Here is a 288,358-nt window from a genome sequence, read left to right as displayed (position 1 = left end):
TTTCAACGCACTTCCCGAAAGGGCAACCTGCGTTGCAATCCAGTTTCTCTGTGTTATAGGTGCGCTGATCAGACTAGCCCTGTGCAGCTGAGGTTCTTGTGCTTCATTCTTTCCAGTTTTGTCTCTGATTTTTGCAGCCTGTGATTAGTGTATGTGTCTGTTTAAAAACCCCTTTTCCTTGCTGTTATTCCGCCTCCTTTGTACAAAAGAACTGTAGATGTTTTTGTGTGTTTGTTGAGTCATTTACAGTTTTCCATTGCAAAAGTAGAATAGTCGTACTGTCGTCCTTTGATTTAGATCTGTCGCAAGTGTCGATTTTGATCATAGGAGAAAGTTTGATTGCTGTTGATGGTCGACTATACTTTTACTTTTACCTTTGGTCTGAATTTGTGTTTTTCTAGTGTCAAAAACGAGTGTTCATTTCAAAATCTTAAAGTGTCGTAATCGTCTTTATCTTTTGATTTCGAAAAGAAGCTTGTTTGTGTTTGTCGCTTGAAAGCGAATTCAGATTTGTACATCAACTTTCTTTTTAGCATCAATATTAAGAAAGTCGAAAACAAATACATGCACATGTGCAGTTGCATATTGACAGTCTGTTTGGCTTGATTTAGGAAAGTGCATTTACAGTGTGCTCTTTGCTCTTTGTGAAAAGATTGTGTCTTTCTTTTCCCCTAGTAGCTAAGATTTTCATTGTAGAAAAGAGATAAAAAGTTTGTTTATCATCTTTAGATTGCATTTTAGGAATTACATCTACATCTCATGGTGAACCCAAAAGGAAAACTTCATAAGAAAGATCAACTTAAAATAAATTCAATGAATCTAACAACGTTTTGGAACTTAACGCACAACATTTAGAGGTCTAGGCTAGAGACGTATTCCAGCGTCGTAAAGCCTGGTAACTGTTGTCCTCATTGATGGTTGGGTGATTCCTCCACTTTGAGATGATAAGCGCCAGTACGGACTTGTGCTCCCACGTACCGTCGAGTATATTTTGGGAGACCCCTATAGGCTTAAATCCTTTATCCATAGGAAGCCGTGTCGACCACCCTATCGATCGCAATGCACTGAACACAGCATTCGGGAAGATTGACTGCCGTACCGTAAAAAGTATTCTGCAGTTTTGCGATTGGTTTGGTACTCCCTCTACCTAGATCTCCAGAGCAGTCCCTTTCGTTCCTTTTCAGACTCTTTAACGGAAAAGGTCCATCTGAGCACTTGTCACTTCAGGCTCATTAAAAATCAAAGGAGACTAGAGTCATCTTTTGTTTTTTCTCGACGCTTAAAAACTCAAAAAACAAGTTGTGTCAAAGCGTCTAAAAAATTATTTTAAACGGGATATTCATTCCCCCTTTCCTACGTTGATCTTGGGTTGAGAACATGGAGTCTACCAACCAAGGAATTCCCCTTGGAGGAAATCCTAGTCCCTTCTTCTCTTGGGGAGATGTTGGTGCACCCCATATGGCCACATTGTCGCTTCCAGGACTGACAATTGGTTTGCCTGTATGGCTCTTCTCAACCTCTGTCGTTCAGAACACCACTATTCCTGAACAATCGAATCAGCAACTAGACGAGTCCAGAGTTGCCCACCAACCTTCTACTTCCTCTAATTCTTCCTCTCCTCCTTCATCTTCGCTTGATAGGGCTGGTAAAGCCAAAAGTCAAGTTCCTAAAGAGAAGAAGGAAAAGAAGAAGAAAGAGAAGAAGAAGAAGGAGCCAAAGGCGAATGGGGGAAAACGAGTGTCGTCTAAGGAAAATCCACACACTGCACCGACCAGGCCTAAATCGCCATGTGTCATTTGCAAAGGAGACCACTTTCACAGAGATTGTCCCTGCATCCCTCAGATATTAAGGGACTGGTCTCCTCGTTTGCACAACCCGGTGTCGTCAACCTTTGATGATCATGTTGAAAGCACACCGTCGACTAGTGAAAGTGAAGTCCCAGGACAAAAAGGAAAATATAGATTTCCTTGTAAACTGTGCGAAGGCGATCATTTCGTTCACAGTTGTCCCTCCTTTAATAGCCATTGGTTTCCATTCTGCTGTTTTACAAGAACCTTACCCATTCCAACAATTTTACAAGGTTTATCATCACCCAGACGAACTTGTCCAAAATCTCCTTGAACATAGTCATGAAATTATTTCTTATCAGGTGTGGCATGGAATGAAGCCCCTGAATTTACCACCCAGGAATCAGTAATATTTTCAAAAGAAAGAATCAAAGCATCTTGTAACACCTCACCTGTCACATTTGCTTCATGATTGTTTTCTTGCTGTGCATCTCCTTCTTTTCCCTTCCAAGATCTACAGTCTTTCTTTAGGTGTCCTTTCTTTCCACATTTCCAGCACACTATCCCCGATTTGGACTTGGATCTGCCTTTCCTTGATTTACTGCGATATCCTGAGCTCTTTCCTCTTTCCATTTTTCTTCCTCTAGACTCTACACTCAAAGCATTTCCCGATGTCTCACCGGAGCTTTTCCGTCGCATTTCCTCGCTAAGGATAGCACCGACAACATCATCAAACTTTAAAGTACTAGATCCAGAAACGGAGTTACTAATGGCCATTACCAAACCATTCCAACTTTCTGGTAATGAGCACAAGAATAACAGAGCTCTAACTTCATCATCAAAGTTTACCCCTACAGAACTTAACTGACTTGTAACTGTATTAAAATCATTTAAATGGTTTGCAACAGATCCACCTTCCGACATATTCATATTAAATAATTGTTTCATAAGAAATACCTTGTTTGAGGCCGAGGGTTTTTCATATAGTTTCGACAACGTCTGCATCAAACCCTCTGTCGTGGTTTCCTTCGAAATATTGAAGGCGACTGACGCAGCAAGGCACAACCGTATTGTTCCGAGTGCCTTTCTATCGAGAAGGTTCCATTCTTCGTCTTTCATACCCGTCGGCATCTTTGTTTTTCTGCCCAATGGTAGGTATAGATCTTTCTGATACAGATAATCTTCCATCTGCATCTTCCACAGCGAGAAGTTTTGGCCGTTAAATTTCTCGACCCTAAACTTACCATCTTCCGCCATTGCTCCCACTCGAACCAGGAACCCTTCTTTCCTGCGAGTTTATCAGCCAAATAGACCTTCGACTCTGATACCAGTTGTTAGAAAATTATATATTACGGAGCAATGGAACACATAAAATATTGCAGAAATATAAACACAGAAAACGCACAAAACAAGAGAGACACAGATATACGTGGTTCACCCAGTTTGGGCTACGTCCACCCCGAACAGCCAGTCCTTCCTTTCTATTATCCAGCAAAATGAAGAGACACAACCTACAGCAAATCCGCTGTAATATCCTCTGTTTTCTCGCACAGTCTCACCTCTCTATTCATCGCTCACCTAATACACATCTATCACACAGCCTCAAATACAATACCCTCATACAAAGAGAGGGGTTGCCTTCTAGGGCAAAAAAACCCTAAACTAAACATAAGTTCTACCGTCAGATCATCCGCCTAATGAACGGCCCAGATTGACTAGAAATTACTATACTTTTACAAGGCAATTTTACAGTTGTTTTTAGCTTCAAGCATGAAATGTCCATAAACCAAGGGCTCCTATGTCCCTAAAAGTGTTGTTCCAACCCCTAAAGGAACAAGGTCAACAAATTACAGCTTCTCCAAGAAGTTCTCCACCAGAAACTGCTCAAAATAAGTCAAAACAGGATCATTTCAGCTGCTCCATTGGCTAGTTGCGTTGCATAGCACCTAAACACACTAGCTAGGTGCGTTGCAACGCACCTAAATGCACTATCAGGGTGCGTTGAGCGGGAAATGACAAATGGCAGTGTCATTCCGCAAGGTGGAGAGACAATGGAAGCTTCCAGAATCTTCTCCTATGACACTTGCCTCACTAAATTCGACCAAGGATGAGTAAGAGGCTTTCAGTCTCCAAGTGGAAGCAAGAACTGACAGAGAGAATACACTAATCAAATCATAAGCTGACTCATCCTCCTTGCATACATCGATATATGGATCCCTCATCCCAGAGATCCAGAGGTTGGAATTTTGTACATTGCAAGAAATTGCTGTTGGTTTTGAGATAGATATCAGAGTATTGGGTGATTTATGCTTTGTTGGAGGTGAAGAGGGGCTACGTTGCTGGGAGGTTGATGCTGGATTAGGAATCATCGGTTGTAACTCCTCCTGGATCTTCTTGTATATCAATAAAAACTATTTGAGTTTCTCCTACATGCTTGTGTATCATTGATGCTTGTTACATTTGTATGTTTAGCTTAAATCTGATCCTAAGTTGTTTATGAATATAGATCCATGTCTTTGTATAGTATTCTTCTTCTGTGATCTTACAGGTACTTGGTGAAGCTGGGCAAGTAAGAGAGCAAGTAGTTGGAAGCTGTCAAAGAAGAGAGGGATTGGATCAAAGGATTAGCGCAAGACACAGGTCGGTTCTTTCTATCCCCCTCTATCTTTAATTCATAAAGGAAATACAAAAGTAGTTTTCTCTATTTGTTTCTAAGGCAGTTGTCAAACCTTAGTGGGATAGAGCAGTTCTAAATAGACACTTTTCCCGGTAACAGGTAGGTCCATCCCATATCTCAATTCATGCAATAACCTGAAGTGATAACCATAAATTATGTTGAACCTCCCTTCATAAGTGATATATTTCATTAATTGGTAGCTGACTTCACTCCATGGAGGAGCTAAGTTTGTCCTTCTGACCCCATTTTTATCCTCTACAGGATGCTCCTCAGGTTGAAAAAAATGTCTTCTTAGCAACCTGTCCCAATATTTTTTCCTCCTTGCTCCAAGGGAGCCCAGGTGGAAGACCTGTGATTCTTCTAATAAAATTAGATGTAAGCTCTTGGGTCAGACCCCTGAAACTGACTGTAGCATGTGTTTTTGAATGGGGTCTTAAGAACATCAAAAATCGTTCAGTCACCTCCTCATCATATCCACGAATTCTCTCAAAGAAGAGCATCCAGTTTGCCCTAGTGAAGAGGGCCACCACCTCGGGGTGCTCATGCAATTTGTTGAAGTTCAAAGGTTCTTTTCTCATGAAACCTCCTAGCATGGTGTTTAGTGGTTTCTAAAAAAAAAAAAATACTCAGGTGAGGAAGAAGGCAAAACCGAAAACAGAGGGATAGGTGAATTTTGTCTTTTTCTAAAACCAGAGAGGGAATTTTCCCATGTGCTTTCTCTTCACAACATCAATTTGCAATTTTTCCTCTCTTCAAATTGTTTCCAACCTGAATTTGCTTCTCAATTTTCGGGAAAAATCAATACTTTTGACAGAACAGAGAATATTTATAACACAATGTTTTTCCAGAGAGTAGACAGACTTGCAAATTTGGCTTTTTTTCACAGGTTGGTTTCTACGGTTGCATCTTTTTTCTTTACAGTAGAATGTGAGAAAGAAGAAGACAAACTTTGAATCTAGAGAAGAAAACAGAGAAACTATGTAGAACTCAGGGAAGAAAAAAACACAGGCAGACTTTTAAGCTTCACTTTCCTTTCTTTCAACCCAATACTGTGTTTTTTAATCCACCACCTTATATAAATCTATTATATGCAGAGCAGTTTCCAAGCCTACCTCTTTTCAAGCTCGAATTTTGACAAAAATCTCGAATTTTCCAGCTGCAGAGCTACTCTCTGCCCTTCCTGTAGAAATCTTCCTGTAGACGGTGTTCTTACTCCTGTACAACACAGTAGTGCTCCTGTAGAGCCCGATAGGCGAGAGGGTTTTGAAAAACTGGTAAAAAACTGGCAGAAAACAACTAGTTTGTTGTTCTGAAGGTGGTAGGTGAGTACTGCAGTCGAGAACTTCATGAATGAAGAATGAAACAAAGGGTGGCGGAGGCTTAAACCGCATTGTACTTAACTGTTGGCGTAATCCGTGGTGAGGAGGTGAGGTGGCCAGATGGGTACGTTATCCCCATCTGGACCGTTGGTCCTACGTCAGGGTCATAATGGTTCTACATGCTGCCTGACCGCCATCACCTCCCTTACTCCCGTTATACACCGCCACCACTACCAGTTCTGAATGTTTTCTTCCCGAGTTGACATGCCACACATGCTGACTGCATATTTGATCAACAGTTTGAACTTAATGAGGCTCATTTGAATTTCACGAGGGTGTGTAACTAAACGAGGGTGGCCAGTTAGCTGGCCACTGATTCTGTTTAATCGTGACCAATCCCATAGTTCACGTAGTTTTGAAATAATATTCATGCAATTGAGGAATAGGTTTAGGCACTTACCTGCTTAGTTGTTGTTGTGTTGCGCATGCTTCGGACTTTGGCACTTTATTTCCTTGTTGTTGTTGTTGCTGCTCTGCATGCTCAGCCTTTGGCTTATGCTGATGATTTCTCATTCAAGCTCTGCTCCTTGCATGTTGCATGCATCCTCGCGGTTGACCCTGTCTCTGGAGTATGTTTTTCAAAGGGATCAGCTGCTACATGAATCCTGTAGGATTTCCTGTAGCTGCTTCTCCTTCTGAAATTTAGGTTGATGCTTGAGTAGGGCTAAAAACTGTTGAAGAAGGTCTCGAATGAAAATAAATAGCAACTGGAAGGTATTAGGTAGGAATAAGTAAGAACATTGTTGCTTCATTCGTCATCAAAAAAAAATTTGGGTTTACAAAATGAGAGAAATAGAATTTATGTATTTGTTTATGTATGGAAAGAAAAAACAAGAAGAAATGTGGGTGTGCAGGGATGAAATGGAGAGTTATGCAGATGGAAGGTAGCAGGGATGCTCACAGGCCTTCTTGACAAATTTCCAACCCTCAGATCCTCCTCTGAAATTGATTTTGGCCTTTCTGTAGTATCTATAGGATCCTCCTGTAAAATACACAGAGTTTCCTGTAGGATGTGAAATTTTCAGAACAACTGAGACCAAGACTTGGAAAAGGATAACAGCGATGGAGGGATGGACTATGAAGGATGTATGCAACCTGGCCATGTCTTTTTCTTCTTGTGTGACCCTCCTGCAACCTGCAATTTATTCAAAAGAAGTTGGGTTTTTTCTTTTTTTTTGAGACAGTTGGGGCGCCTCCAGGACGTTATCACCCTCAATGCCTGCCCTGGGCGCCTCCAAGAGGTTTTCACCTAGGGATATTTTATTCCATTTTCTGTTTTTCTATTTTTTTTCTTTTTCTCTATTTTTTTATTTTTTCTGTTTTTCTCTCTTTTTTTTCTTTTTTTCTTTTTTTGTTTTTTGCTTGGGGCGTGGGTGGAGTGGAGACAGGAACCTGCTCCACTACCAACACTGATTTACCCAGATTATCAATGAACTCCTGCTTGGAAAGGGGCTTCCTGTAGATCTTCAGTCTATGCCCATTGACGAGCATGGGGATGGCTTCTTCATCAATGGTTCGAATAAGGACTGAACCATTGTCATTGCATTTTTCTACTGCATATGGTCCCAGCCATCTTGTTCTTAGTTTTCCCTTTAAATCTTTGGATCTCGAATCATAGAGCAGTGCCCAATCTCCTTGCTAGAATTGTTTTTCTTTGAGGTGTCTGTCATGCCATATTTCTCTTTGAAGTTGGACTACCTCTGAGTGGAGAAGGGCCTGCATTCTCTGTTCATCCAATCCATTTAGCTGAAGCAATCTCTCCTTTTGTGCATGGCTGAGATCTAGGTCTAGCTGAGATTCCATCCTTAATGTGTTATATTCAAATTCTATGGATAGCAAAGCCTTCTTCCCATAGACTAGCTCATAGGGTGTGAAAACTGTGGTGGTCATCCAAGTAGTGTTATAGGCCCAGGTGGCCTCAACTAATCGATCTACCCAATCTTTTCTATTGTTGCTCACTACCTTAGTCAAAATCCCTTCCAAAGCTCTGTTAGTGACTTCCACCTGTCCATTTTCTTGTGGATGATAAGGGGTGGAAGTTCTGTGCTTAATCTTGTGATGTGTGAGTAGGTCTTCAACCAGATTAGAGGTAAATTGAATTCCTTGATCTATGACTAATTCTCTTGGATAGCCAAACTTGTAGAAGATATTTTCCCTCAAAAACTCAGCTACTTTTTCTTCTGTTGTTGCTTTGATTGCCTTTGTTTGTGCCCATTTTTTCAGGTAATCCGTGCACACAATGATGTAAGATTTTTGTTTTGAATGAGGGTTGATTGGACCCACAAAGTCCATGCCCCATTTCTCAAATGGCTCAAAAGTCACTTAAGGCTGGAGGGGCATCTCATCCCTTGGAGTAGGTTTCCCCATCCTTTGACATTGGTCACATTTTCTGATGTATCTCCTGAGATCTTAATGAAGAGTGGGCCAATAGTAACCTGCGTGCAGAATTTTGAAGGCAATTCTCTTTGCTGCAAAGTGGCCCCCACAGGGCCCATCATGACAGGTTAGGAGGATGTTAAAAACTTCCTCCTCCCTGACACATTGCCTCAAAATCTTATCTGGGCCAAGTTTAAAAAGATTGCCCCCAATCCAAGTGAATGGGGCACTTTTCCTCACGATCTTGTTCTTCTCTTTTGAGGATAGGTGTGGCGGAAACTATGTTGAAACCAAATAATTTGCTATATCAGCAAACCATTGAGAGAGTACTGAAATAGCAAATAGGTGTTCATCTGGCATTTGATCATCCACCATTCCTTCTTCATTTGCAGGCAGATCTAGTCTAGACAAAAAATCAGCAACAACATTTTCCTTACCTAGCTTATCAACAATGGTCAAATCAAATTTCTGCAATAAAAGTAGCCATCTAATGATATGAGCATTTACATTAGGTTTATTCATCAAATACCTAATTGCAGCATGATCAGTGTGTACGAATGTTTGATAGTCAATGATGTAGTGTCTGAACTTGTTTATGGAATGGACTACAGCCAGGAGCTCTTTTTCGGTTACAGTGTAGTTTAATTCTGCCTTGGACGGGTTTTTACTGACAAAATATATGGGATATGGTAGCTTCTCTTCTACTTGCCCTAAGGCTGCTCATATAGCTTTGTTCGAGGCATCTGTGTGAATGTGGAAAGGTAGGGCCCAGTTTGGACCTCTCAAGATTGGGGCAGCTATCAACTTACCTTTCAAGGCATCTAGAGCCTCTTGACAGTTGTCAGTCCATATGAACTCAGCATCTTTTCCCAAAAGACCAAACAACGGAGAGGCTAGCTTACTAAAATCCTTAGTGAATCTTCCATAATACCCTTCTAAGCCTAGAAAACTCCGAACATATCTTACCTTTTGAGGAGGTGGAACCCTTTGGATGATAGCAATCTTGTTGGGATCTACCTGTAATCCTTGCTGAGAAATTGTATGACCTAACACGGTCCCTTCAGTCATCAGGAATTCGCATTTTTCAAGACTGAGGGACAGGTTCATTTCAATACACTTGGCTAAAACTTTCCTCAGGTTAATCAAAGCTTCCTGGAAGTTAGAACCATAAGGGGTAAAGTCATCCATATAGATTTCCACTGAATCATGAACCAATTCAGTGAATATGCTCAGTACTGCTATCTGGAAAGTGGCAGGAGCATTGCACAACCCAAAGGGAAGGACCTGGTAGGCAAAGGTACCCCATGGACAAGTGAAAGTGGTCTTATCTTGGTCTTCCGGGGTGATTTGGATCTGGTTGTACCCACTAAACCCATCTAGGAAGGAAAAGAACTTCTTCCCTGCCAGGCCATCTAACACTTGATCTATGAAAGGCAAAGGGAAATGGTCCTTCTTGGTGGCCTTGTTTAGTTCCCGATAATCTACACAGATTCTCCACTTCCTGTTTTTCTTTGGCACTAGCACCAAAGGATAAACCCATTCGCTGTCAGAGATGGGGTAGATGAATCCTGCATCTAGCAACTTTTGCAATTCTTCTTTGACAATGTCCTTAAGGGCTGGATTCATCCTCCTTTGAGGTTGCCTGACTGGTTTACAATCTTCTTTAATGTAAATGTGATGAGTACAGACTGAAGGGTGGACTCCCTTCATCTCCTTATAGCTCCAAGCAAAAGCATCCAAATGGTTGTTCAATAAGCTACACAGTTCCTTCTCCTGAGAGGTGGATAGGGATGAGTTGATCTTCAAGGTTTTTTCTGGACCAAATTCCACATTCTTAACTCGAAGAGAGGTCGGATCAGCCACACAGAGATCAACTAAAGCATTGGCTTGGGTTTCTTCCACCAACTCTTCTAATGGCAACACACTGGGGGGTGGATTTTGAATCAAGTTCTCAATAAGATCATCCTCGGTTTGTGGACCCCCCTTGGTAGCTTCCACTGTGCACAATGGTGCGGAGTAGACTTCATCCTCATCTTCCTCCTCCAACCAGAGAGGTAAGTCATGTTCTAGCAGAGGTTGGGCAGGAGGATATAGGACTAGCTGTTTGGACATATGCCCATTCTTGATGGTCATGCTCCCAGCTTGACAATTGATGTAAGCATCTGCATTAGCTAACCAAGGTCTCCCCAGGATGAGAGGATACCGAGTAAGCTTTGCCTTTGGAAGAAGAACCAGGAAGTCAACAGGGTACTCCCATGAGTCAATAGAGACCATTACATCTTCCACAATCCCCTTAGGGGTCACAGTGGAGCGGTCTGCCAACTGCAGTATGGTAGAGGTCTTTCTTAGGGAACTCTGAAGGTTGAGTTTGAGCATAATTTCCAGGGTAATCACGTTAATGGCAGCCCCTAGATCAATCAAGGCGTGGGGGATTATGGTGCCATTGATGTGGACATTGATTATAGGACTCCCAGGGTCCAGATATTTTGGACAGATTACCTGCCCCAACATCATGTCGAACAGTTGTCCTATGACATTGATAGTTGGGGCATCTCTCTTGCCCCTGCCTGGGTGCCTGAAGCACTTCCCTTTGATCAACTTGTTGTATATTAGTACATCTTTTATGGCTTGGAGAAGTGGTATTTTTACACATAATTGTTTTAGCTCTCCCAAAAGTTCAGTTTCTTCTGGGGTCAGTTGTGTGGTTCCAATTAGTCTCTCAGGAAAGGGTGGAATGGTTTTTGGTTCACTTTCCTATTTCTCTTCCTCATCCTCCTTAGGAGGAGGTTGGCTATCTGGGAGAACCTTCCCAGATCATAGGTTGATCTCCTGAATCTCCATAGCATAGGTAGGGCATGTTGTTTCTCTAGTATATACCTGTTGGGCATGTCTGTTATTGGGGTTCAGGTTCGGTTGAGCAGGTATTTGGGGTTGTCTTGGAGGAGCAGGAGGTAATGGTTGTGGTTGAGTAGGTGGTGGAGGCAAAAGAGCGAGAGGAGAGTTGTATTGGGGCCTCCACCCCTGATGAAGTGCATTCCACTGAGGTTGTGGCTAAGCATAAGAGTGAAACGAATGAGCAGTTGGTTGAGTATGATATTGAGAGGGATACGACCAAGGAGGGAGTGTGGACTAGGAAGGATGAGCAAGGGGACCCCAAGAAGGCATGGAAGTGGCTTGATTAGGGTTTTAATGAGTATGGGATGTCCCTTGCATTCCCTGTTGGTAAGCTCTAGGTCCATATGGCCTCCTTTGGTTCATGAAGTAAAGTGGTTCAGTGGCTCCTTCAGCCCCTTGGTACATAGCTTTGTATCTGGGCAAAGAAGGGCACTGATTCGTAGGATGGTCTTGTTCACAGACAAAACACACTTCTACAAAGTGCAATGGACATTCATTCCTAGGATGCTTTCTAGTGCACCTGGGACAAAAGATGGCCAAAGCCTTCTCGGCTTCCTCTTGCTTCCTTTGGATTGGCAAGGTATCCATTTGCATGGAAATAGTCTACCTCATTTTGCTTTTGAAATCTGCTATCTAATTCGCAAGTTCATTTTTAAGGGATGAACTAGAAAAGGGGATATTGGCTAAACGTTGACTTCCCCTACCTCTCTTTCTAACTGCCCTAGAATGGTTTCTAAACACAGTCTTTATGTCATCATAAGGTAGTTGGTAGATGTCTCCCTCGGCCAGCAAATGGAGGGTATCTAGAAGGTCTTCAGGGACTCCTCTGAGCAGGACCGACTTCAGAGATTCGGGGTCAAGTGTGCACCTCACCCTTTTATAACTAAGTTGAAACCTCTCTTCATAGGCTTCTAAAGATTCATCACTTCCCATGGTCATTCGGAATATTTCCTCCTTTGTATCCTTTGACCTACAGTAGTCCCGGTATTTGTTGTTAAAGGCTTGTTGCATCTGAGCCCAAGTTGAGATACTGTTTCTAGGTAACCCCATGAACCAGCGTAATGTTGCATCCTTGAGGGTAGAGGAAAGAGTTTCAACTTCTGCTCGTCTTCTGCATAGTCATAGGTTCGAAAGAGGACAGCAAACTCAAACAAGAAGGTATCAGGGTCTTCAGTAGTCAATCCATGGAAGTGAGGTAAGGCTAAGGGACTTATGTTTTTCATCTTTGTGTCCCCATTGGTCTCTTGGATAGGAAAGGCACCTTCTATTCTTTCCCCATTTCCTCTAACGTTTTTGCTTTCAACCATGGTCTCAGGAGGAATGGTTTCTTACTCTTCTTCTGCTATAGGATCTTCGTATATCTCTGGAGGTTCACCTATAGGTTCTTCTGGATCACTGCCACCAAAGAAGAGAGAAGGGTGACTTAGTAATGTGGTGGGGGTGTTGGGTAGGAATTTTATTGAATTGTCTATGTTCCTACGAGGCATGAAAGGAAATCTCTTTGTGGGTGATTTTTGTGTTCCTTTTTCTACTTGTACCTGCAAAAACTGAAATGGATTGAACAACAATTGCAACTAACTAAAATAAACCTTGCTGAAATGAAATTGCAGAATTGAAATGAAAGCAAGAAATGCCTAATTTACGCTTGCTGAAATGAAATTGCAAAATTGAAATGAAAGCAGGAAATGCCTAATTTACTCTTGCAGAAAGGAAATTGCAGAATTGAGATTATAGAATTGAAATGAAACCACTACTCTACTCTTGCTAAAATAAACTATGTAGCAGAATGTTTGCAGTAGAAAAATAGAAGAAAAGAAGTAATCACAAAATACTTTGACGCTTCCCCGGCAACGGCACCAAAAATATGGTGATCTCTAGTATTGCAGCAATAATGTTGCACTCCTGGGGCTCCCTACTTTACTTTATGAACCCGGTAGTTCGTAACAAACTTAGAAGCGACGGTGCTATATGCACAAGTACTAGCTCTTACTGCGGGCTGTCACTTGATCTGTTGGCACAAGTTCGCTAGGAGCTTAAGCCAACTTCTATGAGTTCTCAGAAGAAGATTTTAACTCTGATGGAAGAAAGCTAACTCGAAAGAGGTTATTCTACTTGCAGAAAAAGAATGAAAACTGAAAGGAAACGCAAACCCTAGCGAATCCTAGTTTTACCCACTAACCCTACTTTTGCAAGAAAAGAAATAGAAACTACTGAAATGGATGCCATTGACTACTGAAAAGGTAAAATGCATGTATTCAAGCTACTTCTGAAGGAAAATGAGAAGAAATCATCTTTTTGTACTTTTGAGCAATTTCATGTAGAATTATTATGCTTGTGTTTTAACTAGTTGTGACTGTGCAGAGGTTTGGTGGCGAACGGAGATGGAGTTGGCTTTTGCAGGAGCTGGGGAAGGTTTGGAGAGGTCTTAAGAAGTCCCTAGTACCCTTCTAGAGACTTCCATTGCGATCAGACTTCGAAAAGTCACTCGCATGAACTTCTACAGGAGGTTGCAGGGGATCTACAGGATGTTCTACAAGAGGAGGCCGAAAGTGGTTTTTGGAGGTTTGAAGGTGGAAAAATGATGGGATAAGGGAAATGAAGGCTAGATGGAGGTGTTAAGGGGTCTAGGACTTTGTCAATGAAGATCAGGAATGAAGGAGATGGTTGGATTTGTTCAAAGGTCAAGAAAGCAATTTTGCACAAAAACGCAGAAATTAGGGCAGACTAGAGAAGTATGGTGAATGAGTGGAGGAAATATTGAGAGATGAACTGGTACAGGCTGTTTTATGGAATAATGATAAGCTGGAATGTTCTACAAGTGAGTTGCACACTTACTTTTCAAAATTGACCCAAGCAAGAACCAAAAAACAGAGTTTTGCCTATTTTGACCTAAAATCTGACCTAAAACTAGAGAAATGCTTAACAGAACTTTATGGAAAGAAAACTATGCGAGAAAGCCATGGAAAATGAAAAATAAAGGATCTAAGCATGTGAATCCAACTGATATCAACTTCTTCAACTCGAAATCTCACACTAGCAATTTCATTGGAAAGCAAAAACAGTGTTTTTGGTGGCAGCAACAGTGCCTTGATCTCAAATCATGGTCCCAAGGAGGGAAAAATAAGATCAAGGCCTGCTTGGTAGCCTTTTTAGATCTTTTTCTGTTACTGCAGCAAACTATCTAATCAACCTAAAGCAAGAACAATTATTCTAACCATCAAAAGCAACCTAATTAACAAACCAAGATTTAACCTAAACAACAGAAATTATTTCATGAATTCAAGAAAAAAACATATAAATACACAAAGGAGGTGTTGGGCACTTGGGTTGGGCCCAAACCCAAGAGTTGCAACCCTCTAGGAAAGATCAATGCTGGTTCAAAGCTGGATTCATCTTCATTGATCAAAAAATAATAGTTACATCACAAAACTATCTGCAAAAAGAGCTCAAAAATGAGATGAGTACAAGGTTGCGGTAAAGTGCGAAAATATACTATCAAATAGCTAACCTACTGAGGCTTGAAGCCTTCTTATTTATACAAGTGAGGACTCCCAACAGTCCTCCTAAACTTCAGGAACTCGGCTGCCTAAAACTGAAGATAACAACAACTTCACTAGACTTGCTCGGCTGCCCCTTGGAATCATCATTGTGGGCCTTTGTACTCCGAGTTGTTGATGGAGAACTCGAGGAAGGGGTCATTAATGAAGGATACACCCCTCCTATAAGTCCTCAGCCATGTTTCCTTGAGTTTGGCTGCCAATATGCTCATAAATGCCTGGTCTTTGTCCAAAAATGTCCAAAAATCTGCAATAAACACTCATTAGACTATGTGGCAAAGTGACTATCCCCATTCACTCTATTGACATAAATATATTCAAAAACATGCACAAAAATATGGAGAATGGTAGATTAAATGAAAATAATAGGTAGAATGAGCCCATATAGTTACCCATTTCTGGGGCTCATCACCCACAAAGGTGGGTTTTGACTAGGGTAAGGTTGATACGGACCCATCATGGGCCTTTAAGAACCATAAGGTGGATAAACAGCTTGAAAAGCGTATGGATTATATGGTTGTTGTTGCAACTATTGACCCTGGTGGTAAAATTGCTAACCTTGCTGCTGCAAGGGTTGACCTTGTTGTTTTAAGGGTTGGCCTTTTGGTTTTGTTGCTGCAAGGGTTTTCCTTGTTGCTGCAATGGTTGTTGATAAGGCCCTTGTTGTACATAAGGTTGTTGTTTTTGGAAAGTTCCTTGTGGAATTTGTTGAGTTCCAGGTTGGTACTAATATGTTCCAATTTAAAATTGACCAGAAGCCCCAAATGAAGGATTTGAACCAGGATGCATTTGGGGGTCTACATGTTGAGTAAAAGGTGGATTTTGAGGTTATTGTGAGCCATACAGAGGGTACGGTTGTTGGTAGGGTATCTGGGCTGAAAGAGGCTATTGATACGGGATTTGGCCTGATCCAGATGGAATAGATGATCCACTAGGATAAGGTACACTGCCAACATTTTGACTAGCTCTAGTAGCGTGAGTTTGAGATCCACTCACATAAGTTCCACCTGAAATAGGAGGTACATATGGAGGAGGTGGTTTGCCCCCCATGCAGTGGGATAGGTGGTGGCACATATTGTCCACTTAATGGAGGACCTGAGGAACCTATAGGGACATTAATTGTCCCAACTGTAACTGTCGGTTGTACAGGAACTGAAGAAACTGCAGTCAGTACAGGAATTTGAGAGGCCACACTTGAAACAAATGAACCAGAAGTAGGCATGGTGCCCAACAACCAAATGGGATTGTGATAAAGTGAAGACACACTTGGAGTACCTGAAACCAATTGAGCCAAAGAGGTATAACCAGGTGGAAACAAAGGTTCACTGCTTTCAGGCGGTGGTGGAGGTGGTACACTTCCCACATACGGAAAGCCTTCAGGTGGAAAGTCATATTCAGAATCATCGCCAACACCAGGAGTGTGAGTGGCTAAGACTTCTGGAGGACCTTGAGGAGAGGTTGGAAACTCACCTTCTAATGCCATGGGTGGAAATAGTTGGCGAGGGGGAATCCGAGATGATGGTGGAGATAACTCCAAAGGCACACCAGGATTATCGTATGGACTATATGGCCATTGAGGAGATATGACCAATGGATCAAAAAGTGGATTCAGAGGGAATAATACAAACCTTTGTGGACTCTCAAGAGTTTCTGAGTCAAATTCCTGAGATGATGAGTCTCGAGGTGGAGGATGAGAAGAAAGGGGTTGAATACTCGGGATAATTCCAAGTTCAAGACCTTGGTCTTCAAGTGACTATGAAATCTCAGGATGAACTCCTTGTGATGACCCTTCAGTGTCAGATGATGAAGGGGAAATGTAAGGTGAACCCGATGGTTCAACCATGATGACCTTATCTCAAAAACAATAAGGAGTGGTTTATTTGAGCCTATAATTAAAATTTACTATTAATCGGGAAATATGAGGCCAAGGATAACTGCATAGGTAAGTCATGTTATCGTGGACAATTAAATTTTAGAACTTAGAAACAAGAAATAAATAAAAGGTGTGCTAGGCAGGAGGGTTTACCAAGTATCTGTGAACCGTTATATACACCTTAGCCGAAACCAAGGACTTAACGTACAACAATCGATCTCCCCAAATGTTGTGTTCTGTGTATCACGTCTACAAGGTTGCTGACTCGGCTACCTATAGCTAAAGCATAACAACCTAGTGGGGTCTCCCAATATATACTCGACAGTACGAGGATGTTATGAAACCAGCTCAGAAAAAGATAGAAAATATAGATCAACGACTTAGAAATCAACCTCTTCGAGGGGACAACCTCCTTTACATTACACAAATGAACAATTCTTGGATGATACAAATGACAAAACCTCCTTTCTATATATAGGAGTCTAATGGGTCACAATATAACCAAAGTCAATCTAACAATAATAATATAAGGGCACAAAAATAACAATAGTGGGCTTCTATGGGGCACAATAATAACGATATGCGGAAAATAGGGGCACAACAATAACAATAAGGGATACAATGACAATAGTAATGGGGGAATCACTAGTATTATAGGGACTTAACATGCCCCTCTCCTTCAAAAAAGTGTTTTCCTCAACGCTTGAGTAGTTCTGGATTCTTCTGTATAAAATTCTCATACTGCCATGTGGAATCTTCAACGGGTGAGTTCTTCCACTTGATGAGATACTCTGAAATTGATCGATTTCGTAGTTGTCGAGTTCTTGTTTCTTTGACTGCTTCAGGTTCCAGTATGATTTTTCCTTCCTCATCAAGTTCTGGAAATATTGTTTGAATTTGGATCTTGTCACTTATAACCTTCTTTAAGCATGACACATGGAAAACTGGGTGCACTCAAGAAGCTACAGGAAGCTCCAATTTGTATGCCATAGTACCTATCTTTTGCAACAACTTGTACTGACCATAATCACTATAATTTATTATCCTTCTTAGCTTGCTTGAGGGACATTTTTTTATATTGTTGTAGCCGTAGGAATACCCAATCACCTACGTCAAAACTTCTTTCCCTGCGATGTTGATCTTCCTGATGTTTCATTCTATTCTGCACCAAGGTGAGGTTATCCTTTAAGAGTTGGAGAAATTGTTCTTGATGCTCGATGTGATCTTCCACTGCTTGAACCTTAGAATTTTCTCTTAAATATGATTTTATGGATGGTGGATGATATGCATAAAGTGCCATAAGTGAAGTCATTTTTGTTGCAGTATGGAAGGAAGTGTTATACCACCATTCAACCAGAGGCAACCATTTGACCCATTGTGTCTCTTTATCAGATAGAAAGCAACGAAGATATCCTTTCAAACATTTGTTTACTATCTCAGTTTGCCCATCAGATTAAGGATGATAAGATGAGCTATGAGCTAACTGAGTACCAAGACAAGAAAATAATTATGTCCAAAAATTTCCAGTGAAAATGGGATCTATGTCGCTTACAATAATCTTTGTGTTACCATGTAGCTTTTGAATTGTTTCCATAAATGCAGTAGAAACTATACTCGCTTTAAATTGATGAGATAATGCACAAAAGTGTGCATACTTGGTAAGTTTGTCAACTACCACCATGATAACACTCTTTCCTCCGGACTTGGGTAAACATGTGATAAAATCCATTGAAACCTCCTCCCAACGTTGAATTGGAATGGATAAAAGTTGTAATAGACCGGAAGTCTTAATTGTTTCAACTTTATTTTGTTGGCAAACCAAAAGTTCCGCCACAAAATTTTGAATATCCAATTTAAGGCCATCCCTAAAAAAATCCTTCTTAACCCTGTGGTAAGTTTTTAGAAATCCTGAGTGCCCTCCTAAGGGAGAGGTGTGCAATTCCCTAAGAATCTTTTGTTTGTGTTGGGAGTTCTTACATAGGTATAACCAATCTTTGTACCATAACGAACCATTTTTCCAGCTAAATGTATCATATGTACTGGGATCTTGTTGTAGCTTTTGAATGAGTGCCCACACTTCTTCGTCATTCTTCCATTCATCCCTTGCTTTGTTTATCCACTCTGGTTGGATAATAGAAATGGCACAAATAAATGCTTCCACATCCTCATCCTTTCTTGAGAGTGTATCTGTTACAACATTTTTCTTCCCTTTTTTGTAAATGATTTCAAAGTCATAACCCAACATCTTTGTGACCCATTTTTGCTGCTCTTCTGAAGATAATCTTTGTTCTAAAAAGTATTTAAGACTATCATGATCTGTTTTTACCTTGAAGTGTCTTCCCATTAGGTAGGGTCGCCATTTCTTAATTGCATGTATTATTGCCAACATTTCCTTCTCATAAATAGCTTTGTGTAAATACTTTCCTTTGATTGGACGACTTTCGAAAGCAATGGGTCTTTCTTATTGCATTAAAAACAACACCAATTCCATTTCCTGACGCATCACATTCCACAATAAAGGTTTTTGTGAAGTCTAATGTAGCTAAGACTAGTGCTTGGCACATTGCCTCTTTAAGATGTTCAAAGGCCTTCGTTGCTTCTGGAGTCCATGAAAATGCATCTTTCTTCAATAATGTTGTTAGAGGTGTTGCTATTCTCCCATAATTCTTAACAAAATTACGATAATACCCTGTCAACCCGAGAAATACTTGTAGATGCTTTATGGATGTGGGGATTTTCCATTCCTTGATGGTTTTAATATTGCTAGGGTCTACCTTAACACCTTCATGAGATACAATATGACACAGATATTTCACCTCTTCTACTCCAAAGAAACATTTGGAGCTTTTTGCATATAATTGTTTCTCCTCCAATAGTTTGAGCACCCCGTCAACATGTTGAACATGATCCTTCCAAGACTTGTTGCAGATTAGTATATCATCAAAAAATACTAATACAAATTTTCTAAAAAAGGGTTTGAAAATGGAATTCATCAAACCTTGAAATGTAGAAGGTGCATTGGTAAGGCCAAAAGGCATGACCAAAAATTCATAATGACCCTCATGAGTTGTAAATGTTGTTTTTGGAATGTCTTCAGTCTTCATTCTGATTTGATGATATCCTGAATGAAGATCCAACCTGGTGAAGTAAATTGATCCATGCAATTCATCCAATAATTCATCAATGACAAGAATGCGAAATTTATCTTTAATAGTGAGCTTTTTGAGCTCCCTATAATATGGACACATGCGCCATAATCCATCCTTCTTATGAACCAATACTACTGGAGCAGAGAAAGGACTTTGACTAGGTCGAATTATACCAGCCTCTAGCATTTTTGCAACCATATGTTCAATTTCACTCTTTTGGGCATAGAGATATCTGTAAGGCCTGATGTTTGGAGGAACACTTCCTAGAATCAAATGAATAGCATGATCATGATCAGAAATAGGTGGGAGGCCTTTGGGAGTCTCAAATACCTTGGAATGATTGTCCAAGACTTTTTGGAGATCTGGAGAAATAGATGATTTCGATGTGGGAACCTCTAGTGAACATAATTGTGCAATTATGCCTCGTTGTTCTTTCTTTAGAAGCTTTGTCATTCCGTTAGAGCTGATTATCTTTCTTGGTTTCCCTGCAATACCCCTTAATTCAACTTCCTTTCCTTCCGAAGAAAATTTCATGAAAAGTTCTTGAAAATTAAAAGCTATTGTACCCAAGGATTGTAGCCATTGGACTCCTGGTACAACATCAACACCACCCATTGGAATAGAAAGCGTTGGGCTATTCAATACAAATTCTCCCATGGATAGCTTGATATTATGGCACTTTCCTTAGCAATTTATGGTTCCTCCACTTGCAACCATCACTTGACACTCTGGTGCTAGATATAGGAAGAAATTCAACTCCTTTGCTATCTTACAATGAATAAAATTATGGGTATTGCCCGAATCAATCAACACTATTACCTTTTTCTTCCTGATATGCCCTTCTATCTTGATAGTTTGAAGAGTAGTAATTCCAACCAATGCATTACAAGATATGGTCAGATTCATTTCTTCTTTCTCTATGGTTTGTTCCTGGTGTATATCCTCTTCTTTTGAAATTTCTTGTTCCTTTTCTTCCTCCTCTTCACAATCTATGTAAAATAATTTCTTCTTGGCACACTTATGACCTTTAGTGTATTTGTTATCACAACTATAACAAATCCCTTTTGCTATTTTTTCTTCAAATTGTTGTGGTGTCAACCTTGCAGGTTGTGGATGGCTAGGGGCCACAACAATTCCATCTTTATGTTTGTGAGTGGTAGGCTTCCTTGTTGCCATAATTTTGCTTTCCATTTTTCTTGCCAACCTGAATGCCTTCTCCAATGAATCAGGTTCCCAAAGGCAAACCTCATGTTGGATGTTATACTTTAAAGTCCCTATGAACACATCAATTATATGCTCCTCTGAAATATCTTTTACCCTTATATTCAATTTTTGTAAGTCCTCAATGTGCTCAATCATTGAACCCTTTTGTTTGAGACTTATCAATTGGCTAAAAAAAGTGTTGATTTTTATATCCTCATAATGTGCTATCATTTCATCCGTAAAAATAGACCAAGTGACAATGTGTTTATGAGAGCAAAGCCATCGATACCATACAAACTGATTCGGTTCCAAATATAAAGTTGCAATTCATACCTTTTGTGTGTTTTGGACATTATGGAGATCGAAAAATTGCTCCATATGTAGTATCCATGTTACGGGATCCTTGCCATCAAACTTCCTCATATCAATATTTGGAACATGGTGGTTCTTCGATCCAACGTTAGAGTCTATGAAATCATAATTAACATTTATTTTGTTCTCATAATGAGTTTCCTTTACTACCATTTCGCCATTAGTAAGCATTTCTTGTGGAAACTTTCTCAAATCTGTCTTCAAATCTTCCATCTTGGCTTCCATGCCTTTCTTTAAATCATCCATCTTAGCTTCCATGTCATCCATCTTAGCTTCCACGCCATCCATCTTCGCTTCCACATCATTCATCTTAACTTCTACGCCTTTCTTTAAACCATCCATATTAGCTTCCACGCCATACATCTTAGCTTCTACGTCTTTCTTTAAACCATCCATCTTAGCTTCTGTTACTTTTTGTGCTAGTGAAATCTGTTGCACTTGGTCTTGTAATTTTGATATATCATGTTGCATTTCTTCCTCTTCTTCATGAGTCATGCTAGAGCTTCAAGTTGCTTACTAGGTGTTTCCATTTCCTTTATTCAAGGCATCGATTACTGATAATAATGCTTCATTATGCCCTTTGAATTCCTTCAAACTAATTTTTCAAACCAAACTTATGCAAAAATTTAAAAAAACTACACACATTTTAGTTAGATATTGAATCTATTGTATCTCTATAATTTTGGATCTCCAAGGTCTGAAATTGCTTCCTGTGGTAACCCTCTGAGTACTCTTTCTAACCCCACAATTCTGATCAAGATTGGATTCTCCAATGAAAAGTTATGGCAAATCTCCCACGATGACCTAATTATAGACTGGTTTAGTAGAGCTAGATTGTACGAAGTGCCACATCTCCCTGTTTTGACCTTAGGATCTGAAACTGATACACAGAAAACTACAGTCTGTCCTCTTTCTGTAACGTCTTATGAAATCTCAATCTGATTCTCAGAAGAAGAAAAAAATTATGATGCTTTTCCCTAGGTCACATGTTTGAGATATAATTCGGGATCCTACAAAAGCCCTAACTTCCTTGGATCATATCTCCAAAAATATAGTGAGATAAGATCTGAAATTTAGACCTGCAGTTCAGAGAGATTTCGGCTCAAATGGATTTTTTTTTTCACTTCTGAAATGTCACAAAAAAAACGTTATAGTGAAAATGCCACGATGACTTGTTTGGAGCAATGAAACCCTAGAATCCAAGCTCTGATACCAAATGTTATGAAACCAACCCACAAAAAGACAGAAAAGATAGATCAACGACTTAGAAATCAGCCTATTCGAGGGGGAAACCTCCTTTACATTACACAAATGAACAATTCTTGGATGATACAAATGAAAAAACCTCCTTTCTATATATAGGAGTCTAAGGGGTCACAATATAATCAAAGACGACCTAACAATAATAATAAAAGGGCACAAAAATAAAAATAGTGGGCTTCTATGGGGCACAATAATAATAATATGGGGATAATAGGGGCGCAACAATAACAATAAGGGATACAATGACAATAGTAATGGGGGAATCACTAGTATTATAGGGACCTAATAGGGGAGCACGAGTCTATGTTACCATTGTCTAATGCATAATCATTAGGCAAGAGCGTTCCCATATACTTGCCATACTAGAGTGACTCCTATATAGCCAAGAGTACTAGAGAACCTCTAATATACTTCCATAATGGAACAAGATTTCACCCATGGGATACAGTGCAAGCAGTTAACGACAGTTGCTAGGTTTATAGACGCTGGAACACATCTGTAGCCTAGACCTCTAAATGTTTGTGTTAAGTTTGAAATGCTCCTTAGGTTAATTAAATAAATTTTAATGTTATTCTTGAATTATGTTTCAATTTTGGGCTCAAACGATGTCACCTGAATCCTAGAATGCAACTATATGAGAAAAGGAAAACTTTTCACTTCAATGAATGCTATACTAGCAGGGAAGAGAGTTCAATAAATTAATGCATCAAACAATATGCCTCCACTGACTTTTCTTTTCCAAATGCAATATGCAAAAGAAAAATTCAAACTTCACTTCCACTATTAAACATGCAATCTATTGGAAGAAAAAATAACTTTTACTTTACTAAGATGCACTTTAACTAAATGAAGTCTCTTTGATTTTAGATGTTCTAATGCAATTAAGCAAAAAACGAAATTTTTTATTCAAAGGCTCCTAATGCAAACGATGCACCAATCAAAGCAACACCAATTCGAATCCAAAAGCACTCAATGAAAATGTCTTTCAGTTTCTCTTTTGAATAGATAAACAAACACACTCTTTTCAGTTTGTAAACCAAGAAATGTAATCTATGCTTGATGAATAACAAAGATGAGTTTCAAATGCAAGATGACCTAATACAAATGAAAAGCAACTTTGCAAAAGACAAACCAAAACTAATGCAAATCAATGTTTCAAATGATTTTACCAGATAATATAAACAATCAACAAACTACATACTCAATGACACCCTCAAGCGGCAAGTGACAATCAAATGACCTATAAACCCTAAAATCAATCCAATTGCACTCAAACACTTGAAATTTCAAAAAGGTAAGAATTTGCTAATGAAATCAGGTAATCAATCAAAACATCAATAAATCCAATCATACAGGACAAGACAAGAACACATGGGCTCAGATATAGTGGAGTTTAACAGAGAAACCCTAGGTTTCTTGCCAATCTCTAAGAACAATGCGTTGTTATGTCCAAATTGTCGCTGAATAGGGGATCAGCGCGACTGTTTTAAGATAAAGTGCACTGGCATTGTAATTGTCAAAGAAAAAAGTGTGCTGGGTGAGGAATAAGGCAAAAAATAAAAATATTTCCACAAACACTTCCAAACTTAGCACTCTAAGGCAGTAATCAGTGAATGTGCATATCTATACAAACTCAAACTAAATGAGAACACGATGGTCAATCAAATTTATTAAGAGATCAATTGAGAAAAGAGGATAAAGAGGCAATAGCTTCCCCAGTGGAGTCCTCATTTTGTTGTGAAGGTAAATCCCCTCTGCGGACAAAGGTGAACCCTCTAGCCCAATGAGTGGGTCTGGCAACAAACTAAACAAACTAACATACACTTTCCTAGTTTACGTTTAACAAATGCGAAGAGAAGGAGAAACCTACCTTGCTTTGATGCTAATCGCTCAATCCTTTGGAAATGACTTTGAATCTTTCGCTCCAGGCCTCACTCCTTACTTTTTCTTCATGTCTCAGTACCTACAAAGAATATCAAAGAGATATTCAAGATACACGAGCATATATTGCATACATCAAACATAAACTACTTACTAGATCAAGGACTATTAAGCTAAAAGCATAAACATTTACACAATTATGGAAAGTGAACATCAAATTTATATGTTAATGAGCTAAAAAGGGAAGCACGAAACCTATGCCTTGATGTTGGAGACCTCCTTTTGGTGGATGTCCAAGTCCAAGCAAAGAATCTTCAAGCACTCCCTCTCTGAGCTAGAATGGGTAGCATGTAAGCATAATCTCAGCATAGGGATGCAAAAATCAATGACCAACCATTTGGGGATGGAAGGGAGTGAATTTATAGGAAGGGAGAGGGAGTTAGGGATCCACAAAAGAGGGATTAAGGTCCACATCTCAAGGGGAAAGCTCACGATGATAAGATCAAGAGGTCAAAATGGGAGAGCTCGACCATATCAACAACAACCAATATCCATCTCGTTGTTCTCGAAGGTTCTAGTGCACAAAGCTTCTCCTCCAGTTTGGGAAAACTTGCCATAAGAGGTTCAGCATCGGTTTTCATATGAGAACCCACACTGGCAGTGCTAGGGTAGAATTGTGCAACCTGCCATCAGCACGATTTTTCATATCAAAACCCACACTGGGAGCGTTAGAGTAGAATTGTGCAACCTGCCATCAGCATGATCAGGCAATGTAGCAAAACACGTTGATGCTTAAATTTAGGTTTTCAGATAACCTTCTTCATAATGGATTCAGGGCAGTTTTCCTTTGATTCTTCAAGGAGGTTTTGGTCTGTATATCATGATGGATACACTGCACAGTTGTCAATGTTTTGGAACTTCGGGATATGGAATAGGTAGTGAATAGGATGTGTGACAAAATACTGTGTAACAATAGGTTAACTTCTTGTCTATAAGTAGATTTGGTAGCTAGATGGTTGATTACAAGTTAATGTAGTTTCCTTTCAACAAGTAGTGTAACTCTTGTCTTTTCATGAATTGATTCAATAGCGTTTTCAGTTGAAGTTCATAGCACTTTCCTTTCCATAGTTAGAGGTAGCTTCTAAATTTCACCTTCATTAGCTAGTTTTTATTCTAATTTAGTAGGAGGAATGGTCTTGGAGCACTATTGATCAAATGTCCTAGTTGAGGGTGGCATGAGTGGAATCCCATCTGCTGTGCATATGGCACTGTCACCTCAAACTTTCTAAGAACCTCGGGTTGATAAATAGAGTTGAGGAGCCCTTGGGAGTTGCAGTACTCTTGGTGCAATACCAGAGCTCAACACTTTTTGGTGTAATTGTTGAGGAGGTGTCTAGATAGATGTTATTTCTGCTTAAGCCTTGATTTTTTGTTTTACATACGGTTTTGAAAAAGAAACATAAAAGAAAAGAGACAAATTTTCTTCCATGCCTTGAAGGAATAGAGATACTCTTGAAAATTCTTACCAAACATCCCCACACCCTCAAGCAGTCAGCCTTCACTCTTCTTCGGTGACTGTCGAATTCCCTCTCTGACTAGAGGGGAGTTAGAAGACCCTCTAGGTGAGCAACCTAAGATCTTTGAAGAACCTATTGGGGAAGAATAAGAACCCACTTAACCGACCCAAATCATGGTTGAGAATAAGAACAATGAGGTTTTCCCTATCAGAGAGACTAATGGAGAGGCTATAATGAAGAATATAAGCCCTACTGTCCTTCCACACTTCCATGGCTTAACATCTGAGGATCCTGATACCTTCATGTTTGAATTTTTTGTTATCTGTAGGACCTATGACTATGCCTCTAATGACCAGAAGTTGAAGTTATTCCCATCTACCCTTAAGGATGCAACCTTGGGCTGGTTTATGGGTCTGCCTGGGGATATCGTCACTACCTGGGCTCAAATGCAACAAGCCTTTAATAAAAAGTATAGGGACTATTGTAGGTCCAAAGAAACCAAGGAAGAAATCTTTAGAATTATTCTTGGACCTGATGAATCCCTAGAGGACTATGAGGAGATATTTCAACTCAGTTATAGGAGGGCCAGATGCACCCTTGATCCTGAATCACTCAAGCTAGTTCTTCTCTGAGGGATCAGGGAGGACATGTTGGAAACCCTCAACATGATGTCTCGGGGAGATATCTATCAGTTATCCTATGATGACATCAAAACTATGTTCAAGAATCACTCTAGGGCTGCTAGAAAGAAGGGTAGGGCTAGTCAAGGCTTGATCAGTTCCTATCGTTCTAACACATCCATCAAGAATGAGATTGGGAACATGTTGGAGGACTTTAAAAGTGAAATGTTAGATACCTTTGCTTTGTAATTGGATACCATGCAGATCAAGAGGAAAAAACAAGAAGTAGAGAGAGCCCTAACTATTTTTAGCCCTAAATGCATTAGAAGGCACCCTAGAAATGAATGCCCATTAAATGTCACAGACGTTTGCTTAATTTGTGAGGAAAACCATGCCACAGATAAATTCCCTTCTTTTCTTGGTTTAAAAGTTGTATACGAAGGGGCAGAAGGTGGGGTTGAGCAAATCTGCTTTATAAATCAAAGGAGGCCTCAAGGACCTCGGCCATACCAGCAGGGCATGCAAGGTGCATCTTACTCTTATTACCATCCCAACCAGAATGCACCCTTTCCACCCTGGTACTCTTCCACTCATCCATCATGGTCCACACCTCCTTCTTGGCCTTATGCTCTTCAATATCCTCCTCAACCTATCAATCAACAATTTCAGATATATGTCCCCCAACCTCTTTAATGGAACAACCCATCACAAGGGTGGAGGCCTTAACTCAACCAACCTCCTGCTTTACTGCCTCCACCTCCACCTCAACCACAACTCACTCATCCTACTCCACCCAAGCAACCTCAGATTCCTGCTCAACCCAATCTGAACCCGAATAACAAGCAGGCGAAAAAGGTCTACATTGGAGAGACACCTTATCCTACCTATGCTGTGGAGAACCAGGAAATCAACCTTAGGTCTAGAAGAGTGCTTCCAGATAACCAACATCCATCTCCACCTGAAGAACTTGAAGAGGAAAAGGAAGAGAGTATCCTTCAAGTAAATCCACCTCCTTTTCCTGAGAGATTGATCCACCGTATCCAACACACCCCAGAAGAGATCGAACTTCTGGGAAAATTGAAGAATGTGTGTGTTAAAAAACCCCTTCTCCATGCCATTAAGGATGTTCCCATCTATAATAAGCTGATCAAGGAAAAATGTTTCAAACACCCTAGAAGAAGAAAAAAAGACACCGTCGCCATCAAAGTTATTGGTCAATTATCTGATTTGATGTTGGGGAGAGTGATTTGTCCAAAATATTTAGACCCTATAAGTCCAGTAGTAGATGTGCACATTGATGGCATCATCATCCCTCGTAACATAATTGATCTTGGGGCTACAGTCAATGTGATGACCAAATAAACCATGCTAAAACTAAACCTCCAAGGAGCCTTGAGAAAAACCATTACAGTGCTGCAACTTGAAGATAGATCCACAGTAGCTCCTCAAGGAGTTGTTGAGGATTTCATGGTCTCCATTGACTCTTGGGAGTATCCTACTAACTTCTTGGTTCTCCAGCCCAAAACCAAATTCAATGGCTATCCTCTCATCTTAGGAAGACCATGGTTAGTCATTGTTGATGCTTAAATTAGTTGCAGGGCTGCAAACATTCCCATTAAGAATGGGCATTTGTCCAAACAATTGGTATTGTATCCTCCTACTCAACCATCCATTCAGCGTGACTTACCCTTGTGGCTAGAAGAGGAGGAGGAAGATGAAGTGTATCATACAACATCCTACCCCTTTAGAACCCCCCCCCCAATACCATACCTCTTGGTGATCTAGTGAAAGAGTTTGAGAGTAATCCTTGGACTGAATTATGCTCAGTTGACCCAAGTCATGCCCATGTAAAAATTGTAGAGTTTGGTCCATCTAGAACCTTGAATATTAACCCCTCTCTCTCGGCCAACCAAGAAGAGAAATTGTGCAAGATGTTGAGAGAACACTTAGATGCATTTGCTTAGAACTATAAAGAAATGAAGGAGGTGCATTCCTCGATTTGTACTCATCACACCTACATCAAGGAGGGATGCAAACCTGTGCGCCAACCTCATAGGAGAATAAACCCAGCCCTCAAGGACATAGTAAAGGAAGATTTGCAAAAGTTGATGGATGCAAGGTTCATATACCCCATCTCAAATAGTGAGCGGGTGTGCCCTCTAGTTTTAGTACCAAAGAAGAAGGTAAAATGGAGGATCTATGTGAATTATAGAGAATTGAACAAAGCCACCAAGAAAGACCATTTTCCTCTGCCTTTCACTGATCAAGTTTTAGATGGTCTTGCAGGGAATAAGTTATTCTCTTTCCTTGATGGATTTAGTGGTTACAATCAGATCTAGATCATCCCTGAGGATCAAGACAAAACTACATTCGCATGTCCTTGGGGTATCTTTGCTTATACGGTCCTCCCTTTTGGTCTATGAAATGCCCCTACCACTTTTCAAAGGGAATTTCTGAGCATCTTTGTTGAGCTTCTCCATGTCTGTGTGGAGATCTACATGGATGATTTTACTCCCTATGGGTGTGACTTCTTGGAGGCTCTCTCTAATATGGGAAAAGTCCTGAGAAAAATCATTGAATTGAACCTCTTGCTTAGTCCTGAGAAATGTGAATTCTTAATGAATGCAGGGATTGTCCTTGGCCATTCAATATCTAGGGAGGGAATACAAGTGGATATAAACAAGATTTCCATCATAAAAAGGGTGCCTACTCCTCAAAAACAGAGGAATGTTAGGATTTTATTGGGCTTAGCTAGCTATTATAGGAGGTTTATCAAGGATTTCAATAAAGTGGCTTCACCATTGTTTGGATTGCTGGCTAAGGGATCAGAATTATGTTGGACAAGTAACTACCAAGAGGCCTTTGAGATTTTGAAAGAGAAACTAATCACTGCATCCCTACTTAGGGGTCCCAATTGGGCTCTTCCTTTCCATATCCATGTTGATGCATCAGACAAAGTTGTGGGGGAAGCCTTGGGGTAAATAGATGATAAGTTACCCTATGCCATTTATTTCATTACTAAAAATCTGTTTAAGTTTGAATTGAACTACGTTGTCACTGAAAAAGAGCTCTTAGTTGTTGCACACTCCTTAAACAAATTTAGACACTACGTCACTCAATACCAAACTTTTGTGCATATTGATCATGCATCTATTAAATATTTGATTAATAAGTTTGACGTGAATTCTAGAATAATTAGATGGTTGTTATTGTTACAACAGTTTGATTTGACTATCATTGACAAACCAAGAAAATAAAATGTAGTTGCAGATTTTTTGTTTAGACTTGCTTTGCCTGTAGGTGATGAAGGGATGGTCGATGATCATTTTCCATATGAGCACCTATTTTCTATCTCAGTGCTCTCTCCATGGTTTGCATACATAGCCAAATACCTAATTGCTGGGATATTTCCTCCAAATCTATCATCCAGGAAGAAGAGCAGAATTGTAAGGAAAAGTGCCCTTTTCACTTGGATTGGGGGCAACTTTTTCAAGCTAGGACCAAATCATATTTTAAGGAGATGTGTCAGGGAAGAGGAAGTTTTTGATATCCTCTTGACCTGTCATGATGGGCCCTATGGAGGTCATTTTGTTTCCAAGAAAACAACTTCCAAAGTTCTACAAGCTGGCTATTATTGGTCCACTCTCCATCAAGATGCAAGAAGGTATACTAGCAGATGTGATCAGTGCGAGAGTATGGGGAAATCCACACCTAGGGATGAAATGCATCTACAACCCCAAGTGGCCTTAGAGTCATTTGACAAGTGGGGCATGGATTTCATTGGGCCAATTGATCCACCATCAGGGCAGAAAAAGTACATCATTATGTGCACTGATTACTTGACAAAGTGGGCTGAGACAAAGGTTGTCAAAGCAGCAACAGAGGAGAAAGTGGTTGAGTTCTTAAGGGAAAATATTTTCTACAAATTTGGGTACCCCAGGGAGATAGTCACCGATTAGGGGGCTCAATTCACATCACATCTAATTGAGAATCTTCTAAGGCAACATCATATCAAACACAGAACATCTACTGCCTATCACCCTCAGGAAAATGGGCAAGTAGAGGTTACAAATAGGGAATTGGAGAGCATCCTCACCAAGGTTGTGAGCAGCAACAGGAGATATTGGGTAGATAGATTAGTGGAGGCCACTTGGGCCTATAACACCACTTGGAATACAACTACTGGGTTCACTCCAAACGATCTGGTTTATGGAAAGAAAGCTCTGCTTTCTATTGAGTTTTAGTATATACTTTGAGAATGGCAGCGTCACCCAAGCACAAAAAGAGAGGTTTCTCCAATTGAATGGCTTGGATGAGTTTAGAATGCAGACCCTCCTACACACTGAAGTTATACAATTGAAAAGGAAGGTTTGACAATATGCTTATCAAGGAAAAGGATTTTCAAGAAGGGGATTGGGAATTATTATATGATCCTAGGTTCAAATATTTTAAAGGAAAACTAATGACAAGATGGTTAGGCCCATACCTAGTATAAAAATGTCATGAAAATGGAGTTGTTCAAATCAAGACCATTGATGAGGAAGGGATCCCCTTGCTTATTAATGGCTAAAGGCTGAAGATATACAGAAAACCAATGTCTAAGGAAGAATTCATCAGTGCTGCCAGCAGAGAAGTCAATGTGATTGGGATCGTCGTAGCTTCTAGTCCACAACATTTCTATATATTTTTGTTTAAAAAAAGAAGGAAAAAGAGACAAATAAAATGCCTAGATGAAAACCTTTATGAGGCATTTGAGGCCAACTCTTGGGTTGAAAACCTCTCTTAGGGAGCTTAGGAGCAAAAAAGAGAAGAAAAAATAATAAATATCCCTAGGTGAAAACCTCTCTTGAGGCACCTAGGGCAGGCATACAGGTTGAAAACCTCCTTTGAGGCAACATGTGTGTCTCAAAAAAAAAAACCGCAAGAAATGGATCTACACCATGTTTGCTAACCTTTTTTGTCATTTTGTAGGATTATATACAGTGGCAGATTCCATGGCTACAGGGCCAAAATTATCAAGATTTCCTTCATTCCTCCATCCATCCACCTCATATCCATGATCCACACCCATGTGATCACCTCTCTCCACCATCCAATTAGCCCAAAATTATTGTTCACCCCCTCTATGGACTGCTACAGGAAGGTCATGTAGTGCTACAAGAGGGTTCTGAAAAGCTATAGGAGGGAGATCCAAGGACAACGATAGCCCAATAGGGACCCAATGACCTTGATAATGATGAATAAGGTTCCCGCACCATGGTCCATCATCCATATATCACTCATCCATCCCATTTCACAAAAAAATCACTCACTATTCAGTCACTTTGTCCTTTAAAAACACACACACACACACACACACAGAATCCATTATCGTAACTTCTACAAGTATACACTACTCCCTCATGGTCTTAGCATTGTCCTCAAGACCTGTTACAACTTCTCTCATCACCCCTATGCAGATTGAAGGCCCCAGAAGGAAACGAAAGGACTATTACAGGAAGAAAACCTCCTCCTGTAGCAGCCTGCGCACACATCACAGAAAGCACTAATCTTATTTTTTTCTGATCAGTAGGGGTCTAATGGAAACTTATGAGGCCACTCTGAAGTAGTCATATCACTCCCGGGAGGGCTCTCCACCAGCAGTAGCAGCTTAAACATCAACAAAGTATCTGCACACACAGCAAACATAGCAGTCAAATACCATGAGGAGAAATGAAGAAATACACAGGAAATAAGCTAGTAAATCAACTCCCTTGATGCCAATGATGTGGATCTACTCTAGTACGCAAACCGTTGCAGCAATTCGAACTTGAAGTAGGGACAGGTATGGAAAAATCTTACCTCCTCCTTATGTGTGAATAACAGGTGGCCAGTTAACTTGGCCACCATCGGCTAGTAAACTAAAAGTGATGGTAAGCACTCATGCAACGTGGAGATGTCGCATTGGCCGAATTGGGATCACAAATAGTGGGTGGTGATTATGAGGAAAGGATGAATAATTACTCATAGTGGGGACAACAGTCCAAAACAGGAAACCCCGTGTGACTGCCAGGTCATCACAATTCTCTAAGCCTAAGCCAAAAATAGAATATGATGTATTGGGGCTCAAATTCTTTTGCATAATCACCCATTTCAAAAATAGTTAGGGAGAGGACAAGCTTGAGGTGCCATCGAGGAGTTTTGAACCCTGTTCTACAATTTCTACAGGAAGGAGCTATGAGCAAGCCTGCTACTACAGGCAAGTTGGGAAGGTAGAGGAAAGCCACCAAGGTTCAAATTGGTTTCCAACTTACCACCGTCATCCTAGGCTACTTGAAAAAAAATTAAGTGCCACCATCTCCTTCATCCATCCATCAGATTGCATGAAAATTTCACTTCAAAATCTATAAGAAGTGGCAATCTAGTTGTGAAATTAAAAGGTCTTTTCGAGCAATAGGGTAATTGGAATGTAGACAATTTTCATTAACAAGGAATTTTTAACTCACTATTGCCACTAAATTACACATTGAAGCTACTAAAGAAGTATCTCTCCCTCACATGATTAAGAATATAAAGAAGAAATGGGGGGAAGATTTAACAAAAGAGAGCCCTTAGATACCAAGAGAATCCACCTACACCCTCCTGTGGTAGACATATTTAGAAGACACTAGTGGCTATGATTCTTTGAGTTGTTGAAATGGTATGATGATGACCTTTCCTTTGAATTTTCCATGGCTCTGAATTCAAAAATAGAGGACAATTCCACCATTGTGGTGAGGGGATTGGCTATCTCACTCGACCTTGAATTGATCAACAGAGTGACAGCCTTACCTCTAGGGATAAAGAGGATAAAAGAGGACAAAGCCACCAGTGTCACTACTAAAAAGAATTTTTTCACTGCCAATGAAAATCATGTTAAGCACAAGAATGGAGTTAGGAGGGAAAGCCTACCCTATCCTTGGGATGAGGTGACCTATCATATTATGAAATACATCTCTTGTGAGGGAATAATGAGTGTGGTATATGTCTACCACTTTAGATTACTTCATGAACTCGGGTTCTAGGCAGAATTGCCTCTTGGTCAAAGGCTTAGCGTGCCATACTTCCACCTACAATCCATCAGGTACATGATTCAAAAAGTGAGAGAAGGAAAACACCAACACCTAGGCCACCATGGCCTCATTAAACTAATAGTAGTGGATGCCTTGAGCTAGTTGAGAATCCATGTCCTTTGTTCCAAATTCATAGACATGGATAGAGAAGCCTTCGTTGAGACACTGACCCTCACACCAGGTGAGACCCCAGCCTCTTGTGTTGGAGGAAGAGAGGGAAAAATAGAGGAAGAAGAAGAAGGGGAAAGTAAATAAGAGGAAGAAGCAACAAGGTTAGAAGAAGAGGAAAGAGAAACAGAAGTAGAAAGGATAGTGGAAGAACCAGAGGTAGAGGTAGGAGGAGAACAAGATGAAAAAGTAGAGGGGGAGAAATAGGAAAATCAAGTCCTGAGAAGACTACCAAGCCCAGAGAAATAGAGATACCCTCAAAACAAACAAGTTTGTCTCCAAGAACCACTGAACAGGAGGTAGATGAAACTTTAGCTACCTTAAGCACCCCAATAAAACCTAAAAGGAAGAGACAAAGGCAAGCCCCCTATATTTTAAGACTAGGAAAAACACCAAGATCAAGCAAGGAAGGCCACAAATTCCCACAAAGGTCCCCTTCACCATTGAGGAGTCCCCAAACAAGAAAGAGGAGGTGGGACCAACTGAAAGAAAAATTGAAGAGGTCACCTCTCAAAAACCCACAAAAAAGACTCTTATAAAATATGCAAGGAGGCCCACCACTAGATCAACCTCCTTCAAATAACCCAAGACACCAACCACCCTCCAACAAGAAGAAAATGGGAAGCTACAGGAGGGACAGAGGATGCTACAAGAGGGGCAGAATGAGCTACAGGAGGGGAAAAATGAGCAACAAGAGGGGAAAAATGTGACACAACAGCTACAGGAGGTAGCATCCTCCCCAAAAACATTTGAGAAGGACTTCCTAGAGCTCTAGGAGCCTAGTCCACAACCTAGCCTAAGCTCCTATTATAAATTCATTGAAGGAGGGAGAATTATTCCCCAAAAAAAATTCAATCATGCTTTTCTATGAGCTAGAAGCAGAAAGAGGAAGAACCCACAGGTGGATGCAAATTGCTAAGTCTAATAAAGTAGAGGATGTAGGCCTCATGGAACAAAAGGTCCTTGAAATGATCAAAGAATTAAGGGAGTTGAGAATGGGGGAGTCCACAATGAAGGAGCAGCTACAGGAAAAAACCACGCGGTTGAGAGAGAAGTTGCAAGAGAAAGAAACCCAACTTGCCACCATGGCAAGCCTCTCGATGGAGGCATTATAGTGCAGAAAACCATCCAAGTCTTATGCACTCTTTCTCAAAGAGAAGTGGCTACAATTCCAAATCAAAACCTTAGCACAACATGGATCTATTCCATTTAAGGATTACAAACAATTCATTGAATTATGCAACCAAGCTAGCATGGCGAACAAAGCAAAATTGGTTGTGTTTTACACTCATAGCCTCACTTTGACTTATGTGAATATTTGGGATTCCAATGCAAGATTGGGGGATACACATTTGATTGCCTTGGCATCCTTTATGACTCATGAGGAGACAAAAGCTAAGGAAGTGAAGAGAGTCATGGCAAAGGAAGAAAATGAACTATTATATATCAGGGCAGAGCTAGTGATCCCAATTGATATCATTAGAAATCATAACATCATCTCCAATGATATTGACTTAGCACCTAAATACCTTGCCAACCAGGAACAAGCCATCTTACATTTTGAAGACACATTCAAGTTGTTGGGAACATAAATCCTACAAGCCTGCCAGAGGAGATGGCATGCCTTACCCCACAGCCTCCAGATCAGAGAATATCACTCTCCTGAAGGCTAAGGAATGCCTTGGAGAGGACACCCCTGTACAAGAGGATCATGCAAAGATTAAAAGTTAAGTGGATAGGACTCAAGCTTAGTCCACCCTTGTTTCTAGGCCTACAAGAAGGAAGAAATGAAGTAGAAGAGCAGAAGGAGTGGGCAAAAATAGAAAAGAATGTAGGTTTCTATCCACAAGAAGGCAAACCATTTGAGGAACCCTGGGATGTCAGGGAGGCCACCAGGGCCATGAAAGAGATGCACATAGATGACTGAGTTGCTCAGAGGATGAGCAACAATTTTAGTAGGGTGGTGATGATGAGGCCCATCAATAGGCACATTATAAGGGACATAATGCCATCCTCCAGCTTTATAACTATCTCTTTCTCACATTTATTTACAATTTTTGTTGTATTATGCTTAATGAGAGGGGTAAAAGGTGTTTTTCTATGTCATGTGGCCGAATATGGTTTAATTGTAGGAAGTGGAGCATTTTTTAGATAATTTCCATGTAGGAGCTCAGAGTAGACATCAGAGAGAGATTCTAGGAGGTTGCCCACCTTCTTAACTCCTTCAATCAGCCCAAGATCACAAAACTCTCTCTCATCAGCTCGAGGTCATTTGTAGCCAAGCAAGACGAGGTCATTGGCAGACAAGCAAGTGCAGCTAATGAAGATCAAGATCCACCATTCTTGAGTCATGGGAGGCAAACATTCCTATTTTCTAGGGAGTTTCTAGTAGCTACCCTCTTGTATAAATAAACATGTAAAAGATCTCATTAGGATTCAAGTTTTGTTTTCATCAAGGTAGCTATTGAGCTCAAGAACTTGGCATTGTTATTTTTTACTATTATATTATGTATTAGACATTGATGCAATGATAATGAGAAGTTGCTTATTAGTTCATCATTGAGCTAGTTCCAGAGGGTTGAGGGTCTTGGGTTTGAGCCCAACCCTAGTGGCTTAAGTTCCTCTTGTGTATTTGAATCTCCTTTTGGTTGAAAGTGATTATTAGTTTCTTTCATTTCATTAGAAAATAACCCATCAAAATCCTGTGATTGCAACCTCTACCTCATCTCTCCCATGGGAGCATGAATAGAAGGATCTATAATCACAACCCAAAAATACTATGTTTATGATTTCTTGAAAGAATATTTATGCTAGTCATCTTGTTTTTCATGTGCTTACTGTAGCTTAGGTGTTGATTTATTGACTAGATGAGAGTTTTTGGCATAGATTAGATGGCATTCAAATTCGACTCATTTTTTCCACTACTAGTTGTTTCATTTTTTCAATGATAAAAGGGTATATGCATGTGATGATTACACGACTGTTTGTATATGTAGGAAAGGGCACCTTCACCACCTCCATCTTGGACTTCCTCACCCTCTTTTATGAATCCCAAATTTTGTCTTCAAAGTTCTACTCTTGAGATCATTTTCCTAGACCATTGTGAGTAGCTCTCCTAGTGCAAAACAGGCCTTCAAAAGGCTCTGAGCTTGGCTAGGGGCTTTGGCAACCCTTCATCCATTTACCTCAACCTCCATCCACCTTGATCCCTTGAACCCATCATTTCCACCTCCTAAACCTTCTCGACAACCTTCCTGTAGCATTACAGGCCTTCCTGTAGCAATACAAGGCACCTGTAGCAGTCTCTTGTTGCACACCTGTAGCAGCCTATTTCTTCACCAATCGTTACCTTTGCTGCAATTTGGAATTAGATTAGAAGGATGTTGACCCCTAGTTGTGACTCCATGATCAAGGGCAGCACCTGGGCCACTCCGAACCCTCCTTTTCATTCACTCCACAATAGAATAGCGTTAGTTTCTTTATCACATATTTGGCACAAAGAGAACATTGATTTATATGCAACTATGAGCTAGATAGATGATACATGGAATCTTGAGTTAGGATTTGGTAGGTTATATTCTTGTCAGTAAGTAGATTTGGTAGTTAGATGGTTGATTACAAGTTAATGTAGTTTCCTTTCTGCAAGTAGTGTAGCTCTTGGCTTTTCATGAATTGATTCAATAGCATTTGCAGGTTGAAGTTCATAGGACTTTCCTTTTCATGGTTAGAGGTAGCTTCTAAATTTCACCTTCATTAGCTAATTTTCATTCTAAATTAGTAGGAGGAATGGTCTTGGAGCATTGTTGATCAAATGTCCTAGTTGACGGTGGCATGAGTAGATTCCCATCTGTTGTGCATATAACACTGTCACCTCGAAGTTTGTACGAACCCTGGGTTGATAAATAGAGTTGAGGATCCCTTGGGAGTTGCAACACTCTTGGTGCAATACCGGGGCTCACCACAAACCACAGTGGAACTAGATCAAATGTGTATTTTGTTGTTTAAGAAATAGAACTTTAGTTTTAAAAAAATCATAATTGTAAAATTATATTAATGAAAATTTGTGGGAGATGCACACAACATGTGACCTATTGCATATACAATTGTTTATCTATATTAAATCATGATAGAGCCTATAAGCACACAAGGAATCAAGTCTCTATTGCATTTAATCTTTTGTAACTATAAATTCAGAGAAAGACCCACAAAATTCTACATGCTTTAAAATGCATGATTATTGTCCATTAGAAACATCCAAAATAGTGAATTGAGCTTCTAGCTCTTTTATTGGGGCTTCTAAATTCAAGTTTGTATGAAAACGAGCAAGTAGTTCATATGGAGAGGAAGTTGGATGCATAGATGAGAGAGGAGGGCATAATGTTGGGGAGGACTAAAGAGAAATCCTCTAATTTGCTACGTAGCTAACTAAGTTCATTGTCCAATTGTTAAAACTTCTATATGTGATGGATCAAAATGTCCAGTGAGGAGAAAAGCTATGTTGCTAATTGATTCACTCTAGTTTGAAGTCTACATGGAGCATTATGAAGGTCATCAAGCTTGAGCTACAACACAAGGGAGAGTTCCTACCAGGGGAGGAAGACAAAGGAACCACAATGTTTCAACGATAAGGTAGAGCCTAGGAGAACTGAGAAAGATAAGATGCTAAGGTTCACAAAGTACCCTCAAATCCATCGATTTAAAGCCCGTTATCAAAGGATTAGTAAATAAGACAATACCCTTGAAATCACAGTGAATGAACCTCTATTGGATACCTCATTTCACTTTCAGTGTGATTCATAGACATGAATATATAATGATGTTGAGGGGGCATGCATTACAACTTGTGCATGTAAACCTAATTGAATTTTATTGACACCCAATCACCATTTGTTGCTAGTGTTGCATGACATGTGTGTATTTATATGGGCTCATGGGGTCAGTTGGCATGATATCTCTTTGTTGACATGTAGGATGCCCTCAGTCAAATTTACTACATGATTGCCATCTCATCAACCTTGAAGTTAATGTTTCTAGGCACATAATATGCTTTCACTTTAGAGAGTGTCATGAGCTCCACTTGAATCCTTTTGAGAATTGAACACACTTTGGGGTCTTGGGGATGAGATCCCATGGAAATATGCTTGATGGCATTATAACAATCACCCATAATGATAAGGAAATATGAGTACAAAGAGATTACTAGCTTAACTCCTTGAAAGAGGGCATATAATTTGACTTGGTTATTGGATGCATGCTCCAAGCCACATGCATATGAATGCACACAAGTTCCTTTAGGGTGGAAACAACCCCTCTCACGACTTTCTTCCTTAAAAAAACAAATTGTGCTGAGAGGTGAATTCTACAACCCAGTAGGAGGGGGATGTGTAAATATTTCATGTCTCGAATAGAATAATAATAAAAATAATAAATAAATAAAATTTAAAAAATTGATGTCATCCCAAAACAAAAATGAAAATTACCATATAAATATAAAAACTACAAAACAATTAAACACCAAGAATATGAAAATGATGCTCCAAAATCTTTTAATATTTCCTTTAATTAAATATTTGTAAAATGAATCTTTAAAAAGAAAAACCATATCTTATGGATATATTAAAATCTTTAAAAACATAAATATTTCTACCTCAAAATTGTAATATTTGAAAATATTAATTTGATGTAGTTTTATTATAAATTTTGTTATTATGTCACGTAAAAACATTATTAAATCTAATATTAATATTAAATTATTATTATTATTATTAAGCCTAATATTAATATTGATATATTATAATATTAATATTATTAGGTTTAATAACTTTTGATTAATAATTTGAGGAAACTTTTGCATCTGGAGGGGTTTGATCTCTCTTCATGAGTGATAGACCAGAGTTAGATGAATAATTAAAATAACAATTAAATAGACTACATTAAGCATTAAGATTTTTAACTTAGTTTCATAATTATGATATTTAAATCTAATTATTATGTAATTTTCTTGAGTTAAAATATTTTAATTAATAATTATAATTAATAATTTTATTTATATTTTTATGTAATTTGACTTAGTCAAAAATTTTAGTTAACATAACATAACAAGACATTACAGCGTCTATTCCATACTCTCGACACTTTTTGGGAATGTGGTATTTATGAGCCATGATATTGGCCCATGGTATTGTAACAAAGCCTATTTACGAGTTAATAATATTCATGGTAAAGTGGGAATAAATATTACGACTAAAAATCTTGTTATATTATAAGTTGTTATGTGCTTATTAACTAAATTTATAATATGATTACAAAATTATTTTTTAATTTATATGGTAAAATGGATTCTAATATATAGCTACTATTTATCTCATATGTACTTTGTGATAGAGGGTTTATATATATCTCAAAAGTAATTATAATATTTTTGCTTTTAGATTTAATTAAAAATTGTTATAAAATTAAATTTGAATAAAATATCTTGAATGTGAAATGAGAGAAATGAGAGATAGTTTTTGGGCACCTAGTATGGTAAAGTGGACATGAATATCGATGGTTACAAATATTGTCATATTGTAAGTTTATTATAAGTTTTAAAGTTTTCATGTGCTTATTATTTTAATTTATAAGATAAAATGGATCTTGACTTATAAGTACTACTTCTATGTTATGTATTTTAACTTGATATATATAATATAATTTTTTTTATTTTAAAAATTATCACTAATTTTCCCTCAATCAGGGTGCGAGCGGGCAAATCTCCATCAAATCAATTTGGAATGGGAGGTATGTGGATCCCAAGGGGCCTCTACGCCACCCTCCACATGCATGAAGCGCATGGTGTGGTGGAAGATTGCATGCTAACATTCAATGCAAGGTTGTAAGGTGTTGCTAACAGGAAAATGTGGCAAGCTCCTGACCTTCCCTTCAGTGAAATTGGTAACTATTTCGTTTGCGCTGTGTTTTGGCATTAAAGTGGATTTGAGCAGTTCAGCAAGCCGTTGAGGAACTCTGTGGTGGTCGTTCGAAGGGCTCGAGTCCTCCTCCAGTGGGTTTAGGTCGCTGGTCTCGGGTATGTCCTTTGCCTTTTCATATATCTCTTTATCATGGCTCGTCTTTATTGTTTGCAGGGTTCATGGAAGAAGGGATGCGCAGTGAATGGATGGTATGACAGAGGTCTTCCCGGGAGGGTTATGTTGTTGTTGATTTGTTTGAGAGTTGTCTTGTTCTTTGTATCCATGTGTTGGTAGTTTTGGAGTTCTGCTTGCTCACATAGCCATGTTGATGGTAAGGCCCATGGGCCACCCCTCGTCTCTCTGGTTATGTCAATGGAGTATCCTTTTATGTTTTTCTTTGGTTGTATGTGGTTGTGTCCCTAAATTCTTAAGCTATTGGCCCGGTAACGACGAGGTTTGTCATGATACCCTCCATTGGTCTATGTTCTGGTGGACTTATGTTCATGAGCCTTGGGACTATTCTTGTTTCAAGGACCTGGGTTGCACTAAGAGATACCAGCAGTTTTTGTATGGGTCTTGATTCTTACACTTGTTCACCCTGATAGGTTCCCCAACTAGGTGTGAACCTAGGAAGCTCTCAGCTCCTGGGTTTTGGCTCGCTCGGCATTGGTTTTCTGTTCTCACATCGGTTGGTTTATGTCTATTGTGTCTGTCCCCTGTCTCAAACACTATGGCTCATGCTGCTTCTCCTAGTACTTATAATGGAAAAACTTGTGGGCACAAGTCCACCTCCAGGATCATAAACGAAGCAGCCATTTCATATCATAAGGGCTCAACCCCGATTTGTCGGCTAATAGCCCAGTGGGAAGAGGAATTAAATAAGAAATTCGAGTTTCAAGATATTGATACAGAGGAATGGTTGACTCTAGTGCCTTATCTTGGGCACTCTCGAGGTCGCACCTCGCAGTACAAGTAGAAAATTTACTTATATTGGTTGATGAAGAGCCTTTTGGGCAAATCCCTAGAGAACATTCCCTCAAGCTCAACCACAACAACTCAGACTTTCTTGAATTATATCCAGGATTTTTAGCAAATCAAATTCCAGCGTCATAAGAAAAATGGTCATCTCAATCGTGTAGAACATCGCATCCCTTACATTCCTCAATCTGAACTTCCCGGGTTAAGTGCAAAAGACCCGGCCCTAGTTGACTCAGTTGATGACGAGTACTCTTGTGTTTCACCTTGTTTTGACTTTTAGTATATGCAAAAGTTTTTGTCTTTTCAATACTTTCTATATATTTATAGATATCTAGATGATAGGCAATATAAAGATAATCAGACCTTTCTAGCATGGCTAGATAGACTTATTCTATTTTTTTAATGGATGGCTTATCATGTTCTTAGGTGGTTGTTGACGGTGTTGGACCCGCCAACATTCAAGGGATCTCCCTGATATGAAGTCCCAATCATACCTCACACTGTTTGGTGTCAGATTCTCATCCGGTATAAAGGCCCAGTTGCAAAATCCTTAAAGGTTTTCCTTGGCTCTAGTTGTCAGCACAAGAGAGTGATGCAATGGTATCTTCGAAAAGTAAGGTGAGTGTGTAGTGCAACTGTGTCTAGGTTCTCTTACTACAAAAGGGGGGAGAAAAGTGAGCCTCTAAGTGAGAGGAAATAGTACCACCCAGGAAGAGACACACATGAACCAGAAATACCTATGCAACATCTAGCGGAATAGTCCACAGAGGATGCAACAGTTGTTACAACTAATGAACAAGGGGAGATTCATCTAACATCCAATGGAATAGTCCACCACGGATGTGACGATCATTATAATAGATAAGCAAAGAAAGGTTTGTCTAGTATCCCACGGAATAGTCCACAAGGATGAGACAATAGTAAAAACCATTACAATACATTCTCAACAAGATAAGCACTAAAATAATATAAATAGCTCAACTATCTTAGTACAAGTGAAAGCAAACATGAAATACAAATGTTCACATAATAGTCTTACAAACATTCATAATTCATGCATGAAGAACGTATTGGCCTTATAAGGATTTTGTTATTAAGAAAAATTTCCAAGATATATATTTACATTGTACATCACTAACCCCAATAGTGGGACATTGGAGCCACTCCTTGCTCCTCAAAGAACTAGCGGGTCTCTCTAATGCCTTGCGAGAGGAGCCAAGGTGAAAAGTCCCTTACTCATACAATGAGGGGGGTATATATAACCAAGGGGTGATGTTTATCCCTTGTGACTCTTTGACTACCCTCATGATTGTTCAACTTCCTATGACTTTTCAAATTACCTGACTCTTAATATTCATGTGTGTCCAATTTACTTACACTTTACAATACATTTGATTTACAATATACATGACCCAAAATAGTGATGTGGCATATGGAAACTCATGACACGACTTGACATGACACTGCTAACACGGACTGGCTTGATGATGTGGAAATGTCAAGCCACTATTATTGTTGAGTGATAGATGTGTTCTTGGATATGCTTTCTCTTCTCCTCCGCATAGCTTGATGATGTGGGGTCTTCAATGATCTTCGGTCTTGGAAGGTGGTTGCACACTTGTGTTCCTTTTGCTTGCTCTTGGTAGGTCCACTCATTCGTTTAGCTACAAGTGAGTCTTTAGGCATGCTTCCCTCCTTCTTCTCCTTCTTCATCATCTCATAATGACTTGATAGATTACATGTTTCTGTAATTCACTCATGATGGGATGACATCAATCCGAAAACTCCCTATCCTAAGATGATGCATTATTATCCATGAACTGAGCCCGGGACAGGTGACAGGCTGGGAGAGAGGGCCCAGTAATTGTGCATTGTGCAGTTCCAGGTGACAAGGAGAGATCTTGATAACTCAGTACGTAGAGCGCAACTCGGGGCTTGACTGAGGAACTTTTCATCACAATCCCTATTGGGGAAAGAATTTGCGCAGTGGCCACTGGGGTCAAGATTGCACACTGGCCACTGGGGATAAAGATTGCACAGTTCAAGCCAACAATGGGTGATGCAGGATGAGGCCTTGAGAGGTCTGTTCTATGAAATTTTCAGAGGCAAGGGGGACTGGGCAGCAAAGAGGCCTGAAGGACAAATATGCACAGTTCTTGAGGTCAGTGAGCTTTGGCTAAGAAAAGGCACTAGAGGACACATATGTGTAGTTTTGGAGGCCAAGGGAGGTTGGGTTCTTTGCATATTGTGAGGTTCCAGTAGGCAAGGGAAAATCTTGAGGACTGAAAGTGCGAAGTGGGCAGTTGAAATCAAACCGAGAGGAACAACTACACAATTCTGGGGTCAAGAAAGGTTGTTGGACTCTGGAATTGCGCAGTAAAACTACCCTGGAGCATAGTGACTTCACATTGCACAGTTCAAGGAAGCAAGGTCACATCAACGACGGTTGAGACTACGCAGTGTGCAGTTCAATCGAGACCTGGTGAAGTTGAGTTGCCCGGTCGGGAAGATTTTTCGAAAATGGCTAAGTGTAGGAGGGACATAGACTCGTGATAAACTTGAACTGTGATCACACACTTAGCATACTTTGATGACACGACAACATAGACCACTGAAACAACAAGACAAAGCATTACCCTCTATGTGACTGCCTCATGACAAGCAGCGACAAGTGCGACAGTTGAGATATACCTTTGGACGACCGTGACAACACTTATGCGACAATGCTCAAAACTTTGTGTATGAGTGCGCCATGTGTTTACATGACTAGGACAACTCGTATACATAAATACCAACCTTCAAAACTGCCAAAAAAGCTTCTCAAACATGAAATATCAATCAAACATGCCAAAATACGACAGTTAATCCAATAAGCAAAAGGGTTCAAAGAACTTGGGGAAAGCTCGTGACATGAGCTTAAATGTTTGCAACAATCAAGGAAAGACCAAGGAAGACTATGAAATTTGCGTGTAAGCTAGAATTTTGGAGGGTGTTGTAGCTGCTACATTTCTTGGCGACACAGTGGTTGAATTCCAACTTCTCTGTCTTGGTTAGTTTCTTTTGTGCAGGTCCTTGGTTCTTCAGGGAGTATTGATTCATCGTGCAGATTACTTTGGCTTCCCCACTTATCCCATGGGAAGACATGGTCCCCTCTATACCTTCTCAGTTGAACACAACATAAGATTCATCATAATCACAATGTTTCGAGTTGAGAAGGGTAGTTTGACTAGCAAGCTTAATATTTTCATAGTATAGTTTTTCATCTTTGGTGTTGCTCTGTTGCCAGCAGGCCTGGACAGTACCCTGATGGAGTCACGCAAGAACACAAACATTGCTCCGCTGCCAACAAGCCTGGATAGTGCCTCTACGTAGTTGCTTTCTTCACCTCTCTACGTAGGAAGTCTTTCTATTCTTTCGCCTTTATTTATTTAAAGATAACTATGCATCAACAATTATTTGTTTTGGGGCAAAAGAGGGATCCCAACTTATTAGGAACAAGAGAGGTTGTTCCTTCAGAGAAGCACATAAATACCTATGATTTAGGTTTTCTTGTTTATATTTTTTTGTAGGTTTTAACCCCATACATAAATTACCTGCATACTAATTCTAAAACATAGAAAATAAACAATGCGAGAGCATAACACATAAAACACATATACATAGATATTTTCCCCTGATCCCAAAATTGGGACTACCGGCTTGATTTTTCATTATATTCCTTTGAATGTTACAATACATATTTATACATGCCGAAGCATCCAATACCATGGACCGAAAACCATCGCGTCCAAAACCATGTGCGAAAACCATGCACAAAACCATAGGTAGGTCCACCCAACCTAATATAGGGTCCAAAAGAAAAATTCCCCGGGCATTGCCCCGGACCTCATAGAGGGGGGCTACCTGCCCCCCTCAAACCCCCCCCCCCCCCCTACGCAATCACCGTAAAAAAGGGGGGGCTACCCACCCCCCTCAAACCCCCTCACTACACAATCGACGCAACGAAGTAACCCCCCAGTTCACTATGTGGGCTAGTCGTGGAAAGAATATAACACAACCCAACATTCTCCCCTTCTTCATTTCTACTAGTTGGATAGGCTTGAAATCACCAAAGCAGAAAACTGAGTATATGCATGAAGTTTCCAGACTAGACACAGGTTCATGGTTGGACCAAAACTCTCCTTACGGATGGATCATATTTTCTGTAAGAACTTCATCGGCCAAAAGATGCAACCAGCACAAGGAAGACGGACAGAAGGCTAGCCAAGCGTTGCAGTGTCACAAGACTCTTTGAACTTCAGCCACACACACACACTTAAAAGCCACAACACAGTAAGGCACAACACTTATTTACATGACAAAACAACACAAAACTGAAGAAAAGACATAAACAACAAAAAACAAAAGACTATGGACATATTGCGATGCGCGGCCCCAAGTCTTAATTGAAAATATTGTTTTAAGTGTTGGCCATTGACAGGGAGAGAGTCAATCTTTTCGTCAAGTGATTAATGATGATATGTGTGTTGGCCAAGCTTTTTGTGGATTGTATAAGGACCAATCCACAGGGACTAAAAGCTAGTGTGTTTGCCTTTGTCCTCGTGGGCTTTGTCCCACTTCAAGGCTAAGTCACCCACACTAAAGCTATTATTCCCTGCAGAATTTCTATCAAACCACCTCTTGATATGACTCTCGTGAACTGAATTTTTTTCTTTTGCTTTCAACCTTTCTTCCTATAGCTTGTGCAAAGTGTCCATCCTACACTGAACTAAAATACATGGCTTGCCTTGGGATTCTTGGGATAATTGGAGAGCAGGAAATTAGATGTTCAGTGGGAGGATGACTTCTTTTCCATGCACCAAGTAGTAAGGGGAGGTGTTCAGAGAAGGTTTAGGCGTGACTCGGTTAGCCCATAAGGCATTCACCGAAGCAAAGTGCTAGTTTTGTTGCTCAGAGAATATGGTCTTTTTAATGATATGGATGAGGTCCTTGTTCATGGATTCAAAAAGACCATTTCCTTGAGGATAATAATTTGCAGAATGTTTCAAGATAATACCACTGTCAAATGCAAAATCATAAAGTCTTAATGATGAAAAATATGTTTCATTGTAAAAAAAAAGGGACGTAGGATGTCGAACTTGGAGATGATGTTTTGCTACACAAAATTTATGACTTCTTGATCGTTCACCTGTTTTAGAAGAACTTCCTCTGTCCACCGCTTGAAATAGTCTGTATAAGTTAAGATATAGTGATGTTGCTTCGATGAGTGGGAAAAATTCCCCAATGATATCCAAGCCCCACTATTGTAATAGTTCTTCCACTGCAACAGGTTGCAGCGAGGTTGCTGACTATTGATTTTTGTCAACACACCTTTGATAGACCAGACACTTGTGGGCATAGTCATGAGCATCCTTGAATAATGTAGGCCAGTAAAAGTCTACCCACATAACCTTATGTGTTGTAGTGTTGTTTGTGAAGTGTCCCCTGACTAGTCTGTTGTAGAGATCATGTAACACCTTTTCTGAATCATGTGTGATCCAAAATGGATTTTGGATAGACTCCTAAGTCTAAGTGTTCCTCCCAGAGGAAAATGAAATTTCAAGGAAGTTCCTGGAAATAGCCCCATTACAGATATCTTTTCCTTTTGAATCTACTGCAACTTGAATGGGCTAAATTGGACTTAGGATGCAGAAGTTATCGCATAAAGAAGATGCCTTGTTTCTTTGAAAAAAGAGGCAAAAAACCCTTATAAAGGGAAATCACATCGGAAAAAGGCAAAGGGACGAACTTAAGCGAAGGCGGAAGAAACCCCGATTCATCGATCCGATGTATCGGATCGAAGGCAGACACATATGCAATATCGAGACCTTGGATCTGGCAATTGCGATCATGCGATACGCAGATCACCGATGATCGGATCGACGAATCGGCATCAGTGATGCACAAAACCCCTGGGCCGCATGCGACACGATATGCGACAGCGATTGCGACGGGCAATCTCAGCCATCAGATCGCGAGAGGAATGGATGGCCGGGATTAAATTGGCGATCGACGATTGCCGAACCCGATGAATTTCATAAGCGCAATTCATAAATTTTGAAATCCATAAATTTGGATTTTCTGTGTATTAGCACGTTTTGGTGTAAAAACCAAAATACAAAGGAACGACGCATGAAGCGATAAAATGGACCCAAAGGGGAGTTATAAGCCCGATTACGTAGAATTTGAGTTCTGTAAAGGTAGATTTCGAGCGGGCCTCAAGCAGTAAACAGTTTTGGGATGGCTCCCCCTGATCCCACAAGCTAGTCGACACGTGGCTAGCGGAGGAGAGAGGAAAACCCCCTTTTTGGGTGGGTAAACTCCATACTCCTAAGCCGCCCGAAATTGTATGATGACAGTTGGATCGGAGATCACTGAGATTGACGGTGGAGATTGCGACAGTAGCCAAAGGCGGACCTTATGCAATATTAGTGTGGATACTATAACATTTGAAGTCTGATATAGGGAAAATTGTCGGGATTTTCTTTGTATTTGGGATTTTCGTAATAAACCCAAATACAAAGGAACCCATGCCTATGTGACTTGCGATAGCGATTTAAAGGCGGACCCAATGGAATATAGGGCAGATTTAATGATATTTCAGGTCCGATAAATAGCAGATTGGCGGATTTTCTCATGTTTTAGATTATTTCTCTGTGTAAACAGAGAATGACTATTCTGAGGATTTCAAAGGCGTCGATGGTCCTTTTGTTATAGAATAGGTGGCCACCATCCCTGAAGATGTTTAGCAATGGTTGCTAATGCTAAGAGGGGGATTTGAGCGGACAAAGGTCGGGAGCCAGAGAGCCCATAAGAGGAAACGAACGGACAGCGCCGATTGGCTTAAAAGCCACAGAATGACAGAGACAGAAGAGGGTGCTGAGATAGGAGCACAGAAAGCTAAGCCAAAGCAAGAGGCCAGAGTCGAAGAGCCAGAGCCAAGAGCCAGAGTTAGAGCCGAGAGCTTCGAGATCCAGGGATAAAATGGTGTCTAAACCCATTGTTTCTGTGTAAAACAGTGGAGTTGAGCCAAGAGCTTGTAAAATGACTTTGCCATAATCCCAGAGAGCCTAGTTGAGTTGACTAGAACTCAAGGAGACATAGCCCAAAATTTTTGGGTGAACTCCATATTAAATTGTTGTCTTATGTGTTTGCTTATTGCTGCATTTGTCTATTGTCATATGTATTTACATATCAACACAAACAATAGAATTTTAAAAGCACATAAACATACATAAGCATTTTAAAACAAATATAAGCATACACCTATCTTTTCAAGCATATTCTCAATTCCGCATTGGTTAATCAATAAGACTTGGGAATAGTTAAGCTTTGGAAGTGGGAGAGGTTCTTGTAAGTTAGACAAGAAGCCTAAGTGCACCATTTTTAGATCAGGTGGTATCAGAGCTTGAGATTGATTAACTACACCTTCAAAGAAGGTTATATCAGCATGCTTGATTGACAGAGCAAAGATTGCTTGTCTAAAAGGTGTTTAAATAGTCAGAGGTTGATTGTATGCTTGTTTTGCAGACTGGCTATTGTTGAGTTTGCAGAGGTGAAGGCAAAGCTATTAATAGCTCAGTCCAGGAAGGACAAGAAGGACGAAGGCCTGACGGCATTCTTCTATCCCAAAGGACCTCAAAGCAATCCTTGAAGCACAAGAGGTTTGTTGCAAAAGGTTGTTGAATAAGCTCTTTATTAATCTTGTTTGAAGTTATTTTGTTCATTAGTATAATGACTAATTCTACAAGTGAGTCCTCAAATTCTTCTTTCTTCATCACAAGACTCTTTGATGAAGACATGAAGCAAGACTTATCCACCATGATGGATATGGTGAGAGAAATGTATGAGGATGGAAGAAAGAGTAGCATACTTAGAGAGCAGTTGAATTCCATGAAGGAAGAGAAGCAGTTGCTTTCTGACAAATTGCAGGAAATGGAGAAGCAACTTCATATTGCAAATATGAACCTGAGAAGGATGCGTGAGTTGGAGACACAACTCTTTGTTTCCCAAGAAGCCTTAGTCAAGTATCAACTTGAAGAAGAGGTAAACCATTCCAGTTTGTCTTCAAATTATTCTAAGAATGCTTATATTGATTCTTTTGAAAAACATACCAGGGGCATAGGTTCCAAGCTAATGTCCAAGATGGGATATGAAGGAAAGGGCTTGGGAAAGCATGCACAAGGTATTGTTGAACCAATAATGGTTGAGGAAAGGCCTACGTATTTGGGTCTTGGCTATGGACAGTCTTATAAAAAGTGTCCCAAAGCGCCATGAAGACCATTGAAACAGCTCCAAGAAGGAGTTGCATTACAGAGTGTGAAGATTGTATTCAAGAGGAATGCAATAGCTTGAAACATCATTTGCAGGATGCAGGTGTTCAGAGGCACACACTTGAACCAGAGAGTTGGGGAGACTCTCACAACCTTGAAGAGATTGATGGTGTTCCAAACGGAGCCACTTCTTCATTCAATTCACCTCCTCATGAAGGCAATACAGGTGAAAGAGAAAGGCATAAATCTAGTTCTAATCATATTTCTTTTGATTTTGCAGAGCATGATAAATTTCCACATGAATATGAGAAAAGAATTGCATGTTCCTTTTGTGGTTTGGATAACCATAATGTTTCTAGATGTTGGAAGAGAATGGACACATACAGGAAACTTTTGAAGGAAAAGAAGCAAGAAGCCAAAGGTCCACTGGACAAGGCAAATCATGTTGTCAAGAGGATGCACATGTAGTGCACTTACTGCCATAAGCAAGGGCATCTTGCTGCAAAGTGTTGGACTCTGAATCCAACAATGCTTCCACAAAAGTTGAAGAAAGTGGAAAGAAAAGATAACAGAAATGGAAAGGAAGATTCCATGGATGATGTGTCTCAGGATGATTCGCATGATGATGTTGATGTGCAGACAAAGGTAGTACCTTTGAAAGGGATTGGTAAGAAACGATTAGAGTTCTTATCCGATTAAGATTGCATGTCTATTGATGCATCTACATTGTGTTTCATTTCAGCTTCGAAAATACAGTGTTCTGAAGTGAAAGTGGAAGGATGAAATGCATGCATGAGCATGAGATGCATGAACACAGGGATGTTGATGATTTCCTTGTTTCTGAACATATATGTGTAATTAACTTGCAGGGTTGATTGCTTTGACATGCATGTGATGCCATGTTGACTTGGGAGAAGTTAACTTGGTCTCCAAATGGAGATCTCAGATAATGATGAAGTGTTTCATCTTTTGAAAAAGAGTCCTAATGGTCTTTTTCTACATGCTTGACTTGAAGGGTCATTAGTTTTAAAGGCATGTTTTGTGGGCTTGTTATCTAGTCCATCATTTGTATGTAGATGTAAGACATGGAGGTGTAAACCAGATGTGAAAATTTGTTTCTTTTGTTGAAGCAGGAGTTTAATCCATCCAATTGTTGTCTGTGTTTCTGTTGTTGTTGACAGCTTTTCAAACAGGTAGAAATGAAAGTTTTGTGGAGCAGATGTACTTCACATTTGTTTGAACCACCTTAGATCAGTGATCAAGGTAGAAAAGTTCAAACCACCTTCTATGACCATTTCAATAGAAGTTCTGCATGAAGGCAAGAAGGAAGACAATTCTTCCTAGGAGAACCAGCACATCCAGAAAGGAAAGTGGTCAGGGACTTTGGTTCAGAGGCACTATGCAAGGCAAGTGTATGGAGGCTGAAAGAAGAGGGCGTTGTTACTCTCGTTTACTGTTCAGATCAGTATATTAGTCTTTTGGAGACCAAAAGTTCTTTAGTGGGAAGGTGTGATCCAAAATGGATTTTGGATAGACTCCTAAGTCTAAGTGTTCCTCACAGAGGAAAATGAAAGTCCAAGGAAATTCCTGGAAATAACCCCATTGTAGAGATCTTTTCCTTCTAAATCTATTACAACTTGAATCGGCTAAATTGGACTTAGGATGCAGAAGTTATCACATAAAGAAGATGCCTTGTTTCTTTGAAAAAAGAGGCAAAAACCCCTAAAAATGGCAAAAAACCCTTATAAAGGGAAATCACATCGAAAAAAGGCAAAGGGACGAACTTAAGTGAAGGTGAAAGAAACCCCGATCCACCGATCCGATGTATCGAATTGGAGGCAGACACATATGCGATATCGGGACCCTAGATCTCGCGATTGCAATCATGCGATACGCCAATTGCCATTGATCGGATCGACGAATTGGCATCGGCGATGCACAAAACCCCTGGGCGGCATGCGACACGATATGTGGTAGCGATCGCGACGGGTAATCTCAGCCATCAGATCGCGAGAGGAATGGATGGCCAGGATTAAATCATTGATCAGTGATTACCGGACCCATTGGATTTCATAAGCACAATTCATAAATTTTGAAATACAGAAATTCAGATTTTCTATGTATTAGCACGTTTTGGTGTAAAAACCGAAATACAAAGGAATGATGCCTGAAGTGACAAAACAGACCTGAAGGGGAGTTATAAGCCCGATTACATAGAATTTGAGTTCCGTAAAGGCGGATATCGGGTGGACCTCAAGCAGTAAATGGTTTTGGGCTGGCTCTGCCCAATCCCACAGACTGGTCGACACATGGCTGGCGGAGGAGAGAGGAAAACCACCTTTTCGGGTGGGTAACCTCCATACTCCTAAGTCGCCCGAAATTGCATGATGACTGTTGGATCGGAGATCACTGAGATCGACGATGGAGATTGCGACAGTAGCCAAAAGCGAACCCTATGCGATATTAGGGTGGATACTATAACATTTGAAGTCCAATATGGGGAAAATTGTCGGGATTTTCTTTGTATTTTGGATTTTCGTAATAAACCCAAATACAAAGGAACCCGCGCCATGCGACTTGCGATAACGATTTAAAGGCAGACCCGATGGAATATAGGGCAGATTTAATGATATTTCAGGTCCAATAAATCGCAGATTGGCAGATTTTCCCGTGTTTTAGAGTATTTCTCTGTGTAAACAGAGAATGACTATTCTGAGGATTTCAAAGGCACCGATGGTCCTTCCATTACAGAACAGGTGGCCACCATCCCTGAAGGTGTTTAACAATGATTGCTAATGCTCAGAGGGGGATTTGAGCGTACAGAGGCTGGGAGCCAGAGAGCCTAGAAAAGGAAACGAACGGACAGCGCCGATTGGATTAAAAGCCATAGAATGACAGAGACAGAAGAGGGTGCTGAGATAGGAGCGCAGAAAGCTAAGCCAAAGCAAGAAGAGCCAGAGCCAAGAGTCAGAGCCAGAGTCGAGAGCGAGAGCCGAGAGCCAGAAGAGCCGAGAGCTTTGAGAGCCAGGGATAAAATGGTGTCTAAACCCATTGTTTCTGTGTAAAACAGTGGATTTGAGCCAAGATCTTGTAAAAGGACTTTTCCATAATCCCAGAGGGCCTAGTTGAGTTGACTAGAGCTCAAGGAGACATAGCCCAAAAGTTTTGGGTGAAATCCATGTTAAATTGTTGTCTTATGTGTTTTCTTATTGCTGCATTTGTCTACTGTCATATGTATTTACATATCAACACAAACAACAGAATTTTAAAAGCACATAAACATACATAAGCATTTTAAAACAAATATAAGCAGACACCTATCTTTTCAAGCATATTCTCAATTCCGCATTGGTTAATCAATAAGACTTGGGAATATTTAAGCTTTGGAAGTGGGAGAGGTTCTTGTAAGTTAGAAAAGAAGCCTAAGTGCACCATTTTCAGATCAATGTGCCTCCAAACACCTGAGAAATATTCCATTTTGGTGCTTCCTAAACATCACCAACTAATACGACAATGCTTTGACTCAGAGTGCCTTCTTCTGTCGCATAGACAAGTGAGAGGGCATAGTGTCATGCTCAAGGTATTGGTGCACATCCACGTACCAATAGTTTATGTCCGAAGTGGGGGAGGCTCTCTCAACGTTGTACATCTCAATCTCTTGCTGCCATCCTGCGGGTTCTTCTTCTTCCTATTTTGTGTTGACTGCTTCTACTGCTAATTGGAAAGGACCATGACCCTTGATAGTGTGAACTAACTTGATATCAAGATTGCATTCCTATAATCTGGTCATCCAGTTCGCCTTCCTTTCACCCATCTCTTTCTAAACGACCAGTGACCTTACTGCTAGGTGGGGAACAAAGATAATACAATGATTTTTCAACAGATAGGGTCTGAAGTGTTTTACCACCTTGTACAATGCATAATCTTGTTTGTCTAAGGCAGTGTAATTGAGCTCTGGTCCTTGTAGGCTTGCACTCACGAAGGAGATAGGTCATTCATTGTTCAACTCATCCTTCTGAGTGAGCACAACAACAAGAGAGGTGTTGGAAGCACAAGTGTAGAGAAAGAAGTATTTACCAAAGTTTGGGTTGTACAATATGGGTGCTTCTGCTATAACTTGTTTGATATAGGAAAACACATCATTTTCCCTCTTATCTCATTTATAGACTATGTCCTTCTTGATCATCTCCTGTATCAGTTTAACAATATGAGCATAGTTAGAGATGAACTTTCAAAGGAAGTTAATCTTCCCCAAGAAAGACTGCATGACTTTCTTGTTCACCAGGTGGTGAATCTGCATGATGGTCTGAACCCTGTCTGGATCTACCTTGATCCCACTTTTAGCAATGATGCGTCCCAAGAGATTACCTTCGAACACTACAAAAATAATATTCATAGGATTCAAGGATATCTCGTATTTCAACATCGCTCAAAAATCTTCTTTAGATGGTGCAAGTGGTCTGGCTGTTGTTTGGAAAATACTATCACATCACCAAAGTAGACCACTATGCTTTGTACAATAAGCCCATAAAACGTGATGTGCATTGCATGTTGGAATGTTGCACCAACATTAACTAGCCCAAACGACACTCGTCAAAATGAAAACATGCCCCACTTTATTCAGAACGTATTTTTTAATCTGTCATGCTCTGCTACCAGAACCTAGTTGTAACCAAAAAATCCATCGAGCAAAGAAAACATTTTGGTCCTAGATACTATTTGCAATATTTTCTCCATGGATGACACTAGGTAATTGTCCTTGTCTGAGGTGCGATTGAGATTGCAAAAATCTACACACAGGCGGATCTCCCCGAACTTCTTTCTTGCGGGAACCAAGTTTGATACCCATGTTGAATGTTGCACCTCATAGATAATCTGAGCATCCAACAATTTTCTCAAATCCTTTTGTATGAGAGGCTCAAGTGTTGGGTGAACTTTCCTTAATTTTTGCTGAAATGGCTTGGCCCCTTCCTTGATTGGTATCACATGCTAGATGATTCGCGTGTCATAAGTCTTGAGTTCATCGTATGTCCACGCAAATACATCATGATACTGCTTGAATAAGCGAATGAATGCTTGCCTCTCTTGTGGTGTGCAACAAGTATTGAGATTTACATATTTTAGATCTTTCTCAGTTCCTAAGTTGATTTGCTCATGCGACAACATAGAACTGTGGGTATTAGAATTCACAGGTCCTCAGAAGCGGTTCTACAGATCATACAACTTTTCATGTGATACCACACCTTTAGGGATGAGGTTTCCTTTGTTTGCACTAGTTGCGTCATGCTGTGTTTTTTCATGCTTGTCCTCGTCGATCATTGCATCTTTGAATACGTCAACATTTTCCATAAAGTACAGTATCTGTTGGTCATTATAAAAAATGCGCAAGTTAGTTATGTTATTTGGAACAGATGGTTTATACAAAATTTTAATAGAAAATTCATCCCTTAAAGGTAACATCCTAGTAGTTGTGTTTGCCAAGGCATCTGCAGCTGCATTACGCATTCTTGGTACTGAAATAATATTAAAAGATTGGAAGTGAGAGATGAGTCACCATACCTCTTGTTGATAACTCTTAATATGAGGTGACACACAATGTATAGTGTTACGTACCTGACGCACCATGATTTTGGAGTCACCTACCACTTTCAGAACAACAACGTTGAGGTCAATGGCCTTTTGTAAGCCCAAGACGAGTGCTTCATACTCTGCAGTGTTATTTGTGCACTCGAATTCCAAGCGACTAGAGATCAAGTGTTTTCTCTGCAACGGGTCTATTAAAACACAACCAGCTCTAGAGCCCTCTTGTGTCTTGGATCCATCAAAGTACATTGTCCACATATCATATGTATAGGGATTGCTCACTACACTAGTAATACTACTACTACTACTACTAACTGTACAAAGTTCATTATCACCAGTTGGACATGGAAGGAGATCCAACTATGTATCTGGTGGAATTGGGGATGGCTCTACAAGATAGCACCCCAACTGTGTTTCCAGAAAATAATTGCCAAATAGAAGTTCTGCGAAAGCCATTGGCTCATTATGCCCATTCAAGGGAGTCATTGTGTGCTTCATGTATCTCTCTGACTCTACCCATATCTAATTGTTCTTGCCCCTGTACGGAAGCCATAAGTGTGACTAGTCTGTGGCAAAGTATCCTTGCAACTTGCTTGACCAGTCTCTACTTAGTAACACTCCATATGCTTCTAGAATGTCCACAATCACAATGTTGATACATTGGTGAACTCGTCCATCAACTGATAACCAGATGATGACATCCCTGAGTTCACCAATTTTCTGGACATGAGTTTTGTCTAGCTGAATGATCTGTGCATCTGTCTTGTCCCATTTAGCATTGATCTTCTTGGCCACAGATAGTGGCATGACATTTACCGATGCACCGGAATCAACCAAGCAATTGTGTACATTGAAGTTGAAGATTTCAAATGTTAACAAGAACAGTGGGATATAGTGTGTTTGCTTCCATTATGAGTGCATTGAGTACAAATGCGAGAGCGTTAGGAGACTTACTAGATCCCTTGTCTGAAGAGGTCGCATTACCGGTAGAAGTTTTTCCAAGTGCTCGTAGAAGGATGTCCCACTGGCTCGTGATCTTTGTAAGTTCGAACAGGGAGATATTTGCACGAGCCTTCTTCATATCCTCTGCAATGTTATAATCTACAGCGGGAAGAATGAAGAGGTGTCTGGGGATGGAACTGGGATTGTGATTTCCGGAGGGATAATTATGTCTTTATTTTTGTCGGAAACACTTTTCATTGGAACTATTTTCCCGTACTTGCTTTGAGCGTTCTGCGCTATGTTAACTGAAGGATTAAGTTTTCTTAACAATTTTTCTTTGAATTTTTTAGGTCCCTATACTACTAGTGTAACCCCTTATTGTTATTAGTGCAACCCCCTTATTGTATTATTTTACCCATATAGTCCCCATGTTGTTATTATTGTGCCCCATAGAAACCCACTATTGTTATTTTTGTGCCCTTACAATATTATTGTTATGTAGGCTCTTATTGTATTGGGACCCCTTAGACTTCTATATATAGAAAGGAGGTCTTGTCATTTGTATCATCCAAGAATTGTTCATTTGTGTAATGTAAAGGAGGTTCCCACCTTGAACAAGCTGATTTTAAAGTCATTGATCTATATCTTCTATCTTTTCTGAGCTGGTTTCTTAACATTTGGTATCAGAGCTTTGGATTCTAGGGTTCCGTACTCCAAACAGGTCATTGTGGCATTTTCGCTATAATTTTTTCTCTACGAAGTTTCAGAAGCTAAAAAAAAAACCCATTTGAGCCAAAATCATTCTGAACCTCAGGTCCGAATTTCAGATCTTATCTCTCTATATTTTCGAAGATATGATTTGAGGAAGTTAGGGTTTTTGCAAGCTCCAGAATTCCATCGCAAACAGGACATTGTGGCATTTTCTCTATAATTATTTTTTAAGGAATGTTCAGATTCTAAAATTAAAATCCAATTGAGCGGAAATCTTGATGAAGCTCAGGCACGAATTTCAGATCTTGTTTCACTATAGTTTCGAAGATATGATCCAACGAAGTTAGGGTTTCTGCAAGATCCCGAATTACATCCCAAACAGGTGACCTTGGGAAAATCGACATAACTTTCGCTTTGAGCATCAGAATGAAATTTCGTAAGTAGTTACAAAAAGAGGACAAGCTGTGGTTTTTTTTGTACCGATTTCAGGTCCAAAGGTCGAAACAGGGAGACGTGGCAGGCCGTACAAGTTTTCTCTACTAAACCAGTCTATAATCAGGTCATCATAGGAGATTTGGAATAACTCTTTATTGAAGAATCCAATATTGATCAAATTGGTGGGGTTAGAAAGATGACTTAGAGTAACACCATAGGCAGATATTGCAGAACTTGAAGATCTGAAATTACAAAGTTACAGTCGTTTAAATATCGAGCTCCTAAAAGTAAGAAAAATAATGACTCGAACCAAGAAAATAGAAAATGCCTAGTAAGAAAAATTGGATGGATGATTTGAAGAATGCGATTGAAGCTAAGATAAATAGTTTTATATGTGCCATGGAAGCTAATATCGATGGTATGGAAGCAGATTTGAAGAAAGGCATGGAAGATTTGAAGAAATACATGGAAGGTTTGAAGGAAGGTGGGACAAAGCTGCTACAAGAAAGGCCTCCTAATGACGAAAATGGTAGTAGAGGAAACTCGTGATGAGAAGAAAAAAAATGTTAATCATGATTTCATAGAATATAACATTGGATTGAAGACCCACCATATTCCAAAGATCGATATGACGAAGTTTGGTGGCAAGGATCCCATAACATGGATACTACAGATGGAGAAATATTTTGATCTACATGATGTGCAACTATTACAAAAGGTACGTATTTCATCTTTATATTTAGAACCGAATCAATTTTTATGGTATAAAGGGATTTGTTCTCGTAAACCACTTGTCACCTGGTCAATTTTCACAGAGGAAATGATAACACATTATGAGGATACAAAGAGAAACACCTTCTTTAGCCAATTGATAAATATCAAACAAAAGAGTTCAATGGCAGAGCACATTGAGGACTTCCAAAAATTGAATATAAGGGTAAATGATATTCCAGAGAAGCAGAGGATTGATGTCTTCATAGGGACTTTAAAGGATAACATTCAACATGAGGTTTGTCTTTGGGAACCTGATTCATTGAAGAAGGCATTTAGGTTGGCAAGAAAAATTGAAAGCAAAATTATGGCAACAAGAAATACTACCACTCACAACTATAAAGATGGAAGTGTTGTTGCTCCTAGCCTTCTGCAACCTACAAGGTTGACACCAAAACAATTGGAAGAAAAAGGAGAAAATGACCTTTGTTATAGTTGTGATAGAAAATACACTAAAGGTCAGAAGTGTCTGAGAGGAAATTATTTTACATTGGTTGTGAAGAGGAGGACGGAAAGGATGAAGAAACATCAAAAGAAGAGGATATACACCAGGAACCAACCCCAAAGAAAGAAGAAATGAATCTGAGCATATATTGTAATACATTGGCAGGAATTACCACTCCTCAAACTCTCAAGATAGAAGGACATATCAAGAAGAAAAAGGATAACCTCACTTTCGCACAGAATCGAATGAAACAACAGGAATATCAACATCACAGCGAAAGAAGTTTTGATATAGGCATCTAGGTATTTTTATGACTACAACCATACAAACAAATATCCCTCGAGCAAGCTAAGAAGGATAATAAATTATCACCAAAGTACTATGGTCCTTACAAAGTGCTGCAAAAGATTGGTACTATGGCATACAAATTGGAGCTTCCTACATCTTCCCGAGTGCCCCCAATTTTCCATGTTTCATGCTTAAATAAGGTTAAAGGTGACAAGCTCCTAGTTCAAACAATATTTTCGAAACTTGACGAAGAAGGAAAAATCATATTGGAACCTGAAGCAACCATGGAAACAAGAACCTGACAGCTACGAAATCGATCAATTTCAGAGTATCTCATCAAGTGGAAGAACTTAACCATTGGAGATTCCACATGGGAGGATGAGAATTTTATACAGAAGCATCCATAACTACTCAAGCGTTAAGGACAACACTTTTTGAAGGAGAGGGGCATGTTAGGTCCCTATACTACTAGTGTAACCCCTTATTGTTATTAGTGCAACCCCCTTATTGTAGTATTGTACCCATATAGTCCCCATGTTGTTATTCTTGTGCCCCATGCAAGCCCACTATTTTTATTTTTGTGCCCCTACAATATTATTGTTATGTAGGCTATGATTGTATTGGGACCCCTTAGACTCCTATATATAGAAAGAAGGTCTTTTCATTTGTATCATCCAAGAATTTGTTCATTTCTGTAATGTAAAGGAGGTTGCCCCCTCGAAGAGGCTGAATTTGAAGTCGTTGATCTATTATTTCTATCTTTTGTGAGCTAGTTTCATAGCAGAATTTCTGTTTCGGCACCTCAATCACAGTGGTAGACCTTTGACTTCTCAAGTTATATCGGTTGCTCTGCTTCTGGGCCAGACCATCACTCAGAGGTTTCTTATTGGCAGTACCTTTATGGTTTGCGAGAACGCAATGATACATGTTCACTGCATGCCCAGTGCTTGGTGCTTCATCAGCTGCAACCACTTCTTCCTTCTCTTCATCGGGCTTAGCCTGCTCCTCAACCATAACTGAGTCAACAAACTGCGCAACCATTTTGCTCATGAGATAGTTCCACTGTGGGCACGTGTTCTCCAAATGATGCTCATTATGAAACATGCAATATGAATCCATGCTAATTTTTTCAATGTTCAACACCATATTGGAACTTTATATAGATTTTGTTGGCTGATTGATGCTGCTACCGGAAGTTGTGTTCATTATAAGCATGAACTTGGGGGGCCTACTACTCACGGTAGTCTTGCTTGTCCTTTGTTTGAGTTCAGCCATTTCGGTGGTCAGGGAATTGATGAGATGAGTAAGGCTTTCAAGATCATTCGGTTCCTTTTCCTTAACCTTTCTCACATAGACCTGAGACCTCGTACCCATGTCCTTGGAGTCCTTTGTGGGTTCATCATCTGAGATGACTCCAATAGCATGCAAGTCCTTCTCAACAGAAATAACCTCTTCGTAGTTTTTTGTCAATGTTGGTCTCGCATTTCACTTCACAAACTATGCAATACTTGTTGACAAGGCAGAAGTGTAGTAGTTTATGGTGATGGAGTCATGAGGTTTTGTGTCGTCCGAAAACTTGTTCAAGATGTGATTGAACCTCTTATTGAAATCTTTAACTTTTTCCTTCTGCTCCATCTAAAGACTACCCAACTCCTTCAACAATATGGTAGGGGTCTTGTCTTCAGCAAAATTTTCAAGAAATATTCTTTTAAATGCCCTCCAATTCTGGATGGAGTTTGGAGGAAGATTGTGATATGATACAACTACTCTACCCTCCAAGGCACATGGAAAAAGTTTGCTTGCAACATCATTATAATGTACCTCAAGTGTTTGCAGATGTAGGTAGAAATTATCTAGGTGGTCTTCAACCTTCATTGCCTTATCAGGGTCATATTTCGTCAAGAGTTTCTCTACATGCCTCGATATCCTATGCAGGAAACCAAAAAGTGCCAGAGGGCCCTGAGTCATCCAATCCAGATTTTTCTCTGCCATGTCTTCTTCTTCATTGTCCTCCTCTTCCTCTTCTGAATCTGATGGTTCCTCTTCTTCTTCTTCCTTTTCTTTCGCTTTGCCCGTCCCGCCGAAATTTGAACATGAGAGTAAGGGGTTGCCTTCTTCTGCTCCTTGAAAGAGTGGATGTTATTCTTCCCATTCCACAATGGCTTCTAGTTCTTCAAGAGTGGCGAGAACTACTTCTTCAATAGACGAGACCACTACTCCTGTGGGGGTGGTCTTGTTCTTCTTTTGAGAATATGGAAGAGTGATTACTCCTAGAATCAATCCAACAACTTTTGCAAACTAATAGGTGATGGGGCAGACAACCTGAAGTTGATGATATGTTATTTCACATTTAGGCCTGGGCGGCGAAGAGTTACCAACTTTAGAATTACGAGTAGGGGAGACATAGAGAACGTTACTACCTTAACTAGAAGATGGATTAGTGGGGTCAGTGGGACAATTAGCCATAAAATACTGGATGCCTTCCTTCTAGCGCCAGAAATGTTGATGGTGCTAGACCCGCCAACATTCAGGGGATCTCCCCGATATGAAGTCCCAATTAGACCTCACACCGTTTGGTGTAGGAGTCCCATCTGGTATAAAGGCTCGATTGCCAAATCCTTAAATATTTGCATTGACTCTAGTTGTCAGCACAAGAGAGTGATGCAATGGTATCTTCGAAAATCAAGGTGAGTGTGCTTGGTGAGTGTGCAATGCAACTGTGTCTAGGTTCTCTTACTGCAAAAAGGGGGTGAAAAGTGAATCTCTAAGTGAGAGGTAATAGTACCACCCAGGAAGAGACACGAATGAACTAGAAAGACTTGTCTAACATCTAGCGGAATAGTCCACAATGGATGCAACAATCGTTACAACCAATGAACAAGGGAAGATCTGTCTAACATCTAGCGAAATAATCCAAAGCGGATGTGACAGTCGTTATAAACGATAAGCAAAGAAAGGTCTGTCTAGTGTCCCGCAGAATAGTCCACAAAGATGAGATAGTAGTAACAACCATTACAACACATTCTAAATAAAAGAAGCACTAAAATAAGTGAAATAGTTCAAATATCTTAGTACATGTGAAAGCAAACATGAAATACAAGCGTTCACATTATAGTCTTACAAACATTCCTAATTCATGCATGAAGAATGTGTTGGCCTTATAAGGCTTTTGTTATTAAGCAAAAGTTCCAAGGCACATATTTACATTGTACATCACTAGCCCCAGTAGTGGGACATTGGAGCCACTCCTTGCTCCTTAAAGAACTAGCTGATCTCTCTAATGCCTTGTGGGAGGAGCCAAGGTGAAAAGTCCCTTGCTCATACAATGAGGGGGTATATATAACCAAGGGGTGATTCTTACCCCTTGTAAATCTTTGACTACCCTCATGACTATTCAACTTCCTATGACTTTTCAACTTACATGATTCTTAATATTCATGTGTGTCCATTGGACTTCCACTTTACAATACATTTGACTTACAATATACATGGCCCACAATAGTGATGTGGCATATGACAACTCATGACACTTCTGACATGGAATGGCTTGATGATGTGGCAATGTCAAGTCGCTATTGTTGTTGAGTGATAGATGTGTCTTCAGATATGCTTTCTCTTCTCCTATGCACAACTTGATGATGTGGGGTCTTCAATGATCTTCGGTCTTGGAAGGTGGTTGCACACTTATGTTCCTTTTGCTTGCTCTTGGTAGGTCCATTCGTCTGTTTAGCTACAAGTAAGTCTTTAGGCATGCTTCCCTCCTTCTCCTTCTTCATCATCTCGTGATGACTTGATAATGTACCTGTTCCTGTAATTCACTCATGACGAGACGACATCAATCCGAAAACTTCATATCCTAAGATGATGCATTATTATCCATGCATTGGGCCCAAGATAGGTGACAGGCTGGGAGAGAGGGCCCAATAACTACGCATTGCACAATTCCAAGTGACAGGGAGAGAGCTTGATCACTTAGACTGCGGAGAGCGCAACTCAGGCTTGACTGAGGAACTTTTCAGCACAGTCCCTATTAGGGAAAGAAATTACGCAGTGGCCACTAGGGGTCAGGATTGCGCAATTCAAGCCAACAATGTGTGTTGAGGGATTATCCATGTGGATATTGGTGGCCACCTGCCTATTCCACCTAGACCCCCCAGTAAGTTTCATATGTTTTCTTAATTGTAGCACAATTTACTATTTTTGGCAGTTTTTCGGGTCCTGAACTTTCGGAGCCATTTTGACGCCCTAAATGACATTTTTTTGGAAAAATTGCTCAACAATTTCTTACGCAATCGCGTGTATTAGTCGTAGTCCTTGGAGAGATATTTCCATCAAGGTATCATACGTGTCAAACAGAGATAATATGACCAAGTCACGACCCCGGATAGTTGGTTGCCCAACTAACACCTGTGGGGCCCATAAACTCTTGGTGTTACATCTCCTCAGGTTAGGGTTATGGTTGTTTAGGGTTTTCTCTTATTGTTTAATAATAAAAAGGCCCTTGAGCCTCATTGTAACTCAGTTCAAAGACATGTAGCCGCCAGATCTCTTCTCAAAGATAGGTTACCATCGCCCCGAGCTATCTTATTTCCATTTTATTTGTAATCATAGCTCAATATTTTTCTATTAATGAAATGAAGTGTTTTTCTACTGCATCTCTGTGTTTATGATTACATCTGTAAGTTGTTGCGTTCTTGTTTAAGTTTGGATCAGTGGTATCAGAGTGGTCTTCTCTTTCTCAATTTTTCTTTGCATGTCCCCAACGAGGTCAGGGTATAAGGAGTTAGGGCTCGAACTGGTTGAACCATTGTAGGATTAGCCTCGCAAAAACTGACGACCTCCCATGGCGAAAGAAAAGAAAGATGAGGGGGCAAGAGATCCTTTCAAAATGTTGCTTGAGGAAGCCCTCGAGTGACAAAGGAACGCGATGATGGATTAATTTGCCTAGATCCTTTGACAGCTACCCACATGCGATGCATCTTCATCCAGAAACCACTTTGGAGGTGCCATTCCTTTTAAGGTACAAGTTAACATCGATATTCCCATATTGGAAGGCCTGATAGATGTAGACACCGTAGATAAAGGGTTAAATCTATTGGAAGGATATTTTCAGTTCATGAATTTTCCAATCGAGAAAAGCTTACATTTGCACTTCTTAAAGCCGCCCCACACGTCAAGGACTTGTCAGAAACCTACTGTGAACAAAAGGATGAGAGTGAACCCTCGTTGTTTTCCATTTCACCCACTTGGAATTCTTTCCGAGACACCATCAAGGAATAGTATTACCCTGTCAGGAGCTATGAAGATAAATACATAAAGTGTACCACGCTACGATAGGGAAGGGACCAAGATGTGCCAGAGTTCACAAATACTTTCCATACCCTTCGCACGAAGTTGGGTATCAAGGATACCGGGCGGCCTTTGGTGCTCAAGTACTGTGACGGTCTACACAAATACATCCAAAACGAGATGGAGTTCCTGGACATTTCCTCGCTTCGCATGGTGTATCGGTACAATGTAAAGATTGAGCAAAAGTTTAAACAGAGGAAGCAAGACTTTGGATTTGCGAATCCAAAGCAAGGAAAAGGCTCCCCCAAACCACAGAACAAGGGACCAAGCCAAGGCGGGGCTACCCAGGACAGCCTGATAAAGCCGCAAGCAAATAAAAACACCACAAACATGAAGAAGGACACGGGAAAATGGTGTGAGTTCCATAAGAGCTCCACTCACAATACAAGTGAGTGTTGGGCCAAACAGTCACTGGTGGCCGAGCTCAAGGCTTCCGAATCATACGCAAGTTCTGACTCTGAATTAGAACTTGATAGGGGGACTGACAAAGGGAGGCAGATCATTGATGCAGAGCCCAATGCCACCGTGGCCACCACAAAGATCCAAAAAATTGAGCCTAAAGATCCAGAGTAGGGGGAATGCCTCTTCCACTCACAAATGTGCGTGAAGGGTTCTCCGCTATAGTTCATTGTCGACAATGGGAGCCAAAACGTGGGTCACAGTGTAAACTTCCGCCATCGGTGCGGGTGAGACACTGAGAAAGAGCATTGATCTTAAAAACTAGGTTTTTAAGAAGGATTCTCTGGAAATGTTCTGAAGGGAGTGAGGACTTCTTTCTTCAAACTTTAAGGGATGCAAGAGCATAGGTTTCATGGTGAAAGTATAACAAAGTATTCACTACTAGGGTTCTCTAGGATTAGGAACGGGGAATGGCAGGAGAGTGACAAATTATTGTGTAACAGCATGTACAACTCAAAGCATCCACGCACATGGGATGAAATTCTACCCTATGTCTAACACAACTACAACATAGCTCTCCACAACTCAACATGCCATAACCCCTTTCAAGTAGGGCCGAGATTTCAGCCATTATGCCCCATTGATGTGGCCATACCATTTGCAGCCACTCTGGTAGATTCGACTCACATGCAGTCCAAAGTTGAAAGGGCTAACAACTTCATTGAGCGCATTCAACACATCCGCCAATAGGTCCATGATATATTGGATAGAGCTAATGCTAAGTACAAGTAGCGCCATGATCAACATTGAGTGCCACACAAGTTCCAGGTGGGTGACAAAGTTTGGCTTCATTTGCAGAAGGAGTGCCTTGCTGGACCCCACCACAAGCTTCGCTCGCTCCGATATGGGCCATACACCATCACTAAGGCCATCAGTGACAATGCCTTCGAGCTTAGCATCCCATCGTTCCTTGGTCTGCACCCAGTGTTCAGTGTAGATTTCCTTTGGCCATACTTTCCACCATTGTTAGACACATCTGACATTGCAGAACAACTCACACCATCAGAGCTCAACCTGGACTGCATGGAACATGCGAAAACTGATCATATCATGAACACACAACTCAACAACACTCGGAAACATAGGATATAGCTATATCGAGTTTTCAAAGTAGGAAAAATCCTTCACCAAGGCAAGTGGTTCACCAGGGACGAGGTTTAATAGAAATTTCCTCACTTCATGGAGGCTCTGCACACAATGGGGACCATTGATTCCTAAGGGGGGAGGAAAGATCCAGGTGGATATTGGTGGCCACCCGCATATTCCACCTCGACCTCCCAGTCAGTTTCATCTTTTTCCTTAATTGTAGCACAATTTACTACTTTTGGTAATTTTTCGGGTCCTGAACTTCCGGAGCCGTTTTGAGGCCCTAAACAACGTTTTTTTTTGTTGTTGGAAAAATTGGCAAGTGATTGTCAAAGTAATCACATTAGCAGCCGTAGTCCTCGGAGAGATATTTCCAATGAGGTATCATACATGTCAAATGGAGATAATATGACTAAGTTACAACCCCAGGAAGTTGGCTGCCCAACTAACTCCTACGGGGCCCATAAACTCTTGGTGTTGCATATCCTCAAGTTAGGGTTTTGGTTGTTTAGGGTTTTCTCTTATTGTTCAATAATAAAAAGGCTCTTGAGTCTCATTGTAACTCAGTTCAGAGGCATGTAGCCACCACACCTCTTCTCAGAGATAAACTACCATTGCCCCGAGCTATCTTATTTCCACTATGTTTGTAAGCACAATTCAATGTTTTTCTATTAATGGAATGAAGTGTTTTTCTGCTGCATCTCTATGTTTATAATTATATCTATAAGTTGTTGCGTTCATGTTTAAGTTCGGATCACAGGATGAGGCCCTGAGAGGTCAGTTCTACGCAATTTTAAGAGGCATGGGGGATTGGGAAACAGAGAGGTCTGAAGGACAAATCTGCACAGTTCTTGAGGTCAGTGATCTGCGGTTGAGGAAGGGCACTAGAGGACACATATGCGCAGTTATGGAAGCCAAGGGAGGCTGGGATCTCTGTGCATTGCGGGGTTCCAACAAAAAAGGGAAAGCTTGAGGACTAAAAGTGTGAAGTGCGTAGTTGAAATCATACTGGGAGGAACAACTACACAATTTTGGGGTTAAGGAAGGTTGTTGGACTCTGGAATTGCATAGTACAATTGCCCTAGAGGACAATGACTGCACAGTTCCAGACAACAAGGTCACATCAATGAGGACTGAGACTGCGCAGTGCGTAGTTCAGTCGGGGTTCGGTGAAGCTGAGTTGCTTGGTCGGGAAGATTTTCCAAAAATGGCTAAGTGCGAGAGGGAGATAGAATCATGATAAACTTGAACTGTGATCACACACTTGACATACTTCGATGACACGACAACCTAGACCACCAAAACAACAAGACAAAGCATTACCCTCAGTGTGACTACCTCATGACAAGAAGCGACAAGTGTGACACTTGAGATAGACCTTTGGATGACCGTGACGACACTTGTGTGACAGTGCTCAAAACTTTGTGTATGAGTGCGACAAGTGTTTACATAACTAGGACAACGCGTATACACAAAGACCAACCTTTGAAACCACTAGAAAATTCGCAAACATAACATATAAATCAAACATGCCAAAAGACGACAATGAATCCAACAAGCAAAAGGGTTCAAAGAACTTGGGGAAAGCTCATGAAATGAGGTTAAGTTTTTGCAAAAATCAAGGAAAAGACCAAGGAAGGCTTCAAAATTTAAGTGCAAGCAAAAATTTTGGAGGGTGTTGCAGTGGCTACAATAGTGGTCAACAAACCTGGTTTCCCTCAGGGTAGGTTGAGGCCACCTAACCATTGAACATTTGGATGTAACCTGCTTGTTGTTGAAAGTTAATGAAAAAGAAAGGTCCTACCAAGCTTACAAAAAAAAATAATTTATCACTAATTTTATTAATAAAAACAAAACTACAATATAACAAATTGAATTTTATTATTTTTATTACTCTTAACATTTTATGGACAACATCTCGTCCACCCTGGGCAGTGGGCTTTATATTACTTTAAGGCTCTATAGTAACCATGGGGGAATATGTATTGAATATTCCACTGCTTTTCATTTCAATGGGTGGTGTTGATATTGTACTAGGAGTCTAGTGGTTAAAATCTTTGGGGATGATAGGTTTTAATTTTCAAGAACTTTTCTTGAATTTTTTTTAGGAAGAAAAGGATGTTAAATTAAGGGGTATCACAACGAAACCAGGAAAGATAATCAACTCTAATGGCATGGCAAAGCTTTTGAAGAAAGAACAATGATGTGTAATTGCACATTATGCTCACTAGAGATTCAAACATCGAAATCATCTATTTCTCAAGATCTCCAAAAGCTCTTGGACAACCATTCAAAGGTATTTGAGACTCCCAAAGGCCTCCCACCTATTCGTGATCGTGATCATGCCATTCATTTGATTCCACGAAGTGTTCCTCCAAACATTAGGCCTTACATAACCCACTGCCCACTGTGGAGGAGATGTTGTCCATAAAAAGTTAAGAGTAATAAAAATAATAAAATTCAATTTGTTATATTGTAGTTTTGTTTTTATTAATAAAATTAGTGATAAATTTTTAAATAAAAGAAAATTATATACCTATCAAGTTAAAATATATAACATAGAAGTAGTAGCCATAAGTTAAGATAATTTTTATCTTATAAATTAAAATAATAAGCACATGTAAATTTAAAACTTACAATATAACAATATTTTTAACCATGGATATTCATACCTACTTTACCACACCAGGTGCCCAAAAACTATTTCTCATTTCACAATCAAAATATTATGTAAATATTTTATTCAAATTTAAGTTTATAACATTTTTTAATTAAATAAAAAATAATTATAATTACTTTTGAGATATATCTAAACCCTCTGTCACAAAGTATATAAAATATAAATAGTAGCCATATATTAGGATTTATTTTACCATATAAATTAAAATAATAATTTTGTAACCATATTTAAATTTCGCACATAACAACTTAATACATACAATATAACAAGATTTTTAATCATGATATTCATCCCCATTTTATCATGGATATTATTAGATCGTAAATAGGCTTTGTTACAATTCCATGGGCCAATACTATGGCTCATCAATACCACATGCCCAAAAAGTGCCGAGAGACAAATAAATTACAACTCCGCAAAAAGGCCATTGCGATAAAACATTTTAACTCAATAAAATTACATAAAATATAAAAATTAAATTAAATTAAAATAAAATTAATAATTATAATTATTAACTATTAATATTTAACATATTTAATCCAGATCTATCAAGCTTCAAGAGAGATCAAATCTCTTGATGTGCAAACATTTCCTTAAGTTTTGTACTCAAAAAATAAGTTTGCACCTTGAAAGATTTGATCCCTCTTGACACTTGATAGATCCAAAGTTAAAATAGATTTAAGTAGATTATTATTTAATTAAAACCACATATAAATATTCGAGAGATTTAATGCCTCTTGACACTTGATAAATCCACAATTAAAATAGATTTAAGTTCATTATAATTTAATTAAACTACATATGAATATTACAGATTTTTAAACATATTAATATAAATTCAACCATTAGACCTATTTAAAAATATTAACAAGTTTTCTTTATAGCCGGCTATAAAACAACTCCACACAAAAATATTTCATTCTCTCCTTTTAATTAAATTTACTAAATTTTTAAATCAATAACCTTAGTAGACAATGTTTATGTTTTAACAAACTGGTTTATAACAATACACTTCATAACTCACCAAAAGATTTACCTTACTTCACAAAATAGTAACTGGATCTAAGTCCTTCAGACAACTATTGGAGATATGTTTGCGTGGATACCAGAAAAAAATATGGCACTTTACAAATGATCTGGTGGCATTTTCTCCCGCTGCAACACTAATACGAGCACTCAAAAGTTCAGATCGCAGGTGTGATCACAGAAATCGAACATGAAAACCAACAAAATGAAATTCCAGAAGCAAATTTTCCAGGGCGTGTTTGTCGGGGTCGTGGTGCTAATGCTGCCTCTGTTGCATCCTCGTCTCTTCACACCGCTCGGGAAGGCGATGCCTTCAATTTTCTCGGTACATTTTAAAATTGATTTTAGCCTACTTTTTAATGGTGCCTTTTGTTTTTGCGAGATTCGAACATCAGACATATCTGTCATCTGTTAATGGCAAAAATTCATTGTCTATTGATCCGTGAAAAATGTATTCTATTTGAAATCCTAAAATTATAGATCACAGACAATTTCATTGTGTGAATAAGGGGCTTGTGTTCACTGTTAAAATGAAGGAATCTGTATCAATATTTTTCTGGAAATATTACAAAATTATTGCCAAAACACCAGAATTTAACTCAAAGCAAGTTGGCAGAGGGGAAATGTTGTCGACTCACAGAACCTCTTGTTGAAAGTCGGACAGCCGACTGGTTCTCTACCAGTGAGCCACATGCCCATTTCATGGCAGGCACCATTTACTCGTTCGATATCAATGATGTCAATTGCTATTTGAAACACTCTTAACTCAAGCTCTACTTTGGCTCAGGGCTACTACCCAGCGCCAATGAACCTCAACACTGGCTCTGATACCATTTTGAAAATTGGATAGGCTAGGATGTGAACCCAGGACAAGGCTCCAGCTGATCAATGGGAAATGTGATGGCAACCACAACGTGATGAGAAAAGGGGTTGGCGAGGTTGTGGGAAAGAAGCAATTATACATTCTATATATACTACTTCGGTTAGGGTTGCAATGGGGACAAATCCATGACCCACTGCATAATATGACCTCCCTGCATATGGGTAGGTGGCATTAACAGCGTTCCAAAACATTTGTTCAAACCTTTCTTTTGGTATCCAGATATTCCCTTGACTTTGAAGAGGCATGCCTTATTGTTTGGTGCAACAGAGGATGGAGTGGAATCCTTCAATTTTCTCTATTGACAGCCTGTAGAAAAGAGTACTGTTAAAAAACACGCTTATGAAGAAAGTTTCAGTTGAAAATCATTTGCCCACAATGACTATTAACATTATTCTCACTACCTACTTCTTTTCTATGTTTTTTTCAGGTGAAATTCACTAACCCTTTGCGAAAAATCACCATCCAGTCTTCTCCAAAACATCCATGGTCTGCTGAAAATAGAAAATGAATGTAAAGAATGCTCCACAAGCTTCATGAACTTCATAAAAGAAGTTTTATGGGCATTTAAACCTAAAAAGTGTTTTTCTTTTTTTTCTTTTCTTTTTCAATTTGTATATTGCATTTCACTTTAAAAAAATAGCCTTGTTTTAACTGGTGGAGGGAAAACTCGAAATGGCTTTGGGAAATTACCATTTTTTTGTCATCGTTTTGTGATATATCTTGGAAGTCTTGTGACATTTATTGGAAACGAACCTGGCACGGGTTCTGGCTGTGGACACCACGATATGGTCATCAAAAATAGTATTTCTGGTAGGAAACCTGTCTCTGGCCATTGGCAACGGAAATGGGGACCCCCTCATGTTTAAATTTTCTGGTAATAGATTGGCTGCCTATCACTGAACCACACGTGACATGGGTACAAAACAATGATGCAAATCCTCACATACAAGAATAGAAAAAGCAAAAACCAAGAATTCAAGCATGTAAGTAGAAAGGAGATTGTTGCAGTGTACACATATGGTACGCTCTTCAGTGCATTATTTATACAGAGGTGCAAAATTGGAGAGTAAACATCTTTGAGCAGGTCTCCTCACGTTACAATGAAAATATACATATTTAGGTGGGCGATCAAGTGTGACCAAGCCCCTTATGAATTATATATGATGAGATAGGGAGAACAAAGTGAGAAGTGTAAATTACAATTATATTACGTAGACTAGATCCACTAGGAACTGAGAGATGAAGTCTCATCAATCCCTCTACACTGAGTGGAAACCGTTGCTGATTTCTGCCGACGGTGTCCATAGTCGAGCAAAGGACAACGTAGGATGTCAGATCAATGTGTTGATTTGAATATCTCAGTGCAATAATTAAAGGTGAGCCTTAGCTGAAATGTGAACTTGTGCAGCTATTGGTGTTTGGATTGAAGAAGAAATGTCATCTAGGCTAAAGAGTTGCACTTACCATGGGCTGTTGAAGGGTAACTGCAAAAACATGTGGGGAGGGGAACCATGAATAGGGGGTTCCTAAGAAACATGCAACGTCATCTGCTTTAGCATTGAAGTGAGGGCAATATGGAATGAAATAGGATGAGGAGGGGTGATCCAGGTGGATATTGGTGGCCACCTTCCAAGTCCACCTGGACCCCACCATTGTCTTTCTCAGCATTTTCAGTTTCCTTAATTGTAGCACAACTTACTATTTTTAGCAGTTTTTCGGGTCCTGAACTTCCGGAGCCGTTTTGAGGCCCTAAACGACGTTTTTTGGGGAATCCGGGGGCAACATGGGTCCATGGAATGGACCGATATTGCGCGTTCCAACAATGGTAGTACTCGGATAGATCTTTCTAACGAGCTATTGTATGCGTCAAACGGAGATCATATGCCAAAGTTACGACCCCGGGAAGTTGATGTACCAATTTACCCCAGCGTTTCATCTCCTAGGGTTAGGTTTTGGAATGTTAAGGGTTTTCCATTGTTTCTCAACAATAAATAGGCCTTCGAGCCTCATTGTAACACAGTTCAGAGGCATGTAGCCATCACATCTCTTCTCAGAGATAAGCTACCATCGCCCTAGCTGGTTTATTTCCATTTCTGGTTGTAAGCATATTTCAGTATTTTCCATTAATGAAATGAAGTATTATTTCCGCTGCATCTTTGTGTATATGGTTATCTCTGTAATTTGTTGCGTTCCTGTTTAAATTCGGATCAAGGGGGATGTGGAACCAATGCTTGGAGTGGCATCTCTTTGTTGAGACTTGAAGTCCATGAGGAAGACTGCAACATGCTGAGAGGTATGCACACCAGAGCAAACAAAGAGTTTTGAAGTTGTGGAGGTTGATGTGATTGACAAATTTTTGCCTTGATCAAAGGGGAGGATATGGGATTTGGTACCTTTTGATGTCGTTGTGAAGCTTGTAGGTGTTGAAAATACCATAATGTTGTGTCCTATATTAAAATAACAAGGCTTGTGAAGAAGCATGTCATGTTGACACAATAGTTTAACATCATAGTTAATTGTATCAATGAAAGGTCTAAGGGAAAAATTGGCAAAACACCTATGTGTGATAGGTGTGGATGACATTGCCACCTTTACTCATCCAAGATGATATCACCTTGTGGGTGTGGTAGGATGCTAGAGTGAATTGACCAATTGTTGAGAAACTAGGTCCTTTTGACCACCATTGTACATGATAAGTTGCTCAATTTGGATGGTGGGAGTGAAGATAACTTCATGCTTCATATCAACATAATTCTTAGTGAGGAGAAGTAATGGATTGGAGGAACCGAGATTGCGGAAATTAGGTTCCTCTTCTTGTTCCAATGGAAGGTTCTTTCATTATTTGTTACTATCCATGAAGGAGAACTTTGGCCTTTTTGGTCTACAAGGTGTAGCATTTAACAAAAACAGGTTCAATTTGAATTGAAGCTAGTCAAATAGATTGAGTTGATAACCAACCAAGTTGACTCGACTGTCAAATCGACTTGGGGGGCTGGTTTGGTACCAAATCGGTCGAGTCTATTTTGAATTGGCTGAGTCACCTCTGGACCCCATTGCATGGGCTCAACAATCATTTAATCAATTTTTTAAATAAAAAAAATAGAGAAAATCCCTTCCTAAGCATTTGCATCTTGCTTTAAACAAACCTTGATGCCCCCTCCTATTTACTTCACACTGTTGATTTGTGGTAGCATCGGATGTGTTCTAGCCATGAAAATTGGTGGGGAGGCTAAAGCACATGAGATCTCCAAGACCCAAAAATAGATTGGGGAAATTCCACCCGATTAGAGAGATATTAAAATAATTAATATTTTTAATGGGGTTCCTAAGTCTAAACTTAGGAAAATTAAAATATTAATGGGTATTAATATAAAACTAGGTGAGAATGTTCTAAATGACATGGATCAAGCCAAATCTAATCTTAGCCATTGATTAGAGACTTAATCTCGACCATTGAAGACTCAACAGGAAAAGTATAAGAGGAGGCTTGAGGGTCAATTGGAGACACACCAAGATTGATCAGTCAGTTCGATTTTCTGGAGCGGGGTTTGCTGAGAAAATTCGAACAAGTGATCTGTTGCAGCGAGGGGCAGTGAGTACATAGCAGAGAGGCAGGGATAGTGCTAGAGGGTCAGAGCAGAGCCTGACGCAGAGGCAGTAGGAGCCACGCAGAGGCAGCTAGAGACTGTGTAGAGGCAAAGGGGTCTGCGTGGGTGACGCAGAAGGCTAGCGAGCTGACGCAAAGAGCTAGAAGGCTGACGCAGGGGCTTCAGGAGTGACGCTGAGGCTAGTAGAGCTGACGTAGAGCCTAGGAGAAGCGCTAAAAGGATTTTCGTGGGGCAGACTAGAGCTGAGAGGCTGAATATCTGTGTCCGAGAAGAGGCATTACTGCCGTGTAACAATATCTGTTGGGTGAGCCAGTTCGGCACCCTAGTTGTACTCAAGAAATCTACATAATAATAAAACCCTCAGAATTGCTACACTGGTTTTCCCGCATTGGGTTTTTCGGGGACGATTGTCCAAAAATAACGGTGTCCCTTGTGTGTTTGTCTAGTATTTCAGTTGCTGATCTGTATACGAGTTAAGGCTGCATTTGCGTTTATTTTCAATATTTATATGTATAAATAACTTGTTAATGGAATAAACAAGTAGATGAAATATACCAGATAATGCAGTAGGGATTTCTAACGTGTCAAACTTAGAAATTTCAACACACACCTCTCTTTTTGAGCTATGGCGAGCCTCCAAAATTCTGGAACAACATTGAAGACTTGAGAAACAACAAACTAGTCGCTGGTTTGGCATATTGGAGCTAGTTTGGACTCTGGTGTTGATTTGGAGTTGTCCAGTGGATTTGGCATCTTTGGGAGGAGGCTACATCCCATCTTCTCGTTCCTTGGTATGCTTTCCCTCTTTTAAAATTGCATATATGAATTCGGTTCCTATTTTCTCTCTTTCAAGTTTAAATCTGTCCCTCTTTGTTCCTAAATCTTACTAGTTTGCATTTGCAACTTTGCATGCATCATATTAAACTTTAAGATAGGGTTTGCATTGTAATTTGCTGCAACTTGCATGTTTGATTCTATTTGTAGATTTCTTCCCATTCAAATTCCATTGCCTCAAGAGTCAAAGACCTTGCATTCTTTTTTTTAATTATAGTGGGGATGGGGGGGGGGGTTCATAGGTTGAAATAGCGCTTGGCTTGGTGTAAGATGCTAAATAACCCCATTTCTAGCACCAAAGGAGTTTATAGGGCAGATTAGCGTAGAGATACTCAGTTAGTTTGAAAAATTTGAAGAGGATAAGGCTAGGGAAAAGGCAATAAAAGAAGTTGTAAGGAAGAGGCAACTTGCACTTATGAGAGCAAGTGCTAGTGTTGATTTTGATGACTCTTCCTCTATGCCTTCCACCAATATCCATTACCCCTTCTATTATGTTCCTCCCCTTCTTGAATCTAACAATCAACCTAAAAAGAAGAAGAACATTAAGTGCTATTTCACACCTTCCCCCAACTTGCCTTTGCTAGTGCCTCTTAATCAAGCCAAACTCAACCCACCTTAGATAGCCATTAGAAGAAGCAATACAAACATGCCGCTGTTGAATACATTGCCTGATGGTGGTATGATCTAGATATCTCCTTTAATGCTTCCTACTCACCTTATTACCAAGCTATGTGGGAGTTTGTTATTGGGGCAGGAAAGGGCTTTAAAAGTCCTAGTATGCATGACTTGAGGGGATCTCTTGCAAAATTATGTTTTGTCCATAGATGAATATTTAAAGGAGTGGAGAGAGTCATTGTTGGTTTCTGGTAGCATCAAATGTGCTCTAAGCCTCAAAATTTGCAAGGAGGCTTGGACACATGTATTCCATAATACCCAGAAATCGTTTTGGGAAATTCCACTCGGAGACAATTTTATTCAAATAATTAATTATTTTTAATGGGTCTCTAAGTCTAAACTTAAGAAATTAAAATAATTAAAGGGTATTAATCTAACTGTGGGTGAAACTTCTAGAAGAAGACGAGGATCAAGCCAAAATGACCTGAGCCATTGATTAGGGTCTAATCTAGTTGTTGGTTCTCAACAAAAGGATTATAAGAGGAGGCTTGAGGGGCATTTGGAAAACACATCGAGTGGAGATCAGAAGATCAAATTTGTGAAACACAACAGTTGCCGGAAGAGGAATTTGAAGTGATCATTTGCAATGAGGGGCAGTGATAGTATCTGGAGGGAAGTTTTTCTTGGACTGGAGAGTACAAAGCAGAGAGGGAAGAACAACGTCCAGAGAGGCTAACGTTGGGCCATGCATAGCTACGTTGTGGCAACGCTAAGCCTGAGAGGGAGATCGAATTCTTGCTGAGGAAATCGAGTTTCAGAAGCCGGGAGCCGGGGTGTGAGACCGGGAGGCTGAGAGTTGAAGTTTCCAGCCAACAGAGGATCAGAAGGAGGGGCAGTGCAGTCCCAACAGAGGTGATGCAGAGACTACGTGGGGTTGATGCAGTTCTGCATAGAGGCTAACGCAGAAGGGATGAAAAGGCTCTCTTCCAGCAGATCAGAGTCGGATCTTCTAGTGACAAGGTGAGATCATCTCACTATTTCGTTTTGTCTAGTTTCTCTCTGTATCGGATAACCAGTTGGGCATCCAACGAATTGTACTTAGAATTATTACTGCATAATAATAAAACCTTCAACTGCTGCACCGGTTTTCCCGCATTGGGTTTTCTGGGGACATTTGTCCAAAAATAACTTTGTAGATGTGTGTGATGTTTATTTCTCTCCTGTGCTGTATTTAGTTTTTGCAGTTTTATTTTGGTGTAGGCTGCAATGTATATATTGTTAGGGTCCTATAATTTTTATACAGTCAATTGATTATAGCTAATGATTATTATATTTGAAATGTTGTAAATAATATTTCATCCACCAAATTATTTCCAAGAAGGGGTCAAAAATATAAAATGTGGTTAATTTTACATGGAATTCTAATAATTGAGTTCATTATGCCTCTATCCAAAGTTCGGAGGAATTATGTATTATAACCAAAATTTTCCGCTCATGTCATAAGGGACGAAAACGACAAAAGGAGTTTGTTGCTTGTGGTTAAGTCCCGTGCACCATCCAGTCGCCTGATCGTCACTCTGTTAGATCAATGGTCAACAGGGCTTTTCGGCCCCCATTGCCATCCTACCTTTATTGGTGGGGGGGGGAGAGGGTTCGAAAAACTGTTCTCCTCCCCGCCGGACCCACTCTACGTGTCATCACCTCACCATTTCGGACCCCCCCCTTCACAACCCACTTACCGCTTTGACTCCCCTTCGAAAACTGCCAACCTCCATTTCACCTCCCGCCTCCACGTCATTTGTCTATTTCATGGCCAAGTAAAACTATGTTTTTTTCCCTATACAACACAATACTTCCAAACATGGTTTACAAACAACTGAGAACATATTTTCAAATACTGAAAGATGTTTTTGTTGCTAACATCCTTTTGTACAAAAACCTCTCTTAGTTTTCTAACAACTGTTATGGTTTGGGAGATGCTAATGATTATTTGAAGGCATATTTTCCAGAAATTTCCTGTTTCAGTCACCTTTTTGCAGAGAATATTGTGGATAATCAGAGATGAATCTTGGGAAACTGGATGAGGTTTTGGTTCCTAATATGCCAAGATACAAAAGCCTATCTCACTTTTCACACAACTATCAGGGATTGGGAGATTCACTCTCATCATTTTAGCCTATTTTTCTGACTACGCAATGTCTTGTTTTAGTCACCTTTTTGCAGAGCATATTGTGGATAATCAGAAATGAATTTTGGTAAACTGGAGGAGGTTTTGTTCCTCAGATGCTAAGCTACAAAAACCTCTCTCAGTTAGCTCGGATTGATATCTTCAAAGGTATAACTGGACCCTGTTTTTCAAAATTTCGGGAGGAAAAAGCTCAAAGACAGTTAGTGACTTGGAGGCCACCTCATCAAATAAGAGTTGCTATCAAATTCAAATTGCTCTTCTTTGTCACCAACAATCCACAAAGATAGTGCCAAGTAGATTCATTAGTTTTGAATGTCCTATATTTTAGTTCTATTTGTGTAAGACAGTTTGAGATATTTGTAAACAAATCTTGATATTTTTTTCAAGATATTTTAGTTTAGAATTTGTATAAATACTTCATAGTTTGAAGTAATAGATGTTGATTGTTGAATATAATTTCCTTTGCGAATTGTAATTTTCTAAGTTGCTGGAAGCATCAATAATACAAGGACATTCTTCACAGGATTCATGTGGTGTACGAATTGGTGATGTTTTTCTTCTGTTCACGTGTTTAATCATTGTCTTCTTTGTCTGTTGTTTCTGAAAACCTTAATTACATAACAGAAACTGTGATGAATAAGATATGTTATACATAACACCCTATTATGGTTGTTAGTAATTTATATGTTTTCTGCTGAAGTCAAATTAAGGAATTCTTCGTTGCTCCTTAGTTTCTATTGAATCTTACATTTCTTTTGTTTCATAATCCATTTAAAATTTTGAATGATCCAACTAGTGCAACCTAGCTTGCCCTGTGAAAATCCTTCAAAATTTGATACAAATCCAATTAATCTTTAGACTCCATAGCCCAATGGAATTATAACAATTTAATCAACCAAGCAATCCAATAAAAAAAATCAATGCAGTAATAACTAGCCTAAAATTACATCAAACATAGCTAAATTTTATAGAGAGATCCCTCTCTGAAACTGGCAGGGCTAGATCCCAGCTCCCAAAGTGGTTTGATGCTATCCTATGTGTTTACTCCCTCAACCTCAAAAATACAGAACGACAACATGTATTTCAGTATTTGACGTAGAAAACTGCAAGTAACTTGTTCAATTAATTTAACAAGTAGGTGAAATGTAATCAATTTGATGTAGTAGCAATCGGGTAACCGATTTTTTCACATGGTATTAGAGCACAGATCGTGAGCAGAAGAGCTCAGAAGTAGAAAGGAAGAGGAGTTTGAATTCACTGCAGAGGCAACAATTCGAAACCCCAGTAGGCAACGCAATCCTTGGGACAGAAGGTTGAAGCTTTGAGGAGAAATCGATTTCTTTGAGTGAGTTTGTGAAAATTTCTAACATGAAATTCTACTGCAGTAATTGATTTATTTCTCCTACTTATTTTCCATAATAAGTTATTTACAAAACCCTTCAGTAAACATCAAAGTAAATTCTACTGCAGTTGTCACATAATAGCATAGAGAAAAGAACAGTGAAATACAAGCACAAGAATCAATCACATCAACACAGTTATTTTTGGACAATAGTCCCCGAAAAAACCCAATGTGGGAAAATCAGTGCAGTAGATGAGGGTTTATTTATTATTCTTCAGCAACAATCTCTTTACAAGGAATGATTTTTGCAAAACATAGAGAAACCTCTGAGAAAACACTTGAGATAATTTTCCTCCTCCCTTTGGAGAAATTATGACACCCCATAGACCCTCCAGCCTTCATTGCGTCACCTCTGCATCATCTTTGCGTGAGGACTGCGTCTCTTGCTGCGCTACCTCTCCGAGCTGTCCCTCTGCGTTGCCCCTCTGGTGCACTGCATCACCTCCTCCTCAGTCTCTGACTGATGCTGATGCCCTTCGCTTCCTTCACGCTGCAACTCTCCCTCTAAATCGAACTCTTACTCCTTGAGAATCGATTTCCCTCGGGTTACTGAATATTTGCCTTGTGTGTCTCCAAATGACTCTCAAGTCTTCCTTTATACTTTTCCTGTTGAGATATCAACGACTGTGATCTAATCTCTAATCAACGGTTAAGATTAAATTAGACTTGATCCTTGTCTCTTAGAACCTTTTCACCCATATTTTTATTATTACCCATTAATATTTTAATTTTCCTAAGTTTAGACTTAGGAACCCCATTAAAAATATTAATTATTTTAATAAAATACAATCTAGGTGGAATTTCTTCAAACGATTTCTGGGTCTTGGGGATCTTATGTGTTCTAGACCCTCCACAAAATTTCAGAGCTAGAGCATATCTGATGCTACCCAAAAAATCAACACTCCCTCTTAGTGATGAATATGCTCTAGCAATACTTCCCAACAGAAGTATCACACTGATCCACAACGTCGATCCTCCGTGCTGCTGATGCTCGACCTGCTGCCCCTCATCCACTGCGCTACTGCAATCCGTACTGCTGCCTCATGACACTGCCACTGTCACTGCTACATCTGTACTGCAGCTCCCTCTCAATATGCTACATCATGCTGCCCATAGCACTGTCACTGCTAATTGCTGCACAACAATTCCCTGCATTATCCGCTTCTGCTACTGAAACGGATTCTCGATCATCCCCATCTTTTCCCTGAAATAAACAAACTTTGTTCTTCCTAGAGCCTTGGTGAGAATTTCTGCTACCTGTTCTCATGTCGGAGTGTACCGTAGCTGTACGACCCCTCTCTGGACACAGTTTCTGATAAAGTGACACCTGATGTCAATGTGCTTCGACCGATCATGAAAAAATGGATTCTCAAAGAGCTTGATGCAACTCTGATTATCACACAAAATATTGGTCGCTTCCATCCTTCTCCTGAATAGATTCACAAGCAACTTCCTAAGCCATATGGCTTCACACGATGCTGTGCTAGTTGCCATATATTCAGCTTCAGCTAAGCTCAGAGCTACAGATTTCTGTTTCCTACTACACCAGGGGTTATTCCTGATCCAATGTTGAAACAGTATCCAGTGGTACTTTTCCGATCCACTGAACTTCTAGCCCAATCTGCATCAATGAACCCACTCAACCTGATGTCATTGCCTCGAGTGTACATTAATCCATGCTTGACTGTTCCTCGTATATATCTGAGAACACACTTGGTTGCTGCCCAGTGCACCCTCTTCGGTTCCACCATGAACCGACTGAGGGTGTTGACAGCGTAACAGATGTCTGGTCTAGTATTGACCTGATACATCAGGGACCCTATGAGCTGCTTGTACAAGGTGGGATCGACTTCTTTATCTTCAGACCTAAGTTGCATTGAAATGGATACAGATATGGGGTTTGAAATGGATACGGCAAATTTTCAAAAAATCTGGATACAATACGGCAGGAAACGACACATAATAAAAAATAAAAAATAAAAATAATATATATATATATCTATATATATATTTAAAAAATAAGAATTTCATATTTCCATTCATATTTTAGAATCTAGATTAGATCTAAAGACTAAAACTACATAATCAATTATCATCTATGATCAATCATGATTCATCATCATCAATTCAGCATAAACATTGTCATCATCGTTAATGATTATTATAACATTCACGATTCAAGTTTCAACATATCATCAAGTTTTCGTTTCAAATTTCAAACATCAAGTTATCAACATGACAAGTTACACGGACACCATCATTACCAAAATTAATAATGCATACTAATTACTACATAGTACAAAGTACAAAATGAACTATGACTGGCAGTCTACTATCATTATTCATAATGCATATGGTTGTTCAAAAGTTTAAAAGTTAAAACACCATCATAAATATTTACATATCATCAAATATGTCTTCATTCATGCCACTAGAAGGTTCCACATTCTCTCTAGAAGTGGGACTAGGAACATTGCTGCCATGTCCACTTGAAGATCCACCTATTGGTGACTCGGCATCAAACAAATTCATATGAAACATAGCATTCAATGTCATATCCAAGTCAGGCAACTTTGGTTCCACGTCCCATAATTTGGTGGGCCCAAATTTGTATTCATCTCTCTTCTGTGACAGAAGGCGAAGGTTTGAATGAACATATACTAGTTCCTCAGCCTTTTTAGAACCTAATCTGTTTCGCCTTACTGAATGGATGAAGCCATATGTACTCCAGTTCCTTTTTGCTGAAGAGAAACTAGCAACCTGTGACAAGATCTTGATGGCCAATTTTTGGATATGTGGAAGTGCCCCACCACAGATGTTCCACCACTCAATTGGACTTAATCTGGTCTTGTCCCACATACACTCAATATCACAACCCCAACCCTCTGATCCCACAAAATGAGAAAACTGTGCATGAATCCGAAGCCCAATTTCGGGATCTACAAAAAGCTTTCTAAAAGCATTTTTAAATCCTTCTGCGACTTCTGGGTCTTTGTTTGGTGCGGTTATTTCTGGATCACGTAGCAAATTTGCAGCATAATATTTTGGATTCACTGCATAGGCTAAAAGATGCAATGGGGTGGTAATCTTGTTCCACCTTTTGGTCAATATATCTTTTACTTCGTTGTAAAAGAATTCATCTGGGTCATTCTCCTTGGCATTTATAACCAACCTTATCTTCTCTATCATGGAATCAATGCCCTCATACACCTCTCCCAAATTAGGCATATCTGTGTTAAACATACGGAGAAAATCCACAATTGGCTTAGTAAATGCCAAGAGGTACTCCACTCTATCCCACCATTCATCATCAACAACCAACCGTTTCATTGCTTGTGCTCTATCAGATTGGGATTGCCTCCATTGATTCCAAAGGGAACTGCATACCATTCATTGTAATGCATCTTTCACTTGCATAAGCCTTGTGAAGACTATGATGTGAGAAGCAAATTGAGTCTCGGCAACCTACAGGTGCCAAATTGCCAATGTTTCAAATTTCAACAAATTAAAAATCATAATTTGATTGAATAACTATTATGATTCACGAATCATGACATTTGAGAATCCAATTTAGATATTTGAATTTAGAGTTAGAAATTAGAATTTATGAGATATTTAATAAACTTTAAAGTATAGGTACCTTAAGGAGCTCAAACTTAGCAAATTCCCTGTAGATGCCCTGGGACATTTGGTGGTTTGTGATAAAAGCTTGAATTTCTTTTGCCTCTTCAAAAATAACTCGAATCCACTCAATTTGCTTCCCCATCTTGCTTGACATGGGGTTCAATGAATGTACAACATAGGGGGTCCAAAAGATGTGTTGATATTTGCCTTCAATAATTAGGCTCGTTGCTCTACTCACCGTTGCATTGTCAGTTATTACTTGGACAACATTTTCAGGCCCCACCAATTCAGTTGCTTCAATCAAGATGTTAGTAATGAATTGAGAATCTTTTATCTGCCCTTCACAATCCACTGCCTTCAAAAACATTGCCGCCTATGGGATCTGAGCAATCACATTGATCAAAGGCCTATTTCTTTGATCTTTCCATCCATTAGAAATGATGGACACCCCTGAAATGAGCCATGAATGACGAATGGGGCCTAATTTAGCCTCCAAATCTAACTTTTCAGCACTCAACAATGTGGTGCGTACCTTCTCATATCCAGGGCTCTTGTACCCTCTTGGGGCTTCATTCACTGTTTTTACCATCTTTGCCCAGTAAGGGATCACACAACGTTAAAGGAAAGACCATTTGCATAAATGCATTGGGCTATAGCTGCATCTGCTATTTCTAGAGCGTCATTATTAAAACTCTTTTCAAGCAGTCCAAAATTTGATCGCTTTGAACAAACAATTCCATGAGAATGAAGTGGAGGCTTTGATGAAGATGCTCCCAACCTTGTTGGGTGTTTTAAATGGGAGGCAGGATTTGCCTCATTTGCTTTAGCATCTGCCTCGCCTTGTTCTCTCTAATATTTTGCAAGTTTTGCCTTGCTTAAACCATTTCCATCTGTCCCATTCTCTTTAGGTGGGCCACTGCATATTCGAACCCCATTCCTTTTGACCCAAGCAAATGCGCTTTAACCCGTGTGTATGATCCCTTATATTCCTTTTTACACTCATTGCAAACCCATGCCAATGATCCACCTCCTTGGATCTTTCCAACAATAGTTATATATTTCCAAAGTGGTGAATTTGGATCAACTTTAAGGGCTGATTCAATTTCATGTTCCACTTCCTCTGCCTCATGAATGGCTGAACTTGAAGTTTCAATGAATGATGATGATGATGATGTAAATGCAACTTGTTAGTGTCAGTCTTTCCAGCCTTCCTACAGTGATCAAATATGCTCTTACAAAGTGGTCTTAGAGTGTCAAGGTCAAATTTTGTCATTTCAAAGAGTTTTCAACCAAAATTTGGTCACTAGGCATTAGGTTTAGGGTTTGCTTTCACTCCTTCTAAAATTGCCCAAATGCCAATCTATGTCACTATTCAACTGAGTCTATCATCATTCATAGGGTTGTCATTATCATGTCAGTGTCTAATGAGTCATTTTACACCTTGTTCATGCTTCAGTTGTGCCTAGGTAAGGTCATTTTCCTCTCCTAGGGTTTTGAAACCAATTTCTCTTGGATGGTCAAATCATCGGCAAAACTTGTATCCTGATGTTCATACACCTTCCCCTATCCTTAAAGTACCTTATTAAATGTTTCCCATCCCTTAGATCCGCCAAATTCCTCATTTTCGCACAAACCCTAGTTTCTAGCTACAACCTAGCAATTTTCTAGGTTGGGCCTGTGTTTTGCCCTTTTGGACCCCTTCCTCTCACTCAATCTCTGAGATTCCACTTTCCCCTGCTTCCTAACATCCCTCCCTACTTCCAAAAATTTCCCCAAGAATTTAGAAGCCCCTTATCCCCTTCATTTCGCTTCATTTCGACAAAATTCCTTGTTTCACACATCGGGATAAGTTTCACTCAAAAGATGTTTCAGAGAAATCAAAGATGAATTTTGGAAAACTGAGAGAGGTTTTTGTCCACAACATGCCAAAGAAGAAAAACCTCCTTCACTTTTTGCACAGGTGTCATGGTTTTAGAGAAATGTCAAAATTACAATCGCTAGATCCAAGGAGGTTGGCCAAGGCACTAAAACGACGGAAAAGGCCCGATCCACTCCAAATTTTGGCCAAAGCCTCTTTGACTGAGCATGGTACTTTATTGGGGACTCCCAGCCCAAATTTCAAGAAATTTGGAGAAAATTTTGTCATTTGTGATTTTTTGGGCAAAAAACAGGTTTTCTCCACCAATGGCGCGCGACCCTTTCGTTGGGCAACTCCATTTTGGGAAAACTCAGCATTTCTGGATTTGTCATGGAAAGTTACACTTGCTCAGCCATTGCCAAGAAATTTCACCAAGTTTTGGGCCTCTAGAAAGTCAAAAAACAAGCAAAAAATGACTTTCTGCCACCTTTTTGACACAAAGGAAGCAGTCTTGGGAGATTGCAATTTTGGAGGGGCAAATGACCACCAAATTCAGAAATTCCACTTGGGTTGGAAAGTAGACATCCAGACCTTTCCAACAAGCCCACTTTTGCCTCATTTGGACACCTGGAAGTACCTCAAAATCAGCTCCAAAGTAGCGCGACCCGTTCAGAAAGAGGGCGCGATCCGTTGGGCAGTTTTCACAGGAATTCATCTACAGCTCAGGAATTCGCCCAGCTTTGACCAGTTTTGACTTGTGACGGGATTTTTCACCCTCTTTGATGTAATTAATGTATTTTCATGTTGATATAACACTTATTTACCTATTCTAGAAGATTCATTCATGAAATAGCAAAAATTTAATGAATGAATTGGTTTCCTAGCTTATAGAGGCAAATTGTTTTGACTGTCTAGTTTTTAGTGCTCAGTTTAGAATTGGTTGAAACAGCTCCTAGAAGGATGAGCTCGACCCCTAGAGGCAAGGAAAGGTGTTAGCTTGCCTATATTATGTATTTTCTTAGTCATTTTCAGAGGTTGGAGAGGTTGGACTCTTAAGGGAGAAGCTCTATTGTATTACTCATTGTATCTCTGCAATTTTGGCAAAGGAAGAAAGACCAGGGTTTTGCAGTCTTTTTTGGGATTCCTGTGGTTACATGTATTGATGGTGTGTATATCTTTGTACTTGTAAATTTGTTATGTGATTCATCATCTTACTTTTCCTTCTGCAAATTAGGCAAATGAAGTGTTAAAGTAGAATTCATTATTGCCATGCTCTGCTTTTAAGTTTGCTTAATATTTATGTTTTCATCTGTCTAAAGAGAACTCTTGAAGGTTTCTTGCTCTCTTTAGCTCCTCACCGGTCATTCCTATCCATTCACTTAATTCAAAGGCATCAGTACAGTCTCCTACCTTGCCCCAAAGAACCCCCTGCAAAAACTGTGTCCAATCCCCGCACCCAAAAATTGCCTTTCCCCAACTTTCCGCCAAAACCCTAAAAATCCCAAATCAAACCTTTTATCAGTTTACTAGCCTAAAATCAGTGTTCCTTATTGGTTATCTCGCCCTTTGAAGATCTTTACCGAGATAGACCGGAGAGAGCCCTCTCCTGCCCTGTAGGGCTAGCTACGAGGCTAAGTGGTTTGATGTTGCCTTGGAGTTTACCTTTTTCAGCCTGAGGTGAAATTTCAAGTGCTAACATATTGGCGACCATACTGGGGAGAACAAACTTGTTTGTGGATTGATGTGTTGGTTTCATAAGTCTTAGACGGAGCCTGAAGTTATGCCAGGTAGCCTTCGAAACGCTTTTGCTTTGCATAAGCGGAAGTAGATAAACGCTGCTTCAGTCAATCTCCGTGAGCTTGTGAATACGGCCACTTCGATTGCATTTTACCCCAGTTCATTTGTAAACTCTGAACTTTTGGATGATAAGTTGAGAGTTTTCACAGGCTGAAATCATTCATTTGGCGACTCCTTTCACTGCAAGAATCCAGCAATCTGTGCTTCATGGTGACTTCACTGCAGAGAGATCAGTAGCTTTGAGCTTTTCAAGATGGATCGGATTGCAAGAAGATACGCTCCCCTGAGTCGAGATCACATCCCTGGTTTTCCAAATAAAATTCCGAAGGTAGATTGGTCAAGGAATTTGCCTACATTTAAAGATGATGGTAAGAAGGATGCTGCTTTACATCTAGTTAGATTTCATATGCATATTCGCAAGTTGAAGGTGGATTTTCCTGAAGATTGCTTGATGAAGATATTCTTGGCCACTCTGGAAGGTGCAGCTCAATCCTGGTATGAAAATTTGCCACAGGCCTGTATTTACTGTTTAAAGGATTTTCATGCCTTGTTTATTGAAAGATATCAAGCATCTTATCCATCATTAAATTTAGTTCATGACTGTTGCAAACATGCTTCAACTTTTATTGAAAGCCTTGAGAAATATTATGAAGATGATAATTTTATGGACGTTGAGATTATGGAGGCTCTGTATGAGAACCCATTTCAGCAACATAAAGAAAACTTAGAGAATTCCCATCAAGATGATCAGGACATTTTGCAGCAGAATCAATATCAGCAGGTTGAAGATGGCCATATGGCTGAAAATGATGAAAGAGAGGGTTCTATTTCAGATCTGCCCACAGAAGAAGACAGCGTGCAGGGTGGTCAAGATTCAATTTCAGAATGTGATGCAGTCAAGTCAGCTATTTCAGATCAACATTCAGATCATGATGACCAAGAATACCTTGTGCTGAATCCTGAAAAGGAGAATTTTGTTGTTGAGATCATAGACAGCGGTATGGATTCAAATGTTCTCAGTCGTGCTGCCAGTCTGTCATTAGAACCGAGTCTTCATGAGGAGGTCATTCAGTCAGCTCATGAACAGCAAGGTGAGATCTTTGCTCAAGCAAGTGAAAAAGTTTCTTTGAGTGAATTTGTGGCAAACGATCTAAATGATAATACTGTGCTTGATAATATTGAAGAATGTAATAAGGAACTTGATAATTTGGTTGTGATATCATATGAAGATGACCTACAGCACATTCACACCATAGAAGAACAAAACATTCAGGATTTCCATTCAGATTCCTCTTCATATGTTTCATGTGCTGAAATGCTTTTCCAAGAAGAGATCTGCTCATCCATTTGTTCAGAGTTTTTTGAAGCCCATGAGCATACTTTCACCGAAGCACATGAGGAAGGCAAATCAGAAATTGAAACAAAGGACACCTTGATCTTTCAGCAGGAGGTGGCAATGGCGAATCTTCATGTTTTTTACGATCCTCTAGCAAGTTTGTTGCAACCAGCAGTGAAAGTGTTTTTTACAGTGTTTTGTTGCAGCCATGGTCAACTATGTTTTTGGATGCCCAGTGATAGGTTTGTACTGTTGACCAGAAGATCTGATCAGGAGAATCAATCAAGAAGGCATCTGCTTGATTGGTTGCATTGACTCCATTGCCCAATGGTTGAAAGCACTGGTCTGCTCTCCCAGAGGTCTGCGGTTCTTGGCTCCTCCAAGGAGCTACCATCCCCATTGGAGCCAATGTTAGTGTCAGTCTTTCCAGCTTTCCTACAGTGATCAAATATGCTCTTACAAAGTGGTCTCAGAGTGTCAAGGTCAAATTTTGTCATTTCAAAGAGTTTTCAAGCAAAATTTGGTCACTAGGCATTAGGTCTAGGGTTTGCTTTCACTCCTAAAGTTGCCCAAATGCCAATCTATGTCACTATTCAACTGAGTCTATCATCATTCATAGGGTTGTCATTATCATGTCAGTGTCTAATGAGTCATTTTACACCTTGTTCATGCTTCAGTTGCGCCTAGGTAAGGTCATTTTCCTCTCCTAGGGTTTTGAAACCAATTTCTGTTGGATGGTCAAATCATCGGCAAAACTTGTATCCTGATGTTCATACACCTTCCCCTATCCTTAAAGTACCTTATTAAATGTTTCCCATCCCTTAGATCCGCCAAATTCCTCATTTTCGCACAAACCCTAGTTTCTAGCTACAACCTGGCAATTTTCTAGGTTGGGCCTGTGTTTTGCCCTTTTGGACCCCTTCCCCTCACTCAATCTCTGAGATTCCACTTTCCCTGCTTCCTAACATCCCTCCCTACTTCCAAAAATTTCCCCAAGAATTTAGAAGCCCCTTATCCCCTTCATTTCGCTTCATTTCGACAAAATTCCTTGTTTCACACATCGGGATAAGTTTCACTCAAAAGATGTTTCAGAGAAATCAAAGATGAATTTTGGAAAACTGAGAGAGGTTTTTGTCCACAACATGCCAAAGAAGAAAAACCTCCTTCACTTTTTGCACAGGTGTCATGGTTTTAAAGAAATGTCAAAATTACAATCGCTAGATCCAAGGAGGTTGGCCAAGGCACTAAAACGACGGAAAAGGCCTGATCCACTCCAAATTTTGGCCAAAGCCTCTTTGACTGAGCATGGTACTTTATTGGGGACTCCCAGCCCAAATTTCAAGAAATTTGGAGAAAATTTTGTCATTTGTGATTTTTTGGGCAAAAAACAGGTTTTCTCCACCAATGGGTCGCGCGCCGCACGCGACCCTTTCGTTGGGCAACTCCATTTTGGGAAAACTCAGCATTTCTGGATTTGTCATGGAAAGTTACACTTGCTCAGCCATTGCCAAGAAATTTCACCAAGTTTTGGGCCTCCAGAAAGTCAAAAAACAAGCAAAAAATGACTTTATGCCACCTTTTTGACACACAGGAAGCAGTCTTGGGAGATTGCAATTTTGGAGGGGCAAATGACCACCAAATTCAGAAATTCCACGTGGGTTGGAAAGTAGACATCCAGACCTTTCCAACAAGCCCACTTTTGCCTCATTTGGACACCTGGAAGTACCTCAAAATCAGCTCCAAAGTAGCGCGACCCGTTCAGAAAGAGGGCGTGACCCGTTGGGCAGTTTTCACAGGAATTCATCTACAGCTCAGGAATTCGCCCAGCTTTGACCAGTTTTGACTTGTGACGGGATTTTTCACCCTCTTTGATGTAATTAATGTATTTTCATGTTGATATAACACTTATTTACCTATTCTAGAAGATTCATTCATGAAATAGCAAAAATTTAATGAATGAATTGGTTTCCTAGCTTATAGAGGCAAGTTGTTTTGACTGCCTAGTTTTTAGTGCTCAGTTTAGAATTGGTTGAAACAGCTCCTAGAAGGATGAACTCGACCCCTAGAGGCAAGGAAAGGTGTTAGCTTGCCTATATTATGTATTTTCTTAGTCATTTTCAGAGGTTGGAGAGGTTGGACTCTTGAGGGAGAAGCTCTATTGTATTACTCATTGTATCTCTGCAATTTTGGCAAAGGAAGAAAGACCAGGGTTTTGCAGTCTTTTTTGGGATTCCTGTGGTTACATGTATTGATGGTGTGTATCTCTTTGTACTTGTAAATTTGTTATGTGATTCATCATCTTACTTTTCCTTCTGCAAATTAGGCAAATGAAGTGTTAAAGTAGAATTCATGATTGCCATGCTCTGCTTTTAAGTTTGCTTAATATTTATGTTTTCATCTGTCTAAAGAGAACTCTTGAAGGTTTCTTGCTCTCTTTAGCTCCTCACCGGTCATTCCTATCCATTCACTTAATTCAAAGGCATCAGTACAGTCTCCTACCTTGCCCCAAAGAACCCCCTGCAAAAACTGTGTCCAATCCCCGCACCCAAAATTGCCTTTCCCCAACTTTCCACCAAAACCCTAAAAATCCCAAATCAAACCTTTTATCAATTTACTAGCCTAAAATCAGTGTTCCTTATTGGTTATCTCGCCCTTTGAAGATCTTTACCGAGATAGACCGGAGAGAGCCCTCTCCTGCCCCGTAGGGCTAGCTACGAGGCTAAGTGGTTTGATGTTGCCTTGGAGTTTACCTTTTTCAGCCTGAGGTGAAATTTCAAGCGCTAACACAACTGAAAAAGAAAATTGACAAATATCATATATGTATTTCAAAAGTTCAAAACAAGTTACAATTTACAAACTTAAAATTTTAAAAAATTAAAATATGTATCTCAGTCTTCAGATTCGAAGAAACCCCTAGTAAAACTGAATAGCAAACCGGGACCCTAGTGAACATGGACATCACAAACCCTATAATGATGAATATGGGTGTCAATTCTCATAAATATAACCCAAACCCAGTGAACAACCAAGTTTGCTAGTTGGTGTCAAAGGTTAGTTAAGTGGTTTGGGTAATTTTCGAAAGTTTATAAAGATTTTAAACATTGATCAAGTGTTGGGTTCTATGTAATTGGTTTTATGGCAAGCAGCTAATTCATTTGTAACATTTACATTGTCAAGTAAATGAAGCAAGCAACTAATTCATTTGTAACATCCTTACTCAGAAATTAAACTGGAATGGGTCAAACTCCAAAACCAAACAGGAGATGTTAGAATTCATTCCAAAGGTGTTTCAGGAAGAGGAGAATTCATTGCTGTGCAGGCCATTGTAATTGGAAGTACAACTCAATGAGTTTCATGTACAATACACATCTGGATTTCAAATAAGATACCTTTGTGATATAATTAAGGAAGAGTTGCTGGCAGTCATAGAATATGGAAAGGCAAGCAGGTAGAAGCTATTAACTCCTTCCTAGCTTTATTTCCAAAGGAAAAGAATCCTTCTTGCTTTGCAAGATTTTGGCCTATTTTTCATGCAACACTTATTATAAGATCATGACCAACATCATGGCAGAAAGGATGAATACTGTCATCAAAAAGCTGATTTTGAAAGAACGGAGAAGGTTTGTATCAGGGAGACAGGCATATGGGAACAATGTTCTAGTGGAATATGCAGTGTAGCAAAAAGCAGAAGAAAACAAGATCCATAGTCATCAACCTTGATAAATATATGAAATATTGCTGTGAAAAAGGATGTCATCATCAAACAAAGAAATATGGTATTAATGGCTGGCCATAAAGCAGGGTTATTCAGTGTACAGTGAAATCACAAGCTAGGATGCTAGAAAGGAACAATTATGTATTGAGAATCTACAACTGTAACAGTAAAACTAAAACTGTAAAAGTTAAATTTTAAAACTGTAACAGTAAATTTTAAAACAGTAAACTTAAAACAGTAAAGTTCACTGACCTCTCGGCGGCGTCGGGCGATGAAACAGTTGAACAACTGTAAAAGTCCCAAACCAGTCTCGAACCTCGGCGGCGATGTTACAACTTTCAGATTTCAGTTTCAAGTCAATTGTCTCGGCGGCTTCCACGATAATGCTTCACGATAATGGCAAATGCAACTCTCTGCAGCGACAAGTCTCAATTGGCAAATGCAATTCTCGGCGGCGACAAGTCTTGACGGCTTCCACGATAAATGCTTCACGATAATGGCAAATGCAAATGATAAACGATAATGCTTCACGTTCACTCCACTTTTAGGTTAGGGTAAAGTGTCAATGAGCGTAGTTGTAACTTGAAATAAACCAATTCAACCGTTCCAGATGGGCAGAGCGGGCATTGTGCCGAAATGTTTTTTTCATCAAATACGTTTCACGATTTTCGAAAAACGTTTTAAATTTTTTTAATACGTTTCACTATTTTCCTAAAACATTTTCAAATTTTTTAAAACGGAAATTAAAAAAAAACACCTTGAAAACGGCTGGGTAAAAAACTTCTCGTTTCCATGAAAAAACGACAACAAAAACGTTTTTCTAGCGTTTTGTATGCGGATCTGGATTTGAAACGGAAAAATAGTGTTTTAAGGTTGGAGGTAGCCGTTTTCGGCAACTTAGCTTCAAACACATCAATCTTCTTCCAGTTGGTAATCATTGGAGTAGCCATAGGTCTACAGTCCTGCATTCTGAACCTTTTCAAAATCTCTGTAGCGTATCTCCCTTGTCCAAGGAAAATTCCACCTTTCTGCTGCCAAACTTCCAACCCTAGAAAATAATGCATCCGTCCCAAATCCTTCATGTCAAATTCTGTAGCTAGGTTTTCCTTGCAATCTTTGATGAGCCTGGATGAACTTGTTAGGAAAAGGTCATCCACATATAACACCAGAATTAGAGGCTCATTCTCTACAATCAGATAGTAGAGGTTGGGATCTGCATCACTCTTGACAAATCCCATCTTCTGCAAGTAACCATCAATTCGACCGTACCATGCTCTAGGTGCTTGTTTAAGCCCATACAAGGCTTTCTTCAATTTGCATACATGAGTTTTCTTCTCATGTGTCTCAAAACCCTTTGGTTGTTCAATGTATACTTCTTCTTCTATCACCCCGTTCAAGAACGCAGTCTTGACGTCCATCTGGTGAATTTCCCACCCCATCTGTGCTGCAAGGGATATCACAGATCTAATAGAAGTATACCTGGCTACTGGGGCGAAGGTTTCTTCATAGTATATCCCTTCCTTCTAAGCATATCCCTTAGCCACGAACCTGGCTTTGTATTTTTCCACACTGCCATCTGCAACATATTTGACCTTGTAGATCCATCTCGAACCTACAACTGACATGTCCTGAGGCCTAGGTACCACTTCCCAGACATCATTGACCATTATGGAACTGTATTCCTCCACCATAGCATCTACCCATACTTGATGTTGAACGACCTCTTGAAAACTAGAGGGTTCTCCAACCTGAGCCACCAAGGCTTGGTATCTATCTGGTTGTCTACGCCAGTGTTTTACAACCCGCCCGTTTCGAATCCGAATCGGCCGTTTCGAACCGAGCCAGCACCAAAATCTTTGACCCGGCCAGCAACCCGGCTCGGTTGACCGAGTCACATATGACTCGGCCGAGTCATATGTAACTCGGTCAACCCGGCCGGGTCCGTTATGACTCGGCCGAGTCAATGAACCTACGGCTGGGCAGCGTAAAAGATGAAAAAAATTCACTTTTTATGTGATTTTTGAAAAAGTTAAATGCAGTTAATGGATTCTAAAGGGTAATGCAGTTTGAAGTGGTTTGATTTGAGGTATCTTTGAAGTATAAGACAGTGCCCTTGGCTTTAAGATTGGTCTTGTACATTTGTTCCCTGCATATTGGTAACTATCTTGCATAAGGGTAGACAAATTTTCTTTGACAGCAATCTAATACACAGTCCCTCGTTGCAGAATTTTCAACACATATCAGATCTGAATATCAATAAAATTGAGCCCTAGGAGCAGTGCAGAGAGTGGATCTTATGATAGTTTGCTCTTTTCTCATCATTCTTGTCACGGATTAAGCTACAGTAGTCTAATACTTGGTGACAGTGAGTTGTTTGAGGCATTTGGAGAACCTTTGAATATTGCATAAGTTCTCTCTGGCCTGGATAGCTTTGTTTTAGTTGCATCTCATTGGTCACTTGTTTCTAACTGTTAAATCATAAGTGGAAAGCTTCCCAAATAAGTGCATAACTAAAGCATTTGCTCTCTTTGTCTCAACTGTCATTATTTCATTAAACAGTTCTGAAGTGCTTCATTGGTTAATATTGATTGGTTGGGCATTTCCCACACTGAAGTACCTTGGCAGTTTGCATAATAAAGGTTCAATCTATTGTGTCATCTCATTGTACTAACATTTTCCTTACAGCAGTTACCCATCTTATGACTTGGCATTTTACTTACAAGTGTTTCTAATTTATAACTTGGGCATTGTTATTGAAGGCACTGGTATCTTAACTGTTAAATGAAAATCTTGAAGTGTCTAATCTAATCAAGATCTCTAATACATTGCTCATTAATTACACTTGCGAACTAATTATAATTTATAATCAAGTTCATAAGATAGCTAAGTGTATCTCCTAGAACTTGTTGGTCCCCAACAAGTCTCCTAGTTCATGAGCCTACTTTGATCATAATACATATGTTGTCTTCCATCTATATTATAATGCTGTGTGTTTGGAAACATGAATGAAAATCTTTAAAATTATGTTTAAAATATTTAAAATTATGTTTTTTTATAAAAAAAATAAATATTTAATGTATTTTTTACAACGACCGAGTCATTGAAATCGAGCCGGCCGAGTCATTACCGAGTCGTAGTCGGAGTCGGAGTCGATCCTCGGCCGAATCGGAGTCGGAGTCGGAGTTGTAAAACACTGGTCTACGCTCCCTTTTCTCGTTCCTAGGAGCTCCAATGAAATCCTCTGCATCCCGTAGTATCTGTCGAAGTTCCCAGCTCGTTCTTCCACTGGTAGTGGGTAGATCTATTTGCTCCTCCTCTTGAGACTCCACCCACTGTGATGCCTTTGGATTCTTGTCCTTTGGAGAAATACTGGTGCTGGTTTCTGCTGGTCGAAGTGGCTGGACCAATGGATCATCCTTTGATTGCTCTTCGAAAGGCATTTCTCGGGATTTCCTAAAAGCTTTGTCCTCCATGAACTTTACATCCCGTCATACTACGATCTTCCTATTTCCTGGAAGATAGATTCTATATGCCTTAGCATTCTTGTTATATCCCACAAGATATCATTGTTCTGCAGTTTGATCCAACTTCTTCCTATTTTCTTCGGGTATATGGCAGTTTGCCAAACTCCCAAATATTCTGAAATGACTCACCTCAGGTTTTTTGCTGGTGAAGACACTCTCCGGAGTAATCTTACCTAATGCCCTGTGAGGAATCTTGTTCTGAACATATACTGTTGTGCTGCATGCTTCTGCCCATAGAAATTTGGGCATATCCTGATCATACAACATTGCTCTTGCTGCTTCAACAATAGTTCTGTTCATCCTCTCTGCTACTCCATTCTGCTCCGGGTTTATATGTAGCTGTCCATTCTCTTTTGATGCCTTCCCTTGCATAGAAATCAGTGAGGTCCTTATCAATGTATTCTCCACCATTGTTTGAGCGCAACACTTTTATCCTCTTTCCTGTCAGATTCTCAACCAGAGCCTTAAACTCTTTGAATCGATCAAAAACCTCATCCTTCGTTTTTAGAAAGTAATCCAAGTTTCCTTGGAATGGTCATCAATGAAGGTGATGAAGTATTCAACACCACTAAGAGCTTTTGTGGACATGGGTCTGTAGATATCTGAGTGTATCAATCCCAAAACACTCTTTGCCCGACTGTTACTTTTGGAATAAGCCGCTTTGGCGTACTTGCCTAGTACGCAACCTTTGCATACATTGTCTTGTTTGGTACTTAATTCTAGAACTCTTGTGACGCTTCTTCTAATGAATTCTTAGAGCCCCATGGTGTAAGTGCCCCATCCTCTTGTGCCATAGTTCATTCAAATCTTTTCCCCATCGCTACCTATCAGTGCCATTGGAGATTCTAGCTGTAACTTATACAATCTGTTACTTCTGACTCCAATTTGGGCCTTCTTCTTCCAACTCAGATGTTTGACATATACTTTCTTCCCAATGAAGAAAACATCATAGCCCTTGTTCTGTAATTGAGATACAGAGAGTAAGTTCATCCCTAATCCAGGCACATGCAGCACATTGGTAGCTCGAAGCCGATCCCTTGCTTTTGTTTGAAAAACTACAATACCTCTTCCTACGGGGGTACATTTTGACTTATTTCCCATGGTGATTTGGAAGTTCATCTGTTCTTCTTGATAGCTTGAGAAACATTCTCGTATTCCTGTCATGTGCGCAAAAGCTCCACTATCAATATACCAAACCTTAGAGGAAGCAGAACTTGCTAAGCAAGCGACTTCTTCTTCAGTCTGGAAGCTAACATAGAATAGTCGTGATCCATTATATTCTCCGTGCTTTCCTCTTTCCCGGGAGAACTGCGTGAGTCCTTTTAAGTCGCTGCTCCAACATCATGCTCTCGACTCATTGCAGATTCTCTAATCCTGTTGCCCGATCTCAGCTCTGATACCATGTGAAAATTTCTAACACGAAATTCTACTGCAGTAATTGATTTATTTCTCCTACTTATTTTCCATAATAAGTTATTTACAAAACCCTTCAGTAAACATCAAAGTAAATTCTACTGCAGTTGTCACATAATATCATAGAGAAAAGAATAGTGAAATACAAGCACAAGAATCAATCACATCAACACAATTATTTTTGGACAATAGTCCTCGGAAAAACCCAATGCGGGAAAACCGGTGCAACAGATGAGGGTTTATTTATTATTCTTCAACAACAATCTCTTTACAAGGAATGATTTTGCAGAACATAGAGAAACCTCTGAGAAAACACCTGAGATAATTTTCCTCCTCCCTTTGGAGAAATTCTGACACCCTAGAGACCCTCCAGCCTTCACTGTGTCACCTCTGCATCATCTTTGCATGAGGATTGCGTCCCTTGCTGCGCTACCTCTCGGCACTGTCCCTCTGGTGCACTGCGTCACCTCCTCCTTAGTCTCTGACTGATGTTGATGCCCTCCTCTTCCTTCACCCTACAACTCTCCCTTTGAAATCGAACTCTTACTCCTTGAGAATCGATTTCCCTCGGGTTATTGAGTATTTGCCCGGTGTGTCTCCAAATGACTCTCAAGTCTTCCTTTATACTTTTCCTGTTGAGATATCAACGATCGTGATTTGGTCTCTAATCAACGTCTATTAAACTCACATGAAATGTAAACAACCAATGTGAAAGATAAGCATTGAACTACATATATTATTGACATGATACACATTTATATTACATTGATGTGACCCTTGGATTCATATTCCAAGTGGTCTCTTGGACTTTGGTGGCTGTTCACATTCCACACCAACCCATAGAGGATGAGGTGTCCAACATTCCCCCCCTTAATCCGAAGGGGTATGTATGAGTCCAAGAAGAGAGCTGTAATACAAAATGTGCAAAAATGCATGACAGCACTAGGCTGAATGTGCTTTCTGAAATGTTGGCATAAGGAGGTGGTTTAAGGATGTCCACCAACACTGGAACGCTTAGTTCAGTTCCCGAAACTCTTCCAAGTCTGGCAAGAAGCTGAAATCTTCTGCTAGAGGAAGTGTCCTAATGCTTTGGAGAAGGAGACCTTCAACCTGGAAAATGGAGGTCTACAAGTTGCAGTGGTTTAAGGATGACCACCAACTCTGGAATGCTTAATGCAATTCCTGGAACTCTTCCAAACTGGCAAGAAATTGAAGTCTTCTGCTAGAGGAAGTGTCCCCAATTCTTTGAAGAGGGAGAAGCTCAACTTGAAAAAGGAGGTCTCAACCCCGCATAGATGGTTTAAGGCTGACCACCAACCAAAGGCACGCTCAAGGGCATCTCTATCTCTGGCTACAACTTTGAATCTGGTATGGGAGGTCGTGGCTCAGGATCGCTTGATGTGGATCTGAAACTTGTAGATGACCACCATTTCCCCCCCTGTCAGATACAAGGTGAGAAGATGGAGAAAACTCAACTGCAAGACCTTTTAATATTCTAGAAGAAATTCTGACATATGACTGAAATATTTTCTTGGCTGTTGAAGCCCATTGCCAAGAAGCAATCCATCCAAGATGAATCTTTGTTCTTGCAAGAGGCTTGTTTTTGAAGCATCTGTGTGAAGAATGAGTACGCTGACCACAATGCTTGCACGGATGAAGATCAAAACAATGATCTTTCACATGGCCAACTTTGTCACAATGTTGGCATTTAACAATCTGTTGTGGCTGCTGTGGAAGAGGACCAGAATCTGAAACAACTGAAGGTGAATTGTCATGAAGAAATCCAACACTCTGAAACTCGATGGTCTTTGAGTAATCTGGAATGTGAAAGGAAACCTCCTTATCATATCCAAGACTTGTTCTGTGCTTGTTATGGACAAGCTCTTCCCAAGGTCTGATGACCGACTTGGGAAGTGCAGGCTGAATTTCTGCATCTGCATGTAACTTTGCTGCTTCATTGGGCACTGGATCTGAATCAACTATAACATTATTGACTTGCTGTTTATGGGAGTTTGTTTCAATGTTTTGAACAGAAACAGGTTCAGAATGATGACTCCACTGCTGTAATTCTTCCTGCTGCAGTTGAGATTCAAGCTGCAAAAAATCAATCTGTTCTTGTGCATTTTGTAGAGAGGTTTGAATATCTGTGAGAGTGTCTTTGCTGACTTTAACTGTGCTTTCAACAGTTGAAACGATTAGAGTTCTTAATAACTCTAATAAATTATCAATTCTGACCATTATTTCAACAAATGATACAACAATGAGGAAAATATACCCACTTGTACTCTCAGCACATTAAGAAGAGGAGTAGACTCCAAGACTATGAACAATCTTCTAGATGCAAGTGAGAGTAAAAAACCTTGGTGTCAACAAGAGAAAATGACACCCGAAAAGAGTTTCAACTCAACGCAAAGCTGAGAGGAATATAATGCATTTAAATGTATAGTCCAAATTGACAATACGAAGGCAGAGAGACAATCTGTTAGTATCACAAATATTGAAGGCCCAAACTGGCAATCCAAAGGTAGAGAGACAATCCAAAGGCTAGTGGTCGCAGTTTTCAAACCTTGGAGGCATTCATTTTCATCGTGGCTGGCAAATATTCGGTGTTCTGTTGCAGCTGTCCATCACTCGATATATTTAAGCTGGGTGAGTTCATTTCCAGCTTTGTGGAGCAGAATATGCAACAACAATCCCTGCTAATATATAAATTATAGAAACCTCAATTAATATGTTGGTCGGCAAGAACAGACCAAACCAAAAGTACTGACCAAACCAAAAGTACTGGATTGCCTCTTCCTCCGTCAAGAGATAGGAAGTTGTGGGCAGTGCCTGAATCCAATGCTTTTAACAGAAGGAGCGCTCTCCTTTTCCTGGAAAAACAACCACCAGCGCAAGCAATGCAAAATATATGCCTCTTATTTTCTAGAGAGCGACCTTCCTAAGAGAAGAGGGTGTTTCCTCTGCTATTTTGGAGAAAGCAGAATGCCTTGTCCCCCTTTGGCAACAGAGAACCTATAACCATTTGAAGCTTCACCTGTTGAAACAGTTTTACAAGCCAATTGAGTCCATGTGTTCGTCTAATTTCGTGAATTCATATGGGCCGTATTTCTCTCAATTTTGTTAAACCCCAGTAAATTTATCACGGCTGGGAGAAATTATATTACGATATTAGGAGCCTGCATTAACCCTAGCTTCTTTGTTCCACACTCTTTTCTCCTTTTTCTCTCGACCTCATTTCTGCATTTCGATCCCTTTGCCCTGCTGCGGAAATGTTCAAAAATAGGTTACAAGAGTACGCCCAAAAGACTTCTTTGCCTTTGCTAATTTACACCACTCTAAATGAAGGCAAAAACCATCTTCCCGAGTTCAAGTGCAGTGTGACAGTGAACGACGCACGATATGATTCGCCTCCCGGATTTAAATATAAGAAGGAAGCAAAGAATGCTGCCACTCAGGTAGTGGTTGAAGATTTGCTTAAGTTGGGGTTGGATATCCACTTTAAAGAGACAAGACTACTCAAGAACATGCTCAACGAGCTTGCTATAAAGAAGAACATTCCACTTCCTACTTATCAATATACAAAGGAAGGAATCACACACTGTCCAACTTTTACAACAATTGTAGAGATTAATGGGTAGTCGTACACGGAGCTCCTGGAAACAATAAGAAGGAGATTGCAAGAAACACGACATATGAAGCAGTCCGATCAATTCACACCCAAGATTGCAATTCTCTTCCATAGATTTAACTTCATGATGAAACCAAACAAAACAATGATTCTAAGCAGGAATTCAAGGTCACCAATTGCTGTATCAAAGATACCCACTGATAACGGTACATCTAATAATCAACTATTGGTAGGAATAGGTTCTCATTCAACTGAAAATACAGAAAAGTTGAATGTTAATAATGTTCCTACTGTTCCAGAAAAGATAAATGTGGAGAACCCATGTGCAGTTAGAGGGGCTTCAGAAAAATCAATGGTGAAGGATTCGGGTGAAGTTGAAAATGGTAAGCCAAATATAAATGATGAAAATCCAGGTTTAGCACCTGTAGAAAAGCCTTAAAGGGATCCTATCAGTGTTTTTAAAACCGTTTTTAAAAACCGGTTACCAGTCTAACTGGTCGGTTAGCAAGGCCGCCGGTCTAAACCGGCCAAAAAACCCGGTTGGAAAGGCAATTTCTCCAAATTTTGGCCCTAACCGGTGAAAACCGGCCGGTTTAGGACGGAACCGGCCGGTTCCGTCCTAAACCGGCCGGTTTTAGGCATGCCCACCATAACTTGCAAAAAGCGGTTTTCTGACTGTGGTTTAGGGGTTTTGGGGGGGAACTAAGGGTGTTTTCCCTCCAAAAACACCCTCTCCAAGCTATAAGAGGCCCCTCTCACTCTCATTTGTCTCACACAACTAATTTGGAGTGTTTGTGAGTTTGTTTGTGAGCTTGGAGAGTGTTGAGTTTTTGCTGAAGTAGTCATCTTGGAGTTGGAGTTGGAGCTATTTTGGAGATAGTGTGTAGCTGTCAGTGGAGTTGCCATCTTCAAGAGGAGGCTAAGGAACCTAGTTTGCATTTCCAGGTAAGGATTTGCACTTGAAAATTCCTTATTTGACTGTTGTCCATGAATTAATTTTTTTTATGTGTTATAAACTTCTCACTTCTATGATCTACCATCCAGGGAGTCATCATGCCTCCAAAAGCCAGAGATACTGCATGGGCTCATTGTGATATGATTGATGGCAAAATGATATGCAAATATTGCCAAAAATCCATTCAAGGAGGGGGTATTAACAGGTTCAAGCAACACTTCGCTGGGATAGGAGGCCATGTAAAGCCATGTGGAGCACCAAATGAAATAATAGGGCATATTAGGGCAGAATACCTTCAGAAGTTTGAGACTCAAGTCACTGAACCAATAGAGAAGTTTGTGATTGCAAAGTTTGGGAGTCGAGACTCAACCAACTGAGTTTGATCATGATGACTGAGACTCATGAGAAGTTTCAACTTCAAGTGATGATGTTGATCACTATTATAGTATTACTATTATCATATATGTAGAGTCTAGACTGAAGTCTTGTAGTAGGCCACTGGCCCCATAGTTTGAAGGCTTTGTTTTTGCACTCTAGAGGCCATTTAGAGCCTCATTGCTTATGTATTTTGTCGATGATATGTATTGCACTCGGTGCCATTTTGATATATTCACCTTTACATGGTATATAAATGAGCAATTTTTGCATATTTTGTCTCTATTGGCTTGGAATCATGGTTTTAAATCTTAAAAATAGTTTTTTTCATTAAAAAATAATTATTTAATGTATTTTTCTAAAACCGGTTCGTTTAGACCAAACCAGTCCCGGTTAGACCGGTTCCGCTCAGTAAACCGGTTCATTAGGTGGACCGGTCCGGTCACCAGTTCCGGTTTTAAAAACATTGGATCCTATATTGGTGGAACAACATGGATTGAAAGAGGAAATGACAGACCTAATCAAAATAAGGAACATGGATTTAAGCAGCATGAAGGGATGCAACAAGGCAGTTAAGAGGTTTTTTTAACATAATCGATTGTCAAGAGGAGTAGAAGTGAACATGAGGATGCTGAACATATGTCTTAGAGAAAGAAAAAGCTTAAAAAGAAGAACAAGGCCAAAATGAGGAAGAGCGATGGCACAACATGACGCAGCCAAGAGAGCAAATAACGTAGAGAACGAATAACGCTCTGACCAAACACAGAGAGCAAATAACACTTTTTCCAAACGCAAAGGACAATGTATAATCATAATGGCTTTGGTCAGACAACAAATTTTAGTGGAGCGTTAGGATCCCTATGGACAAGATAGGCGCACAATGAGAAATCTTAAGTTCTGACATTAAAGATAGAGATAATAGGGCAGAACTGACAAGCACAAAGATGCCATAAAACCACTGGCTCAAACAAGATTGAGCAGGTTAGGAACATACCGGCTCTGATACCATGTTAAACACACATGGAATGTAAACAACTAATGTGAAAGATAAGCATTGAATTACATATATTATTGACATGATATACATTTATAGTACATTGATGTGACCCTTGGATTCATATTCCAAGTGGTCTCTTGGACTCCGGTGGCTGTTCACATTCCACACCAACCCATAGAGGATTATGTGTCCAACAACGACTAAGATTAAATTAGACTTGATCCTCATCTCTTAGAAGCTTCTCACCCATATTTTTATTAATACCCATTAATATTTTATTTTTCCCAAGTTTAGACTTAGGAACCCCATTAAAAATATTAATTATTTTAATAAAATGCAATCCAGGTGGAATTTCTCCAAATGATTTCTGGGTCTTGGAGATCTCATGTGTTCTAGCCCCTCCACAGAATTTTGGAGCTAGAGCACATCCAATGCTACCAACAGTCTACAGAGAGATTTGATCTCAAGATCGAAGCTTTCCAGAGGCAGAAGGGAGCAACATATTTTTCCTTGCAGACTATATCTTTAGCTGGGACGCAGATATTTTGCAGCAAGTGGTGGAAGAATAGCGTCTGTGGGAGAGAGAGAGACACTTGAGGGAATTTCTTCCTCAGAGAGTTCCTAGCCAGGGAATTCAAAATCTCATTTGCTGAGCAGCAGCAAGGGGCAATAGACCTACTGACTCTAGCAGGGAGTGTGTAGGCGAGCCTAGTGTGAAAATTTCTAAATAGAAATCCAACTGTAGTGATTAATATTATTTCTTCTACTTATTAACTCAAAAATAAGTTATTCACAGTGTTCTTACGACAAATATCGAAATAAATTCTACTGCAACCTTCACAATTAAAATACTGCGGAAAGTAAATGCAAAGAAAATACTGGCACAAATACAACCACAATGACACAGCTATTTTGGACAATCGTCCCTTGAAAAACCTAATGTGCGAAAACTGGTGCAACAGATGTGGGTTTCTTTATTATTCTTCTGCAAAAATCTCATGTACAAGTTACAACCAACAGAATAGAAGAGGATTCTCTGTGAGAAAATTTACAGACGCTTCTTGACAAGTTTCTGATCCAGGAGAAGTGCTTCTCTTCCCTTTGCGTCTCACTGCGTCCCAGCATCAACCTTCCCACGCTGTCCCAGCGTCAAACTTCCCACGCAGTCCAACGTTGATTAGGATCTAATTTGGGCCGTTGATTGATCAACGAAAGGATTATAAGAGGAGGCTCAATGGGGACTTGGAGAACACACAAGAGGCAGATACTCAATTACCCGAGTAAGATTGATTTTCTCACTGGCCGAAGTTCGGCAAGAGAAAATCGAATCAGAGGGAGAGTTGCCGGTGGAAAAGAGAGTGAGGGTAATCAGCATCAGTCGGGAGTGCAAGGGAAGAAGACGCAGAGCAGAGGGAGGATAGCACAGAAGCTGTGACACAGGGAGAGACGGTGCAGGGCCAGTTTGGCTAGGATCATATTGACTTGATCTCTGCCTTCTTCTAGAAGTTACACCCATAGTTTAGATTAATACCCATTAATTATTTTAATTTCCTAAGTCTAGACTTAGGGATCCATTAAAAATAATTAATTATTATAATAAAACTGTCTTCGGGTGAAATTTCCCAAAACGATTTCTAGGTATTGGAGAATGCATGTGTCCAAGCCTCCCTGCAAAATTTGAGACTAGAGCACATCCGATGCTACTAGAAATCAACACTCCCTCTTAGGGAGGAATGTCCTCTAGTAATGCAACCTGCTGAAGCATCACCCTATTCTTTAATATCTCCCTCTGCGCTTGCTGATGTCTGACATCCTACCCGCCAACTACTGCGCAAATGCTGCATCTGTACTGTTGTTGACCCTGCCACTTGTCAACACTGCATCTGTACTGCAACTCCCTCTGCCACTGTAACTGAGAAATTACTTGTTTCTGTTACTAAAACGGATTCTCTACCATACCGTCCTCCAGCTACTAGTTCTTCTAGAGGACATTAGAGTCCAATGCCAGCCCCAAGGCCTTCTTCATCTAGAGGAAAAGCTATTACATTTTCTTGCAAAAGGGGCAGAGGAAATCATTAGTTACTTAGTGGTTCATTTCATTGTATATGACTCATGATATGAGATACATTTATTATATTTTTTGTTGATATTTTGAGGCTGAGTCAGGACTCAGGATTCAGGACATGATTCACTGTTATGTGTGATGTAGCACTAGACATATTACACATCTTATATATTAGTTTTCTTTTCATATTTATGTGTCAATGCATTTATTTTATGTTGTGGATGCTTTAGAATCTAGATATTAAAAAGACTGAAAAAAGTGAATATATATATGTGTGTGTATGTGTATTTTTTTTGTTTTTGTTTTTTAAATTTTACTGATGTTTTGCTGATTTTTACGATTTTTCCTTTTTCCGGACTCTCACTGATTTTATCCTGATCGCGGTGTTCGCAGCATCGCATAAAAGCCTCGGCAAGGGATTCATTCCACCTTTCAGTAACTAATTCATTTATTCTCTCCTTGGGGGAAAACCATAGAAGAGGTTGCCATTTGGGTATATTAGGGAACCATGCAAATATGTTTAGAAAGGCATTGGTAGGTCGGGATGCTGGTATGCTCAACAATGGAGGAGAATTCTATGATGTTGGTATGCTGGGAGACCATTTGGATATGCTGAGATGATGTTGGTATGCTGTTTGTTAGTGCTGAGATTACACTGTGCCCAGAGGTATGTTGTTTCCATAGGTCTGGTTATTATGCTTGTATGAGGAAAACCATGGTTGTGAGTGTCTGTAATTGCCACAGCTGAGATTTCTTGACCTCTAGCATTAGTGATTTCCTTATCCAGCTTGCATTGCAGCATTAGAGTGAAGTGGGATAGCATGAGGGATTGTTTAACAGTGAAAGGGATTCCATTCCTTGTGCTGTGCAAGGCTGAGGGCGAAAGAGAGGCTGGAAATTGGGATTGTTGTAGAGTTAATGGGTTGAAGGGTGGCTACCCTGGTCGTAAAATCTGTAATAAAGGTGAGTTATGAGGAAAAATTCCTGGTTTAAATAATTAATTGGGCTGAGTGAGGAAACCATAGTCTTAGCCAGTAGATTCCCCTTGTTTCATTGCTTGGCATGGAGGTGGCACCCACTTGAGTTGGTGCCTCTGGCTAGGTGGAAAAACACTTTTATGGAGCTACTTCCTCAATTTCAACTGATGACAGTTAAACTATTGATTTGTATTGTTTATATTCTGGATGCTAATGCTTGTAGTGAGTGATGTGTTGATGATTATGTGCTCACTATGGAAGTTGCAACTCTGGACGTGGACATTGAAGCTCAGGAGTGCATGCTGGGCTGTCTGGTGCAGATCTTATGCAGTTTTGGAGACTGTCACAATCATTATTGTCATATAGATGGCTTAATTCTGCCTCTGTCCTGTGTGTTAGTTTCCAATCATGTTGAATAGTTGTAAATGGCCTTGTGGGCTTCCCATTAGGGGGCATCATGATGAGGGAAATGCAATTGTATGTATCTGAAAGAACTGTATAAGCAGTCTGCTATAAATGTATAAAAATGCTTCTGCAATTGCCCATGTACCAGCTATACATTATTTAGTGTATGAACAGAACTGTGTTTAATATGTTGAGATGGACGATTTACTCATGAGCAGCGGGTTAATTGGTCATGGTCAATGCTATTTTGCTGCTAAACTGTAACTGTCCATCAATTATATGTAGGAATGCTGGTTACAGCCTAATTGTGAAATTGTCTACGTTACATTGTGGTAACAGAGGAAGGAGTTGGTGTGAATTGGTGGTTTGAAGAAGTATCCCATAGCCTTAACAGAGGATAGAGGGCATTGGTTATGTTAGTTTATTTATATTTCCTAAATTGTAAGAGAAGAATTAAGGGCTATGCATAGTTTCATATCTTTTCTGAATTGAATTTCATCAATAATGTTTTTTTAAATTGTATGAAATTCAAATGCGACTGTGAATTCATATATTGTAACTATGGTCGTGCCACTGTTGAAAATATACCAAAGATATGCAAAAGATCAAATATTATTTAAATTCTTTTAGATGCTGTGAGAGGCCAAAAATTCTTGGGGTGAATGTATGTGACAATGTAGAGTCATGATGACGAAAATCTACCAAAAACATCATTGCATTGAGAGAAGTGAGATGCATTCTACAGCCCAATATGAGGGAGATGTTTACTGTCTATGAATCTGTATGTAATTCTTATGTGACATATGGTATACCGTATAAGCCAGACCAATATTATATTTAAAAAAATTAGAAAAATGGCAACCCATATGTAGCGTCCATGGTTAGAAAAAAGAAAAAATTATATACAAAAAAATTAAAAATATAAAAAAGAAAATAAAATTTAAGAGAAGAATACCAAGCATTAATAAATACATATTACACACCCACACACAACAGCTTAGATTCATTTCAACATGGGATTTTTTAAGTGCCGAGAGATTTGCATCTCAATCTATTTTTAATTCCTCTTGGTGCTTAATAGATGTGGAGTTAACATGGATCTATGTTGGTCACTAGAGACATCCTTTGAGGCCAAAAGCTACTGGATATAATAAATATGGAAGAACCATTCAAACTAATTACACTTCCTCTCCGTCAGATTTCTTCTAAAGAGTTTCTTACACCCAATTAGTCAAATGTTTGTTGTTTGCTTTCTTTTCAATACATCATCACGTTAAACATATTAGCTTCTATGGAGTCCCATGCCATTATTCCCTGATATTCAATGACATTCTGTTCTTGTAATATTCTGCCAAAATTTGTTAAATATTGGGTGACATATTGATAATTTGTTCAACGCCAAGTCATAATGACATACACGAATCTCAAGTCAGTAAGAGCAGTCTGTGATGAAAACAAACTATTACAGCTAACAAACTAGTTAGAAATGTGTTGAACTTAAGACTTGAAATAAGAAACCTGCTACCTGGAATAAGACTGAAATCGGAAAAACATAGCTAAACGTATACATTTGAAATTCTATATTTATTATTAAAATCAGAAATATGAAAATTTAAAACATTTGAAACAAACACCATTTTTAATTGGTTCAGACAATACAGTAAATTTTCCCGAGTAGCTGTGGGTGCCAACTCGAGCACAAGTCTCCAGGGTAATGTGGGCTCTGCACTTGGCCAGAGAATCAATCTCTCATGGAGTACTTGTAGAATAGATACTTACCCAAAACTGCTCTACACCCTGGTACTAGTGTGGTTAAATAGATTCTTCTTCTTCCAGAATTAGGCAAGATAACAGCAGGATAAGATAAAAACAGTTCTAAGACTAGTCCTAGAGGAGATAAGATAGTGGAAATTACATTTTGGAGAAGATAAGATCATAAGAATGCTACTTTAGAAAAAGATAAGAATGAAGATAATTATCCTATTTTAGATAAGGTAAGGTAAGATACTAATATGGAGAAGATAAGAATGCTAATCTAAAAAGGATAAGAATACTATCTTAAGAGAAGATAAGAAATAGTATTTAAGAGTTGTTTGTTGGAGCTACTTATGTTTATCGAAGAAATGGAAGATCATGCTCCCGCATGTATTACTGGAAGCATATTTTGACTCTAGCTGAAATTATTTCCTTTTTCCTTGGGTATTCACAACATAGAGAGAAATGTGATGTATGTCAAAGTGACTAGTGTAAATAGTAAAATTTCTTCCTTGTGCTGGTTGTGTTGCAAGCTGCCATTAAGATGATATAGACCATTTTCAGAGTGTTCTTGCTCCCAGGTCACCACAGGATTATATATATAATAGATCATCTTCAGAGTGCTCTTGCTCCCAAGTCACCACACTGGGAATACACACACACAAATAAGATGTTTAGATTTAAGATGGAAACAATATTAATGTAATAGTGCAATTGATCTTTTTGTTCAGGACTCAAAAACATAGAAAATTTGATGGAAATTGTGTAGACAAGGCCCTAGGTATATAGAGGTTCAACCAAGTCTCTCCATGCTTCATAGGGACCTTCTTATTAGATTGTTAGCTTGTTTTTAATACAAGTGGTTTAAAGCATGTACATGGTTCTATTATTCATGTTCTGAATGTCCTTTATGTGGTTTTGATATGGAGTGTTTTGAAATATTGTGGTTGGAGGTGAGTTCTTTCAAGTTGGGATTGTGTTTTGCCACCTTTGTGTAATGCAAAAGTTACTATTCATTCTGAATAAGGTTTTATATACTGTCACAGGAATGGAATGCCCCTAAAGCTAGACACCCTGCTTTGTTGGAAGCTGCTTCAAAATCTCGCCTCGTAAGTATCCCATTTTCTTAAATGTGATTCTTTTTTTAACTGACCTGCAATTGTTTTTTAATGATGTCACAACATCCTAAATACTTCTGGGTGCTTCTTGTTTGATTTTAAGATGGATAAAGAACCTTCTGATCTTTGGAGTCCGTTGCCAAATCAAGGCTGGCAACCTTGCACAGAAAGTTTGCCTTTATCCAGTAAGTGCATGCGACATAAAAGATTAGTGCTTGTACTTGAACTTGGAAATGAATGAGCTGAAAAAGGGTGTGTAGTTGTAAATAAAACTTCTGTGGATATATGTATGTTTAATCGAAGGATTATAGAGTTATATCTAATAATCTTTAGACGTTAAAGGCATTTCTGGAGGCTTTATTTCTAGTTATAAAGATATTGATATCAGAAATTAATTGAGTCTTGTTGGCAATATTTTTCAACTAGTACCTCATGGAAAGACTAGGGGATATGTCCAAGTATTCCTGGAAGGGGGACTCAACCAGCAACGAATGGGGGTTAGCCTTTGACTTTACTGCATTTCATTTTTTTCTTTTTGGTTTTGTTTTCGCCATATAATTGTTACAATGATCAGCTGATGAAATTCTTATCTAATTGATGTCTGTCATCGTCTGATGTAAATTATAATTGTGCTGAAAATAGACTAAATTATAAGATAACTTAATTGATCCTGGCCTGGATTGAAGATATGTGATGCAGTTGCTGTTGCAAAAGTTTTGAATGCAACACTGGTTGTTCCTCAATTTGATATGAACCCTGTTTGGCAAGATTCAAGGTAGCTTTTGGAGCTTGTAACTCATTTCTTACAAATGTTACAAATCATGAAAATAGATGCTTTTACAAATTTAGTTTCAGTCATTTCGAAAGTTAATATATTGGTTTTTTGTTCGAGTCATATAGTTCATTGTTAAATCAATGGCAAAAGCCAAGATGAAGTCGATGATGTTTTTGCAGCTCATTTGCAGATATATTTGATGTGGATCACTTCATACAAATTCTAAAGGATGATGTAACTATAGTGAAAGATGTACCAAGGGAATTTTACTGGAGCACTCGGCAATACTATGCAACAGGGATTCGACCTACAAGAGTGAAGACAGCGCCTGTTCACGCTCCAGTAGCTTGGTATTTGGAAAATGTACTGCCTGTATTGGAGAGGTAATTACGAACTATGGAACTTGATCTTTCCCAATCACAATGTGGGTTTCGTTAAGTGATGTAACAGGCTATTTTTTCTGCAATCATTAATGATTGCAGACCACTCAATTGTATTCATGCAGTCAGGCAGTGCTAGTCATAGGATATTAGTGATTGTAACGGCCCATCTAAACTAATCCACTATATAAAGTTTCAAACTTTATAATAAAAACAAATGTGATGAATTTTAAATAATAAATTTATTTAAAGTTTTATAAATATAATTTTTTAAACTTTATAGAATATAATTCTAAACTTTATAAAATATATATAAATATTAAACTTTACAATATATATATATTAATTTTATAAAATATAATTATAAACTTTATAAAATATATATATATATTAAACCTTACAATATATAAATTAACTTTATAAAATATAATTATAAATTAAACGTTGTAAAGTATAAGTGAACTTTATAAAACTAAAGTATATAACAATAAAGACCCTCATGTACGGGGGACGTTTAATTCCAGCAAGATAAACTTCAGAACGCTATGACAGCAGGGAGAGAGACACAAAGCGTAGAAGGTGTGTCGGGACAGGGGAAGGCGGTGGTTGCATGCTGGAGGGCGGCCACCGCCAAGCTCGTGGTTAAAACCGAACTTACGAACCGAGAACTGGGGGGGGGAATTCAGCAGAGAAACCAGAGGAGGAATTGAGCAGTGAGAGAGATTTGCTACTGGAAGAGCTTTAGTCCGTCTGAGGTTCTGGGCACGGGGGACAGTGGGCTTCTGTGAGAAGTTTGCTGGATTGAGTAGCCAGCTTCTACTCAATCAGGCTGGGCGGAATTGGTCTCCCTGGGTAATTGGAGCTCAACATCAACAGTATCGTCAACTGCACGGGATCAGCTAGCAGTGCAAAAATTAAGTTTTTAAGCTCCCTGTTTTCCAGTTTATGATTATTTACATGTTTCCTGTTTTCCAATTTATGGGTATTACATATGGTATCAGAGCCCGTCGTTCAAACCCTGCGACCTCACAGGCCCTACGCTCGTGTAAATTTTGTGGTTAAATTCTGCTGGGTAAAATTGTCCATTGTGAAGCTTGATTTTGTGAAATTTCTAACCTATTTGGTACTGGTATTGCTTCCGTAATGCAATTTCAAACCCCTGCCCTTGTGACCAGGGAAATTTTATTAAATAAATTATTGCTTTACTCCTGCATTCGCTTCCTACGCCCGTGACAATTCAATTGTTTATCGGAATTCAATTCTATTCGTCGGGGTTTTCTTTTCTTTCTTTCAATGATTCTTCTCTGACATTTATCTGGTTTATGAGGTTTTGAAACAAGCTGCGGCAAACAATTCTTCGAAGTAGGTATCTCAATATTCTCCTCATTTGGCATACGCATCGGCCCAATTAATGAATCTGAAAGAAAATTTGTGGCAGTGCTTTGTTATAAAAGTTCTGTGGATACAATATTCCTAGTTTAATCGCGTGATATTTCTGGAGAGCAATTATTCATTCCGGCAGTCCAGGCAATAAGATCGACGAATTTCCCTTAGGAACCGCGAGATTGTTCTGCCGTAATATATGCAATCCTTCATCCATGCGTGTTCGGCGGACTGGGGTAAATGAAATTCATCGGGATTACATTAATTGGCACATAAATTTGAAATTTTGATAGGCTTATTTAGGGGGGCAAATACGTTCACCGTTGGTTCCCCCAAATCGAGCATTTGCGTTGTGGAGTCGGCTGGCATCTGGATATATTCACGATGCAATAACTGAAAATTGAACCTTCAAAAGTTTAAACACGCCAGATATTGGGCAAATTTAAGGTAGAACAGTTCAGATTATGCAGTGAAAGCGAAAACTGCAGGAATTTGTTTGTTCGCAAGATAAGTTCAACGCACTAAGATTCAATTATCGAGCAGTTGACCAAGGAGTAAGCTTTCGAGGCTGAGAGGTTAATAGACAATTGGTCGTTCAGTGCTGGGTATCGACAATTCTTATCTTATTGCATCAAGACTATGTTTCACTGTTAAAATTTAAATTCCTTGTTATTCAGCAAATTCTTAATTAAGGCACAACCATCGATTGAAAATTTTCCCAGATGCATGAACCAATTTGGCTTTGCAAGTTCTCGGGAGGAAATCTGAAACTGCATGAGGTTGTAAACGCTTGACGGGCTAAGGCTCCAGAGATTGCTGGAAGTTGAATTTCAAAACGGGAGGCAAGGCCCGCAGGCATTTGGGCTGCCTGCGCGGCCTCAAGATATATATCCGCGAGGCAGTTCGCAGAAGGTTAAACACCATGTTCTATGGGGCGATGGTTTGGGATCCATGGCTGATAGTTTCTCAGATTGTTTGCCTTCAGTGCCTCTATTATCTCAGTCTGGGTCTATTCATGTGGATTCTTGTGGGATCTCACGTTCCGAGATTAACGCTTCTCTATTTCTTTGATTACTCCATGCTGTCAGTCTCAACAGGCACTGGATGGTGTGTATTGGCTGCTTTTTTTTTTAGTGCTCTTGCAGGCGAATGATGAAATCTCTGCAGTAATCATCGGCGTCCTTTTTATGTCATGGGTTTGTCTCTTTGTCAATCTGTAGACAGTTTTGATGCCCTAGACGGTGACAAACCTATAGCTCGAGAATTGGGGAAGGGTATAGAAAAGTAAATAAATGTGTAAAATTGTGGAAAACCCTACATTTTAAGCGTGGATCAAGCTTTAGTTGTTCATTTACTGTGACAATTCCCGGGAGCAGGCCAAATCAATGCTTTCGACCTGAAGAAAGCTCTAGCTGCTGGCAATCTCCGCTTCTCAGGTTCGATTGCCCAACCGATGATAAGATAGAACTGGAACCATGAGCTTTACAAAATTTGTGGCTCTTAACAAAGTTCCGCTCAGATGTACGTATCATTTTCAGCTTTCGTTGCTCTTTAAGAACTTCAGCAGTGAATGTTAAACCGCTTACAAGTTTTTGAAAATAAAATTTATTGCAAAGGAAATGGATCATTTATGCCAGTCCCAATCAATGCCTATTTATTAACCTAGAGAAGAGAACATACAAAGATCTAGGGACAGAGAGCAGATAAGCAATGCTTCTGTATGCCAAGTCCAGACTCATATTTGCAATTTGTGTTTTCTTCTTCTTTCTTAATATTGAAAGTAAACAATTATTATTACATAATGTAATAATGATACTTTAGATTTTAATGTAAATACTGATTTTATTTTGCATAGGCCTTTTAAGGATGTTAAATCCGTGGGGAACCATGGCATAGACCAGAAGTTAGAACATAATAGAACAGTACAGTGAACCGCATAATACTAAATGGTCCAATGGGTTTTGAAAGCCATGGCACATCTCAATGATCTTACTAATAAGGATCGTTGGAGGCTACAGAGGGGTTACACTCAAGCATCTGTCAAATACTTATAACAGAAGATGAACCTGAATGAATTTATTAGTAACTTAAGTTTTTCTACAATTGATTCTCTCACTATTTTCTATGTATAAAGGACAATATATTTAGAATGAAAAGCGGCTAGTTTGCTTCCTATCAAATTGTGTCAAGGAGCCTAAAGCCTGGTAATTTTCTCAATCACCCAGAGCTTGCTCCATTTCATTCCTTATTTCTTGAATTTTTACTCCTTATTTCTCCACTGGCCAACCCCAAGAATGTGACTGAGTTGAGAGAACTTTATAAAATATTAGTTCATACTCTGAAACTGCGGATTACCTGGTTGATCCTGCCAGTAGTTCTATTCATGTTTCATTCAATTAAATTTGACGGTACTAAGACTGGATAAAATTGGATTTAGCAAGAAGAAATAAACTGATACAATTATATATATGCTCTAATCCCTTAAGGGTACAAACACTAATGGAATAACCCTTTGGTGCGTGACACTTGAATAAATTGGGTTACATTTTCTTGATGACAAATATAATTCATCTTATAGTATGTCAATAGCATGGTCATAAAATATTCGTAGTTACAACTTGCATGCATCTAGATGGTACTATGAAATGGGTCTTAGGTTGAATGACATTTAGCTCAGTATATATATATCAACCTATTCAAATGGGATGATAAGTATGACTTGTGTTATGGGCTAAAAATGATCAGTGATGAAGGTACGATCTCAAGGTTCTGTTATCTGTTTGACGGACAGATTTTTACACACATATAAATCTGCTCTTGAGTCTTAAAGTATGCTGTCAGAAGGTTCAACTTGCAGTTTTATAGCTTCAAACTCTAGTCTAGGATTTAGGTATGAAAACAGTGTATCTAGACTTCTAGTTCTTAGGGCAGATCTGGAATAGGGTGAGCTTCTGTGATTTCCAGATTTGTAAAGAAGAAATAAAATGAGTCTCCTGGGACTGTTAAGTACATCAGTGTTGAATGTGAATAAAAGGATTTCGTTACTTTAGAATTATAAATGTGTATGAATCCTCTATAAATCCTATTACAGTCAAAAAGCGTTTTGCATCAACCATTAAAGTATCGAAATCATAAACCAAGACATGTCTATGGTAAATTTTACGGCTAAAGGTTAATCTAAAATGGAAACAAAACAACCCTTCTTTTATGGATTTAACCCATATCCAAGTAATATATTCGGGATATAGATATATATGACCCCCTTAAATGTAATAGTCAGATTGAGGTATGACAGGTATGTTACCGATGTGCATTGTAAACGAGACATCTAACATTTTCATTTTGTAGATGTTATTAGGTAAATAAACCTTAGATGTCTTACCTTTGGAGCTAATAACCATACTTCTGCATTATTCATATTAGGATAGAATACCCTGCATTAGGACAAGGAGGTCGCGAGACCACCCTCCTTGACCTCGGTACCAGTAAGATCCGCCTAGCGGGTATAAATAGCAAAACTATACCCGTTTAGGAATGTGATGTTGCAAAAGAAAATTTGTGTGTTAAAATTCGGTTATCCACCTCAAAATTTGACGGAATTTTATTATGTGTGTTCAGGAACCATTACAATGGTAAGGACGTATGAGCGACGACGACGTGACCAGGCAGCATCATCACCATTAATGCCGCCACCGTCGCCATCATCATCCCCATCACCTTCATCACCACCAAGACCACCGTCAACATCAAACGCTCCAACGCCAGAGTTGACTGTGATAATGAACTCTTTGGAAGCCTTATTGGAGACAGTAAAGGAATCAACTAAGGCTAAAAACAAAGAGGAATTTCAGCATGTAGCCACCAGTTCAGCGGAACCAAATAATTTGGAGCCCAGAAGATCGAGAGAAGACATCTCTAGAGAGCTTCAGAAAATTAGACTCCTAGAATTTTCGGGAGGTCGAGCTGGTGAACGCGCTGAGGCATGGTTGGAGGGGATGAACTGGTGCTTTAGGTTAAGAGAATATTCGCCTTCAGCAAAAACAAAAATTGCCGTGTTTCAACTAAAGGAAAGTGCCTTGATTTGGTGGGGAAATCTGGAAAAGCAGCTGCACCTTACATCGGATAATGTTCCTTGGGATCTGTTTGAGGAAAGGTTCCGCGCGAAGTATTTACCTCCATACTTTCAACAACAGCAAGCCAGAGCCTTTCATACACTAATTCAGGGAAGTAAAACGGTGGAAGAGTACGAAATCAGGTTTATGGAGCTGGTAAAATACATTCACTACTTAGATTCTGATGAACGTCAAGCTGAACGCTTCATATTTGGGTTAAATCCTCGCATTAGAGCCTTGGTAAGCATGTGGAAACCGTCATCAGTAGCCGAGGCGGTTGAGTGTGGTCGTTATGCAGAAGAGCACCTTGGAATCAGAAAAGAGATAGGGCTAGCAGAACCTTTACAATCAGGATTTCCTGGAAAGACTCCTCGAAACTTTATCAACGGAGGTAGCTCAAGGCCACCTTACGATAACAGGTCTACCTCTAGAAATATTGTAACAAGAGCTCCCATGGCAGTAAACACTATAGCCTCGGAATCATCGAACGCTAGGTCATGGTCATCTCAAGGGACTGCCAGCAGAGGTAGAAATTCGAGAGAAATCAGCATGAGAGGACGAAGCTCGTTCTCTAGAAATTCACGTCCTGAGTCAAGAGGATCAATGCCGCTAAATTGTTGGGGATGTGGGGGACCGCATTTTCAACGGGATTGCCCTGAAGCTTCGTCGAATATGTCGCATAGGACTGGAGAGGGACCAATATCAAACAATCAAGATAATCATAGAATTCATGCAGTAATCAGCAACGACCAAGCAGCGCATCAACCTACTATAGCGGGATCTTCAGGTATGGATCAAGGGAATCGTAACGGTCGAACCGTTACGTATACTGGAACGTAGAGTTCGACAGCTGAGGAACCGCCTGGTGGACCAAGTTAAGGTCCAATGGGACAAGTATAGCCCTGGATCAGCGACTTGGGAAGATACAGAGGACATATGCCAGAGATACCCTAATTTATGTCCATTTTGAAGAACCTTACACTATGTTTAGTATATATTTACTTCACTACAATCAGAGACTCAAAAACATTTTGAATGATTATGGATAAACATGAAATTTTGTGGCATAATATATGTTTAATTCCTGCTGGTACATGGATACCAAAATAATATATGTTTAATTCCTGCTGGTACATGGATACCAAAACAATATATGTGGTTTATTTTACTAAATCATAATTGTTGAAGTAAAGTTAAGACAGTTGAATAAGTTTTCTTCTGATAGAAATTAAGATATTATAGATCTGATTTGTTTATTTATGTCAATATGATCAATGGGATAGAAATCAGGAAGTGAATACATTCTAGATAAACGTCCAAAGACATGCGTGGAATATAGCAAAATATGTGGTACTATAGTATCATAGATTAACTCATAAAGGGATAATAAGTGAGCTACTTGAATATGCTGATGCACGTTTTACGAATGCATGGATAAGCATCTGATTGCAGGTAATAGACAGTTACCGGGATGACCACGTGATGACAGAACCTCAGAAAAATTAAAGCTTCAAGTGATTCTATGATAGGGTGTTAACCCTGAGTTCTATTGGGAGGGGTGGAGGTGTTAACCCACCGTTTATCCTCCGAACCCTGGAGTCATGGGAGGACTGTGCAAGTCACGCTCCCCTAGACGTGTGATGATGATTGCCGGATGCCTACTAGGGATTAGGTCGGTATAATCGACGCTGTCACCTTAGAGTTTATGAATGGTCGGGTCAGTAAAACTGGCGCCATGGCATACTCCAGTAGAGGACGGATAGGATGGGAGCAGAAGAGATTAGGAAGGATAGGATGATTTGAGGATAGCTTGGGGACTTGGATAGAAAAAGTCATATCCATTAAAACCTTAAACCTAAAACTCTAACTTCGGGACGAAGTTTACAGAAGAGGGAGTGTATGTAACAGCCCATCTAAACTAATCCACTATATAAAGTTTCAAACTTTATAATAAAAACAAATGTGATGAATTTTAAATAATAAATTTATTTAAAGTTTTATAAATATAATTTTTTAAACTTTATAAAATATAATTCTAAACTTTATAAAATATATATAAATATTAAACTTTACAATATATATATATTAATTTTATAAAATATAATTATAAACTTTATAAAATATATATATATTAAACCTTACAATATATAAATTAACTTTATAAAATATAATTATAAATTAAACGTTGTAAAGTATAAGTGAACTTTATAAAAATAAAGTATATAACAATAAAGACCCTCATGTACGGGGGACGTTTAATTCCAGCAAGATAAACTTCAGAACGCTATGACAGCAGGGAGAGAGACACAAAGCATAGAAGGCATGTCGGGACAGGGGAAGGCGGTGGTTGCATGCTGGAGGGCGGCCACCGCCAGGCCCGTGGTTAAAACCGAACTTATGAACCGAGAACCGGGGGGGGGAAATTCAGCAGAGAAACCAGAGGAGGAATTGAGCAGTGAGAGAGATTTGCTACTGGAAGAGCTTTAGTCCGTCTGAGGTTGTGGGCACGGGGGACAGTGGGCTTCTGTGAGAAGTTTGCTGGATTGAGTAGCCAACTTCTACTCAATCAGGCTGGGCGGAATTGGTCTCCCTGGGTAATTGGAGCTCAACATCAACAGTATCGTCAACTGCACGGGATCAGCTAGCAGTTCAGGTAAGTGCAAAAATTAAGTTTTTAAGCTTCCTGTTTTCCAGTTTATGAGTATTTACATGTTTCCTGTTTTCCAATTTATGGGTATTACAGTGATCCTGTGAATCAGAGGTATTCCCAGTCAGAATTTGCAAAAAATGTTAGAATTTGTTTGAAAGAAAGAAAGAAATAGATTATATTAATATCTGCAAATGGCTGAATTAGGTCAACGGGAATTGAAACTTGAAAGTGCATCAGGCAACAATGACAGTGCAGAAGTGCCTGAGGCATCTGCAAAATATTCTAGAATCTATATTAGTAAAAGAACAAGAAGTAAATAACAATATAGAGGGGTTAACCCTAGATGTTGAAGTAGATAAGATATATTAATTTCATTAATGTTCGAGTGATGACCACAAAAGTAGGTTAAAGGGACTATTGAGTACGCTGATGTTATTACAAAGCAGGAGTACCAAAAGGTCTCCTATAAAAGGCAAGATGTAGAAAGTAAAGGTAGAATGGAGAGTGAGATCTAAGTTGAGGCATGAACAACCTTGGATGCCAAGCCCAAAAACTTGCTCTACAGTCGAGATGTATAAGGGGAGAAGATTCAGGAACAACAAGAACCAAAAGTAATGGGTTAGGTCATGGAGTAGACCCATCTCTTCTAACATTCGAGGTTGAATGAAGGAAGCTCAATGTAGTATGATGTCTAGAGGGAGAACTAGTGGGATGCTTGGAAGAGGTAGCACCCCACCCCACCACCCTCATCTACTACGCTGCTGTTTGGAAGAGGTAGTTCATGACCGAGGCCTTGGGGATCTCGTCTATCTCATGGGGAGGGATTTGATCTGGTCATATTGCTAAAATCTCATGGGACAAGAGAAGGCCCAATAGGTCGGCACTGATCTATAGTCTAGAGATTTTCTGATATTGATATTTCTCTTAGTACCCCTTCTTGAGTGTAGCACTGTGAAGAAGGAAGTAATACATTGGGTAGAATTTGGTCTAGTAGGAGGTTGAAGAATATGGGCTTGGAGCTTGAGGGCCTCTTTAATGTATAAGGCCAAGCACCTTTGGTCAGGTTGTCTTAAAACACCAGTGAGGGTCTAAGTCCCCTTGATTAGGCAATGGGGCAATGGAAGATGAAGTGTTCCTTTGTCTTGACCTCCAAAAGTTGGCATAGTTGGAAAATCTCTTCTAATTGATCGATCTGGTGGTCTGTCTCTACTTGAAGTCTATGAGAATCCACTCTGGACTGTCTTAGGGGAATGTGAAGAGCATGCACCCAATGGTGGACTGTATACTATGGTTGAACATTGAGCTTGTATCTAAACTCCAAGAAATGATTGATGTAGAAGGCAATATTTGGGCATAATCCACCTCGAGGGTTAACCCAAATGATATAAGTAAATTGCCTATAATTGTCATGCTTGATGATCCTATTCAACTCTTGTCTTGTAGGAGGTGGCTAGGTTCATCCGAGGAATATCTAAAGGAAGGGAGATGCTCCATTGGAATGCCCATTGACTCTAAAAGATCTAAAACCCTTGCTAACCAACCTCAAGCTAAACCCAAAGGGATAGAGAGGGCAATGGTCTATGAGGAACAATAGGCCAAGTATGAGTATTGGCCTACCCCTTCACTAAGTCAATGAAGGTTTGGATGCGATGCAAAAAGAGACTAGCCTGAACATCATCTCAAGTTGGAAGGGTCGGGCCATAAATTTTGCTAGGATGATGTATTGAGGGATTGTTTGCTTGCATCTAATGATGTGTTGGAGGAGAAGGGTCTGAACTCTCTTGGCTGAGGCTCAATCAGTCTCAAGTAAAGAAGGCCCCTAAAGGCTAAATCTTTGAGCCATAGTGTACGGTGGCTTGGATAAGAGAGTCCGTGAGGGACATCTTGGATGAGATGCCCTGAAAATGGTGTTGAGAGCACGATCTCTTGAGAATGTCTAAGAGTTTGTAGACCTTCTTGATCCTAGGTTGGGGGGTTGGTCGCAAATTGAAGCAGGGTCATGTTAATTGTACACCCAAGTATGTGTAGGTGCTGGTGATCTTGATCTCCTCCCCTTTGAAGAAGAAATGAAGGTTTGAGGCTTCTTCAAGCTATTGAAGATCATAATCTTGGTTTTACCCATATTGGCCGTCAATTGCTAAAGGTCGCAGGAAAGAGCTAACTTGCTAAGGTATCCAACTGTCTCTACAACCGCTTTGGAGATGAGGCCAGGAGGTCCACATCATTAACAAGGAGCAGGATGGATATCAAAACGCAGTGGCAGAAAGAAAAGAGGAACAAGCACCTTAGTATCAAAGAGGCTGGTCGGATCATGAGAACAGGTGAAGGAAGGAATTAGATCCTTATCAACATTTAATTTAGAGAAGGACTTGATGTCCCATCAATCATTATGAAAGCATCAGTGTTGAGCTTGATGATGTTGTCTCTAGAATGGCAAGGGCTAAGGGGGCTTGGTTGGACTATGTTGTCCTCATGTCTCAATTCAATAGGCCTTGAATGGAATTACACATGGGCTATGTTTTCTCAAAATCTAGTAGGTCTTGTAGGGGGGGGGGACCCTACAAGGAAAGCACTAGACTAAGTGACAATAATGAGGTGTGGCCCATTGTCACTACAACCACTACCCCCTGCTCTTTATGGACTTTCACCAATGTGAGTTTTTTAGTTATATAAGTCACCTATGAGAGGTGTTCTAGGCTTAAAGGTTCAAGGTGACACAAAAGGATGGCTCTACTTATGTACAAGGTTCAACCAATGAGAATAAGGCAATTGGCATCCTCTAGAAAGGCCTAATTAGGGCATGCTAGACCTAGCTCTTGAGAAATAACGAGAAAAATTGAATGTCCTAAGGTCAAAGTACGAAGAAAAGGTTTCCAAACAATGAATACTAGCAAGCCAATGGCATATGAAACCTTCAACAAGTCCTCAATTTGAAGCTTAGCAAACTAGGGTTTCCCTAGGGCAAACTAGCTAGGGCAAGATAAATCAAGGCCTAAAATGGATAGATTAGCCACCAAGAAGGTTGATTTTGAGGCAACCAAGTCTCCTTCCTAGGATCTTGATGTTCTTCAAGTTGCCTTCTTCAAGTGGACTTGCTTGATGATGAGATTTGCTTGATGACTTGTAGCTTGATGCAGGTCCTGCTTCAATCTGCTCTTCTTTGTAGGTGCCTTTATGTAAGGCTCTTCTTCTAGCTTTGTAGACCTCCTTGATGATGATCGATTGTAGACCCTTCTTGTCCTTGAAGTGATTCAGACTTCTAGGCTTGATGCTTCGAATTTGTAGATGCTTCTCCTTGATGAGTGTTCTTGAGTTGCCCTTTCGTTGATGTGTCACCTTAGCTCTGACACCATGTTGAATAATCTAGGGAAAATTAGGTGTAGTGTGATTCTTCGTTACTTGATAACAATTTGTGGAGTCTTTTTACTTTTCTTCTTAGCTTAATCTTCTTCTTCTTCTTATTAATGCATGTGTGTGTACTTCATCAAACTGCTACCAAAACATAAGAACAAGAACACAAGATGTTGGCTCTCTGCCAGGGCCAAAACCTCTCTTCTCTTGAGAGGAAAACCCTTGAGTGAATTTCTCTTATTGAAGCTTCTATTGATCAATGCCAAACCCTAGACCCTTGACTAGAATATCCTCCAAGCACAAGTCAAGTCCTCTCCTCCTTTTTGCACTTTGTTCCTCGGCACATAGGCTTCCTCCTTCCGGCACTTCGTTCCCCGGCACTTCGTCCTCCTCCTTTGATTCTTGTCTAGAGATAGACCTTCCTTGAGTGAGCCTTCTAGATGAGGTGTTCCTCTTCTATCCCTTGCTCAAGTAGACTTCTTCTTTGACCAACCGAGATCCTTCTTGAGATATGAGTGTATGACTGTACTGTTGTTTTGCTGCCCTAGTTTCTCGCACGTGTGGGAGGATTACTAGGTGTTATATGCCCTTCTCTCCTTCGCTTGAGTGTCTTTCTTCTATGCTGGAGTAGGAGGCCTTGTAGGCCTAGATTTAGCCCCAAACGAAGATAGATGAGTGTCTATGGATTGCTGCTGTCCTAGCCACAGGGACATCCCTCTGTTTTCCTCGCACGTGTGACTGCAGCAGCCCTAGAACAAACCTCTTGACTTCGGTGGTATACCCTTCCTCTTCGTTGCCCTTGGAGACCCTTTTCCTTCCTTCTTTCTTGCCTTTCACCTTCGCAGATTTCAGAGCTCATTGAGTGCGTTATAGAGGAGTGGACAACCTCTATATATAGAGGACTACCCCTCCATTTAGGCTGACTAGAAGGCCGACTTGTCAACTGTTTGCAGGCTGACTTGTAGAGTAGACTTCAGATGGTTTCTTTGGTGGTATTGCATGCTTGAAGGAGCTTCTTGATGGTGCCTTAGCATAGGAGGAGACTTGACTTTGCTTGGAGGTATTCTCTTGACTTTAATACATATTTATACAAGGTGTAACATGCCCTTAAGGTCTTCAAACTTTTCTTCTGACTATTTGACTCAACTATAGCACTTTCAATAGTGCTAGACCTATTTCAATGAGCAAGAAACTCATTGACATATATTATAAAAATAATATTTCTTTTCTTGAATAAATACAAATATCAAAAGTACATTTATGAAGACCGAACCTAGTTACATTTCCTTCAACATGCCTCACTTGAGATCTCAACAACTGAGGTTAAAACATAATCATTAAAGTAATGTACTTTATTTTTCCTAGATTTCTTTAGCTAAATTAGCCAACATAATAATTATGTGCTTTTCCTACATTTAAACTTAGGTTAAGTTACATTAGCAACTTGCTCACACTTGAGCGTCTCAAGGATATCTTGGGCGACTTCTACACGCCTAGACATTTAGGCCTGTGCGGAAATACTTGCTTGAGCTACAACAAGAAGGATGAGGGGAAATGCATGGGGCTTCTCTTGGGAATTTTATATAAAGGAAAAACAAAAAAGGAAAATGAAAAAAATATCATATTTAATCATAACTTTGGTAGCTTACATAGGGAGATGATTTTCAAGATAAATATTGTGTGTTCTAGCATTGGATGTCTCCAACATTGACATGTGTAGGTTTTAACCCTATACAGAAATTACCTACGTACGAATTCTAAAACACAGAAAATAAACAATGCGAGAGCATAACACATAAAATACATATACATAGAGATTTTCCCCTGGATCCCAAAACCGGGACTACTAGATTGATTTTTCATTATTTTCTTTTCAATGTTACAATACATATTTATACATGTTGAAGCATCCAATACCATGGACCGAAAACCATTGCGTCCAAAACCATGGACCGAAAACCATCACGTCCAAAACCATGTGCGAAAACCATGCACAAAACCATAGGTAGGTCCGCCCAACCTAATATAGGGTCCAAATTTTTTTTCCGGGGGCACTGCCCCGAACCCCATAGAAGGGGGCTAATCGCCCCCTCAAACCCCCCATACAGGGGAGGCTACCACCCCCTCCGTGACCTCCCCGTTGCACAATCGGTGCAACGAAGGCGGGGCTCCACCCCTCTGTAAACTACGTAGGCTAGTCGTGGAAAGAATATAACACAACCCAACAACATGTTCATTGTCACCCATTAAGAAAGCAGACATAAATCTTTATCTTTCTAAAGTGAAAGAACTTACATGAGTGATTGTTTTTCCTTGATGTACAGAGGAATTGTTATGATTATCACACTTGAACAATAAATATATTTACTCATTTTATAGAGTGAACGTTCATATAAACAAATCTTAGAAGTCTTTATATTGTAACTTGGATAAATCAAAATAAAGGAATTTAAGGAGAGGTCAAAAGAAGAACTTATCTGTTATAGGCATTATGGGAATTCTAAGGTAAAAAATGGGCCTCAAAACAAAAATGTACTAACAAAATTAGCTTTAAGAGAACCAATACGATTCAAGATGATGATGTCATCCCAAGGAAAAATATTTTTGGAGGCAAAAGAAAAATACTACTTTTTTGTTATATCTTCGTCTTATTTTCTTATAGTTTTACTCAAATGTCAAGTGTAGACATTTGTTGGATGCAGAATTAAATTCCACATCCAACGAGTACCCACTCTGCATACTTCTGAGTAGAGCCACATGACTTTCACACGCTTTTTTCAAATATTTTCAATTTTTTTCGATGTGGGTCTACTTAGAAGTATGCAGAATGGGTACTAGTTCATCCAACAGTTGTCTACACTTGACATTTGTGTAAAACTATAAGGAGATAAGCCGAAAATACAACAAAAAAGGTAGTTTATTTTAATTTTCTTTAAAAATTCATCACTCTTATTTAATTATTTTAATTATTGTTTTATTATTTTCCTTAGGAGGCCTATTTTAGACCTCAAAATTCCTCTAATGGAACTTCAATGAGTTCCCTGCAGGGTATTCAGAAAATTAGTCTGGAAAAGGAGAAAATATCATGGAGCCATATCTTTATGCGTCTCACAAAGCCAAGTCTCTATGTGGTATCATTAGGAAAAATATTCCATGGAGACAAGTCTCTGCACAACTTTCAGAGCCAAGTCTCAATATAGCAACATTAGGAAAAATTCCATGGAGCCAAGTCTGGACATGGGCCATGGAAGTTCTTTGTTTCAGGTGTTCCAAATATTTGAATATTTGAATATATGCTGCTTATGTAACTTTGTTTTGTGATGGATTGTTTGATTACCGGATTTGTATGTGTTACCATGTATGGTCTGACTTTGAACTTTGAAATACATAGACATCCAAATTAAATTATCAGTTCGTTGAAAGTGAAACATAATGCTAGATAATAAATTCCATTTATAGACAGTCGGACTAGGTAGTATTTCATTAAAATTATTGAGGGAATCAAGGTTTTTCTTTTCAAATTAACTTGATGTCAATGAAGAGAAGTAGTTCCCCCACTGAGTTTAAGTTTTTCTTGTGCATCTTATTTTAAAACTGACATATTAGACACGTATGACCTAATGTAATTTGAATTATGCTTGCTGCAGTTATGGAATTGTTGCCATTGCTCCCTTTTCTCACCGGCTGGCTTTTGATAACATGCCTGTAGAAATCCAACGACTACGCTGTAAAGTTAATTTTCAGGCATTGGTTTTTGTTCCTTACATACGCTCTATTGGAGATGCTCTTGTAAGCCGTCTCAGATCACCTTTTTATAGCATTCAGGAAACAGATCAAAGAAAATTCCAAACAGAATCAAATGGAGATCTTTATAAAGGGTCTGGAAAATTTGTGGTCTTACATCTTCGATTTGACAAGGTATGAATTTTTGTTTCCCTTTCTGCATTTTCAATACCTATTTCGTGGGTGTCTAAATATTTAACTTTCAATACTGCATTTAGAAAAATTTAAGACTTTCTTATAATGTGGGAAACAATGTTGTAAATATTGTGTCAGTGAAAATATCACGGTCTGGAAAATAACTTACCAAATATAGGGAAAAATACTGGCTAGCTTTAAAAAATACAAAAATATTCATTTTTTTAATACAAACATAGCCACGCAAAAGAAATTTGATATGTAAGATATATAAGATGTCAAGTGATACATAATTACATGAAAGAAAATAATACATGTACTTAATGATTCATCAACATGAGTCAGCTGTATTATACAATGATAAATATACTATGGAGTTATCGATTCTCTCTATGACTTTCAGGGGCAAAGGTAACCTCTCTTCCCCTGGAAGTAGTTCGTGGTGGCATTGAGGTGGAAGGCATGGGGGTTGAGGTGAAACCTAGAGTGGAAGTGAAACATCTTCTACTAGTTGCTTGTGTTTGTGTAGGTAGTGGTGCAACCTCAATCTCCCCCTTCAAAGGTGTCTACACTGGGAGTGAAACATCCTCCTTATCTTCCTCACCCATCCCGCCACCTCTGGCACATCAATATCCTCCTCCTTTTCCTCACTCTTCCCTTGCCACCTCCTTTGGCACATCAACATCCTCCTCCTTTTCCTCACTCTTCCCTTGCCACCTCCTTTGGCACATCAACATCCTCCTCCAACCACTCAGTTGCCTCCCCCATGACAGGCCTATGGCCTCGACCCTCCATTAAGTATTGGTATCAATTGCATCCAACAAATAGTCTTAATGTTAGGGGTTTCATCAATTTGCTTCAGCCACAATTGGGGATTGCAATAAAGATAGACCATGTCGTTAAGGTGCTGAGATTTTAACCTATATGAGGCTCATATGATAACTAGAGGGCTACAGATCATAAATTAATAAATTAAATAAAATTACAAATTTAATTTGGTTTCTGACTTGTTGCTCTTCTTGGTGTACATTTTTTCAAAGGGAATCCATTTGCTCTCTCACCCTCAAGAACGACATGTTTGGCTAAACAAGTGAATGGGCAATGTTTGTAAATGTGGTACTCTTTCATGATAGTTTGTCCACCAAACACTACAAAGAATAAAGGAAAAAAAATCAAAGCCTAAAATTAATTTTCTGGAGTAGCAAATGGTTAGAAAGGAAAGACATCAAAATTTGAAACAAATTGAAGATTACTTGGCATTCTAGTGGTGCTATCTTGGATAACCATGTCATAGCGAAATTTTCCATTGGAAAACCTATATATTTGAATGTATTTTGAAATCTTCGAACATTTAGTGGAAGTTAGCAACATCTTCTTAACACATTGGAGGAATCCATCCATAACTCCAACCTCAAATATAAAACCACAAGAGCAAGAGAGTGCAGGGTTGAGTTAGAGCCCTACCATATCAATGGGACAATGGATTGTATTTTTCCATCACTCATTATTAAAATTGGCAACTAGGGGCAAACTCCATGTGGGTCATCTTATTTATGGCAGCTGATATTTTTCTTGGATCCCTCTCATCGAGAGGTGTAGGATTGATCTAGAGATCATCTGATTCCGATAAGTATTCATGGAGTTATGAATTTATTTGTGTTATAAGACAATTCGACAAGGTCGGCCAGCAACCAAATAAACCCCACATGTGCTCAATGTTTTAGTATAAAAGGAGATGACTTGATAGTCATTTCACACACACTTCTATCTTGATTTCTCTCCACTTGTCTTGGGTTTTGGTGGAAGATAAATCTAGGAGTGGAAGCCCTAGACGTTGGAGGAAAAGAGTCTGCCCTAGCCGCAACAAAGAAAGCAGGCCAACAAAGCGATGGAAGGGTTCTATGCGTTGTTGATTTGGGGTAGCATCAGATGTGCTCTAGCCACGAAAATTGGTGGAGAGGCTAAGGCACATGAGATCTCCAATACCCACAAAGGGTTTGGGCAAATTCTAAATAGTTTGGGAGATATTAAAATAATTAATATTTTTAATGGAGTCCCTAAGTCTAAACTTAGGGAAAATAAAATATTAATGTGTATTAGTATAAAACTGTGTTAGAAGGGTCCAAAAGTCATGTATCTAGCCAGATCTAATTTTAGCCATTGATTAGGGACTTAATCTCGACCGTTGAATTGACAACGAGAAAAGTATAAGAGGAGGCTTGAGGGTCACTTGGAGAACACACCAAGAGATCAAGATTTCGACTTTCTGGGGCTGGGTTTGCTGAGAAAGTTGAGAGAGTGATCAGAGTTGCAGCTGAGGGGCAGTGAATATAGAAGCATAGAGGCAGAGATAGCACTGGGAGAATCAACGCAGTAGCCGAAGAGAGGGACACAGAGCCAGCCAGGAGCTGCGTAGTGCCTCAGAGGGCCAGTGTGGGTGACGCAAAGGGCCAGAGGACTGACGCAGTGCCTCCAGAGGCTGACGTTGGGGTTTCGTGGGGCAGATTGGAGCTGTGGAGCTGCTGGAGTGTTTCTTTGGGGTTTTGGTTGGAGTATCTCCTTCCAAGTAGAGAGGTACTACTGCCGAAATTTTTCTCTGTTGGGTGAGTTGGATTTGGCACCCAGATTGTATTATGAAATTGCTTAATAAATCAAACCCTCAGATAGCTGCACCGGTTTTCCCGCATTGGGTTTTTCCAGGGACATTAGTCCAAAAACAACGGTGTCATTTGTGTGCTTGTTTCTGTTTCCTTCAGTTGATGATCTATAATGTGTTGAGCATGTACTTGTATTTAATTCCAGTATTTACATGGTAAATAACTTGTTAATTAACAGAACAAGTAGGTAAGAATAAATCAGAAAGTACATGAAGGGTTTCTAACGGATAGACTTAGAAATTCCAACATGCGTGGAGCTAAAAGAGCTTAAGGAAGAAGCCTAACGCTGTCCTAAAGGCAGCCCTAAACGCTGTCCTAAAGAGGGCTCTAACACAGTCCTAAGGCAACGCTAAACATTGTCCTAAAGGCAACCCTAACGCAGTCCTAAGGCAGCCCTAAACGTTGTCCTAAAGGCAGCGCTAACACAGTCCTAAAGGCAGCACTAACGCAGTCCAGTCCAAGAAGGCAGATCTAACGCTATCCTAAGGCAGCCCCAACCTACGCTATCTCAAGGGTATCCTAGCCACTGTTAAGATGAAGATAGATGTTGTCCTAAACATACCAATGGTGCCCTAGCCGCAGGCATATGGTGCCCTAGACGCAGGCCTAATGTGGCTGAAAGGGAGGACTGTTTTAAGGCCTAAAACAAGGCACTGAGCTGCTAAAAGGAGGCCGAGGGTAGTTTGAATTGAAGAAGGGTTAATTGGGGCAGCGAAAAGGTCAGCTGTAGGTGATAGCGTGGGACTGTGGTAGGTCGCAATCGTAACCACCTCAAAATAGGGACAACATGGAGAGTTTTAGGGCTCAAACATGCCCAGGACAACATCGCTAGTAAATGGGACAATTGGGCTACATGGTGCTGCCAAGACACATGGGACAACAAAAAGGTATGGCAAGGCTAAGGGGACAACAACAAGGTATAGCATGACTGTTAGGGACATCAGCTACAACAATATATCTAGGCAACAGTGGCAAGGGACAACTGCATAGTAAATGGGAAAACAAAGGAATGCTAAGGTAAACATGGGACAGCAACAAGCATGGACAGCATGACAAGCATGGTGCTGCAAGCACATGAGACACGCTGTATGTCAATATGGTTCAGCATATCACATGGGACAACAGTGTGGCAACATGATGCAGCAATGGCACATGGGTCAACTGTGATAGCATGGTGCAACAATGGCACATGGGACAACAATGCAGCATAAGATGCAGCAGTATGATGTGTACAACATGGTCATAAGGTCCAACATTGTGATGATGGGTGCAGCATGGTGCAACACGGTGAGGTGCAACATGATGACGAGATGTAGCACAATGATAGGTGAAGGAGTCACCTTGGAGAATCAGTTGAAGCAACATGTCTTCAACTGATTTCATGTATCATCTTCTTAGAGATGATTTATGCTCTTATCTAGATAAGTCAAAGTGTTGATTTTTGTTGTAAATGTACTATCTCTCTCTCTGCTGAACTATTGAAGAACATATAAGAAGAATTGATCAAGGGTTTCCCCACATTGGGGTTTGTCCCTGGCTAGCGCCACACCTTGTGTCCTCTTGTCTTGGTTTGTCTTCTGCGATTTATGTTTATGTTCTATCTGCAGTTTACTTTATTGCTGATGTGATTGCTAATCTGGAAAAGATATTGAGCTAACTGTGAAAATTGAAATAAATTGCTCTAAGCATAGAACATACCTAAAATTAACATGGTATCAGAGCTGAGGTGAAGACAAAGCCCATGCAAGAGTGAAAGAGCAATCACCGAAAACAGTTGGGAAAGGACAAAAGGATCAATGGATTCCTCATCCCTCTTCAAATTCGCCAAGGGTGAAGTTAAAGCAAAGAATATTATCAGAATGACACAACGGAAGCTTCTGATGGCCCACCTAAAGATCACTTCAATGGGAACTCTAGATCTAAGGGTGGAAAGAAAGACCGATGCCTTGTTTGTAATAAGTTCGACCATTATGCGAAGGAGTGTTTGAATGGTAGGGACACATCTCTTGATGAAGGTAACAATCATTCTAGGGTCATTTTCAATGTTGGAGGAACGACACGTAATGCAGGTCATCGAGGAAACAACCGACTCTTCAATGAAAGCAAGGAACCCCAGGTATGAAGAATCAAATGTTGTTTTTAATAAGATAAAGAAGCGTTATCTTGTATTGGCCCTCTCCTTCAGATTATGTGGGAATCTGGCTTATTGATTGTAGTGCTTCAAGACACTTCATTGGATAGAAGGGTGATCTCTCTATTCATTTACCTGAATCTCTTTATGTACTTGATCGCAAAAAGAACCTGGTGTCCATTTCAGCAATGGAAGTCAAAAGTTTCAGGGTGGCATTCATCGACGAAAAGGTACGTGTTTGAAAATGGAATTTTCAAAGATGCTTTTGAGTTCAGGGTTGCATCAAGTTGCAGGAGGTCCATTGGGGACCATGTCAGTTGTCACATCTCATCTATAGCACCGCAGGTCTACTTATTATGGGACCCTACCCAATGTGAGTCAGATGATGATAGGGATGCCTGAATCCAAGAAGAGCATGAAGGTACATGTCTGAGATGTACCGAAGGAAAATCTTACAAGGGGACCATTCCCCTTATGTAGCAGGTCCACAGGTCTGGAACAACCTGTATACATGAGATCGGGAATCTCATGTATACAGGGGGAAGAAAGCCCTGTATGGCTTGAAACAAAACACCCTGAGCATAGTATGAGAGGATTGATAGTTGTCTGATGAAGCTAAGATTCACTAGGAGTAAAGCCGATCCAAACCATTGCTCGAAGGTTGTGGATGATAGACCTCTCATACCGGCACCATCTAAGGACGACCTATTTTTGACAGGTGCAGGCCCTCTCATTTGCAGAAGTAAGAGGGAGTTGGATTCCAGATGTGGAATGGTAAATTGCAAGCCCGTGACTACCTCAAGGATCTTAACTTTTAGAAGTTATATGGTAGTGATGTTGGACCAGATTTCGGAAATGCCTCTGAGTTTCATAAACTCATTCGCATTGATGTTCTTGGTGAACTTCTGTCCAGATATATGTTTTGCAGTTAGCATGTTGGGCTCATATTTTGGTTGAGCCTCACTAGATTGGTGATAAGAATCTTCTTAGATATCTTCGGGGCACAATCCCTCATGGATTGAGATACACTGTCGGAAATATGAAACTGCATGATTATTCGAATGCTGACTGGGCAGGCAGTGTGAAGGATCTCAAGAGCACTTCTGAGTGCTGATTCTCTTTGGGTTCTGCTCGATATTCTGGATGAGCAGAAAGCAGAAGTCGGTTGCTATAAGCATCATTGAGACCGAATACATAGCTACGAGTATGACCTCGTGTGAAGCTGCCTGGTTGTGGAAGCTCTTCAGTGAGTTGTTTGTACACATGATGGATACCACCGTGATCTTCTGTGTCAACCAGGGGGGGATTCGATTGTTGAGGAATCCCGTATTCTATGATTGCTCTAGTATATAGACATCAGATACTACCTTATCTGGGATATGGTACGTCGATGAGCTAGGAGGCTCTCACATTGACACTGATGTACAGGTCGCAGACATTCTGTCAAAGCCCCGGGGAAAGGTCAAATTTGTGACTTTCCCGAACGACTTGGAGTCGTTGAGAGACCTTCTTATGAGGGTCCTGCATGTTGCATGCATTGAGCTCTGGGAGCTCCGGGGGGCTTGGGGTACTTATTGGAGCAACAAGCGACCATAGGGCGACTCACCCTCCCCTAATGGTGCGCTGTGTACAGGGTGAATGGCTCAGCCTTCCCCTGTGATACCCCGTGGCGACTTAGGGACAGGATGAGTGGTTCTCCTATCTAGGCATCCTATCCATGTAGTCTGAGACTTATGGGAAGTACCTCTCATCTGGCCAATGAGCAGGGAAATGGGGTTAGGGACCATCGTAGTACTATCGATGCACGCATCGTTGTATCTACCGTACTCCCTATGCTAGGATGACCTCCATTGATTTGGGATCAATGAAACTAATCTGGGATCAGTATGATTGGTTTGAGACACTCTCTTGTCATATTGATCTGGGATCAATGAAACTGACTTTGATTCAGTAAGAGTGGTATGACACACTCTCTTCATATGGAACTGACTTCGGGTTAGTAGAGAATGGTATGATACATTTTCGATCAATTCTTCTTCTTCATGGTTTAGCAGAGCAGAGTAGAGAAGAGCAGTGCAGGGCACTGATGGTAGAGATAGTACAGTCGGACAGAGGGATCAGTGGATGGAGTTCTCTCTAGTTGAGAGGGAGTGTTAAAATTGGCAACTAGGGCCAAACTCCATGTGGGTCATTTTATTTATGGCAGCTGATATTTTTCTTAGATCCCTCTCATCGAGAGGTGTAGGATTGATCTAAAGATCATCTGATTCCGATAAGTATTCATGGAGTTATGAATTTATTTGTGTTATAAGACAATTCGTCAAGGTCGGCCAACAACCAAATAAACCCCACATGTGCTCAACATTTTAGTATAAAAGGAGATGACTTGAGAGTCATTTCACACACACTTCTATCTTGATTTCTCTCCACTTGTCTTGGGTTTTAGTGGAAGAGAAATCTAGGAGTGGAATCCCTAGATGTTGGAGGAAAAGAGGTTGCCCTAGCCGCAACAAAGAAGGCAGGCCAGCAAAGCGATGGAAGGGTTCTATGCGTGGACTTAAAGAGCTTAAGAAAGAAGTCTAACATTGTCCTAAAGGCAGCCCTAAACGCTGTCCTAAAGACAGCTCAAACGTTGTCCTAAAGACAGCTCTAACACAGTCCCAAGGCAGCCCTAAACGCTGTCCTAAAGGCAGCCCTAAATGCTGTCCTAAAGGCAGCCCTAAATGTTGTCCTAAAGGCAACCCTAACGCTGTCCAAGAAGGCAGCCCTAACGCAGTCCAAGAAGGCAGCCCTAACGCTATCCTAAGGCAGCCCCAACCTACGCTATCTCAAGGGTATCCTAGCCGCTGTTAAGATGAAGATAGATGTTGTCCTAAACATACCAATGGTGCCCTAGCCGCAGGCCTAATGCAGCTGAAAGGGAGGACTGTTTTAAGGCCTAAAACAAGGCACCGAGCTGCTGAAAGGAGGCCGAGGGTAGGCCGAGTTGAAGAAGGGTTGTTTGGGCAGTGAAAAAGGTGAGCTGTAGGTGACAGCGTGGGACTGTGGTAGGCCGCAGTCCTAACCACCTCAAAATAGGGACAACATGGAGAGTTTGAGGGCTCAAACATGCCCAGGACAACAGTGCTAGTAAATGGGACAGTTGGGCTACATGGTGCTGCTAAGACACATGGGACAGCAGCAAGGTATGGCAAGGCTAAGGGGACAACAACAAGGTATAGCATGACTATTAGGGACAGCAGCTACAACAATATATCTAGGCAACAGTGGCAAGGGACAACTGCATAGTAAATGGGACAACAAAGGAATGCTAAGGCAAACATGGGACAACAACAAGCATGGACAACATGACAAGCATGGTGCTGCAAGCACATGAGACATGTTGTATGTCAACTTGGTTCAACATATCACATGGGACAATAGTGTGGCAACATGATGCAACAATGGCACATGGGATAACTATGGCAGCATGGTGTAACAATAATGGCACATGGGACAACAATGCAGCATAAGGTGCAACAATATGATGTGTACAACATGGTCATAAGGTTCGACGTTGTGATGATGGGTGTAGCATGGTGTAGCACGGTGAGGTGCAGCATGATGGCGAGATGCAACACAATGATAGGTGAAGGAGTCACTTTGGAGAATCAGTTGAAGCAGCATGTCTTCAACTGATCTCATGTATCATCTTCTTAGAGATGATCTATGCTCTTATCTAGATAAGTCAAACTGTTGACTTCTGTTGTAAATGTACTATCTCTCTCTCTCTCTGTTGAACTATTGAAGAACATATAAGAAGAATTGATCAAGGGTTTCCCCACATTGGGGTTTGCCCTTGGCTAGCGCCACATCTTGTGTCCTCTTGTCTTGGCTTGTCTTCTGCGATTTATGTTTATGTTCTATCTGCAATTTACTTTAATGTTGATGTGATTGCTAATCTAGAAAAGATATTGAGCTAACTATGAAAATTTAAATGAATTGCTCTAAGCATAGAACATACCTAAAATTAACACTCATTAATCAAACTGTTGATTTTTGGTAGCATCGGATGTGCTCTAGCCTTGAAATTTGGTGGAGAGGCTAAGGCACATGAGATCTCTAAGACCCATAAACTGTTTGGAGAAATTCCACCCGGATGAATAGATATTAAAATAATTAATATTTTTAATGGGTCCCTAAGTCTAAACTTAGGAAAATAAAAATATTAATGTGTATTAATATAAAATGGGTGAGAAAGTTCTAAGTGACGAGGATCAAGCCAGTTCTAATCTTAGCTGTTGATTAGGGACTTAATCTCGGCCGTTGAATCGTCAACAGGAAAAGTATAAGAGGAGGCTTGAGGGTTAGTTGGAGACACACCAAGAGAGATCAAGAATTTGATTTTTTGGGGCTGGGTTTGCTGAGGAAATCGAGTTAGTGATTAGTTGCAGTGAGGGGCAGTTCAACAAGGGATTTCCATCCAAGGCTGAAGAATACATAACAAAGAGGCAGTGAAGTGCCGGGAGAGACAGCGCAAACCCAAGAAGGCCTAACACAGAGGCCTGAGGAGCCAGCGTAGAGGACGCAAAGGGCTTCAGGGACAACGCTGGGAGATTCTGTGGGGCAGACTGGGAGCTGATCAATAGATCCTGAGCCGGGAGAGGGTGACGCAGTTCCAGAGCAGTGCTTGGAGCAACTTTCACTGTCCAGCACAAGGAACAGTCAGAGTCACTGCGGGGTTGATCATCTGGTTGTTGATTTGACGGAATATCTGTCTCCGAAGGTATTACTGCCAAGGATGTTCTTTGAAGGGTGAGCCATTTCTGGCACCCTAGTTGTATTCAAGAATCTGCTTAATAATAAAACCCTCATATTTGCTACACTAGTTTTCCCGCATTGGGTTTTTCCGGGGATGATTGTCCAAAAATAACGGTGTCCGTTGTGTGATTGTCTCAGTTTATTTCAGTACATGATCTGTATATCTGTGAAGGCTGTATTTGTGTTTACTTCAATATTTATGCAATTAAATAACTCGTTAATGTAAAGAACAAATAGGAGATAGTAAACAAAAAATTGCAGTAGGGGTTTCTGATGTGTTAGATTCATGAATTTTCACAGAAATACCATATTTCAATTAGTCTATTGAATTCCTCCTCTCATTAGTTTGTTGAAAGCAGTGTTGATAATATCAGTATCGACATAATATTGACGTGGGTCCTAAAAACATCTTTTCGGCAATATTGGCGAACATAAAAAATGCGTAATGTATTCATTTTTTTCTTCATATTTTTAAACATATAAAGCAATAACAACATGAAATAAACACATTGCACATAACTAAGAAGAAATCATTGATATATATGATGTAGTAGAGGATCCTGTTAATTTTAGGTATGTTCTATGCTTAGAGCAATTTATTTAAATTTTCACAGTTAGCTCAGTATCTTTTCCAGATTAGCAATCATATCAGCATTAAAGTAAATTGCAGACAAAACATAAACATAAATCGCTGAAGACAAGCCATGACAAGAGGACACAAGATGTGGCGCTAGCTAGGGACAAACCCCAATGTGGGGAAACCCTTGATCAATTCTTCTTATATGTTCTTCAATAGTTCAGTAGAGAGAGAGAGAGAGAGAGAGAGAGAGATAGTACATTTACAACAGAAGTCAACACTTTGACTTATCTAGATAAGAGCATAGATCATCTCTAACAAGATGATATGTGAGATCAGTTGAAGACATGCTGCTTCAACTGACTCTCCAAGGTGACTCCTTCACCTATCATAGCGCTGCATCTCGTCATCATGCTGCACCTCATCATGCAACACCATGCTGGACATGCTTGCTGTCCCATTGTGCCACTGCTACACAATGTCTTGGCTGTCCCATTGTGCCACTGCTGCACAATGTCATGGCTATCCCATTGTGCCACTGTTGCACTATGTCATGGTTGTCCCATTTTGCTTTGCCATACCGTAGCAGCACTATGAATTCCCTGCACTAAATACCCATGTACCATACCACTATGTACAACCACCAATTTGGCTCCCACAGTCTGCCCAACAATCTGGTTCAAATTGATCCTCATCTAGGATCCAACACCTACAAGAGATGTCATAGACAACATGCCTTAGCTCACTGTATTGAGGTCTGATATGTTTGCAGCAAACTGGTTAGGGCTTTGTTACAGTCCTTGTTAGACCCCTCCAATTAGCTCTTAAGACCTCCTACAACTGTGGTCTTCCCTTCTAAGCTTGCTGCTCTAATGCGCTGTCCTTAAGGCTAATTCCTAGCCCCAAGACTCTCCAACTAGCCCTTTAATTACTTCAGAACAGGCCTCGGTCTCTTGCTGTAGGCATTGCCCTAGATCATTGTCAGGCGGAAAGAGTCGATTGTGCGGACACAACCAACCTCCCTAGGAGCCTAAGACTCTCTAGTGACAAACAAGACAAACAAGAGCAATCCTTCTCTAAACATGCATTTACTATATGGGAAATCAAGTGTTTAGATCCTACCTGTAGTCCAACGCTGTTGTAGCAGTCCAGCTCCGCTGATCCGGATGAGCTCCTCCTTCACTTTGAAACCTGCATACACTAACAATCAAACGATTAAATAGCACTTGATAATCTCATAGAATAAAACATATTTAACACATAGACCAAGGAGTACATGAAACAACTCATAAATAACAAGTTATTGAGAAGAATGGACTCATTTGCATTAATAGGTAACAAAAGGAACAAATACAACCTGAGCCTTGGTGTTGTGCAAGTCCCTCCCAGGGTCCATCAAGAGTTCTCCTTTACTTTGACAAAGCTCACCCACTTCCAAATAGAACAAGCAAAGATGGCAATCTCTCCTCACAAGCTTCTAAATGGGAGTCCTAATTCCTGCAGCATTTACCCTTAGAAATGTATAGCTTCCAACCTCCCCTCCTTCTGGCCCAATGCCTGTATTTATAGTGCTCAAGAGGAAGTTAATCAGGTCCACCATCAATGGGATAATCCCCTCTTTGGATGGGATAGCTCCTTTATTGATGGGATAAGTTCCTCTTTGGTAGGGGTACATGAACCATCTGGAGGCGCTCAATACACGTCGAACAACCTTCTAGAATGCTCTAGAAATGACCACAAGTAACTTTTTAAAGATGAAACTTGCGCATTTTGACCTTTACAGGGGGACGCACCTGCCCCTTTACATACAGAGCGTCCAAGGACGCAGCTTTTGTGAACATTGGGTGCGTACCCGCAGGTAAGGTTGAGAGAACCTGCGTACCCAGAGATAAATACATTTATAAAGACTTTCTCTCTTTTTGGAGTTTGACATGGAGAGCAGAGGCATAAGACTTGCCCAGGAGGATAGCATGACTGTTGATAGAGCCATACTAACTGTAAATAGTCATGGTGACATTTTTTAGTGTAACAATCATAGGAAGACAACCCTCAAACTCGTCACAAGTAGCCCAGATCACCCTTGCACAACTCAGCCCTCTTGCTTGGTTTTGTAGCCCTCAAAACAGTCATGAAAAGGCTATAGACCTAACCTTTTCTCCTTCGCTGAGGTGCCTACTGACCTGCGACCTGAACATAAGATCTCCTCTCCAAAATGCGAATTCTCCTTCTTATGTCTTCTCCAAATCACGTTATCCAGAATTTCCTCAGCCTCCCTAACAGCCAGGTTAGGACAGCGTATAGGATTGCTGTGTCATCCCTTATTACCTAGGGCACCTAACCCTCCTTGACTGCGTGTGTGAGTCTTCTTTAGATTAGTGTAGATAGATCCTTCCTTGATTGCGGCTAGGTGTCATGGCCTCTTTAGGACAGTGTTTAGATCTCTCCTCCATAGCTACGTTGAGAGCTAGATCATCCTCCTTAGGACTGCGGCTAGGGCATCCACTTTAGAACTGTGTTTAGGGCTTCCTCCTTAGGACTGTGTTTTAGGGCTTCTACTCCTAGATTTCTCTTCCACTAAAACCCAAGACAAGTGGAGAGAAATCAAGAGAGAAGTGTGTGTGAAATGACTCTCAAGTCATCTCCTTTTATACTAAAACGTTGAGCACATGTGGGTGTTGTTTAGTTGCTGGATGACCTTGACGAATTGTCTTATAACACAAATAAATTCATAACTCCATGAATACTTATTGGAATCGGATGATCTTTAGATCAATCCTACACCTCTCGATGAGAGAGATCCAAGAAAAATATCAGCTGCCATAAATAAGATGACCCACATGGAGTTTGGCCCTAGTTGCCAATTTTAACAAATCCTGTTGAAGAATCTGGGGCAATGAGATGTGGAGTGATTTTCGGGACTAGATAACAATTTTGTGAGGTCTTTTTACAATTTGTCTTTGTTAGCTTAATCTTCTTCTTCTCTTATTAATGCATGTGTGTGTACTTCATCAAACTGCTTCAAAAACATAAAACAAGAACACAACATATTGGCTCTCAGCCAGGGCCAAAATCTCTCTTCTCTTGAGAGAAAAACCCTTCGGCATGTTTTCTCTTATTGAAGCTTCTTTCTTGATCAATCCTACACCTCTCGATGAGAGAGATCCAAGAAAAATATCAGCTGCCATAAATAAGATGACCCACATGGAGTTTGGCCCTAGTTGCCAATTTTAACAAATCCTGTTGAAGAATCTAGGGCAATGAGATGTGGAGTGATTTTCGGGACTAGATAACAATTTTGTGAGGTCTTTTTACAATTTGTCTTTGTTAGCTTAATCTTCTTCTTATTAATGCATGTGTGTGTACTTCATCAAACTGCTTCAAAAACATAAAACAAGAACACAACATATTGGCTCTCAGCCAGGGCCAAAATCTCTCTTCTCTTGAGAGAAAAACCCTTCGGCATGTTTTCTCTTATTGAAGCTTCTTTCTTGATCAATGCCAAACCCTAGATCCTTGACTAGAAGATCCTCCAAGCACAAGTCAAGTCCTTCCTTTTCTCTGCACTATGTCTCCCCGACACTTTGTCCACCTTCTTCCGACACTTCGTTCCCTGGCACTTCGTCCTCCTTCCGACACTTCGTTCTTCCTTCCACTGTTAGTAGTCCTTCTAGAAGAGTCACTTATCTTTTGTCCTTAGTGAGATCCTTCACCTAACGATACTCCTTCTCTTGACCAACAAAGTTCCTTCTTGATGTATAGTTGTAGGCTTTGTGTGACAGCACTGTAGCCCTAATTCTCACACGTGTGAGAGGTCTTGTTGATGTTATATGGCTCCTCTTTCCTTCGCTTGAGGTCCTTCCTTCTTCGCTTGGATAGGAGGCCTAGTAGGCCTAGTTTGTAGCCCAAACAATGAGGTATGTTGGGAGGTGACTTGCTGCTGTCCTAACCGCAGATATCCCTTCCTTTTCTTCACACGTGTGGTTGGTATTGGCCCTAAAATAGTCCCAAAACCTTCGCTCTTCCTTCTTGCTTCTTCGTTGCACTAGAGGCTCCTTCTTCGTCCCTTTCTCGACTTCTTTTTCGGTCCTCTATCTTCGCTGATTTCAGAGTGAGTTGCTTGTCGTTTGAGGGAGTGGACAACCTCTATATATAGAGGACTGTCCCTCCTTTAGGCCGACTTGACTTCCTTTGCTTCGATGGGTGCTTTTAATGGTGCCATTGCTTCTTTTGATGGTGTCTTTGCTAGGAGGAGACTTGACTTTGCTTGGAGGTGTCTTCTTTGACTCTTATACATAAATATACATAATGTAACATACCCTTAAGGTCTTCAACATAATTCTTTTGATTCTTTGACTCACCTATAGCACTTTAACATGTGCTAGACCTACTTCAATGAGCAAGAAACTCATTGACATATATTATAAAAATAATATTTCTTTTCTTGAATAAATACAAATATCAAAAGTACATTTATGAAGACTGAACCTAGTTACATTTCCTTTAACATTCCTTCTTAACTAGGGAGATATTCATACAACATTACAAGGTGTTTGGCTATTATCAATTTTGAAGAATTCACATAAGAGAAACCGGATTGGAAATCCATCTGTTATAGCATCATAGTAACCAACAATGTATCCACAACAAGGCCTTGAGTGACAACTCTATATTTCAATAGATCAGAGCACAATGTTGGCGAGACCAATGACATATAGACACCATAGTCATTGTCTCTCAAGGTACATACCCACTCGGGTGTTAACTGAGTATGACATTCTAGGAATATTCTTATCTTGGGTTCCCAACCCTCAAAGAATACCGGCCCTCTTGCCTACTCTTGTCTTGGATGCCCTACACGTCCTCAAAGAGTATCAGATGCCAGATGATTACCCAATCCTCCCATTCTTTCTTCACAAGTGAAGACAAGAGTGTTGTGTCTATCACTTCCTCTCAATTGAGGAAGTCATGCCCAAGTATCCTTTGACAAGGTACTTGTCCAAGTTCCTTTGTAATTGGGAACTTGTTGTAACTCCCTCTTAACTAGGGACTTGTCCATTCATCAACAACTGATTCTTCGTCGGTCCTTCAACTGCTTGATCTTCTTCTTTCCTTTGATGTCATGAAGTCTTCATTCGAACTTCCTTTTTGGTAGGGCACCATCCATCGATAACTTTTTCCTTCCTGGTTTTTCATTTCATTGCTTCCTTTGTGGAAAGTGGTCTTCTTGTCATATATTAGGATCTTTTGTCATCTGGCTATTTCTTTGTCATCTTATCCATGCTTCAGAATACTCTTCTCATGGATGCTTCGTTGAAATTGCTTGTTTCCATTCCATGCTTGGAGTTTTGCTGGATGGCTTTCTTCATCATGACATATTTGTAGAGTAAAATCAATTATCTGCACCTTTTGTATCTCCAAGACCTTCATAGGTGTCAAGGGTCTTTCCTTCCTTTGTCAGAGTTGTCCTGCCTTCTTTCGGGAGATATCTTCAAAGTATTTGGTCAGATAGTGATTCTTGGTAGTCATGGTGTTCTTCACATGCTTGATCTCTTTCTTCATTTGCTTCTTCTTGGATAGATTAGTCAACCACCTTATGCTCCTTGTGGGAGCACTTCTTCATTGCTTGCTTCTAGGACTAGTCAACATTTTCTTCTTTACTTGCTTCTTAGTCAACAATCTTATACTCCTTATGTGAGTATTTCGTTTTGTTGACCTTCATTGCATTGTAGTACATGCCTTCGAGCATGTCATTGGTGAAAGAGATTCTTTCATACTTGATCATGTCATAGAGCTATTACCATGACTCAATAATATACATATAATAACATGACTAAACTTTGATGCATACATACCTCATCTTGATTCTGCTTTGATCATCTTAGCTTCATTTGGTTTTCCTTGGTGTGGCCCTTCTTGCTTCATCTTAGCTTGCCTGCATATCATCCTTTTCTTGAATCCCATGAATGGGATTCCCAATGAGACATCTGCTTTGGTTTATGAACTTTCTTTTGAAGATTCCATCATAAGATCTTAAAGACCGTTTCCTTGCAAATGTTTCTTTCCTTTTGATGATGGAGGTCTTCTAAGATTCTTAATCATGATGAATTTTCTTTCATTGAGGATGAGGTCCTATTCTAGGTATGCTCCTTCTACATGAATATCTTGAGCTATGTCCATCATGCTCCTATATTCTAGAAGATATTTCTAACCTTGCATTTTGTTTTCATTTATAACTGTTCTTTCTACATGAATATCTAGAATTCTATGTAGTAAATGCTTCTAGATTCTAGAAGATGTTTCTAGCCATGCAATTTTAAATTATTCCTACATGCTCCTATCCTACTCAAAATTTTGAAACAAGAGTTTAAGTAAAGAGTGTGACTTAGTCATAGTAGAGATCCGGAGGATCTTCCTTCTTTTGCTTCTTTTCTTCTTCTTTCACCTCTTGAGTCATGTGAGCTTCTTCCCCTTTCTTTTGTTGTTGTTGTCCTTAAGCTTAGGACAATTCCTTTTGTAGTGTCCATATTCTTGGCATCCATAGCATTGGATTTTGGACATATCTTTGTTGTTTGTTCTTTGTGGACCAAATTTGCCAAATTTTCCCTTTCTCTTGGCCATGGTAGCAAATGCTTGCTCCTTTGATCCCACATCTTCCTTGGCTTTGAGTCTGGTTTCCTCTGTTTTGCATAGAGACCACATTTCACTTAGTGTGGTAGCTTCCTTCTTGGCATATATGCTAGATGTGAAGTTGTCCCAATCCTCAGGTAGAGCATTCAGTACTACAATTGGCATTTCTTTGTCGAACATGACTTCCCCTAGCTCTTGAAGTTGATCTCTCATCTCAAAGATTTTCATGAATTAGGGAACTATTCCTTCCTTTTTTATCTTCATCTTATACAATTCATTTTTAGATATATCACTTCTCTAGCAGTGGTTACTGAGAATAACTCTACTAGTTTATCATAGATTTCTTTTGATGTTTCAAATTTGGAGACATAAGGAATGAGAGAGTCCTTGATAGATTCTATTAGAATCCTTTGAGCTCTTGTCTCATCCTTATTGTACTTGGCTAAGGCTTGGGTTTGTTCCTTAGTAGGGATAGTGATATTCCCTTTGACATGTTCTAGAAGTTCATTCTCCTTGAGAAGTAAATCAGTCCTCTTCTTCCATGCAAGAAAGTTATTGGTACCTACCAATTTGTTGCTTTCCTTGCAAAAAGACATTGATGTATATTCAGAAGGGGACATATACTTGATAGATTTTTAGATGTAGTGGATTTGCTTCCTCCTTGAAGACTTGATGGCTTGCCTTCCTAGGATCTTGATGTTCTTCAAGTTGCCTTCTCCAAGTGGACTTGCTTGATAATGAGATTTGCTTGGTGACTTGTAGATGATGTAGGTCCCTCTTTGATCCGCTCTTCTTTGTAGGTGCCTTTATGTAAGGTTCTTCTTCTTGCTTTGTAGTCTTCCTTGATGAATGATAGATGGTAGGCCTTCTTGTCCTTGAAGTGATTGAGACTTCCTGGCTTGATGCTTCAAATTTGTAGATGTGCTTCCTTGATGAGTCAATCTTATGAGTGTTCTTGAGATGCCCTTTCCTTGATGTGTCACCTTAGATCTGATACCATGTTGAAGAATCTAGGCCCTAGGGAAATGAGATGTGGAGTGATTCTTTGGGACTAGATAACAATTTTGTGAAGTCTTTTTCCAATTTGTCTTTGTTAGCTTAATCTTCTTCGTCTCTTATTAATGCATGTGTGTGTACTTCATCAAATTGCTATAAAAAACATGAAACAAGAACACAAGATATTGGCTCTCAGCCAGGGCCAAAACCTTTCTTCTCTTGAGAGAAAAACCCTTCGGTAAGTTTTCTCTTATTGAATCTTCTTTCTTGATCAATGCCAAACCCTAGACCCTTGACTAGAAGATTCTCCAAGCACAAGTCAAGTCCTTCCTTTTGTCTGCACTGTCTCCTCGACACTTTGTCCACCTTCTTCCGACACTTCGTTCCCCAACACTTTGTCCTGCTTCCGGCACTTCGTTCTTCCTTCCACTGTTAGTAGTCCTTCTAGAAGAGACACTTATCTTTTGTACTTAGTGAGATCCTTCACCTAAGGATACTCCTTCCTTCTCTTGACCAACAGAGTTCCTTCTTGATGTATAGTTGTAGGCTTTGTGTGACAGCACTGCAGCCTTAATTCTCGCACGTGTGAGAGGTCTTGTTGATGTTATATGGCTCCACTTTCCTTCGCTTGAGATCGTTTCTTCTTCGCTTGGATAGGAGTCCTAGTAGGCCTAGTTTGTAGCCCAAACGATGAGGTATATTGAGAGGTGACTTGCTGCTGTCCTAACCGTAGATAGCCCTTCTTTTTCTTCTCATGTGTGGTTGGTATTGGCCCTAAAACAGTCCCAAAACCTTCGCTCTTCCTTCTTGATTCTTCGCTGCACTATAGGCTCCTTCTTCGCCCCTTTCTTGACTTCTTTTTCGGTCCTCTATTTGAGCTGATTTCCAAGTGAGTTGCTTGTCGTTTGAGGGAGTGGACAACCTCTATATATAGAGGATTGTCCCTCCTTTAGGCTGACTTGTAGGCCGACTTGCTGCCTTGAGGCCGACTTGACTTCCTTTGCTTCGATGGGTTCTTTTAATGGTGCCATTACTTCTTTTGATGGTGTCTTTGCTAGGAGGAGACTTGACTTTCCTTGGAGGTGTCTTCTTTGACTCTTATCCATAAATATACATAATGTAACATACCCTTAAGGTCTTCAACATAATTATTTTGACTTTTTGACTCACCTATAGCACTTTAAGATGTGTTAGACCTACTTCAATGAGCAAAAAAGTCATTGACATATATTATAAAAATAATATCTTTTCTTGAATAAATACAAATATCAAAAGTACATTTATGAAGACCAAACCTAGTTACATTTCCTTCAACATATCCTTTCCTGAATAGCATCATCAAAGCCAAATAGTCCAACACAATCCTGATAAAAATGTATCTCACGATTGATTTTGTTGTGAAGCTTGGGATCAGGTACCATCTTATGAATACAGGAATGGAGCCCTTCCATCACCTTGCTATCAAAATCAAAGCTACCTTTGTATGAAAATGGGGGGTTGAGGAAGAGTGTTGCTGCATGGATGGGTTGATGAAGCATCCCTATCCATCGACTATCAATCATATCCCATAACATCATCTGTGTATTAAGCCCAGTGAAACCCTTGTTTGCATAATAAGCATGAATGGTCTCCTTGGGCATATCCATGGCCTCATACAAATAAGCCATTGCGCCCCCCCCCCATCTACCAATCTCATAACCTTTACTATAGGTTCACTAATTGAGCACACTTCTTCTACTCCTTGCCAAAATGTGTCAGTGTACACCTTTTTTGCAATGGCTCTCCCATCTTGTCTCCTATTGTATCTACAATCGTGCCACTCATCATAAACAAACATTTGCTTCAACTCAAACAAGCATCAAAGCAAAGACTGAAGAGTAATAAAGTTGGTGGCAAAACATGTGATTGCAAGATGCCGCAATTCCCTGTTTCTAGTGTATCTCCTCATGAGGCTAACAACAAAAACATGGTTATATGTAAAGTTTGGGATGCTCCTAGCCATATCAATCACCTCCATGATGAATGAGAGTTTCCCCACATCCTCAAGCAACAAATCGATACAATGTGATGCACATGGAGTCCAAAACAATGTGCGGTGCCTCTCCATAAGCATCTTGTCGACAACCACATAATTCGCTGCATTATCTGTTATGACTTGCACCACATTCTACACACCAATCTCTTGGACGAACCCATCTAACAACTCACATATCAATGCTACATCTTTTATATGTGTTGATGCATCCTCTGATTTAATAAACATGGTACCTTTAGGACAATGTACCAAGAAATTTAGAAGGGTCCTACCCTTCCTATCTGTCCAACCATTAGACATCACTGTGCATTCAAACACCTCCCATGTCTGCTTCAACTTTGCCAATCTAGAGTTGATGTCCTATTTTTTTGCTTGAAGGATTGGCCCCCGTAACTCCTCATATGTAGCACTTTTGTACCCTGGGCCCACAATCGAAATAGCATCACACGTCGGCTGCCAAAATGGATTGTTTTTGGTGATGCTGAGAGGTAAGTTACTCTAGAAAAAGACACCTTCCCATAACTCTATCTGCTTCTTGATTCTCCTTTTTTCTTAACAATTGATTCTATGGAAGGTTGTGCTCCATGTCCGGTTCATGGAACAAAAAAAGATGACCTCCCACTCCCAGTAACATCAGCCGGTGACGTTGTGGGGCCCCTCCCACTACCCTCAACCTCAAATTCGGAAGCAAATATCCCAAAAGATCTACCTGCACGTTTAGCCTTGTTTCTTTCTGCCTCTTCTTTCTTTTTGTCTTTTTCATTAATTGCTTCAAGAGAGTTTTGTATAAGCTCCGCACTAGAAACCGTACGAAGCCCAACATCATGTCCAGGGAGTCTAGCTAGATGGTATTTCAATCATGTAACCCCTCCTGTCATCTTGGTCCCACACAATTTGCGTGATAGATATGCCCGATTTGTCCCACCATCAGGTTCCCCATACTCCTTGTTGCACTCAAATTGTCAAAGTTTCGGGGAAGCAGAAGTACCAACTTTTTCAACAAGGATCGGATCACATATCAACAGTCCATGTGTCATGGTCATCCCATTTTGCAAGTTATATATTGTAAATGATCTTAGTAAACCTTGAGTCTATGTAACAACCTAGGTAAGCCTATAATTTGATGACGAATTCCATCCTAGGAGGTTTTTTAACCTCACTGATTACCTGTGTTTGTCAGTGACCTTGATAGCAATTGTATAACAGTGACTTTGATGAATGGCACTATGATATATGGCAACGTATATGATGTGCAACATTACACTGATGTATGGACAGACCCTGATGTCAGAGACAATGATATATGTCACTGTCATGATTTACAAGAAAATGACATGTGACAATCATTCCTATGAGAATGATAAATGGTAGCTGTGATCATTGATAATAATATGGTAATGATCACAGGGTTATTTTTATTTTTATTTTATTTTCACCTTCTTAATTGACAGGTAATTTTAAATTTATGATTTTTTTTTATGGCCAATTTTTTTGACACTTCTGGGATGGGCTAGAAGCCTTGGGATGGGTGCAAATTTGAACGATGATGGAGATCATTGAGATGATTTATGGGGGCTAGCACAACATGCCTAGATGCCAATGCTTCCCCCAAAGATTGCCACATCATCCCTACATCTCTGGTGAGATGAGCCTCCTTGATGATGACATCATGGTGGAGGAGATGTTACTTGGAGATGTACCCATGCACTTTGATGATGTACCTTGGAGTGAGGAGCACTCATGGACCCACTTTGTCACTTGCTTGATAGAGATTGTCCATTTTAGGAGGACGACGTCATGTTGGAGAGCATTTATTCCCACGTGTGGGAGATTTTGATATATTTCTTATGTTTTTTAGCTATATTAAGGTCAGCTTGTGACCTTTAGGCCTAGTTGAATTCTCCAAGCAAAATTTTTAGGGATTTTATTGTAATATTATGAAAAATGACTTGGTTGATCTCATTTAAATAGAGGGAAGTAACTTTCATTTTGGAGTCATTACATTTTGACTCTTCTCTCTCTAAAGAGTGCATACTAGCTCTCTTGTACTTTTCTCTTGGACACAATGGACATCTAATGGAACGCGTTATCTTGGGAGGGAAATTTTTTCATGGAGAGAATTGTTTGGGATTGATGGAGTGACTCTTTTTGGAATTGTGTAAGTTTATTGCTATTATCTGCAATTTTGCATGCTATCCTTATGAAATCAAGGTTTCTATTTGTGCCATATTAAAAAGTGTAATATCTTTCTTAAAATCTTGATTATTTAAGGTATGTAAAATTTGTCTTGCAAGAATCCATCAAATGAACTTGATGTATGCATCCTTTGAGCCTAAATCTCCCATATAGAGAAGTTTCTAGGGTTTCTAAGGGAATAAATATAGTCTTCCACCCTCTTCATCCAAGACTGTCTGTCATTGAACTTGCCCTAAATGACTCTATTTCCCAATTGAGAGAAGGAAATGTTGCCTCAAAATCTAGAAGGCCTTGTGAAGGGACCCACAAGACAAAAGCCAAACCTTGTTTCAACTATGAGGTGGATTGCCACTATCACCTCGACAATCTTCCTCCTCTTTAGTGGAATTGCACCACAAGGGAGGCTTCGCAATGATCACCTAATGGTTATTCCATTTTAAAAGGTTTAAGGTGATGGAGATATACGCCAAATGAAGACAATTTTTAATGGACAAAGGCTCAATTCTTCTTATGAAGGAGTAGCATATCATACACCAAGCCTAGAGAGGGCACATATGGCCTAGCATTTTTTTTTTATATGCAGCAACAAAGGAGTTTTGAGGCACATATGAGTTAGAGAAAGGGTTCACTAAAGATATGATCATCAAAGGAATACAACAAACCCTCAAATTAAACCTCAAGTTGAAGCCCTAGCTAGGTTTAAGGTTTCTAGGCCACAAAAATACTTAGAGAAGGATGATGTCAACCCTCCTAGGGTGAGTCTCACCATGCAAAAGGCTAGATTTTGAGTTAAAAGGATCACCAAAGTAAGATCTAGGTTTTATCACCTCAACCGTCCATCCAAAAGAGCTCTAAATCAATTTGGCACTACCTAAATGCCCTAGCGGCTTGCCTTTAAAGGGTTATACAATAGGAAGGAAGAATAGTAAGGTTTTTAAAGTTTTTGATCAACACCAAGGTTGCCAGTGCCTAATCCTACTTGGGTGATGGAATCTTTAGGGCTACTTTAAGAGATAATGGACAAATGCTTGGATTAAGGGGGAAAACCTCTTGTTTTCACTTAAATAAATCATATATTTTTTATGAGGGGAGAAAATAAGTAGGGGAAGCTCACTAGGAGGTCTCCTATGGATTTCAAGGAACATCTAACATGCAACAATTATCCAAGGTTTTCCATAAACAATATGCATTTAGACATGGAACAAAGAAAAACCCTAGTAATAATTAATTACTTGTAAAACAATTAAAAATATAATAAACTTGTAATTCTTCCATGATTAAGCCTTCTTTCAATCCCACAAAGACATCTCCAAGACATAAGCGAATCTCCAATAGCAATAGCACTATAAAAATTACATCTCCACAAGTAGCGAGTTTAACAAAGGCTATATCAAGCTCTCAAGAAGAGGCTGAATTCCAAGTGTGTTTTAATTTTTAGGGCTAGATTGTTCTCTGATGTAGATAATTGCAATTTTAAACTTTTCACCATTTTTACATTATATTCACCCCATAACATCATATCATCATTAGCAATTATGTAGAGAGAACAATAACATCAACAATGTAGCAAAACAATAAGGAACACTAGAAGAAAAGCATGCACAATAGAGACATTAGGATTTAGGTTGATCGGAAAAACCCCACAAGGGGGAAAACCCAACCAGATTCTTCTTCTTAGATATTCATCAAATGTTTAGCTGAGATACAAGATACAGTAAGTACGAGACACATCTTACACCATCTACTACATTAGTCCTACTAGGACAATCCAGCAGTAGGCGGGCCTCCAAATCACATTGTCATGGGAACACAATATACATCATTGTCATGTCATAGAGACAAGCCATACATCAAAGTGTCTCTATCATACACCCAAGGTCACTGCCATGTCAAGAATACTGCCTTATCAAGGTCACTACCATTACCATGCACTAAGGTCACTACCATATTGTCATATCAAAGTTACAACTATGTCAAAGGTTACTGTCATATTCCTCCAAGTCACTGTCGTATGCATCCAAGTCACTGTCATTTTAATGTCTCCAAGTCATTATCATATGTATCCAAATCATTGTCATATAAATGTCTCCAAGTCACTGTCACATGTATCCAAATCACTCAGAGATATAATCGAGCCACAAAGTATTTTAAAGCGAGCCATAAGGAATGCGAACCATAGAATAATGCAAGCCATTGAATAATGCGAACCACAAAACAGAGTCTGCGGGCCACATAACATGATGCAAACCACAACGCGCCATAGGAAAACTAATGCAAACCACTGTAATGTAAGTGAAAGCGAGCTTCATAATTATGTATGCAAGCTATTGTAATGTAAGCCTCAAAGTTAAGCGAGCCATTGTGAAGTAATTGAAAGCGAGCCTCATAATTATGTATGCGAGCTATTGTAATGCGAGCCTTAGAGTTAAGCGAGCCACTGCAATGTAATCGAAAGCATGCCTCATAATTATGTATGCGAGACTGTAATGTGAGGCTTAGAGTTAAGCGAGCCACTATAATGCGATGCCATAGAGCGAGCTACTATAATGCGATGCCATAGAGAAGTCTGTGATCCACAAGTATATACAAGCCACAAGACATAGATAAGTATGCAAGGCCACACAAAATGATATGAGCGATAGCAATACAATTGAGTGCCATAGATGATTATGCAAGCCTCAGAATTGAACATATGAACCACACAAAAAATATATCGAGCCTCAGAGATAGATGTGAGTTATAGAAATTGTGAGCCACTGCAGAAGATATAATTGCGAGTCACTATAGAAGATATTGCGAATCACTGAGATAGACTTTCACACTTCTTCAAGGTAGTCAACCTTAGTTCTTTGCTAGGATGTGTGTGATCCAAATTACCCATTTGAGAGGAGGATTGATCCTCTATTTATAGACATTTACATGGTTCAAATAGATGCCTTGAGGGGTCAAGCCGACTTGAGAGATTGGAGGGAAATATTTTAAATTCAAACTTGCTTATAACAATATTAAATATATTTTCCATGTGCTTTAATGATTGGTTGCCCAAATTGATTTGATGATGGCTTTCCCAAGTAAAGTTAACACATTAATAATAATATTTACCTTTAACCAATATAAATTCTCTTAGGGGCAAGATGGGATTTCCTTGGGGTAGTTGGGTTCTTAAGGGAAAATTAGTTCCGTCGCTGCCCCAAATTTGAACAGTGTAATGATGAAAAGTAGCAAGAGAGTGATCCTCAATATCTATGATATCTTTCACTCTTAACTCTCCTCTAGCATGACATGATTTCTTTAGGGAGGCTTCCCTTGTGGGGATACCATCCACTACTCAATAGCTAGAGAGAGGCCACTGAGGTGATAGTAGTAACCAATCTCTTGTTGCCATAAGACCTAGGTTGCCTAGTTTGCCTTTGCTCTAGGCTTGCTAGATTTTGCAGTAGCAAGTCCTTTCAAACAAATTATCAATTCTAATGTGCCTCCCATTTACAACGTCTATAATCTTTTGTTCCATTCCATTCATCTTTTGTTCCATAACCCTTTTAATTGATTCTTGCATTTGTGACAAGTCAACCTTCATAATACCATTTATTTTCTTAACTTGACCCTCCAACTTGGATACTTTGTATTACATGTCTTCTATTTCTTCATGACCCATGGATGAGCTTTGTGGAGGTTTAATTGGTGAAGTAACTTTTGAAGCACCCATAGGAGCCACGTGAGTAGATAATATGCTTCTCTTTTATCTCTTTATCACAAATTTTGAATCTCGAAAAATAGATCTTCCAATTAATAGTTATGGCAATTATAAGTTACATACCTTTCAAAACCCTAAGTTGTAGACTATCTCGGTGGCTGACCTTTGTCTTGATATATCTCTAAAATTTGATCTTTCCTGAATTTGAAACTGTAGCTTGTAGTACTTTGATACGTCTTCTTTGCAAATCCACAACTCTGACCAAAATTTGATATGCCAAGTTAAAGTTATCTTAACTTCCCATAACTTGTTGATTTTTGGCCTCTTCCCAAGAGTGAACTTGTATATCATGCCACGTGCCCAATTTTTTAAATATGATTATGAAATTTTTTACCTCAAGTATTTAACCTTGAAAATTTTGCAGTCTGAAACTTCTCTGGTATAAGGTTACAATGAACCTACCAAGATGATTTGTTTAAAATATGGTTTTAGGACTAGTCACAAACCTTAAATTCCATACTGTATATCTTTGAAATATAGTGAATCATAATCTAAAATTTTTGCTAGTTGTCCCTGTTACCCACCATTTTGTGGGTAATATCCCTAGGAGAATTTTTTTCTCTGAGATAGTCCTCAGTCGACAACTAGCAGCCCCTTGCAGCCACCAACGACCTTATTGTGCCATTTCTCTCCCACCTGAGCTAGCCATGTGGTCCCTCGCCCATCTGCCATGATTGTATGTTTGAAGGTGGGCCTCCTGAACCTAAAGGTATGCCTTGTCATTTGGAAATTGAGTATTGTAGTTTGCTTATCATGGACATTTCTGGGCATGGATTAATGGGGGGATTTGGCGGAAAGAATGGGCTAGGTCTGTGCTCTTGTCCCCTAGACCCCTTTTAGGTATTAACCTTGGATTTTAGTCCCGTGGGATCTCTTTTACTGACCACTTGGCTCTAGGGATGGTATTTCATGGGAAACCCGATTTTGGTTGCATGGTTCCACTCCATTATCCGCTTATATTATCCTCTGTCCATTCATTATTATCCCATTCATCATTTCTAGCTTTATGGATTAATTTTGATGTGTGGATATTGGTCTATCTTCTCTTGGAGCTTCTCTCTTGTCAATTGTGAATGGTTGGATATATTTTGTTACATGTAAGTACATGTTTTTAATGTTATTCTTGTTTTACTTTGTCATATACATTGGATTGGGATTTTCGCTGTTCTAGGGCTAATTGTTGCATGCATTTACTGCTTAAAATTGTGGAATTTTGTCTCTATTATAGCATCTCTCAATGTATGGGCCATGTAATATGAACGAAATCTCCTAGGGTAATTCTATCAAAGAATTTGACCTTGATAAGCCATTTCCTTTGCACATCAAAGTATAAAAGTTGCAAGATTGCTTCTCCTTGACCTAGAAGGCTAGCGAAGTGGTCTTGAGGCCTCCTTGACTGGGAATCAAGAAATCCTACTCATATTCATCATAGACTCCATTCTCCCAAAGACTAAGGCACTGATCTACCAAAAGGTGGTCACAAAAAATCACATTCTTTCACCTTCTTCCAGGTTTAGCCATGTTGGGGCACCTAGGGCATCAATTTCCCAACAAGCTAGCTCTCCAAAAAGTTCGATCTCCTAGGGTTTCGTGCGCTGGTCTTTCCTCGAGGTCTTCTCCAATTTTGAAACCATTCTAAAGGTGGAGTTGGGAGAAAAGTCAAGCCCTAGCTCCGAGATCAAACTTTGCCTTAGCATCCCCAAGGCTAGTACCTCATAGGATCAAATCGACACCTTCAAGTGAATATTCTTTCTTTGATCCTTTCCTCGCCTTGTCTAGGGTAAGAATATTATTGGTTGCTATACTCATTCCTCCTACCTTAGACCGGGTCCACCTAGTCTCGTGTGGTCCCATTCCTTTGAAAAGACTATTCTTCAAGAACCATCAGGGATACCAATTACAATAAGGATTTTAGGGATTGGGATGTTCCTTCATAAGTCATATCCCCATAAACCGAACCCTTAAATCCTCCCTTCCTTTCCCTAGGAGACATTGCATTTTGCTTAAAAGGCAAGCAAGCCTTATCTTTCTAACTCTTCCGAGAAAGGGATTTTTTGGGTCACTCCACATAATTTCCTTGACTTATCCTTCATCTGTGACTCCATCATAGACCAGGTCTCCTCTCATCAGTGAAAGTCTATAAATAGAAGTGAGCCTTACGTAAGTTGACAGTGGGCGAAGTCTCCATTTGTTTCCCTTGCCCTAGCATTTGCCCTTTAGGGATCCCCTTTAGGTCCCCTACTAGTTTGAGTGGTAACTGTACCTAGGATCTCAATCTCTTAAAAATTTCACAGTCTGAAATGTCACAGAAACAAAATTATAGCAAAAATGCCAAGATAACTCTGTTTGAAATTGTTTTTAGGATCATTCACAAACCCTAACTTCTATAGGGTGTCTTGTCGCCCGAGTTGTACACCCAATGCGACAACGCTCAAGGCAGGGGCTGTCACTTTGATCTCGACCCACTCCGTATAAGCTATCTCCTAGATGTAGGCTAAGGGGGGTAGTTCCTATGGATGAAGAGGATGAAGACTTGTTGAAGATCGACAAGTTTAGGAGATACAATGAATGTCCAAGCAACTTGATTTAAATTATAAGGCAAGTAGAATCGATAAACACAAATAATCAGATAATTCAGATATACCAATGATAGACCAATGCCTTAAAATTAGTAAATACTTTCACAAGAAAGATTAATATGTCAAGCTACCAGACAAACAAGTGCTGCAAGGATGCTATGCAAAATCTATCCTAGATGAGATACAAGATCTAATCTAAAGTGAGATGCAAAAATGTTGGTTACTTTTAATTAGATTCTTATTCTAAGTGAGAGCCTTCACCTCAATTGTTTTGAAGCAAGTCTTGCACAAGGTTGTAGAAAGAAGTCCAGGGGAAGGAGGCTAAGGCCTCATTAACGATACCTACCCCGAAATTCTAACGACCCAGATGCCTCCGTTCCTACAAGGGGTTGCCTGCAAAAGAATTGCAAGGTCACCTGTTTTAGCCTCAGCGCAAGGGTCAAGTGTCGCAAATCGAGAGTGAAGGTGGACCTAAATCTCTATCAACCAAGCTTATGCTTGGAGGTAAATTTTAAATATGCACTTCTAATCTAAAATGAAGATGCAAATGATAATGGAATTGCTTGCTTTAATGAGATTACAAGTATGTAAAATGCTCAATATGACAATATTAAATCACTTATAACCGAGATATTCAAATATCACTTATCAACACAAGATCACAAGATGCCAATAGCGATAAATGAAGCACTTTAAGATTTCTCAATAATAGCAACGATTTAATGTGCTTATTAGAATTCCTCTTACTTATAATGTAACAATTAGGAACAAGAGAAACTTAAAGCACAATAAGATAAGCATGATGAGATGATTATGGCAATGATAGCAGTATCCTCTTATCACTTATATATGCTTAATAGGAATTCTCTTTCACTTATTAAATTTGCAGTTTTGAACCAAAAAAAATTACAAGATAGCAAGAGCACAACTATAAGTAACAAGATGAGATTGCTAATAGTGATGTGTGAAAATTCAGCAAACCAGAATCCCTACTGCAACAACTGATTAACCATCTCCTATTTGTTAATTACTGAAACAAATTATTTATTGCTTCCTACAACAAATATCGAAGCTAATACACTGCAACCTACACCAATTAAATAATATGCCCAAAACAAGAACAAAACAATAGAGAAAGATACAACACAAATGACACAGTATTTTTTGGACAAATGTCCTCGGAAAAACTCAATGCTGGAAAATGGTGCAGTAGCTCTGAGGTTTTTTATTGTTATGCAGTAGTTTTCTAAATACTACCCTGGATGCCCTTCCGACAATCCAGTTATAGAGATATAAACTGATAGAAGAAATTTGTGAGATTACGTCACTCTACTTGGCAAGTTTCCATTGATCCGACAGCTAAACCAACGTGTCCCCAATTATTTTTGCGCAACCTCTGCATAGGCCCAACGTCAGCCTCTAAGGCTCTGCGTCACCTCAACTAGGAATCGATTTGCCTTCTGGAGCAGTTTCCAGCCCTCCCGACTCAGAAATGTCAGCTCCCTCAGCAAATTCAGACTTCTGCTTGGAGAATTGTGCTGCTTCTGCATGAGCCCTTCTGGCTCAGTGTCAACCTCTGCGTGAGCCCTTCTGGCTCAGCGTCAACCCCTCCTAGGTCCTGCACTACCTCCTTCTAGTGTCTCTCTGCCTCTCTGCTGCGTATCCTGGGCTCTGGAGAAGATACTCCAACCCAATTATCCATACCTCTCACTACATAAGCTCACTGTCGATATTCTCCCGACCGCTGCTCTGCTTCAGAAAATCGAACTTCTAAACTCACTCAGTGTGTCTTTCCAAATGACCCTCAAGCCTTCTTAAATAATCTCCTCGTTGACATTCAACGACCTAGATTAGAAGCTAATCAATGGCTAATATCATTTCCGCTTTATCCTTGTTTTCTTCTAGAATTTATACCCACAGTTTAGATTAATACCCATTAATTATTTTAATTTCCTAAGTTTAGACTTAGGGTCTCATTAAAAATAGTTAATTATTTTAATAAAACTGTTTCTGGGTGGAATTTCCCAAAACACTTTCAGGGTTCTTTGGAATACATGTGCCCAAGCCTCCCTGCAAAATTTGAGACTTAGAGCACATTCAATGCTACCAGAAATCAACACTCCCTTTGAGCGACGAATGTGCTCTAACAATGCATCCTGCTGAAGCATCACCTTGTTCTGTAACATATCCTTTTGTGTTGTTGATGTCTGACATGCTGTCCACCAACCACTGTGCAAATGTTGCATCTGTACTGCTGCTGACCCTGCCATTGTCAACACTACATCTGTACTGCAACTCCCTCTGAAATTCTACATCCGTGTTGCTGTTGGCACTGCCCCTGCACTGAAAATTGTTGTTGTTGCTGCTACTGCATCAACAATGGGAAAACATCCCAAATTACTGAACTAATTGTGTTCAGTATGATACCATGTGAATGTTGGAACTTGACTACTGCTAGTCTCTGTGCTGACCCTCTGAATCTTCTGTGTTGTTGTTGACCTCTGCTCTGTGCCATCTGCACTGCTGCCAACTCTGCTCTGCGCTATTCAGTCTTTGGCACTCTTAGCCACTGCAACTGTCTCTTCGACACTCCTCGGCACCATTTGACACTAGTCCATCCTACTACCACAAAACTGGGCTCCCATAGCAAGGTAATGATCCAAGAGGTGGGCTCCTCAAGGATCTTGCCCATTTGTACCTCCTTCAAACTACAGCTCCAAATTAGCCCACCTCCCTCCTGGAGGTATCTTGACTGTCATGGCGAACTCCTCCTCCTCGATCTTCGCGGGTGCAGTCTGTGGATCGTGCTTCTCATCTTTGTCCTTTTTTCTGAGAGGACAGTGTGTTGCGTAGTGACCTATTCACCACACCTGAAGCATTTGATCTTCGAGCCGTCCTTCTTCTGCCTCCGCTGCTACTGCTGCCCTTAGATGAAAGGGCTGCATTCTCATACTCCTCCTTGGGCTTCGACCCACTGCTGCTGCTTCCATCAAGTTTACACTTGACCAAGTCTCTCCTCAGCTCCTCTTGCTTGAGAGCTGCCCACATCTCATCCCAATTCGGCAAAGTTGTCCTACCCAGGATACTCTGGACAAAGACTTGCCACTCATCTGAGACAGAATTGAGGGTCAGTGTAACCAACTTGGAATCTTGAGGTGTAGACCCCACAACTGATAACTCATCTCGGGTCTCCTGAAGCTTCGTGAGGAATGGATCCACATGCTCCCCCTTCTGCATCTGAGAAAATCTCAGTTTCTGCTCAAGGTACATCTTCCGCTGCTCGGAAGATCCTTGATACAACATAGACAACGCATCCCACATCTCCTTAGCAGTCCCTCTGCTAGCGATGTGACAGACAACATGATCCTTCACTCCGTCGAGGATCATTCTCTTTGCCTTCGCCATTTCTGCCTTGTACTTCTTCAATGGATCTGCATCTATAGGCACAACCACCACGCTGTCGACATATGTCTTGAGAGCATGCTCATCTAGAAGGAATGGCATTCTCACCTTTCAGATGACATAGTTGGATGCCCCATCCAACTTGTCCTAATCTCTCAAGCCACTGGTTACCATTTCTGCCACGAAAACTGTCGAACTGCTCCTCTCTGCTCTTACTGTTGTGCTCAGCCAATAAGAGAACGAACTTCTTGGTGGGAAGTCTACTAAGGAAAGGTTCCCTCACAATGCTTCTCTTCTCTTTTGACATTTTTCTGCCCAGCAAAATGGCCTGTAGAAAAACTGCGTCCCCACCAGCTCTTCCTCACGTTGAGGCTTCAGCGCTGCTCCCTTTGCTGCGACAAGATCTCGATTGGGAAGCCCTTCTCTTTGTCGACTCACTCAGAGAGAGACTACCTTGAAATTGTGTCCTCCCGGCTTGAACTGCGCAAACCCCTCTGGGAATCGAATTGCTGCCTCCTGCAGCTTTTTCGACATCCTTTTTTGCTTTGCGCTGGGTTCTCTGGCACTGTTCTTCTTGCTTCACTTGCACTTGCTCTAATACCATGTGAAAATTCTGCAAACCGGAATCCCTACTGCAACAACTAATTAAACTTCTCCTATTTGTTAATTACTAAAACAAATTATTTACTACTTCCTACATCAAATATCAAAGCTAATACACTGCAGCCTACACCAATTAAATAATATGCCCAAAACAAGAACAAAACAATAGAGAAAGATACAACACAAATGACACAATATTTTTTGGACAAATGTCCTCAGAAAAACCCAATGTGGGAAAACCGGTGCAGCAGCTTTGAGGGTTTTTATTATTATGCAATAGTTTTCTAAATACAACCTTGGATGCCCTTCCGACAATCCAGTTATATAGAAATAAAATGATAGAAGAAATTTGTGAGATTACCTCACTCTACCCAGCAAGTTTCGGCTGATCCGACAGCTAAACCAACGTGTCCCCGACTATTTTTGCGCAACCTCTGCATAGGCCCAACGTTAGCCTCTAAGGCTTTGCGTCAGCTCAACTAGGAATCGATTTGCCTTCTATAGTAGTTTCCAACCCTCCCGACTCAGAAATGTCAGCTCCCTTAGTAAATTCAGACTTCTGCTTAGAGAACTGTGATGCTTTTGTGTGAGCCCTTTTGGCTCAGCGTCAACCTCTGCGTGAGCCCTTCTGGCTCAACGTCAACCCCTCCTGGGTCCTGCGCTGCCTCCTTCTGGTGTCTCTCTGCCTCTCTGTTGCGTATCCTAGGCTTTGGAGAAGATACTCCAACCCAACTATCCCTGCCCCTCACTGCACAAGCTCACTATCGATATTCTCCCGGCAGCTGCTCTGCTTCAGAAAATTGAACTTCTGAACTCACTCTGTGTGTCTTTCCAAATGACCCTCAAGCCTCCTTAAATAATTTCCTCGTTGAGATTCAACGACTCAGATTAGAAGCTAATCAGTGGCTAAGATCACTTTTCCTTGATCCTCGCCTTCTTTTAGAAGTTACACCCATAGTTTAGATTAATACCCATTAATTCTTTTATTTTTCTAAGTTTAGACTTAGGGTCCCATTAAAAAAATAATGATTTTAATAAAACTGTTTCTAGGTGGAATTTCCTAAAACGCTTTTTGTGTTCTTTGGAATACTTGTGTCCAAGCCTCCCTGCAAAATTTGAGACTTAGAGCACATCCGATGCTATCAGAAATCAACAACATGTAATAACAAGATGGAACAAAACTAACCATGAAATGATTATGCAAAATAGAATGAAAATAAAGTTAGTAACCGAACTAGGGAACAATATGCAAAGGACAAGTCTATCCCCAAAACAAGAAATCAACCAATGCAACCAACCATCCAATGCTTTAAGCACACAATGGTTACTTAGGAAAATGCACCAGACTTTAAGAGATAACACTGCCACTTCAAATCAGTTCACTGTTACAAAAGAATCAATCATAAATGAAAGAGCAAAGAAGCTAGAACAAATGCCAAAGCTTAGTGATCAATTCTTATGCCAAAAGTAAGGCAAAAATGCTAATGTAATTCCATTGAAGAGCAAGATCAAACCTCTGCAAATTTGTATCAGACCTCAGCAACAACCCAATCCAACTCACAAATGGAACAAGGACAAGAGCTAGAACAATGATTAAGCCTTAGTTAATTAATGTATGATGTCTTTAGGTGCTTTAAGCTTATTACTGTTATGTATTATTGTGATTAGACCACTGTAGATTTTGCTTCAGGTCTGATTATGTTATGACAGTCAACCAAGGATAAGTGAGAGGATCAAACAAACCCACAAGGCCTTGAGGCCTTACTCCAATCAATACTCTGCCAAGTTAAGACACTTAATGATAGCGTTTAGGCTCAAAAATGCAATGTAGCTCCGGCAACCATGATAGTTAGCCTCAAAAAATAATAGCAGACCTTAAATTCTCCACGACTAAGGCAAAAAAGGCTTCCTAGGCCTGCGGCTAAGCCTAGGGGACTGATATGACAAAGGTAAGCTTTCAAAATCAGTGTTTTAGCCCTTAAACAAATGATAAATCCTTCAAGACACCTGCAACCGCCAAAGAGTTAGCCCTAGACTATATTTAATGATGATTTGAGTCCTCTATGGCTTGCGGCTAGGCCTTCTAGGCCTAGTGACCAAGGCTAGAGAGCTAGTATGATGCATACAATGAATGCCAAGCCCTCACAACTTGCTTCAAGTGGAATATAAGCCCGCAAAACAAATGATTAGCATACAAAACCAGTGATACAAGGCTTATATAGGTCAGAGAATTGCAATGACAAAATAGCAATGGGAAACCCACTCAAAACCCTTAGAAAATTTATTTTAGGCTTGCAAGCACGAGAAGTTAGTACCAAAATCAATTTGCAATAAAATTTTCAAGTCTCCAAGGGCTGCGGCTAGATCTTGGAGGCCAAGATAGTCTTGTGGCTAGCTTCAATAGGCTTGAATTCAGACTTTGAGCCTCTAATCCCTTATCAATGAACCTGAAACAAGCAAAAAAATCATATGCAAACCCTTGAATGATGAATTCTTGGAAGAATTTTGATTTGCAATGGATACTAGCCCTATAAGGGTTTGTGGGCTCCAAATATGGCTAAGCGTTGATGATCTAGAGGCTCAAAATGGTGAATCTAGGCCTCCTAGGGCTAGATCAAGGCCTAAAACCCTTGCGGCCTTCTTCCCTAGGCTGGATGACTTCCTTAAAATATGATTCAACCCTCAAACCCTAGTTGCTAGGCTAGGTGAGGGTTTTCCCCTTCCACAAATTCAAATCAGCCTTTGATCTTGTGATCAATGTGGAAAAATTCGAAGCCGGGATTGAATCGGCAAGGGTCCAAAAGTTGAAAAACTCGTTAAAGTTTGGAGTTTTTTGAAAAAGTCGGCAAAAAGTCGAAAAAATTAAAAAAACACAAAATATTCATTTATTTTGATTTTTTTAACATCTAGAGTATCCACAGTCCATTAGGGCTTGTAGTTTGCAACATCAGAGTTGCAATCTAACCAATGGGAAATAGACAAGAACAAACATATAGCTTACTTGTTGAAGTAGCCCATCTAGATCAACCCTTTCTACATTTTTTGTCCTTGACACCTGGCAGGTCCTTTGCCTCATTTGCCATCAATTGCTCACTGAGTATTTGCTGCTCCAAAATACACAATATATTCAACCCTAACCAAATCTACTTCTCAAGTGGATTTGACCACCAAATCACTGTACAATCAGCATCAAAGTATATCATCAACTCACAATGGTTTGGCCCTTCCAAGACATTGAATACTAGTTGTCCAAAACCCTTATTGTTCAGCCTCCTCACAACAAATTTGCCTCGTCAAATTCATCGTATAACAGCTCTAATAGTAGTGGCAACTCAGTAATTTTTCTTATCAAATCACTATATGATAGCCCTTAAACACCATTGTCATATCCCACATTCAGCAAAGATGACCGACTTTTACGGTCGACTCCCGATAAAATCGGGCATATAATGAATAAATCGCGATTTTTTCGTTTCTGAAAAAGTTTGCAAAAAATTGGAGGATTAAATTGTTTTGTTGAAAAAATCGCAATTTTAGGATTTAATTCCGATTTTTTGCAGACTTTTTCCACACTGCTTGTGATATAACACCTACAAAGTCATAAAAGGCTAGAGATCGTCCACTATTTATAAATAAAATTCAAATTTGAAAATAAAACCCCCTTAATATTGACCAATGTTGCATGAAGCAAGGATGAAACGGGGACGTTTTTTGGAAGCGGGGACGCGGAAGCGTCATTTTCCAAAAATCTAGGAAGCGAAGCGTCTGCTATATCTATATATATTTATATATATATATATATTTTTGCATTTATACTCAAAACAAACATCCCAAATACCAAATTAGTTGTAGAAGACATGAAAACGTGCATATTTTTGCATAAATCAAGATAGATATAGCATCCATTGTACATTAATGATTAATTATTGGAGCATCAACCATTTAGATGCATCAACCATCTAGAATCTAGATTCTTCTCCTCTTGTCTAGCCTTTGCCTCTACCTCGATTGTCTAGGGATATTAGTCAGCATTGCCCAATTTTGATCAAACTACCTCATTCAAGACTTAAAATATGGTAGAAAAAGCTTAACATGCTTGATCGATGATTTTGACTTGATTGAAAGGTAATTTTTTGCTAAGGGCGTGACAAAGGAGTTCAACAATTAACACCACCAACACTAGGGTACATATAGGGCTTGGTGCTCTTGATTAAATGCTAATCGCATACCTTCATGCTTGATATAATCTAATGAAATGCCACAATCCCATTGATCCTGAATTCCTGAAAACTGTTAAGTCTGCTGAATTTTGAATAGGATATGGAATTATATTTTCTCCATATGAAGTCCAATGAGGATGGAACCACTCTCAAACATCCCGAGTCATTTCATGGTAATGTTAAAAATTTAATTAAAAGGATGAAAATGAAAAATAAAGGAGAATATCACATTTACTTTAAGAATTTAACATTACCGTGAGGGAGTATTTGCTATATTTATATTTTTTTTTTAATATTTTTTTTTCCTTCATTCCTCACCCTAACCTAAGGTGGACCCACCCCCAATATGTAAACTCACCTAAAAGTAAAAAAAAAAAAAAAAAAAAAAAATGATTTTCTAAACAGTGCGGCGCACTTTCCGGAAGCGTGTACGAAACCGTACGGGAATCGTACGATTCGCCCTCCGAAGCGCTGCGCTTTGTATGGCCGAAGCGCCTTACGAAACATGCTTCGGAGATTCTGAAACGCATTTTGGAGGGACGCTTCCGGAATTTCCAGGAAGCGTCCATATCAGTTCGAAACGTGTTTCAGAATTTCGGAACCGCGCTTCCGGGGACGCTTCCTGGGCACATTTGTACGGTACGCGCTTCAGGTATTAGATCCGGGGGGGGACGTTTCCTGCAACATTGATATTGACACTAGGAAAATAAAACACAAGGGTTAGTAAAATAATTTTACAAAATTATTTATAATATTGAAAAATAAGAATTACAAGCTCTAATAAGCGGATCTAACGTTAATTGCACAATTGAATTAGAAGAAAATTCGAGTGGAGAAATAATTTTTAATTTTATGCCATGGCCAAGTTGCTGCACACGAATAATTAGATAAGACTTTGAAAATTTAACACGATGGGCTTTTAAACCAGTTGTTTTGGAAGTTATCTGGTCCAACCGAAGACTTCCCCTCATGCCCAAGATCTAAATATCAAATTATCTCTACACACTTGAAATTACATTATTAGATCGTAAAGGGCTAGATACACGTTAAAACCCTTAAGATCTAGAGATACATACTAGATCGAGTGAAGTAGAACCTTTTTCTAAATCTAGAACTTAATGCAAGATACTTTTGCAAATAGATAATCCAACCACTGGAAAATGAAATAATAACTGCAACAATTAAATTCAGTAGAGCATTAGAGAACGATTCAGAATAACATTACCAAGAAGAAAAAAGGAACACCATCGCAAGTTAAACCCCCAAAGTCGTTGATTTTATTAGTGCAAAAGAGAAATTACATCCAACAACTTGCTAAAGATTTTTCGTTTAGTACATCATGTGATATCAAATGAGGAGCCTTAGGCTTCCTTATATAGAAAAAATGAGAGTTCTAGACCCCTCCAAGTGGAAAAACGGCTAGTTTGACTTGATCCCAGGCTTGATCCTTGCCAAAATAATTTCATCCATTGATAACTGGTGCACAAATCTCCAAAAAATTTGACCTCCTTGAGAAATGAGCTAGATGGGCTGAAGTAAAATTTCTAGGTGCATCTGGTCCCTTGGAAAATCTTCAAAAAGTAGAATTGTCATAACTTGTGCAAAATAATTAACCACTTGGTCCAAAAATTCAGTTTGTTGGGAAAATAGTCTTCTTGGTCCGACAAATTTCTTGATTGGGACATTCTGCCTTGGAAATGAGGCCCTTTAATTTTGACTTGAATTTTTCCCTTTGAAAAATAGCCTCAATAATTTTTTGATGATTTTTCCACTTGGAGAGAAATTAATTTTAACTCTCATTTTATTTTTTGACAAATTTTGGCTAATTAATTTTTATTTTTGCCAAAAAATTAAATAAAAAGCTCAAGAGGGGATTACAAATATTTTTCCACCCTCTAAGTGGGTCTAAAAAATATTTTGGCAATGGTGTCCGGGTGTTCTAATTATGAGTAACCATCCACCAAAAATATTCCTAGACGACCCTTTTACATCAAGATATTACAGTAATCACCCATATAAGGGGAATTTCACAATAGACACAACCTCTCAGAGTCAACCAAATTCTGCGACATATGACACATGATCTTGTATGATAAAAATACATAGACTCAATAACACTAGGACTCACCTAAGACCTAATCAGAGGATTCCACCCTAGCTTTGGGGGATACTTGGGAGAAAAATTCTGCTAATTATTCGTGCTTAAAAACACAAATAATGTAGGGAACTTGGAAGTTAAAAGACTCCCTAGAGTGAAACCCTTTGTTAAGAACCAAAGGCTTACCTAGGTGTTGTTACATAGCTTAATAGTCATACTATAATCATTTTTACAATAAAATTGCAGAATTTGGGATTACAATGATGACAATGACTTAAAATTTGTTGTCCACTACTCTGTACTCTGCTTCTTGGAACTGTTGACACATGCATGGTAAACCAGGGTGTACTTTTGTAAGTATGGCAAACTAGAATCTGAAATTTTGATCAGATGTACTTTGAGATCTCTCCTTGTCATCTCAAAATATCACAGTCTAAGGCTTCCCCCCCAAAAAAATTATAGTGAAGATGGCATGATAATGGGAGAAGATTAGATTGGCTCTGGGAAAGGACAAAACCTCTTTGATGTATGCCTTACTATAACTTCCTTATATATAGACCCTGAATTGACACTTTTCTCTTTTCAAATCATTGTTTGGTTCTAACTTATTTTTAGAGGATAGCTCTTTTGTTTGAAGGTTCCTTTGCACTGGTACCAAATGTTATGAACCTTGCACCTTAAGAATGATAAAATGTTAATGAATACAATCCACTTCGAGGGTGGAACCTCCGTTTACAATGAATACAATACAAGACATAGGATGACCCTAAGACTATTTCTCTTTGGCATATATATAGGAGACAAAAGGATACAATTACAATGAAAGGGTATAATGCAAAGGTCTAGCTGACCTCCTAATATAACAGATAAATTAATAATGAATGTTTATTAGGGCCTTAATATGGGGGCCCAAAGGCCTTAACAATAGGGCCTTAACAATAACACTTCATACTTCAACCAAGCTTATTATTTACACCACTTATGGTTGGAACAATTACCTGAATTTGAATATAGCATTTTTTGAAGCCATTCAGCTTGTTAGTGGTGGTTTGATTGCACTCGTGCATTCATGATCACCACTAAAACATTTCTTATTATGATATCAATGCATATTTTTGCACTTGTTGGAATTTCTCATGTACTACTAGCTCCCTTTATACTCAATCTTTCTTTTTCATTCTATCCACTTAAAATGGATAATTAAACCTTCCTATTCATTACCTATATGGTTGTACTTGTTCTGTTTTTATTTATTATTGCACATTGCAGCCAGATCCACATTTAGATTTTAAAGTTATATTGACTTAATTACTTTAAATAAGGTTATTGATTTTACTGTTGTCTATCATTGTCATGCAGGATATGGCTGCTCATTCTGCATGCGATTTTGGAGGGGGCAGGGCAGAGATGTTAGCCCTTGCAAAGTATAGACAAGTTCTTTGGCAAGGAAGAGTGTTGAATTCTCAATTTTCTGATGAAGAGCTTAGAGGTCAAGGAAGGTGCCCCTTAACCCCTGAAGAAATTGGATTACTATTAGCAGCTTTAGGCTTTGGCAATAGGACTCGACTTTACCTTGCTTCTCACAAGGTATGCAAATCCAGTTAACTCAAGGATTTTAAAAATTTGCTTTTTGGGAATAGCTTTCCATTTCGTGTCTGTTAAATCTTGGAACTTTGGATTAGGTATATGGAGGGGAAGCAAGAATTTCAATACTGCGGCAGTTGTTTCCTTTAATGGAAGATAAGAAGAGTCTTGCGACAGAAGAGCAACTGAAACAACTTGAAGGGAAAGCTTCTATTTCGGCTGCTGTGGATTATCACGTCAGTATGCAGAGTGATATCTTCATTTCAGCATCACCTGGCAACATGCACAATGCTTTGGTAATTCCTTACCCTGAGATACCCCTTATCTATAGTCCTTTTGAACATTAGATGTCCTTTGTTGTAGCCCAAGGGTTTGTCTGCATGTAGTAGAGATCCACAAGTAGGAATTTGCTCATATATAGTCTTATTTATGTGTAGAGATATTGATCCACTAGCATGTGCCATTAATTTCTTACATGTGAAACCTGTTAACTACAGTTTGCTTTTTTAACTGTAAGGGGATAAGGACAAATGGATCATGGTTAAATGGTGATATGTCAGCCAGACTACCTTTACAGTGTTAGAGCTCCAGCTTGATCAATTAGGGCTTGGATATTTGAAAGATCGGGCATAATAGCCTCAAAAGGAACTCTCCACCATGCATATGAAAAATGGTACTTGACACTTGTTGGAATAAGCATTAGGTGTAATTGATCACAAGAGAGTCCCATTATTTAGATACGGTTACTGGTAGAAGCCTCTTGATAGACTTAATAAAGGTATGGAAAGTGGGTTGATTAACAGTTGGGCATGATAATGACAAGAAGGGACCCAAAATACAGACACAAGAGGTAATTGATCTTAACCATGAATTATCAAGTTAGTTGTCCTACATAAAGTCCTTGTTACTATTAGAAAATCAGAAAGGCAGAAATATTTTCTTTATATAGATAATTACTTGTGACTTTCTTATGTTTATGTTCTTTTTTTATCTTTTAGTTCATCGAGCAATTACCAAAACACTAGCACAAAGATCACATATACTAGATATAGGTGGACAACCAGGGAAAAACCCCTATCTAGGGGAAAAGCCAGTCAACAACACTTCCTTGATAACTTCTTAAGATAATCCAAGACTCTTGACCTAGACACAAACTTCCTCCACACCAAGTCAGCCCTTTCTTCCTTCTTGCAGATGATAATCCTTCAGCAACAACTTCGACTTAGCAGCAACAACTTGCAGCAGCAATTTCGACCCAGCAACTGGCAGCAGCAACAACAACAACTTCGACTTGACAAAAAAGACTTCGATCTCCTAGAGGAATCCACACGAGAGAGAGATAGATAGCCCAAAATTTCGATCTTGACCTTTTCTTCCTTCTTCTCCAACTTCGCACTCCTTTTAGCCTCCTTTTCCAACTTCACACTTTTTTAAATCTTCTTCTGGGATATCGAACTTGAGTGAGAGAGTGTGCTCCAAATGAATTCAAACTACTTCAATATATAGGCTTCTGGTGAGGTCGAATTACCCAGTTTGAGGCCGACTTGGTGTGGAGGTAATAAATAGCTTATTTGATTCAATATTAATTCTTTTTACATGATTCAGAAGCCCAAGAAGGGTCTCTTTTAATGGACAATGACTCTAGTGACACAGAATAAATCCTAGAAGTCCTCAATGAGGACTTTGACCTAAAACATGATGACCCAAGCATGAAACCCATGCTTTAATAAGTCATATTATTAATAATAAAAATTTCTTTTTCATTCTTTTGATAAATACATTACATTATGACTCAAATACAATTTATGAAGACCGAACCTAGCTACATTTTTCAACAATTACCACAAAATCTAGTAGGCCTTGAAGAGTGAAGCTCTACAAGACAAAGAGCTGGACTAAGTGTTAACAATGGGATAAGGGCCCACTGTCACCACAACCAATGTCCCCTGCTATTTACAGACTTTCACTGATGGGAGGAGTCCCAGTAAGATAATAATCACCTTTGATAGATATTCTAGGGTTTATGGTGCTAGGTGATGAGGTAGGACCTCTCAAGGGAAGCTTAAAGTGATGAAATGGTGCTTATGAAGGTACTTCGCTCCCTCTAAGAGACATAGAAAAAACTCGCACAAGACCTAGGATTTTTAGGTAATCGTGGATAGAGGCACTCCCAAGGTCAAGGCAAGGAGGAGAAAGGGCTTCTTATGATTTACTTCACCAAGTACTAGGCACATAGAACCGTCAAAGAAGTACCCAAGTCGAGGCAATCCAAGCTAGGGTTTCCCTTTTAGGGCATACCTAGGGCAAGAGATTTTATGAATGAAAACCTGTTGGATGCTCACCAAACTTTGAGGTCTAGGAGATAAGACCCTAGGCTTGGTGTCTATTCTCCTAGAATCCACCAAATCACTCTCTAATGCAATTCGCTCTATGCCCTAGCCTAGCCATCCTACTTTAGGGGACCAAATTTTAGAAAGGAAAAGTTATGGATAAAAAGTAAGTTTGACCACTAAGGACTTGGACTAGTGCCTTGTCCTTTGGGCGTATGGAGTCTAAGGAAGCTTAAGATGAGCTAAATCATCTCTAAGGAGGTTTAAAATTGATGCCCTAGGTACCAATTCTAAACATTTACCCACTTCAAAAGATAGTGGAGTTTCATGGAGAATTCAGAGATTTTCCTCCATTAGGAACATTCATTACATGCCATACATTGAATAACATATGCAATACTCAACTAGAAAACTTTCCAAAATTAATTTTCAACAATTAGGGCACAATTAGCACATTCTAGAAGCAACAATTCCATACATTAAACAAATTCAAGAGAAATATAATATATTCCATCAACATTAAACACTTACAATATATCCATCCAAGATCCAAGAAGTAGCTCCAAAGACAAATTTGAACTAGCTCCAAATGTCAAAATGCATCCAAAAGATTCTCTAATAGCCAAATATACAAGTGTGAGTTCTTTTCAAGAGAACAAATACAAGTGTGATGAAGATGAGTAGCTCAAATGAGCTCTCATCTTTTTATACATGATCTACTAAGTGCAATTTTAGCCTAGAAGCCCCTCAACATTATAAAATTGGGCAAGATACATCCCTTTGTCACAAGCCGACCAAGTAGCTTTACAAAAATATGAATCAGTCATCTAAATGTAAGCTGAAATGATGACGTCATGCTGATGTAGGGATGCTTGAAGGCAACACTGAGTCCTCTTTGTGCTAAAATGCGTGAGAGGGCTCCATAAATATTGAACTAGGGGATGACCCCTAACTGTCCATGCAAGTCATTATGTGGGCCCCAATTTTGTGTTTGGGGCACAAAAACTAGTTCTCATGGGTTTCCTAGTGGAAGAACAACCTGAGATGCTCCACTGCTGAGGGATCTAAGATGCTTTCCTTCCCATGTCTCAAGGGGTGAAACAAACCTCCTCTAGGCCTTGGATCAACTACCACACCACGTGGTAAATGCTAAGTTGGATGGGGCACATTGGTACAGGTGCATCATCTTGTGAATAATGTGGGCCCTGGGGCAATGAGCATACTGTTGGTGGTGCTGAAGGTGGCCATGGCATGAAATGATGCTCTACACATGATGGGAGTCCCATGGCTCTCAACGCTTCACCTGGGGGTGTCAATATGATCCTCTAGTGGACTTGGGCCTCAATTAAGTTTCCGAACCCATGATGAAACCACCTATCAATCACATATAATGTCTAGTGCTGCATCCTCACCATCAGGTACAATAATTCATTAGTGCATCTAAGTGGACCAAGCTTGTCAATCAAGGGCAAATTGAGACTTCATGTGGGGCTTCCCTTCCAAATTTGGGGCTTTGATCTCGTAATAGTGTTATCTCTAGTGTTGCGTGGGAGCGACCCCCCCGATCCCGCTCCCAATCCGCGCTCCCGGAAAAAAAAATTCCTCTCCCTGCCTATTGCCGGAGCAAAGTAGGGAGCGATCGCTCTCGTCGCTCCGGGAGCGGTTGGGGAGCGATTGCTCCTGACCGCTCCTGGGCTATAAAAAACATTGCTAGCCGGTGAGCGAAAAAAAACACGCGCGCAGGAAAAAAAAAGCGGCGGAAAAAAAAGGCATCGCTGGTTTTGGAGGAAAGAAGGGAGGAAAGGGAGGGAGGGAGGGAATATAAATAAACCCTCCCTCCAATCAATTTCATTATTTTAGAAAATTAGAAGAGAGTGAGAGTGAGAGCAAGAGGAGAGTAAGAGAGGGTGAGGAGCAAGAGAGAGTGAGGGGCAAGGGAGAGCAAGTGAGAGTGAGAGCAAGGAGCAAGGTGCAAGGAGAGAGCAAGTGCCAAGGAGCAAGGAGCAAGAGAAAGCAAGGAGGGGAGATTGGAGGCCAAAGAGGTAGGTTCTATCAATTTTTTTTAATGTTCATGAATCATTACTAAATAAATAAAATTTAAATAATTTTTTTTCTCCCATTCCCTTTCCCATTCCATCTTTTAATTTTTTTTCTCCCGTTCCCATTCCCATTCCATTTTTTTGCAGATTCAAACATCATGGTTATATTTCTTGGGATTTTCTTCTTGTTGGTTCCTTTTTTGGTTATTATGGTGTTGGAGAGTAGAAAAAGGAGGGTTGAAAATAAAGAAGGGGGTCATAGTGGATTTAATGAAAACCCTGGTGAGGAGGAGCTGGAGGAGAGTGAACATGAGCCAACTCAAAAAACTAAGCAAGACCAAACTCCATTGTGGAAACATGTTAATAGGCCTGAAGCAGGGAAAGGGGGTGGAACCACTAAATTTCATTGCCCCCATTGCAACAATAATTACACAGGTTCAAACACCCGTGCCAGAAAGCACCTCTGTGGGAAAAGGCCATGGGATAGAGATAAACAAATAGGAATCAAAACTTTTTCAGGTGTGTCATCAGTAGATAGAGCCAAATACATAAGGGAAGAGGAGGAAGCCCAATACAAATCTAAAAAATCAAAGGGTTTCTTTGAATTAAGCTCACAATCACATGCACAAAGAACTCCTTCAGCATCCTCCCAAGGCAGTGGATATGGAGGCACAGGGTCACCAGGTTTAAGGCGTAGAAGCATACCAGTTTCCTTGATGAAGGGTGTAGGAATGATGTGGATTCAAAAGTTTACAGGTTTCTCTATGCATGTGGGATACCATTCAATGTTCTTCGCTTACCTTATTGGCATGAAATGGTTTCTGCCATAAATGATGCCCCTAAAGGATACAAGAGCCCTGGGTATGACAAGGCAAGAACTGTTGGACTTGATCATGAAAAAGCAAAAATATCACATTCTTTGAATAGAATGACAAGTTCTTGGACTGACCATGGGGTGTCCATTGTATCTGATGGATGGACAAATGTAAAAGGTAAGCCATTGATAAATGTTCTTGCTGTCTCTGTTAGTGGTGCCATCTTTCTTTCAGCATAAGATTACTCAGACAAGTTCAAGACCGGCATCAACATTGCAGAACCATTACTTGAAACAATTGAGCATATTGGGCCATACAATGTCATCCAAGTCATCACTGATAATGCTCCTAATTGCAAGGCAGTGGGAGCAATTATTGAGGATAAATACCCCAACATATTTTGGTCTGAGTGTTTGGTTCACACAATGAACCTTTTGATGCATGATATTGTTAAGAACAAAAACGAACAATACAAATGGATTGGTGATTTGTACAAGAGAGGCAAACAAATGATAAAATTTATTACAAATCATAGCAATACCCATGGCCTTTTCTGCAGTCACTCAAGATTGGAGTTGTTGAAGATTGCGAGGACTAGATTTGGTAGCTATTACCTCACTTTCACGTGCCTTTTGAAGGTAAGAGAGTCATTGGCTAGCATGGTATCAAGTCCACACTGGAAGGTATTAAAGGAAAGGGCTACAAATGCAGCTGACAGGCAAGGTTTTAAACAGGTGGAGGAGGCCGCTCTTGATGGTATGTTTTGGGTGCGTGTGAGGCAAGTATTGGATTTCACCAAGCCCATTTATCACATGATTCGATTTGCAGATACAGATAAACCAGTGATTGGCGAGGTGTATGAGCAGATGGATACCACGTTGGGGCAAATAAAAGATATTGCTCATAATAATGATCCCAACTTGTATAAACTGATTCACGATTGTGTGTGTATATGGTGGGATAAACTTAATGTTCCACTACATTGCTTGGCGTATATCCTTACGCCAAAATACTACTCTACATCTTGGTTGGGCCAACCTGCACCAGGGGTTGGGGTTAGGGTCAAACCCCATATAGATGAAGAGGTATCTATAGGATATTTGCAAGCATTAGAAAAGTTGATACCTGACAGGGAGGAATGTGCTAGTGTGCGTCTTGAATTAGACAGATACTTCAGTGGCACTGGTTTGTTTGCTACCTTTCATGCAATGGAAGATAGAGACAGATTTGATGCTCTCATGGGAATCATATGGCGGCCATGTACTTTTGCCAAAATTGGCAAAAAAAGTTCTCTCACAGGTTGTAAATACTTCTTCTACAGAGAGGTGTTGGAGCACCTACAACTTCATACATAATGTGAAAACAAACAGACTCAATGGAAACCGGGCAGAAAGCTTGGTTTATGTGCACTACAACTTGAGGTTGTTGAGTCATTACTGTGATCGGGCTTATGAGGATCCAACATATAAAATTTGGGACAACCACCCAGAGATGATAATTTGGAGGATGGCACTATACATCTTGAAGAACTGGAAGCAGAACTTATGAGAGAGGAAGTTGAAGCAACAACTATGCCACCTCCACCATCCAGTAGCAGTGCTCGACTTCCGAGTCTTGTTCCTTTGTTGTCACTGCCTCCATCTACACCCTCACGTGGAGGGCATGTGCCTTCTAGTTCTGGTTGTCAGTTTGTACGGGAGGAGACTCCTAGAAGACCACCACGACCTGCTCATACATCAGACACTTCTCGTGGCAAGGGCCACATGAAGTAGTAGATAATAGATTTATAGTTTACTTGTCTTTTCTAGTTTCTATTAGTTTTCATAACTGTTGAGTCTTGACTCTTTTATATCATAATGATATTTTTTGTAAACAATATATGACTTTGACAATTTAAGTTTGAAGTTGGAAATTATGACTCATTGGTAATGATTCTGAATTATGAATATGATGCTTCGTGAAAGTTGTTTCATTTCATTTCATAATTCATTTTATAACATTTCATTTCATGTTAGATATTATTTCTTGTAATGGTTAAAGTTTAAACTTAGCTTACAAGTAAAACTTTGGTGATCAATGATGATAAATGTTATATATTGAATTTTCAATTTTGAAAGCTTGAAGTTGAAACTTTAAGATTGATGAATCATGATTCACGAGACTCAATATGTTGTATGTTACTAACTTGTGGACGTGGTTGATGAAGATTATAACTTCTAGATGATTGATGTTATATGGTTCAATGATCAATCTATGTTTTTTTATGTTTTTTATATCTAATTCATCATTCTACATGTTTTTGTTGACATATATGTATCAAAATATAAAAAATGTAAAAAAAATATATATTATATAAAAATCGCTCCACGTTTTGCTCCCAAACTGGGAGCTTTTGAAAATGTCGCTCCCGCACTCGTTTTCACTCCCGCTCCCCACTTTCGCTCTCACTCCCAAGTAACACTGGTTATCTCCATAGGTAGGAGTGGCTAATAGATGACCCTATTAGGTGCTCCCAACCCCTAAGTGGTGTTGAAATTGGCAACTGAGGGAGCAATTTCCCCATTGGGGATGCCCAACAAACCTGTTGATGGTGCTGGACCCGCCAAATTCAGGGGATCTCCCCTATATGAAGCCCCAACTAGACCTCAAACCGTTTGGAGGAGTCCCAACAGTGGGTGGTAATGTAATGCCTTGACCGCGGTAGCGTGCAGAGGTAAATAAGATAACTTTGGGTGAGAAGAGTCAAGTGCGATGCATGGGGGTTCTAACACATGGAGGGGAAAGGAAGTGTGCCCCTTAGAAGCTTGTAGTATTACGTAGCTTCAAAGGAACACATGAGCGGAATGACATCGCAAGCTAAAATGTGGAGTAATCCACAAATTAAAGTGATGGGTTAATCCAACAACACGCGTCCAACAAGATTGTAGTTCATAAGAAAATGCGTAAGTTAAACAACATACATTGCTAAAGCAATCAGAATAGTCCAACTACAATAACAACATATGCATGAAAGCATGTTGGCTCTATTATTAACATATTATTATAAGTGAAAGTTCCATCCATATATACACCATTGACGACCACTAGCGCCAATAATGGAATATTATAGTCAAGAACACCTGCTCCTCCAATGGAGTATACTCTCTCTATGCCGTGGAGAAGCCAAGTCTCATCTCAATACTCCCAAGCCTTTTCTAAGCCTAATCCTAGCCTTTTCGTTGAGCTTCTGCATGGTAGTCTCAAGTGTTGATAATTGAGCAAGTATCGCTTTCCTCATCTCCGCCATTGCGGAAATTGCACTCTGCTGCTAAAGTTGTTTTGCCTCTTGCCTGGCAGCCTGCAGATTCTTTGCCATTTGTACATTCTCAGCCAATAGGAACTTAACATTTGAGCTCGTTGATCCTGCATAGACCAAGGTGGCATCGGCAAGGGCAGCTAGATGCATCTGATATCTAATACTATCACCCTTTCCTTCATGAATGCAAGTGATGCGTGATCATTTGGAAAGTGCTTCTTCCGCGCCTGTACAATCTTTTTTTGCAACTCATCAAATGATAGATTGTACACATCCATGACTTGATCATCATCAAGGGGAGTTGCCTCTCCTTGCTCGCTCGGGACTGGTTTTGACACTAAAGGTGGTGGAGACTGAGAGATGACTTCCGACACTCTCGACATAAGGTCAATGTCTTCATTCTGTGGCTCCTGCCCCAACTCCATGCCCGTCACTTCAATCAGTTGCTCAATCTGCTGAGCAAGCTCCCGATCCTGCATCTGTTCACCTTCTTCTCCAGCTGTCGGCTGTTCTGACTCCTCAACCTGTATGGGCGTTGTTGGCTCCATCGTTGCGCCTTGCCTTTCTTCTTCCTCCTGTTTCTGCTTCTCTTCTCTTTCTCTCCTTCTCAGGGCCTGGTCTTCCTTCAACTTCTTCTCCGTTTCCTGCAACTTTAGTTCTGTTTCCTGCAACCTTTGCTTTTCTCTGTTGCTTCACTCTGCTCTCTTTATCCGTTGCTCCCTCTATGCCTTTGCTGCCTGTTGACCAGTACGTGTCAACTACCCATAGTAGTACACCCCCTTTTTTCGCAAAAGGGATAACGCTTGATCGACGTGTCTGTGCCATTCGACTATCATCATCAGCCCGATTGTGTTATGTTGTAAGCCTAGTCTGCATGTGTAAATTGTAAATAATCTTAGCAGATCTATGTCATGTATGCATTTGCCTAGGTAAATCTAAACTTCTAGTGATGATCTACGTTCCAGAAAGTTTTTTTGTCTCACCGACCCATGGTCGGCAGAGTTTTCCTTCAGCCTAACCCCAAAGCCGGAATGGATTTTGTCATTAGAATCTTAGGGGAATCCTAGTGTGCTTCGAGTCTATGGAAAAGTAGTTTGGAAATAATCTTAACTATTTGGTTAGGTTATTACAAATTGCTTGATCTGCTAGATTATATTTGTGTCGCAGAACTAGGTGGTCTATGAGGGTCTATGTCAAATGGGTTTTCCCCCTTGAGATGTAAAATTGTAAATGTCATGATGTAAAGTGTCTTGAGGGTTAGAAAATGTTTTATCCCCTCATAAGTCCTAGGTCCTAGGTGATTTTTCCAAAGGCTAAGTTCGAGGGTCCAATAAAAATTGAAAAATTAAAAAAATAACTAATAAAAAGACTAATAAAAAATTGAAAATTCTTTTTGATGTCTTTTTTTTGCTGTGAGATTAATATTTGTTATTTTTATATAGTTGAATGCGCTTAAGTTTTATTTGGAGATTAGCTATTTGAAAGTGATGAATCGTTTTATGAACTTGTTAGCATTTGAATTTCATGGTTGAGTAATGAATTTTAATCCTTTGAAATTTATTTGCTAGAACATTGCGCATCTATTGAATATTTCTCATTTGGTGAAATTAATCATTGCTTGGATCATATAATGCTCGTTACATGTTTGATATTTTGTAAATATTTTCAAGCAATCATTAAATTACTTCATAAGCAACAATAGCTAATTAATTACTTGGTTTTCATTAACTCCATAAGGCACTGGTCTTAAGCATTTAAAGATCTAATCAAATTCTAAAATCGATCAAGTGCTGGTTTTCCCCTGTTGTGTCTCCCAAACTAGCTGATTCCTAGTTGGTCTTCATTTATCCCATAGGGTCTACCCCCCTTAGCCTGCTTCAGGGAGACGGCTTAAACGGAGAGATCGGGGATTAGGGTGACAGCCCCCAGTCTGAGCGTTGTCGTGTTGCCTAGACAATCTGTGCGACAACATTTTTTGGCGCCGTTGCCGGGGATAGAGTTTTTTTGTCCCTGGCGTTTCAACGACATTTCATCCTCATTCTTCTCTCTCATCTGGAATCTTGAATCTTTTCATTTGAGCGGGCAGGGTCAACATTTTTTGGCATCATCTCATCTTTTCCGCCATTCATTAACCTGTGAAATGACCAACATTCTTTGATGTCATTTGATCTTTTTATCACCTTATCTTTCGTCATATCAGCAACTACCCTTCAGTTTGTTTCTTGTTTGGGTGGCGATTCCATTTCTTTTATTTTTCCCAGACAAGAAGCCTCCCTCATATCTGCTTGTTTGTTGCTTTTTGGATCCTAGAATTAGATTCATTGTTCAAGTGGTGACTCCACTTTTTTCATCTCTTGATTTTCTTGAGCAGAGATCTCTTTCTATCATCCATTTGGTCCCTCATTATTCATCATGGATTATTCGTTTACCCCATGTCATTTTACTGATGTTCTCCATGATGTTCCGGAAGTGGCCATTTCTAAATTACCTTTGTTCTCGAGTGGTGATTAAGTCGTTGTTAGAAAGCATCTAGGCAAGTTTACTCATACAATGATAAAATGCGTCTATTTGTCCTTTCTTTAGAGGGTGATGCTTTGAATTGGTTTAATAATTATCCTAAAGATTCTTTCACTTCTTTACAAGACATTGTCAATGCTTTTAAAGATAGATATGGTTATCAAGATAGCTCGCCTTATGCCCCTAAAATTGTGCAACAAAATGAAAGTAATCTTATGAAGGGTCCAGCGTTCGATGAAAGATTTCAAGACAATTCTTCATATCAGAATGTGCCATCCACCTGTACCATTGCAGATCAAATCCATCATAGTGGAAAAGCAGGGACAAATTGTAAAATCAGTGTTGACAATGAAAGGGAAAATCATAAGCAACTTATAGAAGAACTAATGCGGCTGGTAAAAAATATGGAGATCAATCAAACTACTTATGCCAATGATATCAGAACTTTATGCACCCACCTGGAAAAACGTGATAAGGAGATGGAAATCATGAAAATTAAACACTCTGATCACGTAACCGACATGCAAAGTTAGCATGCTAAGGAAATTGAGACCATGAAAGCTAATCATGATAGGGAAATTAATTCTATGCAAAACAAGTTATTAACTATGCATGAAGAAATGACTATCATGACATTCAATCATAATAATCAGTTGGCTATCATGCAAGAAAATTATAAGAAAGAGATAAATTCTATGCAGCATTGCTTGATGACCATCAAGGAAAAGAACGATAAAGTAATAAAAGATATGGAAGCCAGTCAAATATGTCTTCAGAATAAGTTACTGACCATGGAAGAAGACCATGCCCGGGAAATCACTACTATGAAGGTTGAACACTCTAGTCAGATGGATGCCATTAAAATATAGGTTCAGAAATTTCAATAGCGGTCAGAGGATGAAAGAAACCAGGGAACGTCAATAGATCAGAAGCCTCGTTATCTAATGAAACAAGCTTCATCTTATTATGAGGTCCTTTGTTCCATTGAAAAGTGGATAATTGAAGGTGACCTGGATAAAAGGGAAATTAATAGTCAGGTTGATGCTCACACGGCTAATCCACGAGTCTTAGAAGATCAAGTTATAACTCATGACACCTGTGAGATTGATCCATCATCCTTGACAGAGCAGATGCAGAATGAAGAAAGACATGTCACACATATCTTACATACTTCATCTGAGAGCTTTGAAGCAAAAAGTTTCACGTCATCAGTGATACAGCTTGCCACAAAGAAAAAACGCAAGAGAAAGAGAATGAGAAGAAGATTTGATGCATCAGATGGCCGCGAGCAACTTGATTTTCGGATAGGAAAAAGTCCTACCGTATGCAGAATTGGACATGGCACATCCGAGAAGTAGCCGACAGATTTGCGTGAAAGCAGGAAAATGCGTAGTATACACTATATTGAACACATCTGATGCCATGGGGCATCCTCTGTATTTCTAACCCTACTCCTTGTTTTTTCAACATTTTCATTTCTGTTTTAGGATTAGATTTACTTTTCATGTTACTAAATAGTTAATAAATGAAGAGCTTATATCTTTCCTATGCTTAATGTTATATGATGATTTTTGGATTGACGCTACTCATGTTTTGTTGTGTGTTGCGTGGATGTAGATTCTGGATTCTCACATTCCTACAACGCAGCAACGTGTCCCCAAGTAGAGCCAGATGTTGACCACTACGTGTCAACTACCCATAGCAGTACACCACCTTTTTTCACAAAACGGATAGCGCTTGATCGATGTGTCCGTGTGATTCGACTATCATCATCAGCACGATCGTGTTATGTTGTAAACCCAGTTTGCATGTGTAAATTGTAAATAATCTTAGCAGATCTGTGTCATGTATGTATTTGCCTAGGTAAACCTAAACTTCTAGTGATGATCTATGTTCCGGAAGGTTTTTTGTCTCACCGACCCATGGTCGGCAGAGTTTTCCTTCAGCCTAACCCCAAAGCCAGAATGGATTTTGTCATTAGAATCTTAGGGGAATCCTAGTGTGCTTCGAGTGTATGTAAAATTAAGTTAGAAATAATCCTAACTATTTGGTTAGCTTATTACAAATTGCTTGATCTGCTAGATGATATTTGTGTCGCACAACTGGGTGGTCTATGAGGGTCTATGTCAAATGGGTTTTCCCTCTTGAGATGTAAAATTGTAAAAGTCATGATGTAAAGTGTCTTGAGGGTTAGAAAATATTTTATCCCCTCATAAGTCCTAGGTCCTAGGGGATTTTTCCAAAGGCTAAGTTCAAGGGTCCAATAAAAATTAAAAAATTAAAAAAAATAACTAAAAAATAATTAAAAAATAACTAAAAAAAAAAGAAAAAACTTTTGAAAAAAGACTAATAAAAAATTGAAAATTCTTTTTGATGTCTTTTTTTTGTTGTGAGATTAATATTTGTCATTTTTATATAGTTGAATGCGCTTAAGTTTTATCTGGAGATTAGCTATCTGAAAGTGATGAATCGTTTTATGAACTTGTTAGCATTTGAATTTCATGGTTGAGTAATGAATTTTAATCCTTTGAAATTTATTTGCTAGAACATTGCGCATCTATTGAATATTTTGCATCTGGTGAAATTAATCATTGCTTGGATTATATAATGCTCGTTACATGTTTGATATTTTGTAAATTTTTTCAAGCAATCATTAAATTATTTCATAAGCAGCAACAGTTAATTAATTACTTGGTTTTCATTAACTCCATAAGGCACTGGTCTTAAGCATTTAAAGATCTAATCAAATTCTAAAATCGATCAAGTGCTGGTTTTCCCCTGTTGTGTCTCCCAAACCAGCTGATTCCCAGTTGGTCTTCATTTATCCCATAGGGTCTACCCCCTTAGCGTGCTTCACGGAGATGGCTTAAACAGAGAGATCAGGGATCAAGAAGACAACACCCGGTCTGAGTGTTGTTGCATTGCCTAGACAATTTGTGCGACAACACTGCTAAAGCTGCTTTCTTCGTGATAGGATTTGCTCTCATCTTGGAGCTTTGCTTCGCCTTTGGGTTCTCGACAATCTTTCTCTTACCCTTGTCCTGCATTGAATTGTTGCTTATTGCTACTGTTGTTGTTGCTTCCTGCACTGCTACTGCAGAGAAGCCTTCCAAGCTGTGGCTATACTAACCAACTCGTGGAGCTTGGAGTGATTGTAACAGTACCTCCAAGGGTCCTCCTCGTGCCAGTGAAATGTCCCGTGGATCCATGGATAGTACACCTTCGCATAATGGTTCTTTTAACTCTTCTTCTGGGATATCGAACTTGAGTGAGAGAGTGTCCTCCAAATGAATTCAAACTACTTCAATATATAGTCTTCTGGTGAGGTTGAATTACCCAGTTTGAGGCCGACTTGGTGTGGAGGTGATAAATAGCTTATTTGATTCAATATTAATTCTTTTTACATGATTCAAAAGCCCAAGAAGGGTCTCTTTTAACGGACAATGACTCTAATGACTCAGAATAAATCGTAGAAGTCCTCAATGAGGACATTGACCTAAAACATGATGACCCAAGCATGAAACCCATGCTTTAATAAGTCATATTATTAATAATAAAAATTTATTTTTCATTCTTTTGATAAATACATTACATTATGACTCAAATACAATTTATGAAGACCGAACCTAGTTACATTCTTCAACAATTACCGCAAAATCTAGCAGGCCTTGAAGAGGGAAGCTCTATAAAACAAAGAGCTAAACTAAGTGTTAACAATGGGATAAGGGCCCACTGTCACCACAACCAATGTCCCCTGCTATTTACAGACTTTCACTGATGGGAGGAGTCCCAGTAAGATAATAATCACCTTTGATAGATATTCTAGGGTTTATGGTGCTAGGTGATGAGGTAGAACCTCTCAAGGGAAGCTTAAAGTGATGAAATGATGCTTTTGAAGGTACTTCGCTCCCTCTAAGAGTCATAGAAAAAATTCGCACAAGACCTAGGATTTTTTAGGTAATCGTGTATAGAGGCACTCCCAAGGTCAAGGCAAGGAGGAGAAAGGGCTTCTTATGATTTACTTCACCAAGTACTAGGCACATAGAACCGTCAAAGAAGTACCTAAGTCGAGGCAATCCAAGCTAGGGTTTCCCTTTTAGGGCATACCTAGGGCAAGAGATTTTATGAATGAAAACCAATTGGATGCTCACCAAACTTTGAGGTCTAGGAGATAAGACCCTAGGCTTGGTGTCTATTCTCCTAGAATCCACCAAATCACTCTCTAATGAAATTCGCTCTATGCCCTAGCCTAGCCATCCTACTTTAGGGGACCAAATTTTAGAAAGGAAAAGTTATGGATAAAAAGTAAGTTTGACCACTAAGGACTTGGACTAGTGCCTTGTCCTTTGGGCATATGGAGTCTAAGGAAGTTTAAGATGAGCTAAATCGTCTCTAAGGAGGTTTAAAATTGATGCCCTAGGTACCAATTCTAAACATTTACCCACTTCAAAAGATAGTGGAGTTTCATGGAGAATTCAAAGATTTTCCTCCATTAGGAACATTCATTACATGCCATACATTGAATAACATATGCAAAACTCAACTAGAAAGCTTTCCAAAATTATTTTTCAACAATTAGGGCACAATTAGCACATTCTAGAAGCAACAATTCCATACATTAAACAAGTTCAAGAGAAATATAATATATTCCATCAACATTAAACACTTACAATATATCCATCCAAGATCCAAGAAGTAGCTTCAAAGACAAATTTGAACTAGCTCCAAATGTCAAAATGCATCCAAAAGATTCTCTAATAGCCAAATATACAAGTGCGAGTTCTTTTCAAGAGAACGAATACAAGTGTGATGAAGATGAGTAGCTGAAATGAGCTCTCATCTTTTTATACATGATGTACTAAGTGCAATTTTAGCCTAGAAGCCGTTCAACATTATAAAATTGGGCAAGAGACATCCCTTGGTCACAAGCTGACCAAGTAGCTTTACAAAAATATGAATCAGTCATCTAAATGCAAGCTGAAATGATGGCATGAAATGATGCTCTACACATGATGGGAGTCGCATGGCTCTCAACGCTTCACCTGGGGGTGTCAATATGATCCTCTGGTGGACTTGGGCCTTAATTAAGTTGCCCAACCCATGATGAAACCACCTATCAATCACATATAATGTCTAGTGTTGCATCCTCACCATCAGGTACAATAATTCATTAGTGCATCTAAGTGGACCAAGCTTGTCAATCAAGGGCAAATTGAGACTTCATGTGGGGCTTCCCTTCAAAATTTGGGGCTTTGATCTCGTAATGGTGTTATCTCCATGGGTAGGAGTGGCTAATAGATGACCTTATTAGGTGTTCCCAACCCCTAAGTGGTGTTGAAATTGGCAACTGAGGGAGCAATTTCCCCTTTGGGGATGCCCAACGAACTTGTTGACGGTGCTGGATCCGCCAAATTCAGGAGATCTCCCTGATATGAGGCCCCAGCTAGACCTCAAACCCTTTGGAGGAGGAGTCCCAGCAGTGGTTGGTAGTGTAATGCCTTGACCGAGGTAGCGCATAGAGGTAAGTAAGATAACTTTGGGTGAGAGCAAGTGTGTGACCCTACGGAGAGTCAAGTGCGATCATGTTTTCAAAACCGGCCTTGCTAATCGGTTACCGATCTAACCGGCCGGTTAGCAGGCCCACCGGTCAAAAGCAGCCAAAAAACCTGGTCAGGGAGGGCATTTCTCCTTTTTTTGCAAAAAACCGGTCCTAACTGGCCGGTTTAGGATGGAATCGGCTGGTTTGTATCAAACTGGCCGGTTTAGGACGGAACAAACACACCCACGGTCAATTGAAAAACAACTTTTTGACTGTGTTTTAGGGGTTTTGGAGGGAAACTAAGGGTGCTTTCCCTCCATAAACACCCTCTCCAAGCCTTGAAGAGGCCCCTCTCCCTCTCATTTGTCTCACACATCTCATTTGGAGTGTTTGTGAGTTTGCTTGGGAGCTTGGAGAGTGTTGAGTTTTTGCTGGAGTAGTGGAACAATAGAGTTTAAGCTAAGTAGTAGTCATCATGCCTCCAAAAGCCAGAGATACTGCATGGGCTCATTGTGATATGATTGATGGCAAAATGATTTGCAAATATTGCCAAAAATCCATTCAAGGAGAGGGTATTAACAGGTTCAAGCAACACTTGGCTGGGATAGGAGGCCATGTAAAGCCATGTGGAGCACCAAATGAAATAATAGGGCATATTAGGGCATAATACCTTCAGAAGTTTGAGACTCAAGTCACTGAACCAATAGAGAAGTTTGTGACTGCAAAGTTTGGGAGTCGAGACTCAACCAACTGAGTTTGATCATGATGACTCATGAGAAGTTTCAAGTGATAGTGTTGATCACTATTATAGTATTATCATATATGTAGACTTGAGTCTTGTAGTAGGCCACTGGTCCCATAGTTTGTAGGCTTTGTTTTTGCACTCTAGAGGCCATTTAGAGCCTCATTGCTTATGTATTTTGTCGATGATATGTATTGCACTCGGTGCCATTTTGATATATTCACCTTTACATGGTATATAAATGAACAATCTTCGCATATTTTGTCTCTATTGGCTTGGAATCATGGTTTTAAATCTTAAAAATAGTTTTTTTCATTAAACATTAATTATTTAATGTATTTTTCTAAAACCGGTTCGTTTAGACCAAACCAGTCTCGGTTAGACCGGTTTCGATTGGTAAACCGGTTCATTAGGTGGACTGGTTCGGTCACCGGTTCTGGTTTTAAAAACATTGAGTGCGATGCATGGGGGTTCTAACACGTGGAGGGGAAAGGAAGTGTGCCCCTTAGAAGCTTGTAATATTATGTAGCTTCAAAGGAACACATGAGTGGAATGACATCACAAGCTAAAATGCGGAATAGTCCACAAATTAAAGTGATGGGTTAATCCAACAACACGCATCCAACAAGATTCATACAATTGCATACAAAGTAGTTCATAAGAAAATGCGTAAGTTAAACAACATACATTGCTAAAGCAACCAGAATAGTCCAACTACAATAACAACATATGCATGAAAGCGTGTTGGCTCTAGTATTAACTTATTTTTATTATAAGTGAAAGTTCCATCTAGTGTTCCACAGGGACGCATCCCCCAGGGTCAGGTGCACGCACCCCTCGCACCCCACGCACCTGGGATGGGGGGACGTCTGGGGAAATGTTTCCCCACGTCCCCCTTTTGGGGGGACGTGGGTAGACGCAGGGGGGGACGTTTCCCCCCTCAAAATGGTCTATGTGTCCCCCCTTAAATTTGCTTGTAAATAATGATTTATGACAGGGGAAACTTAGTGTGACCATATTTCCCTACGAATGCTATGCAATTCATGGTAATGTTAAATTCTTAAAGTAAAAGTGACATTCTCCTTTATCTTTCATTTCCCCTTTTACTTAAAATTTTAACATTACCATGAAATGACTCAGGATGTTTGAGAGTGGTTCCAGCCTCATTGGATTTCATATGGAGAAAGTAGAATTTTAGATCTCACTCAAAATCCAACAGACTTGATAGTTTTTCAGGAATTCAGGATTTGATGATTGCAATGTTTCCATTGAATTTTGTCATGTACAAGGGTATGGAATTAGTATTTAATCACGAGCACAAAGCCCTATGTGTACTTTAGAGTGACATTTAGGCTCATCACTCCAGTGTTTTTGAGTTTTAGTTGTATCAATTTACTATTCCAGTCTTCAGATTTCAATATCTATTATAGTCTATTTTGCTTAGTACTAATTAGATTCTAGAATGATGAATGATGAATTTTAATTTTAAATCAATTTAGAATCTAGAATGATGAATGATGAATGATGAATTTAATTTTTAAATCAATGTAGATTCTAGAATGGTGAATAATGAATAATGAATATGGACCAAAGTATTTCATTATTGAATCTCATGGTTTATGGATGAATCATGTATGTATTAGTAAGGATGATGAGTATGGATCAATGTATTTCATTATTTAATTCAATTATGTATGTATCATTGTATTTATGCTTTCATTATTGAATATGAATTTGAAATATATATATATATATATATATATATATATTAAAAAGGAAAAAAAATTATATACCCTGACATCCTCCCACCCCCCCAAATTTCCCTAAAATTTGAGGGTACTCCCACACATTGTGCGTCTCCTTGCACTCGCGTCTCCTCGTTTTGGAGTCTTGGTGGAACATTGGTTCCATCCATACATACACCATTGACGACCACTAGCCCCAATAATGGAACAATATAGTCAAGAATACCTGCTCCTCCAAAGGACTATACTCTCTCTATGCCGTGGAGAAGTCAAGTCTCGTCTCAATACTCCCAAGCCTTTTCTAAGCCTAAGCCTAAGCCTAGCCTTTTCGTTGAGCTTTCGCATGGTAGTCTCAAGTGTTGATACTTGAGCAAGTATCGCTTTCCTCATCTCTGCCGTTGCGGAAATTGCACTCTGCTGCTGAAGTTGTTCTACCTCTTGCCTGACAGCTTGCAGATTCTTTGCCATTTGTTCATTCTCGGCCAACAGGAACTTAACATTTGAGCTCGTTGCTCCTGCATAGGCCAAGGTGGCATCGGCAAGGGCAGCTAGATGCTTCTGATATCTGACACTATCACCCTTTCCTTTATGAATGCAAGTGATGCGTGATCATCTAGAAAGTGCTTCCTCCGTGCCTGTACAATCTTTTTCTGCAACTCGTCAAATGATAGATTGTACACATCCATGACCGAATCATCATCAAGGGGAGTAGCCTCTCCTTGCTCGCTCGGGACTGGTTCTGACACTAGAGGTGGTGGAGACTGAGAGATGACCTCTGACACTCTCGACATAAGGTTAGTGTATTCATTCTGTGGCTCCTGCCCCAACTCCATGCCCGCCACTTCAATCAGTTGCTCAATCTGCTGAGCAAGATCCTGATCCTGCATCTGTTCACCTTATTCTTCAGCTGTCGGCTGTTCCGACTCCTCAATCTGTATGAGCGTTGTTTGCTCCATCGTTGTGCCTTGCCTTTCTTCTTCCTCTTGTTTCTGCTTCTCTTCTCTTTCTCTCTTTCTCAGCGCCTTCTCTTCCTTCAACTTCTTCTCCATTTCCTGCAACCTTTGCTTTTATCTGTTCCTTCACTCTGCTCTCTTTATCCACTGCTCCCTCTTTGCCTTTGATGCCAAAGCTGCTTTCTCCATGATAGGATCTGCTCTCATCTTGTAGCTTTGCTTTGCCTCTGGGTTCTCGACAATCTTCCTCTTACCCTTGTCTTGCGTTGGATTGCTGCTTATTGCTGTTGTTGTTGTTGCTTCCTGCACTGCTACTGCCTGCAGAGCAGCCCTCGAAGCTGTGGCTATACTAACCAACTCGTGGAGCTTGGAGTCATTGTAACAGTACCTCCAAGGGTCCTCCTCGTGCTAGTGAAATGTCCCGTGGATCCATGGATAGTACACCTTCGCATAATGGTTCTTGCAAATACTGTGGGGATCATACGGATTAAAGTCTTTGGTGCTGATCGCAAACTTCAATATCTCCTTAGCTTCGACATCTACATCTTTCAATCTCTTAATCTCATATAATCTGATCCGCAAAGGAAGAGTGGGCCATGGCGCTTTCTTCTTCCTATGCAGTTCTGCTGGTAACCCTGTGGAGAGGTGATATGAGACCTCTTGCATGACTAGCTTGTCTGTGACATACCTTGGTAGAACATGCAGAGGCTTCTCTCCGCCAAACACTCTGATGAAGGTGCCACCTGGTGAGGCATACCAATTTGCGATGTTAAGTATTGCCTCCATTGCTTCTTGGGACATGCAAGGTGGATCCTGCTCAAGGATAAGCTTATACAATGGGATGATGAAATGGTCAGTTAGCCTTGCCATTACTCTTGGTAGCTACAGTTAGAAAGCAACTTGCAATAAATGTTGACGACAGTCTCTTTCGGTGTCCATGTCTAGCTCATGCCAGGAAACTATTGCTGGGCACAAATTGCATCTAGTAAGTATGCGGACATGTAGAATATTGCTTGTTCATCCTTGGGCAGATTCCAGGCGTTAGTCACATGGATTTTCAACTGATGAGCCAACAAGTCTGACCAGTTGAATGGCCTTCCATCACTCACCAATTGGTCCAATACAACTACCCAACCTTCAGGAAAGGTCTCTGTGCTCTCTTGACCGTATATTCGACATGCAAAGATGATCAAGAATTGGTAGGCCTTCCTAAGAGACTTTGTCTTGTAAACATGATTGGGTGTCTGTTTGAACTTTGATGACTCTTTCACCCAGTGCTTGACTATATCTCTCGTGTTCACCTAGTTATGGATGGCATAGAAAAGTGTGTCCATGCGCTTCGCCTGCTAAGGTAAACGATACATCTGGTAAAAGTTCTCTGCCCTGAAGGTGGCAAGCTCTATCCTGCTAGCACTGCTCAATGTCATAGTCTCTGGATCTGTGTGTGAGACAATCCAGCTGATAATGTCCACACATGGGAAGGCGGGGTACTTGCATGCAACCTTGTATAAGCCTGACCACTGGATACTGATATATACCTTTCGGTCCTCTAAGTCTTCCTTGAAGTCCTCTGCAAAAGTATCCTTGATTTGCTGCCATGTCAACTTTGTGCCCTTCTCAATGAACAACTGAGTGTCTGCATAAATTGGTAGATTAACTGACGTTTGCTCAACTGCTTCCCTAGTACTGCTCTTGACGGTTTCCTTTGATGCAACTCTCTTGGAGGCCATGTTAATTGTAACTGCTAGAGAGATGCTCAACAACTGCTATACCTGGAGACAAAGAGGACACTCATGGCAGGCCAATGTTAGCTTAAAACCAAAAGCAACTTCAAGACAAGACTAAGCAACAAATCGGGCTTATGATGGGATAGACTACGCAATTTTGGTTCGTAGAGGTCATTGGTTGCTTGCTGGAACTGTGCATTGCACAGGCCAACAATCAGTGGGGGAGACTTGCTGACTGGAACTGCGCAATGTGCAGTTCAGTATGGGAATAGGCCAAGAGAGACTGCGCATTGCGCAGTCTGAGCGGCCAAGATTGGGAGGCTGGCTCTTGCAACTGCGCAGTGCACAGTTGGAGCCAGGCTAGGTAAGCCTCTGCACAATTCCAAAAGCCAAGGCATAGGCCTTGAGCTTCCAAAATGCGCAGTGCATGCAATGGAAAGCGAGATCTAGGCAAGGGGAGCGTGAAATCGAGTAGATCCGAAGGATGGTGTGATTCTGAGTGCAGATTTGACTAAGTGATGATGCATGCAAGTGAAATAAGTGCATGAATCAATCAAACTGAAGGAAAACAAATCATGTGAAGAGAGTCGCCGCAACGACAACTGTTAGTGCAAAAACGAGGTAATGCATGCGACACTTGGGAAAGGCAATGCAAAACTTGAAACAACACTTCTACAAGCTAAAACAAGTTAAAACACCAGCATTCGTTCAACAAAACAAGTGAAACAACACTCTCACAAGCTAAACAAGCAAAAGCAACAGAAAAAGCGAGAAAAGACTAGAAAAGAAAAACTTACCCGAAAAATTGACGATGATCGCATTGAAGGTTCCTTGATCTTCTCAGGAATACTAGAGCTCCAAGATCGAATGTGCAAATGAGCTCTGGTAGCGTCAGTTAAATAGATTTGGTCAATTTAGGGTTTATGACGTGAAGGCCAAAAATCAAGGAAAAAAGCGACACTTGGCAACAGTTTCCAAAATAACTCAAGTGCCTCATTCGGAATGCTAAAATAGATCCTTATTTTTAGGGATGCTTTTTCACTTTATTTATTTATTTATTTATTTTTTTTCGGGAAAAGATGCCATGCATTGCTTGGAGAGATTGCGCAGTTCCAGGAAGGATTGGGCAACTCACTGGCTCATGCACTGAGCAACTTTTGAGAAAGAGGCTTCTGCGCAATTTCTGGGTTGAATGGCTCTCAGTTGCCTCTCATGCTTTGCGCAATTTCCCAGCTGAAGGCTGACTATCAACTAGCACTGCGCAATTCTTGAGCTCAAGGCTCATTGTCAGCTTGGACTGCGCAATTCCCGAGAGCAAGGCTGGTTGCCCTCAAGGATTGCGCTATTCTCCAAGGCAAGCTCGGAATTGGATGGAAACCAAGTCAAGAGATCGGCTTGTGGGTTAGGGAGTAAACCAAGTAAACAAACACAAGCTAAGATGCAAAAGATGAGGCTCAATCAAAGCACAAGTACCTAGATCAGTGTAAGATGAGTTGCTGTGAACTAGAAGGGAGGCTCCAAAACGAAGCATGGGCAGAATTTTGGAGGGTGGTTGTAACCGCTACCACAAAACCCTAAAGAGATCCCTCTTCCACTTGGGAAAAATCAAATTTGCACATGGAAAATATTATTATTTTGCTAGTTAGGGTCAACTTGAAAGTCAACAAGTCGGCCCAAGAGAGAGAAATTGGCCCTCCTAACTCCCATATAAATTTGAGCTCGTTGACTTCACTTGGGGGCATCATCACATCATCACATCTTCTTCATTTGGTTTGATATCTTCTAAAAATTGCAGGGTCGAGTTCACGTGTGTGAAGGGAAGAGGAGAGCTTTTGTTTGATTAGCATCGATCTTCTTTTTTCAGCCTACTTTGATTAGCATTGGCTTGGGATACTTTGACTTGGTTATTTTCTGATTTGTTTTGGGAGGCCGAATTCAGGGAGACTGATCAATTTGACTTGGGCACTTTGACCATCTTCGACTACAGTTCTGAGCCAGGCTTGACTGTAGGTTGACTTTGAAGGCTTAATGAATTGTTGGCAGAATTTCAGTACTGTTTTGACCGGGTTTGACTAAGGAAGGAAGGTTGCATTTATTGCTTCTTTGAACAAATTCTTTTGAGCTGTTTTGACCATTGACTTTGACTGGTTAGGGTTGCCGTTGGCTGGACTTCCACAGGGCCGAAAATTGCAGACTGGTACTTTGACCAGATTTGACTTTATCTCTCATCATTGTTTGGTTTTGGATTGCTGATTTGGAAAGTCAAGGCTTTGAATTTGACTCATTGATGGATGTACTATTTTCTGCTAAACATTTGATGAATATCTAATAGAAGAAGAATCTGGTTGGGTTTTCCCCCTTGTGGGGTTTTTCCCTAGTCTTTGACCTAAATCTCTGTGTCTCATTAATCTTGGTTGTCTTCTATTGTGCATATTGTTTACTGTTCTATCTACAATTGCTTATTGTTATTGGGTGATTGAAAATAAATTGGTAAAGTGAATGCTATTGGAAGAAGAAACTGTTGAGTAATTGTTACAACATTGAACATTGTGAAAATTAACATGGTATCAGCGCTGAGGTGAAGACAAGTCCAAGGAGACAAGAGAAATCACCCCTTGAAGATATCTTATTTGCTGTTGAAGAACATTTGATTTGTTCAAGATGTCTACCTCATACTTCAAGGTTGAGGAGAAACTAGATGATTCCTCCAGCTTTGCTGCTTGGATGGCAAGGCTAGATCTGAGTTTCGAAGAAAATGATGTTATGGAATATGTTAAGGCGAGGTACTTGAGCCTTCAAAGTTTGCAACTGCTGCTATGAAGCCCAAGTACAAGAAAGGAGAAATCAAAGCTAAAAGGATCATTATTGATTCCTTGAAGGATCATCTTATTACTTATGTGTCAAAGATGAAGAAGTCCAAGGAAATGTATGACAAGTTGATTGGAATGCATGAGGTCAACAATTTGAGCCATATCATCACTTTGAAGAATCAACTCAGGGACATCAAGATGAACAAAGGTGAGACCATTCAAGCATACTTCATGAGGATATCTCAAGTCAAGGATCAACTTTTGTCTATTGGTGAAATTATACTTGATAGAGAGTTGGTGTTGGTTACACTTGGAGGCCTCCCTATGTATTGGGAGACATTTATCACAACTATTAGCAACAATGACAAGCTACCCACATTTGATGAGCTCTTAGGCAAGTGCACTCAAGAGGAGTCTAGGATGATCTCTAGAGGAAGAATTCAAACGCACGAAGGAGGATAACCTACTACATTTCTTGCTCAAGCCAAGAAGAAGAAGGAGAAAGGAAGGCCCTCAAATTGGAAGTCAAGAAAACAAGGTCAAGGATTCAAGAACAACAATAGAGGATTCAAGAAGGACATGTCCAAGATCCAATGTTACAATTTCCACAAGCATGGCCACTATGGCCGAGATTGTCCTAAAGAAAGAAGTGCTCCAAGGAACAACTTTGATGGAAAAGGGAAGAGAGGAGGACCCCCTGCTCGAGCAGAGACTTGTAGTCCTCCCAAGAGATCAAGGAATTCAAGGTATGATAATAATGCAACTGAAAATCAATTTGAATACTTTTTTATTTCTAATCTTTCTAGTTCCTCTCCTCCGGATTCTTTTGATAGCTGGTTAGCAGATAGTGGGGCTTCTAGACACTTCATTGGTTATCGTGAAGTCCTCTCAAACCTTCTTGAGAGGGAGTCCAATTTCAAGATTATTCTTGGAGATAATGCTACATATCTTTTCAAGAGTCTGGGTCTGTTTCTTTTCATTTGGATTTTGGTCAAACTATACATCTACAGGAGGTTCTATATGTGCCAGGATTGAAAAAGAATCTTGTATCTATATCTACCCTAGAGCACAAAGGATTCAAAGTTGCTTTCATAGATGGAAAAGTCCTTGCTTGGCCAAGGAAGTCTAGCTTGAAGGTGTTAATTTTTACACTGTTCTATGCTATGTTAAATACTTTTAGCCCAATTAACTTCTTCAATAAGCAATGTTTTCAACAATAGTTAATTCTTCCAATAATGAATAGTAAATGATGATAGAACAATAAATGCAATGACAATAGGAGACAATCAACACATCAACAAGAGATACTGATTTGGTCAAAGACCAGGGAAAAACCCCACAAGGTGGAAACCCTTTGAAATTCTTCCTTTATTAGATTGTCATAAAATGTTTAACAAAGAGTACAATGAGTAATTTCCATCAACAAGAGTCAAAGTCAAAGGCTTTGACTACCAAACATGTCAACTAACCATAAAATCAATATACCAATGATGAAGAATCAAATTTGGTTAACTGCCATAAATTTGCAATTCTGTCCAAGTCAACCACAGTGAATATCTACCGTAACTAGTCAACGGTTAACCTTTCAAATAAGCTTGCTCAAATCAACAAGAAATGCGGCCTCATGTGTTGGTCAAATTCAAGCCAAAAATAGTCCAAAATATGTAGTCAAACTCGGTCAAAGGAGAGAATTTCTTGTGGCCAAATCTACAATTTCTTGCAGTCAAAGTCTATGGTCAACCCTTGGTCACACTACCCAGATTGCCTCGATTTCTGTGCCAGTCAACTTGGCCTCAAGAGATCGAAGTTTTCCCAGTCAAAGTAAGTCAAGTCATGAAGAAAATCTCAGTGAAACTATCCCAACAAAAAGTTAATGCAGAAAAAGTCAAAGATGCCTCCAAGAACCTCGCACCTATGAAGAAGAAGCGTTGCCTTAGACCTATACGAACCAATCAAATGAGGAGAGAGAAGAGATGTGTTGAATTAATGAGGTGCCAAATGAAGTTGAGGTCACTTGTATTTATATGTGTTGGAGGGCTAATTTGTCCTTAGGCTGACCTTGCCAATTTTGGCATTGTGGGCTTCACTTCTAATATACACTTTCCCATATTCGAATTAAGTGCTTCAAAGGTCAAAATTGGTCCTCTCGGAAAGAGGAATCTAGTACCATGATTGGAATTTGTCGTTGAGCTACCAAATTAACACTCCCTCTCAGTTATGGAGAAATTCCAATTGCATCATGTAATCATCACATGAATCATGTCATCATATCATGTCCCATCTGTACTCAACTCTATCTGCTGAAGCATCCTTGAATCTAAAGAAGAAGAATCATCTGGGAGCTAAAGCTACCACTCTCTTGGGACAATGAGGAAAGTCCTATGGGACACTCTCACCCCAAGTCATCTCAGAGGGGAGCATACATCTTCCACCCTATATCGAGCAATAGGCGATATATAACATCTCATCCATCCTATTGCTCCCTGATCTTACCAACAATGACCCTCAAGAGTCACGTGGTAGAACACCTGCATCATAATCGAGCTTGGGTGGGATACTCGACTTACCAAAGGTAAGGATCACATGCCCCCAAGTCTCCTCAACCCGTTGGCTAAACGGGGTGGGACAATCCCAACAAGCTCGACTTGTGGATATGATGCCAAATGGGGTATACTTTGCTAGACCAAGATAGGGGAGCATACGTCTTCCATCCTATGGGTGACAGATACGGGCGATACCCTATTGTCTAGAGATCCCTCAACCCCAGGAGCCCTCAATGCTCCATTCCCTCCTTAGGGAGCTCAACCAAGGGGTAAGAACTATGCTCAATGTTCTCGATCAACTATGCCCCATATCAAGAGGGGTCACATCCATCAGTTGAAGCTGCTCTCTGAAGACCAAGAACTTCCCTTTCAGCAAAGCTTTGGTGAGAATATCTCCACTTTGCTCATCTGTTGTTGAGAAATCTAGGGGCAACAAGTGTAGGTGATTTCTCTTTTCTTTGATAACTATTTGTGATGTCTTTTTACTTCAATTAATTAGTTTTTTCTTTCTCTTGTTTATTATTAGAGTTTTCTTCATCAAACAACTACCAAGCCATAAAGAACAATAAGACAAAGGACATAATATATAGGCGATCAACCAGGGCCAAAACCTCTCCAACTCTGAGAGGAAAACCCACAAGAATTCTTCTTCTTATAGAATCTTCAATTGACTAATTCCAAGACCTAAATCCTTGACCAGGAAACTCCTCCAAGACCAAGTCAATCCTTGCCTTAAGCCAAAGGCAAGTTGATGCTACTACAATCTCCCCTTCGTCCTTATCTTTCGGCTGTAACCCTAGTTTGAAATTTTTGGCCTCTCTTCCTGTTAAAATTGGCAACTAGGGCCAAACTCCATGTGGGTCATCTTATTTATGGTAGCTAATATTTTTATTGGATCCCTCTCATCGAGAGGTGTAGGATTGATCTAAAGATCATCCGATTCCGATAAGTATTTATGAAGATATGAATTTATTTTGATTATGGACAAATTGTCAAGTCGGCCAGCAACTTATGTAGGCTCAGAAGCCCAACAGTCATGTCTATTCAACCTCTACGTTTTAGTATAAATAGAAGAGGATTTGAAGTCATTTCTCACACACACATACTCTTCATGTGATCTGCTCCTCTCCACGTCTTTGTGTTTTGATGAAGGAGAGACACTAAGAGTATATGCTGGCCTTAAGGTGATGCCCTAGCCACAGGTGATGCCCTAGCCGCAATAAGTTGCAGGCTTACGAGGAAATCTACACGTAGAAAAGAGGAGACTTATGTGCAGCATAAAGATGCCCCTATATGCTGTCTCAAGAAGCTCAATCCGCAGATGAAAGGAGGGCTAATATAGGCCCTAAATGAAGGCCTGAATCTGTTGTTTATTGACCCTATACGCAACAAGAAAAAGACTCTTTATTCGTAGTCAGAAAAAGGATCTATACACAGTCCTGAAGGAGATGATATAGCTGCTATTCTTGCAAGGAAAATTAGCCATAGCGTAGCCGCAGTCATGAAGCCTAGACGTAGTTGAAGGAAGCCCTTGCAGCTGACTTATGAGGGGGACCTATTCGCTGTCCAAGGGAGATTCATACGCAGCCCTAATCCGCAGTCAAAGAAGATCCTCTAAACGCTGTTAAAGGAGACCTTATTCCGCTGTCTTGAAAGGCTCCTATCCACAGCCCTAAGAGCCCTATTCTGCTGTCTAAAATGAGTCTCCAAATTCGTTGTCTATTGAGATATCAAGCCGCAGCAAGGAGGCCCAAAGAGGCCCTTATCTCAGACATGAAGATGACCTCATACGTTGTCACATCTAGCCATAGCTGCAACTATCTCATTGCTGGTCAAAAGCATGGATGATATACGTTTAGGAGCAGCTGTCATCAGATTAGAAGTCAGAGGGCTAAGCTGCTACCTTGGGTTTAGATTGGGTCTACTTTGAATCTGGAACTATAGCCTAGTTGCTTTGCTAGGCTGCAAGCCATAGCAAGCAGCTAAGGCTGATATACATATGGCAGTATAATGAAGCAACAGAAGTATAACAACAACATGATGTAGCAACAAGGCATTGCAGCATGATGACGTATTAAGTATATGATTGGGTGAAAACACTGTGACAAGTGCAATTGATAATCAAGTACAGCGTGGCAGGCATATCAACGATGTGTACAACATTAGATGCAGATCCATGATGTTGAGAACAGCTCAGTGATATTTGGGTGCAACACTGAGACGATGAAATACAACATAATAATAAAGTGCAACATGATGATGGGAGCAGCTCAGTGATGGGAGTAGCTCAGTGATTAGGTGCAGCACTGTGACGAAATGCAACACCATGATAGGTGAAGCAGTCACCTTGAAGAATCAGTTGAAGTAGCGTGTCTTCAACTGATCTCATATAGATATAGAAAGTCAAAATATTGACTTCTGTTGTAAATGTACTATCTCTCTCTCTTTCTCTACTGAACTATTGAAGAACATAAAAGAAGAATTGATAAAGGGTTTCCCCACATTGGGGTTTGTCCCTGGCTCGCGCCACATCTTGTGTCCTCTTGTCTTGGCTTGTCTTCTGCGATTTATATTTATGTTCTATCTACAGTTTACTTTAATGCTGATGTGATTGCTAATCTGGAAAAGATATTGAGCTAATTGCGAAAATTGAAATAAATTGCTCTAGCATAGAACATACCTAAAATTAACACTTCCTGCAATTTTCGGCCTCCCACTAACTGCAATTTTCGTTCGTGTGACAAAATTAGGGCAAGTTTAGCCCTTCTTTTCCTTCACTTGACTCGAGCTAGATTCTTTGAGACTTAGACTTGCAAGATAGATATTTTCCTTGACTTATTTCGGCCTCCTTGAGGTGACAATACTTCTAGTTTGCTGTAGTAGGAAGAACTCTAGTCTCCTTGCATGTGTGAAAATAAATAGCCCAAAACATATCCAAAAATCACTTCTGTCTTTCTTTCTTCTTGACCTCCCGTTCTTCGCTCCTCTTGATGCTACTTTTTGATCCCTTTTGTCGAGCTTCTTGATTGTGAAGTGTGTCTACAAGAATGAGGTTGAATTCCCTATATTTAGGCTTCCAGTCACTTGATATTAGGCCGACTTGTCACTGTCTTAGGCCGACTTGTTTCTTGTGAACGTCGACTTGATTGTTAGCACTTGACTCGGTCTTGGAGGGTTACTTTGACTCAAATAATTTCTTTTACAACATGTAACGTGCCCCAAATGGGTCTTTCATACATGACAATGACTTGTAGACTCAATGACAAGCCCTAAGAGCTCACAATGAGAGCTTGATCTAAAAATAAATTCTCTTGAGCATGAAACCCATGCCTCAAGATCAACAATAATCTATTTTTCTCATTACATCAAAGATATAAAATCATGATTACATATGTCATTATGAAGATCAAACCTAGTTATTACGTATTTCAACACTCCCTCTTAACTAAGGAGGCATTCATAATCCATACAAGGTACTTTGACATTCTCAATCTGAAGAATTCTCATAAGAAGAGTCGGATTGGTAACCCATTTGTTTAGCATCATATCATCCAACATTGTCACATAGCAAGGCCTTGACTAACAACTCTATCTCTCCAGAGCACAATGTTGGCGGGACTAATGATTTATAGACACCTTCATCATTGTCTCTCAAGGAACATGCCCCACTTGGGTGTTCACAGGGTATGTCTTTCTAGGACTATTCTTATCTTGGATTCCCAATCCTCAAAGAATATCGGTCCTCTACGACTACTCTTATCATGGATGCCCTACCACATCCTCAAAGAGTATCAGATGCCAGATGCTTACCCAATCCTCCACATATCTTCCCAAAGTGAAGACAAGAATGATGTGTCTATCTCTCCCTTTCAACTAGGGAGGATATACCTATTCCTAAGAAGGAATGTATCCATTCCTATGAAAGGAATGTACCCAAGCTCCCTCTTAACTAGGGACTTGCTTCCAACAACTTTCTACTCTAGGTGGAGATCATGGGACCTTCAACTGCTTGTAGAGCTCCTTCTTTCGATGTCATGAAATTCATCTTCAAAAATTGTGGAGCCTTCTTCTTTTTGTAGGGCACAGGCCATCCATCACTTTCCTCATGTCAGTCATGTCATCCTTTTTTTAATCGGAAAGTGATCTTCTAGTCCACATCTGGCTTTCCTTCATACAACTACCTCTTCCCCGTCATTTTTCCTTAATGATCTTCCATTCACCACATGAGTGCTAGTTTTAGGTGACATCTACAACTCCTTTTTGGTAGCCCTGCATTAACCCATCCAGATGTTGTTCAAAAATAAAAAATGAACATCAAATCAAAATTACCTTTTGTGATGGCCTTTCATCATGACATCTTGCTTGCCTGCAACATCCTGCACATTCATAGAAACATCTCCAAAAATTCATATGTCAAGGGTCTCCTTTCTTTACAGACCTTATCACAGTCTTCTTCTCCATGGAGATGTCATGATCAATTCTTCTAGTTGTCGGATGTTGACTTCCTGTAGTTGCATCTTTCATGATCTCTTATTTCTTTCTTCACATATTGCTTCCCAGGAACTTCTATCCACAGTTCCTTCATCTTTGTCAACCACCTCATATTCCATATGAGGACATATTATGTTGATTTCATCTAGTCAATATGTAAGCCTCGCTTTCATGCATCTTGAAAGAAATCCTTTTCCATTGATCATACTCATGAGGTAGAGTATTTACCCATGCTATTTGCAACTAGATAATGACATGATTTTGTCAAACATATGCATACATACTTCTTTCTTCTTTTGGTCATCTAGACTTCCTTTGACAACTTCCTTTTTGAAAGTACTTCAATCATCTTGGCATGTTGCGTTCCTTTGTCATCATACCATCATTCTTCCATACAATGAATCCCATCCAAGGTGGAATTCCTAGCGAGACACATGCTTCTTTCAAGACGGGAATCTTCGAATGAAGATTCCAATAGAGGATCTTGATTATCCTCATCCTACAAATGCTCCTTTCCAATGATGTATACTTCCTTCTAATAATGATTGCTATAGATTTCTACTTTAGCTATCTTTCAAGCTTCTTTTGACGATATCATGAGCTCTTACTTCCATCGTATGCTTCCAATGTGATGTCATCTTTGGTATGATGCATCCTATCATACTTTATTGTGCTTTCTATCTCACTGTAATTCTTTAACCATGGTAGAGGTCTTCCATCTTCTGTTTCTTCTAGGTATCCATAATTACATCATGAATAGTGCCCAAGGATCCATATAGTTCCCTCCTTCCATCATGCCTTTTTAAACAAAAGATCAGCCCATCATCTTTACTTCTTGTACTTGCAATATTTATTGACAAGCACCCCAAGCAAAGTATACAATACCAAAACATGATGTCAAGTTATCTTTCTAGAGTTTTATGCAATCAAGAGGTCATCCTAGGGTTTCTTAAGTTCAAACTCTAGACCATATTATTTTCTCTTCATGTCAGTCTAGGGTTTATTCCATATCCTCGAATCCTAACAAACCCTAGAAATCATAGGGAATAAGTACCTTAAGACTAGGGTTTCTCATTACTAGGGTTGCTTATGATTCATCAAAACACAAACCCTAGAGCCATAATTTTAACCCTACAACATCTATGATGGACCCTTGAAAATAAAAAGAAAATATCATACATAACTCATGGATACCTACCAGTAGTGCTCGATATTTCAGGATGTCATGGTTCCTTAACAAAGGTACTGTTGTCCTTATTGACCTTTTTGCTACCCTCAAAAATTTCTTTCAATGAGTCTTTAACTAGGGAAATTATTGTCCTTTTGTTCGGACTTGCTTCTTCACAAATTCCTTTGTAGCTCCTTTCTTGCTACTTTGATGGATACAGGACTTCTTTGCAACATAACTTTATGATGGAGATTCTTCTTATTGCACTTATTTTCTGCTTGTAGTTCCTTGGTTCAACTACTTATAAAAAATGTATAGATGAGTATCAAGGCAATTCCTTTGGAATGTCTGCCTTGTGTTACAAGTATATATGATTGGTGCCCACAGAAATTCAATTCACCACAAGTTCAGATTTTGCAACCAATGATATATATTATGATGTTCTTTGTCTTCTTGAGGAGATCGATCCTTCTTGAGGATGCCTTGAAGTTAGGTTCTGAGGTTGTTGCAGATGATTTGGAGATGCAAAATAGTCTTCCTTTTTCCCTTGCTTAGAGCTTTGCTCTCTTTGCTAAACGATTCAGATTGTTGGTGAAGGGATGATATTGTAGCCAGATCTTTGTTTAGCTTTGGAGTTGATTTGGTTCTTTTCATTGTCTTGAGAGAGAGATGTAGTTCATTGTCACTTCCTTGCTATTTTTAAGATGAGATCTAGAGATTTTTGTGCCCAGAATTTTATCAAGCTTTCATTCTGAACTCGACCCTTAAGTATTCTTGAAGATTCATTGTTTTCTTTGATGCTTTGACTTTTCTTGATACTCCTTTTGATGCCTCTCTTCAAATTTCCTTTCCTTATCTTACTACCTTATCTCTTGTTGATCTTCTACCCTTTAGTGTCCTTCTTTGTGCTTCCCTTTCTTGACATGTTGCCTTAGCTCTAATGCCATGTTGAGAAATCTATGGGCAACAAGTGTTGGTGATTTCTCTTTTCTTTGATAACTCTTTGTGATGTCTTCTTACTTCAATTAATTAGATTCTTCTTTTTTTTTGTTTATTATTAGAGTTTTCTTCATCAAACAACTACCAAACCATAAAGAGCAATAGGACAGACGACACAATATATAAGTGATTAGCCAGGGCCAAAAACTCTCCAACTCTAAGAGGAAAACCCCCAAGAATTCTTCTTCTTATAGAAGAATCTTCAATTGATGAATTCCAAGACCTCAACTCTTGACCAAGAAACTCCTCCAAGGCAAAGTCAACCCTTGCCTTAAGTCAAAGGCAACTTGATGCTGCTACAATCTCTCCTTCGTCCTTAACCTTCTACCCTACAACCCTAGTCTGAAATTTTCGGCTTGTCTTCTTGCAATTTTCAGCCTCTTGAAGTTGACTGCAATTTTCGTACGTGTGACAAAATTAGGGCAAGTTTAGCCCTTCTTACTTCACTTGAGTCGAGCTAGATTCTTTGAGACTTCGCCTTGCAAGATAGATATTTTCCTTGACTTATTTCAGCCTCCTTTAGATGACAATACTTTTGGTTTGCTGTAGTAGGAAGAACTCTAGTCTCCTCGCACGTGTGAACAAAAATAGCCCAAAATAGATCCAAAAGTCATTTTAGCCTTTCTTTCTTCTTGACCTCTCCTTCTTCGCTCCTTTTGATGCTACCTTTTGATCCATTTTGTTGAGCTTCTTGATTGTGAAGTGTGTCTAGAAGAATGAGGCCGAATGCCCTATATATAGGCTTCCACTCACTTTATATTAGGCCGACTTGTCACTGTCTTAGGGCAACTTGTTGCTTGTGAATGTTAGCACTTGACTTGGTCTTGGATGGTTACTTTGACTCAAATAATTGCTTTTACAACATGTAACATGCCTCAAATGGGTCTTTCATACATGACAATGACTTGTAGACTTAATGACAAGCCCTAAGATCTCACAATGGGAGCTTGATCTAATAATAAATTTCGCTGAGCATAAAACCCATGCCTCAAGATCAATAATAATTTATTTTTTGTCATTACATCAAATCCATAAAATCATGATTACATATGTCATTATGAAGACTGAACCTAGTTACATATTTCAACATCCATCGATATGTGATGGAGTCTAACGACACCTCTCTGCACCATGTCTCGAATGTAATGATAGTGAATCTCTATGTGCTTGGACTTGTCATGAAATATGGGATTCTTTGCCAGTCGAATACCACTCTTGTTGTTGCAATATATCAATGCAGTGTCTAGGACTTGCTCAAATAGCTCTCCAAAGAGCTTCCTTAACCAAATTGCTTTGCAGCTAGCCATGCTAGCGACAATATACTCTGCCTCGGCGGTACTCAATGCTATGAGCTTTTGTTTCCGGTTCATCTAGGATATCATGGCAGATCCGAGGATAAAACAACATCCATAAGTTCTCTTTCTGTTGACAATGTTTCATACCCATTCAACATTGGTATATCCATGAAATCAAGCATCTCCAACAGAATATCTCAGACCAAGGGTGAACGTCCCATGCAAATATCTCAAAATATGTTTGGCAACAATCCAATGTGCATGAAGAGGTTCAGTCATGAATTGACTTAACGTGTTCACTACATAGCATAGGTTCGGACGGGTGTTTGCTAAAGAGCATCAAAGCCCCAATCAACTTTTTATACTCGGATGGATTCGCCAAATCGGGTCTTGCAACTTCTCCACATAGCTTCTTGAAATTCATTTCTATTGGAGTGGGTAGGGACTTGCATTTTGTCATTCAAAATCTCTCCAACAACTTCACGACATATTTTCTTTGTGAAAGGAAAATATCATCAGGCCTTTGCCAAACCTCAAGGCCTAGGAAATAGTGCATGAGTCCAAGGTCCTTCATCTCGAATTCATAGGCTAGCTCCCTCTTACACTCGATCATCAGGGGCTCACTGCCTATCAAGAATAGATCGTCACCATATAAAACCAAAATCAATGGCATACCTTGGACCACCTTGAAGTAGTGGCTGAGATCGATATAATTTCTTGTAAATCCCAGCTTCATCAAGTAACTATCTATGCAGGTGTACCATGCTTTGGGGGCTTGCTTCAAACCATACAATGCCTTCTTCAACCTGCAAACATTTGTCTTTCAGTTCTCTGCTTCAAATCCTTAAGGCTGCTCAACATATACTTCTTCTTGTAACATGCCATGGAGGAATGTCGTCTTCACATCCATCTGATGAAGGGCCCATCCTTGACTTGCGACAAGGGAAACTGTTGAACAAATGGTGGTGTATCGAGCCACATGATCAAATATATCATCATAATATTCTCCTTCTTTCTAAGAGAATCCTCGGCCCAAGAACTTTGCCTTATATTTCTCAGTGCTTCCATCGACTCCATGTTTGATCTTGAATAGCCATTTTGAAGTCACTACAAATTTTGAGGCTTAGCTTGAATCATATTACTCATTGCAACAACATATCCCTGGTACCTGCATGGCTTCTTGCTCTCTCTAAATGTTCTATGGGCAACACCTTATCTCTTGACATCTTGCAATGTGTCACGAAGCCAAAGTGGCCTCTTCCTGGTAGGAGAATCACATGGATGTTAAAATCTGAAAGTTCTATGGAGAAAATTAAAAATTCTTTGCAGAAATTTGAAAATTCTATGTAGAAATCTGAACGTGCTTTGCAGAAAGCTGAATGTACTTGCAGAACACTGAAAGTACTTTGCAAAAAACTGAATCTTCTATGTCGAGACTTGAAAGTACTTTGCAGAAAATTAAATGTTCTATGCTGTTACAATTACTTAGAATGCAAATTTATTCTTCAAAACTTTTCAGATTAGCAATTGTAGATAGAACATAAACTTTAAGAATCATATGAAGACAACCAAACACAACTATGAGACACTAAGATTTAGGTCCAATGACCATGAAAAACCTCTCAAGGGGAAAAACCCAAATGATTCTTCTTCTATTAGATTTCTTCAATTGTTCAGCAGAATACAAAGAGAGAGAGGCAATGAGAATGAATCAAGACACAAATGTCTGATCAACTTATAGGTGAAGTGCTCTTGCTCTTTGCTTGAAGATATCCTCTTTCTCTTGATTAGATCTTGTCCTTCACACTTGCTCTAGCTCTTCGCTTGCTCTTGCTCTTCATTTGCTCTGACACTTCTCTTGCACACACTCAACACTAGCTCTCCTTCTTCACAATGAACATGCTACACTCAACTCTCATTTGCTCTTGTTTAAATAGATGATAAAGGAGAGGAGTTACAGAATGAATTCATGCCTTGAGTCAACAATAGGAGAATTGAATTCCATGAGGGAGGAGTTACTTGAGGAGAAGTATAACTGATCCCAAGAATAGAGAGAGAGGTACACTTGCCTTGAGGAGTTACAATTTGAATTAGGGAGAGAGACAGTTACACTTAGACATGAGAGAATATTTGGTGAGAGTTACAAATTGATTTGAGTGAGGGAGTTACAAGTGCATTTAATGAGGAGTTGTTACACTTTTTCCATACATCAAATCATGAGAGAGACTTACATTCTTTTAAGTGTGGAGTTAATATTTTATTCCAAGAGAGAGGTCCGATTTTTCTAGTAATAGATTCTCAATTTAATTGACTTATTCCATGAGACTATTGAGAATTCGTTTTTATTAATCGATTAAAGGTGAATGACTTTAGACTATTTAATAAATAAGAATATCATAATAATAATACAAGTAAGAATAAAATATTAATTCTTGACTTGTATAATGATGATTGATTTGATTTTAAAGTGGATTCCATATGTCGAGACATCCATGATTATTTAGACAGGACTTCCTATTTTTGGAAAGTCACTTCAAAAATTGAGATTTGACTAACTATTTTTGGAAAGTCATATTAGAATTGTCAGAAATGAAATTTTATTATAGGCGGTTCAAACAAAATTGAAAGATATGATTTCTTCTATGAGAAATTCATCCCTTAGCTGCCAAATTTTAGCAACTCCCTCTCAGCTAGGGAGGGATTTATTTATGCATCAAAGATCTATGCTTTCTTTGATCTCATTCGTTCATCTCAGTTCAACTCTTCTCTGTAACATCTATAACTATGAAGTCACAATCTAAAGAAGAATCATCCACTTGACACAAATTTGGAAAGGAAATGATCATCACATGTCACATAGACAAGGATCAAACACAACCAGGTTTCATTAAACGTCAAGTGGTGGAACACTTGCATCCTAGATGAGTCACAGAAACAAGTCTCACTACACCTAATAGCCAGATTGGTGGCTCTTCCCACGTCTGAGACTGTGGGTTAGATGCATAGTGAGACCTACTCTTGTGGCACACACTACACAAGAGGTCCCTCATCCTCAGGATATTTCCTGCATCATTCCCTAATCTTGTGAGCTCTGATAAGGGGAAATGTAGCTCAATGTTCTCAATCAATTGTGATTGCTTTGTTGAAATATGTAACTAGGTACGGTCTTCATAATGACATATGTAATCATGATTTTTATATATTTGATATAATGAGAAAAAATAAATTTGTTATTGTTTTCTTGAAGCATGGGTTTCATGCTTAAGAGGAATTTATTTTATAGGTCAAGCTCCCATTGAGAGCTTCTAGGGCTTATGAGTCATTGTCATGTATGAATGACCCATTTGGGCATGTTACATATTGTAAAAGAAAAAAAGTTTACATATTGTAAAAGAAAATTATCTAAGTCAAAGTAGAGTCAAGGAACCCTCCAAGACCAAGTCAAAATGCATGCAACAAGTCAGCCTTCTCAAAAGGCAAGTTGGCCTAAGGGACAGTGACAAGTTGGCCTATTTGATGTGACAAGAAGCCTATATATACAAGGCTAGTCGACCACTTTGGAGAGCATTCAAGCAACATCACAGAAGTTCAATCATTGAACAAGAAAGAGTCTCACATCAAGCGAAGAAGAGGAGGTCAAGAAAGAAGGAAGAGCGAAGTGATTTTGGAACTGTTTTGGGCTATTTCTATTCACACGTGTGAGGAGATTAGGGTTTATCCTACTGCAACAAATCAAAGTTACAGTCAAATCAAGGATGTCGAATAAAGTCAAGGAAAAAAGGTATCTTGCAGGTCGAGGTCACAAAGAAACTAGCACAAGCCAAGTGAAGGAGGAAAAGGGCTAAAGGTTCCCTAATTCTATCACATGTGCGAAAGTTGTAGTCAACTGTAGGAGGCCGAGAATTGAAGGAAGAGAGGCAAAAAAATTCAGACTAGGGTTATAGGGTCGAGGGTTAAAGAAGAAGGAGAAATTGCAGAAGCATCAAGAAGAAATTGATTTTGAGTTGAGGCAAGGATTGACTTGGTCTTGGAGGAGTTTTTGGTCAAGGGTCTAGGTCTTGGAATTCGTCGATTGAAGATTCTATAAGAAGAAGAATTCTTGTGGGTTTTCCGCTGAAGTTGGAGAGGTTTTGGCCCTGGCTGATAGCCAACTGTGTCCTATTGTCTCATTTTTCTTTATGTTTTGGTAACTGTTTCATGATAGAAACACTAATAATAATAAGTGAAAGAAGAAGCTAAGTGAACTGAAGTGTAGTGAGGCCCATTTTGAACATTATGCTGCAGATGATCTGCTTCTTTGAGTAGGAATCTGAGTTGTCAAAACTGTTGAAAAGATCCAATCATTGTTATGCCATTGTGAGATGATTGGGATTACTATGGATCAAAACTTTAGGAGTCACCCGAGTTGTTGCTATGCCTCTTGAGATTTGACTACTTCATCCTCTTGATTGTTGTCTTACAAATCCCTTGCTGTTGTAGACTTGTTGGTGTGGGCTACTTCTTGAACTTCAATCCTCTGGTGTAGTCTTTGATATACAAGATCTTGCTGTTGTAGATTGTCTCCTTGATCGTACAGACAACCATCCTTGAGATTATATACTGTTGTTGTAGACTGATCCTTTGATCTAGGGTTTGATCAAGATATTCTTTAGCTTGCTATGCTTGAAACTTGAAGTTTGCATGTCTCTTTTCTACCCTCTCTTTGACTTCTGAACCATCCCTCTAATACCATGTTGAAGAATCTAGGGCATGCATAATTATAGTGATTCTTCTTAAGCATGATAACAATTTGTGAAGTGTTTTTACATTTTATCTTAGCTTGATCTTCTTTGCATTATTAGTGTGTGTGTTTACTTCATCAAACTACTATCAAAACAAAAGAGACAAGAACACAAATATTTGGCTTTCTGCCAGGGCCAAAACCTCTCCCTCTTGGAGAGGAAAACCCACGCAAAATTCTTCTTATAGAGATTCCATTGACGAATACCAAGACCATGACCCTTGACACAATCTGCCCCTCCAAGACCAAGACATCAATCCTCTTCCTCTAACACTGTTGAGATCATCATGATTGGTGCACCATTGAACCCATCACTGCTGCATCACTGAGATCTCTTGACTTCATTGCGATCATCATCCTTACTGTTGTCATACCACTGTCATCCCACTACTGCTGCATCTTCATTTTTTGTTCCTTTCGTATGGGATCATCATTGATGTAGTACCATCGAAACAATGAGGTCACAGAGATATCAATATCATGATTCCATGATTATCCATGCTCGGAACAGAACTGTACATATTACAGAGATCCTTCCTTATTAATATGTTAAGGTTGTGATTCAACAATGTAGTGATCACCGAGTAGACTACTGTGATATATCCTACGTTTGACTGGAATGACAACAAGGAGAGTGATCTGATATCATTCACAACGAGAGGGATATACGCAACTGTGGGATCATCGTGATCCTCTTCATTGATCCCTGTAGAATTTCAATGTAACCCTTGTCACTACCTTTTATGATGTCAAGACTGTAATATGTATGCCGAGATTGAGACAACATCTTTAGGATCAAGCGTGATCTCCATGAAGCCAAGACAATAATATAAGTGTATGCCGAGGATAGTCCATCCATAGTGACTGCGTCCTCATCTTAAGTTTCTGTTGCTTCATCCATCCGAGATAGGTATGCCGAGAATGAGACAGAGACATCACTTCATCATTTAAATGCTCAGATCACACGCAACCTTTTTCTAGCTCTGTCCATCCGAGGACATCACCTTCAGATCATAGCTATGCCGAGAGTAGACTAGCCTGGGTTTTGCTGCTCCTTATACCCATCCGAGGAGGCAACTGAACCCTAGATCTATCTCACCGAAATGCGGATCTTCTGCCCCTTAATCAACCGAAAATTCAGAGACAAATTGCGAGATATCTTCTGTGATTTGTGCTGACCCTTCGTGGGTATTTATAGTAGTGAGCCTACTATATTTGAGCCGACTTGAGTGGGTGAATGGATGTGACTATTGCCCAAGCCGACATGACTTTTAATTATGCATTTTAATTCATATTGAAGCCGACATGAAGAATTCTTTCTCTTTTTCACTTGCAAACTTCTAGGAGGATTATGCTTGGTCTTTGGAGGGCTTCTTCATGACTTTGTGGACTTGTTTACATTTACATAAACTCATGAAGAGTTTTTATACACATGACATGACTCTGACATATAAATAAATCCTAAAGACATCAAAAGAAAGTCTTTCACCTAGTGACACTTCTTGCTCATGAAACCCATGTAGCAAGGCATACAAAAATTTATTTCCTTTTATTACATCGTTTACAAAGATCATGTCATTATGAAGTCCGAACCTAGTTACACTTTATTCAACAAAGTGCAAATTGGAGTTTACATATTAATAAGAATCATAATATATGTCCATTGTCATACTACATTCAAAATATGCCTTAAGGCATCTCCAAACAAGAACTAGGAAATTGTAAAATACTAAAATAAAAATAGCTAATAGTGAACAATGGCTTCCTCAAGCCATGTTATCAACATCCATGTCATCAACATCACTCAGATCTTCAGTTAGCATGCTTTCTAGGTAGGAATCATTCTCATTTTGAGGTTCTTGCTCATCCATAGCAATTGGAGGTAGGTCAATAAGGCCATCTGGTTGTATCTCCTCGTCCACACACATAGCATCATTTGTGTATTGGTCCCATCTCTTGAAAGGACCCTCGTTGTACCCAGGTTATTTTTGAGATATGAGACAAAGTGTGCTATGAATGTACACTAAGTTCTCTGCCTTCTTTGGCCAAACCTATTTCTCTTTATTGAATGGATAAAGGCATAAATACTCCAATTCCTCTTGCAAGATGAAAAACTAGCTACTTTGAATATTAAGGGAAGCCCATTAATTCAATTAAAAATTTAAAAATGAAAACTAAAATGAACCCCAAAGAACTTGATTCTGGGGTTCCAAGTACCCATCATCATGGTTCTCCGTACTCGTCAAGACAAAAGAACCCAAATTTTTTTAATGGAGAACCCGATTCTTATGGGTTCTTTTCAGAAGCACCCGTACTCGAATCCGGTACTTGGGGATGAGAACCCGGGACGGTTCGAGAACCCCACCCCTGGTTTCACAAACCCGTGCAACATAGCCCATTGCAATTGCTAGATTAGATAGATCTTCTTCTGAGAAGCTAGAAGGAATTGGTTAGGTCATGTTGATTTAACTAGAGGAGATAGATGAAATTCACCTGAGAGGCCAAAAGGAGTTGGCTGAGGCATGCCAATTTGACTAGGGGTGAATGGTCTAGCGGTAGATCCTCTCTTGAGAAGCCAGACGGGCTTGGTTGGGTCATGCTAATTTGACCAGAGGAGATTGATACATTTACTTGAGAAGTCATGAAGGACTTTGGCTAGGCCATGTTGATTTGGCCAGAGGTAAATGGCCCAAGATACTCACATTGCCTACTCCAAGATGGAGTGATCTATAGACATGCATGTGAGGAGTCACATTTCCTACTCCAGGATAGAGTGATCTATAAATGTGCATGAGAGGAGTCACATTGCTTACTCGAGGATGGACTGGTCTATAGACATGCATGTGAGGGAAGCACTGTTGAATTTTGTAGCTATGGTTGGTCTTCATAATATTCATTTGTACTCGTAATGATGAATATGAATTATATTTGTAAAAGAAAATTTATATGAAGCATGTACTTCATGCTTGCAAGAAAAATAAAATATTTATTGATTTTTGTATTCATAAAGAAAATTTATGAAAGGCATGTTTTTCATGACATTTGCAACAAAAAAATTGAATTTTTGCCTCCATAAGAGACTAAGTTGGCCTTCCAAGTCATCATGTTGGCCTGTCCAAAGAGACACCCATTTGCATCACTAGAAGGCTATAAATAGCCATTCGACCTCCTCTTAGGAAGCACTTTGGATGATCACATATATTCCTCTTCCATGCTAAGAAGACAAGGAGTATAAGGCCGAAATCAGAAGGAAGATATTCGCTCTATCTGCCCTTGCTCTAGCAATCAAAGGAGCCCAAGTTATGGGCAATTTTCTGAGGTATATTTCTTTGTGGCATAGTGCGAAGTTTTTGTGGCATCATCTGAATTCTGAGGCTGAGACAAAGGGAAAATTTCGACCCTCTTGAAGATCTATGCTAGATCTTATTGTAGACCTTTTGTGGAAAAATTTAAGGGTATCTTGTTTTGGATCTTGGAGGGTTGACTTGGTTCTTGGTGGATGGCCATCTTGCTGGTTAGTTGACTTTGATATATCTCTTGTTGCATTGATTCTCTAAGGAAAAGGTTGGCTGGGTTTTTCTCCCTTAGTGGGTTTTTCCAGGGTAAAATCTTCTTGTCTCTTTGTTCATTTGTGATCTCTATTTTTCTATTGTCTATGGTGTTGAATTTTTGAAGTATAATTACTTAATGATGACACTACTGTGCTACACAACATCTATATCATTGGAATTAATTATCATAGTTCAAAAATAAAGTACTTGCATCTATTGTACTGGAAAAATCAACATGGTATCAAAGCTTTGGTAAAGGAAAGAGCACAAAATCACTCTTGAAGAAGTCCTACTATGAAATCAGAGAACAAATTAGAGGGAGCTACTAACTTTAGAGCTTGGAAGACAAGAATTGACTTAATTCTCGCAAGGGAAGATATTTTGGAAATTGTGCAAGGCAAGGTGACTGAACCGACATGTGAAGCAGGAAAGAAGTACAAGAAATATGACATCATTGGCATAAGCATTATTATAGACTCCATCATGAATCATCTAATTCCATACATCACAAAGCTTGACACTTCAAAGAAGATGTATGATGCTCTAAATGATTTGTATATTGTCAACAATATTGGCCAAGTCACAAGTTTGAGAAATGAGCTTCATGATATAAGAATGACAAAGAACGATACAGTGGCTTCATACTTTGTGAGGATTTCTCAACTGTGAGATCAACTACAAGCTATTGATGAAATTGTCTTTGGTAAAGAACTTGTGACCTTTGCACTCAATGGATTACCACTATCATGGGATGCGTTTGCAGTAGGTATAACCAGGGTTGCGGAGGAGCGACTCCCCCCCATCGACCCTGCTCCCTTCAGGAGCGCGCTCCTAAAATCGCTCCCACTAGGAGCGAATTTCGGGAGCAAACCTGGGAGTGAAATTTTCTCTCCCTAGCCTTTTTTGCAATTTTGTTTTTGCAGTAACATTCCAAATGCAATTTGTTTTCAAAGAAACAAATAATTTTTGAGTGGGGCAACCTAATGATCAAGCCTATGGCCCTAGTATTGATATGCGATTCATGGGAATGTTAAATTCTTAAATGTGACATTCTCCTTAATCTTCATTTTCATCCTTTTATTTAAATTTTTAACATTACCATGAAATGACTCAGGATGGTTGGGAGTGGTTCCGACCTCATTTGATTTGATATGGAGAAAGTATAATTTTAGATCCCATTCAAAATCCAGCAGACTTATCAGTGTTTCAGGATTTCAGGATTAGGGGGATTGCAATGTTTCCATTGGATTTTGTCATGTATTAGGGTATGGAACTCGTATTTAATCAAGAGCACCAATCCCTCTATGTACCTTGATGTTAGTGACCTTCGTTGTCGAACTCCTCTATCATGACCTTACTAAAAACGTACCCATCACTCAAACAAAATATTGACTTGACATGCTATTTTTTTCTCTTATGTTAATGCTTAGAGGGCGATATTAAGGACAAAGATCATGATTTTCCAACAAGACTAAAAAATTAGACATTTATCGTGGTGGCAAGAGGCCCAAGCATTAGCAATAGATAATAGATTTACTTGTCTTTTCTAGTTTCTAGTAGTTTTTATAACTGTTGGCTCTTTCATATTTATTGTGATGTTTTTTGTAAACAATATATGACAATTTAAGTTTGAAGTTTGAAGTTGGCAATTACAACTCATTGGTAATGAATTATGAATATGATGCTTCGTGAAAGTTGAAAGTTGTTTCCTTTCATTTCATTTTATAACATTTCATTTCATGTTAGATATTCTTTGTTGTAATGGTTACACTTAGCTTACAAGTACAACTTTGGTGATCAATGATGATAAATGTTATATATTGAATTTTGAAAGCTTGAAACTTTAAGATTGATGAATCATGAGATTCAATATGTTGTATGTTACTAACTTGTGGACGTGGTTGATGAAGATTATAACTTCTAGATGATTGATGTTATATGGTTCAATCCAGTGTTGCGGGGGAGCGCCCCCCCCACCGGTCGATCCCGCTCCCAATCTGCGGTCCAGGCAGGAGCGGCTCGGGAGCGCGCTCCTGATAAAAAAATTTGCGCTCCTTGCCAAATCCGGGAGCGACTTCGGGAGTGTCGCTCCCGCCGCTTTGGGAGTGAAATTTAAAGCCCAGGAGCGGTCAGGGAGCGATCGCCCCCCGATCGCTCCTGGGCTTTAAATTTCGCTCCCAGAGCGACGCGTGCAGAGGCCGAGAGCGAATTCAGTAGAAAAAAAAATCGCGTGGCTAAAAAATCGATTTTTTTTTTATATAATGAGGGAGGGAGGGCTTTTATGATTCATTGTGACTTGAGTGAGACTGAGAGCAAGGTGCCAAGGAGCAAGGAGCAAGGAGTCTTGGGCACATTTGAGGTAGGTTAGCAATTTTTTTTAATGTTTATTAATTTACTTCTAATTTCTAAATAAATAAATAAATAAATTTTTCTCTATTTCGGTTTCCCATTGGGCCATTCCCATTCCCATTCCATTTTATTAAATTTTGCAGATTCAAAACTACAAATTTCAAACATCATGGTTATATTTCTTGGCATTTTCTTCTTCTTGGTTCCTTTTCTGGTTATTATGGTGCTGGAGAGTAGGAAAAGGAGGGTTCAAAATGAAGCCGGGGATGAAGAAGGGGAACAAAGTGGATTTGATGAAAACCTCGGTGAGGAGGAGCTGGAGGAAGGTGAACATGATTCAGCAGCTGAAAAAACTAAACAAGACCAAACCCCATTGTGGAAATATGTTAACAGGCCTGAAGCAGGGAAAGGGGGTGGAACCACTAAATTTCGTTGCCCCCATTGCAACAATAATTACAAAGGTTCATACACCCGTGCCAGAAAACACCTATGCGGGAAAATTCCATGGGATGGAGATAAACAAATAGGAATCAAAACTTGTGCAGGTGTGTCAACAACAGATAGAGCCAAATACATAAGGGAAAAGGAGGAAGCCCAATACAAATCTAAAAAATCAAGGGGTTTCTTTGAACCAAGCTCACAATCACAAGCACAAAGAACTCCTTCAGCATCCTCCCAAGGCAATGGATATGGAGGCACAGGGTCACTAGCTTTAAGGCGTAGAACCATATCAGATTTCTTTGATGAAGGGTGTAGGAATGATGTGGATTCAAAAGTTTACAGGTTTCTCTATGCATGTGGGATACCATTCAATGTTCTTCGCTCACCTTATTGGCACGAAATGGTTTCTGCCATAAATGATGCCCCTAAAGGATACAAGAGCCCTGGGTATGACAAGGCAAGAACCGTTGGACTTGATCATGAAAAAGCAAAAATATCACATTCTTTGAATAGAATGACAAGTTCTTGGACTGACCATGGGGTGTCCATTGTATCTGGTGGATGAACAAATGTAAAAGGCGAGCCATTGATAAGTGTTCTTGCTGTGTCTGTTAGTGGTGCCATCTTTCTAAATGCATATGATTACTCAGAGAAGTTCAAGACCGCCATCAAAATTGTAGAAGCATTACTTGAAACAATTGACCGTATTGGGCCATACAATGTCATCCAAGTCATCACTGATAATGCTCCTAATTGTAACTCAGCGAGAGCAATTATTGAGGATAAATACCCCAACATATTTTGGTCTGGGTGTTTGGTTCACACATTGAACCTTTTGATGCATGATTTTGTTAAGAACAAAAATGAACAATACAAATGGATTGGTGATTTGTACAAGAAAGGCAAACAAATGATAAAATTTATTACAAATCATAGCAATACCCATGGCCTTTTCCGCAGTCACTCAATATTGGAGTTGTTGAAGATTGCAAGGACTAGATTTGGTAGCTATTACCTCACCGTCAGGCGCCTTTTGAAGGTAAGAGAGTCATTGGCTAGCATGGTATCAAGTCCACATTGGCAGGTATTAAAGGAAAGGGCTACAAATGCAACTAACAGGCAAGGTTTTGAACTGGTGGAGGAGGCCGCTCTTGATGGTATGTTTTGGGCACATGTGAGGCAAGTATTGGATTTCACCAAGCCCATTTATCACATGATTTGGTTTGCAGATACAGATAAACTAGTGATTGGCGAGGTGCATGAGCAGATGGATACCATGTTGGGGCAAATAAAATATATTGTTCATAACAATGATCCCGACTTGTACAAACTGATTCACGATTGTGTGTGTACAGTGGAGTAAACATAATCTTCCACTACATTGCTTGGTGTATATCCTTACACCAAAATACTACTCTACATCTTGGGTGGGCCAACCTGCACCAGGGGGTGGGGTTAGGACCAAACCCCATATAGATGAAGAGGTATCTAAAGGATATTTGGATGCATTAGAAAAGTTGATACCTGATAGGGAGGAATGTGCTAGTGTGCGGCCTTGAAATAGGCAGATACTGCAGTGGCACTGGTTTGTTTGGTGCCTTCCATGCAATGGAAGACAGAGACAGATTTGATGCTCTCACATGGTGGGAAACATATGGTGGCCATGGACTTTTGCCAAAATTCGCAAAAAAATTTCTATCACAGGTTGTAAATACTTCTTCTGTAGAGAGGTGTTGGAGCACCTACAGCGTCATACATAATGTGAAAAGAAACAGACTCAATGAAAACTGGGTAGAAAGCTTGGTTTATGTGCACTACAACTTGAGGTTGTTGAGTCATTACTGTGATTGGGCTTAAGAGGATCCAACATATAAAATCTAGGACAACCACCAAGAGGATGAAAATTTGGAGGATGGCACTATACATCTTGAAGAACTGGAAGAGGAACTTATAAGGGAGGAAGATGAAGCAAAAGCCATGCCACCTCCACCATCCAGTAGCAGTGCTCGAGTTCCGAGTCTTGTTCCTTTGCTGTCGCCACCTCCATCTACACCCTCACGTGGAGGGCATCTGCCTTCTAGTTCTGGTCGTCGGTTTGTGTGGGAGACTCCTAGAAGACCACCACAACTTGCTCATACAGTAGACTCTCGTGGCAAGGGCCACATGAAATAGTAGATAATAGATTTACAGTTTACTTGTCTTTTCTAGTTTCTATTAGTTTTCATAAATGTTGAGTCTTGAATCTTGACTCTTGACTCTTTCATATCATAATGATATTTTTTGTAAACAATATATGACTTTGACAATGAAAGCTTGAAGTTTGAAGTTGGCAATTATAACTCATTGGTAATGATTCTGAATTATGAATATGATGCTTCGTGAAAGTTGTTTCATTTCATTTCATAATTCATTTTATAACATTTCATTTCATGTTAGTAGTTAGATATTATTTCTTGTAATGGTTAAACTTAGCTTACAAGTACAACTTTGGTGATCAATGATGATAAATGTTGCATATTGAATTTTCAATTTTGAAAGCTTGAAGTTGAAACTTTAAGATTGATGAATCATGATTCACAAGACTCAATATGCTGTAATATGTATGTTACTAACTTGTGGACGTGGTTGATGAAGATTTTAACTTCTAGATGATTGATGTGATATGGTTCAATGATCAATCTATGTTTCTTATATCTAATTCATCATTCTACATGTTTTTGTTGACATATATGTATCAAAATATAAAAAATGTAAAAAAAATATATTTTATATAAAAATCGCTCCACGATTTGCTCCCAAACTGGGAGCTTTTGAAAATGTCGCTCCCGCACTCGTTTTCACTCCCGCTCCCCACTTTCGCTCTCACTCCCAAGTAACACTGGTTATCTCCATAGGTAGGAGTGGCTAATAGCTTCGCTCCCAAACCGGGAGCTTTTGAAAATGTCATTCCCGCTCCCGTTTTCGCTCCCGCTCCCTGCTTTCGCTCCCGCTCCCAAGTAACACTGGTTCAATCTATGTTTTTATGCTTTTTATATCTAATTCATCATTCTACATGCTTTTGTTGACATATATGCATCAAAATATAAAAAAATATATATATTATATAAAAATTCGCTCCTCGATTTGCTCCCAAACCGGGTGCTTCTGAAAATGTCACTTTTGCTCCTACTCCCCGTTTTCACTCCCGCTCCCAAGTAACCTTGGGTATAACTTCCGCGCCAGAAGACATCTTTGTGGGAAAATGGCATGGAATGGAAATAAGAAAATAGGAATCAAAACTTGTGGAAGTGTGGCACAACAACAAAGAGCCAAATACATAAGGGAAGAGGAGGAAGCCCATTACAAATCTAAAAGATCAAAGGGTGACTTTGAACATGACACTACTAGTCCACAATCACATAGACTAAAAACTCCATCAACATCCACCCATGGTGGTGGGTATGGAGGTATAGGCACAAACATCCCTTTAAGGTGTAGAACCATATTAGATTTCCTTAATCAAGGGTGTAGGGATGATGTGGATGCAAAAGTTTGTTAGTTAAACATCCCTTTAAGGTGTAGAACCATATTAGATTTCCTTAATCAAGGGTGTAGGGATGATGTGGATGCAAAAATTTGTTGGTTTCTCTATGCATGTGGGATACCATTCAATGTTCTTCACTCACCTTATTGGCATGAAATGGTTGGCATCATTAATGATGCCCTTAAAGGATACAAGAAACCTGGGTACGACAAAGCTAGCACTATGGGACTTGATCACGAAAAAGCCAGAATAACACATGCTTTGGGTAAATTGACAAATTCTTGGAATGACTCTGTGAAAATTTCATCTATCACAACAACTGGAGATTATTTTCTTAATTGTTAATTTATTTAGCAATTTATCTGCTATGACACATATCAAATAATTCACACTGTGATGTTCACCAATAAAACGTGGAAGAGAAATAACGCTAGAAATTGAGAAAATACTAGCACACACACAATAATTAACACAACTATTTTGAAAAACCCAACTTGGGAAAACCGGTGCAACAGTTGAGGGTTTTATTGTTATGCAGTAGTGAGAGAAAATTTGAGTACCACTGGATGTCGAATCTAACAATCCTATAGAGAAGAATACTAGCAAAAATCTAGTGAGGAATTTTCCTCACCCCATAGGAAATCTTGGCTCATTCAAGCCAATCGAACTGGCTTCCCAACTGCCTCGGGCCTTGCGTCAACCTCTGCACAGGCTTGAAGTATGTTGGCTAGGAACTGTCTCTGATCTGCTTCTAACTGACTGCTGCTAGTTTGGAGTCCTCTGGCTTGGCTTTCTGAAAATTCTTCCGGCCACTAGCTCCTGAAACGACCCTTCCTCAAGCTATATTGAAATGCCCTCTAGAGGATTTTCACAACCCCTGTGCCAGCCTCACTGTGGCTATCTCTGCCTCTTTGCAAATGCACTCACCGGATTTGGAAAGCTTCCTATGGCCTCATTGTCTCTACCCCTTTCTGTCTCTGCTTCCTTACTGAAGCTCGAACTTTTCCAGCACTGCTGGCTCTCTGGAAAATCAAACTCTCCAAGGAAATCAAACTCCTCAAGTGTATTCTCCATCTAGCCAGTGAATTCTTCATATAATCCTATGTTGGAGCACCAATGACCAATATTAGAACTTAATCAAAGGCCTAGATTAATTCCCTACCGATCTGTATGAGTTTCTAGAGAATTCTCACCATATCTCAATTAATATTAATTAATTAACCACATTCCCTAAGTTTAGACTTAGTAAATATTTAAAAATCGGCTAATAATCTAATTGAGCCATCTCTAGGTGGAATTTCTAGAAATGATTTCTGGGTTTTGGAGATCTCATGTGTTTTAGCCTCTCTACAAAGTTTCGAGACTAGAACCCCTCTGATGCTACAAAAACTTAAGACTCCCTCTTAGCAAGGAAGGTGTTCAAGTGTTACACCACTGCTGCTACAACACCTTGTCTCTGTATCACCTCTCTGTCACGCTGCTAATGTTTGGCGATTGTGACTGCCTACCACTGCCCACCAACCACTACGCAACTCTGATGTTGCATTTGTGCTGCTACTGACACTGCCATACCGCTGCCAACTCTGCATCTGCACTGCAACTCCTTATTTGTTGCTGCTGCAACTGCAACAACTGCAACTAAGGAGCATCCAAGATATTAAGTCAACTGTGCTCAGTATGATGCATCTGTCTCCTGAGCATTTGACTGCTACTAGCCACTGCACTGTCCACCAAGGAATCTGTGTTGTTGCTGACCCTGCACTGTGCCACTTTGCACTACTACCAACTCTGCACTGTGCTCCCTAGTCTGCAACTGTCACTCTGGAATCTGATTGCATCTATGACACTAATCCATCTGTGGGCCCCCGTAGCCAAGTGATGATCCATGAGATGGACTCCTCAATGGATCCCGCCCAATCTCTGCAATCTCTGGGCCTATAGCTCCAAGTCACCCCACCTCTCTCCTGGAGGTATGGCTGCAAACATGAAAAACTCTTCCTCCAGCCTAGAGGACATCTTGCCAATCTCAACGGACGCTGCTGCCTAGTCCTGGTTCTCCTGCTTGTCCTTCTTTCTGAGAGGACACTGCTTGTTGTAGTGACCAAACTCACCACACCTGAAGCACTTGACCTTTGACAAGTCCTTCTTCTTCTCCTTCTTCCTCTACCCCTGATTGGGACCATTGGATGCTAGGGCCACATTCTCCTCCTCACTCTTTGTCCCCTTGTTGTTGCTGCCGCTTATGGTACTCTTTAGCAAATCCCTCCTCAACTCCTGTTGTAGATCAGACTACATCCTGTCCCACTTCGGCAAGGTGTCTCTACCCAAGATACTCTAAAAAAATACCTACCAATCCTCTGAGACACTATTTAGTGCCAATTGTACAAGCTCTGTGGGCTGAGGTGCCTCCCCAACAACTGAAAACTGATCTTGAATTTCCTTAATCCGAGTGAGAAAGGCATCTATGCTCTCACCCTTCTGCATCCTGATACTCCTCACCTTCTCCTGGAGAAACATCTTTTGCTGCTCGGAAGAACACTGAAACAACTCAGACAAAGAATCCCACATCTCCTTGGCTATCCCTTTCTTTGCCGCATGTGAGACCAAATGATCTTAGACTCCATCCAAAAACACCCTCTTTTCCTTCGCCATTTCCTTCCTGTACTCCTTCAGTTGATCGGGGTCCTAGGGCACTGCTACCACATTTTTGCATAGGTCTTCAGGGTGTATTTATCTAGAATGAAGGACATCCTAGCCTTCTAGATGAGATAGTTGAAGGCTCCATCCGACCTGTCCTGATCTTTGAGCCCTGCTATGGCCATCTCTGAATCTGGCGAAAACTCCCTCTTTCCTTTGCTTGGCTGTTGGATCTGATATACACACTCCCTTCTATAGTGAGGAAATCCGCACTCAGCTACTGCCAATCTGCCTAGAAAAATCGAATTTTTGAAACTCGAAATCCCTTGAGAGAAAGTTTCTCTCATGTGTACTTTTCTATTCCACCCGACGTTGATTCTACTGCTGCAAAACCCTCTGCGTCCAACCAAAAAATCTGCTCAATGAAAATCTGAGCTGCTGCTGCTCCCTCTAACTATCAGAATCATTATTTTGGGCAAATTGATTGTTTTGCCAACCTGCAACTGAAAATTGAAACCTTGCCCAACAATTCGAATTGCCTGTTTGGGTACTGCACAACCTCTGAGAATTTCGACCTGTTGCTCCCTTTGAAGAACGAAATTCCCTTCTCCGCTTCTGAGCTTCCTGACTGATCACTTACACTCTGATACCATGTGAAAAATTCATTTATCACAACAACTGGAGATTATTTTCCTAATTGTTAATTTATTTAACAATTTATTTGCTACGATAAATATCAAATAATTCAAACCGTGGAAGAAAAATAGCGCTGGAAACTGAGAAAATACTAGCACACACACAATAATTAACACAGTTATTTTTGGAAAAATGTCTCTGGAAAATCCCAACTTGGGAAAACTAGTACAACAGCTAAGGGTTTCATTATTATGTAGCAACGAGAGAAAATTTGAGTACAATTGGATGCCGAATCTGGAAATCCTACAGAGAAGAATACTGGTAGAAATCTAGTGAGGAATTTTCCTCATCCTACATGCAATCCTGGCTCAATCAAGCCAATCGAACTGGGTTCCCAACTGCCTCTGCATGGGCCCTACATCAACCTCTGCATACGTCTGAATTACGATGGCTAGGAACTGACTCTGATTTGCTTCTAACTGACTATTACTGGTCTGGAGTCCTCTGGCTTGGTTCTCTAGAAATTCTTCCGACCACTAGCTCCTGAAATGACCCTTCCTCCAGCTAAATCAAAATGCCCTCTAGCGACTTCTGCGCAGCCCCTGCGTCAACCTCGCTGTGGCTATTCTTGCCTCTTTGCAAATGCACTTGACGGATCTGGAAAGCTTCCTCCGGCCTCACTGTCTCTTCCCCTCTCTGTCTCTGCTTCCTTACTGAAGCTTAAACTCTCCCAACACTGTTGGCTCTCTGGAAAATCGAACTCTCCAAGGAAATCAAACTCCTCAAGTGTATTTTGCATCTACCCATTGACTTCTTATAATCCTCTGTTGGAGCACCAACGAACAAGATTAGAACTTAATCAAGGGCCCGGATTAATTTCCTGTCGATCTGTGTGAGTTTCTAGAGAATTTTCGCCATATCTCAATTAATACTAGTTAATTAACCACATTCCCTAAGTTTAGACTTAGGAAATATTCAAAAATCGGCTAATAATCTAATTGAGCCATCTCTAGGTGGAATTTCTAGAAATGATTTCTGGGTTTTGGAGATCTCATGTGTTTTAGCCTCTCCACAAAGTTTTGAGACTAGAACACCTGCGATGCTACAAAAACTAATAGACTATGGGGTATCTATTCTATTTGATGGTTGGACAAATGTAAAAGGCAAGCCATTCGTAAGTGTTCTTGGTGTGTCTGCTACTGGTGCAGTCTTCCTTTCAGCACATGATTACTTAGAAAAGTTAAAAATTGCCATCAACATTGCAAAATCATTACTTCAAACAATTGAAAGTACTGGGCCATACAATGTCATCCAAGTCATCACTAATAATGCTTCTCATTTTAACGCAGTGGGAGCAATCATTAAGGATAAATACCCCAACATATTTTGGTTTGGGTGTTTGGTTCACATAATGAACCTTTTGATGCATGATATTATTAAGATCAAGGAACCTCAATACAGGTGGATTGGTGATTCATACAAGAGAGGCAAGAGAATGATAAACTTTATTACTAATCATAGTAGTACCCATGGGATTTTCCGCAGTCACTCAAGGTTGGAGCTATTGAAGCTTGGGAAGACTAGAGTTGCTAGCTATTACCTCACCTTTAGCCACCTTTTGAACGTAAGAGATCCATTGGCTAGCATGGTATGAAGTCAACATTTGCAGATATTAAAGGACAGGGCTCCAACCACACCTGACAGGGAAGGTTTGGAAGAGGTGGAGGAGATCGCTCTTGATGGTCTGTTTTGGGCATTTGTGAGGGATGTTTTGCAATACAACAGGCCCATTTATAACATGATTTGTTTTGCAATATATAGCGCTAATGAATGGGAAGGTGTATGAGCAGATGGCAGATGGATAACATGTTGGAGCAAATAAAAGATATTGTTCAGCGAAAAGATCCCAACTTGTATGATCATATTTACAATTTTGTGTGTGCACGTTTGGATAAACTTAATGTTCCACTGCATGCCTTGGCATATATCCTTATGCCCAAATACTATCCATCTTGGTTGGGCAAACCTGCACCTGAGGTGGGGTTAGGACCAAATCCCATACAAATCTAGAGGTACAAAATGGGTATATGACAACATTGGACAAGCTAGTCCTTGACAGGGAGGAGTGTGCTAGATTGTGTGGAGAATTAGGAAAATACTTCAGTAGCACTGGAGTGTTTGGTTCTTTGCATGCAATGGAAGATAAGGACAAATGGATGCTGTCACATTGTGGAACATGTATGGCGACGAGGGACTTTTAGCAAAATTGGCAAAAAATATGCTTTCACAAGTTGTAATTACTAAATACTTCCTTTGCAGAGAGGTGTTGGAGCACCTATAGTTTTATCCATAATGTGAGAAGAAACTGCCTCAGTGAAAATTGAGCAGAAAGCTTGGTTTTTATGCACTACAACTTGAGGTTGTTGACACATTATTGTGAGTGGGCTTGTGTTGATACATCATTTATGACTTGGGACAGCGACCTAGAGGAAGATAATTTGGAGGAGGGAGCTATGCATATAGAAGAATTGTAAATAAAACTTTTGAAAGCTTATGATGAAGCAACAATAGCAACCATGCCATTCCATCATCCAGTAGTAGTGCTCGAGTTCCATAAGCTTTGCTGCCACCACCTCTTATCTACATCCTCATTTGGAAGTCATGTGCCTTCTGGTTTTGCTTTTGGACATGGTTGTCCAAATATGCAAGAGGAGACTCTCGATAGACCATGAGCTTCTCAGAAATTAGACATTTCTCGTGGCAAGAGCTAGAGGAAGTAGTAGATAATAGATTTACTCTCCTTTTCTAGTTCATAGTAGTTTTTATAACTGTTGGCTCTTTCATATTTTTTATGATATTTTTTGTAAACAATGTATGACAATTTAAGTTTGAAGTTTGAAGTTGGCAATTATAGCTAATTGGTAATGAATTATGAATATGATGCTTCCTGAAAGTTGAAAGCCGAAACATTTCATTTCATGTTGGATTTTCTTTGTTATAGTTTGGTTACTTGGTAATGGTAATGGTTACAAGTACAACTTTAGTGATCAATGATGACAAATTTTATATATTGAATTTTGAAAGCTTGAATTTTTAAGATTGATGAATCATCATTCATGAGACTCGATGTGTTGTATGTTACTAACTTGTGGACGTGGTTGATGAAGATATTAACTGCTAGATGATTGATGTTATATGGTCTAATCCATGTTTGTATGCTTTTTATATCTAATTCATCATTCTGCATGCTTTTGTTGACATATATGCATCAATATATATAAAAAATCGCTCTTGATTCGCTCCGACTTAGGAACTTTTGAAAATGTCGCTTCCCTCTTTTGCTACCCGCTTCTGCTCTCGGTTACCAGTTCTGCTTCAGCTCCCGCTTCCTGCTTCCACTTCCACTCCCAAGCAACCTTGATGATGACTTGCATGAGGACCAAGTGGCCATCCCCTTGTTCAATATTTATAGAGCTCTCTCTCACATTTTGGCACAAAGAGGACTCAATGTGGTCCTCCAACAACCCTACATCAGCATGACATCATCAATTCGGCTAGCATTTGGATGGTTAATTCATAATTTATGAAAGCTACTTGGTCGGCTTGTGACCAAGGCTTGTATTTTGCACATTTTTATAATGTTAGCCCCCCCTAGGCTAATAATTTGACTTGGTGAGACACATATAAATAGAACTCACCATCATTTGTATTTCATCATCATCACAATTGCATTAGTTCTCTTGTAGAAGAACTCACACTTTTTCTTTGGAGCTATTGGAGACTCTTTTGATGCATTTTGCTGTATGGAAGATGATTCACTTTTCTTCTTTAAAGCGTCTTCTTGAATGATCGGTGGATATATTGCATGTCTCTTTGTAAGTGCTTGTTGATGGATTTTTTCTTTGAAAATTGTTTGATGTATGGAATTGTTGCTCTAGAATATGCAAATTTATGCCCTAATTGTTGAAGATTAAATTTGGAAAGCTTTTCTAGTAGAACATTGCATATGTTATCCAATGCAAGGTATGCAATGAATGTTCCTAGTGAGTGAATGTCTTTGAATTCTTCATGAAACTCCATTATATCTTGACGAGGGTAAATGTTTGAAATTGGTACCTAGGGCATCGATTTCAAACCTCCTTAGAAGACGTTTTATCTTATCTTAAGCATCTCAAGACACCATTGCCCAAAGGACTAGACACTAGTCCAAGGATTATGGTGATAAAACTCCTCTTTTTCCATATTTTCTCCTCTTAAATTTCGGTCCCCTAAAGGTAGGCCAGAAATATAGGGCTAGCAGCGAAATTTGAGGGAGGTGATTTTTTGGGAATTCGAGGGTCCAAACATCTCAGGGTCTAGGTTACCTATGTTCTAAGTTTGGTGGGCATCCACCTGAGTTTCATCCATAAAATATCTTGCCCTAGGTGCTATTCCAAGAGGGAAAACGTAGGTCTTTCTCTCTCACCTTGGAGACTTTTTTGAGATTTGTATGAGCTTATTATTCATTGTAATAAATCATAAGAGGCCCTTTCTTCTCTCGGGCCTTGATTTTGCGAATACCTATTACCATAGATAAACCTCAAAACCCTAGGTCTTTTGCCTTCTTTTCCAGGGTTGTGGTGATAGTGGGCCATTGTCCAATTGTTGTCACTTAGTCTAGTAATTGTCCCATAGGTTTTTACCCCCTTAGGGCCATGCTAGATTTTGTGGTAACAATACCCAAGGGGCATGTCTCCTTGGCGGGTCGACTTGAACTCTTGAAGCCGACCTAACAAATTTAATTTAAATAATAACTTTAAATTGCCCTCCTTTTATTTCTTTCATGAGGCGACTTGAATACCAACTGTAGCTACCGCAACTCAACAATATTTGGGTGGTTTCTTGTACTATGTAACAGTCATTGATGATTTCTCTCGAAAGACATGGATGTACTTTATGAAGACCAAGGATGAAGCCTTCAACAGGTTCGAGGAGTTCAGGGCTTAGGTAGAGAATTTGACAGGGAAGAAGATCAAGGTTTTGAGGTCAGATAATGGAGTAGAATATACTTCCAAGGACTTCAATTATTTTTGCAAGGAAGCAAGGATCAAGAGAGAGTTGATAGTTCCTTACAACCCTCAATAGAATGGGTTTATGGAAAGGAAGAACAAGTCCATTGTGGAAGCTATCAAGGTGATGATTGATGATCAAGATTTACCCATGTTCTTATGGGTGGAGGCATCCAACACATAAGTTTATGTTCAAAATAGGAGTCCTCATTGGATATTGGAGGACAAGACTCCTAAGGAGGCATTCACAAGAGTGAAGCCAAAGGTCAGTCATTTGAGGTGTTAAAATTCCACAATCGGAATTCCTACTACAACAAATGATGATATTTCTCCTTTTTGTTAAATTCCTTGAAACAAATTATTTGCAGTGTCCTACGACAAATATCGAAATACATACACTGCAACCTTCACTTAATTAAATATTATGCGGAAACAAGAGATGGAGCAAGAAAGAAAATACAACACAATAACACCGTTATTTTTGGACAAATTTCCCTAGAAAAACCCAATGCGGGAAAACCAGTGCAACAACTATCAGGGTTTATTATTATTAAGCAGTAGAAAATTCTGAATACATCTCTGAATACCTCATGGGTTATTCAGTTACAGAGAAAAACACTAGGAGAAAGATTTGTGAGATTACCTCACACAATCACTCAGAAAAATCTTGGCTGATCTAGACACTAGATGAAGTGCCTCTAGTAGGCCCTGCGCTTCCTTTGCACAGTCCTCATGCAGTCCCTACGTCAACCCCTTTAGGCATTGTGTCACCTAGCCAACTGATCGATTTGCTGCCCAGAGTCACTGCTCTCAGCCTCTTGGTCTTACACCCCGGCTCCCGATTTTTGAAACTAACTCTGCTGCAAAATTTCAGACTCTCTCTCACCCTCTGTGCTGCCTCTGCGTGGCCTTGCGTCAACCTCTGCGTGAGAGTTGCTGGATCACTCTCTGCCTCTCTCTACTGATGATTCTCCAACTGAGAAAATCTCTCTCTGTCTCCAGATGCTATCCCTACCCCTCAACTGAAAGAAATATCCTCGATCATAATTTCCTCCTGAGAACTTCTCACTTCAGAAAGTCGATCTCTTGATCTCTCAATGTGTTTTCCAAATGACCCTCAAGCCCCTTCTTGTATCTTCCTGTTGGACAACCAACGACCTAGATTAAATCTTAATCAAAGGCTCAGATCGTTTTGGCTTGATCCGTGCCTTTTTCTAGAAGTTTCACACATGATTAGATTAATACCCATTAATATTTTAATATTCCTAAGTTTAGACTTAGGAACTCCATTAAAAATTTACTTATTTTAATAAAATCATTTCTAGGTGGAATTTCCCAAAACACTTTTTTGGTTCTTTGGAATACATGTGCCCAAGCCTCCCTGCAAAATTTGAGGCTTAGAGCACATCTGATGTTACCCCAAATCAACACTCCCTCTTAGCGAGGAATGTGCTCTAGCAATACACTGCTACTGCATACTGCTCTGACTTTGAAACATCGTCCTCTGAACTGATGATGTCTGACATGCTGTCCAACAACTACTGCGCTGCCGCTATAATTGTACTGCTGCTGACACTGCCACTGTCAACATTGGATCCGTACTACAACTTCTCAGGTGCTGCATCTGTGCTGCTGCTAGCACTGCCACTGCCAACTGCTACTGCACTGCAAACTGTTGCTACTACTCCAACAACGGAAAAACATCCAAAATTACTGAACTAACTGTGTTCAGTATGATACCACGTGAATGCTGGACCCTGATTGCTGCTAGTCTCTGCACTGACGCTCTAAATATACTACACTACTGCTGACCTCTGCTCTGTGCCATCTACACTGCTGTCAACTCTGCTCAGCTGCTCAAACTCTGGTGCTCCTAGCCACTGCAACTATCTCTCCGACCCTCCTCAACATCATCCAACACTAGTCCATCCTGCTACTACAAAACTGGGCTCCCATAACAAGGTATTGATCCAAGAAGTGGACTCCTCAAGGATCCTGCCCATCTGTAGCTCTTTCGAACTACAGTTCTAAATCAGCCCATCTCCCTCTTGGAGGTATCTTGGCTGTCATGGCGAACACCTCCTCTTCAATCTTTGTGGGCACAACCTTTAGATTGTGTTTCTCATCCTTGTCCTTCTTCCTGAGAGGAAACCGAGTAGCGTAGTGATCCATCTCACCACACCTGAAACACTTGATCTTTGAGACGTCTTTATTATGTTTCTGCTGCTCCTGCTGTCCCTTCGATGCAAGGGCTGCATTATCCTCCTCCTCCTTGGGCTTCGACCCATCGCTGTTGTTGCTTCTGTCAAGTTTGACCTTGACTAAGTCTCTCCTTAGCTCCTCTTGTTTTAGAGCTGCCCACATCTCATCCCAATTCGACAATGCTGCTCTGCTCAGGATACTCTAGACAAAAACTTGCAACTCATCTGAGATAGAATTGAGGGCTAGTCTAACCAATTATGAATCCTGAGGTGTATGCCCCACAACAGACAACTCATCATGGGTTTCCTTCAGCTTCGTGAGGAATGGATCCACACACTCTCCCTTCTTCATCTGAGCAGATCTTAACTTTTGCTCTAAGTACATCTACCGCTGCTTGGAAGATCCCTGATATAACGTGGCCAAGGCATCCCACATCTCCTTAGCAGTCCCTTTGCTAGCAACGTGACACACCACGTGATCCTTGACTCCATCCAGGATCATCCTCTTGGCTTTTGCCATCTCTGCCTTGTACTTCTTTAGCGGATCTGGGTTTGCAGGTTCAACTACCACGCTATCGACGTATTTCTTGAGGGCATGCTCATCTAGAAGGAATGACATCCTTGCCTTCCAGATGACATAGTTGGATGCTCCGTCCAACCTATCCTGATCCCTCAAGCCACTGGTTGCCATTTCTGCCAAAAATAGAAAGTTGAATGACCTCCTCTCTCCTTTGTGTTGTTGTTGGGCTAGCCTACACACTCCTTGCTAGAGCTAGTAAAACTGCTGCCCCTTGCTACTACTCAACTCTAGAAAATTCAAATTCCTTGGCTAGGAATTCTTTGAGGAAGAAATTCTCTCAGTTGTGCTTCTCCTCTTTCTTCTAGCGATTTTCTGCTTAGCAACCTACTTGCAGAACAATCTGCGTCCCACTAGCTCTCCTTACACTGAGGCTTCAGTGCTGCTCCTTCTGCCCCGACAAAAAATCGAACTGTGAGTCCTCTCCGTCAACTCACTCGAAGAGACACTGCCTTGAAATATCAGCCCTATGGCTAAGAACTACGCAAACCCTCTGCAGTTTTGAATTGCTGCCTCCTGCAGCTTTTCGATATCCCTCTTCTGCTCAGCGCTGGGTTCTCTGGCACTGCTTTTCTTGTTCCATCCTACAGCTCTGATACCATGTGAAAATTCCATAACCGAAATTCCTACTACAACAACTGATGATATTTCTCCTATTTGTTGAATTCCTTCAAACAAATTATTTGCAGTTTCCTACTACAAATATCGAAATACATACACTGCAACCTTCACTTAATTAAATATTATGTAGAAACAAGAGATTGAGCAAGAAAGGAAATACAACACAATAACACCGTTATTTTTGAACAAATGTCCCCACAAAAACCCAATGCAGGAAAACCGGCGCAACAACTCCGAGGGTTTATTATTATTAAGCAGTAGAAAATTCTGAATACATCTTTGAATACCTCATGGGTTATTCAGTTACAAAGAGAAACAATGGTAGAAAGATTTGTGAGATTACCTCACACAATCACTGAGAAAAATCTCGGTTGATCTGGACACTAGATGAAGTGCCTTTGGTAGGCCCTGCGTTGCCTCTACGCAGTCCCTGCGTCACCCAACGAACTGAGCAATTTGTTGCCCGGAGTCACTGCTCTCAGCCTCTTGGTCTCACACCCCGGCTCTCGGCTTCTGAAACTGACTCTGCTGCAAAATTTCAGACTCTCTCACCCTTTGTGCTGCCTTTACGTGGCCTTGCGTCAGCCTCTGAGTGAAAGTGTTGGATCACTCTCTGCCTCTCTCTGATGATTCTCCGGCTGAGAAAATCTCTCTCTGTGGATGCTATCCCTGCCCCTCAACTACAAGAAATCTCCTTGATCAAAATTTCCTCTTGAGAACTTCTCGCTTCAGAAATTCGATCTCTTGATCTCTCGGTGTGTTTTCCAAATGACCCTTAAGCCCCTTCTTATATCTCCCTGTTGGACAACCAATGACTTAAATTAAATCTTAATCAAAGGCTCAGATCATTTTGGCTTGATCCGTGTCTTTTTCTAGAAGTTTCACCCATGATTACATTAATACCCATTAATATTTTAATTTTCCTAAGTTTAGACTTAGGAACCCCATTAAAAATATTAATTATTTTAATAAAATTACTTATGGGTGGAATTTCCCAAAACACTTTTTGGGTTCTTTGGAATACATGTGCCCAAGCCTCCCTGCTTAGAGCACATCCGATGCTACCCGAAATCAACTTGAGGATCTGTGGTTGTCCAATATACATCCACGTCTCATAGAGAAGAGGAAGAAGTTAGAACCTTCTGGGAAGAAGGGTACTTTTATCGGATACAACAAAACTTTTAAGGTCTACAAGATCTACATTCCAAGACAACGTCAGATTAAGGTTAGTCGGGATGCTACTTTTGATGAGGAGGTAGCTTTCAGGAGGTTTAGAAAGTCTCATATGGAGATTGATAGTGGGGAGTAGGAGGCTCTGAGGGATGAGGGTACAAATACCTCTAGTCGTGTTGTTCCTTCCTCAGACTATCAAGAGGAGTCAATAGAGCTAGTAGAGCCAGTGGACTTGCCTAAAGATGTTGCAGAGACCAGGGAGAGGTCGGCGTGGTTTTGTGACACTTTGAAGGATGGAAAGAGGCATACAACTCCTAGTGGTACCTTCAGGGAGAGCAGACGACCACAGAGGTTCTTGAGTTATATGGCATTGATGAGCCATATCACTGATTCTGAACCTTCTAGTTATGAGGAGGAAGCAGGCCAACATGTTTGGAAGAATGCTATGATGGGGGAGTATCAGTCCATCATGAAGAATGATGTGTTGGCGATAGTTTCGAGACCAGAAGGGAAGTCAGTAGTGATTTCCAAGTTGATCTATAAGATCAAGTATGCAACAAATGGTAGCATCGAGAAGTACAAAGTGGAGTTTGTGGTGAGAGGGTTCTCCTAGAAAGAGAGAGAGGACTATGAGGAGAATTTTGCTCTAGTTGTTAGGTACACTTCCATCAGGACTATCATTTCTTTTGCTTCAGTTATGGGTTGGAGGTCACATCAGATGGATGTAAAGGCCACGTTCTTCAATGGTGTGACTGAGGAGGAAGTGTACATAGAGCAACCTCAAGGATAAAAGAATGTTGAATGAATTAATTCAGAATGAGCAAACAGTTCAATGATAATACAGAGATATTTACAATAATAGAAACATCAGGTTTCTATGTAGAATATGGAAACACTCAGTTTCATCTAAGAAACTGCTTAAAAGAAAAAATAGCAACATCTAAAAGGCTGAGTATTAAATACTAAATAGGAATATTCTAATACCCTCCCTTAATACTCAATCTATTTACAACACCAATAGACCCTCTGAATTTTACAAATTTATCAGGACCAAGAGGCTTGGTGAAGATGTCGGCGGGCTGCTCTGTTGTGGGAACATATTGCAACTGAACTGAGCCGTCTTCAACAAGCTGGCGAATGTAGTGGTAATGAGTTTCCACATGCTTTGTTCGTTCATGAAAGACTGGATTCTTGAAAGTTTGAGCACTCCCTGATTATCACAAAACAAAGAAGTAGGCCCTGTCTGGGAAACATGCATATCTGCCAGCATACGTCGAAGCCAAACTGCCTCACAGGATGCCTTAACTGCTCCCCGATACTCGGCTTCTGTTGAGGAGAGAGCCACTGCCTGTTGCTTCTTACTAGTCCAAGTAACAGCACCGGATCCTAGATTAAACACATACCCAGCTGTAGATTTACGGTCATCAACCGAACCGGCCCAGTCAGAATCAGTGTAACCACTGAGAATAGGATTGGAACTTCGAGTGTATAGGGGGCCATAATCAGAAGTGCCACGCACATATCGTAGCACATGCTTTGCTGCTTGCCAATGATCAGCTTTAGGAGCGGACATGAAGCGAGAAATGTAGCTTACTGCAAAACTGATGTCAGGTCTGGTAGCAGTAAGATAGATGAGACTGCCCACTAATTGCCTGAATAAAGTTTCATCCACAAGGGGAGAGGATGACTGAGCTGAAAGTTTGAGCCCTGGTTCCATAGGAGTCGTGGCCGGTTTGCAATCCTGCATTCTGAATCTGTCCACAAGATTTTTGGCATACTTGGACTGAGAGAGAAAGATCTGATTTTCAGTCTGCCAAACTTCAACCCCCAGACAGTAATGAAGAAGTCCCAAGTCTGTCATCTCAAAAGTTCTGCATAAATCTTGTTTGATCCCATGGATCAAATGTGCAGAGCTGCCAGTAATGATAAGATCATCCACATAGACAACCACAAACAAGATATCATCACCAGTATGCTTGATGTACAGGTTTGCATCAGAAGGGCTCCGCTGAAAACCCTGATCTGTCAGGTACTGATCAATTTTCATGTACCAAGCCCGAGGAGCTTGTTTCAATCCATAGATTGCTTTAGCTAACCAACACACTTTCTGTTCTTGACCAGCAACCTTGAATCCTGGAGGCTGCGTCATGTAGACTTCTTCTTGGAGATCACCATTTAGGAAAGCACTTTTTACATCCATCTGATGAACTTTCCAATTGAACTGAGCTGCTAGGGCAAGGACAAGCCTTATGGTACTCATCTTGGCTGTAGGAGCAAAAGTCTCCTCATAGTCGATGCCTTCCTTCTGTGAGAACCCTCGAGCCACAAGCCGAGCTTTATACTTGTCTATGGTTCCATCAGCTTTGTATTTCACTTTATACACCCATTTGCAGCCTATGGGCTTTTTTTCTGCAGGAAGATCAGAAAGTGTCCATGTGTGATTCTTCTGAAGACTCTGGAATTCGGCTTCCATAGCCTGTTCCCACTCAGATGTACCCTTAGCCTCTGAATAGGTTTGAGGCTCAAAAATACTGTGCAGGTTAGCCATAAGAGCAAAATTGACTGTAGACTGTTGTCTGTTCTTATGTCTAGAAGTTCTACCTTCAAGGAGCTCATCATCCCGGAGATCACCAATGGTTTTAGCCCACCATTTAGGCCGAAGAGTAGAAGAACCAATATCAGGAGTAGATGGAGAAGACTCAAGAGCAATAGGGGCCGCAAGAGGAGGGTTATTTTCTGGAGGAGGCTCAGATAGAGTAGTATCAAATACTGATGCTACATCATCCCTCCCATTAGGTGGACCGACCGGAAGATGAACACTGTGAGGCTGATCCTCAGAACACTGCTCAGAAGAAGAAGACTGAAAGAATCCTCTGTCTTCATCAAATACTACATCCCAACTGAAGCTAAGACGACCAGTGGCTATATCTATCAGCCTATAGGCCTTATGATGATCACTGTTCCCTGTCATCATGAGTTTCTGGCTTTTGGAATCCAATTTAGAGTGCTTAGCAGCTGGAATCCAAACATATGCAACTGAGCCAAATACTTTGAGATGACTGATCTTAGGCTTACGGCCAGACCAAACCTCTTCAGGAGTCTTCCCTGTAACAGCCTGAGTGGGTGATCGGTTAAGAAGGTAAACAGCAGTAAATACTGCTTCAGCCCAGAATCTGTTTGGAACACTCCTGTGTTGTAACATGGAACGAGCCATTTCAACAACCGTGCGGTTGCGACGCTCGACAACATTGTTCTGCTGGGGAGTGTAAGGTGTGGTTAATTGACGTTTGATGCCATGAATATCACAGAAGTTGGCAAAAGCTGAGGAACAAAATTCCCCCCCATTGTCGGTCCTAAGGGTCATGATATTACAACCAGATTCTTTTTCAACTAAGGTTTTAAACTTCTGAAAGGTACTAAGAGCATCAGATTTATTTTTTAGAAAATACACCCACATCTTTCTACTGAAATCATCTACAATAAGTAAAAAATATTTGCAAGCGGTGATAGAAACTGTATTCATAGGACCACAAATATCAACATGAATTAATTGAAGTACCTTAGATGCGCGCCAAGATTCTCCATCTTTGAATGAAGACCGATGTTGCTTTCCCGCTTGACAGGTGCTGCATACCCCCAACTGCTGAGTCTGAATATCAGGTAATCCTGACACAAGTCCCTCCCGAGAGAGCTGAGAGAGATACTGCATATTTAGATGCCCATATCGCTGATGCCATAGAGTGCTGATGGGAGAGACACGTGCTGCTAGAGCCACTTCTAGAGAGTCACCGGTATCAAGTAGCCTGTATAGGCCATGGTCCTCTAGGCCAACAGCAACTGTTAGACTGGTCTCCCTGTCAATGATGGAGCACTTGTGTGCACTGAACACAACATCAAGCTGAGGAGAATTCCTCATAATCTGGCTGACAGATAGCAGATTAATTTCCATACCAGGAACATAGTATACATTCAGAAATATGAGTGTGCGTCCACCAGACTGAATTTGAACTGTTCCTCTGCCAGCTACTGTGTACTTCTCACCTCCGCCAAATACCACAGAATCACTGAAAGGTGAGAAGTCAATAAACCAGTCACGCCTGTGAGAGAAATGGCGTGATGCACCAGAACCAATGTACCATGCAGAGGAAGGAACATGATCTGAGGACCTTTTAGCCATAAAGGCATAAAAGGCAGACTCTGTCTGCTCGGAATGCTCTGCAACATTTGCTGTCTGATGTGGCCCTCCCTGTTTCTTCTGTTCAGAAGCAATCCTCTGTCGGCAATCTTTCTTCATGTGACCGAACCTATGACAGTAATTACACTGCACACTTTTCTTCCTAGCAGGATCAAAAGGCTGAGAAGAGCCTTTCTGCTGAAAGGACTGAGAGGACTGATATTTTGCAGCAAATGCATTTTCCGAGGACACTGATGAAGCACTACTACCAAACTACTGTTTCCACCGATCCTGCTGCAGAAGTTTGGTACATAATTCTGGAAACTTCAGATCAACATTTGTGGTGGTAATGTTGAGTGTTTCGATGAAGTGTTCATAAGATTTCGGTAGACTTTTCAAAGTAATGACTACCATATCTTCTTCCTCCATGGTCCGACCAATGGCTTCGAGCTGATCTCGAATGTCTTTAATTTTGTTGAGATGTTCCTGTAAAGACATATGTTCGTCCATCATGATGGAGAACAACTGATTTTTGAGAAAAAAAGCTCTGCTTTTGTCAGATGTCTCGTGCAGTTCTTTCAACTGTTGCCAGATTTCGGCAGCGGTCTTGCCAGAAGGAATCTGTGGTAACTGATCATCAACGACAGAGAGCTTGAGAAGCATAACAGCCTCTCGATTTCGATCATCAAATTTATCTTGATCGGTCCCAGCTGTACCGGGACGAAGCTCTTTGCCCAAAATGAGCTGATCAAGACCCCTGTATTCAAAAATGGTCAACATTCTTTGTTTCCAAATGTTATAGTTGCTGCCATTAAAGCGTTGATTTCCTTCTAACATCAGATTGGTGAGCGTGGCCAATTTCCCAAAGAAAATATAGAAGTCTGACACAAAAAAAATCTAGCTGCCTGTTTATCCTGGTGTAAATCAAAACAGAGTTTGTTCTGCTAGAAAAAATATTTACCCAGCAAAAATATATCTCCCCAGTCTAAAAAAATAGCAATACTGCTGTAGCTGTACCCTTCTTTTAGTTAGGCAAATAACACAGGACAGAGCTTTAATAAATGTGACAGGTCCAAATCATAAGGTAAAGTTTGAGGTTCCTTTCTCTGTCCAGATCTGAGTTTTGTCCTAAGGTAAGCACAGGTCTGAGAATACAGTCTCCCACAGGTCTGAGAATGCAAGTCTACCACAAGTGTATACTGCTGCAATGTCCGAGCTATAAACAGGTGTCACAGGTATGCTCAGGTCCGTGGAGCTGCACCACAATCCGAGCTACAACAGGTGATTTTCCTTCAAGTCTGAGTTGTAATGGAGGCTGTCATGATCACGATGGAAAAAATCCGCTGATTGGGAAAAACTGCCGGCAAACAAGACCGTTGATGATAAAACAAATACGTAGATTGAACAAAGTGGACCCACGTGAGCCGTCGAATGCCGTCAAGGCTTCACGTCTCAGCTACGATTTTTTCCGGTCTCTTCTGTGTAAGTCCACAGTTCCGCGGTATAGTTCCACAGGTCCGAGGTGTATCCACAGGTTCGAAATATAACCCTTCCACAACTTCAAACCACAAGTTCGAGCCTCTAACGCTGCTGCTTAATTATCGGTCTTCAATGGCAAAATGACGTATCACGATGAGACCAATAGAAAATACGAGAGCCACGATGAGGTGACAGGGGTTCAAAAAACAAATAGACTGTTGCCCATAACACGCAGAGCGTATTTTCAGACCAGCTCGATCACCAATCCAGAATAATTACACGACTCCGATTTTCAAAACAAATGAGATTTGAATGAGAAGAAACACCTGGGTCACCTTTGCCGAAGAAAATAGCCGGATTCGATTCACGATTCCAAGCCGGAAAGCCAAAATGACTTTCACGATTCCGAGCAAACTGGCCAGCCAAAAAAAATCCCGCTCCCACGAAACGGTCACCGCCACAAAGTTAATTCCTCAGAAAAATGATCATGCAGGAGAAGAATCCATTTCTGTATCGAGATGGACGACTGTAAGCTTTTATCACAGCGAGCAAAGCCGAGGCTAAGACTCAGTGAAGGCTACCTGGCTTACAGAGGGCTCGACCTTAGAAAGGACTCAAGAGATTAAGATGCAGAAAGAATAACTGTTCAAGAAATCTCTTAACCTCGCTCTGATACCATAAAAGAATGTTGAATGAATTAATTCAGAATGAGCAAACAGCTCAATGATAATACAGAGATATTTACAATAATAGAAACATCAGGTTTCTATGTAGAATATGGAAACACTCAATTTCATCTAAGAAACTGCTTAAAAGAAAAAATAGCAACATCTAAAAGACTGAGTATTAAATACTAAATAGGAATATTCTAATAAAGGATTTGTGATACATGGTAAGGAATCCCATGTTTGCAAATTGAAGAAGGCTTTGTATGGACTCAAGCAGGAATCCTAGGCATAATATTCCAGGATTGATGGATACTTGATGAGTTTGGGCTTCACCAAGAGTGAGGTGGATCCTAACCTTTACTACAAGGTTGTTGATGGTGATCCTTGATCTTGGTGCTGTTTGTTGATGACTTGTTCCTTACTAGGGTATAAAGGCTCATTGTCGGGTGCAAGAGGGAGTTGGATTTGGAGTTCGAGATGAAAGATCTTGGCTTGATCCGTTATATCTTGGGATTGGTGTTGTGGTAGAGGCCATGTGAGATCTTCCTTGCACAAGGGAATTATACAGTTCAGGTCTTAGAGAGATCCAGTATGATGGATTGCAAGTCCATGGCTACACCTATGGTGACAAATTTGAAGAAGCTGAGTGATTCCGCTTTAGATTTAGATTTGGTGGATCCCACTATGTACAGGCAGTTGATCAGATGCTTGATGCACTTGGTTAACACTAGGCCAGACATTTTCTTTGCAGTGAACACCCTGAGCTAGTTTATTGTTGAGTCGAGGCATGTACATTGGGTTGTAGCAAAGCATGTGTTGAAACTTGAGGTACTTGCGTGGTACAGTTGGATATGGTTTTAGATATGTCTCAGGTGGTGAAGTGAGGCTATAGGGATATGTTGATTTTGATTGGGCCGGGAGTGCAGTGGACAGAAAGAGCACCTCGGGGTGTTGCTTCAGCTTGGGATCAACTATGATATCCTAGATTACCAGGAAGCAAACTTCTATCACACTCAATATAGTAGAAGCAAAGTATATCGCAGCTAGTGTTGCAAGTGAAGTAGTATGGCTTCAAAAGCTTCTTGCAGGACTATTTGATCAAGTGCTAGAGACGACCTTGATATATTGTGATAATCAAAGTTGTGTCAAGCTTTTGGAGAATCCAATATTTCATGACAGGTCGAAGCACATTGAGATCAAATATCACTTCATCCAAGACATGGTGCAGAAGGGAGCAATGAAGCTCCAGTACATATCCACAGACGAGTAGATTGTAGACATTCTCACCAAGCCTTTGTCTAGGGGGGAGTTTGTATACTTCAGAGACAAGCTTGGCGTGATGCAAAATGTCTCCCTCGCTGAGAGGGAGTGTTGATGTTTTTGTAGTTTGCAGCATTAGACAAACATTCTCCCATGGGGTCATGTTGATTTGACTTAGGGGAGAATGATACATTCACCCATGGGGCCATGCTGATTTGGATAGAGGTGAATGGCCCATGGTACTCACATTGCTTGCTCCAGGATGAAGTGATATATTTTTTTATGGAGTTGGTTTTATTTGTTTATCTAATGGGGTTTTTACCCATTACTAGAATAAACAATTCTAGTCTAATGTTAAGTTGTAATGTAGGCTCCATAAGTGAAGGTTTTTTTTTTGTGATGAGGTGTCTCTTTATGGGTCTACACTAAACATTAGAGTTCTATATAAATAGACAAGCATGTGAGGAGACAAATCATCAATATAGCAAGCTCATTCAATCTTTTCTAGTGGAGGAGAGATTCGGCTAAAGAGAAATCTGTTTTCTGGAAATCATCTTTATCGTTTTACTTCCCGTTCTTGGAGGCCGCATGTGTGAGAAGTTGACCAAGTTAGAACAGCCTTGACCTCAGCCGCACGTGTGAGGTTTGACCACAGATTTGATTGATCTGTACAACGTTGACCGCAGGCTATTTGACCAAGTGTTGGCCACATGGTTTGATCGAGTTTGACTGCAGTCTGCATATGTGGGTTTGACCGTAGTTTGCACATGTGGGTTTGACCACAGACCAGAATTGACCAACTTTGACTGCAGATTTCCGAGTTGATTTTGACGGTTTGCCAACATTGACTAGCAATAGTTTGACCAAGTTTGACTTGTAATGTTGGCAAAGATTTCTAGACAAATTTCTGATTTGTAAACTTTGGTTAAAAGACAATTTCTCCTCAAGAAAAAATACCTGGTTTCTCCCAAGGTTGGGTTTTCTAGGTTAAAAATATTGTGTCTAGTGTGCATGGCTGTCTTTCTATGATCTCTATTGTTTCTGCTGCATTTACAATTGAGATTTTATGTGTAATTATTCAATGTTATCTGTGGCATGATAAAAACCATTTGAAAATCATTAGGAAGTAATTATCAGACCGGAAAATTGTATTCTATTGCACATGCTATAGAATCTTACACAAACCCAAAATTTCAATAAAGTGAAGAATGGACTAGCACTAGGGCAGCATATCCCTTAAAGAGAAATCGGTTAAGAGGAATTGAAATTTTAGAGAGGGAGTGATCCCAATAACAAGTGCATTAGAGAGAGAAATAAACCTAAGCACAAGAAAGTGCAATACTTGATAGGTGCACTTAGGCAAATCATTTATTAAATTATTAAGAATGCAAAACGATCACAAATGAGGTAAGGCACTTTTTCCATGTTGAGATTCATGTCAAATAGTGAGAGAATCAAATAAAACCAGCAAACACTCAAATTCTGCAAGAAATAGAAGAATAAACCAGCACCAGTACAGGAAAACCCTTTAAGAGAAATCAGCCAAAAGGAATGGAATCTCAAAGAGAGTGAATCCAGGAACAAGTGCATATAGAGAGATAAAGGCAGGCACAAGAGAGTGCAACGTGCAACGTGTGATAGGTGCCTTTCGGCAAATCACTTTAATAAGAATGAAAAATAATCACATGATGATAAATTGCAAACGAGGTAAGGTATTTCTCGCAAGAGACATCATGAGCCTATGCGGACAAGGTCAGTCTTAGCCAAACCTAAAAATATAACAATGATATAAATTACAAATGAGGTAAGGTACTTCTCCCAAGAGACATTATGAGCCTAAGGTTGGCGGTGGCCGAATGTGAGGCTTACACCGTTTTCAGCATCGGTGTTTCTCTAACCTTTATTGATTAAAGTGTCGTAAAACCCTCCTGGATAATAATATTTTTGCATATCGTTCATAAGAGGTTTCTTTATAGTGTTTGACTATCTTATTATAACAGTGCCAGTCAAAAAATTGTTCTTTCTCTTTACTCTTACATGGGCTTGTTATGAACTTGATTAACAGGCAGGGCACCGTGCCTATAACTATCATAAGAAAACAATTCGTCCACACATGACCTCACTGGGGCAGCTGTTCCTGAACAGAAGTATTGACTGGTCGGACTTTCAACATAAGGTTAGAACTGGTCATAAGCAGAGACAAGGGCAACTCAGGTTACGAAAAGAAAAGCAGTCAATATATACATATCCTGCTCCAGATTGCATGTGCCAACTATGAGCGATTGCTTTGGAAAGCAATTACGCAGAATCTATTTTGCACGTTCTCAGCTTGTATTAATACTCTGTAGTGTACAGGGCTTTTGTTTTATAGCTGCGTCAATTTATTTTCGTTTATAAAATGCTCAGGCATTTGCATGAAAGGTAGAATAGGCTGTAGTAAATATGATTCATAATGAACTTTGGAAAAGTCCATTTTATATAGCATATCCACCTTCTGTTTAAAAGGTTCAGGTTCTTTGATAATTTGTTCCAAATTGGGTGAAGCCCGTGGCTTGTTGCAGCTGATGTATTGTGCTATTTCAAGTATGACAAATGTCCAGCGTGATTTACTTACTACTATGGTCCTTTTAGTTATGTGGAAGAATAATCGATGTGCATCTTTGTAAAAGGCAGTGAACCTGACTGCGAGAAAACGGATTCACCAGAAAACATTCAATATGTAGTTTATTTTAGTTTATTTTATGTTTGCCCTTGGAAACCATTTTTCTAATGAAAATTTGGTGGTGGAAACTCTTTTTCTCTTTTTAAGCTTAAAATGGGTAATTTTTATGATCAAAATGGCTGTAGCATAGTTAAACAAAATAACATTGATAAAACATAGATAATGTCTTCAAGTTTCAAACAGGTCACTGTTGAGAGTTGAGAATTATAGGTGGAACAAAAACTTTGACACAAGTTCAATAAATAATAAATAATTAGTTTGAGATATTCTTGAAAAGTGATTATATTTATAAATAAATAAATAGAAAAGTGATTATATTTATAAATAAATTGCAATTTACTTTAGTAAAAAGAGTGAAAAGTCTTATATTTAACTATTACCACTAAAAAAAATGTATTTCATGCATGCATGAATTAGATTAAGAGTAATTTCAAAAATAGATTAAGGTTTTAGTATCAGCTAAAAGTATATTTTAATAAAAATAACCCATATTTTTAATATATATTTCATATTTTTACTAAAACCTTTTTTTATACCCTTCAATATCAATAAACAGTCCGTTACCAACTTACCCCACATCCACCAACACTAGCCGCCTCACCAATTCCCAATATCTATAATATATTAACTCTATATTTCATAATTTTAAAACCCCCTTTATGAATGAATGTGGTAAGATATTGATCAACAAGGTGAATCCCCTCTGGTCAAGACAGAGGGTCTAGATATAGTTGAACAATAGAACAGGGTGTGTGTGAGAGTGAGAGAGAGAGAAAGAGAGAGAGCTAGGATTTAGTAAAAAGGTCTTTCTGGGCAATGCATAGAGGGCTGTACAATTTCGTATAATTGTAAAAATAGATCTATACAATCATGAACAAATCCCATATAGTTTGTACAATTGTACAATAGGCCATACTTTCTCATGTAGGCCATATTGTTTAGTTCAAAGTGATTTTTGTTTACTATGCAATTCTTTGATTTTAACACACTATGGATGTTTCCTTCTAAGTTTTTTAAGGAATGAAAATATGAATTTCAATGAGAAATTACATGTGTATGTGTGAAACTATCTTTGCGCTTTCACTATTTAATTTCTAGCTATTGTGTGATTAACGCTGTGGTTTGAAATTTATTTTATGCATTTATTAAATTCAACAAGTTAATTGTTTACTTGAGATCGTAAAGACACCAATCATCTACACTTGGTACTTTTTACATGGTATTAGAGTTATTTCTCTAATTGAGATTCTCAAGGATTTGTCGTGGTAAATCGAGTGTTGCAAAGGAGGACTAGTGGTTATAGGCTTTCAAAGTATTTTAAAGATTAATTTTGAGATATGGGAGTTTGTGTAGTATATCTCATCGATGGCATTGGCTAGCTTCAAGTTTGAGCATGTATTAGATGGTGCCATGAATTTCCTATCATGGAAGGTGATGGTTACACTCTTACTAGAAGAGAATGGTATTTAGGATATTGTCAAGGATGTTTTACTTTTACTGATAGATCCACAACAATTGGTAGCTTACAAGAAGAGGGAAGTGAAGGCCAAATAGATTATCATGGATGTCGTAAAGGATCATTTAAACCCTCACATATTTGAGAAGAGGACAACAAAGGAGATGTTCACTGCCTTGATTGTTGACTACATAAACATTTGTAGAGATGCATAGAGATGACCAAATCAGATTTGGTCACTAGTTATCTTACGAAAATCACACAGATTTGTCACTAGTTATCTTACGAAAATCACACAGATTTGTCACTAGTTATCTTACGAAAATCACACAGATTTGAGATCAACTAGTTGTAGTTGGGGAGAAGGTTGTAGATGAAGAGGTAGTTAACATGGAAATGAATGGATTCCCAACGTCATGGGAACTATTTGTCAAAGGTACTTGTGCTCAAATGAACCTCCCTAACTCTTCACAACATTGAGAGGCTATGGAATGATTATATCCAAGAGGAGACTCAGATGGGGTCTAAGGTTAACAAAGAGGAGGGGGAGGGTGTGGGGCGTGATGAGAACCTAACTCTTTTTGGTCAGTGAAATAAGGGCAATGGTAAAAGACCTAGCAAGGATAAGGGAAAGAGTGAGGATTCCACCTCACAACTGCTAAATGAGGATTTGAGTAAAACCAATTTTTTTTTCATAAGTACAATGTTTAGAGAAGATGACCAAAGGGAAACAACAAAAGAGGAAGGTAACATAATTTATAAAAACTTAGATGAACGAGTTTGTTGTTATGCTTAAGAAAGATTTATTGTTGTATATTTCCTTTCTATTAGCATTGTTTCGCGGAATGTTTGGTGTGTGGATAGTGGGAAATCTTGACTTATGACATCAACTCAACAATGGTTTTTTTAGTTTGAAGTAGGAATTAGGAGTACAAGTTAAGCTTGGTCATGATGCCAAGTAACCCAGTAGCAGGAGTTGCTATTATTCATTTCTAGCTTGAGTTAGTTAACTTAGGTTTTGATCATGTATTTTTTGTTTTAGGTCTTACGAAGAAATTGTTTTCAATTTCAATCATGGAGGATAAGGGCTTTGCGATTGAATTGAAGAACCAAGTTCTCATTAGGTTGGAGGATTTTAGCCTAGATACAACTAAGGTAATAAGGGTTAGAGAAGGTAATTTGTACATGTCGCAAAGTGAACATATTCGATCCCTAGTGCATAACCGTGACAATTTGTGCGACTTGTGGCACAAGAAGGTGGCACTTGCGTCAAAAGTGTTAGAAAATCAGAAAGGTAGAAATATTTTCTTATACTTTATAATTACTTGTGACGTTCTTGATTTCTTATTAGATTTCCTTTATATCTTCTTTCTTTTAGTTCATCAAGCAATTACCAAAGAAATAGCACATAAATCAATGGACACCAGATATAGGCACACAACTAGGGAAAAACCACTCTCTAGGGGAAAACCCATTCCATAATTCTTCCTTCAATAGTTTTCCTGAGATAATTGAAGACTCTAGACCTTGTACAAAATTTTCTCCACACCAAGTCAACTTTCTTCTTCCCTTGTAGATGATCTTATTTGACCTGGCAACAACAACAATAGTAGCATCACTATGCAATGCTTTCTTGGACCTATTAACTTCAATCTTCCTTTGGAGACTTCGATCTTGGGTGAAAGACTTCGATCTTGACTTAGGAACTTCAATCTTGGCCTAATACAACTCCCTAAGGCAGCAACACCAAACAACAACAACTTCGACCTATACTTGTTCTAGCAGCAACAACTGGCAACGACATCAACAAGAGAACTTCGATCTTCCAATCTAGGGCATAAGGGAGAGAGAAAGAGATGCAACAAAATTTTGATTTTCCTTTCTTCTTTCACATTGACCAAACTCACACTTCTTTAGCCCTCTTCCTTCACTTCGTACTTTTTCTAGCTTCCAGAGAGATATCAAACTTGCTTGAGATATGCTCCTCCAAATGAATTCAAATTGCTTCTTTTATAGCCTTTAGGTGAGGTCGAATAGCCCTCCTTGTGGCCGACTTGATCATCTTAAGGCCGACTTGGTGTGGAGGAAACGTATTTCATTTTTGACTCAATACTAAAACTTTTTACATGATTCAAAAGCCCAAGAAAGGTCTCTTTAAAAGTACAATAACTCTATTAACTCAAAATAAATCCTAGAAGTCCTCAATGGGGACTTAGACCTAAAATATGATGACCCAAGCATGAAACCCATGCTTTAGTAAGTCATAATAATAATAATAATATTGCTTTTCTTTGTTCTTTTGACAAGTACATTATATGATGACTCAAATACATCAATGAAGACCGAACCTAGTTACATTTTCCAACACTCTCTCTTAACTAGGGAGGTATTCATCATATACAGTACAAGGAAGATCTCAACTATATGAATCATGAAGAATTTTTAGGCACCGTAACCATGGACTAGATTCCTAACTAGGGAAATCTATCCATTGGTCTCTCAACAGTTTAGGCACCACAATGCTGTGGACTAGATTCCAGACCAGGGTAATCTATTGAAGTGGGACTAAGATGGGCTCAAGCTTTCAACCTCTCTAGTTATCATCGGGCTTACTTACTAACCATTAACCCAGGGATCCAAGTGTGTATCAGAGGCTAGAGCTCTACTACCAACACCCCCCTCCCAACTTCAAGACCTAGACATCAACACAAAGTGTCAGTCAGATGTCCTCCCAGACAATGCTTCACTCATAAAACCTCAACACTCCTTGATCTAGTAGATCAAGGACAACAAATCTCTCCTGACCAAACTGATCGATAACCAAAATGTTATCAAAACCTTCGAGAGATTTCCTTGTACAAACACAACCCTAGTCAATAATATACTTTCACATGTTCCTAAACAAACAAAAACCTTTGGGTTTTTTCAGACAATTGATGTTGCTACTCAAAACAGTAGGACTATCATTCGAATCTTTGACAAAAGATTCCTCAATTATACATTTTCCTTCACATGCAGTGACATATCCTTCAAAATGTATTCTGCAATCAAAACTATGATATGCTCTCCCTCTCAACCAGGGAGATTTCCTTTATCCAGGCTCCCTCTTAATCTCAGGGAGATTTTTTCTATCCAGGGTCCCTCTTAACCCAGGGAAATCAACTTCTTTTTATTGGAGAATCTTTCATGACTTCCATCTTTCTTATCATGCTTATCACATCAACTTTATTTGCGATCATCTTCACCATCTTGAAGATGATAGACGTGCACAACTTAGAGAGCAAGTACAACCAAAACTATAGAAGCATGAAGTTATCCATATCAAAATCTTATAATAATGGAAGCATTAAACTTTACAAACATAATTAGCAAGAGATTATACTTCAACTTCTTGCCCAAATTGTGTTACAAACCCTAAATCATATCAACAATTCAAAATATTAAACTCATCTAGGGTTTCAATATTCTTTCAACGATATGACAAGTTCTTTCATATAGAAGACCCTTGAAACAATTCAAACAAGAAATGTGTCTAACAACTATCAGAATTCATATGTTAGGCTCCTCACTAGGATTTCACACATATCCTAGATTTCATACAATAGCTACAACAATAAAAATTGATCACAGCTTAATCAATAACATAACAAGCTTCTACTAGGGTTTGATGTACACCCTAGATTTCTCATTTACACAATCTCAACAATCACTATATAGATTCATAGATCCTAGATTGTCATATCACACATACTAGAGAATTAAACTACTACTAGGGTTTGGCTGCAAAACCCTAGATTTCCCAAACAACATCATCCTAGAATATTAAACTCAGACAAGGGCTTAAACCTAAGACTTATGACCATCAATAATAGGTCAACACACATATCTAGGAATTCATTATCATGCATAAGCATATCATATGTCAGATAACATTAATACAGTAGACATATACCAACCTAGACTAAGCTAGAGTTTTGACCAAATGGACACATATACACCTAGGGTTTCATTACTAGGATCTTACTCTAAAGACATAACAAGGGTTTTTCTTATAGGCCCAACCAAACCCTAAAGATCTAGGGTTTCATAACATAGCAAAGCATACCCTACTATACCAAAACTTCAAGGGTTTGAGATCTTAAACAACATCATTCAACCCTAACAAGTTAGGGTTTTCATGATCATACCAAAACCCCAAACATGACATCATCAACAAAACTTCAATAAGTATTATTCAATAACCCTAAGCAGACTAGGGTTTCACACATTATCATTAGCATACCCTTAAGTTAGGGTTTTCCAGAGAACCAATCTAGGGTTCTTGAACAATCAAAGAAATGAGGAGGGTAGATTTATTAAGTGATGAATCACCCAAAACAAGAATCATTATGATTCAATATAGCTAGACATAACAATGCTAGTAATAGATTATCAAATGAATAAATCTTTACAATGAAGAGATCAATGTTTTTGTAGTTTAAGACATAACTTTGTTCCTTGACAAACCTTGTCTTGGGAGGCCCTTCTTCTATACTTCTTGAGGATTTAGCAGATGTTTTCCTAATCAAGACAATAGAGGTAGAATAGTGATTAGTATTTAATATAACCAAAACTTAAATAAGTACATGAAACCAAAAACTGAAAAGAAATGAGATACTTATCTTTGGGAGATGTTGAGGGCTCCCTCCAAAAGCTGTGGGATACCTATAAACTTATAAAAACGTCTTTTTCAAAGACCATGTTAAAACCTTTAAATTCTAAACATAAAAAATACAAAATAGAATATCTAAGACTAAAAGCAAAAGACTTAGTAGTGTAAGTCGCTTATGTCAGATTCTTCGGGTTTGGCTTTCTTGTGGTCTTCTTCTTTAGGAATATTAGCTTGATCTCTTTCTCTCTTCCTATTCCTTGGATTGTCGGGATAGTCACTCATGTAGTGACCCTTCTTATGACATTGGTAGCATTTTACCTTGGACATGTCTACCTTCCTTTTCGGTCCTTTCGATTTCTTGAAGTTTCTTCTATGATGAGCAGTGTAGGCATTTGAAACTTCTTCAGGGTTGGAAACTAATGAGATCCTTAATTATTCTTGGTTGCAAGCAATCCATAGTTCTTCAAAAGTGGGAGCTACCTTCAAACTGTTAAGTCCTGCAGCAAATGCACCCCAAGAAGGTGGCAACCCTAATAGAGCAGTGATCAAAAGTTCTTTGTATGGAACAACTTCATCAATGGCCAGAAGATCATCTTTGATTCTTGCTATTCTCACAAAGGAGGCCACTATGTCTTCTTTAGTCATCTTTGTGGACCTTAGTTCATTCTTCAAGCTTGCTACTTGACCAATGTTCTTAATAGTGAATAACTTTGACAAGGCCTCATACATTTCTTGAGCATGGTCAATGTTGGCTATGTATGGGACAAGGTTGTCCTTTATTCCTTCTACCATTAGAGTCATGGCCACTAATTCTAATTCTCTGAACTTCACTTTATCAACATCACTAGAGTCTTTTATAGGCTTCTTTACTTTTCCTCTGACCAAGTCTAGTACCTTGTTCTTTTCAAGTTTGTTCTCTCCCTTGATTGAGTTAGACATTGTCCTTGAAGATAGTAGACTTCTTCCCTTGAATAATCCTTTTGAATGGTTTCGTGATCAAGTACTTGAGACTGCCTGTTTCTTCTTTCTTCACCAAAGCTCTGATACCATGTTAGAAAATCAGAAAGGCAAAAATATTTTCTTATACTTGATAATTAATTGTGATGTTCTTGATTTCTTATTAAATTACCTTTATATCTTCTTTCTTTTAGTTCATCAAGCAATTAACAAAGAAATAGCACATAAATCAATGGACACCAGATATAGGCACACATTCAAGGCAAACCCCTCTCTAGGGGAAAACCTACTTAGTGATTCTTCTTTCAATAGTTTTCCTGAGATAATCCAAGACTTTGACCTTGACACAAACTTTCCTCCGCACCAAGTCAACCTTCTTCTTCCTTTGCAGATGATCTTATTTGACCTGGCGGTAGCAGTAGCAACACTTTCTTGGACCCAATAACTTCGACCTTGCTTTGGAGACTTCAATCTTGGCTGAAAGACTTCGATCTTGACTTAGGAACTTCGAGCTTGGCCCAATGCAACTTCTCGAGATAACAACACCCAACAACAAAAACTTCGACCTATACTTGTTATCGCAGCAACAACATGCAGCAACTGGCAATGACATCAACAAGAGAACTTCGATCCTCCAATCTAGGGCACGAGGGAGAGAGAGAGATGCACCAAAATTTTGATTTTCCTTTCCTCTTTTACCTTGACCAAACTCACACTTCTTTAGTCCTCTTTCTTCATTTCGCACTTTTTCTGGCTTCCAGAGAGATATCGAACTTGCTTGAGATATGCTCCTCCAAATGAATTTGAACTACTTCTTTTATAACCTTTAGGTGAGGTCGAATAACTCTCCTTCAGGTCGACTTGATCATCTTAAGGCCAACTTGGTGTGGAGGGAATATATTTCATTTTTGACTCAATACTGAACCTTTTTACATGATTCAAAAGCTCAAGAAGGGTCTCTTTAAAAGTACAATGACTCTATTAACTCAAAATAAATCCTAGAAGTCCTCAATGGGGACTTTGACCTAAATCATGATGACCCAAGCATGAAACCCATGATTTAATAAGTCATAATAATAATAATAATAATAATAATAATAGTAATAAATATTTTCTTTATTCTTTTGACAAGTACACTACATGATGACTCAAATACTTTAATGAAGATTGGACCTAGTTACATTTTCCAACAAGAAGGTGTTGCTTATTCTAGAGAAGATAGTCACAGGGCTTCTAGTGTTTAATATTGAACAATGTGGTGCATGCAAAGGTTGCATCTTGGGTAAGCATGCCAATGTTGCTTTTTGAAAGTAGTGATTGTTGATTTTTAGTAGTTGCGGGAGATATTCCCCAGCTATAAGTCGATCCTTAAAAAATGAAAAAGAAGAAATTTAAAATTTAAATTTTACCTCCAAAAGTAAAGGTCGACTCTAATTCTTTAAGTCGGTCCAACACTAAGAGACATGTCCTTTAGGGCACCTTTGATCACTGTAAAAGAGCCACTTGTTCTCCTCCATTTGACATCAATTCATATCATCATCTATCATCTGTCTACATGTGCGAGGAATAAAAGGAAGGTTTCTTCTGTCTGCTGCCTCAAGAAGACTGAGGTTCTAGTAATATTGAAGTATTGGATCTATTCCATATTGACAAAGAGGGCTAAAGCCCTAGAAGGAGGCCTAAAGGCCTCAGGTTTGCTAGAAGGATGAAACAATTTTGTACAAGAACTTTTGTGAGAGGGACGAAGCCCTAGAAGGAGGATTTATAGCCTTAGATTGATGTAAAGGCTAGAACTAGATGTTGATGTTGAAGTTTCTAAGTCTACCAGTTAGAAACCCTCCATGCACTTTACTGATTTATTCCTACCTACTTGTTCCATTACTCAACAAGTTATTTACAATGTAAATACTGAAAATAAACACTAGTGCATGCTCAACATATTACAGATCATCAACTGAAGGAAATAGAAACGAGCACACAAAATGACACCGTTATTTTTGGACCAATGTCCTCGGAAAAACCCAATGCGGGAAAATCAGTGCAATTATTTGAGGGTTTTCTTATTAAGCAATTTCAAAGTACAATCTAGTAGCCAATTCCAGCTTACCCAACAAAGAATGCCCTTGGCAGTAGTACCTCTCAGTTTGAGGCAAATGTCCCGGCTGAAACCCCGGATAAACCCTCTGGCAGTTCCTCAGCTCCAATCTGCCCTAGAAACCCCAACGTCTGCCTTTTTGGACTGCGTCAGCCTCTCTGCCCAGTGCTGGCCCTGTGTCACCCTGAATGGGCCTGTGTCAGCATCAGGAGGCCCTGCGTCAGCCTTATGGCCCTCTGTGTTAGCTACACTAACCTCTCTGAAGCACTGCGCAGCTCCTGGTTGCCTCTGCGTGGCCTTGTGTGAGCCCTGGCTGCTACTGTGTCACTCTCTCTGGCTCTTGTGTTGATCTCCTAACACTATCTCTGCCTCTCTGTCTCTCTATACTCACTGCCCCTCAGCTGCAACTCTGATCACTAATTCTATCTCTCTTAGCAAACCCCGCTCTAGAGAATAGAGTGACTGATCATTTGGTGTGTTCTCCAAGTGACCCTCAAGCCTCTTCTTATACTTTTCTCGCTGAAAAATTAACGACCAAGATTAAGTGCCTAATCGATGTCTAAGATTAGATCTGGCTTGATCCATGTTTTTGGACCATTCTAACACAGTTTTATATTAATCCACATTAATATTTTAATTTCCCTAAGTTTAGACTTAGGGACTCCATTAAAAATATTAATTAATTTAATATCTCCTAAACTGTTTAGAATCTGTCCAAACCCTTTCTGGGTATTGGAGATCTCATGTGCCTTAGCCTCTCCATCAATTTTCGTGGCTAGAGCACATCCAATGCTACCCCAAATCAACACTCCCTCTTAGCGAAGATTATGCTCTAGCAATACTCCTCACTGAGTATCACCCTGATCATCCGGCATCGGTCCCTGTGCTGATGTTAGCCTTGCTGCCCAATATTCTCTGCATTGCTGCATCTTGTACTGCTACCCATGGCCCTGCCATTGCCACTGCTGCATTCGTACCACAGCTCCCTCTACATCTGTGCTGCTGCTGGTCCTTTCTCCCAACACTCCAACTCCTCTCATCATGCTGCATCGTGTTGCCCACTGCTGCACTGCAACTCAGTTACTGAGAAGTAAGTAACCGATCTCCCAATTCTGACCTCTCTGTTGGGCTAGAGACCCTCCTGATGTTGAAGCTCTCTCTGTCGCTGACAAGTGCTCCCTCTCTGACCTTTGCGCTGCTACAACAACTCCTTGCATCTCGCACCGTTGCACACCTCTCTATGCCATCCTGCATTGGTGCAACACTCTCGTGCCTCTCGCACTGTTGTAGCTTGCTAGCCTCGTGCTGTCTTGGGAATCCTGCATTATATCTCTCTCTACTGCTCCATCTACATCCATCTTGTTAGAGTCAGTCTAGTAGCCCTCCACCAGAGATCAAAGCTCTTTGCATTTCATGATTAGGTGTCCCATCAGTGTGATCATGTTGCATTCCGTTAGGCATGCCATAATCCTGGTGGAGGGAGTTTGTGTCTTTTATTCCGCTCCTAGTTGGCATTGCTGGTTCAGGTTTGTTTAAGTAAATAAAATCTTCAAAGGGTCATTCATCTTGCTTTAAGTTTTGAGGTCTTACGTCTAGGGTTGAGTCCATTTTTGTCTTGAGAAGTCATAAAGGACCAGCAGGCCAGAGGGATGTTCTTCATAAAGCATCATTTCAACAATTCTCACTATTGTACAGCTAAATTTTCACCTTGTTTTCAAAACTCTGTTTTTGAAAAACAAAGGTCATTATCTCATTTTTTGTAAAAATTCTCAAAATTTCAAACTCTCCAAATGTCGAAGTGCAGCCTTGGTCTCCTTTGCCAAAGCACCTTAGAAGCTATCCCTGCAAAAATTTTCAGAAGAAATCATCATTTCAACCAATTTTTCAAAGAAAAGAAACCAAAAGTCAGAGCTAATTAATTCAAAAAGTGTCAACACTCAAAACATTATAAAGTGGGTTTTGGGCAAGTAAAAATCTAAAGGAAGCCTATAAAAACACATCACTCTTCATTAGCAACTCATTTGCCTCTCACAAGCTAAGTGAATCCTTGCAAAGGCGATTTTAGGAGTTCTTGAGCAAATTGAGCAGTTTCAGAGGTGCGCTACGCGTCAGGGAGGGTGCGCTACGCGTCAGGGAGCCTTTCTCAGTGTTATTTTTCACGTGCGCTACGCGTCAGAGGGGCGCTACGCGTTGGGCAAGGCGTGCTACGCGTTGGGTTTTTTTCTCAACAAACTGCCAGCAAGCCATCAAATCGATTTTTCTCTCAAGCAAATTGCAGGTAGGCCTCTCCTCCATGGCTAGATTTGGTTTTGCAAGATGAATGAGAAAATTAATATGTTTAAATGCCATGAAAATGATAAGTCAAAACCCTACATTGTTGTGGAAGATTTAAAGTTTAAATGGTGCTAGGGTTTCAAATTTTTTTTTTTTGCTGTCCAAGGTTGCCCATTTGTAATCCCTCTTTTCCCTCATTTTCATCACCTCTCTCCTTCAAATTTCCCCATGAAATTTCATAATTCTCCTCTCTAAAATTCCTAAAACATACTTAATTCCCAAACCCTACTTCACTTTAAAATCCCACAATTTTGTGATTTCCCATGCTTGCCTTCCCTAAATTCCTTCTTTATGTTTATTGTCCCTAATTCCCTCATGTTCCCCTATCCCTACCAATTCCCTTGTATTTATGTCCCCTTGGTAAGAGCATTTGAAAAAGTCAAACAACAGTTAATTGGGTGCAAAGTCAGCAGTACATTTCAGCCATCTTGCCTTCAAAACCATGTCAGAAACCGAATCAGATTATGAGCAGAGTTATGACAGTGATTCGACACCGGAGGTAGAAGTGCCAAGGAGGCATCACAAGGGTGGTAAGGGTGGTCGGCATGTCAGGGAAGAGCCCATTTCTTTGGCTCATTTGCAAGCTTGTCCACTTGCAATGTCGTGTTTTCATTATCAATCATGCTTTGGATATTGTGAGAGGATCTCACAAATTCAACACCATAGAGAGCTGGTTCGCTTGTTTGTCCTACATTTGCACAATGGCCATGTGAACCTTGCAGGAGTGGATTTCACCCTATCACCTGAAATGGTTGCTCAAGCCACCGGGATACCAAATGTTGGGGAAGAGTGGACCAAGCGCAAGCTTCTAGACAAGTTTCATTATCAACCATACATCAAACCTGGATGCATGAGACACCTAACTGCTGTTTTTCCTTTCAGATTCCTAAGGGATGAGTATGCACCCTTGATGAGGCTCATTATGCGCTATTTCACTTGTGAGGGCAGATTTTCACGTTTATATTCGTACCATATCCGTTTGTTGATGTATTTCACCCGGGTACGAATGATGAACATTCCAGTTTTCATGTGCCGAAATATAGAGAAGATGGTGCCCGTAGTGCAAAGGAAGAACCCCGCACAGCAACTCAAAAGTATATATCATTATGCACTGATCGAGATCATAGTGATGCATCAGTTGGCACAACAGGGTATTGCTTGGGAGGATTTCATTTGTCGCGACTTCTTCATGGTGCCACAACCACCTCCCGAGATTGTCCATGATGAGGGAGGGCCCTCGCATCAGTTTGACATTCCTGAGCCAGAGCATGTCAACGCTCCTCCATATGTTACATATTAGAGAGGTCACAGGGTCTTATTTGCATCTGCACGACGAGTATTATCTCCACACCAGGTGGAAGGGGTCTCGCCTTCTTCATCAGCACAGCGAGTGTTATCTCCACATCAGGTGGAAGGGGCCTTGCTTTCGACAGCAGCACAGGTACAGGAGAGAGGCAAGCAGCCCATGATTGATGAGGGGCCATTAGGTGATCCAGATATAGATATTGTTGACCTTGATATCAGTTCTCCTAGCTTAGAGCTTAAAGAGATCATTCAACAACAAAAGGCTGAAAATGACTTGTTGCAGCAAAAGTTGGAAATGGAAAATTGGACAATCACATACTTAGAGCAGCGCAACAAGCAGTTGGAGGATGAACACACTCTTGATGAGTTGCGGAGGATCCGAGAAGATCGGAACTTGGCTCGCAAGAGACCCGGTGATTTGACACCTATTGAGCAAGGGTCTATGCTCATTCGGGTGAACACTCATTTAGAGAGGTTACTAGCCAAGGCAAACAGGGACAAAGACATGCTCCGCCACATGAAGAATCATTATTGGGCTCGTATGCATGTGTGCAAAGCAAAAATGAAGGTACTCAAAGCACACTTGGCCAAGGCACTAAAACGGAGGAAAAGGCCCGATCCGTTTCAGATTTTGGCTGAAGCCACCTTGAGGGAGCATGGTGCTCAATGATACACCTCCAACTCAAAATTCAGGAAATTTGGAGCAATTTTGGTCAATTTTGAATTTTTGTGCCAAAAACAGGTTTTTGCCCTCAACGCGCAGCGCGCCGCGCGCTACCCTTAAGTTGGGGAGGTCCATTTCACGAAAACTCAGCATTTTTGGATTTGTCATGACAAAATACACTTGCTCAACCACTGCCAAGACATTTCATGGAGATTTGAGCCCCCAAAAGGTCAAAAAACAAGCAAAAAATGACCTTCTGCCACTTTTTGGACACAGGAAGCAGTCTTGGGAGATTGCAATTTTGGAGGGGCAAATGGCCACGAAATTGAGTAATTCCACTTGGGCTGGAGAGTAGACATCCAGACCTTTCCAGCAAGCCCACTTGTGCCTCATTTGGATGCCAGGAAGTGCCCCAAAAGTGGGCTGAAAGGCGCGCTACGCGTTGAGAAATGGCGCGCTACGCGTTGGGAAAATTTGCCAGTTTTGCACCTTCAGCTCAGGAAAACGCAACATTGACTAGTTTTGAGTTTTTGGTGGGATTTTTCATCCTCCTTGATGTAATTGATGTAATTTTATGTTGAAATGACACTTTTTTACCTATTCTAGAAGATTCATTCATAAAATGGCAAAAAATTAATGAATGAATTGGTTTCCTAGCTTATAGAGGCAAGTTGTTTTGATTGCCTAGATTGTAGTGCTCAGTTTAGAATTGGTTGAAACAGCTCCTAGGATGATGAGCTTGACCCCTCGAGGCAAGGGAATGTGTTAGCTTACCTATATTATGTATTTTCTTAGTCATTTTCATGGTTGGACTCTTGAGGGATAAGCTTAGATTGTTTTACACTTTGTATCTTTGCAATTTTGGCAAAGGAAAGACCAGGGTTTTGCAGCACTATTTGGGATTCCTGTGGTTATTTGTGTTGATGGTGTGTTTCTCTCATGTACTTGTAAGTTTGTTATGTGCATCATTTTCCTTCTCTTCTTTTCTGCAAATTAAGTAAATGAAGTGTTAAGGTAGAATTCATGGTTTCTATGCTCTGCCTTTAAGTTTGCTTAATATCTATGTTTTCATCTGTTTAAGGAGAACTCTCGATGGTTTCTTGCTCTCCTTAGCTCCTCACCGGTCATTCCTATCCATTCATTTATCTCAAAGGCATCAAGACAATCTCCTACCTTGCCCAAAAAGACCTCTGCAAAAGCTGTGTCTCATCCCCGCACCCAAAATTGCTGTGCTCAGTTTTCCAACAAAACCCTAAAAATTCAAAATCAAACTTTCCCCATCAGTTTACTAGCCTAAAATCAGTGTTCTTTATTGGTCATCTCAGCCCTTTGAAGATCTTTTGCCGAGATAGACCCGGAGAGAGCCCTCTCCTGTCCCCGTAGGGCTAGCTACGAGGCTAAGTGGTTTGATGTTCCCTTGGATTTTGTCTTTTTCAGCCTGAGGCCAAATTCAAGCGCTAACACATCTCTACCCGCATCAGCCACTCTTGCTACTCCTCTTCGGAGCTCCTGTAGCAAGGTCTAATCCAAGGGTTGGGTACCTCGAGGATCTTGCCGCTCATCGCTTGTAGTTCGCCTGACTACAACTCGATGTCTCCCCAATTCCGCTCAAGTGGTGCGTGTGCACTCATGGCACAGTCATCGTTTGTCTCCACTTCCTTCTCTGCCCTTGTTGGCGCTGCCTTAGTCTCGGAAGACTCTCCCTTACTCTTCTTCCTTGGAAACTGGGTCGCATAATGACCCAACTCCCCACAGTGGAAACACTTGATCTTGGAGAGATCCTTCTTCTTCCGTTTTTCTTGCTTTCCCTCAGATGCTAGGGAAACATCTTCCTCCTCCTCCTTTTTGACTCTGATCCCCTTACTACTACTTCTTGCCTTTGTTTGCTGTCTGATCTCTTCTTGGCGAAGAGTCGCCCACATCTCCCAAGGTGGAAGGGTCCCTCTGCCCAGTATACTCTGGACAAATACCTCCCAGTCTTCTGAGACTGCATTCAGGGCTGTCCTCACCATTAATTCTTGATCCAGCGTGGCCCCTATGGAAGTCAACTGATCTCGGATCTCATTTAGTCCATCGAGGAAGGTGTCGATCGGTTCTCCCTTCTTCATCTGGTATGACCTCATTTGATTTTCTAGTAACATTCTTCTCTACACAGAAGTATGTTGGTACAATTTCTTTAGGGCCTCCCACATCTCATTTGTTGTTTCCTTCTCGGCAATGTGTGGTACTACATGGTCCTTGACCCCGTCAAGGATGATGCTCTTGGCCCTCGCCGTTGCCTTCTCATACTTGTTGTTATCAGTTGGGTCAACTGGAATTGTCATCATCCTCAAGACGAAGTGCTTGGCACAATTTATGTCAAGTACGGATAAGATTTTGGCCTTCCAGACTGCGAAGTTTGAAGTTCCGTCTAGTCTGTCTTGGTCTCTTACTCCGTGTAGTGCCATGCTACTCTTCTACTTCCCTCCTGGAAGTTCTCGATGTGACTCCCTCTGAGTCTCAATTTCCGTCCTAGAAATCCTTCTGCCGATGTCGAGATGCCCCCTACTCTGATCGTCTGTGCAACTGCACCACTGATTCAGATTTCTTGGCTAGAAACCCTCGGTAGCAACTCCCTCCTCCTTGCCTTGTTAGGTATTGTTCTGACTACAATACCCCACCAGCTCCACTTTGCAACTTTCCCACAGCCTCCTAAACCCCAACAACTTGAAGGTGAGAGCTCTTAGGCTCTGCGCAATCCTGACACCAGCAACTCGGCCTCCTCAACCAACTGCATCAGCCCTCGTAGGTTCTATATGAGTCTCCTTTTGCCTCCCTTAGCCTTTGCGCCGCCTCTTCTTGGCTCACCCTTGATGACACAGGCACTGTGTCACCCTTCCCGTGTTTTTGCTCTACTAGAAACAACTTCTATCACTCGAGACAACTATTTTCTGCCGCTATTGCTCTGCTCGACTGATGCCGTCAATTCTCCTATGATTTGCAATCACCCTCTGATACCATGTTGAAGTTTCTAAGTCTACCAGTTAGAAACCCTCCATGCACTTTACTGATTTATTCCTACCTACTTGTTCCGTTACTTAACAAGTTATTTACAATGTAAATACTGAAAATAAACACTAGTGCATGCTCAACATATTACAGATCATCAACTGAAGGAAACAGAAACAAGCACACAAAATGACACCGTTATTTATGGACCAATGTCCTTGGAAAAAACCCAATGCGGGAAAACCAATGCAGCTATTTGAGGGTTTTCTTATTAAGCAAGTTCAGAGTACAATGTAGGTGCCAATTCCAGCTTACCCAACAGAGAATTCCCTTGGCAGTAGTACCTCTCAGTTTGAGACAAATGTCCTGGCTGAAACCCCGGATAAACCCTCTGGCAGTTCCTTAGCTCCAATCTGCCCCGGAAACACCAACGTCTGCCTTTCTGGACTGCGTCAGCCTCTCTCTGCCCAGTGCTGGCCCTACGTCACCCTGAATGGGCCTAGGTCAGCCTTAGGAGGCCCTGCGTCAGCCTTCTAGCCCTTTGCGTCAACTACGTTGGCCTCTTTGAAGCACTGCGCAACTCCTGGCTGCCTCTGCGTGGCCCTGTGTGAGCCCTGGCTGCTACTGCGTCACTCTCTTTGGCTCATGTGTTGATCTCCCGACACTATTTCTGCCTCTCTGTCTCTCTGCACTCACTGCCCCTCAACTGCAACTCCAATCACTGATTCTATCTCTCTTAGCAAACCTCGCTCTGGGGAATAAAATGGTTGATCATCTGGTGTGTTTTCCAAGTGACCCTCAAGCCTCTTCTTATACTTTTCTCGTTGACAAATCAACGGCCGAGATTAAGTCCCTAATCGACGGCTAAGACTAGATCTGGATTGATCCATGTCTTTTGGACCATTCTAACACAATTTTGTATTAATCCACATTAATATTTTAATTTCCTTAAGTTTAGACTTAGGGACTCCATTAAAAATATTAATTATTTTAATATCTCCTAAACTGTTTAGAATCTGCCCAAACACTTTTTGGGTATTGGAGATCTCATGTGCCTTAGCCTCTCCACGAATTTTCGTGGCTAGAGCACATCCGATGCTACCCAAAATCAACAGTTGAGACTCTGTTGTTCATGGAAGAAGGGTCGGTTAAGCCCTAGGAATGTCCATGTTGTTCTATAAATTTAGATTGTACTTTTGTTGAGTTGAACAATTTCTCCTAAAAAAGGTTGTTCGGTTTTTGCCTAGTTAGGGTCTTTGTTAAAATTGGAAACTAGGGCAAAACTTCATGTGGGTCATCTTATTCATGGCTGATAATATTTTTATTAGATTCCTCTCGTCGAGAGGTGTAGGATTGATATAAAGATCATCCGATTCCGATAAGTATTCATGGAGATATGAATTTATTTTGATTATGGAATTATTATCAAGCCGACCTACAATTCATGTAGGCTCAGAAGCCCAACAGTCGCATCTATTCACCCACCAACGTTGTGTATAAATATAAGAGGACTTTTCCTCATTTGGACTCACTCATCTCATCACATCTCTCTCTCTCTCTCTCTACTACGCAGAAATGAGTATCTTCTCTACTGCGCTGAAATGGGTCTCTCTCACACATGTGAAGCTGCAACTGCAGAAGTAAAGATTGACTTGCGTGGCCTAGAAGATCTCCTCTTTGGAACTGCGCTGTATGTTCATCTGAACCTCCTCTGAAAGCCGCAACTTTTGGTGGTGGAATGAAGTCAATCCGATGAACGGTTTGCAAGATATCGACTGCCCTAGTTTGAAGCCGGAAACTGCTGAAACTGAAGCTGCAACTACAGAAGTAAAGATTGACTTGCGTGGCCTAGAAGATCTCCTCTTTGGAATTGCGTTGTAGGTTCATCTGAACCTCCTCTGAAAGCCGCAACTTTTGGTGGTGGAATGAAGTCAATCCGACGAATGGTTTGCAAGATATCGTCTGCCCTAGTTTGATAATGAAGCCGCTAATGCTGATGCTATTGATCTAGGGTTTGCTACTGTTGATATGAATCAGATTTATTGTACTATTTCTCTCTGCTGAATTATTGAAGATAAAAGAAGATTTGATCAAAGGGTTTCCCCACACATTGTGGGGTTTGTCCCTGGCTAGCCGCCACATCTTGTGTCTCTTGTCTTGGCTTGTTTTCTGTCGATCGTTTAATGTTCTATCCGCACTTTACTTTATGTACATGTGATTGCTAACCTTTGAAATATAATAAGGAAAAGAAGTAAACTGTTATAAGCATAGAACATACCATAACTTAACAATCTTTTCGGGGTAATTTTTTTTTTCTCTTGTGTTTGGCCATCTCTTCATGATCCTACTGTCGTTATTGTTTTACTGTTGATATTTTCTATGTATAATTGCTTAATGATGAATGCGACACAAGAAGGATTAATTAAGAAATCATTGGAAAGTAATTATCAGAGTAGAAGATCATTAAAAATCAACATGGTATCTGAGCCTATGTGAACAATCCAACTTGAAGGATTGAAATTTGGAATAGGGAAGAATTTGTTTAACAGGGTTGTGTCTAAGAAGAAATGATGGTTGAGATTCTGTTGAGAGTCGAGTGACCTCAGGAGTGACCTCATGAAGGCCAAAAGGCCCAGGAGTGACCTCAAGAAGGTCGAGAAGCCTTAGTAGGTAAACAAAGGAAGTGGAGAGGCCTTAGTTCGAAGGGTAGAAGAAGCTAACATACCCAAGACTTGTAAAGTTGTCTTTTTGTGTAGGAGGTTTGCTAAAGTCGAGTTGCAAAAGGAGGTTTGAATTGATGCTTCCTCAAATTGTAATCCTTACTCATAAACCTAGGATTGTGGAGAAGACTATTGTTCATTATATGATGATTATGAAGTCTGTTAGCAGTCGTGTGTATAAGACAAGGAGCTTTTGACTAATACCTTGCATATGCTATTGAGGTGCCATTACTTAATTCTTGCTAGAATAGACTGGAAGATTGCTTGATTCAAGGAAGTTAGAACTGAAGGGAGAGAAGCCTCTAGTTCTTAGTTTTCAAGTTGAAGGGAGAGTGTTTACAATTCAAGGAGATCTACAAGCTTCCAAGCTCAAGATCTAAATCTTGACTGCATGATTTTTGATAGAGCACCCAAATTTGTGCCAAATCAATTCCATTGATTGCAGAATGGCAATGGTAGTTCATAGTTGTGATTATTCTAATGGATATTAATAAATTTACGCTATTTTTTTAATATTTGTGAAGGACCATTTTAAGTATCACATGCTTGTGCCACTTGGAGATCATGTTTTACACAAATATTGAGGATTGGTTGATGAAGCGAGTTATCGTGAAATTTTGTATGCAGGATGTAGAATTTTGCTACAAATTCTCTACAAATCTACCTTTGAGATCTATGTAGAAAATCTGACTGTAGATTAACTCGATAATGCAATATACCAAAGCAAAATACTATAATCTATTTCTATTATCAAACTTGTGGAAGCTTAAAGATCGAGCTGAATCAGAGCTGAACACATATAACCAGAAGAAGAAGAACCAATGCACAATAAACATAGAAAATACTCAGGGGAAAGCCTCAGCTAAAAACCCCACTATCTGTATTATCATACAAGGTGGAATTGCATCAGAATTATACAAATCCTTAGCTCTCATAGCTAGCCAACTCTTAGTACAATCCTCCTGGATGCTCACAGGTAATCAAAGCTTCTCAAAAGCCTTCTCCTCTGCCCTCCAAGCTCCTATTTCCTTGTGTAGTTACCTCTGGGATGATCTCCTTCACCCAATGTAACACTGCTCTCACACACTGCTCTAACACAATGTCAGAACTGCACAATCCTCAAGGAACCTTACCTTGACTGCATGGATGATTTTCCTTTATAGGAAAACTCATGCAACTGATAGTAACCTGTCCTTGACATTTAGCTCAACTGGGTCTTTCTCTGAGTAGACATGCATGAGTTTTTGATGAGAGAATCTTTAGTTATCTGAAGTACACTTGTTGAGTGCATGCATGCATCAACTCACTGATAACTCACAATTAGTTCCTCAAACAATTTGGAACTAATTTAACAGGACTTAACTCAGTAAACTGAGTTAACTAATTACAACTCAAATATAACTCAATCTTATCTCCTTAATTAAGGTATAATCTTCTTAATTTAAGGGATAACGGTTGCATGACTTCATAAAGACTTCTAATTTGAATTTCTTCAACTAATTAATCCATAATGAATTAATTAATTATTTCCAAGTAGCTGGTGAGATTGAATTTGATTTTAATTCACAATTTTAATTCAAGAACAAATTAAAATTGGAATTTCTGGATTCTATTTTTATCATTTCTTGTTGCTATTTTCAACACTCCCTCTCAACAAGAAAGGAATTCATCTTGATTCCGATCATGAACCTTTGGAATGTTATGCATGCAACACTTCTCTCTAGTGTTGTAGCTCCAACAACTCTATAAACAAAAAAACATCCAACCTGGATCAGTGTGATGCATTTGTCATCAAAGTCTCTTACTGGTATTGCCTCTGTCAACTGAAAACATTGCACTTTTGATGACTTTGCCTTTTTGCACTATTGTCAATCCTTCTCTGCGCTCTTCAGTATCTAAGTGCTCTAGCCTCTGTCACTTTGATCTCTGACTGCATCAATCCCACTGATTTCTCTCGCTACTATGTACTTTGGGCTCTCGTAGCAAGGTACGATCCATGAGATAAAGCCTCTCAATGGACCTTGCCCAATTTCAGCCTTCTTGAGACTATCACTTCACATCGCCCCACCTCACACCTGGAGGTATGGCTGCATGTGATCCCTCTGCCCACTTGGCTCGAAATTTCTCCCTACTGGAGGTCTCTACATGAGTGGGTGCCTCCACTCGGTCTCCTCTCAGCATCTCCAATTGTGGCTCCTCCACAATTGTTCGAGACTTCTTCTGGGTCTGCATGTTGAGAGGTAATTTACTCTCCCTCTCAACCACCAAGTCTCTAACATTTTCCTTGCTCCTCAAGGCTTTGCATGCATCTTGAACCTCAAGAGCATACAGGTTCTTGACTCGTGAACATATCTGCTTCACTTGTCTCGTGGTGATGTGTCTAAGGAAAACCTTTCCCTTACTGAAGACAACATCGTAGCCTTTGTCCTCCAACATCGCGACTGATACCAAGTTTTTCTTTAGTCCAGGCACATACTTCACATCTGTCAAGGTGATAGGAGCTCCATGCCCTCTGAAAAGCAACCGTGCCCACTCCTGAAACACTAAACCTTTCGTCGTCACCGTCTCTATGCGCATCTTGAGGTCTTTCTCCTCCAAGGCACTGAATCAACTTTTATCACCGGTCATGTGGAATGAGGCTCCACTATCAAGATACCAACCACAACCCATCATCGATGCCACCATGCATGTGATGAGGGTGAAGTCCATTTCGAACTGAGAGGCTAATGCCTCACCTTCCGATCCTTCCTAGGATCCCTTCTTAGACTTCTTCGATGGGCAATTAATCGCATAATGACCCATCTCATGACAATTAAAGCATCTCACTTTAGACTTGTCAACCTTCTTCCCTCCATGAGAAGAATTCGATCAAAATGGGACGCCTTCCCCTTCCCTTTCCTTACCTTATTTGCTAAGGCCAGATTTTCTTCATCATCATCCTTGGATGAAGAACCATCTCGTGTGCTCCTCCTGATCTCCTCCTGCATGAGATCCGACCATAGTCGTTCCCAATCCAACAATTTCTCCCTTCTATTCACAGAGTCCTGGAAGCTATTCTAGTTCTTTGGAAGGCCAAGGAGAGCGAGGCTTACCTTGGCAGTAGTTATTCCGACACTTCCAAGCTCATCTCTGCAGGTGGTGAGCTTGTTCAGATATGTGGAAATAGTATTGCCGTTCTCCATCTTGATTCTTCGAAGCCTATCCTTGAGCGCCAATTTCCTCTAGTCGCTACTGTTTTGGTAGAGGTCCTTCAATGTCTTCCACATTGAATATGGTGTATCCTTCCCATGGAGACTCGAGACAATATGGTCTCGAACTCCGTCAAGGATGATCTATCTCGCCCTCGCCACAAACTTCTTCCACTCAGCCAACTCTTGTGCATTAGTTGAACCTGGCTTTGGGATTTCTTGATTAATGAAATCCTTCAAGTCGTTTTCTTCTAATACAGCCTCCATGCGATCTTTCCATGCTATGTAATTCGAGCTTCCTTCCAAGGCATACTCGAGTCTCAAGCCATAGAACACCATTGGTCAACCTTGAAGTATGATAAGAATTCGATTTGCACATGCAACCCCGAACTTCAAGCTTCGAATTCTCTTCTCCGTATATTGTTAATAGCTTTGATAAACTCAGCTCCGATACTATGTAGAAATTCTGCAAATTCTCTACAAATCTACCTCTGAGATCTATGTAGAATATCTGACTGTAGATTAACTCGAAAATGTAATATACAAAAGCAAAATACTATAATCTACTTCTACTATCAAACTCGCGGAAGCTTAAAGATCGAGTTGAATCAGAGCTGAACACATATAACCAGAAGAAGAAGAATCAATGCACAATAAACACAGAAAATACTCAAGGGAAAGTCTCAACTAAAAATCCCACTATCTGTATTATCATACAAGGTGGAATTACATCAGAATTATACAAAGCCTTAGCTCTCACAGCTAACCAGCTCTCAGTACAATCCTCCTGCATGCTCACAGGCAATCAAAGTTTCTCACAAGCCTTCTCCTCTGCCCTCCAAGCTCCTATTTCCTTGCGCAGTTACCTTTGGGATGATCTCTCTCACCCATTGTAACATTGCTCTCACACACTGCTCTAACACACTGTCAGAACTGCACAATCCCCAAGGAACCTTACCTTGACTACATGGATGAGTTTCCTTTATAGGAAAACTCATGCCACTGATAGTAACCTGTCCTTGACATTTAGCTCAACTGGGTCTTTCTCTGAATAGACATGCATGAGTTTTTGATGAGAGAATCTTTAATTATGTGGAGTACACTTGTTGAGTGCATGCATGCATCAACTGACTGATAACTCACAATTAGTTCCTCAAACAGTTTGGAACTAATTTGACTGGACTTAACTTAGTAAAATGAGTTAATTAATTACAAGTCAAATATAGCTTAATCTTATCTCCTTAATTAAGCGATAATCTCCTTAATTTAAGGGATAACTGTTGCATGACTTCAGAAAGACTTCTAACTTGAATTTCTCCAACTAATTAATCCATAATGAATTAATTGATTATTTTTCAAGCAGCTGGTGAGACTAAATTCGATTTTAATTCACAATTTTAATTCAAGGACAAATTAAAATTGGAATTTCTGGATTCTATTTTTATCATTTCTTGTTTCTATTTTCAACAGGACATTGGAATGCCATGGTCTTATTCCTTATTTATTTATTTATGAAAACATCTTACTTTCATGCAACATTCTTTATTAGAGAATTGCATATATGGCTCAAATGTTGGAGGGTGTTGTATCTTTACAATGTTGATCAATAAAAAAGGTAGAGGACAAGCCTTATAAAGATTATATTGGATCGATGATCTTGATACATCTGCTTGGATTGACTAAATCGGAACATCCTTGATTGATTGATAACATGATGGAATAGGGCAATCACAATTTAATCACATATGTAGAGGCATGGGGATTCTAATGGAACATCTTGGACATTTGTATATGGAGTTGGTAAATTGTCCCACCTATATTGACTACGAAAAAATATTTTGCACATGACAAAGTAGGGTTGGATTTATAAGGGTGCCGATGAAATTTGGAAGACCTAGGGTTTGTCAACTCTAGAGGAATAGAAGTCTTGGATGAGAAAGTCCTAAGGTTTGTGAAAGACTATAATGAGACCTAGAGTGTTGAATGCTAATGAAGTATGTACATAGTTCATCTTCTCGATATGACTTGACTTGCAGTTGAGTCATTGGTGTAGCTGGATAACTCACGAATGAAGAAATCCTAGCTCATACATTTCATGCAAGGAAGAAAAGGAAAGTTACATGCATTAGTCGTTGATGGTGAGGACGAGGATGATAAGTTTATAGATGGATTCCACTGATTTCTGCATGAAGGCAAGGATCAAGAGGGAGCTGACAAATTCCCCTCAATCCTCAAAGATAAGTACTTCATATCCTTCTTCCTTGATTATATTACTTTATGTCTGGTCAACTTCTTGTTTTTGTATCTTTTGCTTGCTTATAATTGTTTCTTCCATAACCTCCTAATGAGGATTAAATATACATCGTGAACGCTACAAAGGCTCTGGCAGCAGATGGAAGCATCATGAAGAATGGAGCAAAGCTTGTGGCAAGAAGATTCTCCCTAGATTCGACATAAACTTAGCTAGAGTGATTTGTGTTCAAGAGGGAGAAATCGATTAACATATAGAATTGTGCTTGATGACTAGAATAGCTCCTAGTTCATAGGGAGAAGGGAGGCCAACAAGTTTGAAGGATGCCATGATGGAGGAAATTGTGCCGAAGAGAAGTCACAGGTGACTTCCTAGTGGATCTACAAGATCAAGTATGTGGTGGATGGAAACGTAGAGAATTATAAAGTGAGATTCATGAGGATTCTCTTATAAAGAGGGAGAGGACTATGAGGAAAAATTTACTCGAATTGTCATACTGAAGAAGGATTTCTACATGCACAAGTAGGCACCTTGAGTTTTGATGAGTTGTGATCTTGTCATTATATGGAGAGGACTATGAGGAAACATTTACTCCAGTTGTCATACTGAAGAAGGATTTCTACATGCACAAGCAGGCACCTTGAGTTTTGATGAGTTGTGATCTTGTAATTATATGACTTATTTTTTATGGGAGCATAACGACTCATGTGATAGATGAAACAACAATGGAAGGGGGATTTGCTTCTGTGATAGAGGGAGTAATCAAGCTCTGCTTCAGTGTTAGAGGGAGTTGACCTGTAAGTTCGAGATGAAGGATCTTGGTTAGATACTTTACTTCTTGGGACTAGAAGTGTGCAAAAGCCAGGTGGGATCTTCCTTGGTTGAAGAAAGTATATTATTACGATCCTTAAGAGATTTTGGGATGATGGAATGCAATTCCATGGCCACTCACATTGTAGTCAATCTGAAGAAGTTGAGTGGTAGAGGGAGAAACCAGGATTGCCACAACGAGATTTGTTTTAGGAAGCACCCAGTCAGGATGACCAGGAAGTAGTTGTGGTGATGGATCCAATGTTAGAAAGTTGATCAGTTTATGGTTGAGCCAAGACATGAGGCACAACATGTGTTGAGGTACCATAATGGTACATTTGTATATGGATTGAAATATGTCTCAAATGATGAAATACAACTGCAGGGGTACACAAATTTAGATTAGGTAGAGATTGCAGCAGACATGAAAATCACATTAGGATGATGATTCAACTTGGGGTCTTTTATGATGAGCAGGAAGATGATAGCATTATTGAAGCAGAGTATGTTGTAGCTTGTTTGACAAGTTGTGAATCAGTGTGGCTTCAAAAGCTACTCACATTATTTTTTGATCAAATGCAGGAGACGATCGTGATGACAGGTCGAAGCACATTGAGATCATGACCACTACATCTGGGATGTTGTCACTTCAAATTGCACCAACAACACAAGTGTTGCAGGAGAGATAGAAAGCCTCATATAAACAACCTCTGGGTTGATTGTAGACTAGTGCCTATGACATCTTAAATAGAGGAGTGCATGAAAGGTTATATGTGAGGGGTTTGCAACACTCCAATTGTCACGTAATGAAAGATAATAAGGGGGTTTAGTTCATTCCTCCAAAGGTATGAATTATGTATTTCAGGTACTTCCTCACACACACAGTTCCGAGAAGTATCACACAGAACAACAGAGGCCGATTACTTCAAAGGGGATTACAACTTAATAGGCTTTGTTGAGTAAATGAGAGAGGATTAGGAGAAAACATAACTCATCATATAGAGCCCAAAACATCCAGAATTCTATAGTGAACACATAGAGCTGCAAGAAATGGGAAATTCTACACTTGTTTGAGTTACAAGCGGAGATAATGGACTGAAGAGAGGATGGGTGCTATGATTCATATAGAGAAGTTTAAAAATATAACTTCAGTCCTTCATACATGCATTATGCATTAATAAATCAACACACATGGATATGTAAGGAAGCATGAAATAATTTCTAGTAGCTATTATATCATGAATGCAGAGAAGAATATGAACATAATGGAATTAAACAGGAGGATAACATACTGTAATACTAAGAAGGGGGGATCACCACCATTTCTGTGATAGTCTGAAAGATCTGCCTGTGTAAAGTAATATAGTTTGAAATACAAGTCATTCTCCTACAGATTTACGAGCCAAATTGGTATCACAGAGTTCAGACCCATTGGGTGAGAAATTCTGGAACCTTTGTATAATGTTGCTTTCCCCTATTTATAAGAAGAGGGGAAGAGCTTGGGTTACAGTTAAAACAAATATCTTGGCCTGAGCTCCAGCTGTTTGTTAGACTAGCTGTCTCAACTAGTGTAAGGCTATGTTGCCCAAAGATTACCATCGGGATTAGCTCCCTTTCTTGGAAATAAGAAACTACAGAAAATAATAAGAAACAGGAGGAAGATGGATGAAGAGGTCCTTTTCTGTTTCTGTGAAGGCTTCTGATCAAGCCACGTCTCTGTAATCATGCTCTTTTCTGCTGCTGAGGCGGTTAATTGTCATTTCTACCTTTACTACGGGAACGACCAGTTCTGTGGAATGGGGAGTGGGTCGCTGCAAGTGCATGTCTCGGCGGTCCCTTGCTGTGTAGAGGAGTGAGGCTCCATGCCGAGTCAATAAGTTTTCATGAGCCTCCCATACTGGTTTAATGTTGCCCATACTCTATTCAATGCTCCAGCTCTAGACCCATATGCATTTACTGCCCTATACCATGCTCTCGAAGTCCTACTGTAATTGGGGCATTTACTCTTGCAAATGCTACAGAACGACAAGTTTCAAAGTTCCTTAGCCCCCTTGAGTTTAGCCCATTATATGACTAGGGGCTTAGCCTTTAGGCGCTAAGACCTTTAGCCCTGTGTCTGGGGGCTGCTTTCCTTTGTTACTGGGAATCCCGCATCCCGACGCTTGATAGCATTTTACCTTTAGCCTTTTCCCCTTGACACTTGCGATCGCCAATCTGCGGGATAGAGTGTTGAATGAGCGTGAGGCTTTTGAAAGGGACGAACCTGACATCCCTATAACTCTAGTGTATAAAATATCGCATCTGGGGAGTTCTCGCATATGACAATCACAGGATGGGAAGGAACTTCGATGGAAGAATGAACTTTGTTGTGTGCGATTACCGATTGTTGATCTGTGGGGGGTGACATCATCGTTGCAACATGTCACCCTGTGAGTGGTGACATGTGTTACCCAAAAATGCCCCTATAGGATCCCTGAAAACGCCGAATTTGAATGCCATGTGTCCTCCATACTAGCACGTCACTTCCGCATTGCCACGTCATGGATGACGTCAGCTGCCATGTCATACATATGGGCCAATGGGATTGTGCCATGTGTCCCCTTGGAGGAGAGAGAAAATGGACCGCCTGGCCTTGGTTTTACATGCATTTATTTTTAAATGATTTAGGTCTTTCCCCGATGATCTAACATTGTATCGCAAATCGACAATATCACAAGGTTCTTAAAGTTAGAACCTCGCCGCCACACCGATCGTCGATATGCAGGATTTATTGTGATACTGCGGGACTGCGGGACTACAGGACTGTGGGATTGCGGGACCGCCCACCTCCGATTGTCGATAAACCGTACCGTCACGTGGAGGAGAGAGAAGGGGGCGACCCTGCCTTGTTTTTTTCCTGATTTTCTTTATAAACTCTTTTCGGCCTCCCTTGATGATGTTACACTATATCACTAATCGCAACACCGCAAGGCTTTAAAGTTAGGACCCCGCTGATCGCCGATACGGCGACATGCCTGTGTGCTAATGATGTGAGACTGTAGGGGCGGGACAGTGATATCAACGATCGATACCATAACTGCCAATGACCTTAAGTCTATGCCCTGGGACCTCGTCGATGGCCGATTGTGATTGTGATTTTCCCCCGGATCTCCTATTGCGATTTGTCTTGCTCCTTTGCTGTTTTCTCTTTGTTTTCCAGCTTTCCCAAGGGTAACTTCAACATGCTCTAAATTTTGCTCCATGAGTCCATTTTTGGACCTCCATATATTGTTGGAAAGCTCTTTTCGAGCACTAGGCAATGGAGATGCTGTGATTTATCTCTGAGAGCTTTTGTGGCATTGGAAATGGCTTCAAACTTCACTGCTGTTAGGCATTCTGGACAACTGACAACTTATAAAGTAGTGAGTGACAACATGGGACATAGTACAAAAGGGAGTCGTAAAAATCCAATGCATTTCTATGGACGAGTAGGTTTCTAACATTCTCACAAAGCGTTTGTCTCTAGGTGGAGTTTTTTTACTTTAGGGACAAGCTTGGAGTGGTTGAGAATGACTCACTTGGTGTGAGGGAGTGTTCATGTTGTAGCATCAAGGGGTGATGATTCTCCCTAGGTTAAGGGTATTGACTAGGAGCCATGTAATGTGCCTAAGGAGATTGGCCCAAAGAGCATCGAGGCCTAGAGTGATCCCCCTGTTAGGGTACCTTGACCATATTTCCAATGGTTACTTGGCTAGTGGGTTGAGTGAGTTCCTCATAGCATCGGGCAAACGTTTTTACCATTTAACAACATGTGGTGACATGTGGGAGTCGTAAATTGTCCCAGGGTTTCACCATTTGACAGGGGGTACCTAACCTGGTTCCAAGTGACAACTTGGTTAATCAGTGACCCAAGGACTAGTCTTGTGTCAAGGGATACCCGACCATATCGCCAAAGGGTATTTGGCTATAACATGACTAGATCCTTTGCATAGGGTATATGGCTAGTGGGTAACTAGATCCCTTTGCATGATGTTGGTGCAAGATAATTTCCACATGAAGTGGATGGATACATCAACATAGCTAGCTCATTCAATCTTTTCTTGGGATGGAGATTTTTTTCAACAAAATATACATTTGAGAAAGTCAAGGTGAATAACTCCCTAGCTAAGAGGGAGTGTTGATTTTTGGTAGTCGCGAGAGGTATTCCATAGTTACAAGCCGACCCTAAAGAAAAATGGAAAAGAAGAAATTTAAAATGTAATTTTTTCCTCCAAAAGTAAGGTCAGTTCCAATTGTTTAAGTCGACCCAACACTAAGAGATGTGCCCTTGGGCACCTTAGATCACTATAAAAGAGTCACTCGACCTCCTCCATTTGACATCAATTCAAATAATCATCTGCCATTTGTCTACACATGCAAGGAAGAAAAGGAAGGTTTATGTTATCTGATGCCTCAAGAAGATCGAGCTTCTAATAATATTGAAGTCTTGGATCTATTCCATATTGACAAAGAGGGTAAAGACCTAGAAGGAAGCCTAAAGGCCTCAAGTATGTCAAAAGGATGAAACAATTTTGTATAAGAGCTTCTGTGAGAGGGTTGAAGCCCTAAAAGGAGGACTTATAGCCTCAAACTGATGTAAAGGTTGGAACGAGACCTTGAGAGTCTGATGTTCATGGAAGAAGGGTTGGTTAAGCCCTATGAATTTCCAGGTTGTTCAATAAATCTCAGATTGTACTTTTGTTGAACTAAACAATTTCTCTTAAAAAAAGGTGGTTGGGTTTCTCACTAGTTAGGGTTTTCCCTCGGAAAAATTTTGTGTCTCGTGTTTGGCTGTCTCTTCATTATCCTACTTTCATTATTGATATGAAAATGGGGCTCTTAGGCTTCTTGTCTAGCTTAAAAGAACCTCTCCCACTTCCAAAGCTTGAATTTCCCCAAGTCTATTTGATTAACCAATGCGGAAATGAGAAATGCTTGAAAACATAGGCATATGCTTGTATTTACGGTTGCGTATTTATGTGCTTTAAAATCTGCTGTGCATACTGATATTTAAATGTACTTGAACATATATATAAGTGCATATAACAGTGAATAATGCAGCTATAAAGCAAACATATGAACAGCAATATTAATTAGGAATTCACCCACAACTCTTGGGCTACGTCTCCGTGAGCTCTAGTCAACTTGACTAGGCTCTCTGGGATTATGGTGTAAGTCTTTTACAAGTTCTTTGACTCAACTCTTGTTGTTTATCCAGAAATAGTGGGTTCAGACTCCATTTAATCCCCTGGCTCTTGAAGCTCTGGCTCTTGGCTCTTGGTTCTAGCTTCTTTCTAGCTTCTGGCTGTTTACAACTCTCTTTGGGCTTTTCACTTGCACTCCAAGTGACTCCCTTGGCTTCTGCGTTGTCCCTTTGGTTTCAGCTTCCTGCTTTGGCTTCTGCTCAGCAGCGACCCCTCAAGGATCAATAATAGCCCCCATTCACAACCCAATAACCCTTCAACAACAACTCAGCCACCAACATTAACTTTGTCGCCATAGTCTTTGACATTCATGGCTTTTAGCCAAATTGGCGCTGTCTGTTGGTTTTCCCTTTCGGGCTCTCTGTCTTCCAGCCATGGGTCCACTCGAATCCCTCTCCTGAGCGTTCAATAATCATTGCATAACGCCCTTTGGGTAGGCGACCACCTGTTCCATAACGGATGAGGGCATCGGTGCTTGAAATCCATTAAAAATAGTTGTTCTGTGTTTTACACAGAGAACACTACAATACACGAAAAAATCCACAAAGCACTATTCTTCCTGGACTTCAAATATTCATAATCACACTTTATTTTCCTAACGGGTCCACCTGTAGGTCGCTATTGCATGTCGCAAGGCTCTGTCCCTTTGTATTTCGCAATGCATTAAAACATGCGAAAATACATACAAAATGGAATTGGCGGATTTCACATGTTATCCATTTCCATTTCGGAAATCTTTCGGGTCTGGTTTACATCGCATATCGCTTCCCCTTTGTATTTCGCTTAATAAGCGAAATACACTAAATACACAGAAAAATGGTATTTTATGGATTTCAAAATGTATCCATTATCGCCTAGAGCCCTGTTAGGTCCGGCTATCGCATTGCATATCGTAATGGCCCTTTGGCTCCCCCTTTGGTATCGCCGATGCTGATCCGCTGATATCGGTGATCACCAATGCCGATCCGCTGATATCGGTGATTTGCTGATATGGATGGCCGCTCCATGGTGTTCGCCGATGGCAATCCGCTGATTTCGGTGATCGCTCCATCACATCGCCCTGGTTCATCGCGCTATGCCTCTGATTAGACCTACCGATCACTGCCGATGCGATATGCCGATCGGATCTGGACCGTTGATCGGCCAGATCCGACGGTCCCTGTGCACCCATTGTTTAAGCCTCCATTAGCTTGATTTTCATGGTTTTCTTCAAGTTTTTAAGGCCCGATAGTGTAATCCGCCGATGCGATATTTCCTCTTTGATCAATCAAACAAGGCCACGTGGCCCAATCCTGGCCTGCCACGTGTCAGCTGTGGATTGGTCCATGAGCCTATACTAAAATCAAAATTTTCAATATAGTTCAAAATTTAATGAAATTGCCTCCTTTTTTAAGGACATTGGGCAATTTTCATTTTACAATAACTCCTTCATCCGGGGTCCATTTTTGCCCATTCAAGTTGCGTTGGATTCAAAACGAGGAGATCTCTGCAATGAGACTATTTCTGAGAGCAACCTACGACTTTCATTTTCCTTTGATTTACAAAGGATTTGTGCCATTTGGCACCTTTTACCTCTTGCATGAAGTCTTTTAGACTTAGAGGTTTATCCAGGATCCATTTTTGGATCAATTATTGTTTTACTATTGAGATTTTCTATGTATAATTGCTTAATGATGAATGTCGCATAAGAAGGATTAATTAAGACATCATTCAAAAGTAATTATTTAGAAGATCATGAAAATCAACAAAGAGCATATGTTTAAGGGGATTCTATATCTACTACATTCAAATGTTTAGGCCCCAATGTCAATAGGATCAATAATATGGAGAATGCAGTATGCTCCCTTGATTAATGACTTCTCCTACAAGAGTTGGATCCACTTCTTAAAGATTGAGGATGAGATCCTTAGCATGTTTTAGTGGAAAAGATCTTGAGATTGGACAATGGGAGAGAATATAACTCCAAGGAGTTCAAGGGTTTCTGCAAGGAAAAAAGAACCAAGAGGGCATTGATTGTTTTGTATAATCCATAATAGAATAGGGTTGTAGAGCAGAAGAACTAATCCCTCATAGGGTTTGATAAGGCCATCATATGTGACTATGACTTATTGATGTTTCTTTGGGTAAAGGTATGCAAAAATATAGCTCACATTTAGAACATTTGCCCTCACAAAATCTCGAAGGGCAAGACACCATAAGAGAATTCACTAGTGTGAAGTTATAAGTGAGTCATTTTCACAACTTTGTCTAGTTTATATCCATGTATTGGTAGAGAAAAGGATCAAGTTGGAGCCCTCTAGTAGGAAGGGTTTATTTGTAGGTTATGACAAGAATTCAAAGGCTTATAAGGTCTATATTCTGCAGTGGAAGAATATAGTGGTAAGCAAGGATGTAAAATTTGAGGAAGATTTTTCATCCAAGAGTATCATGAGTCTATTTGATGATAGAGGAAGAGTAGGAAATTTTGAAGCTTGAGATTGGGTCAATAGTGATTTCTAGAGTAGTACATCAACCCTTAGGTGAAGAGGGGGAGAAAATAGCCCCTTCCATTTTGTTATGAGGCCTTGATGGTTCACTCAATGTTGAGGGATGCTCAAGACTATATTGAGACTCATAGGAGCACACTCAAAGAGAGCATGATTTTGAAGAAGTATCAAGAATATATAGCGTTGATGAGCAACATTCTAGATTCTGAGCCTTTCAATGTTCAAGAGGAAAAAACCAACATGTATGGTGAGATGGCATGTTGGAGTACACCTCCATCACGAAGCATGATGTTTTGGATTTAGTGCCAAGATTAGAGGGAGAGTTGATCGTGAGTTCCAAGTGGCTCTATAAAATAAGTGTTAACTACAAGAAGTTCTGATGTTTCTCGCATCACACTTTCAAATCTTATAAGGCTAAGGCAAATAGGTAGGAATATTATCTTGGGTTTATAACCTTGATAATATACAATTGTATTTTAGACATATGTCCTTAAATATGAAATTGTTATATGTGTGTGTGTGTGTGTGTGTGTGTGAATGAAATGTACAATAGTTGTGCTCAAGGTAAAAATATAAGATATCATCCCAACTCAAATGTTCAATAAGTGAAATTTGAAAGAAATTGTAAAAAAAAACCTTGTTATAACTAAGATTTCGTCTTTAGATACCCTTGTGAGAGTCAGGATCAAAGAAGATCCTTGGATGCCAAAGATGTAAAAAGACTGATACAATAGCAAGTAGGTTTCCAAGGAAAGAAATAAACACAAAAGTTTCACTAGATCACTTAAAGTTTTTGATAGATATCACTAGATCAACTCAAACTAATCACAATTGATTTGATATAAAAAAATCTGAATAGAATAAACAGAAAACTAAGTCAAATTATTCAACCTTGAGGAATGATTCTAGGAAATGCCACACTATCTTTGTTTTTGCTACCTTTCAAGATGTCCCCTACTATTAACATGACAAACTTAGTCCTAGGAAAACTCAAAATGAAGAAATAATCAAGGTGATAATTGCATTTTCAGCGCTAGCGTACCTTCACACATAATTCTATCTCCAATTTGTAATCTTCTTTCCCTTTTATCTCAATCAAAATTAGTTTGGTAGTTTGTTGGAAACTAGGAAAATATCAATACAACAATGTACCAATCACATAAAGTTTGAACACAAGATGTTTACATGGAAACCCATATGGGAGAAAATCACAAATCTTCTTTTGATTATGATGTAAATGCAAGGACCAACTCCAATTTACATAAGATTATGTAGGCACCAACCTACAAGAGGCACCAACTCTATCACAGACCTTTTAGTGTGCTATTATTGCGCTATTATTAATGTAGAAGGTAGGGGACAAATGAACCCTCTAACTTTAGAAGAGCATTAAACATCAAATCCTCTATATAGTTTAAAGTTTTAATTAGAATACAAATTCATTGCGATGTATTACTCATTTTTGGTTTACCTAGAATGTTAAGGGATATTACTTTTCTCATCCTTCTTAATAACATGAACATAATGTTGTATCTTTGTATCCCTCTTCTCCTCATATTTCTCCATCTCTTTCTTGAACTCTATTTCAATTTCTTTTACTTCTCTCTTATGAGAATTGTTTTAAATAATCTCATCACATGTCTCTTTTATTATTATTATTTGCTATTTTCTTAACTAAGTTTGATAATTTTTAAACATTCCAAAAATATTTAGTTTAAAAATACAAATTATACTTTCATAAATTCAAATACTTTGACCAATTTTGTTGAAGTGTATATAAAAACAAAACCAAACTCAATAAATATAAAAGTAAATAATCCCAAACTAAAATTTGATGAATAATGGGTGATCATAGAGGTTTAGGGGCTTTATGCAACTTCTTTCTTCACATCCAAGGTGCTTATGAATGAGGAAAGCAATCATATATAGAGTATAACAAGATTCAAATTTTCAAAATAAGTATAATTGTCATTTATTTATTTTTCATAAATTTTTACGTAGATTTATTAAATATTCAAAGGGTCAACATCTTCAATATAAATGCATTTTACAGTCTAGTTTTTTCGTACATGCATCTTTCATAGTACTTTTTATATTTAAGCACAATACAAAATATAGGATTGATTTTTTATTTTATTTTTAAACTAGAGGAATCGATAATTGGAACAATGTCATATTCGCGTTATTTTATTTTTTAAACTAGAGAAATCTGATAATTGGATCAATGTCATATTTGCCTGACAAGAGTCAATTATGACAGCGACCACTCTAAACTTAGATACCTAAATATGCCCCTTTCATAGACACAAGTAAATCAACCATTTGAGCTTGGAATCTTTTAGTCCATAACTCTTCATTTTCACTAAAGTATGCCAATTACACTACCAAAAAAATGCAAAATTAAAATGATAATAAAGTAATTTAAAAATTTAATTGAGTACACATTTATTTTCTTAATAATTACTATAAATTCTAGGTAGCTTCACTTCACTTTTAACACACCACTACCTATGAGATAGATGGTTAACAAACTACTAGGGGATTTGAACATAAAATAGTGTACTCATATTTATTTTAAAAATAAAATTTCAACAAATTCAAAAAAAATTATTAATTTAATAAAGAAAAATAAGTAATATATAACTCATAAATAATTAAATATACAGCTTCCCATATAAATAAAAAAATTCAAAACCTATTTTGCCACCGACATTGAAAGAGTATAGATATGGTTTTTTCATATTGAGCAAAATAAAATAATAACTGTAGTAATGACCGATTATAAAAAGGAGATGCCAATTCCTCAATCTAACTTCGAAACATAACTGAGACGCGTCCATGCCGTATGCAGAATGTTATCACTCTATGCGATCTCACAGGCGATACAAAATTGTATGTATAACACGCCGTTTTGTTTTCGCGGTTACCAAATTACTACTTTTTTGAAGGCCCGTGTGACTAAGAATGGGCAAGCGGAAGCCTGAAGCAGAGAGCGAGGAGCGAAGCCATCTAGGGTTAGGGTTATGTTCAGTTTCAGGGGCAAACATTAGTTCGACTTTTAATTCAACAGGGACAGGTTCTATTTCTTGCGACGCAGTCCGGCGCTCCAATATTGGATTCCAGGTAATTTATGATAGTTATAGATCAATTTTATGTTGTACCATGAAGTTGATGATTGATGGGTGGAATTTCTATAATCGAGAATTGGAAGTTGAATTGGTTTGTGATGTTTCCAGTTACTGAAAAAATGCGGGTGGAAAGAAGGTACTGGATTGGGAGCCGCAGAGCAGGTATGAGTTCCGAACACTAATTCTGTATTTAGGCTATAATTATTTTATAAACGGAGCAATCTAGTTTGAATTCTAGAGTAATGGAAACTTATTATTGTACGGCTTAAACAGCCATGTAGTTGATTGGACGAGTTGATAAATAATTTTATGACAAGCGAATAAGAACTTTGCATCATTTAGACGAAATTTGAAATTTCTCGTATGATTTTTTTTTCTTGGGTTTGGCTTGGCTGGGCTTAACCTAAACCAACTGAGGAATCTCATGCTTTACGCTTACTTTAACGGGGTAATCACCAATTGAGCTGCCTTATTAATTTCAATATCATACTTATAAGGGTGATCACCAATTGAGCTGCCCTAGGCTTTATTAATTCCAATTTCATGTTAAATTGTTGTTATGTGAAAGTTTTGAATATTTTCATCAAATACTGTTGAAACACTTGCTATCTCTTGCTATCGGGGCACTGGTTCGTTGGTGAGTTCAATCGAGTGTTGAGCTCTCCACCAGGATTCCATTCTCATTGTGGGTTGTTCCCACCTGTAGACCGAAAGTTTCAAAGCGATGAGGACGGGTGCAAATCTTGTATGATTTTGGTGGAATAGCTGCGTTTTTGACCTGGTGCCTAAGCGAAAGGAGTTCCACTCTTAGACCTGGTGCCTAAACCAAAGGAGTTCCACTCTTAGCGGTTTGGATTATCTGCCCCTTAGATCTGGCCCCTAAGCCAAAGTAGTTCCACTCTTAGCGTTTCAACTACTAGGGGCATGTTTCTTTGAAGCATTCCTGAAAAAGGAAATGAAGCATTTGTTCAAAAATAGTTTATCTGCAACAACAAGCTAGTGTATGTGTGTGCCTGTATGAGAGAGAGGACACATTTTTGAGAATTAGAGTATGTTGTTTAATTTATGGCCATGCTGTCATCGTCCTTTTCTTATTTCAAATGATTTCTCTTTTTAAAATCAGGGCAGATTGCATCCCATAGAAACACACGTGAAACATGATAAGCGAGGCATTGGTGCAGAGAAGAAACAAAAGCCAGTGATCAATTCAACACCAAAAGAAGATGAACAGGTAAGTTTATTTATCATATAAAATTTTCAATCATGATTCATAAATCATTTTCGAGCTCAGTTTACTGGTTGATGTCCCTTTGATTGACTGAGATTGTGCTCTTCTCAGAAGCGAGCAACAAAAACTCGAAAGAAGTCGAAAACGTTATCTAAGATGTTGAGAAAGTTAAAAGATGAGGAGAAACGGATGCGAGAAAACGAATTTGAGCGAGCCTTTTTTAGGGAGTTTTGGCCGGACAATGTATGAAATTTCTTTTGGGACTCTTCCTTTATGGAAAAGTTTGGACCTGGGTCTCTTACAAACCAGATTGTTGTGCCTCGAAATCTATTTTACGACCCGGGAAAATGCAAATAATCAAGCAGGATTACTTTGTCTGTTGTGGACTTGTTCCCATGATATTCGTGGGCATATTCTGTTGCCTCTCCATTTCACTTAAAGTGGTCCAATCAGAATGCGGTGAAAATCACGTGGAAGGGATGAACCATCAAGACATTTTTATTTACGGCTGACATATCAATTTATGATATCAGCTTATTTCAGTTGTAGAAAGCATATAACTCATGTATTCACCAGTAATACATCTGCGAAATTGCCTCAGAAATGGGTGATATCTTAATTTGTGTAGTCATCAGACAATCAATTAATGTATGCAGAATTCACAATATCCTGCCTTCTTCATTTGGAATGGTTGGGGCAGGCAGAATATGTATTTTATGTGTTTTATTTAGTACTATTTCATTAGTTTTCCATTCTGAGCTTCTGCTCATTGTGAAGCTTAGCTGTTTATGCTTAGTTCATCTATGTCATGAATGTTATGAAATAAAAGGAATATTCACATTGCCCTTGGCATGTGTTGGAATTTTCAACGAGTTCTCAATCAGAAGAATAGGATGCAAATACATTTGTCATTTCAACTTCCAAGAAAATTTACCAAATCAACCCGTGCATGAAAATGTTTAATTGCAAACAAAAGACAGACTTGATAAAACATGTAAGAGTTGATTCATTGATGTTTTTGCAAACTGATGCTGAAGTTTCATAAAAAAAAATTAATATCCATGAATACATACCGTGATTCCATACCAAGGAAGTGCTCTTATTTCTTGTTTTCTTTGATAGTATGCTTGCAAGATCTATTGCATCATCATCATCAGGAGGGGGTGGAACTGAGTAGTTGTGCTAAACTAGTGTGATTAATAGTACCTGTCTAAACCCTTTGCACGGCATCACGGCATCAGTTTAAGTTAGGCTTGGTAAGTTGTCATTATGACAGGAGTTGTCTTTCTTTGAATAATATAAAGTGGACTAGATTACTAATTCCCAACACTACTCTGAATAGTGTAAAAAACATTAGATGCGGCATGGCTCATTCTTTTCAACATTAATTAAGCAGCATGGTTTATTCTTTTCAATATTGTTTGATAGCTTCCCATTCCTTTCATTATCTTGAACAACAGCTTCCTTCTCTCTATGGCCATTTTTTTGAATTTTTGACATTCTTTTTAAAGTCACCCATAAGGTGCCTCACCATAATCAATTCTTCATTAGATGAATTTTCTTAAACATGAGTGGATTTGTGTTTTTCATGAATGCTTGCAGCCAACCAATATGCCAGTTTTTAATTGTATACACACTGACTTTTCTTAATACTTATTTTTAATGTTTGACACGGTAAAAGGGACAATTACAACACCGTGGTTCTGTGGGGGATATGATTCAAATCACTAACTGCTTTGAAATGATGAGTACTTGATAGTGATGGCTCATGTTGTGAGATATGCCCTCCTCATGTAAACTCATATTAGACATTTGAAAGCACTGCCCATTTTAGGACACCTGTCAGGCAAGTTGGATGTATTAGACGAACTTTTAAATATTCAGTTTTATTACTTTGCACTCCAGCTGCCTGTTGTGGCATTTGTTTTAATTGTAAAACAACCAAAAAAGATGTGGATTGGCGGAGAATTGGCAACAGCCGTCCCTCTGTCAGTGACAGAGTGACAGGGTTGTGGCCCCCGATTAGTTCCAAGATAAGTGGAAAATGCAGAGTCACCTTGTACAGTAAGTTTATATTCAGTCTCTTAGACTTGCAGGGCTATGCAGAACTGAGGAGGTGGACATTGTCACCTGGGCCGGGAAGCTGTGATCTAATCTGGTGGATGTGGTGGAAAATTGCAGGTATGTCATTCTCACCACCCGTGCTCTAAATCATGCTAGCTGGTTCTATATGGTCTGGAAACTTGACATCCCTATCAAGATCATTCTATTCAACTGGGTGTTTTGGAGAAACAAGAACCTCACCAGGGAGAACCTATGTAAGAGGGGATTCTATGGGCCAGGGAGATGCACGCTCTGCAGGAACTCTTCCAAAAACAATACTCATCTGTTCTTTGAATGCTTGACTGCCATCATAGTCTGGAACGACATTTTCTCTTCTCGAAATCTTCCTTGCAGAAGTTTTGGAAACATAGATGATTGTGGTGGTTGAAGTGGGGAGGTATGGTTAAGGCAGCTCCTTTTCTCACCATTTGGGAATTATGGTGTGCCAGAAATGGTCACATATTTGAGGGACATCTGATCATCTCTCATCACATCATCCAAAAGATTTTACTTCAGCTGGAAAATGCAAGAACTCCCATCCAAGCAATTCAGGATTGATCTCTTTCTCGTCCTTTGCACCTCCTAACGGGATTCTTTGATGGTGCTGCGTAGCGATCTCTATGCTGCTGTGGTGTATGGCTTCAAGTGAACCAAGATTGTCAATCACCATCTAACGGGATTCTTTGATGGTGCTGCGTAGCGATCTCTATGCTGCTGTGGTGTATGGCTTCAAGTGAACCAAGATTGTCAATACAAGATTCATTGGAATGGTGCACTGGGAACAAACTTGAGGGTTGAAATCTTGGCTCTCTGGGTACTTCTGTTGTTTTCCAGACAACTGTACATTGGCACCCTATTTGTATACGGGGACTCGCAAGTACTTATCAATGGTTTGTTGTCAAATTCTGAGTTCTCCACCGATATCTTAATACTTGGATCTCCCAGATAAACATCCTCAGAGGAACTTTCTCTTCAATCTCTCTCCAGCACATATTCCGTGAGAAAAATGGGGTTGCAGACTTGCTGTCAAAGCAGGGGATCTCTCATAATTTTGGATATATGCATTACACACTTTTGGACTCTGATTCCATCCGTGCTGATGGCACTATTCCCCTCCCATAGCAACATTTTCTTCTTCACATATTTTGATTTAGGATTTGTTTCAATGGTTATGCTCCTTTTTATGTCTGGACTTTTGATTGGGAAATATCTTTTCTTCCCTTGTTTTATTCTGTTAGCATTGGCATATACTTCAAAAACAATGGCAGATATGTCTCTTTTTCTTACTTCTTTGCCTATTGGAAAACCTATGCAAGTATTTTTACGGTTTTTTTTTTCATTGGTACAAAAAAACACATTTTGAAACATTTTGAACCTATTCACTGGTTTATAAAAAAATGTTTTGTAATTTATATATATATATATTTTTTTAAAATTGTTTTTAATATATATATTTAAATTGTTTTTAATATATATATATATTTATAAATTGATTTTTTTAAAATGGGAATCTAAGTGTTTCTATTTATTCAAAATGTGATTACATCGTTGTGTGTAGTTGCACAAAATTCTTCTTGCTTCACCCCTACCCTATTGGATTTACTGGGCAGGAGAACTACAAAAACATAAAAGCAGAAAGACCAATAACACTAAGAAACAAGTAACAAACATTAAGGATCTTAAGAGTGAACTGGAGCAAGGGTCTTTGGCGTGGAACTGGGTGAGGAGGGAGGATTAAATGAGCAATGAATGTGCGTCTCCATGTGAGTTAGTCTTCCTTCTAGGCATTCTAGTTTCCACGTCATTCTCCTTTGTCCTCTCATTAGGGTGGCCAGTTTGTCTTGCATTCTCCACCAATTGCTTTGTAACACATTCATGAATTCAATAATTGTAATTTGGTCCTCGTGGCAGTTATGACTAGGATGTTTTAGAAGAAGGGTCACCTATTTAAGCTGATTGTTAGAAGTGTCTAGAGGAGGTGGAAGTTCTATAGAACTTGGAGCCCAATTAGCCAACATCCCTCTCCACACCGTACACTTGAAAATGCCAGAAGGACTTGCCAACAAGTACTTGAGAGCGAGTTCGACCCAATAGTGGAAAACATAGACTTGTAATGCTATGCTCGAGCCCCCTGCCCTCCAGACTAGGACCAACGCCTTAAAGACTTACAAATCAAACATGAAATACCCTTTGTCAAATTCTACAGCCTAAAGCTAGTGACCTAGAAAAGCATTAGTGCAACCATTAGCTACTAGAGCACATGAAATATTACCTCAATCCAAACCTGACGGGGAGGGGGGTGAAGTGCATGTGAGAAACCAACCATTGAACTAGCAGTCGTGGTCGATAGACTCTGGCTAACAATTGTTGAAATTTTGTACCGGAGGACAGGTGGTTCCCTTAAGCTTTGATCTTTGGCCTAGAGAAAAGTGTCCAAAAGAATTTAATTTTTCTCCTAAAGTGACTTTATAATTTTATAAAGTTAAATCTAATTTAAAAGTGACTTTAAGTGATAAAGTTATTAAGTCTAATTTTAAAGTGACTTTTATAAAGTCAATGAAAAATTAGAAAGGAAAAGTGACTTTGGAAATAAATGACTAAGTGGATCTTTATTAAAGTGGGGTGAATTAAAAAATAAAAAGTGAGATTTAAATGAGCATTTAATCTCAGCCATTGATCTAAATCTATTTCAGCCATTGGATTTAGAGATCACCCAAAAGTCATTTGGATCACTCAAGAGTTACTTGGAGTTATATTAAGGGAGGAAAATATCACATTCGATTCAATTCTTTCATGAGCAAATTGAGAGAAGGAGAGAAAGAGAGTAAGGGAGATTTCTGGGCGGTGTATCAGTAACAACAGCGGTGTATCAGCAGCTGTGTATCAGCAACAACAACGGTGTATCAACAACTGTGTATCAGCAACAGCAGCGGTGTATCAGCAGCTGTGTATCAGCAACAACAGCGGTGTATCAGCAACAGCAGTGGTGTATCAGCAGCTGTGTATCAGCAACAACAGCGGTGTATCAGCAACAGCAACGGTGTATCAACAGCGGTGTATCAGCAGCGGAGTAACAACAGGCTGAGTTTCAGCAAGGCTGAGATAAGTTGTAAAAGTCTGTTTGCTGATTTTTTGCTGAACATTTCTCTTACTGTAAAAAGACATTTTCCAGAAATAAAGAAGAGCTCTCAAACTGGTTTTCCCCAAGAGTTGTAGGGGGTTTTTCCAGGATCACATTGACAAAAAATCTCAGTGTTTAAATGTGTTTTAATGGTTGTTTATTACTGCTGATTTTTATTTCTGCAATTTCCAGCATTCTGTAAAATTTCCAGAATTTGTGTTTTCAGCAAATTTATTTTTTTCAGCTTGTTAAATGTATGGTTATGAGAAAAGACATTTAACTATATGGGAGAAATAAGGAGAAACTGAAAATCGGGGTGGGAAATGAGAAATTTCTACATGGTATCAGAGCTTGAGCGCTGAAGGGCAGTTTGGGACAGCAAAAGGAAAAAAATTATAGTTGCTGATTTTTCACTCAGAAAATTTCAGCAAGCTGATTTTTTCATAAACAACAGTTTTATTTTTACTACAACAGTGCTATTTTTTCAGTTTTAGGACAACAGGATGTCATTGGGATTGAGGGTGGAAGATAGGCTGGATGGGCATATAAATTACAACGTTTGGAAGGAGAGAATGCAGAGTATCTTTGAGGAGGTAGAAGTCTGGGATATCATGGTGCATACCACACAGAACCTTGTTGTTGTGCCTACTGATGCTACTCAGTTGGCTGCTTATAATAAAAAGAACAATAAGGGTAAGAGGCTGATTTTAGACGGAATCAAAGACCATTGCATTCTTCATGTGAGAGGAAAGAGCAATGCCCATGAAATGTGGACAACATTGTCCAATCTCTACCAGAGTATCAATGAGAACCGGAAGATGGTCCTGAAGGAGAAGTTGAAGAACATTAAGATGGGTAATGATAGTGCAGCTGGATATCTCACAAAGATTACTAATGTGAGAGATGAGTTGGCAGCGATTGGAGAGGCCATTTCACCCACTGAGTTGGTGCGGATTGCAGTGAATGGCCTCCCCCGTTCATGGTTGAACTTTGCTGATGTGGTTTGTGCACGTGAGACCCTTCCCACATGGGAGAGGTTTTGAGATGATTGCATTCAGACAGAGATCATGAAAGGTCAGCTTGGGGCAGCTAAGCCAGTTGAGCAGGATGAGGATGTAGCACTAGTGGCAGGAGGCAAGAAAGACAAAGGGAAGAAGCATGCTTCTACAAGCAGTGGTGGGGGCAAAGGCAAAGGTAAAGGTAAACAGGGGAACACACAGAAGGACTATTCCAAGGTGAAGTGTTGGAATTGTCAAAAGATGGGACACTATGCAGTTGTGTGTCCGGAGAAGAAGAAGAAGAAGGGGAAGAACCAGGACGTCGCAGCTTCAGCAGAGATTGAGGACTTTGTTGGTCGTTTTGACCGAGAGTTTGCGTTCACTACGTGTGAGTCCTCTAGTGCAGGATCACCTGCCACACAGGTTCAGAGGGAGCATGCTTTTCCCTCGATTAGCGGAGCATCTTCAGGTATCTGGTATGTGGACAGTGGGGCTTCACGTCATATGACAGGAGTCCATGAGTACTTCTCAGAGCTTTCAGAGAGTGGCACTGATATTGAGGTAGTACTCGGTGATGACAGAGTTGTTAGAGCAGTCGGGGTGGGGACAATGACATTTCAGAGGGAGTCCAAACCTCCCTTGAAGGTGTCAGAGGTTCTTTATGTGCCAGGGATGAGGAAGAACCTCATATCCGTCTGACTTTGGAGGACGGAGGATATGAGGTACTGTTCAGGGGAGGACAGGTGTTGATGTATCCCAGGGGCACTCCAGCTGATTCAGCTAGAGTGATAGGTGTACGCCATGCAAAGGTGTACAAGTTTGCATTCCAGCCCCTTTTGGCATTGAGCAGTAGTACCGACAACAAAGCTAGCAGTTCTGAGTTGTGTGAGATTTGGCACCGCAGGATGAGACATATGTATCATGGAGCCTTGAGGACATTGCGGGAGATCACTACAAGTGTGCCAGATTTCAGTACTGATCACTTTGATACTTGCAGAGGTTGTGCGATGGGAAAGTTTGCCAAATCCCCTTTTCCCAGCAGTGACAGCAGAGCGACGAGGATACTTGATTTGATTCATTCCGATGTGAGCGGTCGATGTCTCATGTTTCCTTGAGTGGATATGAGTACTATGTTTTATTAATCGATGATCACTCCAAGAGGACCTGGATTTATTTCTTGAAGACCAAGAGTGAGGTCTTCAAGCGGTTTCAGGAGTTCAGAGCTCTTGTGGAGACTTAGACAGGTCGAAAGATCAAGTCCCTGAGGTCGGACAATGGAGGAGAGTACACCCTTGGAGAGTTTTTTGACTATTGTGCGGAGGCAGGCATTAGGAGGGAGTTCACTGTTCCTTACAACCCCCAGCAGAACGGGGTTGTAGAGAGGAAGAACAGATCCATCATAGGGGCTGCCAAAGCCATGTTACATGATCAAGGGTTGCCATTGTTCTTGTGGGCAGAGGCCTGCAACACAACTGTTTACTTGCAGAACATGAGTCCGCATCGTGCCTTGGGGCACATGACTCCGGAGGAGGCTTTCTCTGGGAAGAAGCCTGATATTGGTCATCTTCATATCTTTGGATGCATTACATACTCCTATATACCCAAGGAGAAGAGGACCAAACTAGAGCCCACCGCAGAGAAGGGTATCTTTGTGGGCTACAGTGAGACCTCAAAGGCCTTTCGGATTTACATTCCTGCACAGAGGAGAGTTGTTGTTAGACGGGATGTGAAGTTCGAGGAGGACAGGGCCTTTAGGAGGTCACGAGAGTTAGAGTATCTGGATCAGCGAGACCCTCAGCAGCAGTTGAGTCAGTCGCAGGGATCCAGTGGGCAGGGATCAGGAGGATCCGGAGGTACATCTATGAGGATGTCAGGTCCGTCAGTGAGCAGTGGCTCGCCGAGCCAGAGGGGTGGTGCTCCGGGCAGCGTGCAGAGCAGTTCACTAGGGAGTCCATTGATGGACAGTTCACACGGTGCCTCAGCTTCTACAGGTTCAGGTGCAGGCAGGAGGACAGCAGACAGATAGTCAGGAGTTCAGGCTATTGATGGTGATGAGGAGGAGGAGTTTCATTCTCCTATGGGAGAAGCATGCTCAGGGAAGAGAAAACCCAAGTGGCTTCAGGACACCTTGAGAGATGCCTCATCTGTTGCTGAGCCGAAGAGACCGTCAGAGAGAGTAGACCACCTGAGAGGTTTTGTAGCTATATGGCGATGGTTACCAGCATCCTTGACTCTGAGCCTTCTAGCTATGAGGAGGCAGCTAGCTAGCAGGTCTGGAGAGAGGCCATGCAGGAGGAGTATTCCTCTATCATGAAGAATGATGTTTGGGAGGTGGTGCCGAGGCCTGAGGGCAAGTCCGTGGTTACTTCCAGATGGCTTTACAAGGTAAAGCATGCTGCAGATGGCAGCATTGAGAAATTCAAAGCGAGGTTTGTGGCTAGAGGGTTCTCCCAGGTAGAGGGAGTTGATTATGAGGAGACCTTCGCTCCCGTGGCTCGATATACTTCGATCCGCTCCATTATATCGATAACAGCAGAAATGCGTTGGAAGATCCACCAGATGGATGTGAAGACCGCATTTCTCAATGGCTTCATACAGGAGGTGTACATTGAGCAGCCACAGGGCTTTGAGGTGCATGGGAAGGAGTCCCATGTGTGCAGACTGAAGAAGGCCCTTTATGGCCTGAAGCAAGCTCCCAGAGCTTGGTACTCCAGGATAGATACATATTTGCAGGGGATGGGTTTCACAAAGAGTGAGGCAGATCCAAACCTTTACTTTATTGTGATTGGTGAGGAACCTCTCATTCTGGTGCTGTATGTGGATGACTTGATCATTACAGGTGCAGAGAGACTCATAGAGCACTGCAAGAGAGATCTTGCGACGGAGTTTGAGATGAAGGACATCGGCTTGATACATTACTTTTTGGGTTTGGAGGTGTGGCAGGAGGAGGGGCATTTCTTCCTGGGGCAGGGGAAGTATATTGTGGACATCCTTAGCAGATTCCACATGGAGGATTGTAGACCCATGTCGACACCAATGATCACCAACTGGAAGAAGCTTCATGCTTCAGATTCCGAGTTGGTGGATCCCACATTGTACATGCAGTTGATTGGTTCCTTGATGTATTTGGTCAACACTAGACCAGATATCTGTTTTGCAGTCAACACGATGAGTCAGTTTATGTGTGAGCCTAGGAAGGTTCACTGGGTGGCTGCAAAACACATTTTGCGGTACTTACAGGGGACACTGGATTATGGTCTGGACTACAGGCAGGGAGATGGAGTGAGATTGGCAGGATACACTGATTCTGATTGGGCAGGTTGTGCTTCTGATAGGAAGAGCACTTCAGGGCGCTGTTTTGGGTTGGGTTCAGCAGTAGTGTCATGGTTCAGCCGGAAGCAGCAGTCAGTAGCACTGAGTTCAGCGGAAGCAGAGTATATGGCAGCCAGTTTAGCTAGTTGTGAGGCTATTTGGCTTCGCAAGATGTTGTTTGGCTTATTTGGTCAGCCGTTGAGACCTTCAGTGATTTACTGTGATAATCAGAGTTGCATTAAACTCACAGAGAATCCAGTATTTCATGACAGGTCAAAGCATATCGGGATCAGATATCATTTCATCAGAGACTATGTTCAGAAGGGAGCTGTGAAGCTTGAGTATATTTCCACTGATGAGCAGGTTGCAGATATTCTTACCAAAGCCTTACCACGGGGCAAGCATGTCTACTTCAGAGACAAGATGGGTGTGGTGAGGAACACCTTCCTCGGTAAGAGGGAGTGTTGAAATTTGGTACTGGAGGACAGGTGGTTCCCTTAGGCTTTGATCTTTCGCCTAGGGAAAAGTGTCCAAAAGAATTTAATTTTTCTCCTAAAGTGTTTTTATAATTTTATAAAGTTAAATCTAATTTAAAAGTGACTTTAAGTGATAAAGTTACTAAGTCTAATTTTAAAGTGACTTTTATTAAGTCAATGAAAAATTAGAAAGGAAAAGTGACTTTGGAAATAAATGACTAAGTGGGTCTTTATTAAAGTGGGATGAATTAAAAAATAAAAAATGAGATTTAAATGAGCATTTAATCTCAGCCATTGATCTAAATCTATTTCAGCCATTGGATTTAGAGATCACCTAAAAGTCACTTGGATCACCCAAGAGTCACATGGAGTTATATTAAGGGAGGAAAAGATCACATTCGATTCAATTCTTTCATGAGCAAATTGAGAGAAGGAGAGAAAGAGAGCAAGGGAGATTTCTGGGCGGTGTATCAGCAACATCAGCGGTGTATCAGCCGCTGTGTATCAGCAACAACAACGGTGTATCAGCAACAACAACGGTGTATCAGCAGCGGTGTATCAGCAACTGTGTATCAGCAACAACAGCGGTGTATCAGCAACAACAACGGTGTATCAGTAGCGGAGTAACAGCGCGCTGAGTTTCAGCAAGGCTGAGATAAGTTGTAAAAGTCTGTTTGCTGATTTTTTGCTGAACATTTCTCTTACTGTAAAAATACATTTTCCAGAAATAAAGAAGAGCTCTCAAACTGGTTTTCCTCAAGAGTTGTAGGGGGTTTTTCCAGGGTCACATTGACCAAAAATCTCAGTGTTTAAATGTGTTTTAATGGCTGTTTATTACTGCTGATTTTTATTTCTGCAATTTCCAGCGTTCTGTAAAATTTCCAGAATTTGTGTTTTCAGCAAATTTATTTTTTCCAGCTTGTTAAATGTATGGTTATGGGAAAGGGCATTTAATTATATGGGAGAAATAGGGAGAAACTGAAAACCAGGGTGGGAAATGAGAAATTTCTACAACAATTGCGCTGAGGAACTCAAGCTTGCAATTCTCTATCCATTACCTTTGTCATCGCAAACATCGCAATTATGTCCCTTTCGGAGCACTTGCAAGGCATTCAGATAATTAACTCCAAAGCTATTACGTCTTGTTCAACCACAACGAATTGGGACCACACCCTGCCTATGCCTATCCCATACCAAGTTGAAGATCCACATCCAACAACCAAACTCACCATTACATCACGATGCAATGGCACTGCAAACCAACAAGACCACCATTAAATAACCATCATACATCATATCCAATGCTATATCCTTTGTACACGTTTACATGTTAATTAGGTGACATGCCACCCTACGTTTAAATGTCGTTGGTAATGTTTGGGTGGTGGGCACCCACCTCAGGTGCATCTTTATTTTTATTTTTTAATGTTTATTATTTTTTCCAAATTATTTTTGGTTGTTTTTAATGTGTTTTTATTTTTATTATTTTAAAAAACTTATTTATTTATTTTTGTTGTTACCATTTTTTGATTTTTGTTTTGTTTTGTTTTTTGATTTTATTTATTTATCTATTTTTTTTTTTGTTTTTTTAGTTGCAGGGGTTGTGTTGATGCTTCATTAGCAACTTTACCCCGCTGTATCATTTTGATAGTTTATTTTAAAGTTTTCGTATTTAATAAATCAAAATCTCCCCCATTGTGTGTTAGCTTCATGGTTGATTTTTAAGTTTTCATTGCAATGGATCAAGTTCGCTTCAACTATGTGTCAATTTGATGGTTGATTTTTGAATTTTTGTTGCAATGTGTCAAGTCTGAAAAACATCTAACAACCGTTAGCTACTAGAGCAGTAAAGATCAACTAGGAAGGGAGAATATGAATTATTACCTCAATCCAAACCGTGGGTGGGGGCGCGAAGTAAATGAAAGAAACCAACCAATGAACTAGTAGATTTGAGCAACTGCAACCTACAATTCTCTATCTGTTACCTCTGTCATCCCAAACATTGCGATTGTGTCCCTTTCTTAGCATTTGCAGGACATACAAATGCCTAACTCCAAACCCTGCCACCTCTTGGTCAACCACAACTAATTGGGACCATACCCCCACCCATCCCATACGAAGCCAAAGCTCACACATCTAGGAACCAAACTCACCATTACATCTTAATATAAGGGCGCTACAAACCAACAAGATCGCCATTAAATAACCATTATACATCATATCCACTACTATATCCTTCACAGATGTTTGCATGTTAATCGGTTGCCATGCCACTATGTTTAAATGCCATG

At 39.8% G+C, this 288,358-nt stretch overlaps 2 protein-coding genes across 2 annotated transcripts; both read left to right on the top strand.

The window, feature by feature from the left end:
* The first annotated feature begins 69,814 nt into the window (after nt 1-69,814).
* On the top strand, nt 69,815-238,589 carry LOC149138797 (O-fucosyltransferase 31-like). Its single transcript, XM_089448297.1, has 10 exons — nt 69,815-70,148; nt 108,827-108,889; nt 109,002-109,083; nt 109,325-109,395; nt 109,585-109,673; nt 109,853-110,056; nt 125,197-125,467; nt 165,502-165,729; nt 165,825-166,022; nt 237,918-238,589. The coding sequence occupies exons 1-10, from the start codon at nt 70,014-70,016 to the stop codon at nt 238,128-238,130; spliced, it is 1,554 nt and encodes a 517-aa protein (XP_089304423.1). The 5' UTR covers nt 69,815-70,013; the 3' UTR covers nt 238,131-238,589.
* A 35,878-nt stretch (nt 238,590-274,467) lies between these two features.
* On the top strand, nt 274,468-276,926 carry LOC149138796 (uncharacterized). The gene is made up of 4 exons (XM_089449169.1): nt 274,468-274,824; nt 274,938-274,991; nt 275,953-276,060; nt 276,169-276,926. The coding sequence occupies exons 1-4, from the start codon at nt 274,666-274,668 to the stop codon at nt 276,304-276,306; spliced, it is 459 nt and encodes a 152-aa protein (XP_089305295.1). The 5' UTR covers nt 274,468-274,665; the 3' UTR covers nt 276,307-276,926.
* The last annotated feature ends 11,432 nt before the right edge of the window (nt 276,927-288,358 follow it).

This window comes from Pinus tabuliformis, chromosome X (genome assembly GCF_031772625.1).
Source record: "Pinus tabuliformis cultivar Carrire ecotype Pingquan chromosome X, CPIR1, whole genome shotgun sequence".
Classification (NCBI taxonomy): domain Eukaryota; kingdom Viridiplantae; phylum Streptophyta; class Pinopsida; order Pinales; family Pinaceae; genus Pinus; species Pinus tabuliformis.
Note: the sequence above shows the minus strand (reverse complement) of the source record. Positions and strands in the feature narration are given on the sequence as shown.

What these genes read in the sequence shown, in the direction of transcription:
- LOC149138797 (XM_089448297.1), top strand. Translation starts at nt 70,014, where the DNA reads ATGAAAACCAACAAAATGAAATTCCAGAAGCAAATTTTCCAGGGCGTG. An exon ending in CTGCTTCAAAATCTCGCCTC is followed by an intron (nt 108,890 to 109,001) that starts GTAAGTATCCCA and finishes TTTGATTTTAAG; the next exon opens with ATGGATAAAGAACCTTCTGA. An exon ending in CCTGTTTGGCAAGATTCAAG is followed by an intron (nt 109,674 to 109,852) that starts GTAGCTTTTGGA and finishes ATGTTTTTGCAG; the next exon opens with CTCATTTGCAGATATATTTG.
- LOC149138796 (XM_089449169.1), top strand. Translation starts at nt 274,666, where the DNA reads ATGGGCAAGCGGAAGCCTGAAGCAGAGAGCGAGGAGCGAAGCCATCTA. An exon ending in GCTCCAATATTGGATTCCAG is followed by an intron (nt 274,825 to 274,937) that starts GTAATTTATGAT and finishes TGATGTTTCCAG; the next exon opens with TTACTGAAAAAATGCGGGTG. An exon ending in CACCAAAAGAAGATGAACAG is followed by an intron (nt 276,061 to 276,168) that starts GTAAGTTTATTT and finishes TGCTCTTCTCAG; the next exon opens with AAGCGAGCAACAAAAACTCG.